At 38.7% G+C, this 288,358-nt stretch overlaps 4 protein-coding genes across 37 annotated transcripts in view; 2 read left to right on the forward strand and 2 right to left on the reverse strand.

Moving 5' to 3' along the window:
- The first annotated feature begins 12,058 nt into the window (after positions 1 to 12,058).
- LOC117409110 (arylsulfatase J-like) lies at positions 12,059 to 21,408 on the forward strand. 10 transcript variants are annotated; one of them, XR_009309168.1, is made up of 3 exons: positions 12,099 to 12,750; positions 12,912 to 13,139; positions 19,482 to 19,617. XR_009309168.1 is itself a non-coding variant. In XM_034014752.3 (2 exons), the coding sequence occupies exons 1-2, from the start codon at positions 13,395 to 13,397 to the stop codon at positions 20,845 to 20,847; spliced, it is 1,713 nt and encodes a 570-aa protein (XP_033870643.3). In that variant the 5' UTR covers positions 13,230 to 13,394; the 3' UTR covers positions 20,848 to 21,408. The 10 variants fall into 10 exon arrangements, 1 of the variants encoding a protein (XP_033870643.3); XR_009309172.1 differs by having other exon boundaries at positions 12,099 to 12,648; XR_009309175.1 differs by having other exon boundaries at positions 12,107 to 12,340; positions 13,022 to 13,139.
- An 18,868-nt stretch (positions 21,409 to 40,276) lies between these two features.
- Positions 40,277 to 184,766, forward strand: LOC117409482 (calcium/calmodulin-dependent protein kinase type II subunit delta). Of its 12 annotated transcripts, none has more exons than XM_059002881.1 (21): positions 40,277 to 41,121; positions 42,265 to 42,359; positions 106,985 to 107,044; positions 130,046 to 130,100; positions 141,991 to 142,056; positions 143,239 to 143,311; positions 147,936 to 148,038; positions 149,034 to 149,117; positions 149,670 to 149,764; positions 151,461 to 151,583; positions 151,997 to 152,080; positions 152,414 to 152,456; positions 157,076 to 157,113; positions 163,189 to 163,248; positions 164,756 to 164,800; positions 167,275 to 167,323; positions 171,239 to 171,322; positions 179,908 to 179,983; positions 181,636 to 181,730; positions 182,436 to 182,669; positions 182,902 to 184,766. In XM_059002881.1, the coding sequence occupies exons 1-20, from the start codon at positions 41,060 to 41,062 to the stop codon at positions 182,666 to 182,668; spliced, it is 1,623 nt and encodes a 540-aa protein (XP_058858864.1). In that variant the 5' UTR covers positions 40,277 to 41,059; the 3' UTR covers position 182,669; positions 182,902 to 184,766. The 12 variants fall into 12 exon arrangements, with proteins under 12 accessions (XP_058858864.1, XP_058858862.1, XP_058858867.1 ...); XM_059002879.1 differs by having other exon boundaries at positions 40,278 to 41,121; positions 157,073 to 157,113; XM_059002884.1 differs by lacking the exon at positions 163,189 to 163,248 and having other exon boundaries at positions 40,278 to 41,121; positions 157,073 to 157,113.
- LOC131701947 (SCAN domain-containing protein 1-like) lies at positions 131,277 to 137,207 on the reverse strand. 2 transcript variants are annotated; one of them, XR_009309182.1, is made up of 2 exons: positions 135,441 to 135,683; positions 131,277 to 131,819 (listed from the first exon to the last, which is right to left on the reverse strand). XR_009309182.1 is itself a non-coding variant. In XM_059002943.1 (2 exons), exons 1-2 carry the CDS (start codon positions 136,382 to 136,384, stop codon positions 131,660 to 131,662), a joined length of 672 nt encoding a protein of 223 aa, XP_058858926.1. In that variant the 5' UTR covers positions 136,385 to 137,207; the 3' UTR covers positions 131,277 to 131,659. The 2 variants fall into 2 exon arrangements, 1 of the variants encoding a protein (XP_058858926.1); XM_059002943.1 differs by lacking the exon at positions 135,441 to 135,683 and adding an exon at positions 135,873 to 137,207.
- Positions 184,767 to 198,300: 13,534 nt separating the features above from the next.
- Positions 198,301 to 288,358, reverse strand: part of LOC117408919 (ankyrin-2-like) — a 162,206-nt gene continuing 72,148 nt past the window's right edge. For 3 of the 13 annotated variants that reach the window (XM_059002978.1, XM_059002968.1, XM_059002964.1), the window contains exons 3-50: positions 282,138 to 282,236; positions 280,619 to 280,717; positions 271,908 to 272,006; positions 270,580 to 270,765; positions 270,122 to 270,145; positions 268,012 to 268,110; positions 266,784 to 266,882; positions 265,850 to 265,948; positions 265,100 to 265,297; positions 263,120 to 263,218; positions 262,920 to 263,018; positions 261,416 to 261,514; positions 260,441 to 260,638; positions 258,712 to 258,810; positions 257,958 to 258,056; positions 257,044 to 257,241; positions 255,588 to 255,686; positions 255,035 to 255,133; positions 251,322 to 251,420; positions 250,061 to 250,159; positions 246,620 to 246,692; positions 241,088 to 241,229; positions 239,390 to 239,492; positions 238,557 to 238,660; positions 236,779 to 236,814; positions 234,182 to 234,406; positions 232,013 to 232,111; positions 230,693 to 230,847; positions 230,113 to 230,324; positions 229,735 to 229,939; positions 229,105 to 229,201; positions 227,720 to 227,948; positions 226,668 to 226,793; positions 226,361 to 226,483; positions 225,413 to 225,445; positions 223,115 to 223,136; positions 215,880 to 221,318; positions 214,887 to 214,961; positions 213,499 to 213,630; positions 212,736 to 212,882; positions 211,487 to 211,769; positions 210,717 to 210,819; positions 207,054 to 207,146; positions 206,216 to 206,299; positions 205,189 to 205,353; positions 202,591 to 202,776; positions 201,675 to 201,766; positions 198,301 to 200,373 (exon numbers count right to left, since the gene is read on the reverse strand). In XM_059002978.1, the coding sequence (XP_058858961.1) occupies positions 200,190 to 200,373; positions 201,675 to 201,766; positions 202,591 to 202,776; positions 205,189 to 205,353; positions 206,216 to 206,299; positions 207,054 to 207,146; positions 210,717 to 210,819; positions 211,487 to 211,769; positions 212,736 to 212,882; positions 213,499 to 213,630; positions 214,887 to 214,961; positions 215,880 to 221,318; positions 223,115 to 223,136; positions 225,413 to 225,445; positions 226,361 to 226,483; positions 226,668 to 226,793; positions 227,720 to 227,948; positions 229,105 to 229,201; positions 229,735 to 229,939; positions 230,113 to 230,324; positions 230,693 to 230,847; positions 232,013 to 232,111; positions 234,182 to 234,406; positions 236,779 to 236,814; positions 238,557 to 238,660; positions 239,390 to 239,492; positions 241,088 to 241,229; positions 246,620 to 246,692; positions 250,061 to 250,159; positions 251,322 to 251,420; positions 255,035 to 255,133; positions 255,588 to 255,686; positions 257,044 to 257,241; positions 257,958 to 258,056; positions 258,712 to 258,810; positions 260,441 to 260,638; positions 261,416 to 261,514; positions 262,920 to 263,018; positions 263,120 to 263,218; positions 265,100 to 265,297; positions 265,850 to 265,948; positions 266,784 to 266,882; positions 268,012 to 268,110; positions 270,122 to 270,145; positions 270,580 to 270,765; positions 271,908 to 272,006; positions 280,619 to 280,717; positions 282,138 to 282,236 (11,256 nt within the window). In that variant the 3' untranslated portion in view covers positions 198,301 to 200,189. Of the gene's footprint in view, positions 200,374 to 201,674; positions 201,767 to 202,590; positions 202,777 to 205,188; positions 205,354 to 206,215; positions 206,300 to 207,053; positions 207,147 to 210,716; positions 210,820 to 211,486; positions 211,770 to 212,735; positions 212,883 to 213,498; positions 213,631 to 214,886; positions 214,962 to 215,879; positions 221,319 to 223,114; positions 223,137 to 225,412; positions 225,446 to 226,360; positions 226,484 to 226,667; positions 226,794 to 227,719; positions 227,949 to 229,104; positions 229,202 to 229,734; positions 229,940 to 230,112; positions 230,325 to 230,692; positions 230,848 to 232,012; positions 232,112 to 234,181; positions 234,407 to 236,778; positions 236,815 to 238,556; positions 238,661 to 239,389; positions 239,493 to 241,087; positions 241,230 to 242,830; positions 242,876 to 245,996; positions 246,057 to 246,619; positions 246,693 to 250,060; positions 250,160 to 251,321; positions 251,421 to 255,034; positions 255,134 to 255,587; positions 255,687 to 257,043; positions 257,242 to 257,957; positions 258,057 to 258,711; positions 258,811 to 260,440; positions 260,639 to 261,415; positions 261,515 to 262,919; positions 263,019 to 263,119; positions 263,219 to 265,099; positions 265,298 to 265,849; positions 265,949 to 266,783; positions 266,883 to 268,011; positions 268,111 to 270,121; positions 270,146 to 270,579; positions 270,766 to 271,907; positions 272,007 to 280,618; positions 280,718 to 282,137; positions 282,237 to 288,358 lie in introns of all 13 variants that reach the window. The other 10 variants (XM_059002984.1, XM_059002976.1, XM_059003009.1 and 7 more) reach the window with 8 other exon arrangements.

Genomic DNA, 288,358 nt, shown 5'->3' on the forward strand with positions numbered 1-288,358 from the left:
GCAAGGGTGGAGAAGGAGCGGGCTTTGGAGGCAGGGGAGCGTAGCGGTGGTAGAGCTAGTCTTCTAGTGCAGGCGGAGCGGAGAGGTCGAGTGGGGGTGTAGGGAGAGATGAGGGTCTGGAGGTAGCTGGGTGCAGACTGGTCAAGGCATCTGTAGGCTAGTACAAGAGTCTTGAACTGGATGCGAGTGGTGATCGGGAGCCAGTGGAGCGAGTGCAGTAGTGGAGTAGCGTGGGCGAAGCGAGGCAGAGAGAACACCAGGCGGGCAGCAGAGTTCTGGATGAGCTGGAGCGGACGGGTGGCGGACGCAGGGAGGCCAGCCAGGAGGGAGTTGCAGTAGTCTAGGCGGGAGAGTACCAGGGCCTGGACCAGGAGCTGGGTAGCATAGTTGGTGAGGAAGGGTCGGATTCTTTGGATGTTGCTCAGGAAGAATCGGCAAGTGCGTGCCAGAGTGGAGATGTGCTGGGAATAAGAGAGGCAGGGGTCCAGGGTGACTCCAAGGTTCTTAGCGGAGGAAGAGGGAGAGAGTGTGGTAGATTCCAGAGGAACAGAGATGGAGAGATCAGAGGAGGGGGAGGAGGAGGGAAAGAAAAGGAGGTCAGATTTAGAGAGGTTGAGTTTGAGGTGATGCGAGTGCATCCAGGAGGAAATAGCAGACAGACAGGTAGAGATACGGGAGGAGATGGTGGAGTCAGAGGTGGGGAAGGAGAGGAAAATCTGAGCATCATCAGCATAGAAATTGTATGAGAAACCATAGGATGCGATGAGGGGGCCCAGGGAGCGGGTGTAGAGAGAGAACAGGAGAGGACCCAAGACTGACCCTTGGGGGACTCCAGTTAAGAGAGGGTGAGGTGTGGAGGTTGCTCCACGCCAGGTTACCTGGTAAGTGCGGTTGGAGAGGTAGGAGGAGAACCAGGCCAGAGCAGTGCCAGAGATCCCCAGGTCAGCAAGAGATGATAGTAGAATAGAGTGATCAACAGTGTCAAAGGCAGCAGAGAGGTCGAGGAGAATTAGGACAGAGGAGAGAGAGGCAGCTCGGGCAGATAATTCATAGACAGATACTTCAACTCTATGGAGTGTATGGGCTCAAACGGGGCCTTCGTGAAAGCCTCCTGCACAATATCAAGGCTCCATTCGGGGAAAACGATCCTCCTTGGAGGGCATAATTGCCGAGCACCCTTAAGAAAACTGTGGTTGCCAAGAAATGCACACCCGGAGATACAGAGTCTACGGGGGCATGGCACACAGAAATGGCTGCTAAATACCAGTGGTCCAGTTCAGGGGCCAGACCCATAATTGGAATCTGCCTGGTTCCGAATGCCAGAGAGTGCCTTTCGTCTGACTGAGGAGATCTAGGCAAAGTGGAATCTCCCAGGGCTGGCCTTGTAAGAGCTGGCACAGGGTCAAAAATCAGATTCTCCTGGGCCACCGGGGGGTCACTAGGAGGACCTTCTCTAGGAAGGCCGGGAGTAACGGTATCGGCTGGAACATGTAAAGGAGCATCCTGGGCAACTCGTGGGCTAGGGCGTCGATGCCGAGTGGACTGCCTGAGTGGTGGAGGGAGTACCACAGGGGGCAGTGTGTCGTCTCTGCCAAGGCAAAGAGACTGACCTGCGCCTTCCTGAACCGTTCTCAAATTCACTCCACCACCTGAGGGTGGAGTCGCCACTCCGAAGGATGCGCACTCTCCCTCGAGAGGAGGTCCGCTGCCCAATTCACCACTCCAGGAGGATGCGTAGGGACAGCAGGTTCCTTTGAGCCCAAGTCAAGAGCCGGAAGACAATGCGATGCAACCCCGGGGACCGTAGGCCACCCTGGTGGTTGACATATGCCACCACTGATATGTTGTCCATCCAGACCAACACATGTGTTCCTAGTAGCACCAGGAGAAAGTGCTGGAGGGCAAGGAAAACAGCCTGCAACTCCAGCATGTTTATGTGCAGAGTCTACCTCCACCAGCGCAAGGCTGCCAAGCACGAGCGAGACACAGTGTCTGTCTCGCTTTGAGTGTAAATGAAACGCATTAAGCCACACTTGCAGCCCAGCTCAATGGCTGATACAGCTGTGGCCATCACACCCAATAATTTCTGGCACAACACCAAGATTACCTCCAATCCCTGTCGAAACAGGGAGAACAACCTCGAATAACTGCTACCCTGTCGTCCGATGGAGTGATGGAGTCCAGCCGGAGCCCTAAGTGAGTCGTGCACTGCACCGGTGTTAGCCGACTCTTTGCATCATTGATGGTGAGGCCCAGTCTTTCCATATGCTCTGTCACAATCACAGTGTGGGCCACTGCTCCCTCTCGCGACTGGGAACAAATCAACCATCAAGGTAGTTCAATACTCTGATCCCTTGCAACTGCTGTACCAGGTGGCATGTCAGGGGGCTTCCCAGAGGCTGGTGTTGCTCCCCCCGGAGGTGGCTCCTCTGGCCCTACCATCGAGGAGGTTGATTAAAGAAATTTAGTCTCAGGAATTTGTATGAGGATCTAAGAAGAGGCCGAACGGCAGCACAGAAAACTTGTAAACGCTTTTCTAAAAGGCGAAGCGAAGGTACGAATGGGAACATGGAAGTACGCCCCCAGTAAATCCACGGTGGTAAACCGGTCACCCGGCCAGACGAACTGGAGAATGTGAGTCAACATTTGGAACTTCCTCAGGTCTCAGGTCTAGGATGGGACAAAACCCGCTGTCCTTCTTGGGTACCAGGAAGTATCCTGAGTGGAACCCCTCTCCGTGGGAGGTGGGGTCTACACGATGAATGGCTTGTTTGCCCAGCAAGGCAGCCAAATCCTGCTGGAGTACCGAGACCTGAAGAGGGTGAATCAGTTAAAAGTGCATTAAAGGAATGCTGGTTCCTGTCTAAATGGACTCCAGTAGTATAAGCGTGAGGACAGCAAGAAAGCAGACAGCATAATAGTAATTTCATTGCTCACTGAGTATTGCAATGCATATGGTCCCAGATAAATAATTATCATGCTCAAATACTTTGTATTATTTAAGTAATTGCTGTGGAAAGTACATACATTCAAGTCTACAAATGGGATATACAGGAGAACACATTGATGCAATACATAGAAATGGATTACATGTACAAACTGATTGGAAAAACTGAAGCCATGCATCTTAAAATTAATCAATTATAAATAACAAATTTGCCCTTTTCTAATAAAAATGAATGATGCCATTCTGGTCCAATGGGGAAAGACATTCAGGTTTAATGAGTGTATGAGGGCGGCAGTGTGGAGTAGTGGTTAGGGCTCGGGACCCTTGACTAGAGGGTCGTGGGTTCGATCCCAGGTGGGGGACACTGCTGCTGTACCCTTGAGCAAGGTACTTTACCTAGATTGCTCCAGTAAAAACCCAACTGTATAAATGGGTAATTGTATGTAAAAATAATGTGATATCTTGTAACAATTGTAAGTCGCCCTAGATAAGGGCGTCTGCTAAAATAAATAATAATTTCTCATTAGTAAAGTACATCACCACGTTTGTCAATTTTCACATTACGCATAGTCCTGTAGCAATACCATACAAACAAAACAAAGTAAGTAAAAATACACATCTTAAGAATCATTCTTTATAATCTAGTTGGGTTGCCTTAAAGATAAACCTTTGCTGTACGATATGTGTGAATCATGCATAACGAAAGGACTGGTCAAACTATAACAAAGATCTTCTCAATACACAAGATGGTCAACTGCGCTGATTTAACATTGGAACTTCCGTCCGAGCCAAAGCGATGCATCATGGGAATCCAAAGAGTTCCGGTAGCGACTTATCCCCTATCTGTATAACGTAAAATCTGTCTCATTTCCTATTCCAAGCCTTCTCTTTTTAAAACAATTGCATTTTTAAACACGATTCAAGATTTATTTAGAGACACCCCTCCTTAACTACAAACTATAATAAGATCCAAAATGGAAAATTACCTATATGGTAACAGTATCCTGGGAGACAGTCAGCATGGTTTTAGGAAAGGGAGATCGTGTCTAACTAACCTGCTTGACTTTTTTGAGGATGCAACATTGACAATGGATAACTGCAAAGCATACAACATGGTTTATTTAGATTTCCAGAAAGCTTTTGACAAAGTCCTGCATAAAAGATTAATTCTCAAACTGAACGCAGCAGGGATTCAAGGAAATGCATGCACATGGATTAGGGAGTGGTTAACATGTAGAAAACAGAAAGTACTGATTAGAGGAGAAACCTCAAAATGGAGCGAGGTAACTAGTGGAGTACCACAGGGATCAGTATTAGGTCCTCTGCTCTTCCTAAACTACATTAATGACTTAGATTCTGGTATAGTAAGCAAACTTGTTAAATTTGCAGACGACACAAAAATAGGAAGAGTGGTAAACACTGTTGCAGCAGCAAAGTTCATTCAAAATGATCTAGACAGCATTCAGAACTGGGCAGACACATGGCAAATTACATTTAATAGAGAAAAGTGTAAGGTACTGCATGCAGGCAATACAAATATGCATTATAAATATCATATGGGAGATACTGAAATTGAAGAAGGAATCTAGGAGATTATGTTGACTCAGAAATGTCTTCATCTAGACAATGTAGGGAAGCTATAGAAAAGGCCAACAAGATGCTCGGATATACTGTGAAAAGTGTTGAATTTAAATAAAGGGAAGTAATGTTAAAACTTTACCATGCATTAGTAAGACCTCATCTAGAATATTGTGTTCAGTTCTGGGGCATTTTCGGCCTGAAAAAACAATTGTGAAGGTCTGGAACCAACTCCCCTGTAATGTTGTTGAAGCTGACACCCTGTGATCCTTCAAGAAGCTGCTTGATGAGATTCTGGGATCAATAAGCTACTAACAACCAAATGAGTAAGATGGGCCAAATGGCCTCCTCTCGTTTGTAAACTTTCTTATGTTCTTATGAGTTTGTTTTTGCATATGACTCCTCCCACGTGTATGATGCGTGTGAATACAATGTCTATTATTGAAAAGAGTGTCTTATTAAAAATACTGTGTACATTTATGTCTTATTAATTAAAGCAACTGCTTCATTTAAAAATATGTACATTTACATATATTTTTTAAATTATCAGCTTGTATTTATATTCTTAGGTTAGTTCTCAGTTACGGTTGCAATTCATGACTGAACAGTTTTGAATACTCTAACAATAGTAGTCCTTAATGTATTTTATGTATTGTAGCAACCCGGGCACCGGTGTGTATCTACTGACTTTTATGTTGTCAGTATACGTAGCCGCTAGTGCCTTCTTAGGTGTATTTGAAGAAGGCATTTGTCGAAACTTTTTTTTTTTTACAGTTTTACAGTACCTTTTATGCATGAATCTCCGACCAAGTCATTTATGTTCCAGTCCATAAATAAACATTTCTGATAACATCTACTTTAATTCTCTACTATGGAAGTACTTACAACCATATCTGGTCTTACAGTATATAAGATTTTATGACTGCAAGGATAAACCATTGCAATGACCATATTTGCTGTATTCACAACCAGGCTTCCTTTATACATGGTTTTGCAGAGGAACAAACTTTTGTGTGGGTTTTCCCACAGTCTAGTCTCGTACACTATAAACATACTATTATATGCACCAAGCACTTCGTTTCATATCGCAAAGCTAGTGAATATGGTTACAGCACAGAGAAATAAAGCTTGTTTGTGGGATACACACAGACACACATTTGACAACATAACAACTGTAATTACAAGGGGCTGTTTGTCTTCTGCCGTTTAATCTTAATGCAAATGGGACTAGTCACTTGTGCATTGATAATATGAAGTTGTGGCAGAGCTGAGGCCTGCCCTTGTAAAATGTTTTTTGTTTGATTAGAAATAACACTGGTGGGGTTTGTAACTGAAAAATGTGTGTAAATTGTATCATTTGAAAGTGCTGGATATGGCAGGGCTGGGAGGTGAGACTTCTCTCCCTACCTAATTGAAAGGAATGTGCAGCAGGTGACCATGTGTCAATTGAAGAAGCCCGAGACCTTTGAAATATTTACATACCCGACCGGACCATCTCCACAAATATCATAATTCCAAACATACGCTACTGAAACTAAGTACCTTCCGTGTAGTGTATTCCCGACTTCCAGTTAAAACGAAAAGAAAGAAAAAATCACTCTCAATGAATCATAACTCAATTACTTCCTTTCCTAATAATCCAACATTGCATGATTTAGAAGAAGACAACACCAGGCGTCTTCAAAACTTTGTTACCATAAACAGCCATACATTAAGATGCTCTTGCAAATTCGCATACTCATTTTGGACAAAATAAGTCATGTACCGCTGAGTTGGCCCAGCTACAGGATGAATACATCCGTTTTCAGTGTTCCTGTCAATCCGTCATTTTTCTCACTGCGGATCCACAGTGAAGCCACCAGACCTATAGTGCCGGAGTACAACTCAGATCTGAATTGCTCCACTGCAGACCCGCAGGCACTCTATCTGCCACAGGGGTCACTGGTGCGCGGTGAACCGAGGATTACCCTGCCGACCTAAGCCCTCCCTACCCGGACGGCGCTTGGCCAACTGTGCGCCGCCCCCTAGGAACCCCCGGTCATGGTCGGCAATGACATAGCCTGGATTCGAACCTGCTATCTCCAGGCTATAGGGCGCATCCTGCACTCCACATGGAGTGCCTTTACTGGATGCACCACTCGGGAATCCCTAGCCTCCATATTTTTAATGTAGAGAATCTCTCCTTTGTACAATTTTTTTGGTTAACTGACATGAACTCTAGAAATCCTCACCACTCAGAGCAGCGCTTCACGAGATATTTTTAGACAGGCACAAAAGGAAGCAGGAAGTGAGTTTTAGGAAGCAGAGGAAGAAAAACATACTCAATTAAAATTAAAAACTATAATATACAAACTACACCTTACCTGACCTGACCCTGACACTTATTGTCAGGTCTCACTGGTCTCGGGTCAGGTAACAAGGCTGTAATTCCCAATAAAACCTAGATGCCTGAACAATAAGCAATGGCTAGAGGACTACCAGCAAGTACATCAAAGAGATAATTAGAAAGTGTGTCATGCTGTTAAACCTGGCTAATTACCAGCAGAGTGATGCTATACCAATGAACCCTGATTTGTTAAGGTCGTTATTTAGACTGGTTTTGGAGGCAAATCCATCACTGAATTCTCTTGGCTGGATCCACAGTATACCAGAATATGCATTATTTTGAGAGTTGAGTGGGGGCAATGTAATATGTGTAGTCTAAAGTGGAGTTCCTAAGGTGCAAAAGCCATCAAGCAAGGAAAGCTGTAAAACCAAATATGAATTGTCATATTTAAATCAACCAACCCCAGCTTTGTAGCTATCACACACGGGAGAATAAACTGAAATTCATCTAAGAAAGACTGCAGCTCCTACAGTGTTTAACAATTTTATTTGAACATTTAGCATCCACAGCAGTAAAACAATAAAGAGCACTAATAGCCACACTGTGAGTTTGCCTGTCACCGTGGCAGAGCGAAAGCCAATAGGGACTTCTGCTTGATGGTGATTCAGAAAGCTACAGAGAAAACAACATGTCTCCTGTAAATCCCATTTAGCCTTATTTGCATTTCTATTTAATCCCCCGAAAAATAAAAATAATAATTCAACATTGTCCAAGACTTTAAAGCAGGCATTGAAGTCAGATTTATAAAATAACTCACTGGTTAATATCCAAGCTAATTATTTTTGGTATTTGGCAACAGATATAGGATAAAGTGTGCAGACCTTGCTTTTCAAGCATTTAAAAAATACTACTCTGAACAAATTCTGTATGGTAAATAAAATGCTGTGTTTCTTCAAAACAGAACCTATTAATCTCATGTGAAATCTGCGTGAGGCAGATGCTTTGATTAAGTATGCGGTCTGGGATTAATGACATTTTTATAAGTGAGGCCCCAGTGTGCTCCACAGCTAAATAGAGGAGCCACAGACCAGAGTGAGGTTCCTTTGTGCAGGCGTAGCAACTTGTAAAAGCAGTCAAGTTATTTCATGGCCCCCATTGCCTTCTAACAATGTGTGCTTTCAACGTGGGCAACTATTCATTTCTCTGCTCTGAGTAGGTGTCCACTTTCAACACAACAGTGCAGTGTGCAGTGGGTCACAAAACTCCCTTTCTGCAGTATAACAGCATCACTGTTTGCTAGGAGAAAGGATTCCTCAAAGGTGAGTCAGACGTTAAGGGCCTGCTGTCGATATATCCTGGCCCTACTGTGTCTACATGGGTAATTCATCCCAAATAGGAAGGCAGGAGACATGCAGTTTTCATTTCACTTGCTGGCTATCTACCTCTGAGGAAACACAAAGCCCTCTGGGAGAGAAGGCTTGATTGGAATACCTTACAGTGCCTATTTGAAATGTTCACAGTGGAGTCCTTTTTTCGATAAAAAATAAATGGCCATTGTATAGTCCATGGCTGTACAATATCTTTTAGACCTATGGGCCTATGAGGGCTTTTCAAGGCTCAGAAGTCATAGTATGCAGGTTACTAGTAAACAAAACAGGAATGGTCAGGTTCCCAGTCTTCCTGAAATTCAATAACTGAGGCACTCCCAGTCTTTATTTTAATTCAGCAGGAGATTCCTCATGCAAAAATACAATAAAAATACAATAAAAAAAACACCATGCCAATGTGCAACCATAATTAATGAAGTGCACACCGACACATAATACTACTTTTTGTCTGACTCCATAGAGAGGGAAATTACATCCTAAGTGAAACGAATGAGCTCACCCACTCATGCCCAATGCTGCTGGTTCACAACAATTTACATATTTTTTGGATGATCTATTTTCAGTTGCTGGATAGGGGAATGCAATTCAAACTGGACCTCACTCTGCGTTTGGCTCAGGTTGCATTCAAATATCTCCATTTTTGGCCAAGCACTGGTTTACAAATTCCAAAAATGTACTTCTCGCTGCTACAGAAAGAGCAGAAAGTGCTGCCCATATTTGTGAAGATTCTGCAAAGGTGCTGCACAGCCCAGGTCCTATCTGTTTAAGTAGTAAACTTTAAGTTTCCTGTGCTGTCAATCCAGCTTTTTACTAAAGCAGAATGTGTGTATATATTTTCATTTAATTTGCTGGGATTCAGTTCCCATGCAGTTTGATCTGATAACAGAACACTTTTTTCCTCTGTTACAATCACCATCATATTCTTAAACATTACAAGGAGCATGGAAATCAAAGTCAAGCTTTTTACTTATTCAATTTTAGAATAAATTACTAACAGCCTGCTTTTTATGATACCAACCCAATTATTATTATTTGTACAGAGACCAGCAAAAGTAGTATAAAGAGAATAATACAAGACAAGTCATGTACTGAATGCTCCAAAACCCTTGAGGTTCCAGAACATCATTAATCTCTCTGAAAGCACTTCAATGACTTGAAACAACACTGGGATTCCTAGAGTTTTTTTTACAAGGTTGTTATGTCTATAACTCTTATCTGCCTGTCCTTGTTAAACCTGTTTGTGGCATCCGTTGGTCCTCATAAAGTTGTTGTTATCTATTCATTTAGTAGACAGAATTATAGGGACCATGCAGTGATAGATGGAGGCATGAAAGATTTTTATTCTGCCATCTGCAGCTTCATACTGTGGTGGACAGTTTAAGGCACTACTACTACCAGTACAGCCTCTTTATAAACTGCTATAGTGTAGATGGACAGGTAAAAAGCACATGCCATGTTCATAAGCTCAAAATTATTTTTTTTCTGTCAATCTCTGTTTTTTTTTATGCTGTAGAACACAGTTCTTAAACTTCACTGCACTAAAATGCAATAAAAATGAGGACGCAACCCCACTGCCCTATGTTATTGCAGAATATTTAGTACTGATAAGTAAACATGCATTGCAAGGCAATATCAACAAAACTAATATATCCAATGGTTATTTTTAGTTCACAATACAATTGCAAGTTTTTTTTTTTTTTTACAGCCAACTGTAAAAATAATAACAAATAAAAAACTGCTTCCAGGTTTACGCGATCGTACCACATGGACAGCTTTTGATTTAGTCAGTGAGAGAAAGGACAGATGTATCTCGTACTTGGAGTGATGTGTTTTAAGTAATCAAAAATATCTTCCAGGTGAGCTAGCAAAGGAAGCCATTTAGCATCTACAAGCTTTTAATAATAATAATAATAATAATAATAATAATAATAATAATAATAATAAATTAACATGCTTGTTTCTTAAACTAAAACAGGTTTTTATATTGCGCAGGTAACGACCCTGGTCTGCTGTAACCGTGTTCAGGAAGGTTCTGTGACTCAGGGTCAACAGTTCAATGGCCATGTTCAGGAACGTCAGAGACAGGAGAATCGCCACCAACCAGAAGCTCATCTTGCCATGGTTGCAACATTGTTGTCACAAACCAAGGGACAAGATGTTGCAACCATCAGGGGATCAAGAGTGGGAAGTCTGCTTGGGATTGGTGCACCGTGGGCTTGCCCTCGACGCAGGGATAAATAACGGACTGCTGCTGCTAGGCTGCAGAAGAGAGAGGAACAGGCTGCTGCTGAGACGAACAAGCTGCTGCTGCTGCTGCTGCTGCTGCTGCTGCTGGACTGAGAGAAATATTGTAGAACAGACAGGAAAGAAACCAGAGACTGCACTTAGTTGGCTGTAGCACATGTGGAGCAGCAGTGTGCTTTGGACTGAGTACTGTATTTTTTTTATTTTGTCACAGTCTGATTAGCACTACGCTGCTCAGCTGTATTTGTACCACTGGCTGCTAAAGCATCACATTTATACCTGTCAAGTGTACAGTCCCGGCTTAATTATTATTATTTTCTTTTGACGATAACTAGTACTCTAGGAGGCACACAATTTTAAAATCATTTTTTTTACAATAACAACACCCTTTCTTTGTTATAACTGAATGTCAAAATAAGTTATTTTTTGTTGGTTTGAGAAAAAACACTTAAAGGACTGCTAACCAATGTTATTAAATATGTTGTGTTATTAGCACTGGTGTCATCATTACTGCTCACCATTCTATTCTGTTATCTTTACCATGTAACAGGATGCTGCTAGGCACGGACGTGCTGAAACACGTTGTTTGTTTGTTTGTTCTTTTTAAGTTTTTTTTATATAAATAAAATCAACTGAATTTTGAAGATAACGGGTCAGATCCGTCTTTTAAATGACATGGTGAGTGTGCGGCCGATAATGCACATTTTTGATACAATACTATAGTCTTGCTTTGGCCAGCACCTCATTAATTACTAAGCATTGGAGCACACATGACTTTTACCTATTATATATATTACATATTAGGTGATTACACATTAGGTACTAATGTTACTTTTTTCTAGATGATTTTGCACTCACTCGGGTACTTATGGGCATGGAGACGGTTTGAAGGATCACATCCAAAAACTCAAAAAAGCTTTAAAAAACTTTGTTTAAAATGATAACAACAAAAACTAAACACACACTAGAGTCGAAAATTGAAACGGCAAAATTACAGTATGTATGCTGAATATAATTTTCAATCGTAGTAGAGGAATTGTATTCAATATTCTTTATTCTTAAGTATGTCATTCACTAGTGCAGTCATATTGATTATATTAATATTGTTGCTTGTTTTCACTTCTGTGGCTCTTTTTGTTGCAATGTGTAAATATAAAGCACTATACAATGTAGTTGTGTAGAACATCGTTGTGTACATTACAAATGAATTATTTTGTAACTACGTTCCAGTATAAATGACACAATTGGAAACGTTTCCTCCGAACATTGCAATTAATAAACAGTTAAAACGATTATGTTCAAATGGTTTGACTTTTATTTAATGTCCCACGTGGTTAGGAGGTCAAGATAATGGTTAAAAATTACAACATAAGAAACGACATTAAAATAGGGTTTACCATGTGGCTCCAGATTAACCGGACGCTGTGAGACAGAACGGGATTTCAAATTTGCCCCTAAATTGAAATAAATGAAGGTGTAAATGAACCATCCTTAGCTACAGTTAAGAATGGTGCTTAAATACCCGCATGCGCGTCAAATAATTGTATTACACCAAGAATGAATTGCAGGCAGTCGCTATTTTTTTCTGTTTGTTAAAATTCAATCGCCCATATTATTCTGCAAATACAATCGCATCATCGTCTCGTTGCTCTATCGATAAATTAGCTATTCGTTCATTAAGATGTGATCAGAAGCAGCTGATCAGTGTGAATTGTTTGCTGCGCCCAAGCAATTCCACCACAGTAGGATTAATCTCAGCAAAGGTGGAGCTCATTTATACGTGAATTACTTTCAATGTAGGGGGAATTTTGAAATCCCGGTCTGTCTCAAAGCGTCCGGTTAATCTGGAGCCATATGGTAACCCTAATTAAAACACGTTCTGCATTTATTTTCACTAACACCCGTAAGCACTATTCAAACATCTAAGTGAAAGACTGCACTGCCAGTCCCTATTGGTTTGTTGCTATGTGCTCTCGAGTCTCAGTCACACTCATAGTCATACTCAGTCAGAGACGCCAGTCTCATTCTGAGACGAGATTTGGTGATAGAACTCCAATACAAAAACTTTAAAACGGACAGAAATGGATGATAATAACACTCCGTTATGAAACGCTGTATGCCACATTTCTAATTGGAGCTTAAGGAAAATATCGCTATGGTGCTGAGTAAGTAATTGTTCTCGAGTCCGGTAGGAAAAGCAGAAACCTGGACATCTCACAAGAAACAGACCCAACAGAGCATTGTGAATCATTCTGCTTTTAAGATACGTGGGTAAATCATTCATAATTCTGAAATTGCATCTTTATTCTAAAACATTGAAAACTACTTAGGAACTTTTAAGTTTTTGTGTGATTATTCCGCGGTGGTCTGCGTTTTTATCTGTTGCACATAGCAAATCAATCGAATAATGCAAAGTTCATGTTCTTAGGGATCAAATTTCAACAACAGACGGAATAAACGACTCCACTGGAAACCTTGTAATAACAGTCTTGCAAGTTAAAAGAAAACATTCTTACATTGTGGAAAACATTATTGCAGTTTCTTGAGATGCTAACAAACAATGCTTCAAACTGGACCCGAAGCCAGGAGGAGGCTCCAGAAACTAACGCTTTGAAGAATGATTATTTGAACGCAAGAAGCTGCTGTTTTGGACATTGTAAGTAGTAGAAATAATAATACATGAAAACGGAGTGAGTAACGGTATGCCAGTAACACATTTTGAGTGCCAGCTTTTACAACTTTTTTTTTTTTTTTTTTTTCCTGAACGTATGTGCTGCCTGCACGTTTTCCTGCTTCGCGTATGATATTCAGAAATGTTTATCCTCCTATGGGCAATTAATGAAAGAACTGTAACTATTTTATTGTTTTTCGTTTGTGCTTAATCTTGGCTGGTTCCACTTACCTGCTGTGAATGGCACCGTTTGGTTTGTTGCAATTAAATGCCCTCGCGAGAATGTTTGTACTTGGAGTCCTGACTGGCTTCTCAGTTGTCGGTATGCTGATTTACGGTTACCTGTCGTGGGAAAACCTCCATTCCAGGGTACACGACAGGGCAGAAAACGAAATAGACAAGCCTACCTCTCAACCTCACATTATTTTCATCCTGGCAGATGACCAGGGATTCAGAGACGTAGGGTACCATGGTTCTGAATTCAAAACCCCCACTATAGACAGACTAGCTGCTGAAGGGGTTAAGCTGGAGAATTACTACGTTCAGCCTATATGCACGCCATCAAGAAGTCAGTTCATTACTGGCAGGTAAGCGTGTCCGCAGTCTATTGAAGCCATCATTTTATACACACCTGGAGATTGAATGCATAGCCTCTCTTATGGAGGTGGCAGTAGAGAACTGTGATCATAGTCCCTTTTTTTTGCAATGCTATGTATGTGTACTGTAACTGTTTATGTAAAATGCAGCTGTCACTGTCAATTGCAATACTATATAATAAGTGTAGTTTACATGCACTCAAAGCATATTTATATTAACAAACAACATTTAGATTTTTTAACAAGGACAGATTAAAAGTCTCTGCTGCACCCAGGGAGGACAGATGGCTTTGTAACTTGTTTTTTTTTTTCAGTTACAGTGGTTTAGAGCAGGGGTTCCCAAACTTCTTTAGCCCAAGGTTCTCTATGAAATTAGACATCCTGACTGGACCTGCTCCCAGTCTATATGACATCTACAATAGTGTTCCTTACTATCACACACAAACTGTTAGTGTGGAGTTGTGGACAGCAGACATTAATATTATTAATGAAATCGAGCGTATGTCACATTCGAAAGCAAATAAAACACAACAACATTCATGTCATTGAATTGATTGTATGGAACAGCGTTTGTCAGGTATCAGTGATGTTGTGGATACAATATGTTTGTCCACTGGCTATATAGTGAAGATTGTACCTAGTGGGTTATAATTACAGTACAACTCATATGTTCAAATCGGCTTGCTTTTTGCAATATCCAAAATCTTAAGGTACAGATGTTCCTTTCCTGTGTACAGTAACACAGATTTATCTAAATATGCATCCCCTTTTATCAACCCCTTTTCCAGCTGTTCCACACTGGCAGTATTTTGAAAAGCCCACTACACCTATTGTATTACCTTCTTTATACAGTACATTAGAGTCTGACATGTGACCCCCATCTTCTTGGAATAATAAAGCCTATTGAAAATGGAAGCATTGCAAATATGCAAAAGGGCTTATGTCCACGGTTGTTTTTATAATTTTATAGTTCCTTCAGACATTCTTTCAAACCCTTCTTTTGTATATATTCTATGAAGAACTATTCTTATGTGCTCACAAATAGATGTTGCTGGAACCCCTCATGGTTCTGTTTGGAACCCTTTGATTAAATATTGAGTTCTATAGAAAGCCATAAGGAACCCTGTAGTTCAATATAGAATGCGGTTAGAGTACAAGCTACTGTACTGTAAGTTTGATATTGCAATAACTCCTAAACGAGAGAGCTTTTATACTATGCTTACAATATGCATTACTTTGATGACAAAGAAATGAATCCATATGGTGGCATGATTTTTCCACAGACCTGATTTAAACCTGATGTAAATAATATAATATATAAACGCAATGAGCAAGGTATTTCCTTTGTGTGAGGAGGTAGGAGGTACAGTATTTGCATGGCCAATAGATTTAACATGACTCCAACATCTCTGTTACCTGGCTACGAAAGTTAAAGTATGTAACCTTGCATACATTTTCTTCTAAAATTACTGTACATTATTTATGAGTTGCACTGAGGAATCTTGTGTCTCGAGATAGCTATAAATTCTGCCCCGTTTGGAAATGTGGTTTCTAAACATGTATGTATGCATTCACACATAAAAATGGAAGAATTACAGAAACAGCATCTAGATGGTCTCTTTCTAGAAATCAAAGAAAAGTACTGGGATGTATGATTACTATCATGTAAGCATGGTAAAAATGAAAATGTACCATAGGGCATTGTTTTAATAGGTGCTGGTTATAATGTTCTATTCATGCCTTGTGCAATATTCATATTAATATGATTATTTATGACCAGATTTCTAATTCATTTATTAATCAACAGTTCACAAATGGTCAGTTAGGTTCATGGCATATGTCCAGTTAGTCATGGAATAACCAGAAGTGAGTATTATGACAATGACTCATTATGTAAAGGGAAGCGCTTCAGCTCAAATATCAAGTCTAAACAATGCTATGATGATTTTCTCACCAGTTACAGATGGAACAGCCAAGTCACTGTCACTTTCTCTGTAAAAATACACTGCTTTACTACACTTTATATGATTTGTACTATAGTATACTGCAGCAAAGCTTAAAAAATAACTGCAATAATCATATAAGAGTCATGTGATAGTAACGTGTAAGTGCCGTTGCAGAGCTCTGTCTGGGGTCCTGTTTATTCTTAGATATATCATATACAACATGGCAGGCAAAGATGGCAGACAGATACACCAGTCAAGAAGGAAAAATAAAGGAAATCAGCCTCTGCATTGCTGCTGGTGAATTGGAAAGTTCCTTCAACATTTAACTAAGTCAATTCTTAAAACAGGTGCTGAGAAAAAAAGGTTGTTTCAAATTGATGGAGCAAAAAATGCAAGAGAGCATTTTCAGTGGTCTTCTTAACAGTCAGAATGTAGAAAACGAGATGTTTAATTCACTGGCATTGCTGCTGGTTAACATTGGTGAGGTTTATGTGTTGCCTCTTGCTTCGTGTCTCTCCACCTGATACGAATACGTTTTAACAACTTTATAATGAAGATGTCAGATGAAGCAGAATGGATTTACAGGAATAGTAGGAGAGGGAGTGTGGATCCCCTTTATTATGATTAAACAGCATACTTACAGTATCTTTGGGGCATCCTTAATTTGTGTAGTATGCAAGAAACAAACTAAAAAACATGTTCAGCACAAAATCACTCTCGCAATTAACGATTTACATTTGCAAATAAAACACACATTACAAATATCAGGCCAGATTTATTAAGGTTTATATCCTGTGGAAAATGTATGATGTACCTTGTGAAAAAAATGGGATGCTGTATACATTTTTTTTTTTTTTAGTAAGGATTTCAAGCTGATTTAATTTAATTGTAGCTGCAGCAGCAGACATATTGTTGGAACCTTTTAAGAGAAGCAGTAACTTGTTCAAAGTGCTGTAATCATCCACTTTGAAACTGCCTTTGGCATTACATCCTTAATCATTCAGTTTATTTAGATTAGTAGTTGGCTTTTATATTGCAATTTGAAAAACATTATGCCTAATTAGTAGATTATTAGTTCTCACAACAAAACTTTTCGTGTCCTGTTCCTGTTCCCTAAGTCTGGCATGGGTTGCTCAGTGAAATACCTTAGCTCCTACTGCCATGGCATTGTATGGCCTGAGCCGAGAGTTTTTTCTCATGTCACCTGATTAGATATTTTTGTGTTTAAATATTTCCATTTAGCGTAATGCAAATAGCACTTTTGTATTTAACCACATTCTAAATCAGTATTTTATGCAGGAAAAATGCAGTCCTGTAGAAGTACTGGAACAAAAAAATGACCACAGGTTTCCACGTGTAATCGTTTCAAATAATAAATCGTGAAAGAGGTCCTCAGTCAGTTTTTGCCATTTGTAATCTGATTGAAAAGTAGCCCAATTGTCAAATTACATTATTTCCCCTTTTCACTAAATTCCTGCATCCCCATCACAGATGTTTCCATAGACTTATATTGTGCACATCTGTGCTGAAGCTGCAGTGAATCCAGAGAGCTGAGTGCTGTATACATTAGTTTAAGTTATTTCAATTATCTATCTATGTCAGCAAGAATTTTTATTTGAGACAAGGGTGTTGTAAGCTTGTCTACAGACAGGAAAGGTGTGGGGTGAGTTGGTGCTGTTCAAGCTTCCCTAAAAGGTTGTATTATAAATATAAATAGTTATATAAAGAATGAAAGTAGATTTATTATTGTTCCTAATAGAAATAAAGGGATCCATCAAATATTTTATGTATTAGTAAGTCCATAATGTAGACATTAAACTGTATTTTACATTTTAGGATCAAATAAAAACATCTAAGTTTGTTATATCTGGGCATATAGACAGTCCATTACAGAAAAGAGATACTTATAATCATTTAAACCTATTTTTGCCACCAGAATAAATGATATTTATTCAATAACACTGACATCATTTATTTTGGTATTACTGAAACTCTCCTCATCTAACTTAACAGTATGTATTATTACTAACTTTCAGCATTTGGAGAAGTTTTTAAATAATTAATCTTAATTATTCCAAACAAAAGCAGGCAGCCTTTATCCATTTAGTTTTTATAGACATGCAAGGGTGTGCAATTCATATCGCCCGACGCCCGGACAACAAGATTTTTGTGAGGGACAACAAGTTTTACTGTTATACTTTGCCCATTGGACAAATAGTTTTGTTTTTATTTATTTTTATTATGTTCATTCTGTTGCTAGAAAAACACTCTGGGTATATTTCTAGAGAGTCAAATAAGTTTCAGAAAACTGAATTGCGGAAGTCTATCAACAACACAAACATTTTAAAACGTGTGTATATCCCACCCCTATCACTTCTGATTGGCTAGTTGTGGAAAAAGCTGATCTTCTATTGGTTACAAAGAAACCCAGAAATTGCTGCCAAGAGAGGCTTTGGCAAGGCACAGACTAATCATTGAAATTAGCAAATAGGTGATACTGCTTTCTTTATACATTAACCTGACAGCAGCAATCTAGTAAGGTTACAAAAAAAAAAAAAAAAAAACCCATCATAGTCTCTAAGGTATTAGCGGATTAGAAAAAATCGTGTTGTGTAATTTATACAATTATTTCTGAGTCAACTTTGTGGTCAAGCACGTACTTGTTGGGATGTTTAAAATAAATGTGAAGTTTACTGTTTAGAAAGATTTCAAGACAAACTTTCCCTGGCATAAAATGAATTTTATTTTTTCGATTTTAGTGTTGCTAACCTAGTTTTTCATTTACCATATTTACATATGTTTTAGATTTAAACACTATATTAAAATATATTTATATCTTTTTTTTTTTTTTACTAGATTTGAACAGAAGCGATATTAATTATTTATTGGACATCGATTTGTGAAACTATTATAACATGAAGATTGACAAATATGTTTATAATTATATAACTGAAATGCTTATATATGAGATTATCTGTACAATATTCTATTATTATTTTAAAATAAAATACTGTAAATCTCATGGCAATGTGTTTATGTATTCATTCATTTATGTATTTATTTTTCAGTGAGAGTAATGCAGGGAAAGAATATTGCCCCCCCCCCCCCCCCCCCCCAATAAAAGCCATCAGGGTATGAAACCAGGATCACCCTGCTGCAGCAGTGTTCCAGTTAGCCATCATGGGATGCTAGATAAGGAAAATAGCTATAACATGTTGTACACTGTTTAAAAAAAAAAAAAGTTTATAATAGAAATAAACAAAAGAAAAACACATTTTGTCTTTGCAGAATTTGATGGAGCCTACTGTAAATATTGTGTGCATTTTTGGGTCACAGGGAAGCCCAAATCCTACAAGTTATATTTTACTTTGTGTGTGTTGTTTGTGACAGGGAGGGGGCAAGTAGATTTTTCTAGCATTATGTCCCTTGGACAAGAAGGTTTTTTCAGAAATTGCACACATCTGCACATAGTTTTGATAATGTAATTTGTACTAGCTTTTAAAGCTTTTCAAATGTTTACTATTATTGTCTTACTTCATACTAGATGGTTGTACAATGTGTGGAGATTCAAAAGCATTTAGAATTGCTCCATAATAAACAAATGCATTAAGTAGATTAAAACAAGTCTTAAATTTCTAATTATGCAATTTGCATTATACTGTAGTTTAGTAATTGGTATTTTATTATTTTATAAAACATGGTGCACATTGCAATTTGAAGAGATTGCGGTATATAATGTTTATCTAATACACTGATTTGATGGATTTTTTCCTCTTATTTTTTAGATATCAAATCCACACTGGCCTTCAGCACTCCATTATAAGACCCACTCAGCCTAACTGTTTACCGTTGGATAATGTGACGCTACCTCAAAAACTGAAGGATGTAGGGTACTCCACACATATGGTTGGGAAGTGGCACCTGGGGTTTTATAAAAGAAACTGCATGCCAACTCAAAGGGGCTTTGACACCTTCTTTGGCTCTCTGTTGGGAAGTGGTGATTACTACAAACATTTTAAATGTGACAGCCCTGGAATATGTGGCTATGACTTGCATGAGGGTGAGAATGCAGCTTGGGAGCACGACAACGGGATCTACTCCACAATAATGTACACACAAAAGGTGGTGGACATTCTAGCATCTCACAACCCCAGGAAGCCTCTCTTTCTGTACTTGGCTTTCCAGGCAGTGCACTCCCCCCTGCAGGTGCCCAGCAGGTACTTGGAACACTACAAATCAATTACCAATTTGCACAGGAGGAAATACGCTGCCATGGTAACCTGCCTAGATGAAGCTATCAACAATGTGACATTGGCTTTGAAGAAGTATGGTTACTACGACAACAGCATAATTGTGTACTCCTCGGACAATGGAGGGCAGCCCATGGCAGGAGGGAGCAATTGGCCTCTCCGGGGGAGCAAAGGGACGTATTGGGAAGGAGGCATTCGTGCGGTGGGGTTTGTGCACAGCCCTCTGTTGCTAAACAAAGGCACCTTGTGTCGGGGTCTTCTGCATATTACTGATTGGTATCCCACTTTGGTGACGTTGGCTGAAGGCCAGCTTGACGAAGACCTGCTCTTGGATGGTTACGATGTGTGGGAGACTATTAGTGAAGGAATGCCCTCACCTCGGCTGGACATCCTACACAACATTGACCCCATTTACACCAAGGCCAAAAATGGGTCCTGGCAAGCCGGCTACGGCATCTGGAACACTGCCATCCAGGCAGCCATCAGGGTTGGGGACTGGAAGCTGCTGACAGGTATCCCTGGGTACAGCGACTGGGTTCCACCACAAGCCTTCTCTGGACTCATGACTAACCGCTGGCACAAGGAACGGGTGTCCTGGGACCTGGGTAAGTCTGTCTGGCTCTTCAACATCACAGCGGACCCCTACGAGCGGGCAGACTTGTCTCGCCGGTACCCTCACATAGTCAAGCAGCTGCTGCTCAAGCTGGCCAAGTACAACAAGACCGCAGTGCCCGTCAGATACCCCCCCAAGGACACCAGCAGCAACCCCCAGTTAAATGGAGGGGTATGGGGCCCCTGGTATAAAGATGATGAGAGAAAGAACAATCTTGTCACCAATCTTCTCAGCAAGAAGAAGCGGGGGAAAAAAATGAAAACAAAAAAGTTGAGAAAGAAAGTGTGATAGGCCTGGGTTGCCTTAGCTGAACATACTGTACTCTTCTCAGGGAAGTTGAAGGCCTCCCATAACAGTTGCATATGAACAAATATACAGATTCATTGACCTGCATGTGCACACAAAATAAACACAGACTTCTTGTTTTGTAATTGAGGTGCTTCAGTGAACAGGGTTGAGATTGTGGTAAATACTTTTAGGAGACAAAATGTTCCCAGAGAATGGTGCTTTCTTTCTCTCAGTTTCCTGTTGAATTTCAGAAACTGGAGATATATTTAAATTGACAATGCCTTTTGGGGTAGGAAATAAAAATAGTATAATATATTGTTGACTGACAGACACATTTTGTTGTTAGGCTAGCTATGAAGATACATTTGTAACTGAAGAGCCTGGTTTCAGTGAACATAACTGCTGTTGCAAGGTAAATGAAAAAGAGCTTCCTGTGACTTAGCCTTTGTTAGTACTTTTATAGTACCAGTTCTTAGGGATGTGCAAAAATGCTGATTTTTGCGGCTAAAATGTCCTCATTTTTGCATTTGATTAAAATGATCTGGATTAAAAATGTTACAATTGTGCTGTATTTCTAAAAGAAAATTCTAATGCTACCCAGTTGCATATGTATAAGATTTGTTAGGATTATAGCAGGGATATCAATTATTTTTCTACTAATTCTATAAAGGTGCAATTCATTGTTTTGAATAATGGTACTTTTAAAAAAACAAACAAACAAAAAAAAACACAATAGAACCCTGGTAAAAGTTGATTGTAGTGTACAATGTAAAAGTAGTGAAGCATGCATGACAGTAAAACATTGGGAAATCATAATGAAATAAAGGTAAAGCACAAGGAACCACAATAAAAGCATTTTGTTTACAGAGGAATGTATGGCAAATAATTTACCCACGTAAGCTATTACATGGAAATGCCTTACTTACTTGATAAATGTTCTGAAGGATAAGTTTACAAAGGTTTGCATAGCATAAATAAGCAATAGGACCTGTATATCAGGTAAGGCCTGCCTCCTGCAGTTACCGTATTCCTTTGAATTTAAGACTCCCTCGAATTTAAGACGCAGTCCAAATTTACCACCCTCAATTTGAGGAAAAAATAAAACATCAGATAAATATGCATTTACAAATATACGACCTCAATTACGCTGTTGTATCGTACAAAACTGACATGAAACAGTGTAGTTGTAGATTAACCACAGAGCTTGTTTATTGTGCTGCGCACTGTATAATATTTAAGCGTCTCTGTCGTACACGAACCACCACTCGCTTACGGCATCACCCATCCCGGCAACAGCAAGCATGACACAACATTCCATGGCATCAGGCAACATGTAACCTAGCAACCACAACAGGTTTGAACACTGCTTGGTATGTCGAAAAGTACAGGGGTCTGATCAGAATTTCCGATCTGTTCAAGCTGGAACTGTTTGTTAGAAATGCTGAAATTGTAAACGTTTCTCTTGGAATTCCTCAGGAAGCTTGGTTTGTTTTTTTCTCAGCAGTGTCACGTTGCTGTTTGTTTACTCGGGCAGACGCCTTTGTTGTCTTTTCTCGGCAGTCAGTGATGTTGCTGTTTGTGTACTCGGGTAGCCACATCTTTTTAAAACATACTTTTTAAAACTCATTTTCTATATTTACCATTTTATGCATGGATTTTTTTTATAGGTTTACATGGCAACATGGCAACATTTGCTGTAAATCCTGGAAAATAAACAAAAACATGCACTCACTTGCAATTTAGGAAGGATGTGGCCTCCAGATAAGTAAAAGTGCCTATTTAATGGAAATCAAAATGTTTATGATCATTTCTGGGATAGGATGCATTAATCATGTCTAAGGGGAAAGAGAAAAAGGGTGGACATTGTACATTATAAACTATAGAAGGGGATGTACTGTAGAAGTATGCCTGTTTATTCTTTCAATTCCAATTGATACCATGATTAAAACCTTCACTAAAGGTGTGCATTGTTAATCACTGGAACTAAACTAATATCATACACAATTAAGTATTCAAATGTTGGTGGTGGGGGAACGATGCTTTCTAAGTTTAAATAGTCATACTTTACACATGATTATCCGGGTGAAGTTAAGATGAGAAGACAGAACAGGAGTTGTGGGAATAAAAGTTGTGGGGAGAAGGAGTCAGATGAGGAACCAGTCACTGGAATAAAATAAACAAAAGTCCAGCTTTTTAATAGAACATTTCGCTGCCTCATCTTGGCATGGACATGACAACAAGGTAAACCAGTCCAAAAGCAGATCTCACTAGCCACTACAGACTCCATTGAGAAAGACCTCTAGTTGAAAAGCTGTTTCATTGTTTATGTTCAGTAACATGATCAGTAACTTATTTTTCAAGGTAGTCCCCCGTATTTTTTATTTTTTTTTAATTAAAGAGCCATCTTATTAAAGTCTTACTGAACAGAATGGGTATGGTTTAAAACACAACACATTACTTTCCCTAGCTTTCTGCTTTGTTGTACATATTCCTGCAATATGTTTTCTACATAAATGTTATTGTGTTGATCTTTTTATTATGATATCATAAATCAGTTTTGACCAGTTATTTGGCTTTTATCATGGTTGTGAATTGGGTCCTCCCATCAAAATGTCTTCTGAATTCACAACACAACGGCTGTTTGAATCCAACCTGTTTAATCAGAAACATTACAATGGTTCCCAACTCCTCTCAGATTAATTTTGATTGATTCATCTGTCTATCATCTTTGCTAGGATCTTACTTTCTCGCACTGACACCAATGAAACACTGCTGCAAGTAGTAACAAGAACGTGATTAAAGCAGACTGCAGTTTTGCATGAATGAGTTGTATTACTATGCCCTTATTAGGTGTTTGCTGTTTCACTGTTAGACTAGAGCAAAAGAGACTGTGGGTTATTGCAGTACTGCTGTGGTTTTATACATCCCTGCTGGTGTTATTACCTTAAGACCATGACTTAATAATTTCAGGGGGTATAATCCAATTAAACCAGGCACTGGAAGAATTGAAAATGGTGTTAAAATCTAACTGGTGTTAAAAAAAAAAAAGTATATTTAATTCAATGTACATATTTTATAGAACGGTAACTATTGTACCATTTTTTTTTCTAAATACCTTAGCATTAATGTTATGTTATGTCTTGGTAATTACCAATACCAGTATTAAAAAGTAAAACATTAGGTGGTCTGGTAGATATTGCTTAGTGCTAAAAGACCTTCCCACATATTGGTAGAAAACAATGTTAAGAGCTATCTCAGTTGTTTTCAATCAACCAGCATTGCAGTTATACTTTAATTGTCAATTATCTTGTAAGCTAACTAGAGAGGGGTGAGGATTATTTCGAAGTGCTAACAAGGGAAGCCAGCAAACACTAAGGCCTGGAAGTGGCATATCTTGAAGACAGATTCCATGGATTGTATGTTAAATGTAAGTCTCAAGAAAGCAGATCTGGGAATCTCCTGAAATGAGCAATTACACACATGCAGAACTGGAACAATTTGTGTGGGGGTGTTCTTATTAAAGCCAACCCTAAGCAAACAGCCGGAGTCTCCATTTATCTAGATATGCATTACCACTTTGGTAGGGGTGTACATCATTAAGAAATACAGCACTTCATCAGTATATAATATTGCAACAGAAAACTGATCTGGAAGTACTGCAATTAAAGCTTTTACTGTTATGTTCATCTATATGTCAGTGCCTAGTAATCCCTTGACTCCAGGCAGTAGAACCAGCAGAAATGCTGGATTATTGCCTGACAGAAGCATACAACACATTTCTTTTTTCAAATATCAACACCATAGGTTCAAAATGATATTTCGATTGAAAGCACAATGATAAAGCTGTTTTATGGTTCTAATAAGGAACTAAGATATGTGTGCACATCAAAACAGCATTAGTATAGCATGGTATCAATTTTCTTTTGCATGCATAGGCAGCAGTGTGGAGTAGTGGTTAGGGCTCTGGACTCTTGACCAGAGGGTCGTGGGTTCTGCTGCTGCTGTACCCTTGAGCAAGGTACTTTACCTAGATTGCTCAAGTAAAAACCCAACTGTATAAATGGGTAATTGTATGTAAAAATAATGTGATATCCTGTAACAGTTGTAAGTCACCCTGGATAAGGGCGTCTGCTAAGAAATAAATAATAATAATAATGATGCAAGTGTGGCCAGTGTTATTTATGCATTTATTTTTTACATTTATTTTTTCTGTCATTGTGTACTGTAATAAATCATGGGCTTGCCATATGTTACCACAGTAATTTAGTATGTTAGCTAATGTGTTGGGGGCAAGTTGTTTTCTGTGATATGAATATATTTACTGCCTTACATTCTCATGATGATTCCAGAGGATGACATACTGTATACTCAGGTATGGAAAGTATTCATCTACTTTTTGGCTTGAATACAACGCATTTGAGATGATTCATTCTGTTCATTTGGCTCATACTGTTTTTTGGGTTAATGTTTTTTGGGTTATAACTTATAGTTTGATAAACTGAAGATTTACTCCATGGTGGCTTCTTACTAGTTCCACTGCAGTTCTGTTTTAAAGAGTGCATAGGCCTCAAAGAATGCCTGCATTGCGGCCACACTTTCATATTAAATGTCCTTTAAACACATCCATTAACATGTTTGGCTGTTTGTTACTATGTGTTATTTCTACTGTAACCTTCACAACCACATTTGTTTCTTTAAAACTTCAATCTTTTTGGGTTATCAAATCTTAAAGTTTAAGAGTAATGACTGCCCCTTACATATTATTGTATATTCTTCGTACCAAGCAGGTAACTTAAATAAGCAAGTCAGGGAAGACTACTGTTAATGGAACTGCACAGTTCAAGCACTGCATTTCTGTTTTAGTCATTGCTCTAGGCCTTAAAGAATGCCAACATTTGGTCACTCTTCAATGTTGAATGTCATACAAAAACTAGTCACCCACATAATCATGTAGTTGTTTAATCATATCCTGATGTAACTTTCACTATTATCTGCTGTATTATTGAATTGTGGTTTGTCACACTTGAGAATTATTGTATTTCTTGTTCTTATTGTATGACTTATATTGTAACACTTGAATGTATTTGTATTTGCTTGCGATTGTAAGTCGCCCTGGATAAGGGCGTCTGCTAAGAAATAAATAATAATAATAATAATAATAATAATAATAATAGTCGGTTATTATGTGTTATATCTACAGTAATCTTCACATCAAATAACCTCAATAAGCTAGTAAAGAAAGACTACTATTAGTGGAATAGCAGTCAGTGTGTGCTGTTGACGTTCTGACATCAGGCCCTTAGCATCCACACCAAGGTCTCCTCCAGCCAACCAGGCATTTTTAAGAAGGACCAGCTGCCACAGTCCCCACACCCAAGGGAGCTTCTGTTGCTGGTGTAGCAACTGCTGCTGCCAGGCTGGGGAAGCCAGTGATGAACCACTCTTAGTTCCTTAAAAATATATGGGGATGCAGAAACTAGCTGTCCTCACAGTTTTGCTGGTCTGTGTCACTGTATAAAATGGGGTTGTGTTTAGCCAAATAGGTTAATTCCTATAGAGGGAGAAGGCAGAGGCAGAGGGAAAGATAGAGCTGTACATTAACCACATCTATTTTACTTGGTTCTCCTTCTTGGGCCATTCCATTAACACCCTAAAGAGCTAGCCCTCTGATGTTCATAGGAATGTAAGGTCACCAAAGGTTATGTAAATAGTTCCTGATACTGCTTTCCACCAAACAATCTCAAGACAGAGCTCCATAAAAGGTGTCTTAATGCTGATTTAAATGCTCTAGCCTGTTTTGCAAGCTTGTTTCATGTGGCTATTTGACAGGCACCTGGCAGACGTAGCTGAGCGTCCACATGTAATGTAGATGAGCTTGTGGGTGGCTTGATATTTATATGTACTGCCTCTGCGGAATGTTACGTCCTAGGAACTGGTCTGTTGAAGCATTACCTTTCTGATCTATTATAGATATGATTTCGAGATTCATTCTTTTATATATCATCTCATTAGCTTGACATTTTTGAGCAGCAGTGGGGAAAGAATTGCAGATAATCCTTTATGTTCACTGGAGCAAACTCAAGTGTGTTGGGCAGCGCGAGGCTCACAGTTGATTCATGTCAATTAGCCTGCAGAACTAAGGATTGATGGGAACCTCCTTAGTAACCTTTGGCGTATGAAATCATTGTCAAGGCTGTGAGAATTCAATTCCTTGGAAGCCAATAAAGTAGATTAGGGCTAGAGTTATTTGGAGAGTAATGAAAGTGGCAGCTCTCCAAGGCTAAACAGTGAGAAGGATAGAAGAAGGAATGATGTTGCTCCTTTCTCATCGTTACGCCCAAACATTAGCCTGCACTGTAATCTACTGTTCATTCTCTGTCTGATTTTCCTGGATACATAGACCTAGAGGGCTGGGAGATCACAGTAGACACACCCATCTCCTTCCTTCCTAATGTTCTTTGTTTTACATTTGAGAAGACTATTGTTCTTTGAATAAATCCTCCTCTGAAGAGACCACCTACTGAAGGGTGAGAGTGTACTTTTTTGCAGTCCTTCAGGGTGGTGCAGGTTTGTGATTTACTCCATCTGGTCTACATACATAGAGCAGATGGAGTAAATCACAAACCTATATATACAGTGCTCACTCGTTATAACACGCCCCTTTATAGTGCGGAATCGGTTATATTATTATTATTATTTATTTATTTATTTATTTCTTAGCAGACGCCCTTATCCATGGTGACTTACAATTGTTACAAGATATCACATTAAACAATTACATTATTTTTTACACATTATTTTTACATACAATAACCCATTCATACAGTTGGGTTTTTACTGGAGCAATCTAGGTAAAGTACCTTGCTCAAGGGTACAGCAGCAGTGTCCCCCATGTGGGATTGAACCCACGACTCTCCGGTCAAGAGTCCAGAGCCCTAACCACTACTCCACACTGCTAACTGTATACTCGCCTTATAATGGTATACGCGTTATAAGGCGGAACACAAATAGCACGGTCTTGTAACTATGGATCCCCAATATAGCGTTACAGAGGGTGAGCATGAGAGAGAGAGAGAGAGAGAGAGAGAGAGAGAGTAAGAGGGGCTGGCAGGGCTGAAAGTTCACATCATCCCATGATTTGAATGGAATGTGGAAGACTGTTCAGTCTGGGCACTTGGGGTTCTCCAGACCACCTGAAAAAATCTCAACGTAATGTAAAGGGAAATTTATAGTAAAATGGTAAAACCAGAGCAACAGATCCCAGAAGCTCTCAAACAGCATATTGTAGCGATCCTGGTGGTGGTGGGGGGGGGGGTGCAGGCACATAGAAGGGAGTGCAGGAAAAAGACTGGGAGATTGGAGAAAGCACGGTTGCAGTCTCAATTCTGTCCCAGGAGAAACCAAAAACGCTACATTGGTATCAGGAAAAGTGGGATAGGAATGAGACAGTTCGGAAAGCTAGCAGCAGCCTGGGGAGAAGACCCGGCCACTGAAGACAAGAGCGAGGTATGGGCCAAGATAAACCGCATTGCAGAGTCGATGCAGATGCATTCGCCCCAGCCAGACAGCGAAGGAGAAAGCCAGTGTGGCAGCACCAATCCGGACAGGAGAGACGGGAGCCGCCGAGACGGAGGAGCCGCCTGATGGGTGAGTTGGAGCTCTTGGTCCGCCAACAGTGTGAGGAGGCTCAGCGTCAGATCAAGGAGATCATGCGGGTGCTGGCTGCGTCCAATACTGCCCACAGTGACTCTGAGGTGGGGGAGGCTCCTTACGCAAGGCCGAGGATGGCAGAGAAGGAGGCGCGGCCGGCAGCGACCACGCAGGGTGCAGCGGTGACATCATCTCTGCGCATCAAAACAAACAAGTATGATGGATGGGGCAGCTGGGAGGCCTTTCAGGGTGCATTTCAAGCAATTGTGCTAGTGAACCAGTGGTCAGAGGTCGAGAAGGGAAGCTAGTTGATCGCTGCACTAGATGGGGCGGCAGAGCTACCAGGTGCGGGCTCCCATGGAGAGTGTGGCTATGGATGTCCTTGGGCCTTTCCCGAGGTCTAAGAAAGGGAACCTGTTCGTACTCGTGGCAATGGACTACTTCACAAAGTGGCCCAAGGTGTATGCTCTACTGGACCAGAGCGCAGCCACAGTTGCTAAGGCCTTCTTGGGGGTCATGTTCAGCCACTTTGGGGTGCCTGAGGAGCCCCACAGTGATCTGGGCCGCAATTTTGACAGCCGGTTCTTCGCGGAGGTGTGCAAGCGGAAGGGGATCCGGAAGACACGCACCACCCCCCTCCAACCCCATGGCGATGGACTCATTGAATGGTTTAACCGCACCCTGGCTGGACAACTGGCCATCTGGACCAGCCAGGACCAGAAAGACTGGGACCACCACATACCCCTGTCTCTTCTCACCTACCGGACAGCTGTCCAAGAGTCCACGGGGTGTACCCTGGCAGCTTTGATGTTTGGGAGGGAGCTGCGTACCCCTGTGGACCTGATCTTTGGGTGACCGCCTGGAGCAGAGGACGATCCTGCTCTGGCAGGCCTCGACTACATGCACGACCTGCAAGACTGGTTGGATCAGGCCCACCAGTTTGCACGGGAGCAGCTAGCGGGCACTGGACTTAGGCAAAAGTGGGCCTATGATGTGCGGAGCAAGGGACGGGACTTCCAGCCAGGTGAGTGGATCTGAGTGCACTGCCCCCGGTGAAAAAAAGGACTGAGCCCTAAGCTGGGAGGGGCTCTCAGAGGTGGTGTACCAGGTCCGGTTGAGGACTTGAGCGGAAGGTGGTCCTCCACCAGGACCGGCTTGCCCCCTATCAGCCCGGGGTTGACCAAGGAGGGACCGCCCCTACAACATGGGACTCCGGGGCTACTCAGGGGTCGTGACCAGAAGAGGGCCCACTGCTGTGGGAGACCCCGTCAGGCCCCGCGGAGACTACAGGACAGTTTCCTGGGTTAGGGTAGTGAGCGGGATGTCTCACTGCTAGGAGGGGGCAATGTAGCGATCCTGGGGGGGGGGAGGGAAGAGAATCAGGATAGTGTAGAGTGTGTACAAGGGATTGCATTGGGTGGGTATGCGTGCAGGGGTAGTGTGTGTGTGTGTGGATGTGTGTGGAGGTGCAGGTTGGGCACGATAGAAGGGGGGGGGGGGGAGCAAAGGCATATAAGGGAGTACAGGAAAAAGACCAGAAGATTGGAGAAAGCAAAAGTAAAAGAGAGGGGTGTGTGGGGGGAGAGATAGAGATAGAGAGGAAAAAGATCAAAATAAACCAATACTACTACTAATTGTAATCATGTATTTTAATTTTTTGACTCCCAGTTGCCTTTCCCTCATCTTATGATTTTATTTTGTGATAAATTTAATTATTAAAAATAATAAACGGCTTGAGCCTTTATCTACTCACGGTTGAAGTCTCAATTCTGTCCCAGGAGAACCTTAAAACGCTACAATATACTAGCTAGAAAGAGAAATTAGTTTTCACAAAAAAGTAGACAGCCGCATAATCCAAGTGGCTAATAATATTACAGTACTAAAGATTTGGGCAAGCATCCCTTATAAAAGTTTACCACAGTAAAAGCATAGCAAAGTGTAATAAAGCAATGAAGCCCAGATAGGCATGGTAAAGCCATAGTATATCCTTTAAAAAAATCATAGGCAAACTGCTAAAGTATGTGCAAATTTACAGTGGTACACATTTATAAGGAGTAACACAGGGAAACGTTTTTAATTAAAGATTTCTTTTAGATTAAACATTAATGGCAAGCAGTGGATAAAAGACAGCAAATAAACAAAAAAATATATATATATATAATTGAAACACACTCCAAAAATGAGTTTGTAAAACTGTACTTTATATTTTTGCACCAGTAAGAACAGCTTTCACCCTTTACAATTACTCCCTGTCTATTTACCCATGCAGTACAAACACAGCCTTAGCACCCCTGTGCTGTACAATTTGAATCTAGGTTCTGCACACCGCCATATGGAACACTATGTTCACAATAAATGAACATGATGACAGTCTATGTCTGCTAGTAATCAATTTGAAATAAGTCACCACATCGCTGTTCAAATAGCATGGGGATACACCAGGTTCACTGTTTACTTTTCATAATGTAGCAATTACATATGGGGTGCCATGTGTAAAAAAAAAAAAAAAAAAAAAACGTTAATATTTTAAAGCGTTGGTCTTTTTTTCCAGATATAACTTAAATATTTTATTTTTTCCCCAGATTTTAAATGTGTACATTCAGATATAATTTATAAATCTAGTTACAAGATGCAACATTTAGCTAAATATTTAACTAAATATTAAATCTCTTAACAAGATTTAATATTTAGCTAAATATATAACTAAATCTTAAATCTGATTTGATTGCCTCTTGTAATGCTAATCAGGAAATATGCAAATTTACAGACCCAGAGGAAAAAAAATTAAGTCCCCAGTAACATGTGCTATTTTATTTAGCCCATCCTCCACCAAATGTAGCCCGAACATCTTTGATACACCAAATGGAATATGGCAGTAGCCTAATTGTGCCAGGAGAATAAAAACCCTGGAAAAGGTACAAAGACTTGCTCCATCTTTTTTCGGTGCCATTAAGAAGTATTGCAGATTATTATCCCTCTATCTTGCATTATTTACTGGTATCATGTTTGTGAATGGCCTGGCTGATTATTCTGAATACACTCACAGGACAGCTGGCACAATTTGCTGTTCCAAAACCTGAGAGCAGAAACACACAGTATGATCTCATCATTGGATCAGCAGCATGAAACTGATGAGATTAAGAACACTTGAAACTTGAAAGTTGTATGGTTGCTATAGCACATTAAAGCATGCACTTCCATTGTATATGAAAGCAATTAAACATCCCTTGTTTCCCATATTTTTACACAAAGCTTTGAAGAATATGAAAGCTTGTATTTATTTTTAGTCCTGAATCAAACCCTTTATCTTCTCATAATAAAGGATATGCTCCGCTGGTCGATTTCAATGAGAATGCACTGTGATAATCAGATTGATAGACGGGACTCAGAGATATGCAAGTTAATATATGCCTGACTTTTTTCTTACATGTATTTCACAATTCCAGAAAGCCTGACCCCTTACGCGTTCCCCCTATCGTAGTCATGTGCTGAGCCATGCATGTGGATACAGATGGAGACCATATTTGTTCCTTTCTTATGTCTGATGAAACAGAATTGGTTTATATAACCCATGTGGCTCTGAATTAAAATCCAGGAATATGGTTTTCTTCCTTGCAGTTAAAGTTGAAGTGCTCCACAGTCCTGTTTAGTTCTATACTCAAATGTGATTCTTGATGACTGTTTACTATTACTGCATTCTTCCATAGTTTTACCAGTCTGGACTCACCTTTATCGCAAACCAGTCTATATATAGTTAGTTTACATTCCCCAAAAGCCTCTTTCTGAGAGTTCTTTCTTTCCACTTATTGCCAATGTAAGGCTTGTGTATTAATTATCGATACACAACTGTGGGTGTACTTTTAACTATTTACTAGCTTATAAGTCTCACTCACATCTGTCTCTCATTCTCATTTCCTGTATCCCCTACATAAGGGTCAACTCCAATATATATATATGGGAATCCTAAAGCCCGGGACAGACAGTCGCAAATGAAACTTGTCCAAGCACCCTGAAATGTTTTATCCCTCCCATATTTCATAGAAAGACAGGCAAGTCAGTATTTTATACAACACCCCTGATATGCATCCTTCCTGCCTTTTTTTATTATTTCTGTAGTTCATTACTATTTTTACTAAATAACTGGCTGTAAAAGGATATATTTTGTAACAGTTCAGTAGTGGGCTACTTGCTGTCAGCAAAGTATTGTATGTTTCTTTGTTAAGCTGATCGCTCATTTCATACACCTGCATATAGATGACAGAAAAACAACATTGAAAAACAAACCAGTGTTTTTATTTAGTAGATGATATGGGGGGCATTACAGCTATGGCCAAAAGTTTTGCAACACGCCCTATAGAATTAATAATGTTACAGTGACATATTGAAATTATATATCACTTTGTAGTTTTCTAAAAATGTTAAAATGCAACATTTTGAAATCTACTATTGTAGTTTCCGGTAGACTTTTGAGATACCATTTTGTAGTTTCTTAGATTGCATGATGTTAAATAAAATATCGAAATTATGTTCATATAGTTTTTTGTTTGTTTGTTTGTTTGTTTGTTTGTTTGTTTTTAAATTATGTCTGCAACTTAATATTCTACTAGGTGATGCAAAACTTTTGGCCATATATGTAAATTATATTCAAGTACATAGCCTACAGTGTGGTACTGACAACTACTGTACTGTACCATTCAATTTATCTACAATATTGTAAGAAAAGTCAGTTGCATAGTGCATACCGCTCCTGTGTGTCTGGGTGCAGACTAGCAGTATCGCACCATAAAAATGGTCAGTGGTGCCATGGCGCACCTGTCTGTCTCGGGGTTAACAGTCCAAATGCAAATGTGTATTTATTCAAACCCGTAATTTAAAGGTGTAGACACCACATTTCAAACACAGTTTAACTACACCAGCATTAACTATACAGGCAATACCATTTTTTATGGGCTGCATGGGTAGAAAAATATTAAATTTTCTATGGAATATGATTTTGTTACGCTTAATAATCATTTACAGGCACACCTTTACAGTTATTATTTTTGACATAGACTTGAATTGAAACCTTCCAAAATATGTAGGTTATATTTAACAGGCACTGCGAGGCAACAAATTACTAATTTGCTGATTTCATATTGACTTGGGTGTGTATATTGTTTTATTATTTGCAGCCAAAAGCTTGTAACTTGAACTTCCACGAATAATGCACATTTAATTGAAGCCATGACGTGATTTGTGTGCCTCCTTCCCTTATGTTATGATCAATTAACTTTTAACTAATAGATATTTTAACTGGAATAGCTATTCCAGGGGCCCCCAATGTGCTCATGAAGACATGTGAGTCATATGCAGCCCTTGAACAGAACTTCACAATACCCTGCACTTTACAATAGTTCTAAACATGGCCAATTCTGAAGTCATAATGTAAATTGTATGTGCTTGCAAAGGCAAGCTATGAACTTGGTTTTAGATTTAAGTCAAGGTCAATCTTTTAATGGTTTTAAATGGTTTCTTTTTAGACATTTAAGAAAGCTATTGTTTTTAAGGCTCATGTTGAGAATAGCATAGCACGATTAATTATTCATGGTGTGATTAAGTGTTACAATGATATGTTGGCTTGAGCTCAACTGGGTTGAGCTCAGGACTTTTTCAAATGATTTAAAATTGTATCCCTTCACATACAGCTGAACGACAGGCAAAAATAAAAAAAAGATCCTCTTTTGAAAGGGTTAGGCAATTATTCAAAGGCTAAGTATCTCTCACTTTGCAATAGTTGTGGACTCAAGCAAGATCCCATGTAATTGGTAAAAATTGTACTGCCTAACACTGACAAACACATGGATACCACATGTGACTCAGCTGCCAGCCACTCGTTTTACACCACAAACTACAGTACTTTTTGATTGGAAACAATGTTGTGTTTCTGAAAGGGGAATCCACCCACTAATCACATACATAATCAAACTGGTTCTATAAATAGCCCTCTCGTCTACGCCTCCTTGTCATTTCTTTGTTTGGTGTTCCTTACCTGGCATTATGTATTTGACTCCGCCAAACGATAGTTCCTGCATCTCCGCCATCGGCAGTCCTATGTTTTCGTTCTACTAGGATTGCATCTTGCCAGAAATCATCCTTCAAAAACTATCAAGCTTGGACAATTCCGCGCCTCCTGAAAGCTTTATTCATCAGAAACATTTCTTACAGTGCCGGTGGTTCCCGAGTGGATCTCATCGTGCTGCTCATTCAATCTGATCGCTTCACTTCCAAGCCTACCTCCTCACCTCAATTTACTCCCGATATTGATGTTCACCCAGCCCAAACCCCTCAGTCCGGCTTGGATCTCCGTGAACCCGTCCCAAACCCCTCAGTTGCTACCAACGCCATTTCCAATGCAGACATCTTCCAAGCCATACAATCGCTCCAAACAACTATTGCTGGCTTAGATGATGGCCTTTCCTCCCTGAATCCTCATAAATCATTTCCTCAGACTCTTCGCAGTTCTGATTCTCATTCAATCTCTCAGTTCTTCTGCAGCTGCCATTCAATCCTCTACTCCAGCTCAGCTTCCCGGGTTTTCCTCCGGCCCCAGCGCATCTATCGCTTCTCTTCATTCTTTCAACCTTTCCATAGCAGTTTCTAGCACAGAGTCTCCAATTTCAGTTACACCTCTGCCCTGTCACACACACATTTCCAGCACACTTCGTGGTCAAATTCAAGAAGGTAAGGACATACATCTAGTCCTTTTGCTTCTTTCTGCCCTTGAAATTTATGACAACCGAGTTCTGGACCTTGGCGATGTTTCCATTGTCTTGAAATCCAAAGACCCCTGTCTGCTTAAAAAGTTAACTTTCCCAGTTTGTTACAGCCTTTGGTATATTTTGAGACATTCTTTGTGATGCATATCCCATGTGCCGCTCGGAACTAGACACCTACCTTAGACTCCTAACCGATCTGGCCATGAGATATGGAGGCACAGCTTTTTATGAGTATCACAAGTCTTTTTTGGCTAAAGCCTCTGCAACTTTGGAACAATTTAATGCCAGAATTAACTGGGGTGTTTTAGAATATGAATTATTTTGTCACCACTTCGCAGGTCTAAAGGTATTCTCCTGTCAGATTTGCAGGTCTGTGAACCATAAAGCTCCTTTGTGTCCTCAATCAGCTCAATTCTCCCAAACCCGCATCATGTCCCCTTTTACTTCGTCATCTGACCTTAACAACATTTCAACCCTACCATATGACACTACTTATCAGGATTACAATTTCACTTTATTTTAACCAGTTCTTTTTCCTCCTCTAACCTCTTTCTCATGGATTCAAATGTTGCGTAGAAGCATCCAATGATCTGCTCCCAATCATCCATACCCCAAACTGCCCATTACTAAAGAAGTCCTGCAATCCTTCGTCAACATTCTTCGCTTCGGCTGCTTCACCCCATACAAAGACACTCCTGCAATGTTCGTCTCTGCATACTGTGGATTCTTTCGGTCCGGCGATATCACTTCCTGGACCCAGGCTTTCAATCCCTCTTCTAACCTCTGCATCGGAGATCTCCATCTTCATTCGCAGGTCATGTATTCCTTACATTTAAAACATTCCAAGACTGACCGGGAAAGAAAAGGGGTACACATACTGTATATTTATTTAAAACAAATGATGTCATCTGTCCTTTCTCTGCTCTTTCTAGTTACCTGAACCTCTCTTCCTCACCCCAGAAGGATCAGTTGTTTACAGAAATTGGTTCTGCGACCATCTACACACATCTCTCCTATGTGCTGGATTTCCTCCTGATAATTACTCTGGACATTCCTACAGAATCAGCTGCGCCATTTCAGTTGCTTTGAGGAAGAATTCTCCACATTTGATCAAGACATTGGGGCGATGGACTTCTGTGGCATACGAACTTTACATCTGCAAAAATGACTCAGACATTTTAGCAGCACAAAAACTCTATGCCACTAAAGAAAGGAAAAAAAGTGAAAAAATTATATATATTAAATATATACAGTATATATATTTGTTCTGTTCTGAACCCGCAGGAAGGATAACCCTTGGCTATGGATTCCCTAAGATTTCCTTCTGTCACCTTTCAGTGAGTAGGGGATTTTTCCTTACCCGAGCGCTGGACGGTTTAATTCTGCAAGGTGAAGGAGGTTGAAGTGGGCCTGTCCAGGGAGAAAGTACTCGGTCCACTTGTCCTGCCTGCTGGCAAGATATGTTCTCATTATTAGTTGCGTATTTTTTTCTATTTAGGTAGTCGGCCAGCATAAGGGGCGGCTATCGAACTCCAGAGATCAGACCCCGAATTAAATCCATCAACTAATTAAGAGGATCATTTTTTTCTATATTTTACAAAATGTAATTTATTCGAATCATGGGCTGGGCGATTTATTTTGTATTACAAGGTAGGCTAGGCGGCCTCGTCCTTTTGGGGGTAGGTGGCTGTGACGGGGTACACCCCGCCCCTGGGTGCATATGTATTATTTTGTATTTGTATTATATATTTGGCTGGACGAGCGAGAGGCCGTCTGCCATTATTTGTTTATGTTTTAATTACCTTGTGAGAATGCGTGACTGTGAGCTTCTGATTGTTTAGCTAGCTGACAGTCACGCAGAATTAATAAACTTGTGCAGACTATGGCCGAGAGGTAATAAGATCATTGATAGCTAGTTAACCCCTCAGCTAGAATATAAAAGAACTGCAGTTTGGCTGCAAGGGGTGGAGTGTCTATGAGTAGAGAACGGGAGGGAGGAGGTAAAGAAAAATAACTAAAAATAAATTGCTACTCATGCTGGCTTTAAAACCAGCACGATACTTATGGATTTTGTGTTCATTTTATTTTGTGTTTTCTTTGTTTTGGCCCACGTGCCTTTTGATTTGGAAAAGTCTTTTGTTTTGTTTAAACTGTTTATTTTAAATTAAAAGCACAAGATGTGCATTTATTACCCCAGTACTGCCTGTTTGTGGTTTCTGTTCCGGGTCTGACTTCATCCACCAGCAATCACTATCACAGTGGCCCATAGTGCCACTCATCTACATGCTGGCAAGGTATGTTTAATTTTTTCTTTATTAGGTAGTTCAGCCAGCATAAGGCGGCTTTGTCCTTTTGGGGGAAGGTGGCCCAGAGTGCCATTTGTCCTGCCTGCTGGCATTAGTTACTATCAATCAATATACATTACATCATAGTTCGGCCAGCATATAGGGGCGACTGTCATGCTCCAATGGACAAGGCCATGGGCCAAATTATATTACGTTTCGTTAAGGGCATGGTCATTTGTCAAAATGTGATAAAGAATTGTTCATTTCAAATCTTATGGATGTTTTCATTCTGAATGATGGCATAATGGTATTGTAGCGAGCTCTAGGTTAGTAGAAAAAAAGCGAGAGGATGCAGTCTTTAGAATAAACAACACGTTCTTTTATTAGCAGGTAAAACAGGTTCAGCACAGCAACACAGCAACCACACAGGAACATCAGCAGACAGGACTACACACGGCCAGCACACAGACTGCCTCTTTATACCCTGCAACCCTTGCAATATTGCAACATTGTAATTACCTTGGACCAATCAGTGTTCACTGTCAGTCCCACCCCCCCTTGAATCCCATGAATCCCTATCCGCGCTTGGTAGGCATTGGTGCAAAGTTGCATCCATAATACATACAGCACTGGGGAAACAGGCCCTGAATATCAAAAGCGTCTTCTGACAGTCCGAAACTCGTCTGTTTTAACCCGACTCTTATCCCAAACGTTTTTTCTATCATAAAATGAAACATTTTTCTGCTGTTTTCCCAACAGGTGAAATGGGTGCAATTTACAAGATGGCAGAATTACTATTCAGTATTTAAATGAGAAACCGCTATGTTAATTACGCAAATTACAGTTTTTACATCATTTCAGGATTTCAATCAATGGACAGGTGGGACTGAAAGGTAGTAAAGGTGGAGTAAAACTAAACAGACATGTGTTGTCTGCCAGGGCTGTGAGTGATACTGGCATGAGCCCTCAGGGTGCTTGACTCTAAATCCTCTAAGTTCATCACATAAATACAATATCGTAGCTTTATCCATTCGATATCTCTGTAGCACTTGCTCTTCTGTGAGGTCCAAACAGGTGGCCTTTAGACGATTCCATACTTTGGGGGCAGCTACATTATCCCTTTCGGCCTCTAGAATTGCTGCACTCCCTAGCAACACATTGGGTACCATCCCCATTAGTCAAAGAGTCACTCCATCCACACCAGGCCATTTTTATTTCAGCACCAGAGCCTGTTTGAAATAGGTTCCCATCTCCATTAGGACTCTTTGAAACAGGCAAAAAAATACTCAATCCGACCACATCAACCCTTTTGATTTTTGCAAGGGGGTATGTTAATTAGGTACCCACTTAATTTGAATAACATTCTTCATAGTGTCGGAATTGGGATTTCGTGATTGTTCTCATCATTCCTGGCCATTTTTGCTTGGAACATGAAAAACAGTTGGAAAGTTATAACCCCGCCACAAAAGCCCTCCCCGACAGGTGGAAAAGCTTAGATATTCACGGCCACAGTCTTCAAATGACACAGTCCAGTGCAAGCACAGTTAAACACAGATGCACACACAACCAAAGTTCCAGCAGCTGGCAAGACGCCAAGCACCCGTCAGCCCATTACAGTATTTTATTTGATGCCAGAAATGTGCAACTTGAACTTGCAAGAATAATACATACTTTATTGAAGCCATGCCATGATTCGTGTGGCTCCTTCCCTTATGTCATGATCAATTAACTTTCCTTTTTAAAAAACATGGGCTATGCCTTAACATATTACAGTGTTTCTTTTTAAAAATATGGACACATCTAAGCAGACATGAATGGATTCCAAGCTGCAAGATATAGCATCTTACCTAATAAGACAAGAGTTAGAACTTATTTCCCTATTGTTTATATTGAGAACAAAATTCACCAACAATGAAAAAGGTAATAACTATGAATTAAAAGAAGAAAAAAAACATGTAATAATCATTTTTTAGTTTTGCTTCACTTTGACATGCAAGGTGCCCTTAAATAGGGAGGTATATATTGTGTAGGGTAGAAGCTGCATGCCTGTTTAGTTTACAGAGTGAAAGAATGGCAATGATGTTTGTACCTCCAGCTAAAACAGCTTGTTGAGAATGTAAACCACCTGGACTCTTGCTTCTGCTGAAAGCCGTGCATTCTTTGATTAATAAGTTATCTGATAAAGCTAAAGACTCTCATAGCCACTACATGAACGTTAGTTGGAAATGGGATACTACATCAAATGACCCTCCATTACCAGAAGATGGCACTGAATCGTAGAAAACGACTTCTACAAGAATCAGGCATAATGTCTAATAGAACATGGTCAGAGGGTCGATTAAACTGAATTGTTTGCCTAAAAACTGGAAGCCTTTTATTGAACATGGCTTTATCAAACACTGTAATAAATGTAATTTTGCCGTTTTAAATTGAATACAGACATCTGTAAGCCTATCAGTATCATAATTGTTTGTGGGGTAAGTATTTACTCAGTCAGCAATCCCATAGTCAAGCAAGAAGACGCCAGTACTGGTTAAAATGTCTCTCAGATTATTCGTTTTGTCCAGTTTAATAACCGTATACGCGTCTTTTAAGCAATAAAAAAAAATGTAACACATATACACGTAAGCGTCTGCAACCATACCAATCAAATCACATTATTGCTCCTCCCATTACCTTACACAGTGAATGAAAATCTCGTATCACAGTACGCGAGACTACACAGGAAACTAGTAAGGTACAGGACTTTTTGTTTTGAGAGCTGTGATACGGTGAACGAGAGCAGTTTCAGTTACAGCGTTGCGACAAACACAGACAAATTGGCTTTTGGTACTGTATCAGTATCACACTACACTGTTTTAAACAAATGAGTGTAGAGCCAGGAAGTCAAACCAGTGCAGGAACCTATACAGATACGAAATCCCATAATTTATAAAGACTAGTCGTAATACTGTCGACTACTGACAGAGTTAATGTTGTTACAACTCAATAGACGCTGCTGTGAAGCAAAACGTCATGCAGTTCCAAAAATAACGTATACGATAGTGCTAGTTCCATAAATAACGTATACTATAGTGCTAGTTCCATAAAAACATGCATAGTGCGGTGAATTACAGCAAGTCTAAATAAACCCAGACGAATTAGTCGAAAATCTGGAAAGCTTGTAGGAACTAGCATCAGACGGTCAAGAGAAAAATAACCCCCTATTTGCAGCTAGAGGGAGCAGTGGTACAGTATCTCAGATCAGGAAGAGCTCAATAGAAATATTATTGCACGGAGAAGCTTGATGTCAGTTGAGAACTGCAGGTTTCATCGTGTGTATCACTGCTGAGATACAGTGAATTTAAACAACGACACGGGTAGGGGGTCTAGACCGCCACCGTTGCTGCTGCTACTGGGATTTTAGTTTATCTGTTTTGAAAACAGAATCGCTTGAGGAAGTCGAAGAAAGGAAGAGTGAAAGAAGAGAACATTTTTGTCAGCGATCCTTTATTCTTCTCCGTTCAGACTATCTCCTTCATCATGGCAACAACAACCTGCACCAGGTTTACTGATGAATATCAGCTTTTTGAGGAGCTCGGGAAGTAAGCATATCTTTGTTTTTCTCGTTGTTGTGCTGAGAGAAATGCAGCAACACCTTTATTGAGCTACATATTAAATATTTCGCATACAACGCTCGATATATTTACTACATTACTAGTATAGAGTACTGAACATGTATACGTTATAGCATTACGTACAACTTGATTTGTAATTCTTGTTGTTAATGTTTACTGAAAGGTCTTGCGTTTAAGATTACCAATCATATGACCACTATTATATTATTTTAAATGAATAACAGCTTTAAGTTTACAATCATCATACTTCTGAGGAGTTTGCATGGTAAATTTTAAAAAAAGTAGTCTACAGTAAGAATTTGGTTCAACAACCCACGCATTCACCGCTTCTGCTCATATTTGACTTAATTATAACGTGATCATAACAGTACACGGTTATATCACATAATTTCATAATTGGTTTATGAAAAAACAAAAAGAAACAAACGTTTTGACGAAAAACCAGTATCCATCTCTTTATATGTTAGTGTATGTGTCTCATATTATGTGGTATCTGTGTAGTATACAGTAGACTCAACTAGTAGATACAAATATTGCCCTGGCACAAGCCTTGATCTCCAGCCACAGAGTTTCAGTGAATATATAAACAGGATACACTTAAGGTGGGTCAGCTTTAGTTCAAATGTGTAATTTACATTACAGTTGGCATGAGCCAGATGATTTTTTCTTCTTCTTTTTCTTAAGGAATCAAATGGATGGGCTTAAAAGCGTAATACAAAGTTAGCAACAAAAACATCTTTATTCTTAAAACCATAGTCTTAACCTTGAGTGGCACGTTTCAGAATCTGAATTAAAGACTGTAGGTCTGTGGTATGCATATTGCAAGACCCGTTGTAAATAAACCAGATGACAGATGACTTTCCGGGGAAACTTGTGGGCTTGCCAATATAGTAAATGACAGTTCAGTAATGTCATTCTATTCTTCCTACCTTTAATAAAATAAAGAAACAACATCAACATTTTGACAGTTTATATATATATATATATAATTTGTATTTGGTTTCAAGGGTGCATTCCTGAAATATAATTCCACTGTCTATTTAATGTACCTGTTCAGCATGCATATTTCACAGTCACGTTTCAGGGTATTTCTGTTTTCCACCTTTTCAGAGGAGCTTTCTCGGTGGTGAAAAGATGCCTGAAGATCTCCACAGGACAGGAGTTTGCTGCCAAAATCATCAACACCAAAAAGCTATCTGCCAGGGGTAGGTAGCATAATACCTGTCTGTATAATATATAGAGACACACTACTGATAAATTACACTAGGGCCTCAAATGCTATTAACAGCAAGGTCACCATGTCTGCTATTTCTGAGTATTCTACAAGAAGTGATAACGTCAGATTAGGTATTTGGGGCTGGGTTTTCAAGTTCTTTTCACTATAGTACAATTTGTAAAGTAAATAAATAAATAAGAAAAAACAATGTAAGGTAAATAACAAGAGCTCCATTCTTACTGATATTGTATTTGTTGTGCATATTTTGTCTGTGTCAAAACTGCACAGTTGGGACTAGTTGCTTTTGTGGAATTAGCCTTTTTTGTCATACCATTCCAAATTCCTTAATTACAAAGTAGGGCATATGATGATGGATTCAAGAAACCAAAGGTCTGGTTATTAACTGTGACATTGAAAACGTACTGTATAATTATTGTCTCTTAGATTAAATAGTGAAAGTGTCATATGAGAACCTCTATTTAAGGTTTCACTTTTGAATCCCATGTGATTTATTTAAAGGCAACTCTAACTGGAGCTGTTCATGTTAAAAAAAAAAATGCCAAGCACTGATTGCATTTTGTAGAAACAGAATAGTGGTTAGTCTGGGTGACATTTATAAAACACAATTTCCTCTAGATTTTTTAAAGCTCAAGAATGTAAGATTTTACAGTGTCCTACTTAATAAAAAAAGCATACTTGTGCTTCCTGACACTGCACATTGTCTGGGAGATGGGGGTGGGGATGGGGGCAGAGGCATTGACATTTTTGGTCAAACCAGTTCCACAAATATCTCTGTAATACAAGGGCTTTGATCTGCAAAAATGTGGAAACCTGTCGAAACACCTCTTACCCAAACGAGGTCTGAAATTCACTGACATTCTTCTACGTGGTGGTTTGAATCTGGAGGCGTTTGTAAAGCGAAATGTTGAGATTAGGTCTGAAATACAGCGAGACCTAGGTTTTAGCACAGCATGTATTCTTTAATAACATGCTGGTTCTCTCTCTTGTTAATATTTTGTGAAAGCCAGTTAATGGGATGTACAATAGGTTCAATATGCCCACATGTGGCAAAGTGGCTTGTAGCGCGCAGGTGTAGAGGTGATGCAGCGCTCAAACAATGACAACAGTGTTCACGGTACAAACAGTTCTTTGATTGTTTACACAGTTTGGCTGTTAAATAATAATGCTGGCAACTACACAGCAATGTGTAATTGCACAGCTAAGCAAAACAGGGTTTCAGTCCTGAAATAATAATACAAGAATACAAGCACGGCTCTGCATCCTTTCTCGCGGTGCTCCAGTGCTGGTGGTGAATACACAGTTATTTTGTGACTAGTGCAGTATTTGGAGTCCGGGTTTAATGCTGGCTAGAACAGCGACAGCTCCCGGTTGTTAGCCGTCTACTAAATACAAATAAACAGTGATAAACAAAACAAATACAAACACTCACAGTTTCATTTTGTGGTTCTTTCTGCGCTCCGTTTTGCAACCATAACAAAGGAACAGAGCACTTGGCCACACAACCTGATATACCTTCCGTCACGCCCCCTTTGGTAGCGAGTGCAATCACGTCTCCTCCAATCCATGACTGACACGTCGCCTACCGCAGTAAGGCGCTGACTTCTAGTATTGTGGCTTCGCCCCCTTTTTGGATGGCCGACTTCCAACTGACCCTGGAATGAACTGTCAAACCATCCAGTCTGGGGCACACTGTTCCTGTAATACAGCGCCCTCACAGGTCGGGAGGAAGATTGTTGATCATTCTAATCATTCATTAATTATACTCTTCTCTCCTGATTATTTTTTCACTTTAGAAATTCAGATTTAATAAGTAGTTGAAAAGGGACATTTTTGCAGGAATAATTAGTAAGCCCGGTTAATAAAAGTGAAACGACTGATAGAGAGCAAACATAAAAGGATATTAAATAGTTAAATATTATCTAAAAGAAGATGTTTTATAATAATTTGTATTATTATTTTAAGGCACATTTTCATTGGCAAACTAGAGTTCATCACAGAAAAAGTTGAATTTAAATATCCTCTTCGGCTGCAGCATGTACAGTAGAATTGTACCATATTGAAGTAAATGTTGATTGGTATGAAACTTTACTAATGTATGCTGGCCTTTGTTTTGTGCATGTTTCAGCATTTCTTGGATGTATTGTTTAGTTTTTTTTTGGCCATTTGAGCATTTAAATAATTATACATTATACCCCTTCCCCCCCCCCCCCCCCCCCCCCCAATTTATTAGCTACCTGTAGTAGGCTATTAATATTTAACTGATATTGGTGTTTATTCGCAACTGGAAAAAAAAAAAAAAAAAAAAAACATGAATAATCTATTTTTTTGTTTGTTTTGTTTAATATATTGTTATTATCTATATATTTAGCTTAAGGTTACAATATATTGACATACCTGTATTGCACTTTAGACACCCAGCAGGTATCATTGTCAAATAACTGCACCGCAAAGGTACTCTTGTGGTATCCGTAAGGTTAGATTATCCTGAAAGTTAACATTTCCAGCTGCTGTGCTCAATGAAAAATGCTGCTTGTGGCCACTGCTAGTACTTGTACCCAGTGCTGGCCCTCATAATCGCAAAGATAAGAATGTGAAATATACAGGTTTAAAAAAAATAATTGTGTAAAATGTATTTAAATATTAAATGAATTATTGTGAGCGAAGGGGATATGTTTCTGTATCTTGGACTAGGTTGTGCACACTAACAAATGTATTTGAATATGACAGCATGATCTCACATCTGACATTAAAACCTGTGATTTTGAAAGTGCGTGGGGAATAAGTTAAACACCTGTGCGGCAGCAGTGCTTGTTTTAAAACTCGCTGTGTTTTGGTTACCTGCTCTCTGCTGCGGGTTTGTTATTTTAATATTTGCATTTAACTTTCTACCAAGCAAGAAAAAAGTACTTCCTCTCTGTGTGCACGCTACAAATAATGAAACTAAAGGGCTAATCACACTACAGAGTTCATTCACTGCGTTTATTATGCCAGACGTTTCGCTGCTACTTGCACGTCAAATATCACAGGCAAGGTGGGGAACGTCTGATTATAGCAGTGCATAATATCTTGTTCTTTATGATAAGCAGCCATAGGCGCTGGTGATGGGTGGGCCAACGGGCCACTGCCCACCCAATTTTAACAGCGAGGGCAAGAAGAAAAAAAATATATATAGGCTATATATATATATATATATTTTAAATACCGTGAATCTCATCGTTCTTCCAAAATACAGTGACACAAATAAATCAAATAAATCCACAAATTAAGACGACACCGGAACTGTGTTGATAGACAATAATCCTAGCGTTTCGCTAGCTGTACCACCAGCTTCTACAGAGGTAAATTGAAGCTTTTAACAAATCATATGGGAAAGAATGAGCGCAGAGAAGTTTATGGTTCTCGAGATCGGTTATGTAGTGTGGACAAGGCCTAAGAATGGAGGAGAAACAGGATAGAACACAAATTCCTGTTAAAGGTTTCAGGATACTTTTGTGTTTTGTGTTGACAGCTGCAGATACACTTCAGATATGCTAACACAGCCTTTGCAGCCCCCTTTGAGATCCTTATTTCTTAATAGGTATTAGAAATAGCACAAGAGAGGGTTCGGGCTGCTTTGCATGATTATGGAGAAGTTAACGTCATGCCTTCTTACGGTATTCACATAGTGTGTTGGAGATAATGATTGGTTGGTTTCATATCACACTGTATTAATGATTTCCATTACACGAGAGTAGATGTTAAAACTTCATGCTGATTTGAACTCGGCTCTCGCCAAGATAAGCACCAACTAAGACGTAGCTTTACAGTAAACTAATGTGATCCATATGTGTCTCCATCTATTTACGTTTCCTTCCATATGATGATGTAGATATCCTTCTGTCTGGTGTTAATGGTTGAAGTGTAATGCTGGCTCCAGGGATCAGCTTATTTTGCCTCCCTGGCGCATCAGCACACACAACGGCTGCGATGCTGGCTCCGGGGATCAACCAAAGTGCGGCCTCCCCAGCGCATCAGCATGACAACCGTCTGGATTGAGCTAAGTAGGGTACATCTCTGGGGTTTTCAAGTGGGCACCTTCCATCCTCAGTGTTTCGTCGACTAGCCCACGACACCTCAAGAGGGCTCGACGGTGATTCTGGCGTCCCAGCATCACCCCCCTCCGTCCCCCACTCAACTCAGCCCAGCTTACTTACCTGTCCCCAGCCAGAATCTTTCCGTCTCAACCACAGCCAGTTGCTGCTCCTCTCTGCTGCTTCAGATAAGTTCTTCACTGTGCGACGCAACTCTTGGCCACTGAATCCGACGTCTCTGAGAAACCGGGTTGTAGAGTGTGCCACAAATCCTCGACAACCCACTTCCACTGGGTAAACCCGAACTCTCCATCCTCGCTGTTCCGCTTCAGTGGCTAGTTGAGCATACCGCAGTTTCTTCCTCTCATACGCCTCATCTACAGCATCCTCCCATGGCACTGTTAACTCTACCAGGTGAACAAGGCGTGCTGATCCAGACCACAAGACAATATCTGGTCGAAGGTTAGTGGTGGCAATCTCAGGTGGAAAAATAAGCCGTTGACCAACATCTGCCAGCATATTCCAGTCTCTAGCAGCTTCCAGTTGTCCTGGGCGAGGATTGGTTTTAACACCTTTTCTTGGTGGTTGCTCTCCTGGGCGGAGGAATGTTGTCTTTTGTGTGTAATGTTTTGATGGAACAGGTGGCAACTTATTGGTCATGTTACGCTTGTCTTCCAATGCTAAGGCCAAACATCGCAGCACCTGGTCATGGCGCCAAGTAAACCGTCCTTGGCTAAGAGCCACCTTACATCCTGTCAAAATGTGCCTTAATGTTGCAGGTGATGAACACAAAGGACATGAGGGATCCTCTCCTACCCAGAGGTTTAGGTTCTGTGGTGATGGGAGAACATCATATGTTGACCTGATGAGGAAACTGATCCTGCTCTGTTCCATTGACCATAGGTCTTGCCAGCCAATCTTGCGTTGTTCCACACTCTCCCATCTCATCCATTCTCCCTGTTTGGCCTGGGAAATGGCCTTTATACACCTCATCCTCTCCTCCTGCTTTTGCACCTCGTTGACTACCAGCTTCCTCCTTTGAGCTGGGGCCGCCTTGTGCCATGTAGGAGGAGTTGAACTGAAACCAAGACCCCCTCTTCCATGCTGAACTTGCCCCATGATATCACCAATTCGAAGGGCAGCCTTTGCATCTTCCACAGCTTTCTTTGCCGCCCACTTTCTTCCAGTTTTCAACACAGGTGCTGCCTCCCTTACGCATTTATCGCGTGACTCTACTAATGTCATTTCCAGTCTGACCTTGGCGCACTTAAACTCCTCGGTTAGAGCAGAGACTGGTAGCTGCAGTATTCCTTTACCATAAAGTCCCACTCTGCTGAGGCAGCGTGGAACTCCCAACCATTTCCTGATGTATGAACTGATTAAGGCTTCCAGCTTCTCTACTGTTGTCAAAGAAACCTCGTACACAGTCAGTGGCCACAGCAACCTCGGCAGTAGACCAAACTGAAAGCACCAGAGTTTTAGTTTACCTGGTAGAGCGCAGCTGTCTATGCTCTTCAACCCTTCCACTGCTTGTTGTCTAACTTCTCCCACACGAACTGTGTCCTTTAGATCCCCGTCGTACCATCTCCCAAGACTCTTCACTGGCTTCTCAGACACTGTTGGTATTGCCTCACCATTAATGAAGAATGTTTTATCTACTACTTTGCCTTTAATTATAGAGATGCTCCTTGATTTAGTGGGCTTGAATTGCATTCGTGCCCATTCAATGTTATTGGTTAATTTGCCCAATAATCGATTAGTGCAGGCTACTGTTGTAGTCATGGTTGTCATGTCATCCATGTATGCTCGAATTGGTGGTAGTCGCATTCCAGAAGCCAAGCGCTCTCCTCCTACTACCCATTTTGATGCCCTAATGATTACTTCCATTGCCATGGTAAAAGCCAGTGGAGAAATGGTGCATCCTGCCATTATTCCAACCTCTAGGCATTGCCATGTAGTGCTGAATTCTGAAGTTGAAAAACTAAATTGCAAATCTCCAAAATAGGCTTTCACTAAATTTGTTATTGTCATCGGTACACTGAAAAAATCAAATGCTGCCCAAAGTAGTTAATGTGGCACTGAACCATATGCATTAGCCAAATCCAGGAATGTCACATGGAGCTCCTTCCTCTCCTTTTTAGCTGATTGAATTTGTTGCCAGATCACATTGATGTGTTCTAAGCAACCTGGGAAACCTGGAATGCCCGCTTTTTGTATTGAAGTGTCAATGAAGCAGTTCTTTAATAGGTAAGCTGACAATCTCTGAGCAATAATGCTGAAGAAAATCTTGCCTTCTACGTTTAATAGGGAAATGGGACAAAACTGACTGATGCTTGTAGAATCTTTTTCTTTAGGTATAAAGACTCCACCTGCTCGGCGCCATGCTCTTGGTACAACCTGTTTTTCCCATGCCACTTTCATCAATTTCCACAGAATTCGTAGAACTCCTGAAGCACTCTTGTACACTCTGTACGGAACTCCATTAGGCCCTGGAGATGATGAAGCCCTTGCTTTTTTCACAGCTTGCTCTATTTCTTTCCACTTAGGTGCACAGTCCTCCATTTGGTATTCTGGTGGATTGATAGGTGGGATGTCTGACGGAATTGACATAGGCTCCTGCCTTTTTGAATCTGTATGTGTTTCCTCCAAATATCTCTCCAGCTCAACTTTAGATGCTTTTAGTGTGCCATTCTTCTCACTGGTGAATAACTTCTTTACAAATTTGAATGGGTCTTTATAAAAGCTAGCTCTCGCACGCTCCTTCTTTTTGTAGCGTTTCCGTAGGCGCTCAGCTCTGCGCAATGTTGCAAGCTTATCTTTTATGAGCTTTTGTAAGAGATTGAGTCCCTCCTTCTGACTTTGTTCTGCTCTTCTCCATTGGTTCCTCAGCTGTCTCCTTTCTCTAACTAAGCGTTCAATCTCCTGCTGCCGTCTAGACTTTCCAGGAATAGTTTGTACTTTTTCCTTCCTTTTTTCAACTCCAAACCTCTCACTTCCATATGCGTAGATGATGTCCCCAAATTTATCCAGCTTCTTTTCAACTGTTCCACTTAATCTTTCCAATGCAACGCAGAGATCTGTGTTTACTGTGTCCCATGCAGTTTTCTCACAAGCTCTTGGCCATTTAACTCCAGGCTTGTGCCCGTTGAGGTTCTTTTCTCTCTTATGCTGGTTTGTCTGACCGGGTTCACAAGGATCATTAGGTTCATCACTAACTGTGTCCATGCAAGTCCTCCTCACATCTATGACAGGGGTGCTGATATCCTGCGAACTGTGGTTTGCTTCCAAGTTAAGGAATGACAGCTGTTAGACCTTTCAAAATCGGATTCTCAATGTGCACATCCAGGATTTTTAATGCTCCCTTTGATGTAAATCTTGCTTTAATAGAAAAATCTGTTCCTATACTTGCTTGAGTTTGTATTTTGTGTTGTAGAATGATGGTTATGTTCCTAATTTTAGTGCTTGGTTTACTGTTTTTTTTTTTTTCATATCACATTCAAAAATACACTTATTTAAAAATACCTACACTTGCTTTTTTTTAGTTTTTGTAATTAAAATATAATTGTAGGATAAGTTTCTTCAAACTCACTTCACTAAACTAGGTTCGAACAACAGACCTGTGTGACCTGAAAGACTACATACTATAAATTAACCCACTGCACTGCCTACTAGCCCTACTAAATGTCTGAATTCAAGATTGGTATTAATCAGGAAAATGAGAAACTGTGACCCATTTTGATGTGTTCCTTTTAAATGAGAGCAAGATTGGATGGCATTTACGCTTTGCTCTGGTACTTAATGAAATATAGCCTGTTTCTGAATTATTGGACAAGGCTCTGAACATAATGAAAAGTAGATTAAATACTTATGGATCAATCCAATGGCCAAGCGATTTGCATAGGTGTCAGGATTTATCAAGCCGGTGTCTAAAGCCCCTTTCACACTGGTACTTCTACCCAGGTCACAGTTCCGCGTAGTGTGGAGGCAGCAGTGTGGAGTAGTGGTTAGGGCTCTGGACTCTTGACCAGAGGGTTGTGGGTTCAATCCCCAGTGGGGGACACTGCTGTTGTACCCTTGAGCAAGGTACTTTACCTAGATTGCTCCAGTAAAAACCCAACTGTATAAATGGGTAATTGTATGTAAAATAATGTGATATCTGTATAATGTGAAATAATGTATAATGTGATATCTTGTAACAATTGTAAGTCGCCCTGGATAAGGGCGTCTGCTAAGAAATAAATAATAATAATAATAATAAAGTGTGAAGCCACGTACCCGGGTCCCAGCGACTCACCTCAGGATGTGAGTTGACCTGCTTTGACCTGGGTTGAGCGAGACAAAATTCATGACAGCCAGCGAAATAACAAACAGCCACACCTGCGTGAAGGTTTCACTTGCGCAAAGAAGGTTTTTGTTTATTCTGTTTAGCTATATTTTTGTTGCTTGAGGCACACCACGAGCCAGATTGCAGCAGGGATGAAGAAACATTTGCTGTAATCAACATTTGGGCCGACGGTTCAATCCAGCGAAGCTTGGATGGAAGCGTCTGTAACAAGCTGCTTCTGGGGCATTGATACGTGTATTGTTTACTTGCGTCTGTCACCCAGGTCAACTCTGCTTTATCAAGAGCAGTGTGAAATTGCGTAGCCGACCCACATGACATCAGGTTCCGACCCGTGTAGAGCATGCCAGTGTGAAAAGGGCTTAAGTCTAGGATGAATATGCTGATGATGGGGAAAAGATAGTTTTCTGAATAATCCTGCAGAAAAATTATGCTGGAGGGTGACGTGCTACCAAAAGTATACACATATGTGTGAATTCTATAAAAAAAAAAAAAAAAAATACACTGTATATACAGTGTTTTTTTCCTACCTTAATGACACTGCTTATTCAAAACGAGAAACTTAGCATGACCAACCCTTTGATAACCAAAATGCTAAAGTATTGGGTTAAAAATGTGTTAGGCTTCTTAATGTAGGTGTTAATAAAGAAGCTGTGTTTCTTTATGGAGGGAGAAGTTCTAGCCCCAGCAACGCTAAAAAAAAAAACCTGGTCCCACTTGTCAGTCATATAGTGCTTTGTGGAGGTTGATGTTAATTTGGGAGTGGGAGGCTATGCATCAATTTGAAACTCCCCGGAGTCTCCAGTTGACAATGTTTCTTATTGGAAATGCATTGCTGTTTTTGCTTCAGCAGAATAGGGGATAATGCTGCTGTTTGTCTGCTATGGTTCACTGTGACGTTGAATCAACCAATGTCTTTAACAAGTCATTGATGAACCAAAATTAGTAAGAAAGTTAACCTCCTTCGGTCAATCACTGCATAATTTGTTGAACAGCCTTTCCCTGGTGTCACAAATGTGCGTTAGCATATGAAAACAGAAGGAAAAGAGAAATGTATTGTCATGCTATTTTTAACAGTCGATTTTTAGTTTCACCTCTAAAATGGAATGTAAATTGTGCTTTTGTGTAGGTGTGTCAGTGGCAGACTAGCTTACACTTCTTTCCGGTGTTAGATATGCTTATTGAATTGTTGTTTTATTCTACTGCTGTACATTTCAGAATGGCCTATAATCACAACTGACCAACAGTGCAACCTCATTGAAACCCAGTAACCGCAATGTCAATGGACAAGTGGCTCTGAGGTTAAACCACAGGCTGCAGTGCTGAAACCTGTGGTCTGTGACCTTTATTCAGCCATCTTACCTTTATAAGAACATAACAACATAACAACATAAGAAAGTTTACAAACGAGAGGAGGCCATTCAGCCCATCTTGCTCGTTTGGTTGTTAGTAGCTTATTGATCCCAGAATCTCATCAAGCAGCTTCTTGAAGGATCCCAGGGTGTCAGCTTCAACAACATTACTGGGGAGTTGGTTCCAGACCCTCACAATTCTCTGTGTAAAAAAGTGCCTCCTATTTTCTGTTCTGAATGCCCCTTTATCTAATCTCCATTTGTGACCCCTGGTCCTTTTTTCTTTTTTCAAGTCAAAGTCCCCCGGGTTGACATTGTCTATACCTTTTAGGATTTTGAACGTTTGAATCAGATCGCAGTGTAGTCTTCTTTGTTCAAGACTGAATAGATTCAATTCTTTTAGCCTGTCTGCATACGACATGCCTTTTAAACCTGGGATAATTCTGGTTGCTCTTCTTTGCACTCTTTCTAGAGCAGCAATATCCTTTTTGTAACGAGGTGACCAGAACTGAACACAATATTCTAGGTGAGGTCTTACTAATGCATTGTAGAGTTTTAACATTACTTCCCTTGATTTAAATTCAACACTTCTCACAATATATCCGAGCATCTTGTTAGCCTTTTTTTATAGCTTCCCCACATTGTCTAGATGAAGACCTTTCTGAGTCAACATAAACTCCTAGGTCTTTTTCATAGTTCCCTTCTTCAATTTCACTATCTCCCATATGATATTTATAATGCACATTTCTATTGCCCGCATGCAATAATACATGTCCAATATGACTTCAGTTACATCACTGTTCACTCATGACAATGTCTAATACTGAGCCTGCTAATAAAATGCTTATTATGATCAACTACTTTTATAATGGATACTGCTAGCTAGGAGAAGATTGTTAAGCATAACCAGAAAGCCGTTGTATTTGTGTCACTAAAAAATATGTTTTTTTATTCCCATTACATATGTAGGACTAAAAAAAGCAACATAAGATAAGCTTATCATAAGAGCAGCTAAAGCATAGCATATTACATTTGGATATACCTAATCAACCTTGGAAAAGAACCCTTACCAGAACAAATTATTTTCATTTGTAGGTTCTATTCCTTGATTTGTGTGTCTAACATATATTGTGAAAAATGTAATGCAGCTTTTTTAAAAGATATTAATTTTATGTACATAACTGTGTTTTACCTCTTTGAAACACTGTTGATGTTCAATTGGAGTATGTAACTGTTCTTTATGTGAGTAGGGGGGTTGCCATGGCTACAGTGTATCGATGGAGGGGGCTGAAATGGATAATTATAAGTCAGCTTTGTTTTTAATGACATTCAAAGGTGAAGATTTACATATTCAGCATTAAAACACAGAAATGTCCATTTTTTAATTTTTTGGTGACGCATAAATTATATGGACACTGTTTTTTCATATACACATATATTTTTCATATATGTTGGACATATTGGCAGATAATAATACAATCTAACCCTCTGCATATTGTTTTAAATCCACCAATCCATATTCTGTTACCTGATTTTGAGGTACATGTAAAAAGGCATATTTAGAGACAAGTGGGGAAATACTGTACTCTCCAATTAATATTTGGTGGACATTTAAACATTAGAAGTCTATCTCCGAAGTGTGATCAAGTGGAGAAACTTTTGGCTGATTCTGCTACACAAAAACTCTCCTCTAGGTGTATTTGGATTGCCAGGTTATAAGATTTTTAGGAAAGATCGAAACCATGAGAGAAGCAGGGGAGTATTAATGTATGTCAAGGAGAGTAGTACATGTAATCAAGTCGAGTTTAAGTGTAGCAATGATCTTGAATATGTAGGGATAAATATAACGCTATCCCCTCAGAAGTCTTTTACAATTATTGGTGTAGACCGCCCTCTGCAAGCAATGCTTTTTATGACGACTTTATTCTAACTATGTAGGCCTGTTTGTTTAGAGGGAATAATTGCATTATGTTTAGGCTTGCTACTATTTGATTTGATCTGTAAAGCTTGTTAGAGTTTGACTGAAATACATTTATATAGGATAAACGTCGGTAAATCCACTCGCTATTTTTTATTTTCTTACCAAAAATAATCATTTAGAAATCATCTCTAGTTTGTGTCGTTTTTATACTTGCTGTCTGTCCCATCTCTGCTGTGAATGGCTAGGGGTCGCTGTGAGCCGTCTCTGTGGTCCCTTAGGAGACTACTGTAGTTTCACAGTCATTTCATCCTGTTCTCAAAGATCTCGCTAGAATGCTATCATTCGTTTACGTGACTGTCAAGCATCAAGACCTGCACCGACTGTGCACTTTCATTTGCCAGCTATAGCGCCTGTCATTCAAAGCGCTTCCTTTGAAATTAGTGGGTTAAGGTGTAGGTAAGCTTTTGCTATAGGTTTACTGTGACAGTTTGATTTGAAAATGGGTGCAAGACGAAAACATTTAACAGCTGAATTCTCCGCGGCAGGATGAAGCGGGCCCGTCTGCCTTGCCTTCCAGTGACTCTTGAGTCCAGCTGTGCTGAAGCAGGAGGGGGTGGGGGAGCTCAGTTGGTAACCATGGTTTTGTTGCATGTTGAATATGATAAAGGGGTTTCGCTAAATTAGATGTTTCTCAATGGCATAAAAAGTCTGTTTTTTTAAAGCATAAATGTCACTTTTACCCATTCTCTGCTTGAATTGAAAAATAGGTAGGAAAATTCTTTCTAAAATAAATGTCGATATTAATCGTTGATTTAGCAAAAAAAAAAAAAAATGGAATAGTAGCAAGCCTAATTATCTTTGCGCAGCTCTTAAATTTATTTAAACTGTCAATTGTAAATTGCTCCCTTCTGTAAATGTTACCTTATTTGTATTATTTTCTTTTTCCGTTTTTTGTGTTTGTTTATTTATTTTCTTCCTTTCTATACACCTGCCCAGGGACTGCAAATGAAAATGAGCTCATAGCTAAATCGGGGTGCAATATATCTTGACATGACATAAATGTTAAAAATTGTACATTGTCATAATAAATACATAAATAAATCAAATATTGGAACACCCAATACTGTATAGATGGTCACAAACCTTAGCGAAAGTAGAGGCACACATACTTATATGCATTTATGGTCCACTTACATTTGCTATACTGTATTATATGAACTCTGTGCTATCAACTTACTAGAAAAGTTTGTTAATGAATATATTTGGTTTCAATACTTGTGGTATAGGACGTCTCTCGAAGGTATCTTGATGTAATAAACATCAAGACTTGCAGCAGAACCCAGGATTTATGTGAACTGTGACTAGTGTGAAATAAACATGTAATTTGACTGCTGCCAAGAAGGCCAAAAAAGCCAAGCTTGTTAGAAAAAGAGACTTTAGAGAAAAAAGGCTTCAGAAAAAGGATCATTTATTCTGCATGTTTGTGACACTGCACCCCCTGATGTACAGTAAAGGGGACTTAGGGGTGGGGATAATCTGTGTACTTGGAGTGCCATGGTACACTCCAAGTACACAGATTATAGATCAGTACAGGCTCAAATAGGCTTTTAATGATTAACCTTAGCAGCGGAAAATCAGTGACTACTTACTAATCTTATACCATAAAAAAATAGTTTGGAGTGAAAGAAAATGCTCGGAAGAAAATTTAATAAATGTTCGTTCCTAATTAAGAGACAGGAAATATGTGTGGCAGTTGATACATCAATGTGTTGTATAGGTTCTTTTCTCTCTTTTGGAAGACAGTACTTTCAGCATATGAAGTTTTCTATAGTGGACAACTTTGACAACCTTCAGTACGTGAAGCTGTGCACAGTCTGTGCTGTTTCAGAACTGAGTATTTTGAAACACCTACTGTAGTATCTTATTACTGCATTACAGTTTAATGTTTAATTGAACCAAGTTTCTATGTTTTAGAAATTGTAATGGTTAGTCTACTCAAAAGGTGTACTGTAACAAACACAAAACACTTGAAACCATCCTTGAGTGTATATGGTCCAAAGGGGGTTGAATACATTAAATACCTATTCATGTCATGCCATGAAGGTCTATAACCTGAAAGGTGTTGTCTTTTAAATGTGTAATTGCAGTTGCTCTGTAGGGAACTCATCAGCTCATAATTATAGGGCAGCAATAGTACACAGATGTTTTTCATGCTGTGTTGCACATGAGAATGGACTGCCTCTACTTCTGTAAACTAAAACTTTTAATAGCATCAGCCTGTTAATCCCAGCACTATGTATCACATTTGGTACATTAATAAAACATTGTAGAAAATTATTTTATCCTTATTAAACCACGTAAACTAAAACAGCATAGGTAAGGTCTGTCGTCATCTAGTAACATTACATGGTCTTCAGATTGTGTTATGATACATAGATGTAAAGTTATATGTCCTTGAAAGTCTTTAGTGCTGCCTTTCTGTTACGATGGAAGTTTCACTGAAGGAAGCGCTGCAGACGTTGAGAATTATTTATTTACTCCACTGATTTCGGAGTTGGAAGTGTCATGAATGTTGCCCTGCCAAGCATACTGGTCTCATGTTGGTTAGCTACCCTTGTCGGCAGTATCCAGCTCTGTGTTTTCAAAGGTAAACAGGATGCTGGAGACACCTGCCCAAGGCTTCTAAGAAATTAAAGAGAAAAATACCACTAGAGTCTGCGAGAGCGGGGGTGGAAGATGACTCAACGTTGGACAACACGGTTAACGACTTGGGAACAGAAACGGATATGAGAATGGAGAGTACTTCACAAAAGACTAGTTCAAGATCTGCAGTTAGCAAAGACATGAAACTCCAGGTTTGTGTCTGCGGCTGGAGCAAGGCGACAACAGTTAGGGGTTTGAAGATTCATCAAGGGAGAATGAAATGCTTGAGGGAGAAGGGACAAGGGCCTCGCATTGATCAGTACTTCTTACGAAGTCAGTTACGTCAGTTGAATGAAATCCAGCGACAGGAAGCAAACCACAGTTTGCAGGATATCAGCACCCCTGTCATAGACGTGAGGAGGACTTGCATGGATACAACTAGTGATGAATCTAATGATCCTTGCGAACCTGGTCAGATGAACCAGCTTAAGAGAGAAAAGAACCTCAACGGGCACAAGCCTGGAGTTAAATGGCCAAGAGCTTGTGAGAGAACTGCGTGGGACACAGTAAACATGGATCTCTGTTTTGTATTGGAAAGGTTAAGTGGAACAGTTGAAAAGAAGCTGGATAAATTTGGGGACATCATCTACGCAAATGGAAGCAAGAGGTTTGGAGTTGAAAAAGGAAGGCAAAAGTACAAACTATTCCTGGAAAGTCTAGACGGCAGCAGGAGATTGAACACTTAGTTAGAGAAAGGAGGCAGCTGAGGAAGCAATGGAGAAGAACAAAGTCAGAAGGAGGCACTCAGTCTGTTACAAAGATAAGCTTGCAACATTGTGCAGAGCTGAGCGCCTACGGAAACACTGCAAAAAGGAGTGTGCGAGAACTAACTTTACTAACTTTTATAAAGATCCATTCAAATTTGTTAAGTTATTCACCAGTGAGAAAAATGGCACATTAAAATCATTTAAGTTTGAGCTGGAGAGATACTTGGAGGAAACACATACAGATTCAAAAAGGCAGGAGCCTATGTCAGTTCCTTCAGACATCCTACCCATCAATCCACCAGAATACCAAATGGAGGACTGTGAACCTAAGTGGAAAGAAGTAGAGCAAGCTGTGAAAAAAACATAAGTCTGTTTCGCTCTATTTCCCTATTAACCGTAGAAGCATTATTGCTCAGAGATTGTCAACTTACCTATTAAAGAACTGCTTCATTGACACTTCAGTACAAAAAACGGGCATTCCAGGTTTCCTAGGATGCTTAGAACAGATCAGCGTGATCTGGCAACAAATTCAATCAGCTAAAAAGGAGAGGAAGGAGCTTCATGTGACATTCCTGGATTTGGCTAATGCATATGGTTCAGTGCCACATGAACTTCTTTGATTTTTTCAGTGTTTAATAGGAGGCTGTGTGGTCCAGTGGTTAAAGAAAAGGTCTTGTAACCAGGAGGTCCCCGGTTCAAATCCCGGCTCAGCCACTGACTTATTGTGACCCTGAGCAAGTCACATAACCTCCTTGTGCTCCGTCTTTCAGGTGAGACGTTGCAAGTGACTTTGCAGCTGATGCGTAGCTCACACACACTAGTCTCTGTAAGTCGCCTTGGATAAAGGCGTCTGCTAAATAAACAAATAATAATAATAATAATAATAACAATACGAAATTTAGTGAAAACCTACTTTGGAGATTTGCAATTTAGTTTTTCAACTTCAGAATTCAGCACTACATGGCAACGCTTAGAAGTTGGAATAATGGCAGGATGCACCATTTCTCCCCTGGCTTTTACCATGGCAATGGAAGTAATTATTAGGGCATCAAAATGGGTAGTGGGAGGAGAGCGCTTGGCTTCTGGAATGCGACTATCACCAATTCGAGCATACATGGATGACATGACAACCATGACTACAACAGTAGTCTGCACTAATCGGTTATTGGGCAAATTAACCAATAACATTGAATGGGCACAAATGCAATTCAAGCCCACTAAATCAAGGAGCATCTCTATAATTAAAGGTAAAGTAGTAGATAAAAAGTTCTACATTAATGGTGAGGCAATACCAACAGTGTCTGAGAAGCCAGTGAAAAGTCTTGGGAGATGGTACATCTGGGATCTAAAGGACACAGTTCCTGTGGGATACGTTAGACAACAAGCAGCGGAAGGGTTGAAGAGCATAGACAGCAGCCCTTTACCGGGCAAACTGAAACTCTGGTGCTTTCAGTTTGGTCTACTGCCAAGGCTGCTGTGGCCACTGACTGTTTACAAGGTTTCTTTGACAACAGTTGAGAAGCTCGAAGCTTTAATCAGTTCATACTGATTAAAGCTACACGGTGATCTGATTCAAGCATTCAAAATTCTAAAAGGTATTAACAGTGCCTAACCAGGGGACTTTTTCGACCTGAAAAAAGAAACAAGGACCAGGGGTCACAAATGGAGATTAGATAAAGGGGCATTCAGAACAGAAAATAGGAGGCACTTTTTTATACAGAGAATTGTGAAGGTCTGGAACCAACTCCCCAGTAATGTTGTTGAAGCTGACACCCTTGGATCCTTCAAGAAGCTGCTTGATGAACATTTTGTCTAATAGTTAAAAAGTGCAATAAGGGGCTCGCTTTCAAAAGATATCACCATGGACATGAATGGAATACCTAATGTGATCGAGATCATTGACATGGATTTTGCCTAAGGTATTTGTAATGACTCCCCCCACACTGTATGTACAGTGTACACTCACCTTCACACGTCTGTATTGCACATATTATAACATCTTCTTATAATAGTGTTCGGTGGCTACTTCTATTCATATAGAGTTTATTTATCACAGAGGCGGGCAACCAGTACCAGAGAAAATGTATGACTAGAGGAATTCACCAAACAATTAACTATAAACAAATTGTGTATTGGGTTGGGGAGTTCTATCATAATTTTAAAAGCTTAATAAATGTATAATGAAGTGTTACATACATGGTATACATGTATAATAACTAACAACTGTATGACCCTGAGCAAGTCACTTAACCTCCTTGTGCTCTGTCTTTCAGGTGAGATGTTTTTGTAAGTGACTCTGCAGTTGATGCATAGTTCACACACCCTAGTCTCTGTAAGTCGCCTTCGATAAAGGTGTCTGCTAAATAAACTAATAATAATAATAATAATAAATAATAATAATAATAATAATAATAATAATAATAATGTAAAACATTGTATGAACAAGAGTTTGAATTCAAGTTTATGTCTAGATAATACTAGAAAAAAAGGGATATTAACCCATTTTGAATAAGACGGTAGATTTAAAGGATTTTGCTGACCTCCCCAAGTTAATATTTTTTGTGAGAGGGAAAGAAAACATCAAATTTGCTCTGTTTAGACAAGCTCAATAAAAGTGACCCGAAAGAGTTGGCGGTAAGAAATCTCTAACTTCCAGTTCATAACAACTCACTTTTAGTATCCTATGAACACAAACTGGTACTAAAATATTTCTGTTGGATTCTGAATGCGTGTTTATACTTGAAGTTGCACGCACATTCCAAGATTTGTAATGGGTTTTTTTTTTGTAACCCCAGAAATAGTCAAACACATTCCGTTCCAAACTGGCTCCTCTGACAAAGCACCATGGCATGAACAATTCAGTTAAGGCACAGCAACATCCAGATTTCTCATTTTATGTAATACAGTGCCAAATGAAGTTATTGCCGAATTGACTTCAGGGCTCTTAGAAACGCCAATGATCTGCATAGTATCCATTCTGAACAGCTAACATACCTTGCAGACTTGTCACCTTGAATCAGTGTTGTCCTGGCTTGGTTATGGATTTAATTAGAAAGATAAACAGACATACTGCAAAATAATAAAAGTCAGCTGAGTTTGTGCTGATACATTCAGTTAGTGATAAAAACATCTTAAATATGTCAATTGTTTTGGTTCCTGACACTGCAGCTCTGTTTATAGGCCTATGCTTTTTGAATTTTGAGAAACCAGAATCTATTAAAGGTCACACTGCTGACCTGCCATTTAAATCCCCAATCTAGATTATAAATGGAAGCTGTGTGCCTGCAACAGAGACATCTCCCTGACGTCATGTTGTCCAGGTGTGGCTGATTTCCAGTTCATTTGATTGTACCTCTTACATTGACATAGCTTGGTGTTTTTTGGCCACCTCTTGATTATTGTTATCTTGTGGGAGACCCTTTTAAAAAATCTCCAAGTAGGCCTGATTGATCTTGAAATCGTTGGCATTGGTGTGATTCAGCTCTTTGTGTGAAGTGACCACTTGGTGATCTAGTTCTGAAAAGTGTGTCTGAGATAAAATGGTCTAGCTGGTGGGTAGCTATATAGTGATGTATCGGTTTCTCATTTTTGAGGGAGATGAGAGCTAAGCTATTGTAAAAGTCAGGTGTGGTCTAATTCAGAAATAGGCTCTGCCTGGCCTAGTTTGTGCATTTAGCTGCTACCTCGCCCTTAACATCTTTTAAAAATTTTCCCCATTACTGCATAAAGGATCCTTGTATGTACTTCAGGGGTGAAGTGTTTGTGGCATTTTGGGCGGTTTCATTTAATTGTCTATGGAAGCCTCTGTGTGGTTGACTTTGGCCCATGTTGAGTCATAAAAACAACGTGTCGTCACAAGGAAGGAACAGATGGAGTTTGTTTCATTCTGACAGTGTTTTTAAATCTGAATGGATTTGTAAAAACCTAAGTCCATATTTTCATTTTAACCCCTTCAGGGTGAAATGAGGTTTAGCCTGGCAGGGATTGTGTTTTGTTTGGTGAAGGATCTGATGGCATATCATTTAGGACACTAATAAATATACAGGGAGATTATGATTTGTCACTTTGCTGCTGCAGCTTGCAGTTTAAAAAATATCAATTTTCACGACAGAGTAATGCTACTTGGCAGTCGGAGACTGTGTCATAAAGGGTACTGTAGTAATTGAATGTGAAACATATTATGGTCACAGGTTGTCTCAAAGAAGAGATCCACCACTGAGAATAGAAACAAGAGAATGCAGCATTTTCAAGACACACACAACAGCCCTGTATTGATAACAAATGGTATAGTATATCTCCAAGGTATACCGGTGTGACATTATGTTGCACAAGCTGTTTCGGAACCACGTCTAGCCACTTTGTCCTCTTGTGGTGCTATACCAGCTAATATTATACAGAACGTCTTATATTCTTTGTACAGTATATCATATTAGGATTTTTAGAAACCTTCATTGCATTACCGAGCTTGACCCATGTATATTGAAATAAAATTCATAGCTGCACTAAAGTACACTACTGCATTAAAGAAAACATTGTACAGAAGCTTTGTTATATAAGATATGTAAATATGGGCTAGCTAATGATTAAGGGGTCTTAGTAAATTGGTTGAGTGTCAGCTCACAAAGGAAGCGTGGCGGATTGCTTGCAGCTGGGGGATGGATATTTGTCATCTATTACATTCTGGTGTAATGGGCCTCCCATGATGACATGCTTTCTTTTTTAAAGATACAGCCCATCATTAACCTTATCCAATTATTGTAATCCACTTTGAGTTTGCCTTCCTATCAGAGTAGCAACCCATTTTAAATATTAGACTGATGCCTGCTGTTCATAATCCCTAGTTAACAGTTAATCTGTCCCAGGATTCATTAGGACTACTTTAAAGAATCTCCTTTAAATTTGAAGGTCAGGTAGTTGTATGTCTGCAATTAGAAATACAACACTGGGTGGTAAGCCTTCCAATAGATCAGGGGTCTCCAACCCTGGTCCTGGAGATCCTCAATCCTGCAGTTTTTATAGGTGACTAAATCTGGAATACATGTTAATCTTGACTAAGTCAATAATTGTCTCAATTAAGCAACTGAGAGCTTGGTTGAAACAAAAACCAGAAGGCCCTGTAGCTCCAGGACCAGAATTGGAGACCCAACACAATGCTTTTTATATCTAATGGCAAAAACTATGAGGCTCACAAGTGTACAAGCTGTAGCTCCTAATTATTACCCAATGGATGCAATACACCCCATAATTGGTAATACGCTTTTAAGAAACAGCTTCAATTTATGCAGTTACAGTATACCAGTGCAGGTAGGTATGCACCACTCTGATTCTGTTTGAAATAAATCTCAGTAAATAGCTTCTAATTTTAGAACTTGAGTGCCAGAATGCTAACCATATTCACCATCATTATTTGGGATTACCAATATATTTCTAAAGCCTGCTTTCCTAACCAACTTGTCATGTACTCCTGCCAGTTGCCACCCCCCTCATTTCACAGTGTTTCTGAGTCCGTGTCCTGGATGTTTCTTGCCTCCCTTATTTTAACATGATTTTTTTTTGTGTCAATCCTCAACTGTACTCAGTCAGTACCAACCAAATAAGATCTTATCTGTATTCATGGGAAATAACCAAGGCTTTAAAAAAACTTTTTTTTTTCACTTGACAAGTGAAGCCCATTTATCGTTCCAATTAATAGCAGTAACCTTTTTTTTATTACTTTGTTCACAAATACCCTATTTCGGTTTGTTTGCTTGTTTCTTTATTTTAACAGGCTACAGCAGTTGCTTCACAACTGAACACTAAAGGTTTATTTATAGCAGGGCCCTCTAAATGCTGTATATGGGTCATTCAGTGTTTGATAATTAAAAGCCTTTGTGGGACGTAGCAGAGATATAATAATTTCAACTGGAATGATATGTTTGTTTTTCTTTTTTTCACAGCTAATGTGCAGCACATATATGGTAGCTGGCTCACTGGTGTGAGTCCTGTTTTGCTGATTAACCCAGAATTATTTCCTCAATACAAATAGTCAGTTTAATACTAATGCTTTATTAAACTTCACTATCAGCATGCAATACAAAAAGACATTAATGCACGTAGTTACCCATTTCGGAGACAACAGAGTGTGCAGTCTTCACTTCTACCTCTGTCTAACAAAAAAAACTCGAAATAAGCCTTTTTATACCTAATCTGTGGTTACATTAACAATTGACATCATGAAGATGCTGCAAAATGATCTGTCGATCTTGGGCAGGTGTGACTATTGGTCTCCCAGTTCGTGGCCTGTCTTATACCGTCTCGTCAGGTGAAATTGCTGGCTGTGAGCACCCAAGATGGTGAGCCACAGTACACTACCCTAGTCCAGCCTCCAACATGCCGATTGCACAAAGGCGCTGCTCTCTTGACAGACGTGGCATATTGTTTTTTTCTCAGATTTTTTTTTTTTATTGCTTTTATTCAAGCTTGCAATTCAACAGCTGAAATCACTCCATATCCAGTGTCCAATCAACTGTCTCACTAATTAGGTGATTAAGTGCATATGCTTCAGTCAAAAATTTTGAAAATGTTAGCTGCTGTGGTTGGGGATATCAAGCACTTTTAATTGACGCTGGGATGGTGGTGTGTATATGCGATATGTTATTGTATTCACAAATTATTCTTAGGCTTCACAGGTAAAACACAGACTGTGTAACGATTCACATTTGGCATCCTTTACATTAAAGTTGGTTTGGACGCTGTAGCTGCTGTGGTTGAGGAGATAAAGCCATTTTACGCGTGTCAGGTAGGCTGCGTGAGCATATGCGGTATGCTATTGTTTTTCACAATTTATTTGTTTGATTCACATGTAAAGGAGAACTTGTGAAACCGCGACCCTCATCAGGAGAAGTGGATTGATAATAATGGATGGATGGATATTTAACTGATTTGTATTAGTAAGCCTGGGATAAGGAAAATCTTACTTATGCTACAGAGGAGAACAGAAAGACCGTATCCCAGAGAAGAGCGTTCTTTTACATAGGGGAAGTGGAGGAGGTATCATGTTATTTCATGAAAGTCTATCGTTAAGTATTTTGCACGACTGTGGAGTTTGTTGCTATGGGACTAATTAGGCCAATTGGCGTGCACTTTACCGTGCTTTACCAAAGTGTAATGACACTTAAGTCACACACTTTTTTTGCCGTGCACTTTTGGAACGAGCATAATCATGCGTCATTTGCGTGTGACACGTCATGAATGCACTATAGTAGCGTGATTAAAACTTGCATGGAAACACTGCCATAGTCACTCAAGCGTATCATGGTCAAGAATTAATGATCGAGTGATTAAAAGGAAACCAAAAACATTTCATCAATGTCCATCATTTATATACCTTATTTTTTTCGAAAATAAATGTGTTATAATAGTGATATGTTTATTTTGATGCTCAGTATATTACTACAAGAGATTACAAGACACTGACAACCTCCATATATCATACCCAAAAAAAGGATGTGTCATTATCAGTTGGGCAGTTTTCACAGGGAACTACAAATTGCAATGAGTACATTTCAAGGAAATTGTGAAATCTGTGATAAGTGTGAATAAAATAACAGCCTTACTTATCAGTAACTTTCTATAAACGTACCTTTACATTGAATTAAAGAAAATACACAAAGTATAGCAACATATAAAATTACAATAGAACACCTCAGCAACATAGAAAATAGAAAACCATTACAAAAATGTCATCTTCAAACATATTTGTTTTTCTTTGTCTCCGCACTTGGTGACTCTAGATTATATTTGGATATCATTTGCAATCAGCCAATGAGGAGCCCTCTCTTTTGTCTGTGCACTGTGTTCTGTTCACCTTGCAAGCCACTTCGAATTGAAACCTTTGTACACTGTACCCTCCCTCAGACTTCTTTTGTTTTAGCCCACTTGTTTTGCAAAATATTACAAAATATAACTGAATCAGTATGTACAGCACTATGTTTGTAATTTTGTATTTGCACTGCCAACCCAAAAAAGAAACCTCTATAATTGCTATTTGTCTTTTTATGTTTGAATTGATAAAGGAATAATATTTGGTTCAGCACTTTAGCAACTGAAATAATTTTGATAATGTGTCATATGTATGAACAGTTCCTGAACCCATTTATTATGCTTGTGTTTGGTACGTATCCTTATATTTGTAATATTTTTCAGTAAAAAAAAAATGCTGTCATACAGAACAGAATAGAATAGAACAAAATCCTGATCTTTTTCAACATATATAAAAAAATTAAGTCCATCATGATTTTTGCATGCAATAGTTTAGCATACCTCTCTTTTGAGTTCCATATACTATTGAGGAAAGGGCTTAATTAATAGAAAGCAAAATAAATAAACAAATACAAGTAGTATACTAATAATAATAATAATAATAATAATAATAATAATAATAATAATAATAATAATAATAATAATAATAATAATTGATAACAGTGAATAAGGTCAAATTGCAGCCTGAATAAAAATTGAGAAGGAAAGTAGTTCTGAAACTCCCAGAACAAGTGTGTTTTTAAATAGCACTGGGAAAGCCACACTTAACAGCTGCAGGCAAAGACAAGTTGTCCAAAATTGAATTTAAAAGGCAGCGTTTTATTAGCAGAAATACTTTATAAGTCATTGTGGCAAAGTGCCTGGTAAGGGTAACAGGTGTAGCGGTGATGCGGTGCAGGAGTGACAGGCAGACAACGGTATTCCAGTGAAAAAGTGCTTTATTTCTTTTCCAGGTCTGGTGACCGAAAAATAACTAAATCCCCGGCGATACACAACAATGTGTAACGCACGGGGATAACAATAAACAGGGCACAGTCCCGAACAAAAACAAACAGACGGTCACCAGTCCTGGGTGAGTGCAGTCGTGATGGTGCTTTAGTGCAAACACAGATAGTGCGGGGTGCAGTGGTGCTCCGGACAGTGCTGACCCTTAGCGACAGCTCCGGAGTCGTGCTTTAACTGTCTGGTGGTAAAAACACAGACAATTATACAGACAGACACAACACAACACAACACGTAATTCTCTTTCTTATTATCTTTAACAATGAGAGCTCCTCTCTCGATCCTTCTCTCTCCAAACGCTTAACCCAAACGAAGGAAAAGAACAGCGTTACCCTGGCCCCTATATGTAATCCCGCATGATATCTAGGTAAACGGTTGCAGCTGCCTTATTACTTGCAGCTGCCCCTCGTTTACCTGTCAAATCAATACGGTCTTACAACAGAGTCTCGCTTCCTTCCAGGCTGACCCACTTCCCGGTCCCGGAAACGAACTGTCAGGCCAGCCCTTCCAGATACTTCTCCTCCCGTTCTTTAGCGCCCTCACAGGTCGGGAGGAAGATTTATCACCAGAACTCATTGTATTTCTGTCACATATCCCACCGCTCAGAGTGGAGTCGAAGGAACACTCGGCTAAATCTACCTTTCCCATTACTCCTCCCTCCCGGGAAAAATAATCCGCATTTTGGTGGTATTTCCCCGCACGGTGTACCATGTGGTACATGAAGGGCTGCAACACCAGATACCACCGAGTTATCCGGGCGTTGCTGTCCTTCATTGTGCTTAACCACTTGAGTGGGGCGTGGTCTGTGACCAGATCAAATGAGTGCCCCAGCAGGTAGTATCGTAAAGAGTGAGTAGCCCATTTAATGGCCAAACACTCTTTTTCGACTACGGAGTAGTTACGTTCCCGAGGTAACATTTTTTTGCTCAGGTACAATATCGGGTGTTCTACTCCAGCTACTTTTTGGGACAAGACTGCACCCAAACCTACATCCGAGGCGTCGGTGTGGAGGATGAATCTCTTGGTGAAATCTGGGGTAATAAGAGTGGGGGCCTGGCAAAGTTTACGCTTAGTCGTATCAAACGCCCCCTGACACTCAGCTGACCATTTAATTAAATTTGGAGCACTCTTTTTGGTGAGGTCGACTAACGGGTTAACCACTGTGGCGTACTCGGGGATGAAGCGGCGGTAATAACCGGCTAAGCCCAGTAGTGACCTCACCTGAGTCTTGGTTTTGGGGATCGCTGCATCAACCAAAGCCTGGATTTTGGTGACCACAGGTCTCACCCTTCCATTTCCCATTAAAAATCCCAAATATTGAGTCTCTGTTTTGGCAAACGCACATTTCCTCAAGTTAGCTGTCAGCCGGGCTGCTCTTAGAGACTGAAGAACGGCTGCAACCCTAGCCAAATGCTCTCGCCAGGTGGAGCTGTAAATCACCACATCATCAATATACGCTGCTGCATATTCATGATGTGGGCGTAACACCTGGTCCATCAGTCTCTGAAAAGCAGCGGGCGCACCATGTAGCCCAAATGGCATGGTTTTAAAGTGGAACAGCCCTTCTGGTGTTGAAAATGCGGTTTTCTCTCTGGAGCTGCGGGTTAAAGGGATTTGCCAGTATCCCTTCGTCAGGTCCAGAGTGGAAATAAACCTCGCTTTTCCCAGTCTGTCTAAAAGTTCGTCGACCCGAGGCATGGGATATGCATCGAACTTAGCAATAGCGTTTACCTTTCTGAAATCTACGCAGAAGCGGTTGGTGCCGTCTTTTTTAGCCACTATAACAATTGGGCTGCACCACTCGCTCCTGGAAGGTTCAATCACCCCAAGTTCGAGCATATCCCATACCTCTTTGCGCACGCCACTTCGTCGACTTTCCGGGATCCGGTACGGTCTCTCTCGCACTGTGACACCTGGGGGAGAGATAATGTTATATTCAACTAAGTTTGTTCTGCCGGGCACATCAGAAAAAACATCGCTAAACTCCTCAATAAGCTTACGCAGCTCTCTTTGCTGATCCGGAACCAATTGTTCCCCCATTGAAATCGCTTTTGTGCTCGGGGTCTCTGGACAGGGGCCTAAATCATCCTCCATATTGCCTGGGGCTATAAATAAGATCTCCCTTGCCTGCCAGGGCTTTAACAAATTAACATGGTAAATTTCACATTCATTCCGGCGATCGGGCTGTCTAATTTCATAATTTACTTTCCCTATAGCCCGAATCACCTCATACGGCCCCTGCCATTTAGCACACAGTTTTGATTCTGATGAGGGAAGTAGCAGCATTACCTTGTCTCCTGGTCGAAAGGTTCGAATCCGTGCATTTTTGTTGTAATGCTGCTGCTGTCGGTGCTGAGCCGATCTGAGGTTGTCTCGGGCCAAACGACCAACCAAATCCAGGCGATCTCTTAGTAGGAGCACATACTTCACTACATTTTTAGACGAGCCTTTGTGCTCCTCCCACCCCTCTCTCAGCAGGTCGAGAATGCCGCGAGGCTGCCGGCCGTACAGGAGCTCAAAGGGGGAGAACCCCGTTGAACTCTGCGGCACTTCTCTCACCGCAAAAAGGAGGTAGGGAAGAAGCAATGCCCAATGTTTCTGCTCTTGTGTTACAAATCGCCTCAGCATCGACTTTAAGGTCTGATTAAAACGTTCAACCAGACCGTCCGATTGTGGATGATAAACGGACGTCCTGATGGGACGTATTTTCAATATTTTGTACACCTGCTGTAACGTATTGGACAAAAAATTGGTCCCGTGATCGGTCAAAATCTCCTTGGGGATCCCTACTCTAGCCATAATCTGCGCTAACTCTGTGGCTATTGCAGCGGCACTAGTGGACCTCAATGGAACTGCCTCCGGGTATCGCGTTGCATAATCCACCACCACTAATATATGCGTATACCCGGAGTCAGAAGGTAGCAAAGGGCCCACTATGTCCATTGCAATGCGCTCGAAAGGAGTGGAAATAATCGGCAGACCCGGCGCTACTCGCTGACAGTCGGGCATGTGGCTACATATCTCGACACATCAGTATGAAGACCTACCCAATAGAATCGAGCCAATATCCGTTCCCTCGTCTTCTCGGCTCCGAGGTGCCCCGCAAAAGGGATATCATGCGCCAGCCTCATGACCTCGGTCCGACAAGACGGGGGAACCAACAATTGTGTTACAGGCTGTCCTGTGCCCGCCTTGGTCTCCATGGGAGGGAGGCAAGGGGGCCCAATGGGGTCGGTGCTCTAGAAGGTCTGGGTCCCGGGAATGAGGGTGGTGGTGGTGGTGTTGGTGGTGTTGGAGGAGAGGGAGGGAGAGGTCGGCTGCTCCGAAGGGCAGGGGCCGACAGGATCCCGACCAGGGCAGAAGTCAGGGAGTCTTCAAAATCTTCCGCCAACTTGACCACCTCCTCCAGGGTGTCGGGGTTGTGGTGCCGTATCCACGCCTGGGTCTCGGCGCCGACCACATGGCAAAACTGCTCTACCACAATGGCTTCCCCCATCTGCTGGGCGGTCTTCTTCCCGGGGGTCAGCCAATGCACCATGTGGTCGCACAACCGCTCTGCAACCACCCTGGGGCGTGTCCCCGGGGCTCTCTGGTACTCCCTGAATCGCGCCCGGTGGGTCTCTGTAGTGATGTTTAGGTGGCGGAGGATAGCCTGCTTGACCAGGTCGTACTCGGTGGCGTGATGGTCACTCATCGCTTGGTAGGCTGCCTGAGCCTCCCCAATTAGGCAGGGTCCCAACTGGCTGGCCCAGAACTCCCGCGGCCAAGCCGCCGCGGTAGCCAGCCGCTCGAACGCCACCAAATACGCCTCCGGGTCATCCTCCGCCGACATCTTCATTGCCCGTGCCTTCGGGGGCGACATCAGCGGTGTTGTGGTAGGGGTCGTCGCTGCGGCAACGGCCAGCCCTACCCGTTCAATGAGCGCCGTGTAGCGCTCCTCCCTCCTTCTCTCCTCTGCGTCGCGTCTGCTCTCCAGCGCCTGCAGCAGCTCCGCCAGCGCGTTGCGGTCCATAATCCCACCCTCTGACACCACGTGTGGCAAAGTGCCTGGTAAGGGTAACAGGTGTAGCGGTGATGCGGTGCAGGAGTGACAGGCAGACAACGGTATTCCAGTGAAAAAGTGCTTTATTTCTTTTCCAGGTCTGGTGACCGAAAAATAACTAAATCCCCGGCGATACACAACAATGTGTAACGCACGGGGATAACAATAAACAGGGCACAGTCCCGAACAAAAACAAACAGACGGTCACCAGTCCTGGGTGAGTGCAGTAGTGATGGTGCTTTAGTGCAAACACAGATGGTGCGGGGTGCAGTGGTGCTCCGGACAGTGCTGACCCTTAGCGACAGCTCCGGAGTCGTGCTTTAACTGTCTGGTGGTAAAAACACAGACAATTATACAGACAGACACAACACAACACAACACGTAATTCTCTTTCTTATTATCTTTAACAATGAGAGCTCCTCTCTCGATCCTTCTCTCTCCAAACGCTTAACCCAAACGAAGGAAAAGAACAGCGTTACCCTGGCCCCTATATGTAATCCCGCATGATATCTAGGTAAACGGTTGCAGCTGCCTTATTACTTGCAGCTGCCCCTCGTTTACCTGTCAAATCAATACGGTCTTACAACAGAGTCTCGCTTCCTTCCAGGCTGACCCACTTCCCGGTCCCGGAAACGAACTGTCAGGCCAGCCCTTCCAGATACTTCTCCTCCCGTTCTTTAGCGCCCTCACAGGTCGGGAGGAAGATTTATCACCAGAACTCATTGTATTTCTGTCACAGTCATAGAGAATAATTCTCGGAAACCATTAAATTCAAGTCTATTTAAAGTTGAATGGCTATTAAAAACCTTTTGCACAAGTGAGGATTTGCTGTAATGTGTTATATCAATATGCAATGCATCTTCAAAACAGTCCAAGGTGCATGTAAACAGAATAATAAAGGAATATGATGTGGTTCAGCACTTTCTTATGCATAATTTATTTTCCTACCGCTGCTCCAGTTGTGCATTTTGTATGTAATGTGTTTCGGTAATTAAATGGAGGTACAGTATAGCATTGTTTTATTTCAGATTTTACAAACTGAAAAGCTTTTTGGACATGACTCACTGTTGGGGAAATAGCAGTCTGTAGAGCTCTATGAATTATATGACTTTCTTCCTGCTTGTCGTACTGTTCAAGTCTCCTCAAGCACAGGAGGCAAAACATAAGGAGAATGTTATAAAAGTCATGCGGTTATCTGTAAAGTTAAGATAGAAGGGATTTTTTTTTTTTAAATAACCTTGAAAAATGCTAATGATCCTCCCTAGGGGTAACATATCACTTTGAGTTTGCAAGGGAATGTCCAAATAAGTTAAATCCCTTCTAAAAGTCAGTGGTTATACTGTATGTTGATTTGTACTGATACGGCAGGGGTAACCTAAATATGACTGTGTGAAGCATTTGTTCACTATTTTATCCAAAAAACAAGTTTCCTGAATGGTGACTTCTGAGACTCTGACAGAGCAGAGGCTCTGAACACTGAGAAATGTGTGTTTTGAGGCTGGCAGCCATCTTGGCTCAGGCATAGAGAGGAATAGCCTGGGGCCAAGATGGCCGCCTTTACACAGCCACATGCTAACTAATTGTTTAATTAATTCACGAGAAATGAGAAGTGTGGAATATGGCAAGGTGGAAATTTAATTATTGATGTCAATTAACCCCTGGCCACAGTTGAAGAGTGGAAACAGAGAATGATACACCGTGTAAGCCGAAGTGTGTGTGTTGTAATTTGTGAGTGTTTAGAAGAGTTTTGTTTACAGTGTTTTGATCCTGTGATTGTTTTGTTGTTAATAGAAGTGCGCAAGGAAGCGCCTAACTGCAGTATCTGAGACTGGGTGTACTATTTCAAGGGCGTTGACCAGCCTTGATCCGTGGGCTTTACCCCAACTGATAAAATATTCAGAGAATAAAATTAAGAGAAAATGTAATTGACAGTCATTCCGCATTGATAGCAAATGGATCATATTTGGGTACCACTGCACTTGTGTGACAGGCTGTTCATTAAAACTTTTGCATATTTATAACGTGGAGATGATGATCTATTCCGGGATGCCAAGATATTTAGTAAGTATGTGGTCTGAAAAAAAAAAAAAAAAACTAGTCCAATTCCCTTTTTTTTTGTTGGTATGGACTAATAGCCATTTGTTACAGTAGCCCCAATCAATATAGCCTGTATGCCAGTGAAATGACATGAACATTCTGAAATAGTAAGTTCAGAGGGAAGGTCAATCAAATGTGAGTGAGTGCGGGTCCTGCATATGTTTCCCAGTTATGTGTTTACCCTTTAAATATGTAGGTTCTGTGGAGACCACTATATCATTTAGTCATTTTAATTAACACCTCTGTGTGGATTATAGCCCCGTTTTCACTTTGAGTCCCGATTTCCCAAATGTTCTTTGAAAAAACAAAATGCTATGGATTTCAGGGTTTGCCTTTGATAACTTGTCTGCATTAAAATGTTAAGTAAAACAGGTTATCAGTTTTCTTATTGAGCAAAATCAGCAAGACTTACAGGCTTGTTGCTCAGCAACTCTTTAAAAGTAAGCTTGTAACATTACTATTTGTATTTGTATGCAACCTGAATAAAAAATATATTGTCTTGTACTACTCAACTGCATGAAAAGCAGAAGGCCGAAGTCCCTGCTGTGTTCTTGTCAGAATCTTATTAGGTAAATTTGTGGTCACATGGCAGTGCAGTGAAGGTGTTCTCATTAGCAGCAAATGAGAAGGTGAAAAGAATGCCCAGAAGTCGAGGGACGAATCTGTTGACAGATGTTGTGACTGCTTTGAAAGAACAACATGTCCTTGATTCTGACATAACTAATGCCTTTTTAGGTGTGGTTGATTGAGAGAGAGGAAAGGCGACCATGATTATTTGTAATCACCCTTCAGGCATTTGAAAGAAAGATCTCAAAACAAAATATCCATATCACCAACTCACTGCACCAGATGAAACTGCAGACTTTTATTAAGAATACAACTGTGATCTGTCTCTGCTGTAGACTGCAAGGTCACCGTGAAAAAGATTGTGTTGCTAATTAGGAATGCCCTCTATCTTTGGAATGATTGTCCTCGTTGAGAAATTAGGAATTAGAATTATACTCTGGAGGCTACTCTGCTGACTCTTTTATCCCTTTTACACAGTGGGTGAAAATTAATAATTGATGAAAGGTTAGAATTGGTTGTACATATATTATTACGCTATTCCGTGTCTGTATATGTGGGTGAGTAATTATTAATAGAGTTTACTATTGGGTGGAACCAAAACACAACTGTAGGTGAGAATCTACACATAATCTACACTTTATATTCTACACATTATTTCATGTTGTTTCAGGAAAACCAAGGACTGATATAAAATACACAGAGCTACTGTAGGCATTGGCATAATTTAATAATTTCGTAAACTTTTTCTTTGTTCTTTTCTTTGTTGGGGGCTCATAGTTATACTTATGTATTGAAGTTTTCGGTTTTAACCCATAATAACCTAAAAAACACCCCCGAAGACCTATTTAGAAAATTCGTTTTTTATTTTTTTAACTGGTAAATGTGGGTTTTTTGGCAATATTATTTAAATAATGTCAATCATTCACTACTGCCTTACTACATATAGAAAACAGCTTTAAGAAGGTGGCCAGTGTGCAAAGACATTTCAACTGACCAATCATGTATCTTGTGCAATACATGATACGCGTGCGTCAATGTGTCATTTGCCGAGCAATGGGCTTAACAACCATGAACCCAAACAAACCAGCAACATGGCGTCGCCAGTTAGTTTTTATGGCGTTACAGTTTTATTCAGTGATGAAAAAGTTATTGTAAATATAAAACTGCTCTACAGGCAGTTATTCTTCTACTAATGAATATTAATGTTTTCCTGTACACTGCCTAAGGCCCTGTGAAAATCTTTTACGATATTAATTGTATTTCATACAAAAAAATAAAAAATCACATTAACACACCCTAGTCTCTGTAAGTCGCCTTGGATAAAGGCGTCTGCTAAATAAACAAATAATAAATAATAACAAAACTGTACAGCTCTGCTATGTGCCTGCGTGTAATATTCGCCATGCACACAGTACTGTGCAGTGATTGTCAGGTCACTGTATGCAATCTAAGCGGGAAATTAAAATACTACACACTGTAAACAAGAAAATGGATGTCTCTAACAGTTCAAAAAATGTGTCTGCAGCAGATCACGTAAAGCAGTATCCAGCAGGAGTTCTACACAGCGGAGGGTAAGCTCTTGTTCTGTATGTCCTGCAACGTTACTGTAGATCACTACCGAAGCTTGTCTGTTGACAGGCATTTAGATTCACTGAGAAAGGCGGAAATACAGAACAGTACTGCGACTGCTTTACTTGCAAAGAAACAAAAAACAGTGACTTTCATATTCCAAAAGGCCACTTATTAAATTTTGACCTGACCAAGGCGTTTGTTTGCGCAAATAACCCTTTTGAAAAATTGGTCAACCAAAAATTACGGAAATTCTTCAGCCAGAGTGTAGCAAATGGTGGAGTGATTCCTTCATCAGCCCAGCTGAGATGTGAATACTTACCTAAAGTTGGCGAGTGTCAGAAGCAGGAGATTATGGAATTGGTAAAACAGTCTGGTTGCTTGTCAGTGGTCACAGTGGTCGACAGATGCACAAGATCAGTATGGGTTACATACTGCCAAATTATTATTAGGCTTCCAAGCTGGCTTGGGAAGCCTATTGTTGATGTAAAGATAATTTTTTATATTTATTTATTTCTTTTCATTATTGTTGTTTTTCCTTCCAAAACTTTAAACTGCTCCTGTTCGCACGTGGTGTAACCAATCAAAATGAAACTTGGCAGGTATCATCCCGTATAGATTAAAGTTCAGATGCCAAAAAATTGCACTCCTGTATCAACCAAGGTGGCGGCCTGATGCATTTTTTGGAAAAAAAAACCTTTCAAAATCATCTTCTTGGGAACCGGTGAACCAATTGATCTGAAACTTTGCATATGTCATCAGCAACCAAACCCGCTTCAAGTTTGCGAAGCAGAAGTTGCTGCGATAAATTCTATCAAAATGGCTGCCACCAAATCCGCCAAAATGGGCCCAAATATCAAACTGCTTTTGTTTGCAAACCGTTTAATGAAGTAACTCTTAAATTGACATGAATCATCCTGGGGACAATGGAATTCAAATAGGGAAAAATTGTGTTCTTTTGTAAAACAAGATGGCCGCTAGACCTACATTTTCTTCTTAAATGTAAAACCGCTTCAGTTAAAAAATGGTTTATTTGATTAACTCCAGAGTTGACAAGCATCATCCCTGTGTCAGTACAATTGACTTTTTCAAAAATGATGTTTGTGCATAAACCAATATGGCCACCTGACGCATTTCTTTAAAAAGTTTGATTCATTAGTTATAGTTACATCTTAAATATAACTTTTTATTTTCAATATAGATAGCTGACAGAGTCTGGGTGCAAGTCTGCTTTGCATTCCTGGATCACGCGGTGCCGAGATTCAGTTGAATGATTGATTAGCAGTGTGGAGTAGTGGTTAGGGCTCTGGACTCTTGACCGGATGGTTGTGGGTTCAATCCCTGGTGGGGGACACTGCTGCTGTCCCCTTGAGCAAGGTACTTTACCTAGATTGCTCCAGTAAAAACCCAACTGTATAAATGGGTAATTGTATGTAAAAAATAATGTGTAAAAAATAATAATAATAATAATAATGTAATTGTATGTAAAAATAATGTGATATCTTGTAACAATTGTAAGTCGCCCTGGATAAGGGCATCTGCTAAGAAATAAATGATAATAAAAAAAATGATAATTAGCAATCGAATCTCGGTACAGCTGCGTAAAAGAGTCAGTGTTTCACGCACACGGGGTTGGGTGTTCGCAGTGGAGAACGGGAGAGAGGAGAAATAATTAAAATCTAAAAAAATAAACAATTGCTACTCGTGCTGGAAGGACGAGCACAATACTTGTTTTAGGTTTGTCCACTGTTTGTTTGTCTGTTTGTTTTGGCCAACATGCTGTTTGTTTTGTTCAGTGTTTTGTGTTTTCTTAAACCTTTGTGGTCCTATGTCGGAGCTGGTCCGACATTGCAATTTTCCCTTTCCGGTCCAATGTCTTTCCAACATAACATGTGCTGTTATCACAGATCTGCCTGGTCCATGAAACACTAAGAGGCATACCTCGGCTATACATTTTCACGTCACTGTCATTCTGATTGTCATCATACCGACATCATAAATCTTTTTTTTTTTTTTTTTTCGTATGAGCTTAACATGCAGAAATTACATAGTTATATTGTCACAGTCAGGTGCCTCAACCAGTCACGGCTGGCATCATCCAAATCGGTGAAGTTGCCGGGGCACCTGAAGCGAGGGCAGGAGTATAGAATGTGGTCGGCCGTCTGCTCCTTGCCGTCGCCGCATTCGCAAATTGGGTCATCAGTGAGACCCCACTTGTGTAGGGTGGCCCGGAAACGGCCATGTCCAGTTCTTAGTCAGTTCAGCTTGACCCAGGCTTGTCTGGGTAGGTCATTTCCAGCTGGTTTGTTAGGTACTTTGTCGATAAACTGTTTCAGTCTGTGGTTGTTATTATTCCACGCGTCTTGCCACTTTTTGTTAGCCCAATTGGTGCCATTGTTGTTATTTGCTTCTTTCATAAGGCACCTCATTGTGTTAGAAGGTGGGTGCCGGTTTTCTAGGCGGAGGATCGTGGTGTTCCGGTTGCAGATGGCATCGTGCAGCAGGTGGTTGGGGTCATCCAAGGCTTTCAGTGAAAGGTTGATGCAACTTGCTTCTCTGCGAAGATTTGGTGGAGAGATGCCGCTGAGAATCGGTAGCAGCTCAGTGGGCGTAGATCTAATACACCCGGTGATAATGCGCATGCTGTTGTTCAGGGCTGTGTCTACCTTCTTCGTGTGGCTGCTGTTGTGCCAGGCAGGAGAGCAGTACTCAGCTACCGAGAAGGCTAGAGAAAGCACAGAGGTGCGTAATACGGTGAAATTTGCACCCCAGCTAATGCCAGCTAGTCTTCGCAGGAGATTGTTCCTTGCTTGGATTTTTGCTGCTGTTTGTGCGAGATGTTGTTTGAAGGTCAGTGAGCGGTCAAGGACAACTCCTAGATATTTCGGGCTTTGATCCCTCTGACCATACATCATTTTCACAAAGAATACTGAATAGAGAGAAATAATTTTTAGAAATTTCTCGAAAACAAAGAATTTTAGGAAAAATCTTTTGTAGCAAAAGTTTTGCTTGTGTGGATGAGGAAAAACAGTTAAATACAATTCATATTTATTTATCCTTGCACACGTTTTCTGTAACGCCCCTCTGTCTGTTGAATGTGAAAGCAGGACGCTGTTCTGATTATGCAGCATACTATATTATAAAGTATTCTCTCAACTGCTCTTCAAAGCTGGATAACTGCTGTCAGGCAGGAGCAAGGAATGGGGACAGATGTTTTATGCTTTGAAAACGTCTTGCTGTATTACAACGTATGCTGTTTGTGAAGTAAATGTCACACATCAATACACTAAGCAGGAACAGCCCATGCTAAGTCACAGCAGATATGAATGTCTCTCTATTCAGTATTCTTTGACCAGGCAGATCTGTGATAACAGTACATGTTATGTTGAGTAAGACATTTTAATGGAAAGACCCTTTGATTAAAATGGGAAAAACTTAGATATTGCAGGAATACATAAAGCACAGGTTAGTAAAACGTTTTGTTGTAATCCCTACAAACTTGCTTGATTTTAACAATGTCAAAATATTTTCCAACAATGAAATTATTCAGTTAGTTATAGTGGGGTTGCAAAGCTGTTAAAGTCTAACTGCAATGAACAGTAAAGAGAGATAACTGTAATGTATTCATTTGGAAAAACATTGCTCATACTGTACCTCATGCCTTTGACCTTTCACTCATAATTTGAGTATTTAAAGAGATGAAGATCATGACCTCTTTTAATAGCATAAGAGTACTGGTAATTACAACTGAACCATATCACTTGACTTAAAGGACATCTTACAAAGAAAGCACTGGGGTCTTCATATGTAAATAATGAACAAAAGACTACAACTCAGGAGATACCAATGCTCAGCTCACTTGACCTTGTGGAACCCAATTTAGTTTAGAAACAAGAATCTATTGGTAGTAATATTTTCAAATAAAAGTGTAAGTTGTCTAATTACTAGTACTACTAATTACGTGTTATCGTTTTACTCCTACATTGTAAGTGTCCAGTCATATTGAAATTGAAGGACAAATACAAGTTCGTATTAATAAAAACAAATGAGATGAACATAAATAATGTACTTAATTTAAGCAAACTGTTATGCCTCTTTTTGAAACTCAACACTTGTTACTAAATGTTATCAAATTTAGTAATACATGTATTGAATACTGTTGTTTTAAAACTGCTCTAATATCTTTTTTGGACAGGAAGTATAGCTATTTAGTTAACATTCCCCATCATGTCAGGAACACACCAACTGTGAAGTCAAGATGTGTGGTATGCTGATTTACAGCATGTGAACGTAATTTTCATTAAAAGGTTTAGGTAGGGAATGCTCTTTATACTAGTGACAGGCACAAGACAACTCCACTCTGATTGTTGGCACACAGTTCCAGCAACCTTTACTCAAGGTACTATATTGAGATAGCATTGTCAGCTCAAGATTTATATGCATGACCACAGTCCTCTGAAATGTGTTATGGCTTAATAAGTGGGTCATTCATAAAGCATTGATACAGCGGTAGCATCTGTAAAATGTTTAGTCGGCTTTATAAAGGCATTTATAAGGCATGGTACAGCGTAGGTTCCATGAATTTGGCTATAAAATTGTTAACACATTTGAGATTGTGAAGTGACTAACACTATGGAATATCTAGGTCAGTGATACCTGTACTTAGAAACCTTGCCAAACCTTACATAAATGATATATGTATGTAAAACTCTCACCGGGATACATTATGAAGAGGCAATCTGTTCTCTGGGCAATTAGCAGAAGTGCACATTGTGTTCATCGCTTTTCAAATACAGTAGAAACCCCTTTATCTAAACTGCCCTCTTAAACTTGAGAAACTTGTTTGTACATTTTCAACCACTATCAGTTGTAACATGAATAAATGTAGCTTTACATAAAAGATAAAAGGGGTTTTGCTATAATGGATTCAGAGATTATATTACTGTAGTATAGATCTTATTGAATCCACATATTATTTAAAGTCTGTTTTCAACCAAGAATAAGCTCCTCTTTACAATAATGCTGTTTTGATTGTTATTATTAGTAGTAGTAGTATTATTTTTACTCAACAGTACTTGCTTGAAGGAAATGAGTAGGGAATACTGCAATGCTAAAATGCCTTGTATAATTAGAATACGACTCATTTAATTAGTTAAGGAAGGATTATTTTTGATTATTTCACATATTGAGATATTTGTATTATTTGAGATCTCGCTCATCCATGTAGTGTATGTCAGACTGCAAAAGATATCAAGCAAAATGATTAATTAGTAATTGAATCCCGGCAAAGCTGTATATATAGATGTACGAGTCACTCACTCAGGATTGGGTGTTCAGTGCGGAGAGAACGGGAGAGAAAGTAGGGAGTAAACTTTAAAAATAATAGAAATAACAATTGCTATTGTTGCTATCTCACCATGTTTGTTTGTCTGTTTGTTTTGGCCAACGTGCCGTTTTGTTTTGTGTGCAGTGTTTTGTTTTGTTTTGTTTTGTTCAACCTGTTTATTTGTTCATTTCTTAAACCACGCAAGCAACCTCATTCACATTCTCTCGCATTACTGTGTGTTCTTCCGAGTCTGACGTTATCCACAAAGCCAACCTTTCACAGGCATATAAACAGATTTCAGTTTAAAATAGCCACAATTAACACAAAGTTAAGGTGGAAAGGATTGAGCCCCAAAGGTTTGATTAGCGGTCATCTATACTGTCTGTACAGCTGTACATAACCCAATAAAGTATGAAATGGAGATTTGTCACTCTGGTTAACTTCACAAAACAAGAAAACAAAAAAAGGGCATGAGGTGCTCTTGCAGATTATCAATAACTGAAGTGTAACATTCATACCCCCCCACCCCCCACTGCTCCCACACTAGCTTGTTGAAGTGAACAATCAACAGTTTCTATGTGTTTACCCAGTCAAAAGTACACACACATTCCAACCATTTGGATCTCATAAAATCAAACAGACTTACCATTTTGCAGTGGAATATGTTTGATTTTTGGCTGTAGTTTTGAATTGTTTCACTTTCTTGGTTGGAGTGGTTGAAGTTTTGGATAGCTTCTGGTTTAGTAGAATTTTTGCACCATAGCTTATTGACAGTTCGTCTGGTTTCAGAATTAAACAAATCCACATTTTAATAGCCGGCGCTTTATTATCTTGGGTGAGGTAATCCTACAGCTGCCTTTTTCTAGAGTGTTATCTGCCATCAGTAGGGATAAAAAGTAATCGTTTTCCATTCCAATAAATGTACTAACGTTAGTTGTTTACCACATGTACTGTGCCACAACCTTCAAAACTGCACCGTATGATCTTTTATAAAACCTTAAAAGCAGTATAGTGTTTTATACTGAAATACAGTAGCCAAGTTTCATCTCATCCTTCCAACCTGTAGATTCGTTTTTCACACTAGCATGTGTTTTTTAATCTGTTGCAGCATGATATTACTTTTTTTGTTGGCATAACCTTTTGTGTAGTTCTAGTCTCTCCAGCTGTGTTGTTGATCAACAGACTAGCTGACGTACTGTGTTTTGTAACTTTAATTCAGAGGAGGACCTTGAAATGATTTCTGCTGCGTTCATTGTAGCTGTTGAATATTACAGTGGATTAAGCTAAACGGTTTGTGCTAGTTCTTGAGAGAAAATGGCCTTTAGATATTTAAATCTGTTTAGCTGTTTTCGTGTTGATCCGGTGTTCACGAAGAGACGAGCGGCAGACTCTCCTGTTCGATTCAGTCGATTTGTAGATTGAATAATCAAAGTACAGTACATGCAGAACTAAGGCTTGGATTGGCTGGGTGTCTATTTTCATGTCCAGGTGGCAGGATTAAAAAAACTTGTATATATTGTAAGATGTGTGTACTGTGTTATCATATTCACAGCTATAGCTGTTTTATCAGTCTTTTTTAAGTAACATATATGAACAGTCCGAATATGTCTTGCATAATAACAGCTGGCAGAAGCAGCCATGGGCAGAAATCTTAGTTCTTAGAACTAATACAGTATTCTATTGCAAAGTGACAAAGCTTGGCATTTGCAGCAACCCTGTCATCTGCAACTGGGTGTACTCTACAGAGCATTTTGTTATGGATGCTGTTAAACCATGTTGACCTGTCGTTCTTCTCCCTGATGTTGCTGGCTGTGTCTGACATTATCCTACATCCATCTGTGACCACAACATGAATTTGATGATATCCCAGTACATCATTATAGTCAACAGTAATTTCAAAGCATAAATTACAGAAGACATTTCAGTAGCTGTGTTTTTTCACTAACCGATCTCTCACGTAGGTCTTGAGTTTAACCACCAGGTACACTGCAGCATTTTGCTGACGTAATTCACAATAGCAGATATTTTAATATGGCTTAAATATTTAGCATTTAGTACTTTTCAAAAACAGCAGTGCCATAATTAAAATGTAACCCTTGGATCAGTTGTATGTAGGAGCTGTTAATGTATTATTCTGAAAGGTTATTTGCTAGTTTTACTCTACTAAAATTGTTGAATTCCTTTAAAAGATATGCATATGCTTCAACTTCGGGCCTATAGGGCATCATTTATGAAAGGGCACTAAATGTAGCTGTTACGTGCACATTAAGTAGTGAGCCTGACATGCACCTTAAATCTAAATTTACTGTCCCATTTACTAACAGAGAACGCATTAATTTACGTGCACACTATTTGGCTGATTTACACACCATGGCGTGCACACTAGATGTATTGTGAGCAGTAATTTAATGTGCATGACATACCCGTGACCACAGTGATATAAAAAGCCCCAGCAGTCCAGGTGTATCTTTTGGTCATTGGCTTATTGTGGAAGGTGGAGGTGGCTTACATTGACCGAAAATGAGCGATCAGCAAACACAGACCTCCGCAGGGGACAGGCAGCAGCAACGCAAACTAAAACAGTACACAGAGGACTTAGAAATTCTAGTGGAGGAGATTGTTTTAAATTAGAATACCTTGTTTGGGCCAGTGTTTTATTTAACCACTCTATTATTTGTACCAATGTAATAAACTATAACTCTACGATTATAGCCCTTTAATAAATATGTTTGTAATTAAAGTTCATCTCATTATTCAGAACGGGATGCCTCATTTAAATACATTATCATGCATTACCATACAAATCACATATTCATTCTGATTACCATAGCGTGGCACAGTAAAATCAGTGTGCGCCGTGATGTGCGCGCTATTTCACGTGATAATGAATACAATTGCAATAGTAAATACAGAAATCATGAACATGCACACTAATTGCAATTATGGTGCACCATAATGTTTAGTGCCCTTTCGGAAGTGAGGCCCACAGTCGTCTTTTAAGCCTGCCAACCCAGATTTTCCTGATGTAAATAGGCTTGTACATGTGACTAAATTCTGAGGTAAAACTTCAACTCAAATAATAATAAAAAAAAAGTTTAAATTTGTCAACTTTACTCGGTTGACAATGTTTAATTCAGCATATGAATACTTGTACTGTGATTCTTTGAAATGTATTTTTGTTTACGACTGTAAGTCACCCTGGATAAGGGCGTCTGCTAAGAAATAAATAATAAGAAGTTATTGACAACTGTTAATCTGATACTTGGCACTTGCCCACAGGAAGGGAGTAGTTTCACACACTGATCTGAGAACATTCCAGGAACAACGCAAGCCTGTTCATTTCCATCATTCAAAAGGTTGAAAAATATACCTTTTCTAAATACAAATAAAAATGTGTCAGGACATTTCAAGACCTAGAAAGTAATCCTGAAAGAGGAGGCACTACATTGCAATAGGCTGCAAAAAAGATACAGTACAGTAAATGACCTCAAATGTTAAGTGTTTCCTTTTGGTAGAACATTTAATTTGTAATATGCTTGACATTAAGATAAGAATAATCAGGATCTGGGTAGTGGATTGTTAATTGAAGCCAGTCTGGTCAAGCCAGTCTGGTCAAACCAGTCAGGCAAATACCTATGAAACAGCTTTATCTGCACCATTGCAGGCTCTAGGTGGCAGCTTTTTACAGGTGCTGTTATTTATGCATTGGTATTGTTATTTTGCCAACACATTTTGCCATCAGAGATTATGTGTTGCATGACAGACAGGAGTCTGGTCTCTGCTAGGTATCCCAGGACAACTTGAATAAAAAAATGAAATATCACGAACCAGCATGCTTCAGAGTAGACCAGGAAGAGAACAGCTCCTTGATTAAATCACACCTGAATTATCTTTGTATTTTTTTTCATTAAAGTCCCAATAATCCCAGATGTAAACAGACAACCTGTTCAGTATTCAAAGTGGTTCGCACAGTTTGTTTCCTGTCATTAGCCAAAAAGAAGGTATTGTACAGCACATTGAATGCAGGTTATTCTTCTTATTGTTTCTGGTTGTTTTAATATGCAGGCTGACTTGAATTGAGTCCCTTACAAAATATCCACAAAACAGAAAAAATGATATTTGCATGCTGGGATAGTTCCACTGCAGTTCTATCAAGTGGGTTCTATGTGATTGGAAGACTGGTTGCTAGACAACTGGATGACTAGCTTTGGTGATTAGCATACTGTAGTTTCCATGAGAGACAGTGAATTCTGTAGTACTGTACCTGTCCTTCACTTTTACGGTGCCACACTGACAAATTTAATAGAAAATGTGGCGATACTGTATGAACTTTATATTTAATCCTGCTGACACAAGTCATCCCTGTTCTAGAGAGATCTCCTTCAAAAAGGATGGCTGCTCAGTCAATCCAATCCAATCATTTCCACTGCCCAGTTTGTGTGTGTTCAATTGCTGTGGATATAGCATGTTTAGTGTACCAAGTTGTAGGTAAACTTAAAATTTGAGATATGAACGCAAAACATAGGACAATTGTATAAAACAAAGCTGCAATCAGAGTTATAGTTATTTATTATTGTTTCATATAGTTATGTCATGCAATGTATGTTTCCTTCATACTGTATATAAATAAATATATATTTTTAAGCTAAATTAAACTGGAGGATCCTTAGATCGTTAATTTTCATGCAGTTATTCACATCACTAGTTATTTGACTGTCTTTTTGTGATTACTGGTTCTGTAGCTACGTTTTCAGTGAAACATAATGACATTATACTGTCCTGTTTTTTTTTTTTTTAATTATAGAACAGGAAGATGTTGAAGTAAACCTAAAAACCTACATTTTTAGGCAAATTACAGGCAATGTACAAAGCACCATTAGGCCACAAACAGGCCCTACATATTCATTAATCTGACTATTATTACAAAAATTCTTGGTTGTAAATCTCCCTCTCGGCCTGTGAGGGCACTAAACAGTGATAACAGAGTTCCTTGGACGGGCTGGTCTGACAGTTCTTTCCCAGGGTTCAAGGGAAGTCGACCAGCCAGGAAGGAGGCGAGACTGTTGCAATAACGCATCGACCCGGAAGGGAAACGATGTGTTTGTCTGTGTGTAATCGTCTTGTCTGTTACACCACAATAGACGGCTAACACGATTATGGAGCTGTCACCGAGGGCCAGCACTAAAACCGGAACAGCACCACTACTGTCATTACTATAACCTGTATCACCCACCACGAGCACTACTGCACTCACCCAGGACTGGTGACCGTGTGTGTATAATTGTGGGGCAGATACATGTTGGGTTATTATTGTTTGGGTCTGCAAACCTGTTACTGTTTTTTTATTATTGTTATCGGTCACCAGACCTGAATACAAAAAAAATAAAGTATTCTTTTCCAAACCGGATTAAACCTCTCAGTCTGTTTCATTACTGCACTGCATCACCCCTGCACCTGCATCCTTTCAGCCACTTTGTCACAAGGATGTATTGGGTTTTCATAACCTTTCTATGCCCTTCTGAAAGTAGTACAGTACAAGATGTCAAGCAGTGCTACTAACGTTTCAGTTACCCAAAATATTAAAGTGTTTATTTGATTTCAGAATGACAACTAAACATCTGCTGGAGATGGTTCCCCTCTTATGCATGTTCTTGAAGTAGGCAATGCTATTTGAAAACCCCCTGCCTTTACTTTCCCTGGAAATTAAATCATAGCGGTATGCACCTTTACTTTTGAGATTCAGAATGAAATCTGCATTTCATTAAAAGACAGGAACCTTTTTTTTTTTGCTGGGTAATGGACAGAATACTAAATATGATGCTTCTGTAACTTCAGGCTCGACCCCAGGGACTGCAGCCGTAGTGTTTTGAAGGTCATTGTTGCTTAGCAGGACATTCCAAACTGCAGTATGCCACAGCAACACTGAATAGTATTAAATCCTAACTGATACCCAAAGACTGTCACAGAATTTATAATAAACGTGGTTTAATGTTTTATTAACAAAATCTCTATCCACAACTGGTGCTTAGATGTTTAAGTTATGAAATTTACATTAAAAACAAACAACATATAAGGACTTCCAAGATCCCGCTTGCTCTTATATTTTACTCCCAAGAGATTTATTGTTCGGTTTTACTATGGCCAATCTATGCGAGTTCCATCTCCTTTTGAATGTCAGACATCGCATGCCGTTTCTGAAGCAGTATGTAACAGCGTTCAAAGATGAAAAAAAAAAAGTCAATCTCATTCACGCTGTGGTCTCTCAAAGACAAAACCAGGGCTGTGCTTTGAAAAAGCAGTTGTCAGTAAAGGAAGGGGAAAAGAGGTCCATGACTCATAATGCTAACCAGCCAGTCATTCCTTTAACTTTCATTTGATTCACATTTAATCAAGACTAGACCCAGGAAACCTCCAGCCCCACTCCACCCACGCTTCTGAGTGCTCTTTTAACCTCTATTGACCAAATGCTCTCATCTCAAAACTGAATTCTTGAAAAATAGAAAATGAGATTAAAGAAGTCCGGTTAACTGTTTTATCCTCTGATGGCCTCTCTTATTGAAACCAAAAATATAATCCTGCTAATAATTTACACCCATAACTTTTTTTTCCCAGTTTACAGAATTCACAGTATACAAATATGTTTATGATATATCCCCTGTAAGATTACATAGTTGGTATCTGCTGCTTTAAAAATGGCTTGCCCTAGATATAATTAAAATTAAAAGATTTTGCACCATGCATTACCATTCTGACAAATGTCACAGCACAATCCAGAACACTGTAGTTACCTGTAAATGGAAAACTCTTCCATCTGCAGCCTCACTGTACTGCATACAGATTTGCAATAGGGTTGTAGTGGTGGTTTGCAAGGTTTGAGAGTAAAAAAGTCCTTTAAATAGTGATATACAAGTATATAATCAGTTTTAATGCAGTTTTTTTAAAACATATGTCTTTTTAATACATATTGAAATTTCACATAGTTTCCAAAGATGTTGGTTTAATATGTTCTGTGAAAAATACAATGTTTTGATGGATCTCCCATATACCATTTTACTGCTCTTCTGTAATAAAGATTGATTTATTAAAAAAACAAAAAACAATAGTGCAACGCGTTCATTAAAAAAATGTCATCCCCACAGAGTCCACGGTATATAAATGATAAAAGAGCAATGAAAAGAATCATTTCTTTCACTCTGCACATTTCAATAAAATTTAAACAGTAAGCTGGTAACCATGTAATTTTATTTAGTGAGACATGCGTTTAACTGACTTTTTAGTTGATTTTGAGTGTTAATACTGGTGCATAAGTCATCTGTGGTATTATGAAGTGTTAAACCTCTGATTCTGAGAGATGCTAGTTATTTCCGGATCTCACACACTCACTCACACCACTCTTTCTGCTGCTATTTTAAACACAAAAGACTAAAATATACTGCATCTGCTTGCAGTACAAAGTGTTATGTTTGATGGTGCTCACTGTTTCAAGATGTGTGCTTAACAGATTTAAAAACAAGCATTTCTGATTCTGGGTCAACATGCATTTTTAAAAGTGTTGGAGCCTGATTTTCCACTGTGGTCAAACTACACATGCAGTATATTTTTAATAGCAATGGCATTTGCCTGCGATTTTCCTATAGGGGAAAAAATAAGCACATGTTTTTTCCCTTTTAGCTGCTTCAGGACACCATTTTCCATTTTTCAAGTAACATATTGCAAACCAAGTGCACTTAAGTCCTTAGTTGCATAGAATTAGCTAATTAAAAAACGGCGTGAGCAGTAATTTCTTGTTTGATTGTTTTGAAGGGATAAATCATGTGCATCAACTGGAACTGAACACAGTGTATCCATTCACTGCATGTTGATGTAAAATCAATATTCAATTTAGTGACAGCAGCATGACAAGGCAGTGTCCTGCGTGGGTCTGATTTTTACAACCCGCTTCTGTCCTAGACCCGACCCGAACCCGCAACCCGCTGCAGCACCGTCTTCTTACCTGTGACCCGATCCGACCTGCTTTAATAAGACCTGCAGCCCGACCCGAACCTGCAAGTGTGTCGACTGACTCTCTCACATTCACACACAGGTATATCTACCATTCTCCACAGATTGAGTTTGTACAATAGGCTATACAACATGGTAGCTTTCTCTAGTCTGCGTATATTTTAACATTGTAACATATTAACTATCTCTACTTACTTTACTATAAAATACTATTTTAATTCTATTCCTTTCATGCCACCAGTTGAAAGGGAGCTACACCTGTGCTTTCACAGAGATGTACCAGTTTTGTGGCTGCTGTTCATAAAAACATAATGACAGATACAAATCCAGTCACATGTTCATTATTTTCATGATTCCAAAATAAATCCCTTCTAATACGTTATTTGGGAAAGGGTTACAGACGAGTACGCTGAAAGGTCAGAAAAGTTTTTAGTGATTTAAATTCAGACCCAAGCCTGACCCGAAAATTACGTTTTTTGACCCACACCTGAACCACAAACCGTGAAAAAATTAACATCCCGACCTGCTTCTGTGGGTCACCCACGGGTACCCGACCCGATGCAGGACTTGATGACAAGGTGCCAGTGCCTATGATCTCTGCCGTCTCTTATCCTAGTATCCATTGATTATTAGTGGGCCTGATAAAGATATTGGTATGGGGGATGTGTTTGGTTTATCAATCAGAATAACAAGAGTCAAATCCTGGCTTTAAATACAGGTATGGTCTTTGGCTTCCCCAAACTGTTGCACCTCTTGCAGGCTAAAATGGGTACATTATTCCACATTTTCTCTTTATAATTAAATGGTAATACAGACATACTAGGGTACTAGGTAGCCCTTTTTTTATGTAAGTGCAATCACATGACTGGTTTAAAATACACATGCAAATCATCTCCATTATAAGCCAGCCTCATCATTATGGGCAAGACAGCATATCTAACATGCTTTGATATCTGTCAGCTGGTGCAGATATCCACCGCTGACTTTCCTAAAGGAATTATGTGGCAATCTTTGTTAATAAGTCTTTGACAACAATTTTAACACCATGCTGACACGTTAACTCAGAACTGATATGTGATACATTGTATACCACTAATTTCATACTGTAGGTTACAAAATTGATGTAGATACATTGGAAATACCATACAAATGTACAAATAAATAAATATAATACTAAATTAAGTCTAATTAATAAAAGTGTTATATTTATTAAACATAGATTTACAGCCTTTGGGGTATTCAGTCTACATGCACATTGCAAATCTACTCAGTTTTAATTTGTCCTGTTTTAAATCAACTCTATTTTTACTCTTGAGTTGAGACAATGCTTGTGACAACTGCTCCCAGTTTTACTACTAAACAAACCTTGACTAAGCCATACAGCACATGCTGTGGAGTTGCTGAATCCTGTTTATGTGTTAACATGTTTTTATCCTGCTAAAGTAGCTTTTGATCCTTTTCTGAATTGCTTTTCTACTTGGAGTAAAATATTTTCATTTATTTTTTGCTTCCTCTGTTAATATGAATCGAACATTTACAAAATGAGTTTAGCCAACACCAGTTTTTGTCAGTAATAATGCCTGCTTGTCATGTTTGAACAGTGTAATCTGTTTCCTTGCATCTCTTGTAAGCCAGCTCAGTATAACACTGTTGTGAAGCACATAATGAAGCACCAGGTTAAAGCAAGGGAATGAAAATCTAGAGATAAGTGTCAACATGTTAAATTGCCCAAAGAATGAACTGATCGCACTTGAGGCATAAGATTTCTGTAACACAAGAATGTACAACAATTGCGGCTAATGATGTCCAAACGTGTGCCAGCATGCTATAGTTTATATCATTGATTATAGAGCCCTTTACACTGCAGACACTGTGTCAATAGTAACTTTATGGGAGTTGTGAAATGCATGGATTGGTTTCTGATCAGAGGAAACTCCTAGAATAGGCTAGCTTATACTCAGGAGGTGCATTCCCTATATCATACTGGGGCAGTAAAATGTCTTTTTGTGAATTGTTGGTTGGTCTCTCCTCTATCTCAGGTAAAGAAACCACACAATGCTCTAAAAAGCATACAAGTTAAAACGTACCTTATGAATTTAACTCCCGTGATGCAGACCCCACATTCCCCAGAGTAACTTGGCTTGTTACCTGCTCTGTTTGTCTTTTCAGATAGAGTGAAACCACAGAGAATAGCTCATAGCATGTATTATCCGGTTGGCATCCACTTAATACAAAAAAATAAACAGCTTGCTTTAGAAGACAAAGGGTCTTTTTGAACATTTTTTGTAAACCAAAACGTAGCTGAAATAATGAAACAATGATTGCATGCACATGTACTTATGGTGATCGTTGTCAAAGGTTCATATGTAATTGGCCCATGAAAAAATTATAATATTTGCCCTTATAAAACAAAGGGTCAAGTGAAAAGCTACTGCACATGCCTGCAAAAAGAGAAAAACAGCATTTGATACTGGGAAATGCCTGATCATTAAGGATTACCTTTGGGCCTTTGAAGTCTCTTGCCAGTTACTTCTTGAGTAAAAACAAATGGAAGACTATCGGTATTGACTTGCTGGTAAGCATAGGACAGACAGTTATGCATGATACAGTATCAAATTATTTCCACCATTAAATAGATATAGCACCTTGTAAACTGTGCCAAACAGTAATATTCTCTTTATTTGTAGTGCTGTGTAGTTTCATTTAAGGTTACATTTTTGGATTTACTGATGTGCACTAATATTGGCTTTTAAATTCTATACATTTTATATACAGTATCTTTTAATAGGTCACCTTGTGGGAGTAGGTAAAATTTAAGTTTGAATATGATGTACACTGCAGTAAAGGGAGCTTGAAATCCTCTTCGGCATTCACATGTGTGGATGTAAGGGGGAAGTAATACAACGTTACTTTAACCACAGACCAGCTGATGTTTAAACTTTTACCAGAGTGGTCGGTTATCAACCCTATTACAGATCTCTGTGTAGTAAAGTGAGGCTGCAGGAAGAAGAGTTAATCATTAGCTTTTTTCTACAGTGTTTTGCATTGAGATGTGGAGACTGTACTAATGAGAGAAGTCTATAAATCTATGCACATGTAATTGTATTCAGCACAATAGTTTGTATAGCTGCTTTGGCTATTCACTAAAAAGAACAATTCTCACAAATAAAGATATTACGGCATGCAAAATACAAAAGTATTTTATATGCAACACAGGGGGAAAAATAGGTTACCAGATCGCTACACCCTGCCTCTAAATAAAAACAGAGCAGCAACGTGTACTGTACAGTCTTAATGTTTTTTTAAATGAGTTGATATTGACAGGTAAAGTTTTAGTGACGTGTCATTTTTCATAGGTGCTGTCCATGGCAAAACAAAATAATTGTATGCAGATCTGATCAAAGCAGCTTTTGTTTCAGCGTGCTTTGTAGGGTATGAATGGCAGCTATTGAGATATCCTCAGGCAACAGGAGTGTGGATTTCCAGCACTATTTGCATTTTGTAGAATTTGGTTAATTTATCATGCAACACACATTAATACAATACCTGTGTGCTACACAATGTGTGCATGTGTGCATATTCTACACAGTTTATAGCATTTGAGTATGTTAGCCTATGATACTGTTTAGTACAGTACTTTAATAATTGTCTAGGTGTTTTTTTTTTTTTTTTAATTATAGCCCTTTTGTTTTATCTGTTGCAAATACAATGCAAAACCAACAACCTGTCTGTGACCTTGTGCTATTTATTTGTTTGAGTCACTGTAGGTGTAAAATGTAAAAAGCTACTTAAAAAGCGTGTAAAAAGCAGATTTGCACTGTGGGTTTTGAATTCCAGTAGCAAAGTCAAATTTTGCCACAATTATTTGTAGTTGTAGTTCATATTCCCATTTGGATTGCTGCCATGGTGTTGTGAATCATATGTAAGGGCCTTATATACAATTTCAGATCTGTGGGATCTCCCCACCACTGTTTTTTCACTTTTGGAACGTCTTCTACGCATATTTTCCAGTGTAAAACTGGCACCTCCCACGCAAGAAACAACAGAGAGCATGTCAGAGTTAGAAAACAATCTGACAGGTGGAAATAGAACAGACAGAAGACATTTCTGAGATGCCTTTTCTGTGATGATTGTACTAATGCTAAAACCAACAACATTCACTCTGTGTAACTGCCATCATGTTCTATTTTGTGAACACAGCATGTTCAAATCGATGAAGGCACTCATTGTAAATTAAAAAAAGCCATCATGAGAAGCCCTCCATTTTGAGTGCTGTTCCTTTTTATGCCATACTACCACACTGATGTGGATGACACTACATGTTTTCATCCTTTGTGTAATGTATATGGAAGTATATTGAAATATATCTGACAATAGTTAAAAGCTTGAGAACAATTCTAAATGTTTAACACTTGCAAAACCTTTTAAATGTTTAAACTCTAAACTATTAACATCCCTACAGTAGTTAAAACAACATTCATTGGGGATTTGGCATTTTTATACCCTGTCCTTCCATTGAAAATTGGAGGCCAATTTAGAGTTAATGTGAGGAATAAGAATGCTGCAGTAACAGATGTGTGGGCAGTGGTGTTATACTGTAGAATCAGAAGGGTTGGTGACAGGTGAAGGTGAATGTCTGAATGAAAAGCCCAAATCTTTAGTTAGGGGTTATAACTGCAGGTAACATCACAGCAAACCATCTGGAGCCAATATTAATTGCTAAAAGAAAATTATTTGAAAAGCAGTTCTGTAAAATACAAAAACGATTGTATTTTGAATACATCTGACCCCAAAATGGCCTATGATTGAACATAGAGAGTCACATTTTAAGATTTCCTGTGTAAAATCATATTTAATCAGTTGCGTAATTTCACTTGCGTAATCTAGATTTTTTTATGGTTTCCCAGAGGATTCAGGCAGGCATTATTACTTGTATAGTTGGGAGCTGGTTACGAGTTGTGCTGCCTTACTGTAAATGCATTAATACCTAAAATGTTTTAAATTAGATTTAAAATAAATTGATTTACAGGCATATTTCTCTACAGTATATGAACCCAGATAAAAAGACCTCACACCTTTTTTTACACATTTCTTTTTGGATTCTAATTTAAGTTGCCTTAACAATGCATCAGTGAATGCAGGACCAGTAGAGGTACAGGCCTAAGAAGATGTTACGTCATGGTCTGATTAGCCTTAGTGAACTTATTATAATTTTTCATGCCGGGTTTGGCATTTCAAGCAGATTTAAAATTAATAAATTGGTATATTTACCCTAGAGCAGTGGGAAATGAATTACAATGTGGATCTTTCAATTAGCATCGACACATGCAGATCCTCTGCCTTGTGGGTTATGGTTGCGCTCTCTGGCACCGTTTTGTTTTTATTATTTGGGCGTGTAATGTTTTTTTAATATATATTATGTATGGGCAAATTAAAACAGATTTGACAGTCTTCTAAACTGGGTTATTAAGCTTTTACAAGAAGTAATATTTTATATATGATCACTAGTTAAAAATAAAAATAAAGTGCATTTAAGGCCTTAACTTTAGGCCAGGCGTCCAGAGTTCAGGTCTAGAACAGTCTAGAACAGTTTCATTACTAGCAAACTATTTTATTCACTTTAAAAAAACCATCATTTAAATAACTTGTGAGTTTAAGTTTTGTGAATAGGGTCAATTGACACATTGGCAATCATCTGATTTTAGGTAGAAGTTTATGAAAAATCTAAATAGCGCAGAAACGGTAAAGCTCAAGCTATGCGTGTCTCCTTTTGCCTGTCTTTGTACTTTGATCTTCTGAAAGACTAATCTACTTTCTGTTTGTGAAACGCTGCAAGGCATCTAAACAAGGGAGTGTGTAACAAATTGATGCACATTTTGTGTTTTTAGGTTCTCCCTGTTGAATCACTTGTATATGGACAACTATGTTTGACATCTTAATTAGTCATTTATTTTATAATGCTAGCCGGATAAAGTCATGCACATAAAGTATATTGCAGGGCTGACCAAAATTCTTGACCCTACAAGCCGCATACCAAAATGTTCATTGGTCGAGAACCGCAAGACACTTACTGTAAAACATAAAATGTTTGCGAGCAAGACATTTTATTCTCTCGAACATTGTAATGGAATCTTGCACTTACTCTGTGCATTACAGTAGCTGTTATCTCTTGATGGCAGCAAAATACACAAGAACAACGGAGAACATTGTTCTACAGTTCATAATATTGTACTGTAGATCTAGATTGTGAACTTTAAATGTAGCCCTATGGTGTTTTTCCATTATTTATGTTTGTACTGTATTATTATGCACTTTAAATAAAATATATTCAGTTATTATGAAGCAACATATGATAACTGCCCTGACACCACATAAAAATACTTTGACAAACCCTTGAAGATCTGAATGCTCAGTTTTTAAAAAACAGGTTTAATTTTTATGTATGGCTGCTACATGTATTTATTTATTAGTATGATGAAATGTAAGATATGTAAATATAATATACATTTTAGACCTGCAATATAACATTTAAACATGCATTCACTAGTCTAGCACCAACACTCCAGTTTAAAAAAAAAAATCATTCATCTGAATAAGGACGTTTGATACCAAGTGATATTCCATACAAAACTCGCTTGAGTCGTCACATCAGCTTCTTACTAAATGCCAGAGCTGACTGCTAATGCAGTCTGATCCAGGAGGATATGCTGTTGAAAATGTATTGTGATTTGTTTCATAATGACGTTTGAGGTTGCTCACCTTGTACAGACTGCAGTGTAAGCGATTTGTTGCAGATGAGACACAGATATTTACCACTGTTTTCAATGAAAGCAAACTCTTCCTCCCATTCTGGCTTAAAGCCTCATACTTCTGTTTATTACTCGTGGATGGTTTGCTCAATGCCATTGTCACTTACAACTGCTAAGTTCACTTACAACTGCACATCCGGCTTCAACTTGGTGATCAAAATACACATGCGCAACTGTGCGCTGTCAAAGGTCAACAACTGACGAAATGTTGTTGCAGTGAACATGCAGGCTCAAAGAAACTGAAGAGAGAGAAGGGGAAAGAAGAAAGAATAATAAACACGAATGAATACAGAGAACAAAAATAGTAAACTTGTGGTTATTTTTACTTTTTCTCTTTTCATTTAGATTTTGTTTATTACTCTTTCTTCAGTTCATTCGAACCGCACTTGAACTGCCCGGGAGCAGCGGTTTGGCCAACTCTGGTAAATTGCACAGAATCAGCTGCTGTTATTGATGCCTAGTGAGATTATAAAAAAAACATGTGTGTGTGTGTGTATATATATATATATATATATATATATATATATATATATATATATATACTGTATATAGTAGTCTCCGCATATAAGAACACCTCCTAAGAGAACACTTTGCCTAAGGAAACACCCTTGTGGTGAAACAGATTTTTCCCAAAGTACCACTATAGCATTAAAATGTTCAATACATAAAAATGGTGCCTGTCTGTATCATCTGATCCAAAACCACCAAAGTCCGCGTCATAATATCTGAACCGAAGATAACCTTAAAACTAAAGACCTCTACACACCAGACACAATGTGATAAGTGAAACTGTGCAGCAATGCGACAAAATGAATAGAATCTATATTTTTTATATTATCTTTCACACCACAGGAGACGACAGGCAGCCTTAACCCTGAACCATTCAATGCACGGAGCAACTTCTAGTGAGCCGTGAATATTTTCCGTCAGGCATTATTTCCTCATGGTTATTATAAACCTTATTTTTTTATATATATATATATATATATATATATATATATATATATATATACACACACACACACACATAGTTGTAGTCAAAAGTTTACATACCCCAATGGAAATGTATAATTTATAGAAATTAATCGAAAACAAATAATTCTAGGAAAAATCTTTTGTAGCAAAAGTTTTGCTTTTGTGGATGAGGAAAAAGTTACAAGAAATAGATGTCTGCAATTTTTTTGTAAAAACTCAAAAAATGCCAATTCAAAAGTATTCATACCCTTACAAGGAAAAATAAACTAATAGTTGAGGCACCTTTAGTAATAATAACCTCTTTTAAACAATTAGGATATTTGTCAATGAGCTTTTGGCATGATTGTTTAGTGTTTTTTGACAATTCTTCAATGCAAAATTGTTCCAGTTCATTAAAATTCTGAGGACTTCTCTTGTGCACAGCCTTCTTCAACTCATACCACCTATTCCCAATCGGATTTAGATCAGGACTTTGTCTAGGCCATTCCAGAAGCTTGATTTTATTTTTATTTTTTTAACAATTCTTAAGTAGATTTTGATGTGTGCTTTAGAACGTTGTTGTGTTGGAACGTCCAGTTGTTCTTAAACCAAGTATTGTAGCGGAAGGTTTCGGATGATTGGCCAATATCTTTCGGTATGCTATGGAATCCATTTTACCATGTATTGGAACTAAATTTCCTGTGCCTTTTAGAGGAAAAACAGCCCCATAGAAGGATCTTACCACTTCCATGCTTGACAGTAGGTATGGTGTTCTTTTCTTTGTATGCCTCACCACTTTCTCCAAACTTAAAGACTATAAGCATGTCCAAATAGCTTGATTTTTGTTTCATCACTCCACTTCACCAGAACTCATATCCATCATTCAAATGCTGTTTTGCAAACTTTAAGCGATTGTCCTTGTGACGTTTTCCTAAGAGTGGCTTTTAACTTGGCCTGTGACTATTGAGACCTTCACCATGCAATACTCGACCTATGGTTGAAATGGAAACCCCAGTTCCACATGCAGCCAATTCACTTTGAATATCTTTGGCAGTCAATCTCAGATTGTTATTTAACCATCCTCACAATTCTTCTACTTGTTCTTGGTGAAAGAACATTCTTTCTTCCAGACCAAGGGAGTGTTATTACAGTACCATGAGTCTTGTACTTCTTGATAATAGAAACAACAGCTGAAATTGGGATACTCGAATGCTTGGAAATCTTCTTATATCCTTCTCCAGCTTTATGACAATAAATAATTTTCTGCCTAAGGTCTTTTTCCCATATTGACTTGTTGGTAATGACAGTATGGTATGAATACTTTTGATCTAGCATTTTTTGAGTTTTGCAAAACAATTGCTGACATAAATAATTAGACATCTATTTCTTGTAACTTTTTTTCCTCATCCACAAAAGCAAAACTTTGTTTTCGAGAAAATTCCAAAAATTATACATTTCCATTGGGGTATGTAAACTTTTGAATACAACTGTGGATCCATAGAGAATATATAGAATAATAGATGGGCTTCAGGGAGTTACAGGAAAATAATTCCATCTAGGGTTTATGTGACGTCATAAACTACAAGGCTGTTACATCACAGATTGCTCTGAGGTAGACGCTAGTAGCGTCGAAACATTAGCACTTCTGTATGGACTATAATAACCGTCTCACATACATGGAATGCTTGGAAATCTTCTTATATCCTTCTCCAGCTTTATGACAATAAATAATTTTCTGCCTAAGGTCTTTTTCCCATATTGACTTGTTGGTAATGACAGTATGGTATGAATACTTTTGATCTAGCATTTTTTGAGTTTTGCAAAACAATTGCTGACATAAATAATTAGACATCTATTTCTTGTAACTTTTTTTCCTCATCCACAAAAGCAAAACTTTGTTTTCGAGAAAATTCCAAAAATTATACATTTCCATTGGGGTATGTAAACTTTTGAATACAACTGTGGATCCATAGAGAATATATAGAATAATAGATGGGCTTCAGGGAGTTACAGGAAAATAATTCCATCTAGGGTTTATGTGACGTCATAAACTACAAGGCTGTTACATCACAGATTGCTCTGAGGTAGACGCTAGTAGCGTCGAAACATTAGCACTTCTGTATGGACTATAATAACCGTCTCACATACATGGATTCATTAAAATTACACTGCGAAACTTCCAAGTGTGCTCTCACCTTTTATACCTTTCCATGGAGAGTCCATTTAGTGATGTCATCGGGTGTAAGCAGCCTATTCTAATTCATTGTCCTGTTGTGAGTGAGCACCTGCTACTGTTTGAAATGTACCTGCTGAAGCGCGGAGGCATGCCTTGATCTATGGAATTATTTTCCTTAAACTCCCTGAAACCTATCTATTAGTTTTTTATAATACATGGATATTAGTATCTGTAATAAAAAAAGACGGGTGTTAAAGTTCAGATTGCAAGTGAATTTAAATGAATAATAATAACATGCGTTATTAAGTCAATATTAAAGAATCTTAAATATAATTTTCTTTTCGGTAATTCAGGAATGGTGAATTAAACTGGGTAGATAATGAACTGCAAAAAATAATGTATTTTTAAGGAAAATGCGTTTCAATGGGGTATGCTTTTTTTTTTTTTTTTTTTATTAGTCGCTGTCAGAGTCGAAGATTTGTGTCGCTCGCTTGGTTGGTGCCCCCGTTGGTTAAGGATGATTGTAAATTTTCACAGAGAAAGATTTGTTAAAAGTGCCAAAAAAAACATGATTTGTGGGTGTTGTTGAGTGATTGAAATTTTTAAAGTCATTGACACGAATGTCTGTAATTTCCTGTTCCTCTCCAGTTTCTCTGAGATACGAATGTACCGGCTTTACATCAAATTGTGTGTTTTTTTTTGTAACATATTCTCGTTTTGTTGATCATTAATGAATATTTCTCTACTGTGGGTGTTGTCGCGTGATTGAAAACGAGACATTTTGTGTTTGAATTGAAAGTGGTCTTGAGGAGTCGAATGGGTCAAAGTTCAAGTATATTTTCCTGTAGAGGAATCATGACATTTTGACGTCACTACTGTGCTACTATGCCTTTTTTTTCGAATGGCTCTATATATATAATCTTCTGCTTAATATCAACTGTACTGTAGCCATAAAGATTGACCCATTTTTGCCGTTGTCAGGTAAGGGAAAGTTCATGTTGGTGTAACTGTTGGTCTACCAGCTCTAAACAATCAGAATATGATAATAGGATCCTTTTTGCACACACTTGATTTTAGGACAGTAGAATCTAAGGTCCCTGCATTGTTAACTACTAATATTAAGCATCATCTTTTAGCACACAAAGTTGTTTTATATATAAGTGTATATGTTTGTTGTATTCTGCTTGTTTTTATTAAGTCATCATGCGATCATTGTGATGGTAAGTAATACAGTGAGGCTGTGACAAATGTATGAAGTTTTAAGATGTCATGTGGGAATCAAATTCATTTGCTACATTTCAGCAATATAATCTTTTGTATATTTGTAACTTGACTACATCAAAGTTGATATCTATTTTGGAATTTGCTGTAGACGTCTGATATCATTATGAAATGTTGGGTTGAAACTCAGGGCTATAAAATCAGAGAGTCTGTGTGGTTTTGTCTAGTGTCATGACAAAGCACCTCACATGAAATGCAGAACTCAGCTGGGTGTACATACTGTTAGTTTCTCCTGTGCCGCCGCTGTGTCTAAAATCTTCTAGCAAACTTAGAAGATTTTAAAAATATGAATATTAAGATCTCCCCAAATGTTTGCAGCAGTGCAATGATTTATTTCCCTCTGATACATTTTCCAGCACTTCTTATAGACATGACTTGAGCTTTTTTATTTTCAAATACTCAGTGCAAGTTCCATGGCCACCATCTTTGCTCTCTGCCTTTGTTCTTTACAAGTGACGAACAGTACAGTAGTACTGAACTGACAATTTACAACCTAGAGTGTGGGTAGAGAACATATTTGACTTGGCATTTTACGCCAGTTAAACTACTACTGTTGATACAGTATATATTTATAGTCCAGTTGAAACATTTTTAATATGTAATTGCCACTTACTCTAATTTAAAGAGGCACTGATTGATTGCTAAACAGTTTTCTGTTTAGCTCTTTAATTGTCTTTTTAAATGTTTTTTCCAGTATTCATTTGCAATTGAAAAGGTTAATAGATTTGAAAAGCTTTTTCTCCAGATACAGCTTTGGATAAAGTATTCGTCCTTTCCTTGTCATTCAGTTTATTGCCTGTTTAGAGCCTGGTGTTACGAAGAGATGAGGCATTGCCATAGAGACCCCTATTTATAGAAAGCCTGAAAGAATCATGATTGTATTATGTATTCATAAAGCAAGCATTGGATCAAGTTTATCATTTTTTGTACCATACAGGGGAGAAGGCATTGTGTTTGTTAACCTCTGTTTCGTTTGTTTTAAAAAAAGAACCACATCACTGTTTATTTTTTATTTAAAAAAAATAAATAAATAATAATACTTTGTAGTATTTTATAATCCAACGTTTGCTTGCGCTCCTCACTTGTAAACACACAATATGCAGACTCAAATATGACATTTAATCCAGTAATAAGACTGCTGACTGTTGTTGATTGCTTTTGGCCAATCATGTTAACCCTTTAACTTTGACTGAGCCCTTTTAAAAAGACTAAAATGTACTGAACCGAATGTATACAGTACCAGTAAAGGGTTAAACTCTACATTTCTATAAAGCTGTGTGCATTGCAGTAAAATCAAAGCAAAAATGTAATTTTACTTTATGAATTTAGTATCATGAGTTTACTTTAAACAATTAGGAAATGGCTAAAGTGTAGTACTGTACTTAGAATTTTTACTGCCATGTTTTTGTCTAACAACTTGTTTGTTCTCAACAGTCTGTCAGGAACAGTACTGATTTGTTAGGCAAAATTGGACATGGAGATAAATGCCAGTATAGACACAGTCAAATGTCCTTGATTCAAAACCAAGAACCAAGCACCAAGAATGAAGCATGACAGTTTGTAAATTCCCAATTCACTGCGGCAAGCCAGAAGCTATCAATTAATGTTAAATATGGTAGATAATTATACTATATGTGTGTTAGACCAGTGCCCCATGCCTATGTGCCTCTTGTCCAGCTATTTTGTTTTGTAATGTGCATGTCCATTTGTATGTCCATTTGACCTGACTATAGAAACTTAGATTGTAATGATCTTCCTGCATCCAAGATCTGTTCCATTTACATAGGTTAGATACTACATTTTTTGTAATATTAAGTGATATATCATATCTTAACAATATTCGTTTTTGGTATCCTAGTTCATTCCTACCACAATGAAACCCTCTTAACAGAAACCATGCATAAATGGTGCGAATTACACTAGATGCCCTCTTGATTACAGTATGACTATCAGAGCCTCGTTAGATTCTGAAGCAATCGTATGTGACGTGTGGCAGTGGAGTCCCTGACTTGGAACAAGGCAGTTTTTATGAGGTCATTTGAAGTGTGTCGCACAGCCTCTCTCACTGTAATCAAGAAAAGTTGAAGGCTGCTTAACCTGCTTCTTCAGATGGATAAACTGGACATGAATGTAATACAGGATTAGCCCTGAAACCTTGAATATGAGCTTGTCTGGGGCTTAATATAACCCTCTATTCACTAGAGAGGAAAACAAGTATGTCACTACGATGCCCTGTTTTGCATGCTCAATGGATGGGTGCTGGGAGAAATGATACCTTGTGTTGTTTTATTTTACTGCTTAGGGAAGAGATATAGTAATTAAACAAGCTATACTGTAAGTATGTGTGCAGCTTGCTTTTCCTTTTCTCATGGACTCCCACATTCACTTAACCTATACAATTTAATTTCCTCATTGGTTGATAGGCTGCATTTCATAAACCCCACAATGTATTCAGTAATTTTAATAGTGCAGAGCATTAGATACAGAAAAAAAAAAAAAACATTTTAGGCATTTATCTTGCCAAGCAGCTGTGAGAGACCTGTTACATTTAGCAGTGCTCATTATCTTTCCTTTGCCAAACTGTGGAGCTGAAATATTTTTGAAAAAGCTGTTAATTTTTTTTTTATCCTCCCTAGGGGGGCTTTTTGTGCTCTAACTTCCATGTGTGCCTTTTCAAAAGTAAATTCCTGTGATTGAGCAGTAACGTAATACATCTAACATTCCAATGTCTCATTTTTATAAAACAGTCAAGTGTATGCATTATGTAAGGTTACAGTATTAAGAGGCAATTCTTCTGTCCCTCAAAGGTGATTTTCTTTTTTTTAATTGGAAGTTTTCTCAATTGTATTAGAAGGCAAGTAAATAAGGAACATTTCAGTACTTGGCAGCTGTGCACCAGATATGATTCTATTTCAGTGCACTGATAAAATTAATTTCTCATAAGCAGTGAAATAATTAGAACTTCATATCCCTGTGCTTTAAAGTGATCTTAGCAGGCAAATCCATTGGGTAATTTTCTTTGCAAATGTATATTCTACTGTAATTAGAATGCTGATGCCGTAAAAAAAAAATAGTGGGAGCAGCAACCGAAATGGCTGCCTATAATTTGTTTTACTAATCTGATTTTCCACCTTATGAATTCTTATGTCTGCATTTGCTGTAATTAGCTACAGACAGCAAGTATTGTGTCATCTGGGGTCAGTCTTGCCATGTACAGTACACCCTCGCTGGGGTCCGAGCTTTTTGTTTGAATATCGAGGGGTTCGTTATAGCGAAAGGACAATAACAATGAACGACAAACTGTTGGAGTAAGTTTAATGAGATGAGATTGTGAATAAAAGTAGAATTGCATACCTGTTCATTTCATGTATGTAGTATTCTGCCTTTGCTTTATCCTATCCATTAAGTAATTTAAAAAGCAGTACAAAAAGCAAAAATCCCGAATTGAAGCTTTTATTCAAAATCAATCTAACATGAATCGTTTCAAAATGCACCAAATCTTAATCCAACATGCAAGAATCCCAAACTGAGCTTTCATTCCAAATCAACCCGACATGAAAAGTTCATCAGATCCTCAAGTTTTTTTTTTTTTCTTAGTTGCCGTTGTTTTTTCTTAAATCAATTTTTATTAAACAAACGAGCTGACTTCACTGTGGAGGTGGCATCCCGTGTATACAGACCAGGATGTAGACAATATGTGTTTATATTGTCTTTTTTATATATTTATTTGGGGTCCAAGGCCCAGGTTTGTTATAATGAAGGGCGTTATAGCGAGGGTGTACTGTACTTGATTCCACATTCATTTACTTCAGTTCTAATCTTTTCCCAAGGCACAGAACTGGCTTTAGATTTCAGTGCTTTTACCTTAAACTGTTTTTAAAAAAAGTTAAATGAAGCATTGCTGTTACATTTCCCTAAAGAAGAAGACCTAAGGACCTTTTTTTCTGTGTTTTTTATTGCAGTTACCCCACTATTTAAGATAATTTGACCTGCTTTGAGAAGTTGCTCTTTCAAATGTTACATAGGCTACCAAAATGTCTTTGTTAGGAAGCAAACTTGATCCACACAGGTGTTAGCTTGAAGACGATGCCTCTTTCTAACACATCAGTTGCAGGTTACTGTACATTTACCGTTTTTGTATTTTTTTTTTTTTAAAAGCTTTGTGTGGAGATGGCTTATAGCAAACTGCATAGCAACACTGTATTCGTAGCCTAATTAATCTCGTTTATGTTTGCTTATTTTAAAGCAAAAAATGTCCCCATGTTTAAAGCAGTTTGCATGTTGTTTTTGTTCACTAACCTATTTATTGATGTGTAAATGCTTTTATAGATTCGCAAAACCGACTTTTTCACATATCTGCCTATACCCCAGTCCACAGGGGGGCGGATTTGTGACTTTGTACTGTAAATGCAATTAGAATGATAGCAAACATCATACATCAGTAAAGAAACAGTAACAACAAGCTGTCATTTGAAGCTATTAACTCTTTAAAGTTAAAAGTCTTAAGACATTTCAAGTTTTCTGAGGAGCAAACAGAATGGTGTACACTGAGTGCATCAGATTTATTTTCATTTCCATTTCAGAATAATTGTTAGATTTGCCTACCACTGAGCAAGAAAATCTTCCCTTCTGGCTAGGCTCCAGTTTACTGTCAGGGCTGTATCCCTACATATTCCATGGTCCTTTTTTTCTGCCGTCTGTCTATTTTGAGCAGAATGTGTCATAATCACCCTGCGTTGCCTTCTGTCTCCCTGTGCGAAAACAGGAGCAGAAAGCACTTTGAGAAATCCAGGCCAGTCCATGTTGGAAGCAAAGTATGCACTAATTCCCTGGATGAGTTCAGAAATGGGTCTTGTCCTCGCATCAGCGGCCTATAAACTGCCTGTCATATTTACTGTACCTTGAAAATCTACGAAATCAGTGCATGCTGAACCAGCCAACCCATATTACACTTCTAAATTTGGAGTGCACATGGGAATGAAAAAGAGAGTTTTTTTTTTTTTTTTGGAAGCAGTTAAGCAATATTTGCAATGTGCTAGAAAAAGTAAAAATGTAATGTTTGGCACTACAGAAGAAGTGGTAATGATATTTATTGGACATTATGTCATCTTTATAAAATAAAATACAGATTATTATTATTATTAAAACAGATAAAATACAGCTACTAATCTTTCTGGGAAATAGACATTTTTTCTGCAGTATATATACATGTGTAAGGGAAATAAAAATACATATGGTATGCAAGTACAGTACTGTCGCAAATACAGCAGTCACATTCTAAACCACTGAATATGAGTTTATGATTTTACACCTTACATCAAATGCAACAATATGCAGAAACATAATGAAGCAATACATTGTGAAGGGTGATTGTGGATGCTGCTTTGTCTAAATGCTACTGCGAACAGCTCTTATTTCATAGATGCACATTACTTTATTGGTTGCACAAGTTTCAAGAGAAAGGGTTAAAATAGTGCTTTATTACTTATACTGTTATTTGGATTCTCGATTCCCTCACTGACAGCAACATTTTCATCTTAGTTACCAACCTGAGCAAAGGCAACAGACCACATCTCAAGTGATATCCGTCCTTCTGCCAGCCAATTGTCACTTTCCACTATAAATCCTGTCCTTTTTTCATTAATTTCCACCTGGTAGAGCCAAATCAATGAGGGTCATTGCATGTCAATAAAGTGGAAGGGCTGTGCAGCTCTTGACATGAAACAGCAGTGATAAAGGACATGATGAAAGACATGCGAAATAATTAATTATTGTAGATCTATGAATGAGAGCTATATCATTATGGTGTTTTGTTATGTATGGCTAGGCATTGATCTGCATTTTTTTTTTTTGAGAAAGGGAATACATCACAAAACATAGGGCATCATTTACTAAGCGGCGGTAATTTTGCCAGAATTGCTGGAGGAAAATTGACAGCGCATTGTATTTCCCAAAGTATCACTCCCTATTTTCTAACTAATTAGAAGCAAAAATACCAGTCGGAAAAATTCTAATTAGCATACAAATTGTGGGTGGCAACAGGTCTGAAGTTGTGCACAGTGTTTATTCTATTGACAACAGGTGAAGGAACTTATTTAAAATAAAAATATGAGACAGAGATAAAAGAAAATATGATGAAATAATTTAGTTTCAATTAAAAATAATATTTTGTTATCTACGCATCCTACAACAATGTGAAGCCTACACTGCATCAGCATGGTTTGTTTTGTACTGTATTGCATGTAGGATAGACCAAAAAAAAAAGCCTGCTAGGTATTCATTTGATTTTACTACTATACTATTTAAGCCTATTGAACATATGTATATGTTTACACTATTATTATTATTAGTAGTAGTAGTAGTATTTGTTTATTTAGCAGACGCCTTTATCCAAGGCGACTTACAGAGACTAGGGTGTGTGAACTATGCATCAGCTGCAGAGTCACTTACAACTACGCCTCACCCGAAAGACAGAGCACAAGGAGGTTAAGTGACTTGCTCAGAGTCACACAATGAGTCAGTGGCTGAGGTGGGATTTGAACCGGGGACCTCCTGGTTACAAGCCCTTTGTTATTTTAATATGCCCTCATATTTATTGGGCTATTAATATATATATTTTTTTACTAAACAAAAATCCTTGTCAGACCTTCGTGAATAGCTCATGAATGTATGGCAGCTCATTATCTGTGTTTAACATGCTGCTTTGCATATGTAAGCTTCATTAATTCAATGCAAATGAGGTAGTGGCGCTATTTCGCCTCTTTCTGAACGGAAATGGGAATAGTAAATAGGGTGGGGACAGAACTGCACGCGGTAATCATGTTTTGCGTACGGGAAAACACTTTGTAAATGAGGCCCATAGTATCTGTTCAATATATTAATTGTTATTTTAATGCTGTTACATTTCGGCTGTAATCATTATTCTGTCATCGACTCATTAATTAGTTTATATTGATTTGTGTATTGTGTTCAATTGAATTCCCTGTTTTGATGTGTATGTTCACACTTGTATATAAATAAGAACTTTTTGGATAAGTCTATCAGTGTTAAAATCTTTCACAGACCGACACTTAATGTTTTTGTGTTGGAGATAGCACATTGTCCTTGCTTCAAATGAGCTAGCATTAGAGATACATTTCTGAACTTTGATATTCCTACAGTGTACTGTGTCAGAGGTACTACAGCTGTGGCCAAAAGTTTTACCTTGAATTTTAGGATTGAGACACAATTTAAAAAACTATATGAACATAATTTAGATATTTTATTTAACATAATATAATGAAGGAAACTACAAAATGTTATCGCTAAAGTCTACCGGAAGTCTAACAATATATAATGTTAGATTTCAAAATTTTTGTTAAGTATGTGGAAAACTACAAAGCGGTATGTAATTCAATATGTTAATATAACGTAGCTGGGGTTTGCAATACTATGCTGGTGGCAGCAAAGACATAAAACCCAGTTACTGTATTAATGTCCTAATATTGTACTTTAAATGACAGCTTTTTTACAATGTCAACATAGCTAAACACAGAACATTGAGGGGTATATCGGTAGCATTAGGCCTCCCAAAATGAGGTATGTTTACTCCTAGAGGATCAGTATTTAATTTACTGTACTCTAAATGACTCACCTCTATCATTCAGGACTGTAGTTAGCCTTCCTTACTTGCTTAATCCATTTGTTCTAATTTTTGTACAATTTGAGATTTGCAAAGAACCTCAAGCTCTTCTGAGAACCATAAAAATAATGCTAACAACTGAGTGTTTTTCCTGACTAAGAGCTGATTTCTTTTGTATTTCTTTTTTTTATTATTTTTATTTTAACTTTGTAATTCTTGCAATAATGTTGAAATTGTTTTTGTCTACCCATAGATCACCAGAAGTTGGAAAGAGAAGCTAGAATCTGTCGTCTTCTGAAGCACCCAAACATCGGTATGTTCACTTTGTCACTGTACTTTACAATCAGACCAGCTGACTGAAATATACAGAAAGTTTAGGGTATTGGTTTATTGATATCCATGCATTGTGCATTTATACTCTAGCGCAGTGGTGCGCAAAGTGTGGGGCGTGCGTTGACGATCACTCTAGGACTTGTAGAACCGGAGGTAATGATGTTTGAAGTGGCGAGTGAAACTGCAGTGAACAGAGCCGAAATGGCAGCTTCCATGTATGGGGTGCCAAGTGTAAAAAAAAAAAAAAACAAGTGGAGACATTGGCTGTCGGAGTGTAAGGGCAGCTCTGCAGCATACAATGCCAAATCAAACACTTCAATGGGTGAGGACTCATTTGGCTTCAGATTTAGCTGGCAAAATAAATATTTATTTTTTGAAAACCCAGATTTATTTTTTCAGATTTAATTGCTGAACGATAATATTTTTCAGATTTCTCTGTTAGGTAAATGTTGAATCGCCAAGTTGCTGGTGTGGAGCGCAGAGCGAACAGAACTGAGAACTGAGCACGGTTTTATTTTTTTAAATTCATGTTCAGCCATGGAGTTTGCACAGTTTATTTTAAAAAGAAGGTGACAAATACAGATGCAGTATTTTCCATCATGCCTGTGCATGGTTACCATTACTATTCCAGTTTCAAACCAAAGGTAGGCACTTTTATGGTTTGCAGACTTGAGAATTGCATTTAAAAAAAAAAAAACCTTTTGTATTCAGTGTGATTGGCGTTGCACTTTATAATTCATTATGGAGGGAAAAATATATATTCTCCCGATTGTGGCGCTACCAAATAAAAATGTGAGAAACGTCATCAGTGTGTCCATCTGTCTGTGGTTGTTACATAGCCTATATTGTTCTTATACAGTTCTTCGGTTTTGCCCCATACAGCGCTGTGAACACGGTTTAAATTTTCTGCACTCTTAAGGATAGTTCATACACTACAGGGTGCTCCGTCAGCCCCGTTGAGACAAGCAGAGCGTAAAGCTAATTTGATACGAGTCATATGCAAAGTTTGAAGTAGGTGATTACACCTTACACAACATCACAGGAACCTGTTAATTGCAAGATGATATTTCCTAACTTTTACTTTATTTTCAATATCCCAATCAATAACAATGAGGGAGCGTTGCCGAATTTAATTAGATAGCTTATCTGAACACTTTATGTAGTCTTTTTTCTTTGCTGCTCACAGCTGGGTATGAGGCTTGTTAAACTATGTGTGCCTTTATTGCATTGTACCATACGACAGAAATCACATGCGAGTGATAATAATTAAATCTCACTGTTGTTAATGATCATTTTAATTAACATTCAAACATCTGTGGGAACATATAGCACAAAATGATGCAATATGGATCACAGACATAAAAAAAGCTTCAGTCACATGCAGTAAAGCAAAAGCATTTGCAAGTGCACAATATAACATCCACTGAGGTTAATGGGTCAGTGGTTTTGTTAGTTTACCAGAAAGTCCAGCAGATAATATATACAGCAGAAATATATATATATATATATATATATATATAAAATCTCAAAACAAAAACAATGTTTTCTATTTTTTTCCAATTTTTCCAAAGGGAATAACTTTTCTGTCTTTTACTTCTTTTTGGGTTTTCTTTTGTAACGATAGAAACAAATACTATGGACTTAAACTGTTCTTTCCCGGCTGCAGACATCCACATTTGTATTTCCTTCAGCCTCCGGCATTGTACACGTTTACCTTTACCTGCCTTTTTTTCTAGAATTCCAACCCCCAAATGAAAAAGGAAAATTTCTAAAATGTAAAGAGGCATACTGTGCACATTTCAGACAGGACAGGTTTTTAAATTGGCCCTAAAACTGAAATAAATGAATACGTAAATTGAGCCTGATTCATACATTTTATTCTGCATACTGATGCCTCTGATGTAGTAGGACTAGGGACTCACTGATTACTGGCTACAGCTTCTGTGACTGATTAGAATCACAACCGTGCATTACAGTATTGTAAATTATATAGGTATAGAGTATATCTGGATTTAATCATGTCCTGATACTGGTTACCTGGACAAAAAGGGGTTGTGTTTATATTTTAGAGGCGTGGTGTTTTACAAACACTTCAAGATGGTTCAAAATTGATAGAAAGAATAGATAAGACCAAAAGACTGATTCCACCTTATTACTTTTCAAAAAATGGTGGAATTAGGAAAAGAAAATGGGCACTTCCTGATAGATTGTGTTGGAAATCCATTCCTGCCTTGTATGTTTAAGGCCCTTTTTTCAGAAACACTGCCACACTGGTTCTCTGTAGCTGGAGGAACCTATAGCAAGAGCACCTTACCTTTCCCAGCAATTCTGTTTTTTCAGCCAACCTTCCACCCTTCAACACCCACTTCCACATTTTGCCTTTCAACCCACACACTCCATGGCTAATCCCCCGGCACTGATATTTAATTCAATTGTACTATGCTGTATCTATAATAAAACACTGGAATTAGGCATTAATTAGTGACAAGTGGCTAAACTTGACATGTCAAGTCTCACAGTGTAATTTGCACAAGTAAATCGTATAATATTTGAAGAGCTACAAATCAATCCGGCATCATGCTGTTTTTTAGAATGTGCTCTTTTTTTGGCCGGAAATACTCATTGGAAGAGAATATTCTGAATTTATTAAACCAGAGTGACTGTAGTGTTTTTACTGGGGGGGGGGTCTGTGTCATGGTATTTACACACCAAGACAAATCGTGCATTTGATGTAAATACAGATGTACTTACGTTACATTTCAGTTTTAAAGAAAGCAGGTCAGAGTCCAACTAGAGAACGGTTTTCTGCTCGGGTGCATCACAGTGGTGGCCTGCCTGAAGAATTAACATATTTTGAAGCTCAGGATTCAACACATATTGACACAGGATAATATTATACATTTTTTATGGTCACACAGAATTGCAAAAAACTCCCAGTGCTTATTTGTGGTTATACAACACGTTTTGAGAGAGATAGCATTACATTACTTTTTCGTATTCTACCCTGCTGAGTAACTAATATATATTTACTGAATCTCATTTTGGAGCCTTGCATTTGTTAAACTCCACCGTCAGAATGACTGGGTGAAAATGATGCCATATTGCTAAGCAGACGTTTGATCTATGGAAAGTAGTTGCAGTTGTTTAACTTAGGTTTAAACATTTATTTTCAATACATTGTATTTGTTATATAAAAAGAATATTCCATGAACGTTCATGGAGTGCTGTGGTTATTTAATTAATGAACATACGTGAACAATCCACTTAACTCCTTAGTGGGCTTGTGGGTTATCCAGCTGTCATAACTGCAGTATTCTATGGATGGTGTATCTCTATATAGCTTTCTGTTTTATGTGTCCTTAACAGGACCTTATTATTTTATTTTTTATTTTTTACCAAGCAGCATCGTCCACCGCTTGTCCTCCTGTTAAAGAACTCCACCCTTTATATAATATGAGGTGTGTCATTTTGCTTCAGGGATCAGTTTTGCAACTAGAGTCATGCTATCATCCTTAGCTGAGTCACTAAAACCTTGAAGATATATACAACATTTCTGTCTAACCCTTCTATTCCGCTTCCTGCTTGGCATCCTCTATCATGTAGCATCACACTGCTATCTTTGGACTAAAATCATTGCCCTGATCTGATGATAATTTGCAAGTTTCCCCAGGGCCCATAGTCCACACTATCCAGCATCTTTCTGTCAATGTTATTGAGTGCCAAAAAAAAGCTTTTTTTGAGGGAAACAAGAGTCCCTGCATCTGAAATAATAATAGCTCTTCCGTCTGGTCAGCTTAGACATCCTGACACCAGACTTGATTACCATCAAAGGCATAATTAGCTTTGCAAAGCTTTAACATCAGGAGATTTAGTAACACTAAGACGCCACATAGAAACAAACAAGGCATTTTTGGAAGCTTTTAAAATGACTCTGTGGAATTTGAGAAGTCAATCTCATACTGTTCATTTCAATCACATTGATTTAAATAACCTTAATGTTTGAAATGTTTCTAATTGAAATACCCTCAGTGCATGCTGATATCTTAGTATGACCTATTGGCAAGGGTGTCAGTTCCCTGCAGAATGTGGCTGCATTTGGCGTGTGGGTAGAAACATCTATTGGATTTTGTTTATGTCATAATCCTCTTGCAAGTCTACTTTGTTGATATCAGTTTACAGGAAGGAGGGAAGGAAAAGAAAAGTGTTGAACATTTTAACATACAGATTGGTAATTAAAGTAAAAACCCTTAAACTGAGCTTGACAAATCTTTGTTGATGTTTCTCACTCGCTCTCCCTACAGTAGGCTTAATCTATCCACAATTGTTTATATGTATGTATACAATACCATCTGCCATATCCGATTGAACTAGTTTCAAAGGTCCATCAGATATGTGTGCTACAGCTTGAGTTCCCATGAGCATCTTGTACTTCATTAGTTCCCGGCATCTCAATGGTCATTCGTGAATATGCTGCATACAGTAGCTCGAGAATTGATCATAGAAATGACAGGACAGCTTATAGCCTGCCTGGGAATTGCCAGAAACACGTGACCAATAAGTCTGGGTTGTCAGTTAATAGAATCCACTCGCAATGCGTGTTTGTGACTGGTGAATAAGCGACTGGATTCTTGATATTGGATTCTACGTTGCTCGGCGTCGTGTTAGTCCTCATCAACCTATTCTACCAATTTACCTACCTGTCATCTGAGTTTTTGGAAGCTAAATCTATATAATAAATTTTTAGTGACAAGTGTCTAAACTTCACATGTCAAATCTCACAGCGTAATTTGCACATGCACATTTTTGAAGAGCTACAAATCAATTTGGCATCATGTTTGGAGAGTCGGGATGCTTTATACATCTGGAAGCACCTAATCTGGATACTGATAATCAGGAATTCTGCTTAAATGGGATACAACTCTGGGAGATGGTTCTTCCCAATGCTATTTATGTTGTTTAATTGGGACGTCACATAGTTTAATTGGGATACAGTATTTTCAAGTGATAAATAGATATCATTTTTCAGAGCAAGACAGGTTCGTGTAGCACAGTGCAGTGAGTACGTGATTATGCTGTGACTTTTGCGTAACCTACATTAAACTCTTGAAGGAGCTGGAGTCTCTGTGGTTTCTCAGGCTGCTGTTGCAAAGAAAGTTGGTGTGTCAACATCGCAGGTGTCTCGCCTTGTGATAAGATGTGATTTCATTCTTTTTCATTTCATGTAGAAATAAAAAATAAAAAAAACAGGGATTTCATCTTGTTTAGGATTTAAAAAAATGAGGTATTTATATTTTGTATTATGTATTTAACAGTTAATCATAATGTGATGTGATTTTTTTCTACTTTTCACTTAGAAACAAAAAAGTGTGATTAAGGTCGTCGCAAATGCCTCTCGTTTAATTGGGACAGATGCTTATTCGGGATAGTTTTACTTCTCCTGAGATGTCCCGATAAAGCATCGCCGACTGTATTGCTATAGCAAGGCGATCAATATTATCATTTCTTATATATATATATATATATATATATATATATATATATATATATATATATATATATATATATATATATACAGACGTGCTCAAATTTGTTGGTACCCCTCCACAAAAAAACGAAGAATGCACAATTTTCTCTGAAATAACTTGAAACTGACAAAAGTAATTGGCATCCACCATTGTTTATTCCATATTTAATAGAAATCAGACTTTGCTTTTGATTTTTTATTCAACATAATATTGTAAATAAGAAAACAAATGAAAATGGCATGGACAAAAATGATAGGACCGCTAACCTAATATTTTGTTGCACAACCTTTAGAGGCAATCACTGCAATCAAACGTTTTCTGTAGCTCTCAATGAGACTTCTGCACCTGTTAACAGGTAGTTTGGCCCACTCTTCCTGAGCAAACTGCTCCAGCTGTCTCAGGTTTGATGGGTGCCTTCTCCAGACTGCAAGTTTCAGCTCTTTCCATAGATGTTCGATAGGATTCAGATCAGGACTCATAGAAGGCCACTTCAGAATAGTCCAATGTTTTGTTCTTATCCATTCTTGGGTGCTTTTAGCTGTGTGTTTTGGGTCATTATCCTGTTGGAGGACCCATGACCTGCGATTGAGACAGAGCTTTCTGACACTGGGCAGTACGTTTCGCTCCAGAATGCCTTGATAGTCTTGAGATTTCATTGTGCCCTGCACAGATTCAAGGCACCCTGTGCCAGGCGCAGCAAAGCAGCCCCAAAACATAACTGAGCCTCCTCCATGTTTCACTGTAGGTATGGTGTTCTTTTCTTTGAAAGCTTCATTTTTTCGTCTGTGAACATAGAGCTGATGTGACTTGCCAAAAAGCTCCAGTTTTGACTCATCTGTCCAAAGGACATTCTCCCAGAAGGATTGTGGCTTGTCAATATGCATTTTAGCAAATTCCAGTCTGGCTTTTTGATGTTTTTCTTTCAAAAGTGGAGTCCTCCTGGGTCTTCTTCCATGGAGCCCACTTTTGCTCAAAAAGCGACGGATGGTGCGATCAGAAACTGACGTACCTTCACCTTGGAGTTCAGCTTGTATCTCTTTGGCAGTTATCCTTGGTTCTTTTTTTACCATTCACACTATCCTTCTGTTCACTCTGGGGTCGATTTTCCTCTTGCAGCTGCGCCCAGGGAGGTTGGCTACAGTTCCATGGACCTTAAACTTCTTAATAATATTTGCAACTGTTGTCACAGGAACATCAAACTGCTTGGAGATGGTCTTGTAGCCTTTACCTTTACCATGCTTGTCTATTATTTTCTTTCTGATCTCCTCAGACAACTCTCTCCTTTGCTTTCTCTGGTCCATGTTCAGTGTGGTGCACACAATGATACCAAACAGCACAGTGACTACTTTTCTCCATTTAAATAGGCTGAATGACTGATTACAAGATTGGAGACATATGTGATACTAATTAAAGAAACTAATTAGTTTGAAATATCACTATAATCCAATTATTTATTATCTTTTCTAAGGGGTACCAACAAATGTGTCCAGGCCATTTTAGAATATCTGTGTAGAATAAGCAATAATTCATCTCTTTTCACAGCTTCTTTGCTTTATTCTATGACATACCAAAGGCATGCAAGTATACATGATAAAATAGCTTTTAATTTCATCACTTTTCAGGAGGAATGACGCATTATTTCAATGAGCTGTAAGCTGTACCAACAAATTTGAGCACGTCTGTATATATATATATATATATATATATATATATACAGTACTGTGCAAAAGTTTTAGGCAGGTGTGAAAAAATGCTGTAAAGTAAGAATGCTTTCAAAAATAGACATGTTAATAGATTATATTTATCAATTAACTAAATGCAAAGTGAGTGAACAGAAGAAAAATCTAAATCAAATCCATATTTGGTGTGACCACCCTTTGCCTTCAAAACAGCATCAATTCTTCTAGGTACACTTGCACAAAGTAAGGGATTTTGTAGGCATATAGTCAGGTGTATGATTAAACAATTATACCAAACAGGTGCTAATGATCATCAATTCAATATGTAGGTTGAAACACAATCATTAACTGAAACAGAAACAGCTGTGTAGGAGGAATAAAACTGGGTGAGGAACAGCCAAACTCAGCTAACAAGGTGAGGTTGCTGAAGACAGTTTACTGTCAAAAGTCATATACCATGGCAAGACTGAGCACAGCAACAAGACACAAGGTAGTTATACTGCATCAGCAAGGTCTCTCCCAGGCAGAAATTTCAAGGCAGACATGGGTTTCCAGTTGTGCTGTCCAAGCTCTTTTGAAGAAGCACAAAGAAACGGGCAACGTTGAGGACCGTAGACGCAGTGGTCGGCCAAGGAAACTTACTGCAGCAGATAAAAGACACATCATGCTTACTTCCCTTCACAATTGGAAGATGTCCAGCAGTGCCATCAGCTCAGAATTGGCAGAAAACAGTGGGACCCTGGTACACCCATCTACTGTCCGGAGAAGTCTGGTCAGAAGTGGCCTTCATGGAAGACTTGCGGCCAAAAAGCCATACCTCCGACGTGGAAACAAGGCCAAGCAACTCAACTATGCACGAAAACACAGGAACTGGGGCGCAGAAAAATGGCAGCAGGTGCTCTGGACTGATGAGTCAAAATTTGAAATATTTGGCTGTAGCAGAAGGCAGTTTGTTCGCCGAAGGGCTGGATAGCGGTACACGAATGAGTGTCTGCAGGCAACAGTGAAGCATGGTGGAGGTTCCTTGCAAGTTTGGGGCTGCATTTCTGCAAATGGAGTTGGGGATTTGGTCAGAATTAATGGTCTCCTCAATGCTGAGAAGTACAGGCAGATACTTATCCATCATGCAATACCATCAGGGAGGCATCTGATTGGCCCCAAATTTATTCTGCAGCATGACAACGACCCCAAACATACAGCGAAAGACATTAAGAACTATCTTCAGCGTAAAGAAGAACAAGGAGTCCTGGAAGTGATGGTATGGCCCCCACAGAGCCCTGATCTCAACATCATCGAGTCTGTCTGGGATTACATGAAGAGATAGAAGCAACTGAGGCTGCCTAAATCTACAGAAGAACTGTTTTCCCATTTTAAATACTCCGACTAAAGGAACAGGAACTTCGCTTAAAGGAACACCTTCTTGGCACTGATAGAGATTAATTTACAATAGATACAGTACTGTTTTGTAATCTGATAACTCATCACCATAAAACTTAAATTACAATTGTTTATTAAGCAACTTGTCATTGCAAGAGTGTCTTGAGGTACACTGATTGGTTTATTAAATCTTTCCAAAAATGCCATCATATCATTGACTCGTTTTATATTCTTATTTCCACGAAAGCACCTCATCGCTACAAAATGGCATGCAAACAAATGTTGAAATGTGCCGCTGTTTCTCTTGCTACAAAAGGTTGGAAATTGTTCGAGCTCTTGAAAAAAACCTGAATCAGACACAACTGATGTTTACTGTTCTGGTGAGCTGTTTCACCATTCTGTTAAATAATGTACATGTCTTGTATGTTGCTGCTGCTTTTTTTAACGTGTGTAGGGTTGCTTGGTTAACGATTAACATACACTTGCCTATTGCTTTTCTTTTACTTATTCAGTTAATTTCATACCGGTATGTTGATGCACGTGCGTCATGACAAGTAATACATCTTTGTTTATTTATTTATTTATTTTTATTAATTTTTTTAATTTATTTTTTTATTATAAGAACACTTCGCTTGCTTCCCGAGGGGTGTTCTCTTAGCCGGAGACTGCTGTATTGTGTGCATGCATCATAAATATGTTTGTATGCTTCACAGCCATATTGTTTGTGTTCAATAAAGCAAATAAGAGTAATTGTTGTTTTTGTTTTTATTGTAATACCAGGTTTGTGTACAGTAGTTCAAAGTAAAATTACAGTTAAAATGTAAGGTTGTAGTTAATGCATACCCCATACGTTAGCATTAAAGTATGTACAGCATATTGAATATACTCATGACTTCTGGAGCGCTAGTTGTGGTGGGAATTCTTATTTCCTAGTGGAATCAAAATGAAGCAGTCCTCACTTTATAATACGTACCATACATTTTCCAGCCCTATGAGGTGTCACTTACTCAAAAGTATTATCCAAGATGCAGTTCATCTCAAATGAAAAATGCTTGAAAAGGATTATTAAGGGCTGTTGTCAGTGTTGTTTTTCAAAGCAACCCCAGACCTCTTCAATCATTTGTTAAAGTGAGGTAAATAGATCCTCTTACTTTTTTCTAGAAAAAAAAAAGGCAAGGGTGGGTATAATTCTATTAAATTGCATACAAGAGTATGATCTCAAGTAGTGAAAAACTAGTGGACTCAGGATTTGACAATACCTGAATAGACATGGAGGCGTTGTGTTTCCGCAGTGCTGTAGGTTGACATGTCTACTCAGTGGCCTGGCACTTCACTTTGGGAAGGGTTGTTTTTGGAGGCCCATGTATAAGAGGGAGCCCCTTTATTCATACTGCCTAGACATCACGTGTTCTTTGGACAGCTAAGTGGAACATTTTATACACTTTTGGTTTGGAGCCACGCAAGCCTTTTGGCTGTAATTTCAGGCAGTAACTAATGTAACATTTAGACAATATACTGTAGTGTTCAGAAATATCGGGGCACCTCTGCTGATTTGTGGTGCTGGGGGGTGGAATTTTCTAGGAATGATTAATGACTAGGATTTGCTGTAGATAATTGTTCCCTTCACAACAGTAGTCAAAATATCGTATTATGAACACAACCCACAAGTGAAGTGGCACCCCACATGTTACACATTTACTACTGCTAACGCAGAATGACTGGATGGGATGTTCTGCATTTTATCCCAGAAAATAAGCTTCTGGAATTTCCAATACAGGCACATTTAGCAGTCACCGTTAATAATACCCCATCGTGTCCAGCAGTTTAAAGTTAAAACAATGTGCTGCTGTACTCAAATGCTGCAGTTCCACATTTATTTATTTATTTATTTATTTATTTTTAACCAAACACAATACCAGGAACATTACAGAGACCAAATTGAAAACCCCAGACTTTCTTATGTTGTTATAAGATTGCCTTGTGGCCAATATAATTCAAAATATTATTAGCTGTCCTGCCGGGTTGCAGTGCTTGTCTGCAGACTGAAATGTTGAATGTCTTTGTTTGATTTATGATGGATTTTTTAACCCTTCAATAAAGCACCATCAAGGCTGGGAAAACCAATACATTTTCATTTCATTTTTCAATTTTCCCCTGCTGGGGATGGATGTTCTTGATGAAGGAGGTTTAGTGTACAGCTATGGCCAAAAGTTTTGCATCACCTTGAATGTTAGGATTATTATTATTATTATTATTATTATTATTATTATTATTATTATTATTATTATTATTATTATTATTATTTATTTCTTAGCAGACACCCTTATCCAGGGCAACTTACAGTTGTTACAAAATATCACATTACAGATAATAGCAGAACATAAAATACAATAAAATCAGTAGTAAATAAGAGCAAATTCAAATAAGAGAATAAAAAATACAGCAAATAATTACATTTGAGAGTGATTTGGACTAAGAGCAATTAAAATTTTGGGTTATAAGAGTAAATTATGTATAAGAACGACTTCAAGTAAGAGAAATTACAAAAAACATGAATACGGTGAAGAGTAAAATCAAGTACAAGATACAGAAAATATAATTATGATTGAGAGCAGTAGTAGAATCCAGCAAAGTGTGGAGCAGTTCAGTGCAAGTACAAGATGATGCTGATACAGTTGGGTGCCATATAGTGCAGTATAGTCGAGAGTTGTGAGGTTTATAGATGCTGTCTGAACAGGTGTGTCTTGAGGAGGCGCCGGAAGGTGGTCGGACTGAGCAGTCCTGATATCCGTGGGTAGGTCGTTCCACCACTGACGGGCAATGCTGGAGAAAGAGCAGGCTCTGAAGGTGGGGGAGTGGAGGGGGGGTACAGCTACAGATGAGCAGAGGGGGCGAGAAATAATAGTCTGGAGGTGGGAGGGGGCAGAAAGGTCGAGACAGCGATAGGCGAGTACAAGAGGTTTAAATTGGATGCAAGCGGCATAGGGAGCCAGTGGAGGGAGCGGAGTAGTGTGGGAGAAACAAGGATGGGAAAAGACAAGGCGAGCAGCAGTTTTGGATGAGCTGGAATGGACGGATAGCAGAACAGGGAGGCCAACCAGGAGGGAGTTGCAGTAGTCAAGGCAGGACAGTACCAGGGCCTGAACTAGGAACTCTGTGCAGTAGTCGGTGAGGAAGTGGCAAATTCTGTTTAAGTTGCTGAGGAAAAAGTGACAGGCGCTTGCCAGAGTAGATATGTGCTGAGAGTAGGAGAGGGAGGGGTCGAGGGTGACACTGAGGTTCTTGGTGGATGAGGAAGGAGAGAGGATGGTGGATTCAAGAGGAATAGAGATAGAGAGATCAGTGTGGGGGAGGAACAGTGGGGGAAGAAAAGGAGGTTTGATTTGGAGAGGTTTGAGTTTAAGATGCGAGTGCATCCAGGAGGAGATGGCCGAGAGACAGGTAGATGTGGGGGTCAAAGGGGGGAAAGGAGAGGAAGATCTGGGCATCACCAGCATAGAAATGATACGAGAAGCCATGCGAAGAGATGAGGGGACTCAGGGAGCGGGTGTAGAGAGAAAACAGGAGGGGTCCCAGGACTGAGCCTTGGGGGACGCCTGTAGAAAGAGAGCAAGAGGCAGAGGGTGAGCCACATCAGGACACCCGGTATGTGCGATCAGAGAGGTAGGAGGAGAACCAGGCAAGAGCAATGCCGGAGAGTCCCAGGTCAGCGAGGGAGGACAGGAGAATAGAGTGGTCGATTGCATCAAAGGCAGCAAAGAGGTCGAGGAGAATTAGGACAGAGGAGAGGGAGGCAGCACAGGCAGAGAGTAGAGAGTTGGTGACAGAGAGAAGAGCAGTTTTAGTGGAGTGTGCCAGGCGACAACTGGATTGGAGGGGCTCGAGCAGAGAATGCTTTGACAGGAAAGCAGAGAGCTGGCTATGTACCGCTCGCTCGAGTGTTTTGAGAGGAAAGGGAGAAGGGAGACAGAACGGTAGTGCAGTATAAAATGTCAAATTTTTCAATTTGTCAGCTTTTCGTTAAGTATACGGAAAACTACAAAGCGGTATGTAGTTCAATATGTCAACGTAATATTATTCAGCAGGTTTCATTTTACTTTAGGAAGCCAAATTAGTTAATTATGTATACTTTAGGCCACAGCTGTACAATGTTTAAATCTTTGGAAAAGCATGAAATTGAGACATTTTTAAAATGAAAGGGCTTTGGCCCTTGAAGGCAGTGCAAGCTTAATTCTTCATTTAGTTCATCCAAATCTCTCTCATCACTCCCTAAAAACCTCATATCCTAAACAGCAGTGTTCCTTTGCAGATTAGATTAATGCTGCTGTTCATATTTGCCACCTACGCATGAGATGCCAAATAATGATCGAGCAAGTAGTGTGCTTTTAAAAGACTGTAATTAACAGGTAACTAATGGCAGCAATTACTGTGGAGACATGAGACGTGGGTTTTGACAGGGGGGCTGTCCTTATGTGTAAGGCTGTGATTTTGGCACAGTAATTTTTGTACATTTCATGGGCGAGTTGTGGCAAAAAAAACAAGAATTCACGAAAAGGTCACCAAATAATGTACTTTTAGCTATATCAACATACACAAGAGCTTTTAAACAGTACACCAAAACCAGTAATACAAAGACTATTGCTTTTGATTAGTTTAAATGTTACTTAGAGTACAAAACTTATAGTACACTTCAGATCGATATCATTTCTGATCGGTGACGAGGATCTTTTTTTGGAAAGGTGTACAACCTTAACAGATCATCAAACCTTTCACCTGTCATTCTAAAATACTTAAAATATCTCTCACTGTCACATACCTGCATCTCTCCAATTAATGTTTGAAATTCTCCCTTTCGGGTTCTCTGTTGGTTGAGAGGACGGATGCTTTTTGATTTTTTTTTTAAACCTCTTGTATAGGAGGTACAAACTCAGCACATCTACTTAAATGTCCATTTATCCAATTTCGTGAATGCAGTCTGTATTTAAAGTATAAATAGGGTGACCAGATTTTCAAAGCTCAATACCAGAACACATTGTTAAATAATTGAAAAGACTAATTAAACCATTTAAATATAGGCTGTTTTAATGGTTATTTAAATAGCCATCCTCTCACTCTTAGTATTTTATTATTAAGCTAGCTAATTTCAGTACACTCCCAGGTGTATAATTTGTGGGGGGGGGGGGGGGTAATATAAGATCTATAATTAGGGGTCTACATAAATCGTGGAGAATTTACATAGTTTTCCCAGGTAGGTTATGGAATAAAATTAGGGTTTGTGGTTGTTAAGCATGTTGCTAAGCAAATTACGCATTGACTTTCCTTGCGTATTCAGATGGGGCGGGGCAATATTGGATTTCATTTTAATTACCCCGACAATGATTCTAAAAGGACTGACAATGATTCTAAAAGGATGTTGCAAATACAGTATAATCTAAACATTTTGGCTATTTTATATCTCTGAAATTATCCGATTGTCACGGAAATCGCTAGATTTGTAGCTAGTCACTTTTGACAACAATTGTTGCAAAGTCAACCCTTAAAGTCGCTAGATTTAGCGCCAAATTCGCTAAGGCAACACTGTGTACAGTACAGGTCACAGAAAGCCAGTGTAAACATTTTTTTTAAATGTTATTTGTCGAAGGAATTTTTTTTTTTCCCTAAGTGCAATGCACACAGGATGGCAAAGGAATACAAAAAAAGCCTATCTACAGAATGAAGATACGTTGTTTATGATGCTTGCGGTGTGCAGTCGTTCATTTACGTAAGGTTTCTTATTTCGTGATAACCACTCAATAGCCCGATTTCCGCAAAATTGCAAATTAGGTAGACCCCTGTCTATAATACCAGTGATATTTAATGTTCTGCAATGTATATTCTCATTCGAAGAAAGCTGCAATAAGAAAATATTATGGTTCTCGAAAGAGATTTGGTAGACAACTGTTCAAATACAATGTATCCCCGGTCTAACTGTTCTCGTGTCATTAATAAAATATATTTATTTGAAACGTTTTTTCTTTAACCTATGATTAATCTTAGGTTGGTTTAATTACTGATTCATGTGTTTCAGCATACAGTAGTTACTGTTTTGAAATAAAAGACCCCGGCCTACCAAACAGCCTTGGCTGGTTTGTGTTGCATGGGTGGAGCATTGTATCCCACTCAGACCGTTTACTTACTAAGTATCTTGGCATCCCTAAATGGATCAGCCATATTGTCTTTCCTCTTCAAAAAGAAATCCTACAAGTTGCAGTGTTGTCCATGTACTGAATGAACACTGCAGAACAACTGGGTGGGGAAGTTTGTTATTCATTTTACCCCAATAATTAGTTTCTTCAATACCAACTACAATATACAGTACTACATTTGTTTTCCAGTCTGGAAGAAACACAGTTTGGTATAATACAGTATGTCATGGTGACCCATCACAAACTTTAGGCAGATTGACTACATTATTTTAATTCCCCTGAAGCGCTGGATAATCAATGTCCAGAGTAAGAAATGTATTGCGGAAAGTCTAGTGGCAAAGGGGTCACAGTCTCCCTTTTTATGTGTTTGATTCGACAACACAGCCTCTGATGCATCATATCCTACTTACACAAGTCTCCCAGTGGTGAAAGCAGTGAGTCAATTTCAGTACTAAAAATATCTGTTCTATATTTAGCAGCATGTTTGTAGTTTAAATGTATTCAGTTCAGGAAGCAGAATGTTCTGAAGATGTGTGTAATATCAGAAAGGGTATCTTAGATATCTTTAGATAGTCTTTATAAACTCAATCCTAAGGTTTAAAAATTAATTTGTCTTTTTAGCTTCAGTACCATAATGTTTCCTTAAGAATTTTACAATGTAACTCTTGATTTCTAATGTTATATATATGCTTTCTCCCATTGCTTTCCTCACTGGACAGACTTAACCCACCTCTCTTCAGAAACACCGCTTTTATGGGATCTACTCAATTGATCCAAACAGTTTTGGATCCAAATACACCCACCCCTCGTTATATTATCCCTCGCTATACTGCTGATTTGGATATATCGCGGTTGTGGAGTTGGCTCACCATTTTTACAGTCTAACTGTGCATGCCTTAGCTGCACTATACATAGACAGTTTCACTTAGAATTACTGTTTGTTTTATTTTGTACTGCACGTTACAAACTAAAATATACAGAACAATTAAAAAGCATTAATATAGTACTGTTATCATATACACATGCATTGCACAATAACACAAAACAAATTAAATATCTACTTGCTGAAGCGTTTTTTTAAGCAATGCACTAGCAAATGTCACAGGGCAGTGACGTCAGCTGCCTAGCAACAAGCCTCCTATGTAATGGGAATAGATTATTTCAATGCAGCAGTTTGGGCATTTGAGAAAGGAGAGGAAGACTCATGAAATTAATTGAGACTTAAGTTGATGAGAAGCAATTACCCTCCGCAGTATGAATTAAAACGGTGTACTGCTTTTATATGAAATGTGAGAAAAAGCGGGTTGCGTAGAGGATTGGACTGACGCCCCCGATTTAAAATGAGGGCGTGGTTGTACAGTATTTGTTATTAGTTTTTCTATGGGTCTCTCGCTAAATCTCAGCACTCGATATATAGTGGATTTGTATTGGACCTCGACACCCGCGATATATCGAGTGGGTGGTGTACTTGTAATATTTACAGTAAATATTGATTTAAGACCAAATCTTGCATGTTAATTACATTTAAGACAAAAATACACTTGAGACTTGCATACAAGGTTAAAGATGATGCATTTATGTAAACAACAGCAATATAGAGATCTGTCACCTTTTTAGATCAGTTAAATAGAACTCATTTGTCTTTTTAGAAGCAGCCCCAGTAATTGCTTCCCCCCTAAAATTTTGGAATCCCCCCCATTGGCTGCAGCAATCCCCCCAGCACACAAAAATGAAATTCAAGCCCTGAGGATTCTGTGGTACCAAAACCTGAGATTGTAAGCACTTTAAGAAGTGAAAATTAGGTTTTTATGGCTGTGCAGTTAATTTGAAAAGAAGAACATTGTGTGATCAGGGTTAAGGTATTCCCTGGCCCCTAGCAAGCAACAACTTCCAATTATTGAGGCATTGCAATCCTCAAGCAAGGTAGGAGCAGAATTAGAGATTTCCCCTGCGAGTATTACAGAACTCATCCTAACCTAGCCGGTGGCCACAAGACAAGAATCTTCGACATTAAGCTGCACAAGGTGTTCTCGTCCATCTGTCTCCATAAAGAACTGCCACTTAGCTGTAATCCATGAGTAATAATGGAACATATTGATGCTATTCAGGTTGACGATAATGAAGATATAAAGCCTGTTTTTAAAGCCTGATCTCTTTTGCATATATATAGAACACTGTACAGATGCCAACAAACAATTGTTTACTGTAATGCAGTTTGTGGTGCAAAGACTGCAACAGCCATTTACGTTATTTGCAGTTAGCCATAAATCCCAATATGATTTTTAATTATTGGTCTAATCTGCATTTACATTCATTAAAAAAAAAACATGTGATTTAATAACATTAAAGTCAGAAAACAGGGTAAATAATTACATTGTGTTGCAGAAGAACTCACAATCTAAAATTCTTAATTAAAACTTAATTAAATGGACACAATCTTTTTTGCGATATAATTACTAATACCGTCTAATACCGTATGTAAATTACCACAATTGAGGGTTTTAGTTTGGTCTTATTACTTCCACAAAACACAAAAATGCCCCTTAATCTCTGCATCAGATAGTATTGCATAAATAACACCTGCAAATTGCCACTTGCTGCTGAAGATCTATTGAGAGGAACGGTAGTTCATCGCACCAGGTTATCAGTGAAGCACCATTTCACTTTTAATTTGTACTTCCCAACACTCTCAGGTGAAATGTAGAAAAAAAAGTCAATACCTGTGTGGCAGGGCAATTGCCCTGCACAGGTGGGAATTAGTGTTGGTATAATTTATATGCGGAAATTGGGTTATTGTGTCTTTTTGGAGTTGATTTGTGGGATTAAATTATTGTTTACAAACGGGCGCTCGTTTGAGACTTTGCTGCCTGCTGGGTTTGGTTGAGAGGAGGGGCAGTGGATGATTGGCTGTGCCGGTCCTCAATCAGCAGGTGGGCGGGTGTCGTCAGTTTAAAAACATCCGGTGGACAGAGTCACGTTGGCCAAATTAAACAAACGAGGACAATAAAGCAGACTGACATAAAGTTCAAGGTAATTTACCCTTTCCCAGCTACCATAAACTGCAATGACTGTTGTTCAATACTGAAAGTACTGTTCTGTACTCTCTACATATTTTCTTTTCCCATTTGCATTTGTAATATAGTCAGTGACGTACTCTGATGCTTTAATGTAATGTGTTCTTTGGAACAAAACCATAGAGTTTGCTAGATGGAAAATACACACCCCAAAATGAAACTGCAGAGTGTTCCCTGCTGGCACCTAGAAATTAAAAGTATTTTAACCATAAATTATTGTGTTTTTTTCATTACGAGTTAAATGTGACTTTCATTCAGGGTCTTTTTTTTTGGTTTTTTTTTTGGTGTGACTTTCAGGGGCAACTTAAACTCGAGTAAACACGGTATATATATATATATATATATATATATATATATATATATATATATATATATATATATAAATGGTGTTTTTCAGGCACAATAAAAGCGGATCGAACTTGCATGAAAAACACAAGCCAAGTTAGTAGAAACAATGTGCTGCTATGTGTAATGCACATAGGAAGCTTCAGTATGTGTGGTAAAGTGTGGTCTTTTTGCCTGTAACTCAGGAAATTAGTGGGGAGAGAGAAAAAGTACTTTCTAGTGTTGTGGTTAGAACTGGTTTCACCTGTAGCCATTATTCAGACTGCCACCATTTCCATCCCAAGGGAAAACTTTGTGGGAACACAATTAGTATGCTGATCTGTGGAAATTAGATTCCATGGTAGCTACAGTATGCAAATGGCTCCCCTGAATGAACAGATAATGGTAGTGTTCAGATACAAGGTTGTAAAAAATGTTTGCCTCATAGCTTAATGCTGCCATTCTGTTTTAAGCCAGCATGCAAAATATATAAAATAGGCTGTGTACTATGTATTTTTACTAGCAAGATACTAGTGTACAGTATATTTAAAAGCAGAGCCTAGAAATTCAGTTAATACAATACATTATATCTGTTATATGCAAAATTAGGAGTGAGACAGTACAGCAGTCTGTTCAATCCAACCTTTCAGGTGTAAGATGTAATTTGGAACTTTACCAAGTCCAAAAAGAGTTTTACTTTAGTTGCTTTCATTTTTATCACACCTTAAGTTTCAAAATGCATTGACAATGCTGGATTTCTTATCAAATAATACCACCTGTCGGAATAATGTCTTTTCAAAAGATAAAAATAGAAAAAAACTTAACAAGCTTAAAAGGAAATGTACAACATATTCTGAAAAGAGATACATTTTTTATCTCAAACTTTGCACAGGGCTTGCATTCTATTTGCTGAAAAAGACTACAGTACATTGTTATCGAACTTGCATTGTTCTATAAAATGCATACAATAGCCATAAGGTAAATACAAGTACTGTGGCAAATGTGCCAATTTATCTCATAGTAAATATAGAATAATCTTCCCAGAGATAAAAGCAGTTCGCACCAATATAACAAAATCTTTTTTTTTTTTTTTTAAATATTAAAATATATTATTGAAGAGCTAGGCATAGCTGCAAAAGGTGCTTCTACCAAGTACTGACTTAAGGGGCTGAATACTTATGCAACCAGTAAATTTAATTTTGTACATTTTCTTTGCAAGTTTTGCTGACATTTAACCTCCTCATATAACAGTGTTCAGTTTAACCACTACAGCTTTGAAAAAAAAAAGTTAGTTTGAAAAACTGCACACATTATTTGTAATTCAACAAAATGTGACATTATTGGTAGGGGGTGAATACTTCTGCAAACCACTGTATACAGTATATATAACCTGGCAATATGGAACTACAAATACCATACTGGAGTCTCAAATCTTACAAACTGGAGTTTTTTTGGCAGCCTACAGATATAGGGCTTGATTTTGGAAAGGGGTTTCATTTTTGGTGGAAACTGCAAAATCTGCTGAATTTTTCCACCTGTTAATCCGTTTAAAAAAAAAAAAAATACCCTCCTAATTTCTAAAGTGGACCTCCATTGCATCGGCCAGCGGATCGCATTTCATGCATCATTTCCTGTGGCTCATAAGAGCTTTAACTAAATAAATAATGAGCATTTCAACAGTGTAATCCGCAAGAAAACATTGTTCAGGTTCAAATGCAAACATATATATTTTATATTTTGTATTCTTCTTCTTACTATTTTTATATGTAGGCTACACTGTTAAGAAAATCTGTACAATTGCGGGACAATGCAGCAGTGTAATTTTAACAGATTGTTTGTTGTAAATGTAAAATTGTTATTAAACATAATTAACATATATAATACACTGGCAAAAGTACTGACATTTACCAATACAAATGTATGTGTGCATATAAAAATGGTCATTGCCGTTCATTACTTTGGGAGCCAGAAGCAATATCGCTATCCACGTTAATAATTACAATAAAGTTACAGTATTTTGTTCAAATTAAAAGGTACAGCTACATCAGGAAGCAATATTTGTCTATGTACAAGATATTTAGGTTGTTAACTGCAATATTTAAAATGAAAAGTGAGATCATCTCACTTTTCTTGTTCAAGTAATGCTTGGTTATTTAGATGCACCAAGAACCAAAAAGTTACATTTTACCTTATCCACTAAATAAAAACATAAAGAATATGTAGAAAGACTACATACACATATATACATTTCATATAGGGTCCGAGCATTCCAAAGCTGTTCCATAACTTCATAGGCTAAAAATAAATCATGCATATTAAAGTGATTTCATTTAGTTATCTCTCTCTCTCTCTCTCTCTCTCTTTCTCTCTCTCTCTCTCCCTCCCTCTCTCTCTCTCGACCCTTGTCTGAAACGCTTACCGATTTCAAGTGGTTGGGTTTTTCTACCCCTTATATTGGCTACATAGTTTTGTTTAGAGATACATTATTCCAGTTTATTAGAAAGCCGACTTCGTTGCTGTCTCAGCTTTAGTACATTCACTGAAGGTTCAGCTGTATGCTTAAAATCAGATGATACAGTGGGATAAGTGAAAATGGTTTACATTTGTTAATAGTTACTAATTCATTCAGCTAGAAGTCAACGAAAACATACTTGTCTGCTTAATTTAATATTCTTGGTTTGTAAAAAAAAAAAAAATCAGTACTATCATGTAGGCTACTTACGTTTGACATGTGCATTTGTGTCAGTATATAAAACAAGAAGCATATGGGAAAGAAAAAAAAGTTTTTTGCTTCACAATGAACTTACAACAAAGTTTGCAGATGGCATTCATAAGCACCTGTTTGACCTGTTTAGTTTGACTGACTGTGTTAAAAAGAACTGTTTTTATATATCTGCAGCTTAATTTATTGGAAGTGTACCCAAACTGGAATGGCAGCATTGTTTTATATCCAACAGAGCGTTTTGCTGCTTTAATTTAAAGACGTGATTAGCCTTCATATCTGACATTTGTATTGCTTTACCACAATCTTCTTAGGGTCAAGTCATTTTTGTTTAAACTGAGTGCTTTCTACATTATTACACTACAAACGAATGTGCTAGAGGAAAGTGTCCCTCTTTGTGTACTACAGTATAGTGTAATATCACCTAGCTCTATTATAAAAGCCAAAAGCATTCAAACTAATCTCATTCAAACCAACAATAAACTAATGGCAGTTAATGTAAATAAACAACATCCTTAATTTGAATCAGTTATGTAAGCAACATTAAGAAATATAGGTGATTCTGTATTGGTTTAGATAAAAGCCTACACCCCTTCTCTCAGCTAATTTATTAATAGTAAGATTACATGTCATTGTTCTATTTACACATCCCTCCGCTGAGCAAACAGCACTGACAGCCATGCCAAGCCTGCTGCCTTCATTCCCACCTTGTTTCTTTTAACATTGTGTGATGTGTTTTATTGATGGGATTGAAACTCTAGTTCAGTTGCTATACTATTTACCAGTATAAGAGCAGACACATCTCTTACACTTTAAGGTCTACATTTGTACTGCAACTTTCATGGGGCCAGTTTTTTTTTAGCAAAACAACAACATATCGTTGGTGCAAGATCAGAATTATTACTGCAATAAACTGCTTACATAATTGTATTTGCTTGGAATTTACCCATCACTTTAATCACTTGGTTACTGTGATTACAATACTCGGTTACAATATATATATATATATATATTGTTTTTGAGTAATTCTTGAAATGTGCTCCAATGTCAGTGCTACCAGCACTGTTGATGCACTCAGTTAGAGGTTCTGCCACAAGTGCAGCACAGTATCTGTACAAAGTGATCTGTGAGTCTCATTTAGCTTTTTCATGCAGTGAGTTACGTTGTGTTAAACCAGTGTTCTTTTATCACTACTAACATGACTAACAGATCTCTGTGGGTTTAACATAGTGCTGATAGCCTGGGTTGGTAAAAGTCTTCTTGTGATGGCTGCATGAGTTATTTGTTTGGACTTGTATGAGTGGTTATTTCAGTTGAAACTTACTGGGTGATTCAGTTCCCCAGAATAACAACATCATTTTGTAGCAATATTTTATGTGGATGATCTGAAATTTTGTTAAAAAAAATGATAGATCCTGGATCAGGCAGGAGAGTTATTTAAAGGAACTACACAATAAATGGCACCAGGAAAACAAAGGATGAAAGGGAGCTATCTGTACTGTTGCTCTCCAGTGTATAAACACAAAGCCTGCAATGCTGCAAATATCCTTACAAAGTGTACGCAGAGGCATTGCGCTGTACTAAGTTACAAAATGTCTGTGTTCAAAACCCTGCATTAAATGTACAGTACTTTAGTATAATGGATCTTAAAAATGATGGGTAACAAATGTCCATTCAAGTAAGTGTAGTAAAGACTAATCAGTTTGCAAATACAAGGGTCTGTTCAATTAATATAAACAGCTGTAAATTGGAATACTGTCATCACTTAAACCATTTAAATATGAACATTTTTTATTCTTTGCTGACACAAATGAAGAGACTAATATGTAGTGTTGGATGTTTGATTTTCATAACCTTAGAGTCCTTATTAATCATTTATACAATTGAATAGACCCCAGAATGTTAAATTTGATTTCATTTTTCCCTTAAGGTATTTGTTGTCATTACATTGTGTGGCCCTCTGATGGCAAAACCATATTATGATGCATGATACTTAAAATGTTTTCTTGTTAAAAGAAGAAAATGCTTATATTTGGTGGGTTGGGTTGGTTGTAGGTGTCTGTGCTGTTTTTAATCAGCATCTCTCTTTCCACAGTGAGACTCCATGACAGCATATCAGAAGAGGGGTATCATTACCTAGTCTTTGATTTGTAAGTAAACATGTTTGTATTTATTTCCATAAGCGTACAGTATGGACTTTCATCCCTTATTTTCTGCCTTCAAGGTCCTGCTTGCACCACTGTAATCCAGTTTTCCACACCAGCATGTCCTTTCTGCTGGGCTGCTACAGTACAATCTGTTCTAGTCATGAAAATGCAAATTCACAAATGTTGTTTTTACATTAAAATGTTTCTTGGAAAATACTGCTCATAAAAGAACTTTACTGCACTCAGGCACTTCACCCCAGAGAGAGAGAGATTTAATTTAGAAAACACCTGTATAAAACTGCTTATGGAAGCAATGCTTTTTGGCAAGCATTGCAACACTGGCCCTGTGGCTTCTGTGTGTCATCTCTCTGTGATCCAGTAGCTTGAAATCCTCTGGGAGACCTGCAAGTTGCACTGAGTGTACTCCGTTTCCAGATGTGGATTGCAAAGGGATTGGTCTTGGCATTCTATACAGTGGTGGAGGGAGGGAGGAAGGGGGGTGGGTAGAACTACCTTCCAGAAAGCTGTCAAAAAGATGCAAGACTGCACTGATTCAGCGTGGCACCTGCGAGGTGTTTCAATTGGGTTAAAGTCATCTGACCATTTTTCACTGTTCACAGACTCCTTTTAGTTCTCTATCAAAGTCAGAGCTTGGATGCAGCATATACATAATACACATTATATCACAAGCTGAGTTTTCTTTCCACTAGCTTTCATTGGGATTCCATATCTATGTATGCTCCATATATGCAGGACACTTTTTAATTTGCAGCTTAACATAGCAATATGACTGTCAAGCTCGGAGTGAAAGCCAAATGTTCACACTGTACAGTATCTTTCATTGTCATGTATTAAAAAACAGGACTTTAAAAAAGGAGAGTAAAGCTGTTGTCATATAATACCTCCCTTTACTCAGTGTGCCATATAGTCATTGCAATACTAACACAACAGATAATCCACTAACATAACAAATGCATCAGTCATGCAAGGAACAGCTTATTTTCACAAAATTCTGTGTTACATAATATTGCAACAATGGATAATAAATCAGAAGAAGTACAAACAAACAAACAGTGTATTGTTTTCTTTTTAAATAGTGATTTAAGTTCCTAACTATGCATTTCTACAAGGCTATATAAAACACATTCTTACCACTTTTGACTTAAGGTGTTTGTGGGAGGGTGCGGGTATTCACTGACACGGGAGACAGAAATGGTAGTTGACAACACCACACAGGTGCTCAGTTTTATTATTTTCTTTTGGTACTCTGGTGAGGTGTACCGATTTCGTTGAGCCCGTAGAGGGCGCTTGTGGTCCGTGGTCTGGCTACCAGCTATGGTATCCAGAACCAACGGGGAATACCACGGCAGGGTACTCAGCTGCAGTCCCGCACTCGCAGGTGCTCACAAATTATAACAAACGAAAAAGGCAAAAAGAAACAGGGAAAATAAAGCACAGTAAGGAAAAACTACAAAATAAATGTGCTGCACTTCGCAGCGTGAATCTCCCCAGTCGCCGCTACCCGTACGACCCGGGACTCCGTCCTACACTCTGCTGTCTCACTATAACAAATACTGGGGCTGCCCAATGATCCCGCACTTTCCCCTTTCTTTCTTTAAAATTATTTTCTTTGATTTTCTTTCCGGGCGTTTGTTATCCTCCCGTCTGTTGGTAGGCAAAGCGAGACCGCCTTGCTCGCTGTTCCAGTTTAAAGGGGCAGATCTGAGGAAACAACAGAGTGTTACTTTATAGGTTAGCAATCCCATTAAAGTCCGCCTCCCAGCCACTCAGAGAGGGGAAAAGCACACACCCCCTCTTCCCCACCTCTCCGTGTCACCGCCATGACTGGCAGGCAGACCCAACGGGACTGCCGCCCCCTTCCTGCAGCATCGCGCATGCGTCAGACGGCCAGTCCAGGTCTCTCCCTGTTACATATCCTCCCCCCCAGAATGGCACCACCGGTCCATTCGAAATCCTACACCCCCATGCCTTCCCGAGAGAAAAAATCAGCATTTAGATGGAGCTTACCTGCTCGGTGGACAACCCTGAAGGCATAGGGCTGCAGGGCCAAGTACCACCGCGTGATTCTGGCATTGTTATTTTTCATCCGGTGAAGCCATGCCAAGGGGGCATGATCTGTCACCAGGGTGAAGTGTCGCCCCAGGAGGTAGTACCGGAGTGACTCGACTGCCCATTTTACCGCGAGACACTCCTTCTCGATGGTACTATAGTTCTTTTCACGGGGAAGGAGCTTCCTGCTGATATACAGGACCGGGTGCTCGCTTCCCCGCACCTCCTGAGACAACACTGCCCCGAGACCTGTCTCTGACGCATCCGTCTGCAGGGTGAACCTCTTGCTGAAATCAGGACTGCATAGCACTGGCTTGCTACACAGCCTTCGCTTCAGAGCGAGAAAGGCCCTCTGGCACGGCTCCGTCCACTGAACCGTATTTGGGGCAGCCTTCCGGGTGAGGTCTGTCAAGGGAGCAGCGAGCGTGGCAAAGTTCGGAATGAACTTCCTGTAATAGCCCGCTAGTCCCAAGAAAGAGCGCACCTGGGTTTTGGTCGTAGGGACCGGCCAGTCAGCCAAGGCTTTCACCTTAGCAATCAGCGGTCTGATCTGGCCGCCCCCTACTCGATACCCCAAATACTCCGACTCACTCTTCCCAATGGCACATTTCTTTGGGTTAGCAGTGAGCCCAGCCTCCCGCAAGGATTGCAATACCGCCGCTACCTTACACAGATGACTCGGCCAATCCTCACTGTGGATAACCACGTCATCTATGTAAGCAGCGGCGTACTGCTGATGGGGCCGCAAAATGCGATCCATCATCCGCTGAAAAGTGGCTGGTGCTCCGTGCAACCCAAAGGGCATGGTCCTAAATTGGTATAACCCGAAGGGAGTCGAAAACGCCGTCCTCTCTCTGGATTCCGGGGTCAGGGGTATCTGCCAGTACCCCTTCGTTAAATCCAGTGTCGTCATAAAATGAGCCGTGCCTAGACGCTCCAGCAATTCATCTACCCGGGGCATAGGATAAGCGTCAAACCTCGATTTTTCATTAACTCGCCTAAAGTCAATACAAAATCGTGTGGACCCGTCCGGCTTATCCACTAAAACAATCGGACTGTTCCAGTCACTTTGGGACTCCTCTATTACCCCCAGTCTGAGCATTTCGTCAATTTCCGTTTTTATTACCTGTCTCTTGCGCTCAGGTATGCGGTACGGCCTCTGGCGAACTAGCGCCCCCGGCTCAGTCTCAATGTGATGGTGGGCTACTCGAGTCCGGCCCGGGACGGGAGAAAACACATCAGGAAATTCCGTCACAAGGGCCCGAGCCTGACATTTCTGTGTTGGTGTCAGATTTTCTGCAATCTGTACCGACCCTGTTTTCGCCACCACAGAAAGATCAGGTCCCAGGTCTGTGACGTCATCTGCCTGCGCCACTACCAATGCCTCCGGTTGCAGCCAGGGCTTCAAGAGGTTTATATGATAAATGTGTTTCTCTCTCCGTCGCTCCGGCTGGCAGATCTCATAGTCCACCTTCCCAACCCGGCGTGTAACCTCAAAGGGTCCTTGCCACTTAGCCAGAAGTTTCGACTCAGAACTGGGTAATAATAGAAGTACTTTATCCCCCGGCTGAAATGTGCGCAACCGGGCTCCTCGGTTGTATTGCGTCTCCTGTCTGTGCTGAGCCTGCTGCAAATTGTCATGCGCCCATTTTCCCACAGACTCAAGACGTTTGCGCAGGTCCAACACATACCGGACTGTATTAGTCGAATTGTCCTGCTGTTCCTCCCACATCTCTCGGACCAGATCGAGCACACCCCGGGGTCTTCGCCCATACAGCAGCTCGAATGGCGAAAAACCCGTGGAAGCCTGGGGTACCTCTCTGATCGCAAAGAGAAGGGGAGGAATCAGCTGGTCCCAGTAACGCACATCACTATTAATAAATCTGCGCAACATGTTCTTAAGGGTTTTATTAAAACGCTCCACAAGACCATCGGTCTGAGGATGAAACACCGAGGTCCTAATGGTCTTAATCCCCAAAAGTTTACATGTTCCGCGGATTAGTCGGGACATAAAGTTGGTGCCTTGGTCGGTTAGTATTTCTTTGGGAATCCCTACTCGGGAAAAGACCTTCACAAGCTCGTTGGCAACAGATTTGGCTGAGGCAGAGCGAAGGGGAATGGCCTCGGGATAACGCGTGGCGTAATCCAGAATGACCAATAGGTGTGTGTATCCCGCCGCACTCTTCTCCAGCGGCCCAACCAAATCCATTCCAATACGCTCAAACGGAGCTTCCACTAGGGGCAACGGCACCAGTGGGGCTCGTGGGACGGCTCTAGGACTAGCCTTCTGACACTCCCCACAACGTTCGCAAAAACGTCTGACGTCACCATCCAGCCCCATCCAGTAGAACCGTGACACAAGCCTTGCTTTAGTCTTATCCCTACCCAGATGACCAGACAAAGGAATAGCGTGAGCCAGCCGCAGTAAATCCTCCTTAAAGGGATGAGGAATCAGCAACTGGTGACGCACTTCCCCGGTCTGGGGCAATTTGTCAACACGGTACAGGAGGTCTCGAGCGATTTCAAAGTGAGGGTACGTGGCGGCGCGCCTGGGCTCGACCACCCGACCATTAACCACCGCTGCTTGGTCAAAGAGCCTGCCCAGCACGTCGTCACGCCCTTGCTCGAGTCGGAAGTCACGGGAACGAGCTAAAAAATCAGCTCCCATGGCTTCCAGCTCGGGATCAGGTCGGTCCTGAGCGGAGGCAGCCGAACCAGACCCCTGCGCTGGCTCCGCGGTCTCCCCCCCAGACTCTTCACCAATCGCCCCCACCTGAAACTTCTCAAGCCCCTTCCACTGCCAGCCCTCATTCTTAGCAGCCCGGCGCTCCCGTTTAGTTTTACGGGGTTTAAATTTATGACAAAACCACTCCGGGTCGCGAAAGGGAAAGATCTCTCCAATTACTTCCTCTTTCTTAGCCAATAGGGAGGACGGGGCCGTCAGGGCAGCCAACCAACTTTTGAATTGCCCACAGTCCCGTCCCAGAACTACCGGGACCGGCAATCGAGGGCACAACCCCACCTGCACCTGTGTCATCTGCTGGCCAATTTTCATCGTTATGCTAACCTTAGGATAAGAGCGTACATCCCCATGAATACATTTAATATGCACCCGACCCAATATTTGTTTATGCCCCGGTGAGATTAGGCTATCCTGTATTAGGGACTGACCACACCCTGAATCCAGGAGCGCCTGGGTTTGTGTACCATCCACGGTTACAGGAATAACAAAACCCGTCTGCTGGAGTGACTGAGGTAATTGAACATGCTTACCTGGTCGGCTGAGGTCACATTCCATCACGGGGCAGTCCCGCGCGATGTGGCCCACCTCCCTGCACGTCCAACACCTTGGTGGGCTGGTTTCTCGTCCCGGAGCTTCAACAAGGGGTGGAAACACTGGAGCCATCAAAGGGGCTCGACGGTAAGGTGGCCGCGCGAGACCCCGGTCCGACACCGCGGCAGCCCGTGGGTAACCCCACCCTGCCCCAGTTCCCGGGCCGGGAGCTCCCGCCGACACCCCCCCGTCCAAATACCTGTCTACCCCTTCCCCCCAGTCCCTTCGCCTTCTCCGGGGCCAGTGGAGGGGGTGATACAGCAATTGTACTCCTTCCAGGCAGTCTTGCTGGCGTTGGCTCTGCTGCCTGGTACTGTTCCGCCAACTCGACCGCCCGATCTAGAGTGGCAGGTGCCTGCCGTTGCACCCACAGCCGAGGTGCCGGTGCCAAGCACTCCAGGAAGCGCTCCACCACGATCACCTCCACTATCCTGGCTTTGGTACTCGCGTCGGGGTTCAGCCAGCCCATGGCGTAATCCTTTAAACGATGCGCGATCGTTCTGGGATGCTCCTCTGCGGAGAACCGTTCCTCCCGGAACTTTCGCCGGTACCCCTCTGGGGTAGCCCCCACGCGGTTAAGGATGGCCGCTTTCAGCGCGGGGTAGTCCATCATCCTCTCAGGGGATAGCGTTCTCGCTGCTGCCTGTGCCTCTCCCGTCAGCTGGGGCAAGAGGTAGCTGGCCCATTGTGCCTGAGCCCACCCGGCCGAGGTCGCCATGGCCTCAAACACCTCCAGGTAGGCTTCGGGTTTATCCTCGGCTGTCATCTTTGTGGGTCTCTGTAACCTGGGGTCAGGACCTGCCGGTCGAGCAGCCCCCTGCACCGCAGCAGTTAGGGTCTGGCGCAGGAGGTCCATCATGGCCGCAAATTGGACGGCATCCATTCCTTCTCCTTTGGTGGGTGCACTGCTTTGTTTGGGCAGTGCCAGTGAATCCCACTTCTGACACCACGTGTGGGAGGGTGCGGGTATTCACTGACACGGGAGACAGAAATGGTAGTTGACAACACCACACAGGTGCTCAGTTTTATTATTTTCTTTTGGTACTCTGGTGAGGTGTACCGATTTCGTTGAGCCCGTAGAGGGCGCTTGTGGTCCGTGGTCTGGCTACCAGCTATGGTATCCAGAACCAACGGGGAATACCACGGCAGGGTACTCAGCTGCAGTCCCGCACTCGCAGGTGCTCACAAATTATAACAAACGAAAAAGGCAAAAAGAAACAGGGAAAATAAAGCACAGTAAGGAAAAACTACAAAATAAATGTGCTGCACTTCGCAGCGTGAATCTCCCCAGTCGCCGCTACCCGTACGACCCGGGACTCCGTCCTACACTCTGCTGTCTCACTATAACAAATACTGGGGCTGCCCAATGATCCCGCACTTTCCCCTTTCTTTCTTTAAAATTATTTTCTTTGATTTTCTTTCCGGGCGTTTGTTATCCTCCCGTCTGTTGGTAGGCAAAGCGAGACCGCCTTGCTCGCTGTTCCAGTTTAAAGGGGCAGATCTGAGGAAACAACAGAGTGTTACTTTATAGGTTAGCAATCCCATTAAAGTCCGCCTCCCAGCCACTCAGAGAGGGGAAAAGCACACACCCCCTCTTCCCCACCTCTCCGTGTCACCGCCATGACTGGCAGGCAGACCCAACGGGACTGCCGCCCCCTTCCTGCAGCATCGCGCATGCGTCAGACGGCCAGTCCAGGTCTCTCCCTGTTACAGTGTTGCTTATATGTTTTAGTACTCAGCACCTCATGTGCACCTGAGAAATGATTTGATAAACACCTGTGACAGGGTAGCGTCACGGCCCAGCTATTAACCGACAGGAAGAGAGACTCGGAACACAGAAGCTGCAGTGAAGCGCTATCGCTCACGTTGAATTCATAAATACAAACACTAAACAAAACACATTAACAAAAAAAAAAAAAAGGTACAAGGGCCAAAACAAAAGGTCTACACAAAAACTCACGAACAATTCAGGACAGAACGGCACCACACGACACCACACCACAACACCCCTTTTATACACCTCTTGCTGGAGCCTCATTAACCATTAATCATTCCATTATAACCCCAGCCACATTCCCATGTGTTTTTTCCACACACACACACACACACACACACACACACACCTTATACCAGCAGGGTTTCTGCCCTGCCACAACATCACATTTGCAAAGATTTAGAAACTCCTTGAAACAAATATGCCTGTTCTTGACTGCTGACTTAATTATGACTGCAGTATAGTCATGTAACCTTTTTCATTACAATAATAACCCATTATGAGGCATTTATTTTCAATTTTAGCTTTTGGTTAATTTATTTTGTATGGTACTGATACTGTAAATTATTACATTTGAGGCTGTATTTTGGCAACTGCCCTCCATAAACGGAATCCTCTACTCTCCATCTGCACATCTCCTCTAAGTACCTATATCAGTTTACCAATATATTTGGTCAAAATACAACTATTCTATAAAGCTTATAGCAGCTGCATGAAAATATAGCATGTGCATTGTCACAAGTGGATTCTATTGTAAAAGCCCATGTGCCTTTGAGAACCTTTTTTGTTTGCTAGATTACCATAGTAATGCTATTATTGTGCTTAAAACACATGCAATGGATTTTTGAATGAAAGAAAATGCCAGTCACTGTGTCAAGCATCATAAATGACTATGAGCTGATAAAGTACATTACTATTGTACTATTGGTAGTGTAGAGTATCTCAGTCTTGCCCCCTGCTGTAGCTTTCATGTATTCCCCAGTTTAGCTTGTTTAATGAACATCTGAATTTGAGTTTGAAAGCACATGTTTTGAAATAGTTGTTTAATGACTCCCAATGTGTTGCATAAATTCACCCCACACTTACTATATGAAGTCTTACTGGCTCCTTGCCTGCTGATACACTAAATATTTAATGCATGAAGACATGAAACAACATAGTTGTCAATTATGAAGAAATATTTCAGGTTCATAGAAGTCCAGGAACCAGAATCCGCAGGTGATTCTAGTCTAATCTTCTTTCTTAAGGTTTAGTTGTCTATGGCATTTACATTAATCAGACATTGTGGCATTTACATTAAGCAGACTATGGGTGGTTGTGCGTTTACGAAACCTGCCTGAAGTCTTGGTTAAATAATGAGATTGAGAGAGACAGAACTAGAGATAAGAAGAATGTATTTCTGATTCATTTTCTTGTTTAGAAAAGTGATCTAAACCTTCACCTTTCTGTTAAAGAGCAAATGCTTGCAAAATTATTATCCTGTGCCATCACACTGACATGAAGAACATCATTTAATTCTACTCAAGTTTACATATTGGGCTCTATTTAAATTTCTAAGCAATCCCATGGGGTTTAGTAACAAGTTCTCACTGACATCACACAAGAGATTCCCGGTGCAGACAAGCTCTGCAGTGAACTGTACTTAAGGGTTAACTTAGAATGTGGCAGTAAATCCATAAAATACCCAACACTCTAAGCAGTAGTAGTTTTTACTTGGTGAGCCAGTGGGGACCTCTATTTTACTGAAGCACAATTACCCATTTACAATACAATTTACATAATTTGACTTACTGAAAGAAGTTAGATTAATCATTTTAATAATGTAGAAGGATTCTTAAATAATTACCGACTATTAACAAACGTACCATTTTTCACTGCAAAAAGATATATACAGTATGTATGCATGTCACAGATGGTGTGAGGGGTGCGTGTGGGTGGTACCATCAGACCAGGAAATCAAACCAAATAGAACGTATGGGCTAAACTGAACGAAGTAGCGCTCAGCTTTTTATTAAACAAAAATAAAGAAACAGTTTAAACAAAATGCACAAAGAAAAGGGCTCTCTGGCCAATGTAAAACAAAACATAAGCTATAAATACACTTTTATAATTAACGAGTATCTTGTTCGCTGGTTGGTAGCATTCACTCTTACTCTCTTAAATTCTCTTTTGCTCTGAGCCCGGAGTGGGTCTTTTATACTGTGGCTGGAGCCTTAATTACCCATTAAACAATTACCTTATTAAGGCTCCAGCCACATTCCCACAAGCTACTCAGGATGGGGATTCAACCCTATCCACGCCAACTACATTTTGAGGTAATAAATAACATTTTACACTTTAAAACAATAAATAACAATGACAGACGGCTTTCGTCTGTCCGCACACAAACACATAATAATAATAATAATAATAATAATAATAATAATAATAATAATAATAATAATAATAATAATAATAATTATACATACATAAAATACACACAAGGGGTGGGCACCCCATCACAATGCATTATGAATACAAAATAGGGTGCCTATTTGGTGTGGATGGTAAGTACTGTAACAGGAATACAGGGCAGAAGTTTGTGTTTAACCTCTGTAGCAGGGCTGGGGCCATGCACAAAAGGAGGGGGCTTCTGTAATTGTTTATTGTAAATGTGAGTGTTGTGATTGTGTATATGAACGGTATTCGTTTTAATGGGGAACCTGACACTGTGTGTAGCAGCCTGCCTGCAGTGTTTCGTTGTGGGAATGAGCAGCATGTGTGTTAACCAGCTGCAAGCTCCTAATCAACAGGTAGAATTGGTGCAATAGAGTGCCAGGAATAAAAGGGTCCCGATTTACATGGGTTTATTTGATAGTTTTTGTACAGTTTTTATTTTGCCTTTTATATGCCGTGCCGTATGTCCCCGGTGAGCTACCGTTGCTGGTAGCATCACATGGGGTTCCTATCTGTACTATATATGTAAATGAAACCTGTGCATAAGCGGGGGCGTGCCAATCCTAAACTTCTAGTCTCTGTCTCCTGTCAATCAAGCAGTGAACACGCATCCAAGTCATCCATCATCATCATTTTCAATCACTCATTCAGTCACGTGTGGCGAGTCCCGTTACACCCTCTGTAGCAGGGCAGTAGAAAAGCCCTGCACATATAAAAGGGGGCCGGGCAGAACCCTGCATGTAAATGAAATGTATTGTAAATATTGTATTGTGGTGAAATGTATTTAAAAGAATGGTTTGTGGGTTTATTTCAAATAGAAATGTATGGTTGGTTTGTTTGTTTAGTCGTGTTTGTTATTGTTTTGTGGGGTTTTAAATAGAATATTTACAATACATTTCATTTCCATGCAGGGCTTCACCTGGCCCCCTTTTATATGTGCGGGGCTTTTCTACCGCCCTGCTACACCGTCCTATACATTTAATATTCTCTACATTCTGTGGGGGGTTTAAGACAGGTTCTACATTTTAATGTATCATTGATTCTTACTTTACAGTCTTTTTAATACTGTGTACTTATCAGTTCAGTGCACACCATTATTATTTGAAATAATACAGTACCCTTGCAGGTCCATGTGACAGAATACAGACCTTTCAATGCACTATTTCACATCCTTTCCTAGAACGAGTTTAGTTCTTCCTTTTAGTGTAGGTCTGTCATTGCTCAACCGGAGGCTCTTAAATCCATTATATAAATCAATTTTTCTAAAACCTACTTAAACCTGTTTGGCTTTACATTATAGATCGGCTAATAAAATGGTGAGTTAATTGTATCATTAACTTTTCCCAGGAGGTGGATAGCAGACAGGAATTTATAACACATAATTTTTATTGTAATAACTTAATGTATGGTGGCTTGCATAATTAAAAGTCAGTATGAGCAGTTTGGATTTCCCGCAACTCTAACTTCATATGTATTAACTTAACATGCTGCATTGTTTTTTAAAGTAAACAGTATTTATTTCTTAAAGAAACGTGTTTTGTATGTATTTAGAACCCTGTCATGGGTTAATGATAACATAATGACTAATTATATTACAAGCCCAGTATGGTGCTGTTTTATGCCTACAGTAGATGGATATATTGCCAATGTTAGCTATGATGCTTCTGAAAATGTTTTAGGATTGAAGCATCAACTTGATTTCGTGGCAAATTGAGGAATTAGAGGAACATTTTTCGGAACCAAGAAATGGCGTTTGTGTTAAATGAAAGTGAAATTCACGATCTAAAAACAGGGCCAGCTTTGAAGACCTACAATAAAGGCATTTAAACTGTACTAAAGATGCACTCTACAGACAGGCTTCCTTGTGATTTTTTTTTTTTTTTTTTAATTACATTTACTGCACATGTTATTAAGTCCAATTTAGCATATCTTATTGGACATCCCCTGCAAAATGGGGTATAGTGGATTCAGTCATACGCATGTACAACTGTGACACTTCACATTTTTCCATATATCTAGAGGACCACTTCTCCAATTGTCTTGAAACTTGATATTAGATTTGGGAGATATATGGGAGTGTCAGTGTTGCATATATCTGGAGCAAAGCTTATACAATTGTCATGAAACTTCGTATTAACAGTATTTTGTATTAACAGTATTTTCTTGTTCTATACTTTTCTGTACATATTGTTGATATATGTCTTGATCATCATACTGATAACTAATTTATGGCCATGGTGGGAGATGTATGTTACTGAAATATTTGTTATCTATTGCAGAGTTACCGGAGGGGAATTATTTGAAGATATTGTCGCTAGAGAATACTACAGTGAGGCAGATGCCAGGTAAGTGTGTGACATACTTGCCACCATCAAAATTAAAACAACTTGGGCATTTCAAGTAAAATAAAAATATAAAAATAAATAAATAGATGTCTTTGCAATTGTATTTTAAATGTCCTAAATGACATCAAGGAAAGCACATACATCTGGTTATTAAACCTGCAATACACTGTAGACCACTAAAACATAAAACAAGTAATGCTTAAATGCTAGTTTCTCCTACCAGTGTTCCTTAAAAATGTGCTAAGGACATGTGCTCAGCTCATGTAATGCAAGAAAAAAAACATTACACAGTTCCAGTCAGTAACACACACACACACACACACACACACACACTCTCTCACACACACACACACACACACACACTCTCGCTCACACACACACACACACACACACACACACACTAGAATTGAAAGCAGAGGTACTCATTTCGCATGATTTAATAAGCCATGCTTACTCACACGTGTATTTGTGTGTATTGGATCAGCACATATTAGACTAATAAAACCTTGGATTGTTATCTGCATGTCTCTTTAATCTTGAGTGATTGTCAATGGCTGAAAGCTTATTGGAGCTTTTCAGAGATGTGCTGTTTCTTAACCTGAAGCATGATAGATCTCTGGCATCTTGTAGTTTTTATTATTATTATTATTTTTTTTTTTATTTATTCAAATTATTTTTTGTTTTTAATGTTTCTCATAATTTGATGTAATGTACCTCTTAGTTTTTACTGCTTAAACAATGAAGTTAAACAATGAAGTTAACTTGAAGTTGTTTGTCTGATTTCTGCTTCAGAACCTTATAACATGACAGGTGTCTGTCTAAATGTCTTCTAGTGCTGTTTCATCCTGTTTCTGATTAAGCTCTTGTTTTCTCTTTCTGTTTTCCTCTTTTTTTTATTTTTGAGCCTATATAATAACTGAAATTGTTTTTAGAACCTTTACTTTTTACAGCCGCTATTTATTGCTCAGATAAACATGTTACAGTTTTTTTTAAACCATATTCTGTTGATCACTGTCAAGTGTTTGTATTGTTTAGTGTCAGCAATGATGTCTTGATTGGCTCATTTATTTTATTTTTTTTTAAATATCAAATTTGACACTAGTGAAAACATATGAAATTTCTATGTATTTATTGTGATGTTTAAAATGCTCTCCCTTTCATTCTGCCCTTGTATCTTTACAGTCATTGTATACAGCAGATTCTAGAAAGTGTAAATCACTGTCACCAAAATGGCATAGTTCACAGAGACTTGAAGGTCAGTATATAGTGCCAATAAATTCCATACAAACTTGTTAAACACCATTAATAAAAAATCTAACTTACAGAAGTTGGATGGGAGTGGGGAAAGAGTCATATCGCAAGTTTTCCTTTTCCTTAGCAAAGCAAATATGCATGTAGCCTTTTACCAGTTTGCTAGTCCACAAGGTTGCCATGCATTAAGACTCACAGAGGCGACATACATTGGTTTGAAGTCATGCCACAGTTAAAGGGTTTAAGCAACAGCGACTCTATGGGTCAGATGCACCGCAGCCTGTGGATTAAACACCACTTCTGTTTTGAGACTTCTGGGTTGTGATACTATAGCATACCAACTGATCACACATTACTCCAATAGACTGCAAAGGGACCCTTGAGGCTGCAGTGACAATTACAAAAAGAAAAAAAGTATAGTAAAGTCAGTATAGTATTTTCAGTCTATTATGAATGCTAATTACCAGATGGTTCTTTCGCCAATGATGATTCACTCAAATAATTAATTGCAAATTTGAATGACTGAGTACCAGTGCAGTCAAAGCTAGTACTGCATTTTTTATTTTGCTTTAACAATTTGTAGTCTTTGTTAATATACACTGCCATTGTAGTGCCGCTGGTTCATCTTCACGCAAAGAACCATGAAAAAAACTAAAACGAACTTGCTTAAAAGAACATATAAAAATATTCCAGCTGGGGTTACCGCTTCTCTATTGGAATAATAATGTGTGTTTCTGGGGCACTGTTTTTCTTTTTGGCTTCCAGAATCCACAGTTGATTGCTATGTGTCATGTTTAACTCAATGAGGTTACACAGACAGTGAGTGTCAGCTTGGAACTAACACACGCCCCCTGGTGTTTGCATGCAGTCATTGCATTTAGCGGATGCTGGAGTCTGTGCTACACTGCCATCAGATGGGTGTGGTCCACCAGGACCTGAAGGTGAGTAGTGGCGTTGGAACAGACAGATCACTCAAAACCGCAATACTTCTTCAGCTCCTGCAGTTGTGCATGCAGGGTATTCCTCATGTGTGGTGGTTGCTTTGACAGTTAAAAGTGTAGAAATAGGTGACCTCTAATCTAATCTTGCAATGAAGTGAAAGAAGTCATGGGAATTATCAGTATGGGAGAGAAAGCAACTTTAAAATATGTTATCATGCTGCCAATGAAATCACAAGCCAAAATATGAAGTGAATATTCTTAATACTTCAGATCGTTCTTGTTTTCTAAAGTAAAGCAAGAACTCCACTATACACCAGGCTGTTTATTGAACTCTGTAATTTGCTCAACACATTTTGTATCTCATTAACAGCTGGGCCCGGCATGAAGAGTTAAGAATAATCTGTCCTCATTTGCATTTTAAGTAGTGCCAGGCCTGGTTTGAAGTGTTTCCATGTAGACCAGGAAAACATTTCGCAAAACAACATTTCCATCCCTTTGTTATAGCTATAATCTAGTCTAAATTGTAAACTTTTTTAAAACATTCCCACAAGAAAGGAGAACAATTTCTTGCTATTGCTTGAAAGTGTTAACTCAAAAAATGAATACTATCCCAGCCTCTGTCAGAATCTATCGTAATCGCAGTTCATCTCACATTTTATTATTATTTTATTAAAAAAAAAAAAAAAAAACATAAGATCTATTGAATTAAACAGTGGTGAGTCTAAGTATAAAGCAAAAGTATAAACTGTAGATGCATTAATACCTAAAATGTTTAAAATAATGTAATTGTCATTTAGATTTACAGGCGTATTTCTCTGTATTTATATTGAGCTAGTTGTAAGGATGGAGTTTACTCCTATGATGATGATGATGTTGTTAATAATAATAATAATAATAATAATAATGATAATAATAATAATAATAATAAGTATACAATTAGTCAACGTAGATCTTCCTCAATGCTGTAATTTAGAACCAGTTACTCTTTTGTTCTGTCACGGTAATTACCTGACACATTTGTTATGTGCACTACCCTAGCAACATGCATGACTGCAGAAAACTGCCTCTGACGGTGTAAGATGCCTGTTATTTCGACCCTAATTGAACCATTACTTTCTCTGCTGAGTGACAAGGCTGCTGCCAGCTCCATTTTGCTGCTCAGTCTAGCAATCCCTGTCATGCCCTGTACTGCCCTACTCATTGGTAGCTCACACATGATGTTTCTCCAAAAAAATCCTACTCAACAATGGACACAGGGGCATATTTTCCAAACCTATTCTCCTCCATTAATTGACAGATTTTCTGAAAGAAGAAAAGCACCTGATAGTTTTGAAAGAAACTAGAACCAAACCATTTTGTAGTATAATTCAAGGTCTTGTAGGCACTTTTTTTAAAGATATTTGTTTCTTAAGAGTTAATTAAAGTCTGGAGTAAATGCTTTGAAAATATAACCCTTCCCCCCTTATTGACTCCAACCAAAATTGTCAACTAATTCAATCCACTAATTGACCAGTAAGAGTTTACCACAATAAAACATGTAGCTAAATGACACAAAGCATTTACTTCAGTGCTATGCATCATGTTGTGTAAAAGGTGAAAACAATGCTAATGTTATCAAATCAACATTTTGTTTTAAGTGTGGAAGGGTTAACGTGCAAGGAGTTACAGTGATTGCTTCAAAGGCAGCTACTAAAGGTGGCAAACATTTTGTTCTGAGGACATCAGAGCCCAACAGGTCCTCCTGTGGTGTTTGTTTGAGACTCTGCCTTAGATTTAAATTCCTGGGAAGGGGTTGGGTTTATATGGGCCCTTTCACAGTGGAAAATAATGTGCCCTATTTTCAACTGTGATATGTAGATAAGGCTTGCTTATTTGATTAGGCAAGGTCAAACAGTTATGTTATAATCACACTTTCTGTAATTATGCATACTTCATATTTCCCTTTTAGTAAGGGAAGTGAAAACTACAGGTCAAAGTTATTGTGAGAATACCACGTTATAAAGTTAGAAAAGTTGTTGTACACCATTATGAACATGGAGAGCAAAACATGAATACTGTTGTCCAGGGGGTATGTTTAGGTTTGGATGCTCTCAGAACAAGGTGACAAACTGGTGCAGCGTAACCAAGTATCTTATGTTGGCTGAGGCTGGTTCTTTGAAGTTGTTAGGTTGTAAAACGAATATCACTATGTTTTTCATATCACCATGTGCCAACATATACAGTTGGTACTTAAAGGGTATATGAATCGGTTTGATACTTCGTACATTCATCCTTTTGAATGAAAAATGTTGTATACTGTCTGTTACACTTACTTTATAAAATCAGTCAGTTAATAATAGTAATAAGCATTATATAGGAATATTGTTGGCTGGTAGTGTATAAATGAATGCCCAAAGCAAGGTTTTGTTTTTCAATATACTTGTACTTTTTCCGGCATAGTTTTGTTGTAATTCTCTAGAAAACGGTAGAGCCCTATGATATCTGCTACAGTAGGCTGCACATCACACCGAGATTGTTTCATGTTCCCATGTACATTACATTAGCGTATTACCATTTTGAGAGAAATCAAATTTTGCTACAAGCAGAAACATCATTTAATCTAACCTAATCTGCCTTGACATTCTTTATGTTTACCTAACTTTCTAGATGAACTGGCTATTCTGTAAATTAACCAACATTTCTTTGGGCATTTTATAAACTGATCAGTCAGCTGGTAACGTTATACATTTATAGGTTACTTTGTACAATTTCTGATTGCTGTGGTTATATTTCAAAGTAACTGTAACATATAGACTTAGAGCCAGCCCCAGCATAACTCATTTATATCCAAAAACGCAACTAGAGGGAATGGGTATGGTTATTGTTAAGATTTTATGAGCCTGTCTATGATGGGAGGCTTATGAAATAAGTTTGAAACCTCCTCCAAAGTGAGCACTTGGTATGACTAAGCCCTGCGGCTTAGTCTTAAAGGAACGGGTATACAGCTAAATTAGCACAGAGCCACATTAATATGTAAATCTAGCTGCAGAGTTACATGGGTGAAGCACATTTCTCAGGCAAAAATAAATAAATACATAAAGTAAGTACCCCATATATTCTTCAGATATATTGCATCAAGGTGCAGTAGCTGTTTCTAAAAGGAGTACTTGTTATCAGTTTAAAGGTGTGGTGTCAAAGCCAGTACTCCCTTTAAGAAATATTTAAAACTGCAGAAGGGATATGCACAACTCTAAACATTTATTACAGAAGGTTACCTTCCCTTTCAGCGACTTGCTGTTACGTTTAGGGAAAAACATGCAACCATACAAACTAACTTTTCCCATATATTACCCACAGACAATAGCACTCTCAAAGCTTCGAACTCCAAATCATTGTTCAGTCTTTTTTTATCCTGAATGGACTATTCTAAATTTAACAGGAAACAACTTATAATACCAAACACTAAACAGTGACCTCTGTAGAAAATTCAGAATCCTAGTGTGCAAATACTAATTTTAAATGTGCACAAGCCAGGTCTTGTACTCAGAAGAAATCCAATGGAACACAAGCTTCTGTGGTATTGGTTTTAGTTTTGCACATCCTTAGATTCTCTCAGAATGGTTCCGTTGTGTAGGATTATTTCCAAAAAAATAAATACATACATAAATGAGTATTGACTTTTCTAAAATTCCTTTCTGTTTGAAAAAGCCAGAGAATTTACTTTTAGCAAGTAAATTGAAGGGGGCAGCTGTGAAGCTGGCAGATTTTGGATTGGCTATTGAGGTTCAAGGAGACCAACAGGCCTGGTTTGGTAAGTAAATAATATAATACAGTTTCCATTTTGAATATCACCCTAACTTAGTAGTGCTGTCTTACATGTTTCATGAACAGTATAAAGCTTGGTTATGTGGTGTGTTTTTGTTTGCAGTGGAGCTGAGCGTGCAGCAAGGTTTATAGCCAAGTAGGATTAATAGGTGGTCGTTAAGTGAGTCAGTGGCTCACAGTTGCCAGCTCCAGTCCTTGTCACCTTATTGGCAATACCCACTGATTTACTGACAGTCTTAGAGTAGATTAAGTATCATTGAAAGATTAAAGCCTTGTGATAAATGGGTGTATAAGTAGTGCTTAGTTATGATTATATTTAGTTGCATTCATGTAGCAAGCTGTAAAGGGTCAATCCTCTGGTACACTATACACTGCTGAAATGAATAATCCTGTTGTACTGTATTCTGGTGCTACCTGATTAATTATGTCACCAGGCTCGAGGGTAGGTAACAGCATTATTCTATGTTATGCCATGCCTTAATAACAAAATGGGCTTGCTACTGCTTGAAATGTAACCCATTTTCTGTTAAAGAGATCAAAAGCAAATCAGGAAGGAAGGGACAATACAATACACCTTCCTGGTAACTTCCTAAGCTGTTTCCAAGAGGTTCTGCAGTACCATACTGTACAGTCATTTGGATCCAAAGCTTTCATTACTGTTTTCATGATTTGGGGCTTGTATTCTGATCCCTCCTACTGCTTCCCTTCATGTCACCTTCTATTTGCCAACCATAATAAAGAATTTACTGCCACCATCAAATCTTTTGGTTTGAGAACCAGTGGTTACTTTATTCAACTATAATTTCTGTAAGTGCATGTGGATTGCAGGGATGGAAAATAAGACTCATATTGTATAATGTAGCAGTTTCACCCATTCCAGTTTTTAAACCAGGAATGGATCAAACTGATATTTCTATCTCTAGGACTGTGGTATTTCAGTTTGTGCAATGTGGAAATTTACCCTCTGGTTCCATTCTGCAGGTTTTGCTGGTACCCCAGGTTACTTGTCACCTGAAGTGTTACGCAAAGACCCCTATGGAAAGCCAGTGGACATGTGGGCTTGTGGTAAGCTGCTTCACTGTATTGTCCTGCTCATCTGAGATGCACAGATGATAATTTCTGTACCATTATATACACACTTGTATCCAGTTGGGCCACACTTACAAATGTAAGATTACTTTCAGTTATTATTTTCATTAATATTATTATTTTATTCAGCATACCCCTAGTAGTATCTAAAAATAATCCAATTTATTTAATCATATTTTACCATTGTCTAAATGGAAATAGATAGCAAAGTGTAATAAAGCATGGTAAAGTATATGTAAGCATTGTAAAGACCAGAGAAAGCATATTAATAAACATGGCAAACCAGGGTAAACTGTGGTTAATGTATTGTATAAACATGGGAAAAGCATGGTAAAACTGCATAAATAACATGGTCAACATTAATAAGGGATGTGGTTTTGATAAAATGTTTTAAATCTTTTCTTTCTGTGTTCAAATTGCTTTTGGCCTTGTCATTGTTCTTCCAGATCCTTCCTAGGCACAGTTGTTATCAGCTGTGATGTATTTTTCTAAGAAGGGTTTCATGTATTCCATGTTTAATTTCTGCAGGAGTTATTCTCTATATTCTGTTGGTTGGCTATCCTCCATTCTGGGATGAAGATCAGCACAGGCTCTACCAGCAGATCAAGGCCGGGGCCTATGATGTAAGTGGGCAGCGGCCCTGCTGAGAAACCCTTTTCATACCAAGCAGTTGGAAATGTTAATGAATTCCAGGTTATGGGTTGAGCAGTAATTGTAGTGTGTGTTGCTCTGATGATGTTTCATTCTGTAAAGGGTTGATGAGAATTTAATTAGCAATAGAACAAAGTAGGTGGTTGGGTGATGCAGCAGGCTAATTCACTGGCTTCTATTGCTGTTCACCCCTGAAAGCCAGTGTTTAAAAATGGCTCTGGACACAAGATAAATTAATTTGGTGATCTCAACCTAGCCTCCTGTCCACATCACTGTACAATTCAGCAAAACTGGCAATACCTGTCAAATCTTTTGAAACAAAATACTGTTGAATCTGCTGATAACATCCACTTGGTGCTTTAACATTGGAAGTAAATTGGATTTACAGTATCAGAAAACAGTGAAACTTATAATACAAACTAATTGTATAAACTTAGTTTGTTCAGGTTATAGAAGTACCACTGCAAAATTGTTAAGATCAGCTTTCCCAATCAAGAAACCTCCAGAAACAATCACAATATATGTTTGAATTGTCATGTTCATTGCTGGTTGGATTTGTAGAATATCCAATGTGCAGCTGCCACTTGATTACCTAAAATCTGACCAATTAAACACTGATCTGCAACGGGCTCCCGAGTGGCGCATCCAGTAAAGGCACTCCACGTGGAGTGCAGGATGTGCTCTATAGTCTGGACGTCGCGAGTTCGAGTCCAGGCTATTCCTTTGCCGACCGAGGACGGGAGCTTCCAGGGGGCGGCGCTCAATTGGCCGAGCGCCGCCCGGGGGGAGGGAGGGTTAGGTCGGCCAGTGTGTCCTCGGCTCACCGCGCACCAGCGACCCCTGTAGTCTGGCCGGGCACCTGCGGGCTTGCCTGTAAGTTGCCCAAGAGCTGCGTTGTCCTCCGACACTGTAGGTCTTGGGTGGCTGCACGGTGAGTCCGCAGTGTGAAAAAAAAAAGCGGTCGGCTGACGGCACACGCTTCGGAGGACAGCGTGTTCGTCTTCGCCCTCCCGAGTCAGCGCAGGGGTGGTAGCAGTGAGCTGAGCCTAAAAATAATTGGCCATTTCCAAATTGGGGAGAAAATAGTAAAAATAATTGGCAATGATGCTGCAGTTCAGGTGCCTATGCACACTTTTATTAACACAAACAACAAAATACTGGAACAAATAAACAGGTTTAAACAAAACAATAATGAATAATAACACTGAGGTCAGGCTGGGCATTCACCTTCACTGACTAACACAGATCTTACACGTAGGTTACACTCCCCTAGACAGTGGACTTCCCCTTCCCTATATACATGTGGCCACCATTTGGCATCAATTACCGAATTGGGAAATGGACACACCTGTGATTGCTGGCAGAGACAGATTTAACCCCAACCGGAAAACCTTACATTTTTACAACAGCCCTGCCACACCTCCCTTTAAAACGTTTACAGTATTTAATTGTATTGCTAAGTTTCTTTTTTGGTACTACTCTGTATATTACGATTGTTGCTGTTATTGGTGAGTGATGAAAGGAAACTGTATTCCTCCATTACTTCAAAATGATGAATGAGCTAAGCCGAAACTTGTGCCTAATTGATTTCCTTTCTTTTAAGTTTTACCAAAGAAGACTGTATCCTTTAATTCAGTATTTTGTCTAATGTATAACCTGTTCTATTAGTTTCCATCACCAGAGTGGGACACCGTGACTCCCGAAGCGAAAGATCTCATTAATAAAATGTTAACGATCAACCCTGCCAAACGAATCACCGCTACAGAGGCACTCAAACACCCGTGGATCTGTGTAAGTTAACATTCACATTCTGGGTCAAAAATCCTAGGAAACTAGATTCTACACACAGACCTAGTGCATGGATTTGGGGGATGTATGTGCGCTTACTTGCGAACACGCAGGTTTTCCTAAGGGGTGTGGAGTTGACTCTATTTCCAGAAAGGATGATAAATTATAAACAGTCATGAACACATCCTGTTTATCTAAAGCAACCAGCTGCTTAAATGTGTTATTGAAGTTTGCATTATTTATGTCAAACTGTCAATTTTAAATAGATAAAAAAAATACAAGAGCAGCATGTACATGAATCTTTTGTAGGTGGACAAGCAAATGTGCAGAACAGCTGCTATTATCAAGCATGTCAGTTAGTTTTAAAAAAAAGAGTTTGCTTAAGTACTTAATCTGTTTGTTTGTTTTCATTACAGCAACGCTCCACTGTGGCTTCAATGATGCACAGGCAGGAGACTGTGGACTGCTTGAAGAAATTCAACGCAAGAAGAAAACTAAAGGTACAAAGGGGGAGGAGTTTGTTTTTGCAGGGGTGCAGTGCTGTAGCTTATTGGTGGATACTTAATTTCAATGTGGCACTTACTGCTCCCAATGCCCATAATTTAATATACTGTAGAGTTATTTTAAATACCACAAGGTCAATAGGTTACAGAGTAAATGGAAACGTTAGTGGATTTAATAAACATGAAAAATAATGATTACCTTCTAACAGCAACTGTAGACATTTAATTTTCATATGTTAGCCATTAATTTGCATTCTTGGAGGGTTTGTGTTTTTTTCCTGTTTTAAATTACTGTTTGTTCATAAATGTGTCTGTCTTCTCTGTTTTAAGGGGGCTATTCTCACAACCATGCTGGTCACCAGGAACTTTTCAGGTATGCTTTGGAACTTTGCGTATTTGTGAAGGTTTCTTAACATGTTTCTTAATGTGTCTATTTAACTTGCAGGTAGAAGAAAGTTTGTCAGGCTATAGTCAAATGCACACGAAGTAGAAGGATATAATAGAAGCTACAGAAATTTAAATAGGACTATTGACAATAGGGTCACAGAAGACATTAAGGGTAGATGTAAGGATAGGTGCAAAACCCTCATAATACGGACCTAACAGCTGAATTGAGGAATGAGCTAGACCACAGCGTCAATCTAGAGACCGCTATCCCTGCACACGTGAAAGTGCTGTGTTCTCTGCACTGCTTAGCCTCTGGTTCCTTTCAGACCATAGTTGGAATGTCTGGAGGGATAGCCCAATCCACCTTTTCCAGAGTACTAGGCAAATTTCTGGATGTCATGCTGAAAATAGCAGGCCAATACATATCATTTCCTAAGGATACTAGCAGAACTGATGTTGGCTGAGGCTTTTCCAAACAATTCCGCTGAGTGCCGACCCTCATTATCATAATTGCGTATCATTATTTGTGTGTGTTGAGTAAATTTGCATTGCTCTTAAGCTTACATAGGACGCAGTGCAAAATAATTGCCTGGCCACAATGAAATCTGAATTGTGCATCCACAATTATTTGCACTGCACCTATACCTGCACCTATACTTACATCTACCCCTAAACAAAGTAAGTCTGCATTTACATTACAAGCACTTAGAGCTTTCCAATTATTAGTCCCAGTGATAATATTTGAAATTAAATGTTGAAGCTTTTATTTATTTAGATTTCCAAATAAAAAATGGGGGCAGGGGATCTGCTAACATCTTTTTTTTTTAGGGGGCTTGAGATCTAAGTGGCCAGCAGTAGGGAGGAGAGATTAACCATGTGTATTAACGCTTGAAGACGAATTAAAAAAAAAAAAATTGTACACAAACAATTGGCATAAGGAAGTGGGAGATATCCACAATCCTATACACAAGAGTATATTGCTGTATAGTGACATGACCAGTGTAACAGTTCTTCTGAAATCTACTATGCATACTCAACTGGATATTTAAAAAAAATGTCAACATTAGTAAATAATATTAAATCTTCCATTAGCTTTTGCCACTATCTTGAAATAGGCTGACAAATGCATTCAAGGACCTCAATTCAGATTGAATGAAGCCATACTAAAAATAGTTGCTTATTGCTGTATAAATTCAGCTGTAGATCCAAAATAGTTACATTCAAAGCCATATGCGACATTAATGTATTCCATTATTTAGTAGTTGTTCCTATAGTACCTACTCAAGCAGGTTACTGAGTAGGTTTATTAATTACAGTATGGCAGTGTCACAAAGACGGCCGGAGTGGGTGGCGTCAGACCAGAAGCAGGAAATAAATAAACAAAATGAGAGGTAGAGTTTGGTGGAGCTGAGCGAATGCTTTCGCTCAGCATTTAATAAATGAACAGAACAGAAAATAAAAGGTTTTAACACAAAACACAGGACACGGCACTATACGCCAAAATAAAAAGACAAACAAAACGTACTACACAGACAAAACACGGTGAGCAGATTTTAACTATTATTATTATTTTTATTATTATTACCTCCGTCTCCAATCCCGTTCTCCACTCACCGAACACACCACCCCAAGTGAAAGAAATGTGCATCTATATATACTATTGTGCTGGGATTCAATTACTAATTAATTATTCACTTTAATCCCAGCATATGAATTAATTCTGTGCAACCCCGTGCTCACATATTACATTTAACCAGCACGTGAAGTGATTTGTGCCCTCCTCGTGCCTAAATATAAATCTACATTTTAAATCACACGTGAAACACAGACCCGTTTATATCCCGTGTACCAATGACTATACACCAACATTAACACACGCACCATACAACACATAACACACAAATGCACACAGGGGCGGGGCACATTGCCACATATACCCCCCCTTGTGCGCAGCACACATGGCCTCAATGGCCACCTCCCCCCTTAAAAATCCAGCATCCAGAACAAAGTCTCGGGCTGGGAAGGGAGGCTTCAGTGGGCCCATGGCTGGCCATGCTGTCAGCACCCCTGCCGGTAGTGGCACGGCTGACAGCCTGCTGGTCCACGCCTGCAGCGAAATTGCTGCGGGGGATGCTGGTCTCCTGACCTCTCCGCCGATCTCCGGCAGCGAAACTGCTGCAGTGGGAGCAGGTCTCCGGACCTCCCCCATGATCTCCGGCAGCGAAACTGCTGCAGTGGGAGCAGGTCTCCGGACCTCCCCCACGATCTCCGGCAGCGAAACTGCTGCAGTGGGAGCAGGTCTCCTGACCTCCCCCACGATCTCCGGCAGCGAAACTGCTGCAGTGGGAGCAGGCCTCCTGACCTCCCCCAACTTCTTTGTGGCCGGCAGCTCCCCTTGGTGGGGTTCCGGCCACAGTACTTCCTGCTGCGATGCGGAGCAACTGGCAGCCCCAGGCGATGCGGAGCGGCTGGCAACCCCAGGCAATGCGGAGCAGCTGGCAACCCCAGGCGATGCGGAGCGACAGGCAGCCCCAGGCGATGCCAGACAGGCATCCTTGGGCGAAGCGTGGCAAGCATCCTTGGGCGAAGCGAGGCAGGCATCCTTGGGCGAAGCGAGGCAGGCATCCTTGGGCGAAGCGAGGCAGGCAGTCAGGACAAGCTGGGGTGCGGGTGTCGGCCCTCTTCTCGGCCTCTGCGGCCGGGCAGTTCTTCCCCATGCTTCCCTCAGCAGCCTATGCAAGGGCTGCTGAGGACCGCCAGCTTCACGTCCTGGTCCTTCTGGTGAAGGGAGAGGCAGCTCCTGCTCCTCTCCCCCTGATGGCAATGGAGGCCGAGGCAGCTCCCGCTGCTCTGCTCCTGATGGTGGGGAAAGTGATACCAGCAGGCATTCATCCTCTGCAGGTGGAAAGGGACCCAGCAGGTATTCACCCTCTGCTGGTGGACGGGAACCCAGCAGGCATTCACCCTCTACTGGTGGACAGGGACTCAGCAGGCATTCACCCTCTGCTGGTGGACATGGCGGAGGCAGAGGCAGCTCCTGCTTTGCATTGCCACAGGCAGTAATGATACTGGCCTTTTAATCCTTTGGTAGAAACAATCATGGATTCCAGATCCTGATTGAGCTCGCCTGGTTGCCCACTTCATTTCTGCTGGGGAAAGCGATGACCGCCAGACCCTATTTGAGATTGGGTTTTAATGGAGATCATTAAATGACTGTGATTGCTGAATAGAAACCTTTTCTACTTTCATTGCTTACTACCTCAATCATGGCTATACTCTATAAACGGCCTTCTGTACTATGTTGCTCCTGCAGTCTAATCATGCTGGGTGCCACCTTCAGTCACCTGTAAGAAATTTTGCTACTCACAAGCTGAATCTTTTCAAGGTTGTATAAAATTACTTTTACTGATTTGGACGGTGTGCGCTACCAAAGTAGTGCATGTTTTCAGGGTGACCTTTAACATTCATACCTTCTGTTTAATGTCACATCCTTCAAATCCAATCTAGTTTAAAAAACAATTGTATCTGTAAGATATCATGCAAAGGAAACAATGCATACATTACATAAATAACACAGTCTACTGTACAGAAGAATGTGTCCCACCTTTTTTAAAAAGTAAGGTGCAAATCATACTTTGTTTTTCCGCTAATTCAAAATGTATACATACTGAAACAGTATTCAAACATGAAAAAACAATGTTCAAATGATAACATATAACCTGGTGACAATAGAAAACCATCACTTCTATAAAGAATACATAATTCTGTTGTTTAATAGCAGAGGTGTGTTTGACGTGTGCATGATAGATGTGAAACTTTCTTTTGTTTTATGATGGTTGACATATCATATTTTAATAATATGATATGGCTTTGTCACATGTTATGTGTTTAGATTTATTTACCCACATTTTTCACTGAGTGTTTGGATGGTTTGGTGTTTCCGGATCGTTCTTTTTATCCAAAATGTCCCTCTAATATGGTACTACCAGTATTGGCATACTGTGATACCATTTTTTATTTATTATGTTCTTCAATTGATTTAATATTCCATTTTTTACAGTTTATTTAGGTTAAAAGGGTATGCACCAGCCAATTAACCTTTGTAAAATAGGTCACACCACACAACCCATGTAAATGTATTTTTACATTTTGTTTCCCCTTTACTTTCTCTCCTTTATTTGGAATGTGTTCCCCATGAGGTAAGGTCCTTTTCCCAGAAGGGGACATTTTTGCATCACCTAGCAACCACTGCCTGAGTAATCAAGAATTGCCCCTGCTTGCTTTATAAATCCTTATTCTGCTAAGCCTGCTCTTGACAGTATTTACAATATATTTGTATACTGTACACAGCATGTGTAGCTAATTTGTTATTTCTGTTTTTGAAAACAACAGTATCATAGCTTGCCAAATTGAAATCAATTTGAAAATGATCATTAAGAATCATTGATATGTTGATACTGTAGCTCAAATTCATTCAAAAACTAAGAACCCTAATAACATTCCATTACTGTCACTAACCGAATGCAGCAAAGTGGTTCCAAACTGCGCGAAATACAGGATTATTTGATATATACTCACTGTATGTATGTTTTCCCTTTACAGCAGCAAGGAGTTTGATGAACAAGAAGGCGGATGGTGTAAAGGTAGGTTTGTCTCCATCTTGTATCTATCTTTTTGAGTCACTCTGTGTCAGTCAGTTCAGTCCATAGTGTCCTCATTGCATCATAACGTAGTAGCATTACCCTTGTGATAAACGAAGGCCCAGACTTGTGCAGCTTGTAGCATCTTATTAAAGTAGGTCTCTTTCTTTCTCCACCTTTCAAACGCAGTTGGAACCCCTGTGATTTTAGCAACAGAGACATATTGTACGCTACCCTACAAAAAGTATTTGGGTAATACATTCTAGATACCTGGTGGTGTGGCTTTCTTTTTTTTCCATTTTATCCACCTCGTATCCCTTTCCCACTAATGTCTTTGAATCCCTGAAATGATTGTCTTCACATAATTGCAAGATTTTTGAAGATGGAACAATTCTCTATTCTGGGGAATGGGTTTGAGAGGAGTACAATGTGCAACACCTACCCCAAAATACCAGTTACAATTTTGTATTATTATATAAACATTAAAAAAGATTAATGAATACATTTAAAATCCAAACAAATCAAGCCTTTGTAAAAAATAAATAGATAAATAAATAGGTCAGCCGTATTAGGTTTATAAACATTACTGGTCCCGTTTTTATTGTGCTTATTGTCTTTTGGTTCTTGTTAATTCAGTATATGCAAATATGTAAACTTACAATAAAGAAACAAAATGCTGCATCCTGCTACCTGTACTGGACTGTAGGTCACATGATCTGATTGCAGCTATACCATTGGTGTGATTTTAAACTACAATACATGAAGTGATCAGGCAACAGGACACAACAGCAACTCTTCATCTACACTGTTGTCTTTGATATATTCACATCCTCCAAAAAGTATTCAGTAAAAGCAATGAACAAAAAGATCTTTAGCTGAAGAAAAGGGGGACTACTTTTAATATAGTGCTAATAATAGTTAAGAAACTAGATTTGAAAACCTCGCTTAGCTCTCCTTTAACCCATTAAGAGGTGCTTTTGATTCAGTAAAGTTAATCATTCTTTAAACATGTCTAGACTGTTAAATAAACCAACACATGTTTAGAATAGAAATACTTATTCAGTTTTAATAGATGTATAAACTTGGTGTAAAGAACATGAGATATAAAGGATAGTACAGCAAAGTATGTGACAGGGAGGAAACATTTGCATTTTCCCCTGACATCAAACTCCTGGTACCGAGCTTCTCGCTGTCCTTCAGTAATTCATTTGATATCCACTTACTTGAACACGGTTTCAGGACTGCGCTAATTATTGATTACAAAAAGCCTTCTGAACAGCCGGTCTTCGCTGGGGACTCGACTTGGACTGTTTCTCCTCACCGCTCTGCAGCGACCCCTACAGGCCAGGTGCCGAGTGAGCTTGGGGGCGGAGATTTGCTGGGCTGGTCTTTGTCATCCAGAGGCTGGTAGCCTGCGGACATCCGCTCTCGAGTTCCTGGTGTAAAAAGACACAGATTGGCTCGTAGGATTGGAGGACGCCTATTGAGCCTCGGGTCCCTGAGCTGTGTGGGGCATCGCTGCGGTGATTGGGCATTCCAAATTGGGAGAAAATTAAAAATAATTGGAGATTCTGAATTTCTAGAAGCCCTCTGAAGGTCGGATGACATGTTGCAACCTTAGTCTGTGTTTCCATTTAATCTACTTCAGCTGTTCCAGATATCAGTTCATTTACACCGGTCTGTGTGCTCAGCATTGTGCCTTATCAAGTGTTCATTATCTAGCAGTGGGTTTTATTGTGGATCACCAGACTTTGTTTGCAGCTGCCAGTTGCCGAGGTGTTCCACTGTTGCTTCCGAAGGTTTCTTGTGTTAAGCCCATTCTGCACTAACCCTTTCTGGCACTACTTCGTAGAAGAGGAGAATCAATTAACCTTCACTTTTTTTTTTTTTATTTGTCCTGGAACCTTAAACTTCATGTTCAAATTTTAACACATGGTTCACAGTGGCTGTGTGGTTGGGCATCATTTGGGTTACAAGAAATAAAGAATTAACTTAAGGATGCCTACTACTGCATATGCTATCCCTGGTACTGGAATTGTCTGTGCATTGCTGGTGCCTGGTTTGAAATCTGATAAGTGTATTATAGGGTTCAGGTAATTTAATAACCCTCATTATTGTTTGAATGTAAAACTGTGTTTCCCCTCTGTCAAGGTTATTACACTGTAGATATAGAGTGTCACACATAAGTGATTTAAGGTGTATAGTGTAACGTCTCTTGTGCTTTTTATTATATCTTTTTTCTCTTTGTCTCTTCTTTTTTTTTTTTGTACTGTATTGTTCCGGTTCTATTATGTTCTGCTTTTTTGTGTTTGTATTTTTCACTGTGTCACTGAGAAGTATCATTTTGTGCTGTATTGTAGGTCAGTTTCTTAAGAAAAATTTTATTTTGTGTTCTTTTTTGTGTGTCCATTCAGTCCGATCTGTCGTCTTTTCCTTTCCCTCTGGTAGTTCAATTTAGAAAAGGAAGTCCAGCTCAAGTGTTCAAATGATGGTGAGGATCTATGTATGAAAGATTGTTCCCCCTCCCCCACGGGACAACACTGTAGCTTTAATTCTCCTTTAATATTCGTGTAACCGAGTTCATTGCTTCACACATAGTCTCACTTTACACATTTCAAAGAATAATTAAATAGTTAATGGCAAACATTAATACGAAACAGAATATGGAGCCAGATTTATCAAAGTCTTTGCACCGGAATGTAATTTGCACTGTTTTTTAAGAAAAGTGTTGATGTTACTATTTAGGCATGCAGTGTTTTTAAGTCCTTAAATCAACCATAAGTTTTTTTTAGGATCCTCATTCAAAACATGAGGACCTTTATGCGCTGATCATTTTCATCCATCTGTCTGTCTGTCAAACTACTTGGTGAACAGGATAACTGTCTTTATTTTGCATCTTACCTAATCTTTATCGTGCATGCCTGTCCTCATGTTGACGTTTCGTATTGCATTTTGCTATAATGTGATGAACTCTTGATTTTATGTAAATATTTTTCAACCCTATGTATGCGAGTACACAGGTTTTGTTGCTTTGTAACATTAACAGTTTTATTTTACTTTCACCAAAAAAGTGTAAAGACCTTTATAAATGAATCCCATGGTCTCTTTTTTATTATGTGTATAAAAATAAACATTATAAAAACTAATTTCTGACGGTACTTACTGCACATGGTTCCGCTTGATGTCCTTTAGAAAATATTTTCAATTATTCAGCATCAGTTATTAATAGAGAAACATAAATATCCACCAAAACTACTCTGATAAAATTGACACAATGAAGTAACAGCAAGTTTATTATGTCCATCTGCAGTTCCTTATTTAAAAGGAAAGTCTACATTTATACTTATGTATTATGTATGTAATAGTCAAGGAGGTTCCTGCCCTGTGCTCGTCTTCAAATTTCAGGTAATACATAGGAGTTTCTGTGCCATTTGAATGAAAAGCTTGAATCCACCTGCTTTTTTCCACTAGCAAACCTCTTTTTTATTTAGTTTTATTTTATTTTATTTTTTTTTGTTGTTGCTTTGAAGACACAGTGACATCACAATGGAAATGTTTTTTCTTGTTTTTGTTTTGTTTAAACTTTTTTTTTTGTATTACTTTTTTGAACACTAAAGCCCGGAACAGACAGGCGCAGCGCGGTGCTGCTGGGCATTTTTACGGTGTGATACCGCTAGTCCGCACCCGGGCACACATGAGCGGTGTGCACTACGTGACTGACTTTTCTTACAATATTATAGATAAATTGAATGGTACAGTACAGTAGTTGTCAGTACCACACTGTAGGCTATGTACTCGAATATAATTTACATATATGGCCAAAAGTTTTGCATCATCTAGAATGTTAGGATGGAGACATTTAAAAAAAAAAAAAAAAAAAAAAACTAATAATAACCTAAAAGAATCAAAACCAATGTAACACTGTACTTCTATTAGGTTAAGCACCCTTTATTACCATATTTACTTATTATATATTTGTTACCCACTGACACTACTGATATCAATCAATCAATCAATTTATTTTATATAGCGCTTTTCATAGTGGACCACCATCACAAAGTGCTTTACAAGATGCATAATACATGAAATACAGTGAAATACAGGGCATAGTGCATTAAATACAAACTGTAAAAAACTATGCAAATACATTAAATACAGGCATAATACATTAAATAAAAGGCTAGGATGTGCATTCGAAACATTGTGTATGCATGTGTCATACAGAATCATACGAAGAAGATGGAGTGAACAACCTGAAATAGCAATTTAGACAATAGCTAATAACAGATATCAGGCTTAAAGAGCATTGAAAGCAAGGGAGAACAAGTGGGTGTTGAGAGTTGATTTGACGCGAGCGACTGTGGGAGCTGCACGCACCCAAGCTGGGAGAGAGTTCCAGAGAGTCGGGCGGTGAAGCCCTGACTCTCAGTACACTCGCTCTAGTTTCTGATTTCTTTTTTTTTCTTCTAATATATTAATCTTGCTGAGTTAGAATAAAACCAGGTCACATATTTCCGTAATTAAAATAATTCCCCCTGTTATAAGGATGGAAATTAAATTCACTGTTTATCAAATGATTGACACCGTGTCCCTGCATGAATAAGATACAATGAAGAACTGCATTTGCGCTATCGTTTAAAATAGAAATATCAAATATCAGTGCTACTGGATGTATGTATAATGCAGAAAACTATGCCAACATTATGTGTTTTAGCTGTTTTCTTCATATCAATGAGGCCCTGCTCAGTTTTGTCATTCAATTTTGATGTTGCAGACATTGAGGTTTTATTTGTTATGGTAGACAGGTACTAGAAGTTTCTAGAAGTCAGTCCTCACACCTGGCCAGAATTATATAAGACATTTGGATGTTAAAACAAAGTTGTTTTTCGTTTGTTTTTGCTTATTCTAATATGTGAATTAAGTCCTAATAATATGAGTGTGGATTTCATTGGTTACAGCCAGTCACGGTGCCAACAGCTGCAATAGGATATCGTCAAGCATTCCCTGTCTTTCAGTCCTGGGCCATCAAGCAGAATTGCCAATTGTGCCAGATTATGTGATGCACGGATCCATTGGTGATTAAATTGAGCCCAGAAAACTCACTTTCTCTTGCCTGACATTATTTTAAATTAGTGTAATGTTTTGTTTGTTAACGTGCTGATCATAACATTTGTATAAATATCAAGTTTGTTCTTCTCCAAAATGACAGATGGTTTAAAACTGTTAAGTGTTTTGGTTGCACATAATAAACACACAATGGTGTTGAACATAATGTATTGGTTTTGCTTTATTTTGTCTGGTATAAAGTAGTGTTGTATTAATAGTCAATTATACATTAAATAACATTTGAGATGTTAATAAACAGTGGTATGCAATGGGAGTTCTTGTGTTTATCTACTATTTGAGTGCCATTGCAATTTTGTGCTCTTATTCCATATGTATGTTGAGTATATTTATATTTAAGAATTATATTAATAGTTACTACAACAAGACATATTTAACACTGATATCTTGGCATTTTCATGTGCCCTGTTGAATATCCATTGACTTCAATAAATTAGTATATCTTATAAGTACTTAACTGATATCATGCAGCATAAATCATAACCAATGTTTTTGTATAATAACAGTATAATGAACACTTGAAGACAAACTAATAAAAGGATGCATTTATCATGAATTACTCACTAAACAACAACCCTTCACTAATACACTGTTACAAATCTAATTATTTAGCTTACTGGTTACAGAAGGAGCTACTGTGTGAGGTCACCAGTTTTAGCCCATTCATTTTCAATGCAAAAATAACTTTTTATTAAGGCTATGCAGTTTCAAAAGGCGAGTTTACTGTATTCTCTTGACTTCCAACTAAAACTTTGTTTAGGCAGATAAATGTGTTCAGAACCGGTGTATGTCTGTGTGCAAACTCCCTAAAGAGTACAGTAAATGCATATGTTTTTTTCCTGCTGCAAACAAAACAAATTGTTGTGGGCGTTCATTGTATTCTTCCTTCTTTTTTGCTCTTTGTTAGCCATGAGGTCTAAGCCTTGTCTGTTTCTGTTTTCTACACACCTACAGATTAACAACAAAACCAACGTAGTAACCAGCCCTAAAGAACCTATTCCTACCCCAGCGCTGGTATACCCGGACTCTTCCTTTCTCCCTTTTAAAGTTGTTTACTGGTTTTCATTCTTTTTTCTTTCTTTTTTTTGCTGTATAGTTCTTTTGGCTACTGTTTTTATTTGTTGTTTTTACTTTTTTGTCAGGGAAATCCATCGTGAAGCAGTGTGTCAACATTAGAAACAATGTCACTCTTAGAGCTGGTGTTTTTGTAGTAGCCTAATGTTTGCATGCCGTGATAGAGTTCATAACCTTTTCTGTGCTTTTGTGTTGCCTTTAGCTCTGTTGATGATGCCAGTTGAAAATCTAAATTAAAAAATAAAATAAAATAAATAATAAAATCTAGACTTCTGGTATACCAGGAGCAAGATGACCTGACAGAGCTAACATGAGTGTTGTAAAATAGACCTTATTCAGAGTCTCACATATATTCCAACTCCCACCCCCCACTCCGTGTCAGATTAGCCGTTGATAAAAAGCTAATGACTCTCATGCAAAAAAAAAAAACATTCAAAGCTGTAAAGGTTGTTCCGCATTAACAGATTTCCTTGTAGCTATTCACTCTCACTATCTCTGCAGTAACTTTGCATGGAATCCACAGAGGCAACTTGATCATTGCATTGCCCTGACAGCCATTATTTAAACTTACAGTGTAGTAGAAAACCTGTATACAAATGGTTACAACAATTACATGAGCAGCAGTTCAGCTGCTGTTTGTTTTGTTGTCTGTATAATTCCCCTTACATACTGTCCTGTACCATTATCTTTGTAATAGACATCTCCGCTGCAAGCAACACCCTCCATAGTCTGTAGCCTCCATAGTCTGCATCACAGTTTAGATTCCATCCACTGAAGAATTTCTGATTGCTGGAAAGCTTTATATGGGGCTGTTTTCTATTTATTCATAGGACAGCAACACCAGATGTTCATATCTTTAAAAAAAGATAACATACCTTACAACTTTAAGAAAGATGTACTCAGCTGTGAGACAGCTCATTGTACCCATTGATGCAACATTATAGTTGCAACAGTGTGTACAGTTCCAGGCACTGACATTTTCTCGAACAATTTTATGTATTATTCCCTTAAGAACTTCTTTCATGTTTCGGAGCGTAAGTGCAAACATAAGCTCAAATTAAGTTAAATACTGATGGTAAGAAAGCTTTCAGAACCATTTGATTCAATAAAATCATTAGTAATGAGCCAGTGTGGCTCTAATGAGTATGGAATACATTTAAAGCATTCAGCTTGTTTTAATTAAACTAAGCTACTTTGCTACCTGAATATGTGCTTATCTTGAATAAGGTCTGACGCATGCTATTGTTGTAGGTAGTCGGACCTGTCCTATAGACTGATGCGGCAGGAGTCACTATAGGACCACCCCCCAGCATTGTTAAATGGCAGTAGTTTTGCTGTAGCCTCATCCATGCTTTTTAGCTGATCTTGCTCTTCGCTGTTTGTACAAGATTTATTGACCACAAGAGAATATTCTTTCTTTCTTCCTTTTTTATCGTCTGTTGCTCAGGAGCCCCAAACTACAGTAATCCACAACCCTGCTGATGGAAATAAGGTATTCAGAAAGGAAACAAACACACCTTACCATCGGACTGTGTGTGTATTTAATCAGCAGCTGTCGTATGTAGCACCATGGTCAAGGATTATGGTTTGAGTTTGTCAAAGTGCCCTGTGCTGTGTTTCACACTGTATGCACCAGCGTTCAGAAGGTCTCTTGATTTTACTCTATAAGCCGAGCGTAAGAGCAGGTTATTCTGAGGCACATTTGAAACTGTTGAAACCTGTTGCATTATGAAGCATGATTTTTTTTGTATTTTTATTGTATTATCTGGGTTTGCATGCATATTGTGGTTTTATGTGGTGCCTCTTTGTTTTTGAAAAGTACAAGCAATACACTTGGCCAGAATCACTTAGCAATAACTTTCACATTTGCACTAGTCCCACAAGGAAAAACAAAATGATAGTATTACAAAGCTTAAAAGCATTTTATAATGCATTGCCAGTATGTTAATTTAATCTGCTACTTACAGCTTAGTTGGTTCTTGCTGGTTTTATAACCTTGCCAGTTTACTGTTTCCATTTTTCAAAAAAACTACTGCTGACTTTGAATTGGACTTAATGTGATCCAATGTGCATTGCTGTCCTTTCCTCCCTTTACACTGGTGTGTCTCCCTAAATTAAGGTGAATTTCAAACAGAACAGTTTGAAATGCTCTCCCACTTCTTAAGAACTGTTCTCAATAAAACTGCACTGAGACTTGTAACATATTTTGAATGTAATTTAATTGTTATGTCATAACATGGGAAAACGCAGCTGTGTTGTTAAATATTGTTGTCTTTTTTTCTTTTTGTGTGCCTTATTGTTTACTGCAGTGACCTGTGGGTCGGTAGTTATGGTTTCAGTCCATTTTAGCTGCTGAATCACCATGTAACCCTCCAGTAGTGAGGAATATATGTTTTAATTCATTGTGTTTCAACCAGTTTTTAAAAAGGTTGTAAGAAGAAACCAGTTGGGAAAACAGTATAGAATTTAATTTTGGCAGACTTGGAAAAGGTGATCCTTAGTTTCATTCTAGTTCTGTCTACAATGAACTGCCTATTTGTATTCCATTAGCTGCCCTGTTAAAGAAGAAATTGCCTGTCAGGTTTTTAGCCAAACTTTTTTCCTACCGTGACGCACACCAACAGTGGTTTCCTCTACATTTTGTATTTGTAAGTTGTCTTGTTGTAAATTCTGGTCAAGACAAATTGTAGTCCCCCTCTGTGGGTGCTGAAGGTCACATGACTCCTGAATTGGCAGTAACTTGCAGGCTCCAAGGTCAAGCTTACAAATTTCATTGGGTAGCTAGGACTCTTATAAAGGGTCAAGCTTTTCATTTTCGTGAACAAATTAACTACTGTTGGCTAGTGCCAATGCTCTACAAAAAGGAGCATATCAAGGCCTCATAGCCCTAAAATTTCCTAAACTAAATTACCCAAAATCTCTCAAATCACAATAGCAATTTCTCTTTTTGAAAAAATCCGACAAGGGCAAAACTTGCTGTAGGCATAATAAAAAGAGGCCAAATAAAGAGTTGGGGTTGAGTCCTGGGTTACTGGTTATTCTTTACATGCCTGCTTCAATATTGCTTAAAACATGCCTTTCTTATCCTTGTTATGTTGTTGTTGCTGTTGTTGTCATTGTTGTTGTTGTTTTTTGTTTTGTTTTTGTTTATTTAATTTAAGCACAGCATGTCAAAGTCTCAGTAGATAAGACTGAGGACTCCCTCCTCCTGTTATGACATTTGCATGTGTATGTTGGTATTTTAGTCATTTTACTGTGGTATGAAGTTATTTGAATTGCACTGTGCTTGTTTTAACCAAAAGGGTACGGTGCAGCATGTCCTATACTGTACTACATTGCTTGTGCTTGGGATTGATGATGTCAAGACATTTTTAAGCGACTAATCTTCATTTACAACGCAGTTGTTCTTGTTAGGCCAATTATATCTATTAATATGTTTTCTCACCCCTTTATATTTGACCTGGCAGATCTCCTGTGTTAAGATTGAGGCTCAAGCAGCACTAATTGAAGTCCTTCTGCATCTGTGGTACAAAAGAGGATGACATACAGTAGCCAGCACCATTCCTTAACACAACAGCTTTAATGTGGGGACAATTAGAGTGTGAAGGCAGTGGATCCTACTGTGTATTCCCTCATTGAGACTAATAAATAACAGCTTATAGCTGCAGTCATCCTTAATTTAGCCTTCTGTGTACTGCACTTATCAGAAAGTACATATTGTTTACAGTTATAGCAATAGAGACAAAAGCTTTTTCCCTGTTGAAATTTGCTTGTCACTACATCTCTCTGTGAGACACATACTGTAGGCATGATTCTTTACAATGGTTATGCCTTTTCCATTTTAATATTCACGGCACAAAAAACATGTTGGTTTCACACGGAAGAAAATGTCCTCTTTTGCGTAAAGTATAGGTAGTCTTCCTTAAAATATGTTGTATTTACGTGTATTGTGTTTGTTTCTCTTAGGAGTCCACAGAGAGCACGAACACCACCATTGAAGATGAGGATGTGAAAGGTATGGGTTAACCATGATAGTCTTTTATAATATATGACCTGAGGAAATTGGGATTCAAGTCAGTGTTATTTTGTTTGTTTTGTTTATTGTGAAGTGAATAGCATTCCAAATAAACAGATCACAGGTTTAGAGAGAAGTCAGTGAGGATTTGAATTGGTTGTACTCTTGATTTAATGCTGCATGTAATAATTTTGTTTTTGTTAATGCATGACTTCATTACTACTTCATTAATGTATTCATTTTGCCATTTGTCATATTGCATTTTATGTTTTGTTCAGATGCCAACTTTTATTTAACCCTCTTGCTGCATTACACTTCAGCTGCTCGTAGCTTTTTCTAAAAAGTGCCTCTGGTTCCAGTACTGTAGTTCCTGATAAACTCTATTTTTTGCTAATAGACTACTGCTCTTTGCTTGCTGCATGCGATTGTTTTTAACCTTCTGCCTGCCATTCAATTTCTTTTATTCAGTAGTTTCTATATGCATGTTGCAATGCATGATTTAATTCATCATTTCTAAATACCGACTTTAGAAACTGGGCAAGGGCATCATTTTTAAACAAATGTTGAAGTACTGTGTCTGGCCTGGTATATTTTGTTCTGATCCTGGAACTCAGAGCTGATATTGCAAAACCAAACTTACAAGCATCGGGGAATCTCTTCAGAGCTTAGATTAACTTTTGGAAGACTGTCACATATTGCAGCAGGGGGCATTTTTTAACAGTGACAGTTCATGTTTAATTTCCTGGGATGTGCTTAACCCGATTTAGTCTAGGCATGCAAATTTAGATCAACATGACATACAGTATCAGTTATTTTTTTATGTTAATAAAGGTGTTGAAGATGGCTCTTCTGTGCAAAATACTGTAATATAAAGGTGTGCATACATACTTCTAAACATATACTGTATAGTGGCACTACAATGCAGCACCAATATGTGGTCAAATAACTATACTGGAGCAATAGGGAGTGCTAGTGCAGTAGTGTAAAGAAAAGGTTTTTGGCAAATATCACCAGACTTGCTGCATTCCTATGTCTTGAGCCTATTAAATCAAATTGGGCTTATTTTGCGTTCACGGTGCTGTTTTGTCAAAAATAGTACTTTTAAAGGCTGAGGTAATCAATAAAAAAGACCCTTCTTTGGGAGAATAAACAGTATTTGTCACCATAGCAACCATTCTGTATTTTAGTGGTTAAATCCTATGTTAATTTTTAGACAAACAGAACAAGATATTTGTTTTCAGCAGGTAGGCAACTCTCAGTTTAATGTTAAAGAATGTGTCTCCGTACATACAAAGATTGTGTTTTAATTTTTGTTGTAACAGAAATGACTGTTTGTATTTCAAAGCTAAGCAGTCTGTTGTATTTTACTTGTAAAAACCAAAACACAATGAGAAAGGAATGCCATTGTATTTTGTGTATGGGTTTCTATGCCTCCATTCAGTTTGCTATTGTTGTGGTGTTTTTATATACTGTACCAGACTTGTTTGGTCCTGGTTCCTAATACATGCCTTAAACAATGTATGTGTAACTACAGTATGCACTGTTTGCTTGGTAACTGGTGCCTCTGTCTCTGTAAGTCCATCAATTAGCTTCGCAGGAAAAATGCATTCAATGGTTGTAACCTCAGGGAATTATTTTCACCAGTGCTGATAGTAACACCCAGTGTCTCATATAAGCAGACAGATTAGTCTTTAGGGGCATTTTTGTCACTCTGCATTCCTGCCTATCAACACACTGGAATCAACAGACATCATAAATGCTTCACAGGAACAGGGAATCTCTTGTATCGGAAATAATGTGGGGTTTTTTTTTGTGGGTTTTTTGGTTTGTTTGGTTTATTTTATATTGGTAATGGATATTATTTTAATATAAAATGAGTGTCTTAAGCCAACGACACAATTGGAATGTGTTTTTATAAAACATTTGCTGTAATAAAGGATCCAGTACTTTGACCGTATATATATATATATATATATATATATATATATATATATATATATATATATATATATTCATAGAAACATCAATGGTGAAAAAAATGCATTAAATGCGCGTTGGTAGGCCACAGTAGGAACAGGGCTGGCTCAAGGTTAACTAGCGCCCTAGGCAGCATTTGAGGTGGTGCCCCTTCAGGAGTTAAAAACTAAAGAATTACTGTGTTGGGTATTGTATGGCGAAACTCCATTTGTTACCAGTACATCTTAGTGGATAACTTTAAACTAAAATGTAATTCATGTATAACAGCTTCATATTATTATTCATAATTTTAATGTAGTTTCTGTACACTCAGATGCATTTTAATCCCACCCCCCGATCCTAACAAACCGTTTCGAATTTTCAAAACATTAATCTACACCAGTGTTACTCAACGGGGGCGATACCACCCCTCCAAGGGACGTTTTGAAGCCAAAGGGGGGCATTTACATCAAAGAGGGAGGGAGGGGGCCGTTTTAACTTTAAAAAAGGGGGGGAGGGTGGCGTTGTTTCCTATTTATTTAAAATTTTAAGGAAACTTTTATTTCAAAATGTTGATTAACTACTAACACACAATGTGCCAGTGATGTACTCTTGTGTCACAAATGTGTGTTGCTACGCAGCAACGTCACTGTCTGTAGTGCTATCCGGTTTGTCATGCAAATGTAATATGATCCAATCAGAAAGAAGCAGACGGTCCATTTATGCCTGTTGCCATGTTACGGTACACGTCTGAATTTCACAGTTTATTCTTATTGTTATCCACACAATGGTGCAAGCATATGTCGGCAATATTCCATAATAGTATACATTTTATGTATGTATCTACATGTTGATTATACCAGTGACTGGGGTTTAATTATTTTTTCGTTCTATGAATTATTTCTCTGTAATTCTTGGAACTAGTGGAGTTAAATGTAATTAATAAATAATGTTAATTAAATGGCATTGTTAATCAGCAATAATTCTTAATTTTTGTTATTTTCTGTGGCAAGGAGGTGATGACTAAGCTCAGCTGATCCTTAGGGGGCGTTGTTACGAAAAAGGTTGAGAAACAGTGATCTACACAAATGGCAGTGCTATGCTATCATTCATATGTCTAACCAGGCACAAAATAACAACTATTATGTTAGTGGCAACCAAAAAAACCACTTCACTCTACACAATGCTTTACTATGAAACACTAGAGAAAGCACACCACCAGTAATAATTACACTCTTTGGCTTTGCAAAAACAAATCTGTAAAATAAAGTAATTACCGCTAAACTACCATGGTAAACGGTTACCCCCTTTTATTTTTCATCCACACAGCTCTGTGTGGTTCTTAATAATTTTGTAGTTGGGTTACAGTATTGATGTGTTTTTTTTTTTGTTTTGTGCCCTCAGTTTGCTGCCATAGGCAGCCACCTGTGTTGCTTACCCCTAATGCCGGGCCTGAGTGGGAACAAATAATGAGGCATCCCTATTTCCCAGTTAAAGCAACATATCTGAGACAACCTCATTGAAGTTAGAGGAAGGAAGTCTCCACTGGCATCAGAACAGACAAGCTTACATTTATTTTATTTCTGATTCATTTTTCTTGTCTCTCAGTATGCAGCAATGTTTGACAAACTATTGCTGTTCATAAGTCTTTATTTACTTTTATTTTTTAACTCATTCATTTTTCATTTTCTGGCCTCTTTCTTTTTCTTTCTCTTCCCACACATACACACCTCTTCCTCCTCCTCTTCCTCCTTACAGCTTTGACCATGGAGTATAAGAGACAGCGGTTAAGTTATATTCACTCATCCTTCTCTTCTTCCACCACTTCATCCTGCTGGTCTCCATCCTCGCTCAGTCCCAGTGGTCGCGCCTGCTGCCACTGCCTCCTGAAGGTGCTGGTCATGTTGTACTTCTTCACCTTTGTTTGTTCATTTGTTGTGTTTCTTTCCGTCAATTCAGCTGCCAAGTGCACGGAAAATACAATCTCAAAGAGCCTGTCCCATGAGTACGAGCCAACCCAGTCGGCAAGCTCCTCAGTTCAGTGTAAGTGCAGGGAGAGAGCCTCCCATTCAGGTATCAGCGTTCACTGATGCTGGTTCCTTGTCTTAATGAGGCCCTACACGTATGTAGGGTTGACTGTGATATTTCTCTGGCTTCAGTTGTCAACCATGCTGTTACAGTAGCAGCCAGGAATATTGCATTGTCATATCTTAATAAGTTTGACCTTCACAGTATGGTTTAACTGTAAATATGTGTCTATGGTGCCTTGAATAAACAATAGGAAGAAATAATTTCAATTTAAAAAACACTTAATTGATAAATTTGTTTTGGCAATAGACAACCGTATTGTTTTAAATATGCCCTACCAATTGCTTCAGTGAGTCTTGGTAAGTGCTTCCATGGCCTTAGTCATTGTCTCTGTCTGTCTTGGCTTTTAATGTAGTTGGTAATATATTGTAGGCTTTGTAATCTTAATTCCTATTTCATATGCATAGCACCTCATGGAGCAATATTGTCTCATTTGGTATTTTGATTATTGTAAGTTTAGAGTTGCTGGAAAATGTAAGGTGATGTAATAGGTACAGTATGCATATGAATATTACCTTCTGGTGTTTATTAGTGCACTGCTCCATATGCGTTTAAAATCAATAGTTCTGTGGTGAAAAAAAGCAAATGCTGTTGAACCAGAAAAGAAACTCCACATTTCAAAAAAGGGGCCTCTCTTGTTTGCTTTTCTGTATTTCTGCTGGGGATGCATTCCCTATCATCAGGGATATAGTGGAGGATCCCCTATGCAAGTTCTGATGCATAGGCTCCTTTACATGCTCACTGGTATGTATGTGCGGTATATGCAGCCCAGGATGTTCCAGGCACAGTAGACTGTGTGTTACAGTAACTTTCAGGTGTACACAGCAAGACTTATCTGAAAGAAGCAATGGCCTCCTTTTGACCTGGCCTTATCTATTTAATGAGATACAGCTCCACAGCTTGCTGAGCAATATGTAGAAGTATCAAGATAATCAAAATGTTGCTCAGGTGTCCATCTTGTGGTGGGGGTGGTGGTTGTGAGACACTTGAAAGCACCATACCTGGTTGTACACTGCAACATTTGCTAGTTTCTTGACTGACCGGCAAACACTGTCAACCAAGAAAATAATATTAGTACTGTATAAGATATAGTTTAGCTCAACAACTGTACCCTCAATGGTATGCATTCAGCATGACTACATTAAGGGTTTGTGTTAAACGATATCAAAATTATTAGCTTTTTTTCACACTTCTGTAACTATTTTGGCATTCTGGGAGTAAAATAATACAATTATGGCTTGTTGCAAACTTTTCATTTATTGAACACAACTTTCAGATTTTATTTTACATTTGGCCACCGGGTGTCATGAATTCTGTTCATCATCCCATTCCAAGGAACCACAACCACTGGATGACACTGTGCCAAATTACAATCCCATTGAAATTACAGAAAGTACATTTAGTGAGCATCTTAAAGAGGAGGGGGATCTGGATATCCAATCATGCTTTAGGGGAGCTGTGCTTATAGAGGTATCTGTTTTGTATCTGAAACATTAACACAAGGCCTTGTTTCCCTTTTTAAAAAATATCTACATGCACGGGTAATGACTAATTAGTCCAGCAAAGATAACTTGGCCATTCAGGCACAACTGTAAGGCATTCGCAACGCAATAAATAGCACCTGCAAAATTTGTGTTAGGTCTGATCAGATGTGCACATTTACGGTTGTCTGAATAATTACAATCTCCACTTTGGGCAGTTTATATTATTTGGACAATAACTAACATTAATTATCATGGTAATTTATCTGTTTCTGTAATGTTCAAGTTAATAAGGCTTAGTTTAGGGGTTACAGTAACAAAACCAAAAATCACAATGTTTCTTGCTGCTACTTTAGAACAACCATGACCTCCATTTCAATTAAATTATTTTGCATTAAGGCATTCTGCAGCATGCCGTGTGTGTAGAATATTTGAAGTATTTCTCATAGTATGTGTGGCTTTCTTGCTAATGATTGCCATCTAATCATAATCAGATTAAGAGTTAGAGCAGACTGCATGAAATTCATTCAGATCGGACCAAATCAATTTCATGGATAAGCATGTTTAACATATTCTGTCTAATTTCTTAAATTATCATTTTCCACATGCTGTAAAACAAGAATTTCGCGAGCAAGAAATGTTTGCTAATTACGCGTTTATTAAAAATCCACAAAATGAATGTGCTGTGAAATATATTATTCATGCATGTGCCGTACATTAAAAGAAAAAGAAGCGCAAACATTTATTGCAGCAAAAATGGACCTTGAAGGCCATTAGCGAAATAAAGTTGCCGCAACCAATCCTGTTTTACAGTATATGTTGGGGGCTTGCAGTGTGACGTTGATGAAAAGAATTAAAAGTGCACAGCATAGTGTTCCAAAGAATATACTATCAGTATACTTCATCTACTGACTACAAAGTGTGCTTACAAAAAATAAAAAAAAGAAATACATGTGAAGTACAAAAGCTTTACACTTGAAGAATTTAGGCCTGAATCATTATTTTACTATTTTATGTACCTGTAAGGACTTTTTATTATTTATTACAAGTTATCAAGAGTATCAGAATCTGGGAATATATGCAGTTGTATGTCTGTCTGCAGTGGTCAGGGCAAAATATCTTGCTATACCTGAAAAATTAATTGCCCCCCTCTTCAAATATATTTCAGAGATTTTTAATGAGAAAGAAAGTAGGTGCAGTGGTACTGTACACCAATGGTCTATCATATTATAATACTACTTTCAAAAGAAAAAAGTGAACTGGTTGAAACAAAAACCTAGAGCATTGGACTAGGGTTGGTGGTCCTTCAGGAAGGAAGGCAATGAACTAGGGATTAGTGATAATTTTAATAGATTACAGTCTCTGTATACTTTAGAAGTTATGGGTGTGACGCACAACAGAGACTGACTAGACATAAATCTGAATACAAAGTACTCCTTTATCAGGATATCTGTTAAAGAGATGGACATCACCAGAACACGAAACCCATTTAAACTGGTGCATGGTCCTGGACTCTTCTGCTACAGTGTGGCTTAAAGATAAACCAGATGTAACACAGAGATATAACCTCCTCCAACTGTACCTTAGGCAAAAAAATAAAAAATAAATATATGTCTTCCTGGCTAGAGTTCACCTCAGATATAAAGCCTTTCAGACATAAGCAGTAGTCGCAACACAACGTTTTCCAAAGTGCTTTGTGGCCATTTTTTTTTTGTGTGTCTATTTTTCCATAACATAGCTGCAATATCCAGATGATAAAGGCCTAACATTTCATACTTGGTACACAATTGTATTCTATGATTCTATAGGTCAAGTTCAATTGAGGGTATGATACAAGAAGAATAAAGCCTTTTCTGGCAGTATTTTTTTTATTTTTTTGTATGTCTGACCTAATATAGCTACCATATAGAAATTGTGTGACTTTTGGTTTTAGTTGTATAAAAACATAAGAACATAAGAAAGTTTACAAACGAGAGGAGGTCATTCAGCCCATTTTGCTCGTTTGGTTGTTAGTAGCTTATTGATCCCAGAATCTCATCAAGCAGCTTCTTGAAGGATCCCAGGGTGTCAGCTTCAACAGCATTACTGGGGAGTTGGTTCCATACCCTCATAATTCTCTGTGTAAAAAAGTGCTTCCTATTTTCTGTTCTAAATGCCCCTTTATCTAATCTCCATTTGTGACCCCTGGTCCTTGTTTCTTTTTTCAGGTCAAAAAAGTCCCCTGGGTCGACATTGTCAATACCTTTTAGGATTTTGAATGCTTGAATCAGATCACCACGTCGTCTTCTTTGTTCAAGACTGAATAGATTCAATTCTTTTAGCCTGTCTGCATACAACATGCCTTTTAAACCGAGGATAATTCTAGTTGCTCTTCTTTGCACTCTTTCTAGAGCAGCAATATCCTTTTTGTAACAAGGTGACCAGAACTGAACACTGTATTCTAGGTGAGGTCTTACTAATGCATTGTAAAGTTTTAACATTACTTCCTTTGATTTAAATTCAACACTTCTCACAATATATCCGAGCATCTTGTTGGCCTTTTTTATAGCTCCCCCACACTGTCTAGATGAATACATTTCTGAGTCAACATAAACTCCTAGGTCTTTTTCATAGATTCCTTCTTCATTTTCAGTATCTCCCATATGATATTTATAATGCACATTTTTATTGCCTGCATGCAATACTTTACACTTTTCTCTATTAAATGTCATTTGCCATATGTCTGCCCAGTTATGAATGCTGTCTAGGTCATTTTGAATGACCTTTGCAGCTGCAACAGTGTTTGCCACTCCTCCTATTTTTCGTCTGCAAATTTAACAAGTTTGCTTACTATACCAGAATCTAAATCATTAATGTAGATTAGGAATAGCAGAGGACCTAATACTGATCCCTGTGGTACTCCACTAGTTACCTCGCTCCATTTTGAGGTTTCTCCTCTAATCAGTACTTTCTGTTTTCTAAATGTTAACCACTCCCTAATCCATGTGCACACATTTCCTTGAATCCCTACTGCGTTCAATTTGAGAATTAATCTTTTATGCAGGACTTTCTCAAAAGCTTTCTGAAAATCTAAATAAGCCATGTCGTATGCTTTGCAATTATCCATTGTCGATGTTGCATCCTCAAAAAAATCAAGCAGGTTAGTTAGACACGATCTCCCTTTCCTAAAACCATGCTGACTGTCTCCCAGGATATTGTTACCATATAGGTAATTTTCCATTTTAGATCTTATTATAGTTTCCATAAGTTTACATATAATAGAAGTCAGGCGTATTGGTCTGTAGTTACCTGGTTCGGTTTTGTCTCCCTTTTTGTGGATGGGTATTACGTTTGCAATTTTCCAGTCTGTCGGTTCAACCCCTGTGTCAAGAGATAGTGCTGTATTGTTTTACTTGCAGGTGGTTATTAGAAATAACATGCCTGCTTTGTTATTTATTGTTTGTTGCCATTATGAGTTGTTGCATGCTGTAGTAAGAGCATTAGTCTTGATAATGGTGTTATGGCCTCATATAAATTACAGTAACCTACAGGCTGTCAACAATAGCTTTATTTCAAGCAAAAGGACCACAAGTACTGCACAAGTCTGCTTCTTTCTACTCTCTATATTTGACATAAAATATACCCTTCGGTGAAGCTCCAGTGCTGTCGAACATTTCATTACTGAAGTAATTTAATAACAGGCACCTTTGGTGTGTAAAACTGTTCACTGTGGTGTATGGTTCCAAGTACTGTGTTTGTACAGATTTGATTATGATGTATTTGGAAACTATTGCAATTGTATTTTTTCTGAATTCTCACTAAATAAAAGTGACAGTTTTACAGCTTTCTTGTGGCTCAAGGTCTTTTCACAACAAGCATGTCGCGTCAAAGCATCAGCGTTCGGCATATTTTTACGCCATCATGCTTTCACACCAAAGGCTCAATCAATCTGAAAATCTGTCACTGAACACAACATTTCCTTAAAGTACAGAATTACATTTGTATATCTTTCAGCACCAAGTATTGTAATAGCAGTATATGTCATGATAACTAATTAATAACTTTCTTTGTACTTTGCAGAAATAATAACAATGGGAATATGTTATAAATATTTGGTATACATTATACATGTAATTAGTCTATTCGAGTGGTGTTATCTTTCTCTACTGTACTTTCTCTTTGCTATTGAAAGTTAAGGGCCTTCCTATTTGACACTGAGACATGCTCTCACAGCAATGACTGTCTTTATCATTATTTAACAAATTCTTTGAACACTTCCTACCTGCTGCTGATTGGTGAAACGTTACAGTATGTTACTGTATTTGAATATAACCCCTGGTTGTGATCTTGTGATTCATTCAGCACTTGGTCATTTATTTTAGAAACCAAAAAAGTAGGGTTGCAACCTTTATAAAATAATATCTAATTAATACAATGCAGGGTACCTCCCCTGGTCCCTTATTCCCCTGGTCCCACCCCAAGTAATCTTCTCCTAAATGAAACATTACTCAACAAAATACTTAAATGTGGTAAAAGACAAAATACTTAAGTCTTTCCGAAACCCGTTTCTTGGACACTGTAGGTGCCTGACTGTGTGGTGACCTTTCTGCTCTCTGTTTTTTTTTTTTTTTTTAAAGGGGCAATTCTGTAGCCTATTCAGAAACAACTATTCACAGTCTAAGTGTCTTTCATTCTTATTATTGAGGAAGTCAATATATACGCTTTCATTTTGAACCCAGTCATAAAAACAATTATTTGACGGACACCCACAGAGAAATAGGAACACAGTCTATTTCAGCTGCTGTCCGTTTTACACAATGTGGCTGCTGTGAAAGCCTCCATAAGATGTATAGTATTCTAAATAAATAAATAAATAAATAATGTTACGCTGGGCGCTGATATTTTGGCATGACGCGATTGATATGAAAGGACCTTGAGACTAATGTCTATTTATAGATTAAACTATTTTAGAATGGGGGGCATTTGTGGAATGGTGCTCAGAGATTCTTTGTTAATCCTAGTTCTAATTTAATTTTAAATATTGTATTATACAATTTTAAGGGTAAAATCTGTGTTGGGCATATTCTAGTCATAAGTTATCTAGGCCTTCATTATACAGTCTATCCAAATAACAGGGTCAAAACAAAAAGGTTCAGATTGGAGATTGTGATCTCCACTGACAGGCATTAGTGCTGTGTAGATAATGGTGGTGTTGATACAGCTATACAATCTTCCACACACCTTTCCTCAAGTAGAATCTGGCCTAAACCAGCTGAATCCGGCTTCAGGTTAAGTGAAACTAATAAGCTAAACTGTAAGCGGTTAATTGTTGTAAATTAACGCTGGCTTGAGGTTAATAATGGAAAGTAAAAGATTTAACTAATCAGAATGGGTCGTTTCACATCCCCCGTATCAATGGAATCCGTTCTTCGGATGAAACATAAAAATGAGGTCCTATTGTAAGTGACTGTGCAGCAGCAGTTGTATGCTTACCCCCTAGTCTCTGTAAGTCACTTTGGATAAAAGTGTCTGCTAAATGACTAATTCCTAATAATAATAACAACAGTGGACGTGCTACTACCTTCACCTAATTGTGTGTAGATGTGTAAAGGACACATGCAGAATTTGAGTCCAGTATATTTCCTACATGCAAAACAACACACTGTACTTTTTTTGTCATCAGGGATTTTTAGGGAAGGAGTCAAACACGGAAAGAAAAAGCATCAGGATAGCAGAATTCTGCGGGCAGGGTCCTCTGAATAAAACTCCTGATATTCCTATACAAGCAGCCCTGTGAGAGGTGCCCACATTTGAATGATGGCGTCAAGAGATTTGCATTGAGACAATTAGCCAGCCCAGATTATATTGCTTCCTGACATTGACCTGTCACAGTGGTTGGCGTGCACTTACAAATCTCTATTTTATCACAAGCAGTCAGTCAGAAAAGGGTGTTCAGCTTATCTAGTGTTGCCGTTCTGTCTGGATAAAAACAGGAGGACTTACTGCCATTTTCTTAACATCTGCTGGTGACTGAAAATGTGTTTGGATTGCTGAGAGGGGATAAAATGCTAAAGAGATGGCCTCAGATACAGGTGAAGTGTTCATGTTCTAACAACCCTTGGTTTGCTGACAGCTAAATAAAGTGTTCCGTGTATGTGGAAAGAACACTAACTTATTCAGAAATGTTTGTAGTTACCAACATTTAATGGAACTCTCTTTACAGAAATACTACCCTGAGATAACCAATTAAATATTTGAGTGTACTAAATAATAAATGTAAATCGACATATACATATTGGTATATTTGAGTCGAGTTATATTTTCTATTCTGTTGGAGCTGTCTGCACTTTTGAGTGCAGTTATCTTTTCTAGACCTGTATGCTGCTTTTCTAGTGTTAGGTTAATGTTCTGAGTTGAAGGGAAAAATCTACAATGGCACCCACATGAATTTGCATGTTTTATGATAAAAACATATCTGTTCATTATATTTGACAGATGCATTTTGATGTTAGAAAATATGTGCACTTGTTTGGGTATTAGTGAGAATGAAACTGAAATATAAAAAAGACCATAGGACAATAGGAAAAAAGGTCATTTCAATGTTTCCTTTTCTGTGCATATGGTAAGTTGTCACTACACCATGGGCGAGTGTCATGAAACTGTAAAACAAAAGGAATAGTGCAGGGTGTGCTAATAAAAGTAGACGTGACTTAAAATAAGCTATCAAGGTGATGTGTATATATACAGTAAGAGTGGCAGGTTGGGTTATCTTTAAAGCTTTGTTGCAACAGAGGTAACTAAATATACATTGACATTTAAAGGACTTTGATGCATTGTGACGTGCACTACAGTGCCCTTTCCCTCCTACAAATGGAACTACTTTAGGCAGACACGACATTAGGTAGGTAATTTGATTAATAGGATGAGCAAGGAGGTCATTAAGCGGTTTGCAATAGAAACTACCTCAGCACAGTTCTTCAGGTTTGTATGTTTGGTATCTGTTTTATATCAGTAAATGGAAAACAGCAATCCTTACCATAACCAATGTCTCATGTGATCTGATTACTCTTTGTGTTCCAGCTCGCAAACAAGAGATTATTAAGGTTACAGAGCAGCTGATTGAAGCAATCAACAATGGAGATTTTGAAGCCTACACGTGAGTAATCATGTTTGCTTTTGTGGCCTTATCAGGAGTGCTTCTGTGATTGCGCCTACTCAGATGAATCTGATAACTAAACGAGACTGATTTCTGCACTTTTTTATATTGTCCACCTCAGTGTTGCCTGTAGAATATCTTTAACAAAGCAGTGGCATATGAATTGTATTCTTTATATGAGAAAGTCAGGACAGTATATATATATATATACACACATATATATATTAGGGCTGTCACTCGATTACAATTTTTGATTGGTTAATTTATGGGCATTAGTTGATTAATCTGAAGGCACCAGTTCCTCTATTTGAGGAATTGATGCCTTCGTCATGCCCTCTGAAAGCCAGTTCTTGCTTGCCAAGGTAACCAACAGAATCAATCTAGCGTTTCAAAGAACCGCATGATTTTTTCTTACTTGCTCATTGTGATGTACTGTATCCCTAAGCTTCTGCTCATCCAGTTGAAGATCATGTTTTTCTGCTGACTTCATTAGACATTCTAGATTGCTGTAGCCAATGCTGTTCCATTTTGCCATTTCGGTATTGAACAAAAGATAGTTCCAGCATTATTATTTCTTTAATTGACAGCTACCGATAAGCCACGGATACCTTTCATAACTTGAATTTTGGAAGTGCACATGTATCCTTTCTCTTCATGTGTGAGTTTGGGTATTTGTGGTGTATACCTCCCTTTTTAACAATCTCAATTTTTTTCTGAGAAAGTTCTTCTTGAAAATTGATTCGTAACCAAATCAACTATGACATCTCTGTTGTCTGATGACATTTTTTTAATTTTTTTTTATTTGTGAAAAGTAATTTGAAATATTACTTTGAAGTTCTCAATATAATTCTCAATAACAGTCTCTATAATAAGCAATATAGCATGAAATTCAGCTATTATTACACTGCTTACCCAGCAGATCTTTGACTTTCCCATTGGTTAAACTCACAAGACCTTCAACTGAAACAGAGAATACCTTCAACTGTTTGTCCCGCCTCCGCTCGCTTATGATTAGACTGCCGTGGAGAAAATTCAGATCTTCTATTGGTTGATATTATTTTATATAAAAAAAAAATATTCTGCACAATTAAATTGTAAAAAAAAAATAATCTGCAATCAACTCTCTAGTTGATTAATCGGTCCGATTAATCTGTTAATTGGAAAAGCCCTAATTATATATATATATATACACATACATACATACATACATACTTACATACAATCTTTTTTTTAAAGACCATCTGTATTAAAAAGCCACCTGTTCAGTGAACACTGAAATTAATCAATACAAGTATGTCCTCCATGTTAAATAACCTCTATATAAACATCACCTGTCTGTAAAGCCTAAACAGCTGCTCCTCCAATTATTCCACATGATGTTATTATTATTATTATTTATTTCTTAGCAGACGCCCTTATCCAGGGCGACTTACAATTGTTACAAGATATCACATTATTTTTACATACAATTACCCATTTATACAGTTGGGTTTTTACTGGAGCAATCTAGGTAAAGTACCTTGCTCAAGGGTACAGCAGCAGTGTCCCCCACAAGGGATTGAACCCACGACCCTCCGGTCAGAAGTCCAGAGCCCTAACCACTACTCCACACTGCTGCCCTGTTACACCTTGTTGTCTCTTTCATTATGCAGGAAGATTTGTGACCCAGGTTTGACAGCGTTTGAGCCCGAAGCCTTAGGCAACCTGGTTGAAGGCACTGACTTCCACAGGTTCTACTTTGAAAATGGTAAGTTAAACTCATCTCTAGAACAGTTCAAGGATTACCACAGAGTTTACCTAATTTTGTTAAGGAGGAAAAGTCCTTCAGCATTAAATCTTCTTGTGTCTCATCACGTCCACAATAGGGTCAGTGGGGTTTTAAATTGCTGAATTTCACCTTTTAAATGCAATATATCTTTAAGGGCCATTGGGGTGCTAGGGACTCGACATGAACAGCAGAATCAAGGTCGAAGCCTGCCTCAGGCGACTTCAGTGTTTTTTTTTTGTTTGTCTGAATTTAATTTTTTAAACCTGGAAATTATACATAAGCCCTTTATTGTGAGTGTTTGTTTTTTAGGCGCATACTATATTAAATTGCCTTTTAGATTAACATATTTGCTTTAAGCAGACTGGGGTTCTTCATTCATGAAACTTATCAATTGTTCAACTGGCCACTTACTGTGACAACAGGAGCAGGCAGTGATATCTGGTTACTGTTACAATAAAAAGCAAATGAGTTGGAAAATATTTTCACTCAAATTTCTGCAAGTCAAAAAGTGATTTAAGTAGCTGAGCATCTGCCACCTGTTGTACAGTTTAATTATGTTTCTATGAAAAAGGTTGGTTCAAAATAAATACATTACTCAAAACTAAAACTAAAGGGCCCTGCCAACCCAAGGGGACATAACATGCAAGAACATTATACACGACTGATCCCACTTTTCTCTTCTAGCTCTGTCCAAGAGCAACAAGCCAATCCACACCATCATCCTGAACCCCCACGTGCACCTGATTGGGGAGGACGCGGCCTGCATAGCCTACATCCGCCTGACCCAGTACATGGACGGGAGCAGCATGCCAAAGACCATGCAGTCTGAGGAGACTCGCGTGTGGCATCGCCGTGATGGCAAGTGGCAGAACATTCACTTCCACCGCTCTGGCTCTCCGACTGTGCCCATGAAATAAGGTGAAGACGTCAACCAAATCTCCAGTTTTGATTTCATAGCTGTGGCAGGGGGGGAACAGTCAGTAAAAGTAGTCCAAGAAATGATAATTTTACAATCAATTTATTTTCAGTACTCTCTATGCATTGTACTGAAAGTTTTTTGAGCAGTTTGTATAATTATTATTATTATTATTATTATTATTATTATTATTATTATTATTATTATCATTAATAATAATATTTTTGGTTTCAGATCATGGTTAATGGTGCCTCTGCTGCTGCAGTCACAGGATACAAGCGCTCAGAAGGCTGTCCTCATTATCAGGCTGTCCGGTCTCTCCCCATGCATGAACCTCGGATGGATGTCCCATCAAACACATTCATGGCGTATCATCTGTTGTTTATTCCATCTCTACTTATTGTTTACACTTGATTGGAGGGAATGTTACATGCAAAATGAAGACAATAAAGCAAAAAAAGATGTCATTATGTATGCCAAGTTTTGTGATGCTCAATGTAGTCATTATAAGAAATGTATTCTGCATTTTTTTTTGTTGTTGTTGTTGTATACATGTTTGTTTTTAAAAAAGCTTTGTATATCTTCTAGGATGACCTACAGAAATATAGGTTTACTGACAACTCTTGACTCTTTTACTTTTGAAATCTTTTTGACCACATCATTCCCTTCATTATATAGGTCAGTACAAACTGGAGAAATATATCAAGGACCTGTTACATCAGCAGTTAGTGCAGTAAAACAATTTTTGATCATACATGTATGGTAACTGTTTATTAATTGTTAACAATTAGTGGATCAAACATGTTGATGTACTTATAAAAGTGAGATTTGATAACTAGTTCCATATCCTCTTTCATATTGGTGTCATCTTTTGACACATTTCAGGTTGATATATGTCTTTTCCCTTTTTTTTCAGTTTGTGTGCAATACATTTGATTTTTGTAACCAAGCTTGCTTTTGTATGGTGATGTTCTACATATTTTGTGATTGAAGTAAAATGCTACAGTTGCTTTCACTGGGAATATTAGGGCTTTAGAAGCATTTTGTGGATTCAGTTTACCTGCTTTGTTGGGGTAGCTATTTATAGTTTATCTGGACAATATATTGGGGGAAAAATAATATGATAATAATAATAATAATTATAATTATATATATATATATATATATATATATATAAGGAAAGAAACAGAAAACTTCAAAAAACAGTATCTTTTTGGCTATACGTTGGTTGTCAGAAACACAGCACAATAGAGAATGTTAAATAACTAAACCCCATTGGGTGGACACAGGGAATGCTTTTTGAATTTATAACGTGATATTTTCTTTTGTATCATTAGTGAGCTGGACTGTTTTGCTACTTTTTGTGTAATTGTGAAGTAACCTGCCAATATCAAGTTGCTCTTTTCTTTCTCCAAGGAATATGTTTTTTTAGTTTTTAGTTTCTTTCTTAAACTGTTTCTTACTGGTGGGGCTAAACTATGTACGGTAGTGCTGTGTAGTGCATCATATCTCAATCAGTGTTGCTAGATCTAAGCAGTCTGTACGTAGTTCAGTCCTTGTAAGAATCTATGCTTTGTATTATTTCAACTTGGGTGTTGCTAAGTCAACTTAAAACAATATTATTAACAATTAATGGATGTTATTAATAGTGGCATAGATGTCCAACCTATTAGTTATCACTTGGTTTTGAGATATACATGTTTTTTTTGTTTTTTTTGTTTTTGGTACATAAGTATATTGATCCATGTTATCCTGCCAATAAGATCTGTGGAAAAAAGTTACTTATTTTCTGTGAATGGCTATTGTGGCGTCATTGTGTTAAAAAAAAAAAAATGAAATTTATGTGGCATTTGACTTTTTAATATCGCATGTGATGTTGAAGTATTACAATAGACCAAGTTTGTCTTCCACACGGATTTGTGAGGAAAACGTGAGTAGTTCTCTTTCTTCACTACAGTTGAAATGATACCTTTATTTGTCTGTCCTTTTTGGAAACCTGCAGTTAATACCATGGGATACAGTGTACATATTTCTTGCCATAATGGTAAAGGACTGGTTCATATATTTAAGTAATAATAAAGAATTGTGATTTCTGCTGACATTTGTGCTTGATTTATTTTGTTTACTGCTGCATGTGTCAGTTTGCAGTGCTCTGTTTAAACTGAGTATTTCTATTTGTCTGTTAACAGATTTGGCAAACTGTCTATATGTAACACAATTTTTGTTCCTGGGTAGTAAGTGTTATTTCCTAATTGCTTATGCCTCAAAAGTATAGAAAATGGCTATTATTCCCCACAAACTTTGCTTTTGTGACCAGGACAGTGATATTTTTAAATGTACCTATTTCCAATGAGAAAACGGGCGAATTTGTGTCTTTTCGTTCACATAAAGTCAGAAAAAAACAACATATGAATCCAAATTAACATGTATTTATACTAAAGTAATACAAAAATGACTACAAAAGATTTCGAAGTGAGTAGTTTTTCGAGATTTACGATTATACTGTAAATCACTTTCACGAATCAGCCCCCAAATGTAGTCTCCCATCATGTTCTCGTTATACTGTCCTTGGTAGCGGCGTTCAAAGTCCAGTATATCCTGGTGGAAGCGCTCGCCTTGCTCCTCTGAGTACGCTCCCATGTTCTCCTTGAATTTATCAAGATGAGCATCAAGGATATGGACTTTGAGGGACATCCTACAGCCCATTGTGCCGTAGTTCTTCACCAGAGTCTCAACCAGCTCCACACAGTTTTCGGCCTTGTGATTGCCCAGGGAGCCCCAAACCACTGCGACAAAGCTGTTCCAAGCCACGTTCTCCTTACTAGTGAGCTTCTTGGGGAATTCATTGCACTCCAGGATCTTCTTTATCTGTGGTCTGACGAAGACACCGGCTTTCACCTTTGCCTCAGACAGCTTAGGGAAGAAGTCTTGAAGGTACTTGAAGGCTGCCGACTCCTTATCTAGAGCTCTGACAAATTGTTTCATAAGGCCCAATTTGATGTGCAGTGGTGGCATTAGCACCTTCCGGGGGTCCACCAGTGGCTCCCACTTGACGTTGTTCCTCCCCACAGAGAACTCGGTCCGCTGTGGCCAGTCCCGCCTGTGGTAGTGCGCCTTGGTGTCCCTGCTGTCCCAAAGGCAAAGATAGCAGGGAAACTTGGCAAAACCACCTTGGAGACCCATCAGGAATGCCACCATTTTGAAGTCTCCTATGACCTCCCAGCCGTACTCGTCATACTTCAAGGCGTCCAGCAAGGTCTTGATGCTGTTGTAATCCTCTTTGAGGTGCACCGAGTGAGCCAGGGGAAGAGACGGGTACTTGTTACCATTATGGAGCAGCACGGCTTTGAGGCTCCTGGATGAGCTGTCAATGAAGAGGCGCCACTCATTCTGGTTACAGGCGATTCCGATTGCCTCGAACAGACTGGTCACATTGTGGCAGAAGCAGAGCCCATCTTGACGGGTGAAGAAGCTGGAAAAAGGTTGGTGACGCTTCCTCTGATCTGCGACTTGCACAGTTTCATCCAACAAGTTCCACTGCTTGAGCCTAGACGTCAAAAGCTCGGCACTGGACTTGGTGAGACCAAGATCTCTAATCAAGTCGTTGAGGTCTTTTTGGTTGGGGTAGTATGGGTTTCTCTCCTCAGCTCCACCTCTGAAATTGTCATCTGGATCTACAACTTTTTCCTCGCTCTCTGACTTGCTGCTCTCTTCTAAAGATGGCTGCTCTCTCTCCGGAGGAGTGGGTACGGGGAGCTCATGGCAGTGTGGCACCGGGGCGATGGATGAAGGAGGGTTCAGATACATGATAGCAGGTGCATTCTTGCCAGTCCGACGTTTGGAAGGGTCCACCATGCAGAAGTAGCAGTTGCTTGAGTGGTCAGTGGGTTCCCGCCAAATTCTTGGGATAGCGAACTTCATTGCTCTCTTTTCCCCTCTGTACCATCCTACAAAAATACATTTATTTCACACATGACTAATGTGTAAGAGATTCTCGCAACATTTTTCATATATGATATATTTTTTCAATAACATTGAAAATTGTAAAACATTTTAAAATTAAAAACTTTTACAATTTTAAAAATTGTAACAAATTTTCTAACATAAAATTGTCCATCTTACCTTCCAGAGTTTTTTTGCAGTGCTCGCAGGTGAAATGAGGTGCCCAGGGTTTGTCTTGATCCCCGACAGGCATGCCGAAATATGCCTTGTAGGCCTCACACATCTTAGCAGATGCTTCCACGGAGTACTTTTTCGCTCTTGTCTTGCTAAATTGGCCGCAGACATAGCAAAATGCATCTGCCGGATGCTTGCAGCCTCTTGATGCCATCTCAGAAAAATGCAGATATGTATCCACTTAGGCAGCTGGAACTAAACTGAACTGGTGGGCTTAAGGCCCCTGTATTTATACTACTATTTATATTACTGGAAAGTTCTAGAAGTTACTCCAAGTTTACTCAGCACTGAATCTATCTGGAATGTTCTGGAAAATAGGTAAATTTCAAAATATCACTGTCCTGGTCACAAAAGCAAAGTTTGTGGGGAATAACAGCCATTTTCTATACTTTTGAGGCATAAGCAATTAGGAAACCAAAAAAACCAAAAAAATAAAATTAAAATTGTTACACGGTGTAATCAATATCACTAACTTCATAGGCCCTGTAATTCATATTGACCCTTTTAAAGTGGTTGTACTGAACACAATAATTCTAGTAATTGTACCTGTCATGCACTTATATTCACTATGGAGGTCTCACATGGCTTTGAAAGAAACACATGTTATAGCAAACATGTATTTTAATTTTAAAACACTAGATTCACGAAAAGGTTTGCTGGCCTTCCCTTCCATGAAGTCTGTTACTGCTTTACTTCCATTCACCCAACAGGGCCTTCATGGTGGCTGCAAATAATGTCAGTCATTAAGGGAAGCAGGGGGTTAGTTACTGACAGGAAAGAAAGCCCTGAATGTGTAGTGACAATGTCACTCTCCAGGTGACTCCACCAACAGTGTGGAGTATTGGTTAGGGCTCTGGACATGACCGGAGGGTCGTGGGTTCAATCCCCGGTGGGGGACACTGCTGCTGTACCCTTGAGCAAGGTACTTAGATTGCTCCAGTAAAAACCCAACTGTATAAATGGGAAATTGTATGTAAAAATAATGTGATATCTTGTAAGTCGCCCTGGATAAGGGTATCTGTTAAGAAATAAATAATAATAAAAGACAGACAAACATGGCTAATAAACAGATATTTCATTAACCTAGTGTCAAAAATAAAATACATGTTTGTGTTTCATTCAAAACTGCACATTTGAGACCTATATAGTGGATTCGTGTGCAGAGAAAATGTATGAAACTAAATTGTTATTAGCTGTAATTACAGGCAACTTGGCTAAGGATGTTACATTCCATTTTCATATCACAGACTGTTCTACAAGTTCAAAGGGTACATTTAAATGATCCTGACATCAACATATCTTAAAACTAAAACGAAACCTGCTCAGCTGCTGACCTCTCTCCTCTATCTTTTATTTATTTATGTAGTGATGTTAATAAAAGGGGTCAACAAATTGCAATTAAGGGAAGCTCCTGCAGTTTAACAAGTTAAATGGACCTTCATTTTACAATACCGCACATGTGACTGATCTCAACACATAAAAAATTCTTAGTCCCTAAACCAATCACTACATGTGCTCTGTTAAAAAATTGCTGTATTCAATATTATGAAGCATACAGGGCTAGCTTTACCAAGGTCTTCACGTCAAAATGGCATTCGCTCAATAATAAAACTGTAATTTCACAAAACTAGAAACAAACAAACTTTAAGGTTAATCATAAGCTAGTCCAACAGTGGCAAAGCACTTATTGTCAGGAAAGCGATTATTTTCAGAATAGAGAAATGCACCCACAAATGTCACCAAACCAAAGTGTGGAGTAGTGGTTAGGGCTCTGGGCTCTGGGCTCCCAGGTGGGCGGACACTGCTGCTGTACCCTTGAGCAAGGTACTTTACCTAGATTGCTTCAGTAAAAACCCAACTGTATAAATGGGTAATTGTATGTAAAATAATAATAATAATAATGTGATATCTGTGTAATGTGAAATATTGTATAATGTGATATCTTGTAACAATTGTAAGTCACCCTGGATAAGGGTATCTGCTAAGAAATAAATAATAAAATAATAATAAGAAGAAAGTTAACTGGCTTCCCTTTCCTTCAAAAATTTAAATCTATAGGTCAGTTAGCTCTTGCCATTCATGATGATGGCAATTCACAGGCTGGCAGAGAGGACCAGAGTAGTATTGACTGTAGTATACTGCATTGACTAGTCAGCCTTTATGAAGACATTAGCCAAAACTTTATAATTACTTCAAGGAAGTTACATGTATTGTGGGAAGCCTGCAGTCTTTTCTCTAGAATGGCCAACCCCTTTAGATGCTGTGATTATTTGCTTGAGCAACTGAAGCACCAGAGAACTTTCAGGTACTAAAAAAAAACAACACGTGGAAATAAAAGGGTGAAAGAAGTAGAATGTAGTGGAAATGGAAAGGGGAGCAATACTTGGATACTTGATATGTTTCCCATGCTTGTTGAATGTGTCAATGACACATTATCCGTATATATGCAGACCTTTTTGTGGGCTTTCACCATTTCTATTACAACAGGTTCAAGTGGTAAACTATTCCTAATGAAAATTAAAACACTCTTGGTCGACTACAACATTTTGGTTGCTTTATTTTTCAGTTTGTGTCTAGACGTGTAGGCCTATGCTTTAAGTCTGGTGGTGGTCCATGGAAAAAAAAACCTGAACACTAAGCCACTGCTGTAAATCAATATTGATTCAATTTTGTCAGTACTTAAAATATTGGAAACATTTAAAAAGGCCACACAATCAGACTCTTATTATGAAAATAATAGGTACAAAAGGCCACATTTATTAAGGGCTTCACAAATTGAGTAACAATCAACTCATCTAGGAATTACAAGTTTTATATTTCTCACAAAATATGGGTCTCAGCTGACCTGGGAACACACCCTATTTATACGCACCAAAAAATATTGTGCAATCATTGAACGCTATCAGATATTTATAACTGAAGGCAGAAACTTTTTATATTAAATCCCATGAACTGTTAATAAATCTCCAAGTTGGGTGCTATGTCAGCATGTGTTACTGCTGGTCTTTTCAAAAAAACAGTTTACTTCCTAGCTTTAGTCCTAGTTTCACTTCTCTTATTGAGATTGAGGTTTTCATTCTTAATGGATACTTGTAATTTTCTACACCATACTGTTCTTTTCAATGCTGTTAAAGAGAAAAAGCTGCAGATACTGTCTTGTTCCACAAGCACAGGCTGTAAAGCTGCCACACTTTACTTACTGTACATGCTGTAATTAGTTATAGCACCATTGCTTCATTGGAATCACATTCCATTCAATGACAAAGTGCTCTTCAAACAGAAGAACATAACATTAAACTGTATAAACGAATAATTCATAAATGTTTCAAGGAATAAAAAAAAATACAGTTTTGCTTCAGAACTAATTTCAAATTAAACCTTCCCACTGCTATCATTCACCATTAGTTAAGTCGCCTAAATATGAAATTTGCATATCTTTCTTCATCATAAATAATACATATTACCTATGATGTTTTACATCAATGAACTAAAACACAGCATGAGTAAATGCCATTGGTGTAATCATGTACAATTAGAGAGGCTGGTAAAGAAAAAAGCAATTTTCATTTCCATATTATAAAACAGGGCCCTGGAGCTTATACAAGAAAGGCAGAAACCCTGTGATGGACTTTTTGTTCCCTCAGCAAACTGTCAAGAGTTCTTCCAGACTGCTTTGTTAAGGATATGTTGCACTAATAAACAGAAAATAAGAGTTGAAAGTTGTAGCAGTTAGTAAACTGCTTATGTGTTGTTTCATATTAAAGATGATATTTCTCCTTGTTACTAACGTCCAGTGGAAGACCTTTTTCATATTAAAGTATGACCTTTTAAGTTTAATTTGGTGCTCATTATTTGAAGGAACCTGTGGAGATAACATACATCCTTAATAAATAATGTTTGTTATCATGACAGTGTTTATCAGAGCAGGGATGGTGATCACTATTTGGCAAGTGACTGAGTTGAGTTCAGGCTATGGTGTGTTGACGAGAAGAACCATGCTGTTACCTCACCACCTGTTATGTAGGAGCCTGTCTGTGTGGGTACAGAGGAAAGCTCCTGCTCAAAAGTGACTCTACCAGCATTGACAGCTCTCCTGGCTGTTGATACTATGAAACTCCCCAGAAGTCCCTCTACTGTCTAGCACTGCATTAACATAGACAACAAGGGAAGCACAGCCTGATATCTAAACACATTCTATTAAGTGAGCGTAAGGAGCAGCTACATTATGGGCTGAATATTTTTTTTACAGTTTTCAGTCAGACTCCAATCTGGTTACTGTTTATTGTTTTTGTTTTCAGAATGAAATATGTGAATAATTTGTTAACCAGTTGTTAAAAAAATTCCAAAACACAATAAATATAATTATTTAACTTTAAATGTTAGCTTGCGTGGTTCAAGGGGGTTCAAGGGGGTTCAAGGGGGTTGAAGGGGGGGGGGTTCTAATCTTCCAATTTTCTAATTTCCTGTTAATTAGTATCTATTTTCTATTTAAGCCCTGATCACCTCCACCTTTTCTGTCTAGTGTTTTGTTTTATAGCAAACGCTCAGACGTCGTCGTTTTGTGCTCCACCGCTAATATATAAACTTCGCTGTCTCGCTCACTGCAGGTCATTTCTCTGCTCAGCGCTGCCAAGATATTATCAATCATTTTCCTACCTGCTCAGGTGATATTTCTTTTCATTCAGCTTCTCTTTTCGGCTTCAAGTGCTCCAACGTTAGTCTTTCCTGTTCCATCCAGTCTCCACCTCAGCAACAGCGCCGTCCAAAGCGCAGCTTCATTACTCAACTTGTCTGCAACTTTATCATAAAGACTGGTCCTCCGCTAAACTTTCAAGCTCCTTCGACAAGACATTCCCGTTGTCTGTGATTGCCTTACTTTAGCTCTATTTAAATCCACCACGAAGCTTTGTCTGCGGAATCTTTCTTTACTCCTCGCCTGCAATCAGACACTTCTCCCCTGCTCCCACAGAACCAGCACCCCCGATCCCACAGAGCCAGCACAATTCCGTTCCATCAGAAGATCCTGCTCTGGACCTCCATCAGCTACGTTCAACCTTTTAAAAGACGTATCCCGAGTGGCGCATCCAGTAAAAGCGCTCGCTAGAGTGCAGGATGCGCTCTATAGCCTGGATGTCGCGAGTTCGAATCCAGGCTATTCCTTTGCCGACCGTGGACAGGAGCTCCCAGGGGGCGGCGCTCAATTGGCTGAGCGTTGTCCGGGGGGAGGGAGAGTTAGGTCGGCCGCGCATCAGCGACCCCTGTAGTCTGGCCGAGCGCCTGCGGGCTTGCCTGTAAGCTGCCCAGAGCTGCATTGTCCTTCAACGCTGTAGCTTTGAGGCGCCTGCACGGTGAGTGTGCAGAGTGTAAAAGCGGGTGGCTGATGCCACATGCTTCGGAGGACAGCGTGTGTTCATCTTTGCCCCTCCCAAGTCAGCGCAGGGGTGATAGCGGTGAGCTGAGCCTAAAAATAATTGGGCATTTCAAATTGGGGAGAAAATAATAAAAAATAATTGGCAACGACTAAATTTATTTTAAAAAAAGACATACCCAGCTCATTACAAACTCCATTTCAACCAGTGGCGGCTCGTGATTTGACTGGTCACAACATGCTCCAACGACACTGCTGTACTGCAACTTTTCCACCGGCGCCTCAAGTTCTGTCTCTATTTTAAGCCGTTTTGCTATCGCTGCAAAGCTCGGACACTACAGCTTTTCTATCCATTCTTGCAGTTTGTTCTCACTCTGATGGATTCTCGGGAGTTCCCCTCCTGCCTCGACCTTTTTGTCTACCTATATCAACTGACATTCATTAATTTCAACTCTACCCTCCCCCCTGTCCCTTTGAGGACATGGTCATGAAGCCACGCACTTATCGGCTTTCTGAGATGCTTAGAATCTACTGTCACATTAACTTCCAGCTTCCCTGCATCAGGCATCCATTCCAGCGACCTCTTCCTGTTCCCGGATTCGTGCTTCCTCATCTGGCTCCTCTCCTCCAAACCGACAAATTGCACCAAGGCACTTTATTCAACCTTCAAAGTTATCATTTCATCAACGTGAGCTGCTAGTCAGATACGGAAACCATGTTCTACAACTATCAACATTTCAGTCAAGTGTCCTCTTATTCTGCGATAGACAATACACTCAGACTGCTCCTGACCAAATCAATAGATTTTGCAGCAGCCTCAGAGCAACGCATTTTTCATCCTCTCAGGTTCTACAGCGGCCTCAGAGTAGTGTGGAGTAGTGGTTAGGGCTTTGGACTCTTGACCGGAGGGTCGTGGGTTCAATCCCTGGTAGGGGACACTGCTGCTGCACTTTACCTAGATTGCTCCAGTAAAAACCCAACTGTATAAATGGGTAATTGTATGTGAAAATAATGTGATATCTTGTAAAAAAAATTGTAAGTCGCCCTGGATAAGGGTGTCTGCTAAGAAATAAATAATAATAATAATCTATGCATTTTTCATCTCTGCCCCATCTCTGGCTTCATCTAAATCACCTCAACACTCAAAGTCCAATATCCACCGCATTCAGCAGCTCTGCTCTCCAGTATTCAGTATTCAGTATCTTCAGTATTTAGATGTTCTTTGTATGGGGTTTTCTTTTGGCACAGTGTTGTTGCTGTAAACAATAAAGAGAATAAGGAGAACGCACTGAATGAATGAAACCAAGCATGCTCCACAGGTCTCTTGGCTTGTCCAATGTTACAAAGTACTGTAAGTAAATATCCAGTTGTGATTAAAACCTATCCTACATAAGGGCCCATTCAAATAATGCATTACCTGACATATATATGGCCAAACTCACACAAGCTGTGTATTCACAGGCTGGTATCCAAGAAAACACATCCCTTGTTTTACAGTTTTAGGCTGGGACCAAATCCAAACTTTGACAACCCACTAATCGCACTTAACAAAACTGTATTTAGCGTTTTCTTTTCATGAGTAGAAGAAATAAAATGCTTACAAAAAAAAGAAAACGCTATTAAACACAGTTTTGTTAAGTGCGATTAGCGGGTTGTCAAAGTTTTGATTTGGTCCGGGCCTTAGTTTTCTATGCATTATTAGTAAATATACATACAGTGTACGCACTGCTTTATAAAGAGACATAAGCACACAGGTATTCAGCATATAGACAACTCACAAGACAAACAACTGAATCTTAACTTTTAGAACTGTCAGTTTGACCCAAGATCTCACACTTGCGAGCATTGGTGAATGAATGAACCTAAGACTTTCCTGATTGCAATAATGACAAAAGCATTACAAAATTGATTTGCACCTCAAATAAAAAATGAATGTATACATAAAGGAAAGATGAAACACAAAGAGCTGAATGACACCTACATGGGAGCAAGACACATTCAGGAAGGAGCTGGAAGAATAGTTACACAGCCTTCCCTCTTTAAAGTTCTGCCTAGCTTGTGTGTGGGATTTCCTGTCTGCAATGAGCAATAGTGGAGAAAGCACTGCCCTGTGAGCACTAAGAGGGAGACACACTTCACTGGACAGCCAGGTTAGGTTATAAAGTTGCTTTGGTCTGGAAGGTATTGAGAGGTGAGGTTATAAAGGAGAATGTATTTTGCTTCAGAGTATGTGTATTTGTACGTATGAACTGAATACAATAATGTCTATTCACAGAAGGCCTAAATAATACCCATAGTGTATACTTGAAGCCAAGGTTTCTTGATTCGGAAGGTTATGAAACTGTATGTGATTGTGATCCATTGTTTACTGTACAATACTACTTTGGAGCCACAATGGCACCAATGTCATTACCTTCTGGAGTCTGAAACCTTGTTTGCAGCCAGCTGGCTTGAGAAAGAAGGGTTGACGGTGCCAAGAAAAAAAGACAATCCTCATAACAGAAAGCTACAAAGTCTGGAAGAAAACCATTTCTTAAAGGGGCGAGAATTGTGGGATCCTAGTTCTAAACCGATCTGGACATCCAACCAAATGGGCAGACTGAGGTTATCTTTAGAAAGGGCTCTGGACTCTTGACCAGAAGGTTGTGGGTTCAATCCCCAGTGGGGGACACTGCTGTTGTACCCTTGAGCAAGGTACTTTACCTAGATTGCTCCAGTAAAAACCCAACTGTATAAATGGGTAATTGTATGTAAAAATAATGTGATATCTGTATCATGTGAAATAATGTGATATCTTGTAACAATTGTAAGTCGCCCTGGATAAGGGCGTCTGCTAAGAAATAAATAATAATAATAATAGAAAGAAGGAGATCATAGTGGTAGTTTATATTTAATAACTTGACTTCAAACCTATACCATCCTGAGCCATGTTTGTGACTAACCTACCAAGTCAGCAACTAACTTGGGACGTACTTAATGAGAACAGTAGCTCTACAATATACATTGATTTGATGTAAAAAAATAAATAAATAAAAAAAAAAAAAAAAAAAAAAAAACACGAGTCTTTACTTTTTGGTATATTTACATGTTTTTTTTTTTTTTTTTTTTTTTTTTTTTTTTTAATATAATTAGCCAGTACTGTTTTCTTTAGCTATTGTGTTATTCATCATCCATGTCTATTAAACAAGTCATTCACATACAGTACCTAATGGCTTGGTTAGGTATATTAGTGTGTTCAGGAATGAGAACAGTGCTTGCCAAGGACTAAAGGTGTCAGTCTATATTGTTTTGTGAGTCTTTAAAATAGCAGATCAAATTATTTTGTGACTCTTTGATCAATTCCGCTGTCAGGCATACCCTGTGATCATCATCTCTCCAAGACTGTGTAATGTATGTGGTTATAAATAGAGGCAGAAAATGATACTTCATCTGGACTGTAAATTAGTTTTGTAGGAAAAAAATGACAGATTCACAAGCAAAAAGCTGCCACCTGCTGGTGAAAGTCAGTATTGAAAAAATGAAGACGTGCAAAAAAAAACAAACAAAAAAAAACAACTAAAGCTGTTTTTAACTCTTAATTCCAATGTAATTTATATTGTATTAGCAATTTGGTCAATGAAGTTAAATTGGAATGTTAACACTGGTATTAAGTGGTCACACAGCCTCCTGATGATCAGTACAGTTGTGATCTGTGTTTTAATAGCATGTGTATCCATCAAATTGAATCAATGCACTGATTCTCTAGAACTTGTCAAAGGTTAATGGAGGAACCATACATGCTGTATTTAGCATGTTGCCACAGGCCTGAGTAATATTGTATTGTATTGATTTTTATTACATGAGAGTAGCTGTTATTTACTTCGTGGTAATACTGGACTCGCCTTTCACCAAGATGAAATGAGATATTAATGGTGGAACCAACCAAGACGTAGCTTCACTACAACATCTACCCACATTAAAGTAAGATATGAGTCTCTGGTGCTTTTCCTCTGCCAGCTAACATGGATTTCCTGTTGATGGTTGAACTGTAATGCTGGCTCCAGGGATCAACCAAAGTGTGGCCTCCCTAGCACCTCGTTATGGCAAGCATCTGGAATGGGCTGGGTGGGGCACTCTGCAGGGCTTGACAGTGATGCTGACGTCCCAGCACCATTCCCATCAATCCCCCATCCAACCCAGCCCAATTTACTTAGCCATCAATTCCTTTCCATTGATCTTTCATTTCTTTCTTTTGAGGTCTCCAATCGGCTTCTTTCCTCCTCAACCAGAGCCAGTTTCTACTTCTCTCTTCCTCCTCAGATAGTATATGCTGAAATTCCTGTCCACTGAATCCAGTATCTCTGAGAAGCCAGGTCATGGAGGGCGCAACAAATCCCTGACAACCCACCTCTACTGGATAAACCCGGACACTCCATCCCCGCTTTTCCACCTCAGCATACCAGAGTATGTTCCTCTCGTATGCAGCATCCAAGGAATCCTCTCATGGCACTGTTAGCTCCACCAGGAGACGAAGGCATGCTGAGACTGACAATGTCAGTTCAAAGGGTAGTTGTAGTAATCTAGGATGGGAAAATAAGGAACTTGCCAACATCTGTCTGCATTCTCCAATCTCCAACAGCCTCAGATTGTTCCAGGTGAATCTTAGTTCTAATAACCTGTCCTACTGGTTGCTCTCTGGACAGAGGAATGTTGTTCTCTGGTTGCCAACTATTGCTGATATTGGCGGCGAACTGTTGATCTTATTGCACCATTCTTCCAGTGCTATTGCCAAGCATCTCAGCACCAAGTGAAGCGACCTTGGCTCAGAGCCACCATACACTCTGTAATACCGTGCTTCAGGGTAGCTGGTGATGAACACAAAGGACATTCAGGGTTTTCCCCCTAACCACACATCTGAGTTCTGTGGGATGGAAGAACATCATATGTGGACCTGATGAGGAAGCTGATCCTGCTCTGTTCCCATTGTCCACAGGTTTCGCCAGCCAATCTTTATTGTACTGTTTGGTAAAAATGTGCCCTGTTTCCATGTTCTTTTACTAGACCACATACCAAGACAAATCATCTGGTAATGTCACAGCAGTGTACTGTGCTTCACTTCAGTGTAATGAAAACACAGGCACCATAATGCTTTGATTAACTATGTTTTCTAGTGAACTAAATTCCAGCTTACTCCATGCTTTACTCATTTGACTGTCATTTCTGCCCTCTTCATTGTTCATTGTGTTGCTGACCATTTTTTGTTATTTAGGATGAGCTGTGTAGTAGGTGTGTAGTTACAATAATAGATGGGCTGCAGCACATTACAGGAATTTTGCAGCACATATATTTCACAGGAGGATTTTAAAGGAGAATGATAAAATAAAGCAATGCTACCTTTTATGCAGATACTGAAACTCTAAATGCTTTAGAAAATGGAAAATGTGATCCCTTGACGTGAAGGGAAATTCTAGTAACTTTAAAGTCAACAGAGAGAGTGGATGAGTTAACTCCCAAATGCGTGTCAACCATCAATCAGTTGATAAGTACCAATAATATCCAAGTCAGGTACATTTAGTTACCTTTCTTGCCAGTCTGCCTTGTATTTGCAGTTACCTTCACTTCCACCTCAACTTCTAGCTCAATTTTAGCCTTGTGGGAGGTCAGCAGATGAAATGCCTCTCTGCTTTTCAAATTCAAGCAGTGAGGCAGCACCAGCTGCATTGAAACCAGAATAAAGCAAGTCAAAATGCTGTAATAGATACTATTGTAATGTTTCTGTATTCAAATGTAGTTTTTAATTTGCGAGAAACTTAAGAACAGTATGGCTTTGTCATGTCAAAACAGCAAGGTCAGACTTTTTTTTCATGCGCAAAATGAAATTACAGTATCGATATATCTATTCATTATAATGTCATTAATGCCACTTTAAATAAATGCAATATATATGTTGTCAGCCCTCCCAGAGCCATACACTGGACCTTTGACAATAGTGTATGTAGTAGTGTATTTCCTGTTGTATTTTGAACACTGACATTTGCAAAATAGATGGCATGCAAAGTTTCTTGTGAGAAGAATAAACAGCAAAAGTAAAGGAAGCAACCAGATATGTATACATTTAACACTTGTACATTTTATTTAATTAAACGAGCCATGTACACATTGCAGCTGCTATGCATTGTTAGTGTTTTAATGTTTTATTTTAATTAATTATTTTTTTTAACTAATACATGCCCTCATAGATATATATTTGTTATCACCATGGGAACAAGATGCTTATTCATCAACTTAAAATTTACTTCTCACAGTTCTCAAATTCTTGGATTACACGCAAAGTAAAAAGTAAAGTGAAAAACCATTATGTCATTACATAGATATAGTCTGCACAGCAAATAACATCACAGATATTTTTCTTTGAGCCTGTCTTGAGGGTTAACCAATGTAAACACCTTCATTCCTAAGTCTGTAGGATCTGCTGCAGTGATGGAGGGGAGTACATCTGCTGACAGCAAAACTGTACATTTCATACTACAGACAACTTTTTCAAATAAGGACGTCCCTTTGTCCCCATTGTGTTCATGTTTTCAGTCTGAGCAAGTGAGATGGATCAAAAAACAAAATGATTAAAACATTTTATCAACCCTTTGAGTACCATATACAGTGACAACTTATGACATATGCACATTTTTATTAAACAGTATTTTCAAAACGTTTTTTATATATATGTATATCTATATTTATATCACATTACAACATTTGCTATGATCGGGCTGATACTAAGGGAAATAACTCGGAAAATATTTACTAGTGTTATCCTTCTGTTTAAAAGTGCTGAAATGCTGCAGCAGTTCTCAGAGGGTTGATTTACAATCTTGAAAAAAAGTATTTTGAAATTAAAAGTACCTGAAAATGCCCAGTGAAACTAAAACAAAACAAAAAGTGGAGGCGAAGAAGACCTCTCTCGTGCCAGGAGGGTTAACAAGCGAGTACATGACAACAGCAGCATTGTATGTCACATGCATGTACAAAAAAGACAATCCTGATAAATATGGTGAAGCAGTAGTCTGCCCAACTAGGAGCACTGGCCTGAGCTCCAGTTTTGCTGCAGTGCAGTGGCCAGTGGGATGAACCATGGCAATCAAACACACACACACACACACACACACACACCTATATATAGGAGACACAGAATGTGGATTTGGATAAAAAGCGGAGGCAAAGCTTTCTGTGGCAGGAAACGCTATGGACTGTACTGCAGCCTTCTGCACTCCCAGTTTGAAAAGATATAGTATTGGTGCTAGCATACAATTGATTATAAACGCAATTAAGAAGGTTCATGTTACCAGCATGGGTGAAGATGATCTCACGTGGCTTATATGACATCCACTTCTTTTACCCCTTTCGGTTATTTCATAGTTATTAATATTATAATCAAGATCAATACACAATTCCAAATACGCTACATCTGCCACTGCTTGGTTTAGGTGCTCTATAATTGACCTGCAACACACGGTCGATTACTATAGTGATATCAGTCATTTTTTAACCATTCCACAAGGACAAACAGATCTTGTGATCAGTGATGTTTTTGTGTGGTTATGATATGCAGAATGTCCAAACACTATATGTACATTTTACACACACATCCCTTTTTTGTTAGACAGTTCAGAGAGTCATTTTGAAGAGGTCTGTGGACGAAGTTGACTCTGCAGTTTGCTCTTCCGTTGGTTGGCTATTTTACAGCAGCAAATAAGAAGATCTAGCTTTAAGTCATCCTACATTAATGGATACTATCTTTGGTCACACAATTAGCAAACAGTTAAAAAAAGAAAACGTAACATAAAAAAATACTACTAAATTAATTCTGTCTTCTAAGTAGATAACTTCAGTAACTTTAGATAAAGATGGAATCTGTCTGTGAAGTGATGCTGTGTAATGATCAGATATGTGTTGAGGAACTAAAAAAAAAAAAAAACACATGGAAAGAAAAGTCTTGGCCGTTTTATGTGGCCTCGTGCTTGTGGTCATCTGTGCAGAAGCGGCAGAGGAGCTGGTGCAGGTCGTGCTGAAGGTTGTCTTGCTGCAGGGCCTCGGGGACGTCCTCCAGCTGCTCCACGTGCACATGCTTCCCCTCAGCGTCCTTCACCACAGTCCTCTTCTGAGAGCTGGCTTTACTCATCCTTGTCCTTCGCAAAAACAAGCAGGGAGACAACAATCAAGCAAGGTACCACGCTCTAAATCAAGAGTACAGCCAATGCTTGGACACAAAACTCCTCATAACAGCTAGAGCACATGTTATGAGGAAAAGTATAAATCGATATCAACAGACCGATACATAGATAGACAGTAGGGTTACCACCTGGCATTTAAACCCTGAGACAACTAATGTGAATTGCAGTAGCTGCCACGCTAAATGAAACTACAGTCGATTCTCGTTAATATGAAATTTCAAAAGGAGTCAGGAGTCTAAGCCAAATGCATTCTGTCAGGTTTTATTGAAGTTCCAGTAACACTGAAATCAAATTTCCATTACAGAACAATTAAAGATTATATCCATTTAAAAGTAGTGTGCATTTTATTGAAAATACAGTTGGAAGGAAACTTTTAAAAAGTATAGATTGCAAATGAACTGCACTTTTGACAGAAGACACATGTGCATAGCAGGGAAAAAAAGTGCTTGTATAGCACACAATTTTTAGTTGTGGTTATACTCTGTGTGAGATGTTTGTTCGAAACAAAATTGCAACCTCCCACCCCCTCCACCCCCAAAAACCTTTAGAAAGGCACCTTTGACTGGTACCAAAACATTATTGAGACAGTTTTAATAACCATAGTATACACTATATACAATGTTGTATCCTTATGCCATTATTGTTTACACATTATTTCCCCCGAGCTGCAGTATATCACATTATTAGTCTTATAATAAGCTTGGCGGAGTATTAAATTGATGCTCATTAAATAGCCCAATGTGTCCTTTAAAACCGACTCAGGTGTTCTGTCTACACAGAATCATTTTTAGTTTAGCCAAACCTTATGCTCATTTTATCTTCAACACTGGCCAAATGTTTTTTTTGTCTGAATCATTTTTGTGACACAGCAGTTACATTTTTATTGTGGAGCTCCTAATCTACTGGTTGTAATGTTACGAGAGCACACTACAATGAATTCAGTAATTATCACCTTTACATTTTTATTTTCAATCTAGAGGTTAAAACTACTCAAGCAACTAACATTTTCATATGCAATAAATTATTCTGCTATTTGTAACTATGTCCTTTTAGATGACGTTGGTTTACAATTGTAAACTACAAAGGGAATAGTGCTTGTCTGTTGAATTAAGCCACAATAATCCTTCAAGCAACACCATGCAGGCCTATTACAGGTCATTAGGGTTGGGAAAACCACTCTGAGAGCTTTGTTAAAAGGGAACGACAAGTGCACTCCAATCAAACAGAAGCCTTTGCTGCACCATGCCAATCCAAACCTTTTTATCACTGATCCATCCTCTTTTACAATCTCCTGTTCTACTAAACACGGGAGATGGACTTTCCCCGAGCCCCCTGCATAATTCAGGGCCTGAACGGAACAGGAAAAGGAAAGCAGTTCATATGCTAGTACTGTCTTATAGTCTTATTTCTACACAAATAAAGGCATAAGATAGAACTTCATGTGTGGATGGTCTGTTCAATTATTTAACAGTATGTTCTTATACAAAACATTTTCAGAAGAAAATACTATGGCACAAATGCTATAGTTCTCTATATATTTCTATAAATATTCATATATATCTAAAGGAAGGGGTATTTCTACAGGTTGGCCCCTCTCATTTTAAAGTTGCTTTAATTGCTCCCTCATTGGGCGGTGCTTTATACCACATACATGGTTACACAGTTATGGGGGTTATGGCTTCTATTTGCCTCATAAAGCCATTTGATTACCATTAGACTTGCAGTCTCTTTATACAGTGGGGGCACAAATAGGACTCTTAACAATGACTCATAACTGCAGAGATTGAGTGCTGTTTAAAGTTAACATTCTCACATCAAATCTGATTACAAAATATAGTTTTCAAACTTCTATTGTGCTACTAGTATACATTGTTTGCCAAACCTAGATTAGCTGGAGCAACCTTCTAACCCCTGAGAATACCAATAAGATTATTTTAAATCTGACAATCTGAAAAAAATAGCTTTTTTGGGGGGATATTACAGCTTTTGTGAAAAAAAAAGTATTTGTATTGTGCAATTGACTGTCTGCCTTGATGGACATTAACAGCATACTGTTAAATTAATCTATGACTGGGTGGTTACATTGGATTTCAGGATCTCTCACACCCTCTCCCTGCAAAGCTTCATCATCGCATCACTATTGAGACCAGCGCTCACTAGACTTTGGCTCACCTGTTCAAAGTCGTCTTTGGCTGTTGGAAGATCAGTAGCTAACGTGGCATCTCCGAGGTGTTTCTCCATCCTATCTCCCTGCACCACCGTGGTCTTGATGACCTTGCTAACTTTGCGGCCGTGCACCGGCTCCATTTGGAACTCAGATAAACTGCCTGCGAAGGCCTGGGGTTCCGAGAAAGTTACCTGGGGTGGTCAAGAAGCAGACTTTTAGATTTGAAGTATTGCAGGGCATGACAGGGCCAAACTTTCATTTTGAACCATTTTTTTTCAAATGCTTCAAAACTTAAATAATTACATACTTGTTTTCCCGTTTGCAAAACAATGGTGCAAATTCTGAACTGGAGTAAATACTCAGCAAATCTAGCAAAATAGATTTGTAAAAACCAAGTTTTTATACTATACTTACTCCATGAAATTGCTACTTAATGTGCTTGTGGTTATAATGTTAAATTTGCTGAAAACAGCAACATATGCAGTTTAGCTGGGGTTTTTTTTAATCTTTTTTGTTATTCTATTATAACCTGTTTTAAAATTACATTAATCTACAAAGATGTAACAGTACACTAAAATAAAGGAATAATGCATGACAGGGTGTGTGTTGTGCTGGGATAACCAAAATAGCAAATAAGACTAAAAGTGATTTTATGTTTAAAAGTGATTTTAATTATACAAATGTGGAAATAACATTCTGCCTCATAAAATAGTTCCTGTTCCAAAAAAGATCCAAAATGGAAAATTACCTATATGGTAATAGTATCCTGGGAGACATGGTCAGCATGGTTTTAGGAAAGGGAGATCATGTCTGACTAACCTGCTTGATTTATTTGAGGATGCAACATCGACAATGGATAATTGCAAAGCATATGACATGATTTATTTAGATTTCCAGAAACCTTTTGACAAAGTCCCACATAAAAGATTACTTCTCAAACTGAATGCAGTAGAGATTCAAGGAAATGCATGCACATGGATTAGGGAGTGGTTAATATGTAGAAAACAGAAAGTACTGATTAGAGGAGAAACCGCAAAATGGAGCAAGGTAACCAGTGGTGTACCACAGGGATCAATATTAGGTCCTCTGCTCTTCCTAATCTACATTAATGACTTAGATTCTGGTATAGTAAGCAAACTTGTTAAATTTGCAGACGACACAAAAATAGGAGGAGTGGCAAACACCGTTGCAGCAGCAAAGGTCATTCAAAATGATCTAGACAGCATTCAGAACTGGGCAGACACATGGCAAATGAAATTTAATAGAAAAAAGTGAAAGGTACTGCACACAGGCAATAAAAATGTGCATTATAAATACGATATGGGAGATACTGAAATTGAAGAAGGAATCTATGAGAAAGATCTAGGAGTTTATGTTAACTCAGAAACGTCTTCATTTAGACAATGTGGGGAAGCTCAAGATCCTCGGATATATAGTGAAAAGCGTTGAATTTAAATCAAGGGAAGTAATGTTAAAACTTTACAATGCATTAGTAAGACCTCATCCAGAATGCTGTGTTAAGTTCTGGTCACCTTGCTACAAAAAGGATATTGCTGCTCTAGAAAGAGTGCAAAGAAGAGCGACCAGAATTATTCCGGGTTTAAAAGGCATGTCATATGCAGACAGGCTAAAAGAATTGAATCTATTCAGTCTTGAACAAAGATTCTAAAAGGTATTGACAATGTCGACCCAAGGGACTTTTTTGACCTGAAAAAAAGAAAAAAGGACCAGGGGTCACAAGCGGAGATTAGATAAAGGGGCATTCAGAACAGAAAATAGGAGGCACTTTTTTTACACAGAGAGTCGTGGGAATCTGGAACCAACTCCCCAGTAATGTTGTTGAAGCTGACACCCTGGGATCCTTCAAGAAGCTGCTTGATGAGATTCTGGGATCAATAAGCTACTAACAACCAAATGAGCAAGATGGGCCAAATGGCCTCCTCTCGTTTGCAAACTTTCTTATGTTCTTATGTTTTCCATTTACAACTGTAATAAAGTATTAACTATAACGTTCTAATAGTATATTAATGTTACAGCTCAGGGGCAGTGTCTGTTTAAGCCCATGTAACTGCTTATGCCATACGGCTCTCCAGAGCTATTTCTGACAAAGGCATACATTTGTTGTAGAACTGTATTAAGGTGTTCTATCGTGACAGTTTGCAAGACTATATTTGTGTTACTCTCACTCACCCAGTCATAAGCACTGCCCGGTTGGTTCGTTATTTCGTGGATGCTTCATTTCTGTCAGATTCTATCCTGTCTAGTCCCTCGGAGTTGATCTCCAGGTGTCTTTTCATAAATGTTTTTTTTTTCTCTTATTGAGAGGTGCTGTCTGGTCTCCTGTATGCTCTGTGTTTGAAGGCTCTTTGTCAAATGAGGTTTCCACAGTTGTCATGTTGTTTAAGGTCAAATTCACTTCAGGAATTGTGTAATTTATTCTGTGTTATTGACAGTTGTGGCGGATTGGTATGTCTGTCTAGGTTTTCAGTGCTGGGATATGCTGGGATAACATCATGGGTCTAGTGCACAGCTGACCAATCAGAGCTCAGGAATGTTTCTTGTCATTGCATAATACAGATTTAAACAAGCTTCATGGCACAAACCTCCGTTTGATCACTGTCACTCTTCAGCACGGTTCTCTTTACAACCTTGGAATAGCCATCTCCTTCCTCGACACAGATTGGATCTTGCTGTGGCCCTTGCATTATAACTTCTTCTTTCTCTGTGCCATCCGGAGAAATGTAACGTCTGATTATTTTTCTGGTGACCTAGATCATAAAAATCATTAAGATTCAAATGAGTTATGTTTAAACCAAAAACCACACTCATGTACATAGTCACAGCATCTACTTGAAGAGTTCCTGAGCAACAGCAATAATATACTTAAGCCTAGGGCATTGCTGTGTCATTAATGAGAAAGCAGGGACAATTATAATACTCTAAATGCAGATCTACTGCCATCCATAACACATCGATGAAAGGAACATATTAAAAATATAATGAATTTCTGTATTTAATACGAGTACTGCAGATAACTAAGTATACCACAATTTACATTTAGTGAAGGTAATTTGGTACTTCGGACAGTATCGCCTGCTTCCAAGACTTATATTGATCCAAAATAAGTGGTATTTTCATGCAGAGACTAGTCAAGTATCATTTTTGTAAAATGTTGAACAGAATAGCAATGGTTTGATTATGGAACGGTTACTAATATCCATCAATTTAGGCTATGATAGTCTTCAATTAAGTCTGCATTGTTTGTTTCCTAAGTATTCAATTTAGCATTGGAATTTAGCATTGAACTTCACAGGCAGAGACTTGATTACAGGATCTTCTTAACTGCTGTACAAAACCAGCCAGGCTTGTTTGGACGAGCAGTTACAGACCAGAGCTATTGTCTTTCTGTGCACTACCTAATTTACACTGCAGGAGTCAGTCATGTACAGACTTTTTTTTCCTGCATTTCTTGCTGCACGTGCATGAGAACTGTATGCATATCAAATAAAAATGTTTATTTTTGATACATCCGATTGCTGATCAATGCCCATGGTGGATAGGTCCATAATCCATTTAGAGATGTCCAGTATTAATAAAAAAGAGAATTGAGCTTAGACAGAGGAACAGTACCTTCTTTACAACCACATGGCCGTGCTCGTCTGTGTACTGCTCCTCCGTGACTGACTCTGGTGGAAAGTCTGGCATGTCATCAGCCTGGGGACACACACAATATCACAATGAGCACTCACACTGCATAAAGCGAACCAACGCTACGAGCATGCGACTATTAAAAAGTGTATTCCATTAATAAAAGGGCAACTCTACAGCGAAGTTAAAGATAGGAAATATAATTTTTTCCTCACACAGTGAAACTGATGAGTAAAATAATGCTTAAAAACTTGACTAGGACCATATTCATGAATCAATAAAGAACATTTATAGACACTGTAATGATTTATGAATACTGCCGTTTCACGCGTCTTTATAGATACAAGCAAAATCTTCAGGTGTAATGCACACATTTACTGGTGGTCTTTTAACTGTAAGTAATTACTGGTCATTAGTTCACACATGTTAAAATGTTTCTCACTTGGCTTTCATTTTCCGTTTTCTGAAAGACCATCAGGATTTATTCTATCAACCCCACACAGCAAATTGGCAAAAAAAAAAACTCATGCTAATGATGACATTCAACAAATTACCTTTTATTTAAAAACTGTCACGCAGTTAAAGGTTTAGAATATGAAGGAGCAGCACATCATAACGTAACAGACTGATTCATAGGCAGGCATTATTTTGGAAAAGGAAGGAGAGGGAGAAGGATTGGATTGGTGAAAAACTTTGCATGCTCATTGCACTCCAAGCAAAAGTGGCAGGTTTATAGCCTCAAAAGATGGCATGACATGATGGCCAACACCCCTCACACTGCTCGGGGCAGAAGCACATGCACTTCATAGTCACTCGATACCTGGATGACAACTCGCCGCCGGATGACCCTGGTAGTTACCACCTCCTCTTCATCTGAACTATCCTCCAGCTCACCTAGCTCCTCTGCTATCTCCTGATTGATAGTGTGGAAGCATGGTTGGGTTTTAGGAGGAACACCTACATTTCATTCCAAACTCCTTGATGCAGCTCCTTCATTATGAACTTTTTGCTCCAATGTTTGAAACACCTTGAACGAGCTGAATGGTGTTTTAACCCATCCTGCTCTTATTGATGGTTTTTTGACGTAATTAGGTAGCAAGTCCTAGGACTGTTTTGACGATTGACTGCTCTGCCATAAGGACTGTCCGGAGAGCTTTGTCTCATTGGGCCCTGTATCTACCTGCACACACCAGAGGATAGTGGACATGCACAACAAGCATTGGATTAAATACCAGTTTGTTATATTGAGGCATTTTAACATGTCCCAACTACTGCATATTGTGTTAGAGAAATTTCAAGATTTCAAGTCAAAACAACTGAAAAACTATCAACATATGTCACTATGTTACTAGGGGGAGTTTTTCATTTGCTGTCATTGTTTAACAATCAAAACAATTTTAATGTATAACAAAAAAATAACAGACATTAAGACAATCTAAAGTTTCTTTAGCCAATGTTTCATGTGCTAACCATAGAAAATGATTTGTGAAAACTCACTGTGCGATGGGTGAAAGGTGAACAAAAGGTACGATACGCAGTGTTCAATGTGAAAATCAGCCACAACCGAAAAAAAGTCTCCGTAACAGAAATACATTGTGGTTTCTTATTTGCTTCATGCTGCATGCAAAGTGATAAAACTGGCGAGTAACTGACTGTGTCTAAATAAACAGATTACAATATTTAGTAAATTAATTGTAATTTAGAAACCTTAGACCCTGATTGTCCAAGATTCACATAAAAATCCCACTATGACTGCACTGGTTGGGTCTCATGACTTCCTTCTATTTCTAAGCCATCTCATAGTCATTTTATAGACTGCGCAGCTGTTTGTGTAATAAATGACCCTCTTAGATGTGCCGATGAGGTGTACTACACAACAACAAAAAAGTTATTGCTTACATACTGTACTACGTAGCATGTGATAACAACATTTACCACCTGCATGAGATTGGCCTGGCATCTGTAATTCCTGGCATCTGTTATTAAGCCATCCTCACTTGTGTGATACAAGTGTTATCACATGCTAAACCATGCAGAATCCCTATAAATAGATACTGTATAAATCAGTATATTTTAGGTAATTCAATTCCAAAACTGCCTTTTTTTCATAGCTTGGTTAATATTGTAACAACCTTTTGAAACATCTAAAACCTATTTTTAGATCATATGGGGCAGTTATTCACCTGTGCTGTCAGTAAAATCCACAAATCCTTACCCTCTCTAGAGACTCGTCATCCAGATATTTGCTCAGCCTGTCTGGTTGTTCCTCAAGTGACTCTACAATAGTGGGACCGCTCATTCTGGTGGGCACTACTGTCTCATGTTTCTCTTGGACTTCTTCTGGCTCCTGAACAATTGGTTCTTCAGCTTCTGAGGGCACCTCTTTGGCAGTAGCCTCTTTGTAGTCAGGGGTAGAACCTCTGAAGTCGCTGGAAGCCTCTATAAAGGTCTCTATGTAGTTTGGACTCGATTCTCTGTCATCAGTAGATTCTTTGAAGTCAGGGGTAGCAACTGTGTGGTCAGTGTTAGGTTCTCCGTAGTCAATATTTGGCTTTATGTCATCAAAGGTAGCCTCTATGAAGTCAGAGGAAGCATCTAAGAATTCAGAGGTAGTCTCTGTGTAGTCAGGGGTAGAGTCTCTGTAGTCTGGAGTGGGCTTACTGTTGTTGGTGTTATCCTCTGAGTAGTTGATTGTATGATCCATGTAGTCAAGTCTGTCATCAGAGGTAGCCTCTATGCAGTCACTGATAGGTTCTTTGTAATCAGGGGATGATGCAGAGTAGCCAGGGGTATGGTATTTGTTGTCAGGGGTAACCATATTGAAGTCAGGGGTAGATTCTACATGGTCCAGAGAAAATTCTCTGCAGTAGGAAATAGGTTCTCTGTGATCGAGAGTAGATTCTCTGTAGTTGGGGGTAGGCTCTTTCTCATTAGTGTTACCTTCTGTGTAGTTGATTTCAGGATCCCTGTAATCAAGAGTGTGTTCTCTGTCATCAGAGGCATCTTCTATGTAGTCAGGGGTATCTTCTCTGTTGTAAGAGATAGCCACTGTGTAGTCAGTGGTAGGCTCTCTGTAGTCAGGGGTAGATGCAGTGTAGCCAGGGGTAGGCTCTCTGTAGTCTGGGGTAGATGCAGTGTAGCCAGGGGGAGGCTCTCTGTAGTCAGGGGTAGATGCAGTGTAGCCAGGGGTAGGCTCTCTGTAGTCTGGGGTAGATGCAGTGTAGCCAGGGGTAGGCTCTCTGTAGTCTGGGGTAGATGCAGTGTCGCCAGGGGTAGGCTCTCTGTAGTCTGGGGTAGATGCAGTGTCGCCAGGGGTAGGCTCTCTGTAGTCTGGGGTAGATGCAGTGTAGCCAGGGGTAGGCTCTCTGTAGTCTGGGGTAGATGTAGTGTAGCCAGGGGTAGGCTCTCTGTAGTCTGGGGTAGATGCAGTGTAGCCAGGGGTAGGCTCTCTGTAGTCTGGGGTAGATGCAGTATAGCCAGGGGTAGGCTCTCTGTAGTCTGGGGTAGATGCAGTGTAGCCAGGGGTAGACTCTCTGTAGTCTGGGGTAGATGCAGTGTAGCCAGGGGTAGGCTCTCTGTAGTCTGGGGTAGATGCACTGTAGCCAGGGGTAGGCTCTCTGTAGTCTGGAGTAGATGCAGTGTAGCCAGGGGTAGGCTCTCTGTAGTCTGGGGTAGATGCAGTGTAGCCAGGGGTAGACTCTCTGTAGTCTGGGGTAGATGCAGTATAGCCAAGGGTAGGCTCTCTGTAGTCTGGGGTAGATGCAGTGTAGCCAGGGGTAGGCTCTCTGTATCCTGGGGTAGATGCAGTGTCGCCAGGGGTATGTTCTTTGTAGTCAGGAATAACCATCTTGAAGTCAGGGGTAGATTCTATGTGGTCTGGAGAAGATTCTCTGCAGTGGGAAATAGATTCTCTGTGATCGGGAGTAGATTCTCTGTAGTCAGGGGCAGATTTGTTATCGTAGTTGATTGTAGAATCCCTGTAGTCAAGAGTGGGTTCTCTGTCATCAGAGGCAGCCTCTATGTGGTCAGAGGTAACCATCTTGTAGTCAGTGGTAGATTCTCTGTCATCATGGGTAGGCTCACTGTCCTCTGGGGAAGGTACTCTATTGGTAGGTTCAGCTTCTGTGCAGGCGATGGCAGGTTCCACGTAGTGACGAGTAGCACCTTTGTTGTCGGTGGGAGCCTCTCTTTCAACAGAGGTAGCCTGTATGTAGCCAAGGATCATCTCTTTGTATTCATAGCCATGATCCCTTTGCTCGGGAGTATTTTCTCTGTGCTCGTGGAACGACTGACTGTGATTAGGAGTGGGCTCTGTGTCATCAGATGTTGTCTCTATGTAGTCAGGGTTTGACTCTGTGTAGCAGGGGGGAGATACCCTTTGCTCTGGCGTAGTTTCTTTGTACTCATGGGAATGACCGGGAATGAGTTGTCTGTGCTCATGGATGGAGGGCTCGGGAGTGGGTTCATGGATGGAAGGACTTACTTGTTTGGCTTGGTCTCTCATATAGTCTGCCAGTGACATTGATTGTGCTTCTTCCTTTAGAGGTGCTGACAGGGCTGCTTTTAGAGATTCTTGGCCTGTAATGCTGGTCAGGAAGGAAAGATGGCATTACTTTCTGACAGAGTGGTAGGGATCACACTGACAAGACTGAAAAAATATAATACAAGCCATTAACTAAGTCATTAGATAAACAACAACAAAAATAATTAAATGCAATTTGTATTTATTTCTATTGGAAAACAACATTTTTTTTGTGAATTCAAGAGAATCGCCATTGCTTTGTACTTTTTACTAATAAAAGTAAAAAAAAAATACATATATTTTTGTGAGAACTCTCTCACAGAGTACCATATCACAGGGAATAGTTTAAGTTTTTAAAGGCATACCTCAATAACAACACTTGTTTTATTTTTAAACAGTAAAACAAAAATATTTTCCAAAGGGTCAATGATAAAGCATTACCTTTTCTATCCACCGTTGTGCCATTGTCCACAAAACCTAAACTCGTGTTTTGGTATTTTCTAACTTTTCTGGACAATAAGCAAACCTATTATGATGTGCCACTGAGTGGTCACAACACTTGATAATTAAAAAAAATAAAAATATATAACAAAACAATAAATAAATAAATACATATGAATTATAAAATAACAACCCTGAACCCTTCTAACCTACGGCCCTAGTTGCAGATTGTGGCAGCTTATTTTGCTGTAGCATTTCATTTTGGAAACAATTACCTAATTAATACTTACTAGCACTCTTCACTGTCAGCAGATGGCTCTCCTGGGTGTGCCTCAGTCTTTCCATACATCTCGGCTTCCAGCTTCTCCCTTTGTGCGTGCCTCAGAAGCTCTGTGATTGGCATGTCTGCTTCACCCCTAGGAGCAGCTTCATGCAGTGAAGAGTAGCTAACTGAGATGTCTTCCTCTGACACCATGGGGGGCTGCTGCTCTGAAGGTGGACGGTCGCTGGCTGTGGTCTCTATGTGCTGTGCAGTCCTTGGGCTGTAAATGTCTTCGTGAAGTGCAGAGAATCCTTAACACACAAGCAGACAGAAAAAAAAAAAAAAAAAAAAAAACATGGCTCAGTATCAGACAGATATGGCATAGAGAACACGATGTAGTGAAAAATCTTCAAAACAATCTGAAATTAAACATCATACAAAAAATAACTGAGTCAACAACAGACTAAATAAAGTACACAAAAGGCACTTGTACACAACCCTTACAAACTACTGTACTGTATATACAAGCATTCACAATTCTAAAAGGTATTGGCAATGCTGACCCAGGGGACTTTTTCGACCTGAAAAAAGAAACAAGGACCAGGGGTCACAAATGGAGATTAGATAAAGGAGCATTCAGAACAGAAAATAGGAAGCACTTTTTTACAAAGAGAATTGTGAGGGTCTGGAACCAACTCCCCAGTAATGCTGTTGAAGCTGACACTCTGGGATCCTTCAAGAAGCTGCTTGATGCGATTTTGGGATCAATAAGCTACTAACAACCAAACGAGCAAGATGGGCTGAATGGCCTCCTCTCGTTTGTAAACTTTCTTGTGTTCTTATGTTCTTAACCAAATGCTCTTCAATGGCATTGGTACTGCAATGGTTGTGTATTAAGGGTATTGGTAGAACAAGCACAAATACAACAGTGTGTGCCATTGGCAGAACAGTACCATAGTGCAGCGCTAAAGAGCTACTGTACCATGTCCACTATGCAATGTTTTCTCCAAATGCATAGCTTTCTAGTTGCTGATAATGCTGTTGTCTGCTACTGATTCTGCTATGGTTTCTTTGGGGTAATACACTGTTTTTCTAATAGTTAACTAATGGTATCTTGTTTTCTGTACGTGCATGTGCAGATAGCTGGAGTATTATGGTATATTCACACGAGGTGAATGTCTGATATTCAGCCTTCAATAATACCAGCCAATGTAAGCAAAGGTTATACAGCAACTAAGGAGATGACTAATCATGCTTTCACTTCTGCACCAGCTTACCTTCGCTGTGGTCCAGTGCTATGGTCTGCTCAATCTCTGCATAGGTTCGGGAGGTCTGTTCTTGGCTGGGGTGGATGCTTGATGTTTCAATCAGGTGAACAATATCCATCCGGTTAATTTTTGTGAGTGTCTTGATTAGATTATTGTCTATTACAATACAAAATACAAAAATGTTTTTGTTGTTTTATGGTGTTTCATTAACCTGCTACCTATATTGAAAGATATTCTAATAATAGTTCAAGTTAAAATAATTTGTATTTTGTTGTTCTGGCTGATTCAATTCCAAAGCCATTCACTTGTTCTAGGTTAATTCTGCTATGAATTAAGTTTCAGCTTTACAGTTTTTTTTTAGACTGACATATTTGCATATCAAAGGATTTAAATCTTTGGTCAACGACCTTGGGCATACAAACATGTCAGCATAACAAATATTTCTTTGTTCCTTTTTGTGATGGCAAATAATACATCTCTTAGCAGAAAAGGGTGAATGTTATTTGGTAGAGCTTTCTATATTGTGCCCAGTTGTTATATTAAATATGTTTAAGAGTTGTACTAATACACGTGCAACCTTGTATTATAATTATGATTATAAGAAAAGTCTGATGTTGCTTCATCCATTCAAACCTGGTGTTGGATTTGACTAAACCACATTTTAATGGGCTCCAACTGACAAATGGGATGTTGAAGCTCACATACAATGTGGGATGTTTGAATGCCAGGGATCCATTGGCATACACGAACATTTAACTTAAAAACAAATGACCTGTTGCATGTTTGCCATCCCTCTCCATCCAGTACTTCAGTAAGGCGTGACTCTGGTCGAGTAATGAGTTGGGGTTCTCAACTCTTATCTGATGAATCTGATCCTCAGTAAACTCCAACTCCCGGGCTAATTCTATGAACAGGAATACATTGTACATTTTAAAGCTTTCCAGTTTACTCTTGCAGTGTTGTTGTTCAATGTCATTTACTAGAGCAGCATTCCGATTTGACGGAATAGAACAGGATAAGCACTGAAATATCAGATGTGTTGGGCGCAAAGTTAAATAAGCTCATACCATCAGTTGCAAAGCATCTGCATTCACTAAGGAAATATTAGTTGCAATTTAAAAAAAAATTGTACTAATGTCAAGTTTCATTAACATTTGGAAACTGGTGTAAAGCAGACATGAACAAATACTAATGTCCCTTTTGGAACCAAATGGATTGTTCTCAGACATAAGCTAATGAATATTCCCCAGTTTATTAATGAGATCTGAGGGCATGAATACTTAAAAATGCACACATCTATGTATGTAAGGAAGTCATATATCAAGGTCACTAAACAGTGCCCTGAACTCTATTCAACTCCTATTCAGTGTATTATTTTCGTGAAAATGAAATACCTTTATCTAAAAACATAATTTCAAAATACAGTGAGTTACTTTATAAACAATTACTGCTTTAGATATGACCAAACGAGGGAGGCCTTTGTTCTTAGTTTCCTTTAGGCAAAATTAAGTACCAAAGAAAAACATGAATTGGCTAAAGCTCTGGATTACTAAGAACTAGACTGACAACCTACTGATACTGTATTAAGCATAATTACAAAGCTATAATTACAAACAAATAGGTCTCTTTCATAAGGGTGCTGCAGGAATGAAGTTTAAACTCAAAAGACTTAGATACCAGAAACTGAATTTTCAACTTGATCGAAAAGACCACAAAACAAACATGTGGGAGTTTACTCGTTTGAGCAAAAATCACTGCTGATATGAACCACAGTACAATGCCCTCGAAGAGTGACATAATTGCTTAAGTATTGAATATTATTTTGTTTTCTTTATACGACATAATAAGGTTGGATGATAAATTCTGTTTTTGGGCTACATCATTCCAGCAGTACCTGTACATTATATATAAAACTGTGTGGGCTTGTTGCAATTGTGTTCTTCTGGTGCATTTCTGTTGCTTTCTTCACAGAAAATTATCTGCTACATTGAAAGGCATGCTTTAATATGTTTATTTCTATGAGAAAGCATGTCAAAAAGAACATGTCATATTCAGTTAACAATTCCAATGCCCAGTGGGGCAGAAATATACGGTAGAAATTAAAAGAGCAATGCTGCAGTTCCATATCAAGATGGCTTATTTTATTAGCATGCAACTTACCTGTCCAACTGAAGCCTAAGTGGTCAGCAATGATTGCCAACCTTTCCTCACTTCTTTCTTCATCATCTTGTGGATCTAGATTTTATCAAAACAGCACAGTCACAAGTAAGCATTTCTAAATCTACTAAGTCCTACTTTAATCAACATCCTATGTAAATCTTACACCTCAACGGCCCTCAGGAAATGGTCACTATCTCTTTTGGGTAAAGCCTACTGTAGTTGAATTATAAAGAAGGCCTTTAATACTGAAAAGGCAGTTTTTGTTCATACTGGGTCTAAAGTGCTTCATACATACATATTTTCTGATTAATGTAATTATAACTATGTACTTCTACTTAAAGAATCATGTCTATTTCATTTTATCTAACATTTATGCTGAAATAATGGAAAAATGGTGCAGATATAAAATGTAAAATGCAGCATTTTGGCAAACAACCATGGAAGTTGTATAGCAAACAGAAGATAATGTGAAAGCTGACTCACTTATAAAGGAAATGAATTGCTACATTTACAGATCAGTTTGAACTTCTAAAAGTACAAACATGAAAGCTTTGAAGGCTTTTATTTTGTTCCTCTTTCTGATTTGGTTATCTGAGCCTGCAACTTTTTTCACAAGGATCTGTTAATTGCGGGTCTGGTTAGTCAATATTATCAGTTACTATGCATTACTACATAGTAAATTATTAAGTATAATATGACGGACAGGGTAATCCAAAACACAATAACAGATCTTTGATTGCTTTAATAATAATTATTATTTGTTTGTTTAGCAGATGCCTTTATCCAAGGCGACTTACTTATAATGGCCACACTATTTTCCTACCAAGTCTCTTGGTCAATCTTGAGATTGTTAGAACACATCATAAGAAGAGAGACAGCCACAACACAACACAGTTCACAAGACGACATAAACGATCACAGAAGCCTGAACTAAACAGGTGCATTAAATTCTAATGTGAAGAAGCACAGAGAACCCCATTAACTGGGAGGTACCTTCTCTTTGATTGCGGACATTTTCATCAGGAATGCGTTGGATCTGAGTCTCAACAGACTCGTCCCAGATGGGTCTCATGTCAAAGATGTCTTCAGGAAGGGGCATCTGTGATTCAGACAACGGCTCATTTTCAATAATTGAGGCTTCTAAGGTACTGCTTTCATCATCTGAAACTTGTTCTTGTGCATGTTCTGCTTGTGTTAATCTTTCAACTAACTTAGAGGCTTCATCGCTAATTTCCTCAAATAATTCTATGGAATCCTTGTAAAGTTCAAAGAATCGCTCTTTGTTCTCTTTGGCAGGGTTGGATATTTGGACTGTCTGGCCAGGTTTACTCTTTACAGGAAGTCTCGATTGGAATGTTTTGGGTTTAGTAACATCAGGACTTTCTGTTCCACTTGAAGCCTCTTCTTTTGTTTCCTGAGGTTCGGCCTCAGAGTAACTCCCGGTTTTGGATGAACGCTTAGATCTGGCTTCTGCAGAGCTGCTAGCATCTGACTCGGACTTGCTTCTTTGATCTTGTTTCACTGGAATTTTGCATTTCCTTTCTGGAGCCTTGAGGGACTCTCGTTTTACTGAGAAATCAGACGCAGGTTCAGATTTAAGGCCACCTAACTTCACTGGTATTTTGGATTTGGGCTTTGTTTCCTCCTCTATGGGCTGTTCCTTATAAGTAGCAGAAAGGGAGATGGGGGGAGAAGACATGTCACTGGGCAGAAGCACTGTTCGTTGAGCTACAGGTGAAGTAGCCTTGACAGGGATCTTAGACACTGGTTCGCTGCCAGCTATGCTCTCTGTTGCAGAAGTAGGAATTTCAATTACTGACCGTTGGTCTTCAGGGGAAGAGTCTGAAGACTCATCATCTTGTTCAGAATAAACAGACCTAGTAACCGTGGAAAAGTCTAGCTGCACATTTGTTATGGATGGTTCCATGGAAGCCATGTCAGGAGGGCTCTCACATACAGGTTCCTCGAGTGGAAAATGTTTCACTTCTGCAATTTCAGTGGGAGGAGAGTCTTTATTTTGGGATTTGGCAGAAGCAGAAATGCCCATTTTGATTGGGATTCTAGACCTGGTTTCAGATTTTGTGGCTGGCAAATTTTCCTCGGTTGTCTCTGGTTGAGAGGGAGATTCAGAAATAGGTGCTTCTGCTGCCTCTACTGTTAAGTCATATGGAACATCATCAGAAACAGTGACACGTGTAGAACTTTCTGCTGATAAAGACTCACCACCAATGGGATCTTCTCTGGCTTCATCTGACAAAACCTCCTCCAGAGGCTGTTCACCCATCTGTAAAAAGTGGAAACTTTCATCAACATAGCTCCTTTTGCTCATATCAATGGCGCCACTTCTGGTCATTTCAAACAATTTCCCTTCCTGGAATAAGAAAGGGTTTTGCTCGCTTGTGGGTGTTCCCTCCTCAGTAGGAGTTCTAACTGGGGTTGTGTCCTGTGACTGCTTGTCAACCATCAAACTATATATCTTCTGCTCCTCTTCCTTCAGACGGGCTTCAAAAGCATCATCATCCTCTCTCATTGCACTCCAGGAATCTATGTCAGATTCTGTTCTCACAGTGACCCCCTTGGACTGAGTAGTGTGAGCAGAAACCTGTATTTCTTCCATGCCAGTATCCTCATAAACATAGATCTCTGGTCCAAATTGCATATGGGGTTGTTCAAAGTCTGTGTTTAAATGATATTCTTCATCAATCTCGCCTGTCGATTCTCTAGAACGTCTAACATGTTCCTCCTTGACTTCATCTGTTGCATTTGCTTCTTCCAATGTATCTGGCATGTGGGAACTATATGGGCAGTTATCATCTTCCTCATCACTGTCCTCACCATCCTCTCTTATAGTTTTATTGGAAAGTACCTCCTTTTGTTCATCGGTTCTATTTGCCTCCTCCTGAAAATCAACAGTATTGGAAGGGAATTTGGAATCTGTATTTTCATAAGGGCTTGTTACTTTTTCAGAATATTTTGCTTCCTGTTGATATTCCAAATCAGACGGTAACTGTGGATGCTGTGCTTCAGTTTTTTCCATTTCACTAGATTCAACTAATTGAATATGATAATTGTCTGACACTTCATCAGCTGTTGGAGTCGTTATAGAAGATGTTTCAGTATGAGTAGATATTGTCTCAGGATATGAGTGAAATGTTGGTTTACCATCTGAAATACAATCTGGCATTTCTGTTTCTCTTTCTGAAGAATCTGATTGGGTAATTGCATGCTGCAGATCTGTCTCTTCGGGGCTAGAGCTGTCATCCATGCCTGGTGGAAGAGGAGAAGGAGGCTGGACTGTAATAATTGGTTCTACGCGAAGACATGAATCTGCCTCTTTGTTAAGTTTGGTCAGCTCTGGCTCACTTTCTGAAGAGCTACTACCTGGAGAGATTATTTCCACAGGCACGTGTTTATCATCTTCCATTTCAGAGGCCATATAAGTGTCTGTTTGCTTTCTGTTATCTCTTTTACATTTAGCTTCTTGTTCCATTTCATCAAATGTTTTAATTTTGGCTGCCATTTTAAACATGTCTTCTTCTGGAGTAAACTGCTTTTGGGGCTCGCTACTATCTGATGAATCATCTTCTTCAACTTCCTCGGTTTCTTCCAGGATAGCCGCTGGTAAAGACCCTGACAGAAACTGCATTTCGGGTGTCTTGGGGGTGACTTCGTAGCTTATCTCTTCAGAGCTAGGGGTGTCAGGTGAGAGAGGACTCTTTCCTGAACTTTCCATTTGGGAGGTTTGCTCCAAGCTGTCATCGTCCGCACTACCCTCAGGGTCCCTGAGAAGCCTATTACGAACAGCTTCTGGAGGAAACTCTGTCTTTGCTGGAAGAGTCTGCCAAGGAGACCCACATGATTGCTCTGCTAAAGGAATGCAAGGCCTTATCTTTTGTTCTACTGGGCTACTTTCTAATGAGTCGCGGCATGGAGATTCCTTAGTTGGACTTGGCTCAATAGAATCAGGAGTTTTGTGTGAAGAGTTATCCTCCAGTACTGGACTAGCCTCCAAGGAGTCCTTGTGGCTGATGGTCAAAGAATCATCTGCCAATGGACTATGGTCTCCTGTGTCTTGCTGACAGAGTGCCAGGTCTAAGCCTTCATGACTATACGTGGTTCCTGTTTCCATTGGCAAACCACAAGGATTGGCTACCATTTGGCTTTCCCTTTCAAGTTTGTCCTCATCATCATCCGAGTTCAAAAGGCTATCGATGGTATCTGAGATTTTTCTTGAATCTGACCGCATTTTGTATTGTTTTTCTGGTGAAGCTGCTTCTTTTTTCTTTGCAGCCTCACCCCCCTGGAAACACACGTCACCTTTGAGGCCAGATGTTGACTCATTTGTAGTCTGATCATCAGCATCCTCAGTGGGTGATTTGGGGAGAGTTAATTCAGTAGAATGCTGCTGATCAAATGCAACAAAGCCATAGTCAACAGTAGATTCAGCAGCCAATATTTCAGACTTTTCTTTTGATTCATGTTCTTCCAGTTGTATGACAGAAGCAGTGACAGATACATCTTGACTTATTTGTACATCATTCTCTTCTGTGCCTAATGTAGGTGCCATTTCCTTTACTACTAGTATTTGCTGCTCAATTTTCTTTGGTGAAAATGGTAGGCTTTCAGGGCTTGTTTCTGGAGTCTCTGCCAAACCCTCATGTTTATAACTTTCCTCAGAGCTTATCTGTGGAGTGCCATCACCTAAGCTAACACTTGGAGAATCCGCAGCACCCTCATGTCTGAGGCTGTCAGAGCTATCTTCTAAAGTGCCATTTTGCAGTGCTATGTCTGGTAGAAACTCCTCTTTAGAAGAATCAGGAGGGAAAGTAATATTAAGGTCATGCTTAACAGGGCTTGTAACTACTTTTTCTAAATGGAGACTCTCAGTATCAGATGTCTTTCTGAACTGCTGGTATTCATCATTGTCCTCAAGTTCTGCTTTAATATCATCACTGAAATCAGTTGACGTTTTCCTATCAGGGCTGATCTGCAAATCCACCTCTCTGTAGTGGTCATCAGTACGTTTGGCATCAACTATGTTATCATGCTTATGTGACTGCTCATCAAGAGCACTGGGTGAAGCTTTAGAGGACAAACATTCACCTTCAAGTGAGACTGTGGTATATTTGGCTAGGTGTGTAGCCATACTAACAGGTGAAGCTACTGAATGACTAACAGTCTGATCATGAGTGGGAAAATGTTTTGAGTCACTGTCAGTTTTTTGCATTGTCTCTGTCTGCTCTGTTTCTGTTGTATTAGATTTTGTATCTTGTGTTACATCAATGGAATGGGTTTGCTCTATTGATGAATGAATAGCTTTGTGTTCAAAGAGCCCTGACTTTCTCTTAGATGGATCCTGCCCTGTCTGGAAAGCTCTCATTAGTTCACGGACTGACATGGTCTCTTCTAGCCTTTCAGATGTACTAGAATCTACAGGAGGTGGCTGTTTTATAGATATTTCTCTTTTAACTTCAGTGACTTTCACTTCCTCACTCCCCTGAACTTTACTACTTATTTGCTTGCGCCCCTTTTCCTCCTCTTCCACTTTCTTTTGAAGAGCTTTTACTTTTTCCTTTATTGAACCGATAGGGGTCTCCTCCACCACAGGTGACACTTGGGCTGGAGCTGGGGTAGCCAACACCAAGTCTCCATCTAAAGACTCTTCTGAGCTAAACCTAGAGATATCAGATCCAGAGTCTTGCATCTGTGATTCCTCATTGTACATTCTTGTTCTTTCCTTCAATTTTCTCCTCACTGGTTTCTTAATCTCAGCGGGAGTCTTTTTTACTTCCTCTAGTGAAGAATAGTCATATTTCTTTTCAGTTTCTCTTTTCACAAGCACTTCTTCAAATTGTTCCTGAAAAATTTCTTGGAGTTGATTAGTGGATACAGTAGGTTGGCAAGCAAGGTATTCATCAAGATCGTCAGACAGGTAGGAAACCATCCCCGTTATGTCACTGGCAATTTTTGGTTGGGATGTGCCTCTGTCATTTTTTGTTTCCTGAAAGCTGGGTTCATGCACTTCTTTTGGGGCTACCTGTTTGGCTTCTTCAATTTCACTGTCACTAAGTAGAACCCACTCTTCCTCTCCTTTGATTGCTTTGACCGCACCGTCTTTCTTCTGCATCTCTTGTTTATCTTTGTATGTTCCGCTTCTCAGAATTTCACTCACTTTCTCCAAGTCCTCTTTGACTTTTTCTACAATTTCGAAAGGCTCTCCAGTCTCCTCCTCTGCCCCCCTCTCAAGTCCACTTCCCTGAATGGGGATTGTCTTCTCAGTAAAGTCTGTTGTTAAAATTGCTGTCATTTTGATCAAGTCTTGCTTCATCTCAGACACCTCAGAGAGCAAGTCCGGGCTTGCCAGTGCTGGGGCATCCCGAATCAAGTGTGTTTTCAGGGCAGAGGTTTCAGTTGACTCAGTCTCTTCTTCGTCTTGGGTGTGAACAGTCAACAATTAAAAGTAAAATGGAAATCAAAAACAGAGATTGTAAAAATGTAAATCAGGACTGGAACAATACAGAGTGTTTGTTCAAGTGGTAACGAGGGAGGAAATAATGTATCAACAAAAATAGATAGGAATGGCTGGTGGATCCACAGGGTCTCGGGAGGGGGGACAATAGCAAAGCAAAGCTAACTGAAATAAAAAAAAATGGGAAGGAAATGGGCAGGAAATAACTTGCTTATATACTTTTATTTTACCATTGCACATCCACATGTACACAAACACAAAAAGCAAGAAAAATCATTTTTAAAAAAAACAGGACACCAACAAATCAACAAACATAAGAAACAAGAACACGGTGGGATCACATAAAGTTAGGCATCTCAAGATTGCTCAGATGTAATAGATTCAGGTCTCAAGAAAAAAGGGATCAGAAACAATCAAAAGCTGTTTTTCCTCTAAAAGAAAGCCAGTACTAGCAAACTGTCAGAACAACATTTTAAGTGCCTTTCAATGTCTGTGCAGAATTCAGGTGAAAAACTAAAACGTTTTGTGCATCTAATATTATGAAATCTACATTAATCTGAATCAGCTGCAAACCGGCATTTCAACTAAATGAATGTTTAGCCTACATGTAGAAAAAATTGAATTCATTTTAAAAAAGAGGTATGGTCCTTTCCTTGGAGCATCCTTGTTGTTCTGACAAGTAAAATAAAATATACAGAGGCAAAAAAAAGTAAATGAAAACCATAAAAAGGAATTACTGTGAATCAAATTATAAGTGAATCAAAATAATTCAGATTATAATGTATAGCAAACCAAAAGTCAAAAGAACACTCACACTGGACACACACACAGTACATGTAAGCCAAGTTATTTCCATGCAAAGCAATGGTGCTTCAGATGCGAGGTATGCAGCCTCAGTTGAAAAATAAATGACCTAAATGTTAAAACAATAAACATTTGATTCATTCCAGATGCATCTCTTACAGATAAGTGTAAGAGTAATTATGTTCTGGAATGGTTTAAATATTGGAATCACATACTGTGGTGAATTTTTAGACATCTTGTTATAGAAATGATTAACAATTGTTGAAGATAGCTTTATCACATAATAATAAAGCATGGAACAATTCTTTAAAATGTTTTTCTAAAGTGAACCAAATATGCAAAAGGCATTAAAAAAAAAAAGTAATTATATGTTAAAGTGTACTAATGTATTAAAGTAAATTAATACATAAAAATAATCTTGGGGTATGAAGAGTAAATAAAAAAAACAGATTGTCAAAACAGTTTCAGATTTTTTTTTTCATTTGTACTTCACCACATTATGGAATGGTTGTATAAATATGTGCATACAGACAGTATCCCTTTTAATGATATTAAAACATTAAGTTAAAAGAAGATACTGCCATTTTTTTTGAAGATGAGAAGTGACAGTATTATGCCACATAACTGGCATAATCTTTGCTTGAAGAGGTATGGACAAGACAAACATACAAAACTAAAGGGCTTTGAAAAAAGCGCATCAGCCACAGCGAGGCTACTAGGGATGTTGAAGGAAAATTAATGCTAGGTTGATAATCTTTGTATTCAATTAGTTCATTAAAATCAGAAATACCTATCTAATAGTGTACTACATCACATGACTATAATCTAACATTAACATATATTACAATAAAGTATTTTAGCTTAAGGAATTTGTGTTAGTAATTACAAAACATGGTAAGTAGCTTTTATCTCTCAGAAAGTAACCTCCACACAATAATTTAAAAAGATGTCTTACATTTCTCAGGTGTCCTGCTTGTCTGTAAAAAAAAAAAAAAAAAAAGGGGGGGGGGATATAAGGTAAAACAACTGAATTAGGGCATGTGTTCTGTTCTGGGTCTACAGGTATGTATCTTTCATTATTTGTGTTGTGCCAACCTTAATTTAACGAATATAGAAATAAATTAGTACCCCTGTAGAGTCAGAAAGTGGTACATTGTCAGAATGTGGTATGTGTACCAGAACTGTACAAGTCACTACAAAAGGTACGATCAGGTAAAGTCACATACATTTGCTGAATTGTGAAAAAATATATATATTAAAAATAACTAAGGGCCAAACTCAGTACGTCATACACCTTTCAGTTGGGCGTTTCCTTGTTTTCTGAGCTAAAATCATTTGCGCATGCCTGGGCAAGTGTAGTACAAGGTGTACCACTTTTACTGGTAAATGGTATCCTGTTTTGCAGTCTTTGTTATTTAAAAGATATTTCATATTTTGTTGCCCCATAGTTATAGAATATTGATAAAAACAGGTTAAAATGCAGACATATTTCATTGTAGTAGATCACATTCCAGTATTGTTTTATATTTTCCAGTGTTTTGGTATTCATGTTGCATAACACCATTTTACTAGCGCTTTTAAAATCTAAAAAAAAAAAAAAAAAAAAAAAAAAAAAAAAACTCGTCCTGGTGCATTACTTAAAATAGTCTATTTACTGTGGAATAAGTTCTTATTTATCACCTTTTTCTGAATAGAAACGTCAATAAAATACTGAGGATTACATTTAACAAGAAATCTATATAAATACCTGGAATGAGGTTTTCCAAAAAACTGATGACATCTCTTGATTAGTACTATATATCTGGCAGTAATGCTTAATGCATATAATCAATACATTTCCCTTATAGTTGTTATTAAAGAGGTTCTGAAAAATATAGCGTTACATGTCCCCACGTGTTGCGACAACTGTTTGAATAACATACCTCTAATTTTTCTTTTCATTGTTAACATCCTGACGATTATTTACACTTATAACTTTAAAGTCTGTTTCAAAGCTCTTTTCAAAATGTCCCCTCTAGTACACTGATAGTGTAAGGATTACCGCCCACATTGTCAAACAGGTAACACAGCAATAAAGATCCATTATGTGGTAGAAACAGAAAAGCCAGAGCCCTTGTTATGTTCCTGCAGTGATTTAGAGCAGTGGGTTTCAACCCTGGTCCTGGGGACCCACTGTCTTCTGGTTTTCATTCCAACTGAGCTCTCAATTACTTAACTAGACCCTTAATTGAAATGATAATGTGCTTAATTAGACCATTTTAATTGTTTTCAGGTCTTAAAACAGTTGCAGAGTTCAAGTTACTTATAAAATGGTATAGCTAACTTGAAATATGCAACTGGTTGAAAACCACTGATTTAGAAGACAGATCTCAAACCCCAGTGCACTGGAGCGGCCATTTTGAAAAGAGCTTTGAAACACACTTTAAAGTCATGTGTAAAAAGTCGTCAGGATGTTAACAATGAAAAGAAAAAATACTGATACTAAACATTTATAGCAACATGTGGGGACGTGTAACGCTATATTTTTTGGAACCCCGCTACTTACTCTTTAAAGGGCCTGATAGCACAGCATAATTCATCTATATTAGTTTCTATATAAGTTGGAGAGCAAGGCTGACAGTATACATTAGACAGGAATGACATATGCTTTCTTTTAAAAAAGGTGGGGGAGAGAAAGATGCTTGAAGTGACAAGATAACATATAAATAGGATGAGGAACGTTTAGCTTGGGTTTGAACTGTTGTGCACTACATGCCAGTTTTCACTTGTACTGTAACTTTCTACACTGTATGTTAAACTTGAGGTCTATAAATATCCTAACCCTAACCATACAGCATCTCAGAGGTAAGGAAGGCATGGGCACGTAACCTTGGCTCTACCAGTCCATTCAATTGCAGGACTTTATTCCTACAAGTTCCTTAATTACTTAACTGAGCCTGTTGACATAACTTGAACAAATTATAGGACTGTAATGGAAAGGAAATGTAGTGTTTGCCGACCCGTTGTATCATCTTTCTGATTTCTTCGATATTGCCATGACGTACTGACACAAACAGCAGACTATTCAGTTGCCGTGATTTATAACTATGGGTAGCCAATAAAAACTCAGCATTGACATTTTAATATAATCTCTTCTGATACTACAGAGTTTAAGTCCTCCATGAAAAGGGAATGGTTCCTTTAAATTGTTCTAAATAATTATAATAAAGAGTATATGCTAGTCACATACTGGAAATGTTTGTGCTTGGATTACCTTTTCCTCTTGTTCCTGATCTGAATCAGATTCCTTTCAGGCCCAAGAAGCAGTGTAGAGGAAAGAGTAGGCAAAGCAGAGTTATCAGAGAGGGCTGCCACAGCATGAATAACAATTAATATATTAATATATTCTGTATTGCTTAGGCAGTTTTAGAAATGAAGATATCAGATATTAAATGCAAAAGGGAAATAGGTAGCATGCAGAGCAGATTGATCATGCAGATTGATCCTAGATCTGTGTAAACCGGAATTTGTATTGTTCTGTAAAAACATTATGAAAACAACAAAAGTGCAGTCATGAAACTTGGATTTTGATCTTGTCAGGTCTCAGAAGTTCAACAGAGTCAGTCCTTGTTTGTGCATGGATGGGGAATCTCTAGTTAATAGTAGGAACTACAGGGAGCAGTTTTAGGGGGGCAGTGCTGTAGTATATACCGTCCTTTACATGTTAAGCTATGGTCTACTCTGTGGACATTTAAAATCCCATGGCACTATTTTGAAGAAAAGGAGAAAAACATCTCGCTGAAACGTTTGTCATAGAATGCATTAAGTTTCTTACAGTATTTCAAAATGTTGCGCTATTGAGCGTTTAATAGTTATCCCTATCCTCTTAATGCTTTTGCAACAAGTGGAGTTGGATGTTTGCACAGCTCAATTGACGATTCCTTGTGAAATAGATGTACTGATATGATTGGCTGTAGGTGGGCACATGCTTCTGGAAAAAATATTGTATTCTGATTGGCTGAACAAACTATCAAAATCCAATATAGAGGTTAGTTTGGCTTGCCATAATCTTCACTTGTACAGCATGATAACCCTCTGGCTAATTCAGGAAGCCTTCAGTTTCTCTACCTCTATTTAACAACGAACCCACTAACTTCTTACAAATGAAAAGAACAAGAAGATCCAAGTGATTTAAAAGTATACTTTTTAGTGTATTTCTTACCTTTGAGTAAGCAGGCAATGTTATATTTAGGTTACAAATGGCATGGTGTGCTAAACCTCTGTAGGATCTGGGCTCCTTCATAAAGGACAATCGACCACAGGGCTCCTGAGTGCTGTCTCGAACCTTGAAAATCAATAAATGCATACTGTTAGTCATAGCAGACACAGGGAATAGATTGACAAGCCAGGCACACCACTTTAACCCAGCTTTTGAAAACAGAAATGTAGGCAGTTGTATTGTTTCACCAAATCTCAGAGCTTTCTGCAATGTTCAGTTAACGTGATACAAAAAAGCTATACTGCGTTACCTTTATGAAGAGAGCAAGTCTGTTTTCTTTGAAGGCATAGAAACTGAACAGATGATGTTGACCACTCTTTGTTAGTGGCACCAAGTTTCCAAAGCAGTCAGCATAGATTGGTTTTCCTTCCAAAACCTACATAAATACAATAAATGCAGTATGAATTAGAGCAGTGGTTCCCAACCTGTGGTCCGCTCAGCACTTGTGGTCCGTGAGTAAACGCCAGGTGGTCAGCAAACAACTCCCAAAATGTGGTTACGCCGTTCTTGCAAAAACCCATTTCTACACAATCACATGTTGTGTTATTACTAAGCAACACAACAAGCAGCTTTAACCACATGATATATAATAAGATCTGTTTGTAGTCTGCATGTTCCCCCTTTATCTGTTTTCTTTCATTACAGGTGGTTTATAAATTAATATGTATTATTGCTCCCTTTGATGTAATACCAAGCACCACCTTCAAATCCGCCATTAACTGAAACAGCTTTGTAATGTGAAACAAATACTAACTAAATAAATTACACATTATGAAGGCACATTTGTTGTGTTAAAATTATTATAAATAAAGCCAGCATTATTTTAAAACATAAATCCACATCGAGCATTCATGTAACTGCACATCTTTCTAATCTGTGCTCATTCTACTGCTTCCAATTATTTGGTTCTGTTTAGAAGATTATTAACCATGCTTACTAAGTCCGGCAAAAATGTCAACCACTTGGTCTGCTTCTAAAAAGGCTATTTTTTTCAGAAGTAAGATGTTTAATAAATGACCACTAGAGGTCTGCAGCTAATCTCTGTTATTGTGATAGACATTGTTTTTTCTTTTACTAACAGTTACATACTTCTAGTCGACTGTTCAAACTGTTAGGAGTCTTTCACAAGCAGCACCCTTGACTGAAATGGATATGAGCTGGTAAACAATGTAAATAATTATCGAAGAAGCACACAATAAGATAATAAACAGTTAAGGGAATTCTAAACATGTAGATGGTATCCTTCTAGAGTATTTAAAACAACATCGTGACAGTTCATGTAGATTTTTAGACGCTGCTCACCTCCACATCCCTGCTCCTTGCCACCTCAGTGAAATTCTCCTGCTGCTCCAGGGTCTTGTCCACTTTGTCATCGGTCATGCAAAAGCACCTCAATCGAGCTTCAATAGGGTCATGCGATTTGGCAAAAATGACAAATTTGGCCATATAGGGTACACAGATGATCTCTCTGTACATTTGTGTGGCAAAGTTGACCGACTCCTGGATCTGCCGACAGTCTATCAGCCAGAACCTTGGAAGAGAAATACAAAGTCATTTTTTTTTTTAATGATCATTGGGTGAGTTGTGACCATACAAGCACATACTGTAAAACTTCCAATAAATACAGGCTAAGTTAGTACACGTAATGCTTAAAGTTTTTTTTAATGCTGTTATTACATTTTAAAACCAGTTTTGAAGCATTTTTGAGTGTGTTGTGAACTCACAGTATAAACTTTTTTTTCCGATATTTACAGGGTTGCCATTTTCCGTATTGCATGTGGTTGTTTTGCAATGAAGATGCTTTGCTAGTTCATTTTCCATCGTTTGTCCATGCTTACCAATGTACAAGTTTGAGAGTGAACAATAAATAAAATATTTTTTGATAAAGCTGATACTTATTGCTTTTATTGTTAATTTTAAAACCATGTTTTGAAGTTTTTTTTTTATTGTGCTGTAAACCTACCATAGACACGCTTGTGTTCCAGTATTTACAGGGCTGTCTTTTTAGTGGATTTTCATTTTCCAATGTTTTGCATATCCTTGTGTACCAATGTAGTAAAAATAAATAAAAGAAATATATACTTTCGCTTTATACTTCAGGGTGTACAATACAATGGCATTGTGTTATAAAATAAAACTGTTACTTAATACCCACTGACACACAACCTTTTAACAACGTTGCTAGAATGTTGTGTCATTGTTATAAGGTTGTGTGTTAGCGGATTTTTCATGATTGCATCTGAAGTATTTGAAGTTGTTCGTGATCTTACATAATAAACGCCGGGTCTCAAACAGTCACTGGTCTCCAATAGGCGCCGAGGCTACTGGCAAATATTGTAAATAAACGCTGGGGCGTTTAAAATAATTTATACGGTATACAACATATGTAATGGCAAATCTCCCCAAGCACTTGACAAACTACAGAAAGCTATCAATAAACAAATTACTCATGTAAATCTACAGTCTGATTTTGAGTACATGCGATTCCATTGAATCTTTTGGACATGACACTGAGTGTGCAGATAATAAAGTTTCTGTTATTATCCTGTTTTTTGGGGAGATGGAATTGTTACTACCCTTAACTACTGAGCTACCAACCACCACGACATGTTCTTTATACTGTAGGTAATCTGCTACAGTACGTTAGATTTACTTTAATATCAGTTCCACTCAAATTTGTGTATTACCTTGCTGATACATTTGTGGTAAAGGAAACACATTCATTGACAAATGTTAACGGTGTAGTTCCTGTTATGTCTTCCCACTGGGCTGGAGTTATACCACCTAGGAAGTAAAAAAAAAACAACATGTTAGTTAATTTATTTTTTCAGTTCTGGCTAGTTCCAAGTTAATAGGAGTTACTATAGCTGTATTCATTTAATAGTAGTACTGAAAGGAAACTAGCTATATTGAGTATAGGAAACAGTTCTTAACTGGTGGTGCGGAATACAAAATAAAAAAGGCCACTGAGGGATGAAGAGTTGGTTATACCATTTGTTTGATCAATTGCTTATTTTGGCATTACCTCTTAAGAACTGTCATGTTTTCTGCTAATCCAACTCAACAACCAATACATATTTATCAAACAGTGACTTTTCTGCTAAATATTGAAGACTCTGTTTTGATTCAATTTAGCACTTGTGAAAGTCAGCTTGGTTAGATGTGATTTTTTTTTCTCACCAGCTGGACATCGATTTAGGAGAATTAACTTTGCTTTGGAACATCTAAGCGCACAATGCAACACAAACAAACAACAAAAAAATGACAGAATAGCTAAATAAGATTGGTTTTTGTCATGTTTAAAGGTGTGCACACACCTGTAATACTGCACAGTAATCGGAGGGTTGGGGTATCGCCTCCATATCCATTCATCATTCCATCAGTGGTGGATTTGGGAATAGGAATTGTCATAGTTATGGGTTTATGGAATTTCCTTCTCCTGGGCTCTAGGGTGACAATAGGACTGAACATCGCCTTGTTGCCGAGAATCTTCCGTACCAGATCAGTGTCTGTTGGATGGGCCTACACAATAAAGCAATGAAAACAATTAGCTGCAAAAATCATACAACACTATGAGAAAATGTGTCAACCATACACTTCCCTCCCTTATCGTCTTCCTAGGCATAGCATTAACTGGTCAAGGGACTTTTAATTGCTCTGGCCTTGGTAAATATACCATAAACCACAGAGCTTACCTGAAGGCCAACTCTGATCCTCTTGGTCAGGGCCCCCTCGGGGAACACTGCCTGGACCTGTGGCACCACAGTGCTGCTCAGGACTCCTCCATCTGGTCCAATCAGGTTGCTGTCTTGTTTAATTCGAGACACTACAGCAAAGTACTGTGGGAAGTCCCTGGTGATGATGCGGCATATACGCTTCTTCTCCAGTTCTTCTGGACTGTCTAGCTCTGGAAGATGCAAAAAAAACCAAACAAAAAAAAACCAAAACATTTGGTCAATAACAAATACAGTTGTACTGAGACTGTATTACAATAACATTAAAACTATAGGCTTTTATTATTTTACAATGGCTTATCATTGCCTACAATTAATTGTTCAATGACAACCATTCACATATTTGTGTTTGGGTATTTTTTATTTACACATTTCCATATGATTTATCCTAAAAGACCCTATTAACAAAACTTTTCTTTTTTTTAAAGTCTGTTTTGATAAAACAAATACGTTTTATGCACATGAAACTGTATAGATTGCTGTTGGCTTCTCAACAACAATCAAGATAAGTTTCACAGAATTCAAGGAAAGCCCAAGATACCTTCGTCCATGCCATTGAGGATCTCGTTCAGTTCCTCCTCAGTGAATTCACAGTGGTGTTCCTTCCAGCTCTCTCCAGTCTCACTGCGCAGCACCACCAGCTCCCTCTCCTTCCCTCGTAGAGCCGCGAAGTGGGGGATCTCCACTATCACCGGCCTGGGGCAATGACAAACTCACAATAAGAAACAATGACACAGAGAATGAAGGTTCATTTACTTCACAAAGGGTGGTAAGACCTGGAACAAAATAACCTAAAGACTTGACAGTATATAATAGTTTATTGAGGATTTATTTGAAAACTTAACGGAACAGTTATTCTATAAATGCAACACACTTTTTTTTATTATTATTTGTTTATTTAGCAGACTTTATCCAAGGCGACTTAGAGACTAGGGTGTGTGAACTATGCATCAGCTGCAGTCACTTACAACAACATCTCACCCGAAAGACAGAGCACTAGGAGGTTAAGTGACTTGCTCAGGGTCACACAGTGAGTCAGTGAGTGAGCCGGGATTTGAACCGGGGACTTCCTGGTTACAAGCCCTTTTCTTTAACCACTGGATCACACAACCCTTCATTTTTGTAAATGTTCTTTTAATTATTTTCTGTATAACGTGGTCCTCAGTTGCAAATGAGATTCTTGTCAACATATTATTGATGGGTGTGACTGAGGCACAAGCAGATCACATAATTAATTTGAGGCAAAGAGGGTTGGAACATAGAAAATCCTATTTGTACTAACCATTATACCACACTGTTCCTAGGTATTCCCTATTCCAAAATATTTAAGAATTCAGCAATGACCCAATGCACAGCAATTGAGTGTGTGGAGTTACCAACACTTGGACATTAAGGTCATTATTCACAGGGTGAAATATCAGCTACCCTATGGGCTGCATGTGTGGATGATACAGACCATAGCTGATACCAAATGGATTGTTTTAGACAATATTAGGCTATGTGACTATACTGCAGAACCTTACAGGTTTGCAAGGTCATACATTTGTTCCAGGCTCTACAACACCGCACCATGCTGAAGACTATGCAAATTAATGTCTATGGGAGCGTCATGCTAAAACTAAAAAAAAAGGGGGTAACAAATTCATAAATAACTTGTGAACAACACACATTGCACTAAACACAAAAAGCATACCACAAACAGCTATTCTTGCAAGTTCCCCCCCCCCAAAAAAAAAAAAAGTAAAAAAGACATAAAAAAAATATGAGGAATAAAAGTGGGACACAGAAACAAAAATGTCACAGGGGGTGAGGAGAATAGGAGGCCAGCGTCCATGGATTATGTTCTGTATGTCTCTCCTACCCAAGGAATTTTGTTCCACATGGCCCAAGCTGGAGAATTCGGCTAACCAAGCTTTCTCCCTCATTAAGAGGGGGAGGGGCAGTAGGAAGATGCAGTTTGCTGAATGAGTCCAAAGCAGCAGTAAAAAAAGAGAGCATAAATAACAGATTGTCCATTGGTTTTGTTATCAACAAACGTTTCTTACAAACAAAACAGCAATGACCAGCTGCATAAATTATACGGGCTGTCATGTGGATCCAAGTGACAATGAGTGTTCAGCAAAAGACAGGGAAAAAATAACCTCTATTAACCATTGTTTTACATTAGCCTGTTTTGGTATAAGAAATACATGTAGAATCCCACAGGTGCATCAAGTTATTTGAACACCTACCCATGAAACATCATTTGGCAAACGCATAACAGACAAATGCATAACAGCTTCATACCTGCAATAATAGTGAGTGTAATTTTTTTTATCCAACTTCTTCTCTTAAAATATGTGAAAACATCATATAGACAGCATCTGTAACCATTAACTCTCAACTATACTGGACTATATGGCACCCAGTTGTACCAGTACTTGCATCAGCTTGTACTTGCACTGAACTGCTCCATACCTTGCCGTAGTCTACTACTGCTCTTAATTATGACTTCTTCCTGTATCTTGTATTTGATTTTACTCTTACAGGTATCCGTATTCACATTTTTTGTAATTGTCCTTATTTGAAATCGTTCTCATCGATTTATTGTACTTACTACGTGCTCTTACTGTTAACTATACCCTAACTGCTCTTAGTCGAACTCGCTCTCAAATGTAATTATTTACTGTATTTTTTAGTTTGTTCTTATTTGAATGTGGTCTTATTTGCTACTGATTTTACTGTACTTTATAACTGCTCTTATCTGTAATATGATACTCTGTAATGTGATATTTTGTAATGTGATACTTAAGTTTATACTGTGATATTTTGTACAATTGTAAGTCACCCTGCTAATTAATTAATTAATTAATTAATTATAATACTACTAATAATAATACTACTACTACTACTACTACTACTAATAATAATAATACTACTACTACTACTACGAATAATAATAATAATAATAATAATAATAATAATAATAATAATAATAATAAAGACCACTTGTGTAAACAGATCACTCTGATGAATTTGTGTGTACAGTCAGTTACACTTGTTAATTTCACTTTATACAGTTTGCATAAAAATCACCTGTTTAAAAAAAATACCTATTTTAGATGAGAAGTCATTATAATGCACTACTATGATTTCAAATAATTGCATATTATGTACTAATTGATGGTTTGTAAGAACTATAAATGTGCACTAAGATTTACATCAGATACATTATTAATAATGAAATACCTGTATCCTAATTTAAATTTTTCTAAGCACATGTTAGGAGGTATACTCCAATTATCTACCTGGAAATTGAAGGATTTATTCCACTTCATATAGAAGTAAAATGGAAACATATATCAAAGAATGGCTAATTAAATGCATTGTAAATGTACAATGATCTGATGTGCAAGAGTTGTTATTTTATGTCTGACATTGGAAACGTACTGTTGGTATACCTGGTATTCATGAAAACCCAAACCCCACTAGATCTTGTGTAAATATACACATGTCTATGTTATCTGCCCTGATGGATGTGTGTTTATGGAGTAACTCATTTAGTCTTTACTCATTTCTGAGCTATTTACTGTAACACTGAAAACATAAACTTAACAGAATCTATTCTTGGGTTTTATAATCTACACGTCATCAAAATTACCCATTGAATTTACAGATACATAAACCGATCTCCAGAGAATTCAAACTGAAACTATACATTCCGTGGTAGTCATGAATATTGAAAGTTGTATCACCTATAATATAATTGAAAAGCACATAAAAGCACCAGGATTTAGGAATGATATTAGGATCTGGGCAAAGAGAATATCTAAGACTCTACTGTTGTTATACCAAGACAGTGTCTGACAGATGTGAAGGTCAAATGAAGATCTACCTAACCACATTTCAAACTATTTTGCTGTATATTGAAACAGTAAAACGTTTTACAGTTCGACCATATTTTGATGTTTGGTTGATTAAACATCCATGACCAGGACTGTAAATCTAAAAATAATTTCTATATTCCATAGTAGTGTTGGCTGATTCTTACCCGAGGAACTGAGCTCCAGATGGTCCCACCTCGATCAACCTACTGGTCAGGCCCTCTCCCTCCACCATAGGGGGCATGGTGGCTAGTCGGTGTCGCTTCACCAGCCGGCATGTGACCCGCGTCGGGGCAGTGCACTTCCGAGGGGGGATGATAATACGTAGCCCATTATGACGGCAACCTCGCATGGCTCCACCACGGGCATCCACCATGAAACTAACCAGGAAGCTGCGAATACATAGACAGTGTTTATTCATATATTCACTATGACCATCAACAGTAGTTATCCTGACTTTTGTTACCCAATAAATATGCAACTTTTTTTATAGATAGCGTTGCTCATGCTTTGCAGAAAGTGTACAGTTTCTAAAATTCTACAGGGAAGGTAATTTGAGTTAAATCAGCAGAAGCGAAGCGGCTTTACGTTTGGTTGCAGAAGTTAGTAGGAACAACTGAAAGTTTTACCTCAAGCAAAATAGTTTCCTTTCTATTTAGGCCCTATTACCAAGTTAGGCTCCAGAAAGGACTTGAGGTTCAACAAAGCTGAATATTCTAAGCAATTTGCTACAGCCAGATCAGCCAATAGACAGCACAAGGAATAGTCACTAGTTCCAGAGTTGCTTGACAGTGGTAGTAGATCATAACATGCAGCTGGAAGAATAGTTTCTGAAATCGTTCTGAAACTGCGAGGTCTACATTTTATTTTTTGCTGTGTGTGAAAACTGAAAATATTTTTTTTAAGTATTTAAACATATATCTTAGTAACATATGTACCTTGTTTCTTCACAACAAAAATGTACAGTAGATCATCAAGACCTCCATCCACTATACATGTAAACATGTAAATGTATCGGACGGATAGGTTACTCCACCTATCCCCATATTCTTTTACACTCAATAAGTTGTGTACAGATATAAGGTGCTTCTAGGTATTGAATGCATTGCCGGGGGGTGATAATAACTTGCATAAAGACAGGCAGAGCTAGGGCTCCTTGTTTGTTTGACTGTAACACTTCTGTTACATTGATCCACCACTGCAGGTTGCTGTGAGAAGTGCTCTTAACCCTATATTGCATGAATTACATTAATGTCATTGGACTATGAGGTCATAATACAGCTTCTGGGGTTAGGGTATGTGTACTGCCATGCAATAAAGGGTTAACTTAGTTCTATATTTAAACCAAATACAGTACTCAGGTATGATCTCAAAACTTCAATTTTACATCCAGTGACAGAATTTCTTTATAGACCCTCATGCAAAACACATGTTAAAAGCAGGTGGTGGCCACTTGGTAAGCACATCATGCAGCAAGGTAAGAAGATGAACCCTAGAAGGGCCAAGCCCTGCTGATTTTTAACTGGACAGGAAAATGCAAGTTTACATGCAGATTTTATATTGAAGCTAACTATATATGGCTTATATTTTACCTATAAACACAGTACATTTTCATCAAGTACCACATATGGGACACAGAAACACAGGACACACCACTCAGTACTGGACTTGACTGTGTCAGTTTAAATTACACCATGATCTCATAGGGGTCAACACCAATATAAAATGCCAGTGATATACAGTATGAACTGACAACAATAACTTACAGGCAAGCGCAGGCAAGTCAAATTCTTTAATGCACCTAGCATTATTGCTCGATAAAGCCTATTGCATCACAGCTGTTGAGACTGCTGACCGAGAATTATAAGTACAAATACAATAAAATAAAAAGGTTTCTAGGCCTATTTGTCGAATTGTTTCAAATGATAAAGTGAAAAGGACAACCCTTACTAGTGCTATTCTGAAGATACGGTCTTTTAAGTTTTCAACAGCGGATTGTATTGAGGAATAGTGGTATAATCACCACACTTAAGTCATTCTCAACCAGCATCTGCCAGAGGGCAGTGTGGCATGTAAACACATTAAAGAATATGTCTGTGTACACAGCCAGTTTAACTACTTGACCTATTTTGGGATACCACAGCGTTTTCTGTGGTGCCCAAAGGAGGAAGGTGGAACACACAGCATTCCATAGTTAGTAATGGTTTGCAAGACAGATTTATAGTAACTTTTTCACAAAATGCTTCAGGGCTGTCGCACCCGTATCATTAATTGTAATTTAAAGGAGTTCTAACCCAATCTTAAATCTATTTTCTAACTTCCTAATATAAGCATTAGTGACACTGCCATGGGTCTCCAATTTATTATACTAAAGATAATCAATTTAATGGGTGACATGTAATTGAAATTACAGCACAGCAGATTGTTGGTGTAGAAATTGGATAATAATGGGATTGTGATTATAAACTCGCAGAAAAAATAATATGCAGGAATAAGTTGTTCCTGTTAATGGAAGACATTCTGCTATCAAGCAAACAGAATGGCATCATGTGTATGCTGTGCGGCTACTGTGGTAATTGAATCACCTAGTGATGGAGTTTTAGTACTGTAAATCATGTCAACACAATTGGCCAAATTATCTCAGCATTAATTCATTTTACTCAAAAGCACTGAAGCATCCCGAGTCGCAGAGTGATAGTGAGATTACAAAAGGGCAAAAAAACAGTATAAGACATTAAAGAAAGCCCATGGTGCAGAGATTCACCTGCTGTTGTCATGGTCAAGGCATGGAGAGGAGCGGCTGAAAACAGAACAGAGACTTTAGCACAAGAGGAAGCGAGGAGAGTGAAAAAAATAGGAAACTGAAAAAGAGAGGCTGAAATATGTGACTGGAGGAAAAGTTGTAAAAACTAAAAAAAAAAGACATGGTTTATAGGTGATATGAATTATAAGTGATTTATAACTAAATAAATAAAAAGAAAATGTATATATAAATACATAAACAAGAAATAATAACCTACAGTACCCACTTATCTACTGCTTTTGATGTTAGTTCAGAAAGTACAATAACAACATGGTGTAAATTCAGAAGGTTCTTGGTTTAAATTCAGAAGGTTCTTGGTTTAAATGACACAAATTGTTTTTGTAGCAGTTTATAAGGGGAGGAGGGTTGGTTTTCAGGGTTGGTTTGTGCACTAGGGTGTATTGTTAGTAATCAGGAGTTCAAAGTAATGATTTAGGCCCATTTCATCAATGGGGACTGGCTTGTTTTTCTAAGAAACACCTGCTGAATGCAGACAGGTTCAAAAGAGTAAATTACCGTGTTTTACTTTTAGCAATCATTACTACAAATATTATATGTACAAGGACACAAAGATAATTTGAATAGATGTTTAAAGATATTATTTCAAGAATAAAAGGCACATCATACCTTATATATGATGAATTAACTTCAACCATAATAATTACATTATAATAACCATAACCAACAGTACGATCTTAAATCACATCTGTGTCAATAACTTATGCTACCATGAGCCTGAATTACCAAGATCTTTACGCCCAAATGCAATTTACACCATTACTTGGGAAAGAAAAATCAAATGATCAATGTTTACAACATTAATAACAAAGACTTTAGACATACAATACCCTAACTAAATCTTCTAAGTTGTTTCGACTATTTATTAAATTTGTTTGCATTTGGTTTAAAGACTAATCAGGCCACATGTACCTAAGTACTATGGTAAAGTCCAAGATGGTTTACAGTTGGTAATTTGTGATTTAACCCCTGTTTGTACAAGCTTAACACCCAGTGAAGTGAAGGTCATGCCTTATATTACTCAGCCCTTTGAGCTTGGCCTACAGATATGGTATACCAAATTATTTTCTAATTCAGCCATTCGAAAAGTTAAGGGACCAGCACAAATAACAGCATTGTGGTGTGTCATCAAAGCCTGTCCCCCTTTGTTAGGTAAACATTTTAAAAGTAATGCAAAATGTCAAATTATATTTTTAAAAGTTTGTGCAAATATCAACCCCTGATTCAGAAAGCATAATGAATAATGAGTGCACTATAACATGGAAAGTAAAACAAAGGTCTGTGTCAAAACTGATGTGGGCTATTCTACAAGGAATAATAATTACCACACAATGAAACTTTTTGTGGTCCACGTTATACCCAGAACAAAGTGAAGAAAAAAAGAGGTTAGACCTTATATAAAAGGTCATCAACATAAATATTCACGAAAAGCATTATGACAAAAGGCTGTAACATTGAGAAATAAGTTTATTACACACAGAAAAAAAAGGTTTTGTAATGCTTTACAATATAGTCCAAAATTAAGTTGCCTTAAGTAATTTAATGTTGTAAACTGTAAGCTGTTTGAGAACTCCATATTAAAACACTGTAAGCTGTTTGAGAACTCCATAATAAAACACTGTAAGCTGTAAGTCTTTTAAATGAGTACAGTACACTGTAGTTCACTAGGTTTTCCCCACCACACCCCCCCTGTTGCTTATGCTCTGCTTTTAGTTACCTACCCTGAATGAATTGGGCTGGAAGAAACAGCCACATTGTCCAAGTTCTCGGTACACCAGCTCAGACGGTATGAGTCCTTTTCAGGATCCCTGGCCAGAGCAGACACCTAGTGGGTAATAAAGGTGTGCTTGTTAGGATTGGACTGAAATACCCCTATTTGAAAAAGTTAGAAGAAATTAGCCCAGTAACTTAGCTAAAAGCTGCATTCATTTATGATTCTATGAATTTACAGGATAACACTTTAAGTGCAAGTTCTTAAACACAAGCGTGACTTTTATATTGTGATGTAATATACCGTACAGTATATATCTGTGTATAAGGGGGTTGGATAATAGAAATAACAGTTTGAATTGTTACTATAATCATTTGTAATTGATTTTCATACATAGCTTAAAACTTATTTTAAAACATGTAAATAAGAAACACAACCACCCTTTAAACATTTCTAAGATTCATAACCTTGGATATCTAATGTTTTGCAGTAATTATCTTAACATTCAAAATATTCAATTTTTATCTAAAATGTTCCTGTTAAGAAACACAAAAACAACTCACAGAATATGTTAACATTCCTTTACATCTATTTAAAAAAAAGAAAACAACACCTCCTATCAATTTGAAAGACACGTTTTTTTTTCAGTGAATGCCTTTTGAATCTGAAGAACTGAAGGAGCAGCTTGTTTAACTTGCTGGCTCACCACAGGACTCTTAGAAGCAGTTTAGTGCATACTAAGTAATAAAGTACTGGCTTCATAACCATGCTGGAAAGGACTGTCAGATTTTACGTAAGGTTAACACACTGCGAAGCAGCTGAAGTAGAGGAGGATTGACATACCTGGTGGTTGGTGGCAGCGATCATGTCCTCGATCATGGCACTGTCCCTCAGGTAAGAGCCCTGACTCAGCGTGTGGGACCTGTCTGAACTGAAGGACCGCAGGCTGTTGGGTTGGCAGGTTGCCATGGAAATGCAGTGGTGAGATGATGGGGTGGTGGGTGTGGGAAAGTGGAAAAAGCTTGCTATTAGCATAGTATGTAATTTCCAGGGGGGTGAGCACTTGAATAAAAGAAACTTGAAGGGCTTGGCTGTCCCTGCCACTGCTGACGGCACAGCAAGAAACAAGGCAAACTATCTACTTTGAAAATATACCCTACTATGCATATTGAAGAATTTGAACAGCACCACACAATTCTGCAACACTCTCTGTTGCTGCTATATTTTTTATATTTAATATATTGAAGTTTAGATGTATTCCAAAATGTACATCACTGTACTGTATTTTGCTTAAATCTATCAGCAGTTTACAGTACTAGCCTAAATACTGAGGGGTTCCCAGATTACCCATCGTGTTTCATTCTGACCCCTGGAAGGTACATTGAGGCAAGCTCTGGACAGCCACGTGCTTTCTGCATGTGTCCTACTATTGTACAGCATATCGATGGTGTCTAAAAGGAACTATAGACACAAAGTGCACCTCACAATCTAGGAAGAGAGCTAAGGAAAGCTGGGGAGTATAGCGATGGAAATGCATTTACAGTTTCAAATCCCAGGTACTAAATGTAGGGGTGTCCAAGTGTTTGCACTACAATATAGCACTGTGGTAGCAAATGTGAATTTGGTGCGAATGAAACATGACATTGCCCTGGATCGCATGCACTTGGAACTCTAACCAATGCAATCTGATTACATTTATCTTCTGGTTTTGACTTCACTCAAGGTTATAACATGGTCTAATTCATATAATAACAGAATTAGGAATTTTAGAATGAAAAGTCATTGGCACCAAAAAAAAGGCCAGGTTTTCTCTCGTTGATCTACTGGTATTACTTGTGTTAACCTTTATTAAGTTCTGGGGCTGGAGTGCATTGACAAGGCAGTGAAGACAGTGGAGTGTGTCAAGTATTGTTGCTGCCTTCTGTACATCATACCATACCATGTCATATCATGACAGGTATTACTGTACCAATGGCTCTGATATGATTCATATACCAATAATGGAGAAAGATAGCATTATGCTACCTACTCTTCCATGTATGGATACAACTGAGAAAACCTCTACCTCAAATCTTTATTTTACTCATACCCAGCAACCACAGTAGCAAGTAGATGAAAAATCAGAATGGAATTTGTGCAATAGACTATAATATAGTCTACCTACCTGTGCATGTGACTATGGAAGCATAATGAAAATGAAATGGGAAGAAAATGGTAAAATAAAGAGGACTGTAGAAACACATACATATACATTTGACATTTTTGCATTCAATTTGCTAATCTGATTTTGAATATTCATAAAAAACAAAGCTCTAAAACAGAGCTAAAGGCAATTTATTTACGTCAAAATATAGACAATCTACTTCCAAAACACCAGCACATTTCATGTTTTTATTGTCTCATAACAAGATCATAACAGACTTGGACAAATGCCATTCGTAGTAACAGATTATATAATATTGCTATAACATGCTCCTGGTATAGGCTGGATTACATGAAAAGAAGAGGGAGACATTTTAAGGATGAAATGTCAATAAATACCTTTCAGATCGGCCTCCTTCTAAGCTGAACCTTAAGTAATTCATACCATCCAGGTACTGGCCGGGTAGAGAGTCATCTCCAAGCTCCTTGAGATCCTCTGCTCTCAGATACTCTCCTCCATCCCCAGTCATTGTATCATCACCTTTGGAGAGGGAATAATGCAGTGGATGGCTTATATAGAACACCTGCAGCCTTGCAAGTGCAAACAAAACCCGAAATTTACATCACCATTGCAGCAATCAGTGGGTGCCAGATAAAAAACACACACAAAACTGTTTTTCTTATTGATTGAGGGCTTTCCTCATCAGTGGCATACAATTGTATACTCAAAATTTATAGATTGTAGTCCCAATGTATAAAATACAAAGCATGCTCTGCTTCTAGTACTGTTGTCATAGAAGACTTTGACTGCTGCCATTGACTACTGCTCTTAAAACACGTCTTATCTTTGTAGGCCACTGACTACTAGCAAACTGCAGTATTAGTGAGCCAACCTTATGAGATATTTTGGTAAAAGATAAAATAATATTTCTCCACACATACACTGCTGTGCAAAAGTCTTAGACATGTTGCATTTTTCTATTCTGATGCATTATGAGCATCAACAATTTACTCAAGGCCTCCAGTAGTGTTTTCTACTATTATAACAACCTTGACTTGCATAAAGAAGGAAAAAACATTGATTGAAATAGCTCACATCACTCGATTTTCAAGGTGTGGTATCCGAAGCATAATCAACAAGTACAGAGAAGGCACATGTGTCGTTGTCCATCCATCAACAGTCCAAAGCACCTTTGACCATTGTTCCATAGTCCAATTTCCATGTTCTTGTGCATATTTTAGCCTTTTAGTCTTGTTCCCCTTCTTATTGCAACACATCCGTTAAGTCCTGATTTCAAGACTGACCTTCGTACTGTTGATTTGATGGACAACGACACCTGTGTCAATTCAACACTTGTCTTCTTTCTATTCCTTAAGGATATTATCTTCAAGTATTGCTCATCCTTGTTAGACAGCTTTTGGGGTCTTCAGGTCCTGGGTTTAGCAATTACAGATGATGTTTCTCTGCTTCGGATACCACACCTTGAAAATCGAGTGATGTGAGCTATTTCAATCAATGTTTTTCCTTCTTTATGCAAGTCAAGGTTGTTATAATAGTAGAAAACAATTTTGCACAGCAGTGTATCTGTGACTTTGATGCACATTACACAAATGCATGCTTGGTCTCTAGGGATATGTGGGTTACACTGTGGACTGGGATACTAGCTGGGCTTTAGTTAAGCCACCTGGGAGTCAAAAGTGCATATACAATACACAAGGCTGACTATGCACTCCCTATAAACTATGTGACATTGGGACAGCACTACTGTATGTACACTTATATTTGAAATCATTATCTGACAGAACATTCAGGAGGAATACAAGCAAAGGACACCAAACACTACTGCAGATAGCTATTGCAAATGCAACTTCCGTTTTTTAGATCCTCTCATAAGTTGTTATCTGCAATACATGGCTGTGTAAATCTTTACTTTGACATGAATGCACACTATTCTGAGGACATGCAAAGTTAGAGGCGCAGTACCAGTGTGAAGCTCAAATTAACTCTCAACTACTCTACTTCCTAATGCCAATCAGTAACTCCAAAACAATATTTGCTATTAAGCTCTAGAGCACGGAGGTAAAATCTCAGCGAAAAGCAGGATGCTCTATAATACTGGGAAAAGGGAAATTAAAACATACTGTAAATTGACACTGGAGTTCTGTTGTCAATATAATATTGGCTTCCTGAAACAATAAAGGTTAAAAACAAAATAGGCAACCAGTAAGTTAATACAAAGATCATTTGGCAGTTGTGGTTTACATGCTGGAGAAAAAAGAACACCAAGCAACACAGCAAAACTGTTCTTTTAGTGTTTTTAGTGGTTTTAGTGATTGGACCATTACTGTAAAGATATTGAATATTCATGAAAGACAAAGTTCAGTTTAGTGATTGTGGATATTGCCATAATCATACATACTAAAAACGAATGGCACAACCACCTGTTTTATTTATTTTCATTGCAAGTGTAAGTACAGTAGTTTGTCTCAGGAAACCTGACAGTATTCTTTTTTATAACCAAGATAAATGTAATATCAATACAGAACATCCCAAGATTTCAAATCACACAGGAAGTAGAATGAGGGAAAGCCAAACACACAAGAAAATGCTGCCTGATATCACGACTGCCACAGTCACAAATGTACCTGCTGGCTCTCATAACACAAATACACATGTACCTGCTGTTTCTCATAATACAAATAACACAGTTCTCACAAGGTCCTGGACCTCTCTCACTTGGAAGCAGATTTCATTTTCACCTTTATTTTTTCTCCTGGTGTGCAGGGAAATAGCATTATCGCATTTCTATAAGTAAACAACAGCTCTGACTATGACTTCCAAACACAAGTTGCCTTTCACTCAACTATTAGCAGGTCTCTTGCAAGCTGGCCCTAGAAACCAGTATTGCTGAATCTAAAATAGAGTATGCGGGGAGCCGAGGGGCTTAAACAGACCTGGCTCAGGAAATACATGGCATATTGCTTAAATAAATTTTTAAGCAATATGTTTCTTCTCATTATTAACCTCCGTATTGACAAGTTCTCAATTATATTTCAATCAGGTGCATTTGGTGACCAGCCATTCATTCGTTAACCTGTACAAGGTACCCTATTATCCACATTAATCAAATCACCATAAAGGTATTTTCCTGATTACAACACTAAGAGAATGTTAATAGCTTGCTCAACAAATTATCTTTAAACTTCTACACAGATCTTCAAATTAAATCCAGTATTGTATTAGGTTCTTAAAATATTTGCCCCTTGTGAATGCTGAATAACTTCCATTTTAGTGTATGTGTTAAGGTAAAAGCCAGAGGGCCTCATTCACTTAACAGCAGTAACGTGTTTTGCACACAGTAAGCCCCTTTACTGCGTGCTTTGTACATCTGCTGTATTCACCAACTAGTGGCAGGCAACCTAGAGCGTGGGAAAAGTGTGTGGAAAAGTACCGCGTTCGAGTCATTTAAATATAATGTGGAAATGTATGCAAATTACATCAACAAATACTGCAAGGGAGGTATTTGACATGCAAACCATATTCACTTAAGGGTGTTAACTTTACTAGGTGTCTCAGCTTGTGTTAAAAGTATAGCTTATTGAAACCAGGTGGTGTAATTACTAAATCACAACATAAATAGGGCAGACCACTGGTAGTGCAATGTGTGCGAAACATGGAGGCGGTACTGTGTCACAGAACCAGGAGAAGAGCGCAAATGAGAGCAGAAGCGCTGCACAGAGAGCAAGAAGGGTCAGAGAGTGAGTATTTTGGACCGGGCAGACATTACTAGGGCTGTGTGAGGAGGAGGTAATGACTAGATACAGATTGAGTACAGAGATCATACTAGCCTTATATGAGGAGATCAAATCTGATCTAGAGCCACTTACAGATAGGAGTCCTGCAGTGTCAGGTCTAGTGAAATCTGATCTAGAGCCACTTACAGATAGGAGTCATGCAGTGCCAGGTCTACTGAAATTGCTGTGCAAACTACATTATTTAGCATCTGGGTCATTTCAGACAACTGTGTCAGCAATTGGTGGGATATTGCAACCTACATTTTCCTGGTGTTTACAGCAGGTACTGAATGCACTATTGAAACGCACCGGGGAGTATATCTATTATCCCAGAGACAGATGCTCTCCATGATATAAAAGTGGCCTTTAACGAAGTGTCTGGCTTTCCAAATGTATTGGGGGTTATTGATTGCACCCAAGTAGCACTGTCACCACCTCAGGATATAGAACATATCTTTCGTAATGGGAAGCATTACAACTCCATTAATGTACAAATGGTGCGAAACTGAGGATTCTTGATGTGGTCTTGATGCAGTCAGAGATTCGGTACAATACAGCACACATGGCTACACGTTCTGTTATTGAGCATACATTTGGAGTGTTAAAAAGTCGCTTCAGATGTTTAGATAGATGTGTTGTCAACAATGCACCACCAAGGGAAAGTGATGCAAACATTGATGATGACCCCCCTGCACAAAACACCGAGGAGGCACACAACACGGCCAGTGGGAGAGTGGTGAGAGAACATGTCATCCACAATTATTTTCAATGTAAGTACACATTATAATTCAGTGTACAAGACAAACAAATAGAGGACATACCTTGCGTCATGCACTTAAATACCAATGTCATACATAAGTGCCAAGTTAGCAGGGGCAAAGGAGCCACTCAGAACCGTACTTACCTTTTCTTTTGAGCGCCCTTATATACTATAATAAAGTGTGTGTAAACCATGTGCAGAATTCTGCGTGATGTGACAACTTGCAAATGAATCATTAAGCTCACTGCTGCTTCATCTTTGTGCAGTGTGGCTTCCCCTTGCCACGCGGTAATTCTGGGCATTTGCCACCATTTAGTGAATGAGGCCCAGAATCTGGTAAATCTTAAGTTTAACCAGTAACTGTCAACTTATTGGTAAATGCCCGGAATTAGGAAGAAATATTGCTTTTCAGACATTTACCAAAAGCTTATTGGTAAAGGCACTTGGTTATTCTTGAGATTTACTGGTAAATGTCTGAAGTAAAGCGTTACCATGTTTATTTTGGACATACTTTTGTTGAATAAAGTGAATGTTTTATACTTGAAATTACACTTGAAAAAAATAAATCATTATTTCTGGTACTTCAAGAGAAAATAAAACAAGTTAAACATTCATGACAAACAACAGCATTCCATGTATTGAATAAACATAATTAAATTCAGTACTGTAAAAAAAAAAAAACATGCTGTTAAGATTAGACACAGGGCAAAGGTTTTTTTTTCATAACCAGAGGAGCACTGAAAATCTTTATACCTTCCAAGTCGATAGATTCTCCATCAGTAAACTGCTCATCATCATACAATTGCCTACGCGCTGCATGACATACAATGTACATTTAATATGACAGTAAAAGGACGTGACAAATCCCATCCAATCACACCTACCCTGTTCACGACAGTGAAATAAATCTCTACACAGTATAATACTGAAACAATTATTCATTATGGACCCCCCATGAATCCATGAAACCTGGATGTCTTGTGAGATATAAATACAATTAGTGGTTTTTTTCAATATTACAGCTTTTTATCACTTTAAAAAAACTGTATTTTCCACTCTTTATCCATTTTTTTTTACTGTGAAATACATAGCAATTCAAATTGCTTTTTCCACTTTACTGTTGGTATCAATGGCCTAATTTATTTATTTTTTTTAATTCAGTGTCATTTCACTACAGAATGGCTTGTATTGTATTTGTTGAAATGCATTTAGAGACAGTATACATACTGAAACAAACACCTTTAGAAAGCTGTCTTACAGTGTTTTGTTTTTTTAACATACTATAGCAAGGAATCAATGAATATAACTTTTTAGCCTAATACCAAAATGAAGACACAAGCTGATTGCTTCAACAATAGAATATACTAATGACTCACCCTCCTCATCTGATACCTCCAGAACCTCAGTCATGGTCTCGGGTACATTCAGCTTGTGTTTTTCTGTCACCGTCTATCAGGGGAAGAAGGGGAGAGATTAAAAACCAGGGCATTGTTGTCTGGATCAGTGAAGGCAGCATGGGCTGATGCAGGGATCTCTGATGGTCGGCCAGTGTGGTACATTGTCCTAGTGTAGCTCAAACATCCTCAGTACTGTGTACTGACCATATTAAAGCAGTAATTATACAGCTGGAGAGCTTCTATTATTTTGTGTATTGAGTATGTAAAGCTTGCAACAAAAGTAATGTGATAACCCTGGTCACAGACAAGGTTAAAAACATTAGGTTACGGATGTAACCCCGGTTCCCTGAAAGAGAAGGCGACCAACAGCCATACTTTTGGGATATGCTTGCCACAGGTCAGGTATTCACTGAGCATTTTATGTCAGAGCTGCCGATAGGCCCCTCCAGGGAGTGAAGTCCTCGATCCTGCCTACCGAGGGAATAAGTCACTCCGCTGAGATCACGTTCTCTTTTGCATCGAACTAGCGAATGCGAGTGATGCGACCTTGCAAGGCTGGTTGGTCATCTTCTCTTTCAGGGAACCGGTGTTACATCCATAACCTAACATTCCCTTTCAATTCGAAGATGACCAACAACCATACATTTAGGAAAGTATATCAAAGCCATCGCGAGGGAGGGTGAGCGGACAGCAGATGAGGGACGTCTCGCTACAACCAAACTAATGTTTGTGGTGTGAGCGTGCAACCTCATGGACCCTTGTGCCTAATGCAGGCATAGAGGGATCTACCACATTATGTTGGTAGAACCTGGTGATTGTATGCGGAGTAGCCCAGCTAGCTGTAATACAAATATCAGTCAATGAAGCTCCTCTAAAGAGGGCCCATGACGTAGTCACTCCTACCAGGTGGGGGTAGATGCATTGGTATATGCAGTCGAAACTGTGTCCACAATCCAGTGGGACAGTCACTGCTTTGAGAGGGCTTGACCCAGGGTACTTTCACCATGACAGACGAAGAGCTGGTCAGACTGATGCAGTGCTCTCGTCCTATCTACATAACATCTGAATGCCCGAACCGGACAGAGGGAATTCAATCTCTGATCCTCCTCTGAAGAAAAAGGAGGGGGATGGAAAGCCTCTAGTTTCACTGACTGATTCAAGTGGAAAGCCAAAACCACCTTAGGGAGGAAACAAAATAGGGTTTGTGCATAACAACACCCTATTTCCATCATCTCAAACATGCATACAAGAGCTGTGCACTGACAGAGCCTGTAGCTTACTAACCTGCTTTGCAGAGGTGATGGCTAATAAAAAGGCTATATTCATAAAGAGATATTTCAACTCTATGGAAAATATAGACTCAAATGGGGCCATAGTGAGAGCCTCCAATACCACATCTACACTCCACTCGGGGAGGACGTCCTTTCTAGTATGATGTAACCTCTGAGTGCCCTTTAGAAAACTGGTTGCTAGTATATGAGCGCCCGGGGACACTGAGTCATTGGGGACATGGGATGTCGATATGGCTGCTAGGTACACTTTCAGCGTAGAGGGGGATGCCTGACCAGGTACTCCAGAACCTAAGCCATCTGGCTGTTCAGTTCAGAGATGTCCTTAGCCTGCTTTGAGTGTCTCGCCCGCTTACTGCTCCTTGAAGGAGATCTTGAGCAGCTGCAGGCTCGATGGGCTGGAGCCTGTGTGCAGGGTATGCTCTGTGAAGGGCTCAAAGGCAGATGGAGGAGGGGGAAGGACAGGGCTCCCAATGCTGCAGAGGGCTCAGCTGAGGGCTCAGAGCCTCCTGCGCAGGGTCCATGGCTGGGACGCTGCACAGATTGAGCAGATCGTCTCGTCTCCTAAGGAGGAGGAGGCGTGCTGCATACCCAGGCACCTAACACAAAGGAGGTGTTTGTCCTGGGGGGAAGCATCTCTCTGCAGGACGTGCAAGGATGGAATTTTGACATCTCGACGTGCTGGGGCTAAGCACCGATGCATGGAGCGTCTGAGCACCAACAGTGCCTAAGCACAGATGCACTAAGGCCCTGAGGTACCAAGGGCACCAAAGCACGGAGCTTTCAAGCACCGAGGTCACCAAAGCACAGAGGCACCGAGGCTCTGAGGCACCAAACCACCAAGGGCACCAAGGGTACCGATGCAGGGAGCATTTGAGCATCGAAGCAATGAGGCAGCGAGGCTCTGAAGCGCTGAGGGCGCCAAGGCTCTAAGGCACCGATGCAGGGAGTGTCTAAGTACCGAGGGCACGGAAGCACTGAGGCATGAGACTCTGTGGCACCGAGGCACCGAGGGTGGCGAGCATTAAGTGCCAATGGTGGCGAGCGTTAAGTGCCAAGGGCGCCGAAGCTATTTATTTTATTAAGACCCAACGCACCAAGGTGGGTGGGTCATGGAGTCTACTCTACAGTGGGCTGGAATCAGACCCATTGGAGGAAGCACACATTATTTCGTTTTTTTTAACACAGCAGAAGCTGAAGGTTAGGGTTTCTAGGTTTTTTGGGGGGTTGTTTTCTGCTTTCTAGATCGTTTCTTTTGAATTCAATTACCTCATTTTGGTTTTAATGATTCCACAAATATTACAATATAAATACTACACAGGCTCATTTTGGCAAAAAGAAAAGCCAGGCTAAAAATAAACCTATTTTTTATGACTCACAAGAAGAATCAATGTTATCATTTTTAAGGGAAATTAGATTGTACTGTTTTCATATGTTTCTTCCTTTCAATAGCACTGGGAGTTTACCAGCAAGGATTTTAATGCCGTCATCTTATCTCACTTTATTATTAATTCATAGTCAGATCTATTTATAAAACTCCATCTAGTCAGACCTGCAACCCACCCCCTCAATCTCTCTCATCATTCTCCCTGCATGCTGCATCTTCATACCACATCCAAAAACGCTGCAAGCTTTTCAACCTTATTCAACGCAATCAGAAACTATGATATCACTTTACACAGAAAATTACCAAGCAACACTGGGTCTTTTTTTCTTATCAAAATTATGCATATACCCGATTGGTAGTAGGAACACAGTTGTCACAATTTTCACTGATATTATAAAGTGCTGTCCCTGCTTGCTGGAGGTATGTATCGCCTAATCTGATAATGAATTTACTTACAGGACGGCAAGTGCACAATGCGTCTGTCAGAGGTGTGAAGTGGATTTTTATCACCAGCAGAACATATGTATTTTGTACATATCTTGTGGGGGAGAAATAAACAGTAATTCTACTAGTATGACAACTACTACTACCACCACTACTACCAATAAATAAATAAATAAATAAATAAATAATAACATAAGGAAAATATTTGTTACGTCATTCTTAATTCCTAAACTATCTCAAAACGTTATGTCAGTGCATCCTATGTCCACAGAAATAACAAAAGGAGCGTGCAGTACTCACAGTTGTTGTGGTGATGACCTCTTCGGTTACCACTTTCAAAGTATCGACCACCGAGATGTATCCAAGACGCCTGGCGATGGCCAGGGCTGTGTTGCCATTCTGTGGAGAGAGAGGAGGCCGCTTTAAACCAATGAGCAGCAGCTCGTCAGGGCAGTGCATTCGCTTTCTTCTCAGTGAGAACAAGCCCACAGCAGCTCACAGCAGAAAAGAGGATACAGGACCAAGCCTGACTCCCTCTTAAGCACAGAACATGACCTTTTCACCATGCAAATTCAACTGCTTCTGCGTTTACTTACTACAATTTACATACATCAATTTCATATTCAGAGAATTCATACTGCTGGAATTACAACTCCAGTGCTACTTAAAAAGCATACCATCTCTAAATTGATGCACTGTATGCTAATTTAGTTTGTTAGTAAACACAGAAGCTGTTGAATTTTCATACAGTACATCAGTTTAATATTTAGAGAATACATACTTTATCTGTACAGCACAGGAGTTGTAATTTCAATGTTTGCATAGTCTTTCTTCTGTTTGTCAGTATGATGTGACTTATTGATTTAACAACTCACCATTTCTAAAGTATTTATAGGACAATGTTTATTTTTATTTTCTTATGGAATTACAAACCTGCATCTGACATAAAAAAGTTAATTATGGTGTATATTTTTTTTAGAAAATACTTTAAACTGTAAATCTGTCAAACTTTTATGACCACATATCTTGGTCAATATTGATAATTTAGTAGGTATACAGTATTTATTGGACTAGACTAACCTTAGTCCTAAATATGCCTAGTCATTGCCATATTTACAACATAAATACTATATGAACTAGCCAATACATCAGCTAGCCACTAGTTTGATAATGTGATAATGATAACGTGAACCAACCTAATTTATAAATGGTAAATGAACAGTTTTGAAACTATTGCCAAGTTTTAGCCACTAGGACTGAACTTAAAGATATTTGAAATCAGCCCAATTGTTTTCTACCAGCATCAGATCAAAATGGTTTGAGCAGGGAACCTGTCAGCCTTGGTTAGGATTGTAGAAAGGTAGAACCATCTAGATGAAGGTGGAATGCAGTCAAAAGGTGTGTGTTAAATTATAATGAATTATATTAATGCTTTAACCATATTATTAATAGGCGCATAAACAACATATTTTTTTTTTGTTTAATGCAGGCAATAGCCCTGCTTAAGAGACACACTTTGTTCTTTCCAATGCATGTCATAATTATTTCCATAACCACTTACCACAGTGACTGCATTGGGCTTGGCCCCATGCTGGAGGAGGGAGTTGATGATGTGGGTGTGGCCCTGCTGAGCTGCCTGGTGCAGGGGGGTGTATCCATTCTGAAAGGTGACAGGGGTAAAGGAAAGGAAACCAGGAAAAGAGGAAGTTCTTTATTAGTTAAGCATCTTCTACTTTTAGAATCAACCACTGCCTGTCCTCCTTGCATACTGCAGCAAACAAATATTTGATTAGCCTGAAGGTTCATATCAATTACACTACACTAATATAACCATATGGGTAAGTCTACCAAAGCCATCACAAGGGCAATATTGCAGAACGACTGAAATGCTACATGGCTAAGCCAAAAGGCTGCCTTGTGTGTTACCATACGGAACCCCAGTAACAAGTGGCTAGGGCAGCCAGGGGTGACATAACCTGGTCCTGGACAGCCACAATCCAGCAGGTTGTATAGGTACCCCTTAATAATCTATTTCTAATTTTGACTAGTTAAGCAGTCATTTTTTTAATTTAAGTAGAATTTTGTTCAATTAAGTAATTTAGAGATTTGGAACAAAAATTTGAACATCCTGCAGCTCTCATGGACCACAGCTGACCACTCCTGATTTAATTGAACACATTAACTTGCTAAATTGATCAAGAATTTACATTCTTCAGAAACTGATGATTTAAGGGTTACCTATAAAAACTGCTGGATTGTGGCTCTCCAGGACCATGGTTGGCCACCCCTGAGCTAGGGCTAAAAAACTAAGGGAGAAACTCACCTCTATGCCTGTATTTTAAGGGTCGACTGAGAAGCCGCCCTTAAGACTCAAGTTCCAAAACAAGAGTTTTGAAGATCCACCATATTAAATCTGTAGAACCTAGTAAAGATATGGGGAGTAGCCCACACTGCTGCATTGCAAATGTCCTTGACGGATGCACCCTGGAATAAAGCCCACAAAGTTGCCATGCCCCTGGTGGAATGGACAGTGAGCTTTTCTGGAGGGGGCAAGTTGGCCAGCTCATAGGCAGTCCTGACCATGTCTGCTATCCATTTGGATAGCCTCTGCATAGCAGACTAAAGGTTGTTTAGACTGCCTCCAACTTTTCACCCTGTCAACATAGTACATCAAGGCCTGAACTGGGCAGAGAGTATGAAGCTGTCACTCTTTGTCAGATTTGAAAGGATGCGGATGGAAAGCTTCCAATTCCACAGACTGGTTGACATGGAATGCCGGGATTGCCTTCGGCAAAAAGGAAGGGTTGGTACGGAGTGTAACCTTTGTTCTGGCCTGTGGCAATGTGGCATGGTGAAAGCCCTGCTGGTGCATGTGTGTGTGCGTGTCTGTGTGGGGAATATTGGGTGGCAGGGAGGGGGTTAAATTCCTCCCTGTAAAATCAGGTGTATAAAATAGGTACCCCAGGGAGAAGCCCCACTGTCTCCAGCGCTACATGGAGAAGCCCCACTGTCTCCAGTGCCCCAGGGAGAAGCCCCGCTGTCTCCAGCACCCCAAGGAGAAGCCCCGCTGTCTCCAGCGCTACATGGAGAAGCCCCGCTGTCTCCAGCGCTACATGGAGAATCCCTGCTGTCTCCAGCACCACAGGGAGAGGCCCCGCTGTCTCTAGCACCACAGGGAGAGGCCCCGCTGTCTCTAGCACCACAGGGAGAGGCCCCGCTGTCTCCAGCACCACGGGGAGAGGCCCCGCTGTCTCCAGCACCACATGGAGAGGCCCCGCTGTCTCCAGCACCACAGGGAGAGGCCCCGCTGTCTCCAGCACCACAGGGAGAGGCCCCGCTGTCTCTAGCACCACAGGGAGAGGCCCCGCTGTCTCCAGCACCACAGGGAGAGGCCCCGCTGTCTCCAGCACCACAGGGAGAGGCCCCGCTGTCTCCAGCGCTACATGGAGAAGCCCCACTGTCTCCAGCGCTACAGGGAAAAGCCCCGCTGTCTCCAGTGCCCCAGGCGACTAGCAGTATTTTTGGAGGTGCGTGTTTCGTGTGCTGTGCTGTCCTGTCCTTGTTTACGTTCATGAGATTTTGTAGAACCTTTTGTGTTGGCCCATGTGCCGTTTGTTTTGTTAATGTGTTTTGTTTAGTGTTTTCTACAGTGTTTTTTTTATTTTTTTTATTTGTTTATTAAAACTGTATATTAGCGCATTAACCTTGCAGCTTTCTGTGTCTGAGTCTCTGTCCGTGCCAATACCATCTCGGATGTGACGCTACCGCACCACATGGCCTCTGTAAAAATGAAGCAGGCTTTTGTATCTCACTCACCCGCTTTGTGGCGGTAAGAGTAAGCAAGAAAGACGCTCTGAGAGATAAATACTTGAGCTCAGATGAATGCATAGGCTCAAATGGAGGCTTCATGAGTGCATTAAGCACCACGTTGAACCTCCAGCGAGGAACAATGTCATTCATAGGCAGCCAAAGCCGTCAAGACCCTTTCAAAAAATGCCCTGCCAGGAAGTGAGCTCCTGGGGAGAAAGAGTCAATTTTGACATGGCAAACGGAAATGACTGCCAGATAGACCTTTAACATAGAGGGGGATTTCCCTCATCAAAAAGGTCCTGCAAAAATTACAGTATAACTGCCATGGGACAGGTAGTGGGGTCAAACCCACGAGGCAGACACCACGTATGAAAAACACCCCACTTGTACCTGTACTGGGAATGCATGGACGGTGCTCTGGCATTCTGCAGGATATCAATGACCCTATTAGAAAGCCCCAGATGGCTCAAATGCAGCCGTTCAGGGGCCAGACCCAGAACTGCAGACTCGATGGGTTGGGATGCCATAATGTCCCCCGTGCCTGACTGAGCACCAGAAAACCAGAGTCTCCTGAGCCAATAAGAGGCTGCTAGGAGCACCTTGGCCCGGTGCTGCCTGATTTTCTCCAGACACATCGGGAGCAGGGCAAGCGGTGGGAAGGCATATAACAGTTGCCTTGGCCACTGGTATGCCAAGGCATCTACTGCTGGCAGGTCCCAACCTCCCATTATGGAGAAGCAGAGGGGACAGTGGGTTGATTCCTGGGAAGCAAATATATTTATCTCTGATCTCCCATACCTCTCCCAAATGAGGCTCACCACCTCTGGGTGAAGCCTTCACTGTGAGGCGCTGGGGATTCTCCTTGAGAAGAGGTCCCCTACCCAGTTTGTCACACCGGGCAGATGTACTGCCTAGTGAGAGGTTCTCCTGTGCCCAGAACAAAAGCTTGCCGTAAGCCACCACTGTTGTGTTGTCTGAACGGACAAGTACGTCTCCCTCGAATCTAATGTAAACGGCCTGCAGCTCTAAAACATTGATGTGGAGACCCTGCCAAGGGGGGGTTCCACACAGTTTGTGCACCCCTGCCATTCCACACAGCGTCCCAGCCCAGGCTGGACACGGCCGTGGTGACGACCTCCCTTCAGGTAACACTGCCCAGTGCTACGCCGAGGTACAAATACACGTAATTATGAAAACGAATACAGCAATTCATTTTAATATCACATATAATTTGTGTAAAAACACAATAAATGCTAAATATATAGCAGAAAAAGTAACAAGTACTTATCTGAACCAGCTCTCCTGTTAGGTCAGTTCATGAAAGGAAAAATGGCGTTGAGGTCTGTCAATATCAGACATTGGTTCTATGATTTTTAACCACATCCAGATTAATGTGCATGCATTTTTAAATTGCAAACTTTAATGCAATTACTTTGAGGCATAAAAGGAATAGGGTGTTTTTACCTTAGTTTTAGCATTGACGTTTGCGTTGTGCTGAAGAAGAAAGTTTACCATCTTGATGTTTCCATAGTGACAGGCAACAATCACTGGAGTGTAGCCCAGCTACAAGACAAAAATGACACAGTTTAGATAGTTGTTGTTGTGCAATAATATTTACTGGTATGTTCAAGTGTATTGCATTTTTAAGCTTTTTAAGTCAATGGCAAGATGGAAGGCAGCCATAGAGTAGACCCAAGTTATTGTCTCTATATATAATGTGTTATTTAATAACACTATAAAGCTGCTGTAGATACTGTGGTGTTTTGCTGTGTATTTGCAGAGAATGAGACAGACACCATGCTAGGTTGAACTATATACAAATGTACTAGAAGTATGGTACAAGTAGAAATGCAGACATGTTGTTGGTTCAGTATCATGTGTAGCATGACCCCTGTGGGTAGAGCGGGAGTGCTATACTTCCGTACAGCTACATGCAACATATGGAGCTGGACTCTGGAGTGGATATGTCAACACTACAGATGCTTCTGCACTACTAAATAGAAAAATGGATTGTTACCTTGGTCTGTGCATCAAGGTTGGCGTCATGTTTTGCCAGGTTTTCTGCCACTGTAACCCTGTCCTCCTGGGCTGCCAGATGGAGTGATGTCAATCCAGTCTGTAAATGTCACATAATCAGTGGGTACAGTTTACTATCAGAACAGTAAAACGCTGGTACTGTGATTTGAGCATATCCCAGTATTTATTGTTTTTTTTGTTTTGTATTTTGGTCTAGTTGACACTAATGAAACTTGGCTTCTACTGTAGACCAGTAAGTTGTAATTACTTTAAAATACTTGCTTGAAAATAGTCAAAGCATATACGATAATCATACTGTATATTTAGATGGTAGAAACCATACAAAATAGTTAAGACCATTCTGTGCCACAGAAAACAATTACATTTAGTAGTATATTGTTATAATGTGGTAAAGGATACCCCCACAACAGACAGTGTCTAACTCCTACAGAGGTTTATCTGAGAATGTGTGATAAGGTTTAGCAATTGAGAAAACGTTAATATGACATTTTCAAATGCTAATAGAGTCATTGTGCATGCTATTTTAAAACATACAACCATAATATCATATAACATTAACTTAAACTGGTAAAAATCCATATTTAATGTTTGTCAAACCTTGAGAATCAAATATGGTCAAAGAAAGAAAATTATTTTACCATTTGTCCACACCTTCCAACATTGCTTTGTCACATAACAACCAGGAATGTAACTGAACATATTGTTACTCATGGTCATATTATCTAGTGTACCATGAGTACCAGTTTCTAGGAAAAATCAATTAAAACATTTTCCATCAATTTAATGTTTGAAATTAGGAGGTTGGGCATGTACAATAATAGTATTATACAATTCTTCCAAAACTAAATAATTAAAGCTTAGAGAAAAAGCTGGGCCACTGGAGACATGGTTACTAATGTGTTTAAATGTATTTATATAAGAAAAAAAGATTTATCATACTGAACCAAAGGAGAATGTGTTTACTTTAACTCATAGGACAATTGTGATGCATTAATGTATCAACTATGTACCTGCATGACTGCAAACCCAAATTCATTTTATACTGTTCCTATACACAGACACAGAGCTAACAATTATAAAATTCTATAGTGCTGTCATTTAATTTATTACTCTTTGCACAGCATTTGTTAACACATTTTTCACTAAGTGAATCTGAAACACACCATTAGCGAGAGGTCAACAATATCTTCGCTGCTTCTGATCATAAATTTATGAGCATGTGACAAGCAGAAAAAGATGCCGAGTGCACACAGAGGGTCAGATTTTTAATTTGTATGCTTGTTCTTTATTGTTCCAGTCCGTCAAACAATACAATTGAAACCTGTAAGGAATTAACAGCTACTGGGAATTGTTGGCATGGGGGTGATATTGGGTGAATGGTATAAAAAACACTAAAATCAAGTGCTTCCACTGGCAATGTGATTTGTTGCTGTTACCTTTGTTCCCACATTGATGTTGGCCCCCTTCTTCAGAAGCAGGCCCACCATGTCGGTGTGTCCTTCCTGTGATGCCAGGTGCAGCGGGGTCACGCCCTGCTTCGTAAGAATGTTAGTCTCCGCCCCGTACTCCAGAAGTGTGCTGGCTATGTCCATTTGGTTCTTTTTCGCCGCTATGTGCAGTGGAGTGTATCCATTCTACGTATGCACACAGAGAGAATTTGTGAGGCAGAATTACCCCTTAAATAAAACATAAATCTATACCAACAACGCATTTTCTAAAAAGATGCATATAATCCAGAGCTTTTAAGTATATATTTATTTTTATGACAGTATAAAAATAATGGTGCTTAATTTGTAATGTGGACTCATTTCCACCAGCGACAAACTAATTATACTTTGGGATTTTAGCGTGTTTCTAAGCCTGACAGGAAAAGGCCCACAGAAGCACCTAGTTCCAGTAGAGCAAATAGTTATATACTAAAGAAAATACTTTCAAGTTATTAAAAATAATTCCGTTCTGAAGAACAGGTAACTGTTTATGCCATCTACTATTATAGTTTATTATTTTTAATATCCAGTTTTCTTCAAATGTATACAGCTTGACAGCCATATAATGTATTTAATGTAATTTTCTGAAAACACCCAAAAGATGGAGAACAAATTGGGGAACATGGTATACTTTAAAATCACAACATCAAAGGCAATCAGGTTGACATCCTTTCAGCTTGGTAAACTGAAGTATCACAGTCTCCTTTGATAATAATAACAGTGCTATGGAACATTGCAACACACCATATCATGTGAATATCTCATTTCAATGAATATAGTGTATTTATAGACACATTCGGTGATGCTGATGCAGAAAGGTTTTTGTGACACAGCATTGAAGTCCCTTTGCCATGTTGTCTCACCTTGGCAGTTGAATGGGGGGAGGCCCCTTTTTCCAGTAACAGCATTGCCACCTTCTGGTTATCATAGTGAGCAGCAACGTGAAGAGGGGTGAGGCCATTCTGTAAGGGTGGTTTTAAAAGTACTGCATAGATCAGGGTTAGCTGGGAATAAGCTGCCATTAGGCAAATAAACAAAACCAAAAGAGCTGTGCTAGAAAAACCCCAAACTGTGTGCATTAAGAAGTTTATTAAAGTGTGCCAGCTGCCATGTTTTGTTTTATGTAATGAACGCAAAAACAAAAGGGAAAAGTTATTGATGTTGTTACTGAATTCAATTAAATAAACAAAAACAAAAAAATGAATGGTACACTGATTATAAATTATGCTTACCGGTATTTTTGCTCTCAACATAGCCTCAACAGAAAAATATAAATTGTCATTAACTACATTTTCCTTTGTAAAATTTCTTAATCAGTATGCAAAAAACACACGTGTATGTGTGTGTGTTTTTTTTTTTCCCACAACACAAAAAAGATCAACAGGTTACATAAGAATACATTAGGTCTTACCATTTGTATATAAAATACTGCATTTTATACCTACATTCTTGTGATTTGACATTTGTAAAGTATTCCTATTATCAAATATAGTTTCCTAAAGACAAGCACAGATGAATAATGTCAGAACTAAGCATTAGTTCATTTCATTGGTGTCTTCAATACAGAAGGGCACAGTGAACAGTGAAGATACCGGTTACGATTGTGGATTCTCTTACCTTCCCAGAAGAGTCGGGAGGAGCCCGGCGTTGCAGGAGGAGTTTTGCCACATCCAGGCTTCCATATTTAGCAGCTACATGCAGGGGGGTGAATCCTTTCTGTAAAATTTTAATTTGAATGCTTATATATAACACAGATACAAACTTCTATGAAACAATACATAGAACAACATGTACAAAATTAATGTTCTCTGTTGAATATGTAGAACAGTATTTGTTGTTATGCAACTGTTATTTTCATGCTTATTAACCTATATGCATGCCTCTGCAACCCTATAGTATTACATTCTGTAATTACAGTACGTTCCTAACTGAGTTTAATGATGGCATTCACCAAGAGGTGATGTTAAAATACTGCATTGAGCATTCTGTGACCATATTAAGCAAGTTCACATGAGCCATGATGGAATCAGAATATATGCATTTCTAGATCTATAAAATCATAATCTACACATAGACAGATAGATTTGTAGTATATGCAGGTGATAAAGAAAATATATATTTACCTTACCTATCTATGAAAATCTGTATTGTAGGTATATTGGGGCAACAGCCCCATAATGGGGTGCTACTACCAGCATCACCTGCGCATTCTTAAATGAATGGCAGATAGCCTGGCCAGGCAGTACTTTTTTCAAATTTCACAGCTCTATAGTTCAATAGAAATATATGTAGTTGTACTATATTATTGAATGTCCAGTTTGCCAATTAGAGCTTTTAGGGCATTAATAAAAGGTATTGCTACACCTGTCAACTATTACGAGATTTACGGTATTTGTTTTTTTCCTCAACGCGGTGCATTCCTGACAAACTACCAATGGAAGAAACCTCCACAGCGGACTTCAGGAATGGCTGTGTGAACCATTTTTTTTTTATTTCCTTACATGGCCATGCAGATGATTTTTTTTTTTTTTTTTTTTTTTTGAAGGTCGTTTTTCTTGCTATTGGTTATTTTTGTTTTTTTTTGTTTTTGAGAGTTTTGTTGACTGCTTTTGCGGATTTTGTTTTGTTTTTGGATGGAACTGAGAGACTTTTCAATGAATGTTTGTTCATTACTGATCAAATCAAACAAGATTATCGTGCTATGGTTTCTTTTCTTTCTTTGACCTGCTCTTTTCCTTTTTGCTGCATGTTTGGCTGTGAGTAGATTTAAATCTGCATCTTTCTTTCTGCCATTTTTCTTATTATGTGATTGTTTATTTGTGATTATTAGTATTATTTATTTCTTAGCAGACACCCTTATCCAGGGTGACTTACAATTGTTACAATATATCACAATATATTACATTATTTTTTACACATTATTTTTACATACAATTACCCATTTATACAGTTGGGTTTTTACAGGAGCAATCTAGGTAAAGTACCTTGCTCAAGGGTACAGAAGCAGTGTCCCCCACCTGTGATTGAACCCACTGCCCTCCGGTCAAGAGTCCAGAGCCCTAATGACTACTCCACACTGCTGGCTGTTTGTTTTCTATACCATTAAATAGCCATATATTTCTCTTTTATTTTTTTAGCAGTCTGATTTTAAAATGGTGTTCAGCTGCTCAGATGCAGGGGGAGGAAAACACAACAGTTCTCTCCGATAACCACCCAGCTGCTTACTGCTGAACTGGTGCAGGAAGGCAAAGGGAGACTGCAGTTGTTCTATCCCCCTCTCCCAGCAGGGGCTGCTGTGCTGTCACCAGTGAAACTGCAATATGATGACTAACTGCCGCAGATTTACCTTTGTGGCTAAGGAGTGTGAGGCTCCAGCTTCTAGGAGAACTGAGGCCACATCCACTTGCCCCTCTCTGGCTGAGATGTGCAGTGGGGTGTAGCCATTTGTGGTGGCTGCGTCAGGGTGTGCCATGTGCTGCAGTAATAACTGCACGATTTCTGTTTTACCCAGGCGGGAAGCAATGTGTAGGGGTGTCTGATCCTCCTGAAAAATAATAACATACAACCACATTCATTGTGATTATAGAGAACCTAAGAGTCCAAAAACAAATGTGTTGAAATGCATGTTCTTACCCATTTCCCAATTTTCCTATAACTTTTTATTTTATTTCTAAATACAGAATTTTTAAGTTTAAAAAATAAAACTCTGATAACATAAAACGATGTTGTATATGACCGAAGGATGTATGATAAGGTTATAATGTTTTTACTTATTTAGTACCAGTAATAGTTGTACTTATAATTTATAAATGTAGTAAGGTCACTACTATTTATTTAACAGTGCCACACTGCTGAAGTAAAAAGAATACAAACAGTACAGTAAAATAATGGCGATCACTAATGCAAGACGGAAATATGTCAGTTTTAACCTCAATTAAAAAAATACTTGCAATATTTTATGTAGCCATTTAGAACTGGTCATAGTTACAGTGCTTGTTGTACGTGTGACTTACCCAGGCTCTAGCATCCACAAGTGCTTACTGTACGAGTGACTTACCCTGGCTCTAGCATCCACAAGTGCTTACTGTACGAGTGACTTACCCTGGCTCTAGCATCCACAAGTGCTTACTGTACGAGTGACTTACCCTGGCTCTAGCATCCACAAGTGCTTACTGTACGAGTGACTTACCCTGGCTCTAGCATCCACAAGTGCTTACTGTACGAGTGACTTACCCTGGCTCTAGCATCCACAAGTGCTTACTGTACGAGTGACTTACCCTGGCTCTAGCATCCACAAGTGCTTACTGTACGAGTGACTTACCCTGGCTCTAGCATCCACAAGTGCGCCATTTCTCAAAAGGCAGCGGACAACTTCCACCTGTCCAGCCCGAGCAGCCATGTGCAGGGCCGTCTCCCCGCGCTGCAAACAGAACAGCACAATGATCTGGTCACAATACAGGACAGTGAACTCCCTCCCTGTGACCAACTTAATACACAGATCAACTCGTCAGTGACAGCACTCTCCGTCACTTCCTTTAAATAGTAAGACCACCTGAAAAATCGCCCTGTTAGGACCAGTTCACAAGACCATTTTGCGTGTTCTCTTTGTTGGTTGTATAAGAGATTCTACTGGACCACACTTACCACTTTTCAAGCAACAGTCATTGTTACTGACTGTACTTGGCAGTCTTTTCCAATTCTTTCAATTTGTTTAATCTAAACACCAGCAAACCTACCATCCCTAATTTATTAAGGATCCCCAGGGTTATGGAAGTCAAACTTCCACAGTACATGTTAAGTCTTAGCGTTTTTTTCAGACCTGCAGCTTTTTAGATCAACTGAAATGACCCCAGTGTCTCTAAAATACAGTAAGGCTGCTTAAATGTTTACTGCACAAAAACAGTAACTGTAACTCCTCATTTGTCATCTTCGATTTCTCTCTTTGGTAGACAGTAGACTTGAAGTCCAGACCTTTTACATAAACTTTGATATGATTGAAATGCCCAAGGTCAAAATGCTGACATTTTAATTCTCAGCAATGGATTCTAAACACTCCCACTACGGTCAGTGTCAGTTCCTCAAATTAGTTTTTATAGCCAGAGTGAAATTACAAGTAAGAAGATTTGACAATTCCTGAAAATGTGATCGAAAGTACACTAGAAAGAGCAGCATTGTGTATGACAGAAAATAATACAGTAAATCATTTATAGGGGAAAAAAGTCAGTCAGTGTATTGTAATGTATAGCCAATATGGTCAAAAATACTGTAACTTTGCGATGTCCAATCAATCACTAATATAAATGGCTGCTTATTGTACAGTTTATACTGTTTGTACTTTATTGCTGAAATGTATGGCATCTAATTTTGAAAATATGTACAATTTCAAGACTGCATAATACAGTATTTGTATTTTATTGGGCAAACCTCCAGAGTTGATACTTGAATGCCCTCCTGCCTTAGTGGTAACTTATGAAGACCTGAAATACCAATCCATTATGACAGCGCTGTTACAAGCTAACAGGGAACCAGCTACCACAACTGAGATCTCTTCAAAACAACACAACCCAAATCTTCTGGCAGCTGTTATGCTGCAGTACAGATACATATTCAAATATGTTGTGGTTACAGCATTTTCTAAGAAGAGAGAACTTTTTACAATCTAGCTATTGAAATACTTTATTTTTGCTGCTCATATCTTGCAAAATCAATAGTTTAGTTCTGCTGTGGTCATAAAGATAGATTACATGACACTGCTTGCATATTACATATGCAAAATATATCCTGTTCCGAATTTGCTTCAATAGGCTAATTCAAGCCATACTCACAATGTTAGTGACATCCGGAGAGGCTCCATTCTGCAGCAGGAGGAGGACTATATTCAAGTGGCCCATAAAGGCAGCCACGTGTATTGGAGTAAGGCCAGACTGTGAAACAAAACAAAAAGGTTTTACTGCTGCAAGAGTCTTGATTGAATAGAACCTTTTAGGACAGCGTTACTTTGTAAGTAACCAGTAAGAAATTCTACCTCTGTTATGGCTTGGATTGAAGCGCCATATTTCACAAGGAGTTCCATGACTTTGACTCGGTTTTTCTTGCACGCAATGTGCAGTGGGGTAAATCCATTCTGTGCAGGAGACAAACAACAGCATACAAAAATCAAAAACTTTGCTTTATCTGAGGTATTACTATATTGCATGTGCTAATCCAGCAAATAACACACACACACACACACACACACACACACACATATATATATATATGTGTGTGTATGTGTGTGTGTTATAAATGTGGTAATATACTGTATATATATATATATATATATATATATATATATATATATATATATATATATATATATATATATATATAAAGTTTTAGGCAGGTGTGAAAAAATGCTGTAAAGTAAGAATGCTTTCAAAAATAGACATGTTAATAGATTATATTAATCAATTAACTGACCACCCTTTGCCTTCAAAACAGCATCAATTCTTCCAGGTACACTTGCACAAAGTCAGGGATTTTGTAGGCATATAGTCAGGTGTATGATTAAACAATTATACCAAACAGGTGCTAATGATCATCAATTCAATATGTAGGTTGAAACACAATCATTAACTGAAACAGAAACAGCTGTGTAGGAGGAATAAAACTGGGTGAGGAACAGCCAAACTCACCTAACAAGGTGAGGTTGCTGAAGACAGTTTACTGTCAAAAGTCATACACCATGGCAAGACTGAGCACAGCAACAAGACACAAGGTAGTTATACTGCATCAGCAAGGTCTCTCCCAGGCAGAAATTTCAAGTCAGACAGGGGTTTCCAGATGTGCTGTCCAAGCTCTTTTGAAGAAGCACAAAGAAACGGGCAACGTTGAGGACCGTAGACGCAGTGGTCGGCCAAGGAAACTTACTGCAGCAGATGAAAGACACATCATGCTTACTTCCCTTCGCAATCGGAAGATGTCCAGCAGTGCCATCAGCTCAGAATTGGCAGAAAACAGTGGGACCCTGGTACACCCATCTACTGTCCGGAGAAGTCTGGTCAGAAGTGGCCTTCATGGAAGACTTGCGGCCAAAAAGCCATACCTCCGACGTGGAAACAAGGCCAAGCAACTCAACTATGCACGAAAACACAGGAACTGGGGTGCAGAAAAATGGCAGCAGGTGCTCTGGACTGATGAGTCAACATTTGAAATATTTGGCTGTAGCAGAAGGCAGTTTGTTCGCCGAAGGGCTGGAGAGCGGTACACGAATGAGTGTCTGCAGGCAACAGTGAAGCATGGTGGAGGTTCCTTGCAAGTTTGGGGCTGCATTTCTGCAAATGGAGTTGGGGATTTGGTCAGAATTAATGGTCTCCTCAATGCTGAGAAGTACAGGCAGATACTTATCCATCATGCAATACCATCAGGGAGGCATCTGATTGGCCCCAAATTTATTCTGCAGCATGACAACGACCCCAAACATACAGCGAAAGTCATTAAGAACTATCTTCAGCGTAAAGAAGAACAAGGAGTCCTGGAAGTGATGGTATGGCCCCCACAGAGCCCTGATCTCAACATCATCGAGTCTGTCTGGGATTACATGAAGAAATAGAAGCAACTGAGGCTGCCTAAATCCACAGAAGAACTGTGGTTAGTTCTCCAAGATGTTTGGGCCAACCTACCTGCCGAGTTCCTTCAAATACTGTGTGCAAGTGTACCTAGAAGAATTGATGCTGTTTTGAAGGCAAAGGGTGGTCACACCAAATATTGATTTGATGTAGATTTTTCTTCTGTTCACTCACTTTGCATTTTGTTAATTGATAAATATAAACTATTAACATGTCTACTTTTGAAAGCATTCTTACTTTACAGCATTTTTTCACACCTGCCTAAAACTTTTGCACAGTACTGTATATATTATTAACACATTTGAAAAAATATGAAAAAAGTGTATGCTGGTTCTCTCAGCCTAGCATACATTTCTATACACATTTGTACTCATTGATAATGTGTTATGAGTGTTCACCAGTGCACGGGCATTGGGGTTGGCTCTCTTGTCCAGAAGCAGTTTTGTTACTCTGTAGTGACCACAGTGCGCAGCAACATGAAGGGCAGTCAAGTAGTCCAGTGTGACATCATCTACAGGTGCTTTGTGCTGTAGCAGGTGTTTGACACATTCTACGTGGTCTCCTTGGGCAGACATGTGAAGAGGAGACAGTCCATTCTGTGGAAAAGAAAAAAGAGTTTTGACTTGCCTGCAGATCAAAACAACCAAAAAAAAAAAAAAAACTGTGGTACTTCTCCCCCTTATCTTGAACACACATTGAATCTTTCTGAAATAACTTATAATGGCATTCATAGACATATGATTATTCTGATAAAATGATGAATGGGTAAACTAACAACACAGAATTCAATTAATGCGCTCCAATTCCCATAATTTATGTGTACCAGCAAAACAGCAGGGATACTTCCCATATTTTGTTTGTAAAAAAAATTACATAAAAAGCATTTTTGCCACAGTAATTAAATCAGTGCTTTACAAATTTATATCACTACATTTATACTGAAATTCTGGTGCCATCCTTGGACCAACCTCTAAAAGCCACTTGATACTATAACTTAATTTGAGACAATTTTATTGTTATCTGTAATGGGATTTGGCAGTTTTGTACAGTGAAGCATTGTACAATGTTGTGTAGTTGCTGACATCTGCCTGAACATTCTAGAAAATGAGTTGGGACTCACAAGGCCCTTTCAGTAGACGGTAACGCACCTTTGTCCTTGCTAGCATGGGCGCGCCCCTCTCTAGAAGAAGCTCCACGGCTGGGTCGTGCCCACTTCGTGCAGCGCAGTGCAGGGGTGTGAGCCCATCCTGAAACACAGGACCACAAGTAAAAACACTGCGATACATCAAGGAGAAACAACCCGGCAGCTCTGAAGAGACAGTTCAGTCCAGCCAGAGGTAGAACTGTAAGCTTCTGCTCTTAACAGGGCTTTACTAACTCATCTAAAAGATTGTTTAATGTGGGTTTATCACTTGTATTGTGAGCTGGAAGTCTCTACGATGGTCCGGTTTATTCACAATGAAATGTTAAGGAATTATGATGGAGCTGATAATGACAGTGTGGAGATAACCACAGAAATTACATCTTGACACAATTAGTAAGCTGAGAAATAACACAGGAATTAGGTTGCAGAGTGTGGCTATATAGAGCTTCACAGTAGCTTTTAACAGTGTGGCAGGCACATTATCACTGCCCAAACCATTATTAAACACTTTACAGTAATATCAATGCTTTTAATATGTCCTGCGCTTTTTAGAAACATGTAGTGACAGTTTTCTAAATTGGCAGTAGCCACGCCTTTTAGTTTTTTAGTTTTTTTTTTTTTTGTGCAAAGGCAATACTTTTGTAATTGGCTCATACCTTCTGTGGTTGAAAGTATACATTGATATTGAAAACCAAACAGAGAGGTGGATCAGTCTTAGCTTTGAATTTGTAACAGTATTTTCAAGGCTTCAGGTGCTGAAAATGATGTTCCAAAGCTTGCCTACAGAACCTATTCTTTTACACCTGCACTGCCCATTGTTCGTAGCTCACAGTGCAGGCTGAGGAAGACAGCAGGGTGTGCCAGGTAAGGAGCATGCTGAATGGAGAGGGAAGGCAGCGTGATCAGAGAGTGGGCGAGGGGGACGGAAGGAGACTCACTCTGGTCTTGGCATCGATCTGTGATCCCCGATCCAGGAGGAGACGTACCATGTTGGTGTTTCCTCTTTTGGAAGCTACGTGGAGGGGAATTATTCCATTCTACAGAGCGATGAGGACACTGTTACTAGACAATAATATTAAAATGTTCCCGAAAACAGAACAAAAAATTTACTTTTTTACGCCACATGTCATCAAGAATGGATTTACAGTAGAATAGGTTATAGATTAAAAACTCTCAATGATGGAAGACACGTCTCCTATGGGCCACATTGAAGGTGTTGGATGTAAAAACTCTGCTAAGCACATTTATAATCACCCTGTAGGCTTGTTGCTACTGTATGCCTTAATAAAACTGGACGTATAGCTGAATGTCTGACTTTCTCAGACTGAGCTTTTGTCGGGCCTTTCAATGTCATTTTTACAGTAAAATCTGTTGTAACAATTTAAAAGAAATGTATTGTGTAATCAGATATATGTATAGCAGGCTGTGTGGTCCAATGATTTAAGAAAAGGGCTTGTAACCAGGAGGTCCCCGGTTAAAATCCCAGCTCACGAACTGACTCACTGTATGACCCCGAGCAAGTCACTTAACCTCCTTGTGCTCTGTCTTTCGGGTGAGATGTTGTTGTAAGTGACAATGCAGCTGATGCATAGTTCACACACCCTAGTCTCTGTAAGTCTCCTTAGATAAAGGCGTCTGCTAAATAAACTAATAACGTATCTGGAATGGCAATGCCAGTAAGAAAATGGCTAAAGCTTTGGCTTGGTGCCTTTTATCTTTTAATTTTGCAGTAGAAATGGCTTCATAAGTATATTTCAAGCTGTGGTCATTCCAAGATGGCAACAAATTGAACATCTAAAAACACATGGGAAGTTATTGGAAAAAGAGATTTACACAAAAAGCTGACGTTCTCTTCCATGTCATAAATGTAGAAGCTTCACATGGTAATACATGTGCTAACCGTGAAACTTGCTCTGCTTGAGTGGATAGTTATTTTAAATCATATGCCAATGTCCACAGAAAATTAATGTCACAACAATTTCAACAATTCCTTCTTCAATCAAGAAATCAGGATCAGAAGCAAATTGTCTGAAAATCAGCTGACTGCCTTAACATGTAAAGGCCATTCTTGTAATTAATGCTTTTTGTTTTCTCAGTAGTGAGATTTAGCTGGTTTGATCAAAAGGCAAAAAAAAACCCCAAAAACCAGTGGCTATTCAAACGTACCCTGGCGGTAAAGTCGACAGCAGCTCCGCGATTAAGCAGCAGTGTGGCAACATTGACATTCCCATAGTGGGCAGCGATGTGCAGGGGAGTAAAACCGCTCTGGAAAACAGAAAGCAATGGCAGTCAGCTTTAGTTCACAAGAACTACCGTTTTCTAATCCTTTTTCCCCTCATGCAACAGTCACATTAGGCATCACTGTGAAATATAAACAACCTTCCAAATGGAAAATCAACATATTTACCAACACACACACACACACACACACACACAAGTCTTCATGCAACATGTTAAACCTACAGAAACAATGCATACCCAGTCTGTATTAAAAAAAAAGAAAAGAAAACTCTGAAGGAAGACAGTTTATAGCTACAGAAAAGACACACAAGGATTTGTTAATAAATTATGTGGGGGGAGGGGGGGGGAAAACAAAAATCAGCCAATTAACCATTTAACCAAAACACCAAAAGTGCACTATGCCACCATACGTTAGATATTATGAATCACACCAGGGTCATGTGAAGACTGATATTGCAGAGCAGTTTAGTATGTGAAATGCTTGCCCTTACCTTTCCATTCTGTTAGACATGTTCCAATTTAATATGAAAACATTATTTACAAAAATGTGAAGAATATTGCGATTGCGAAATGATTACAAATTGTACATTCAATGCTGGAAATGATGCAAAATAAACTATATAACGGTACATGCCAGCAAGAGTATTTCGATCTCTCCTTGACCTAGGTTTTATAAATATTTTTTTTTTATTTTTTAAATCTTAATTAATATAACAAATGCTGTATTCTGCTCCTTATGCAGTATGAAAGTGCGAAACTAACAATGCTAACCACCACCACAGTTACCTTTCATAGTTTAACTGTACATCTTTAGCTCAAAAGGATATTGTCAGATAAAATTAGAGTGAATGTTCCTGGAAAGGATTGTTAATGTTGTTGTTTTCTTTTTTTCCACACACCAGTAATCAGAAAAGACTGCATATAGAATGATCACATCAACAGGGAATGAGGATGAACTACTGAGTCCAGTGTCAAGTAATTATGCTAACAAACATACAGTAGCTATTAACACTGAGGAAAACTACATTATCTTATATTTTGGGGTTATTTGAATTTCTGTTTGTTTTACTTGATATTTTGTCCAACTAATATTGGTGGACAGGAATTATCAAGCAATAATGAATGGCCTTTTCAGTAACTCCTAAAGTGCTTATCTCCTAGATATAATTGAACTGTTACAAGAAATACTGATATGACTGTACTAATAAGGTATTTCAGTATGGCATCATTGAATGGATATTGAGAACACTATATCCAATTATATTTAAATTCACTGAACATTTCTGTTTGGAACATTTATGCATTGCAATATTTTTAACTTTTATTTCCAAAGACAATATAGCAATATAACATTAAAAGAAAAGATAATCGCAGATACAAAAAAAATAAATACAAAAATAAAAATCAACCAATAACAATAAAAATACATATAACAATGAAAATATTTCAAAATTCATACATCTGTACATTTGTACATCTGAGACAGTAAAACTTGTTTCAACCAGAATAATGCAGATGCAACCAAAATTCGTAGCCACCGCTGTGTGTTTCATACCAAAAGCCATTTGTTGCATCTGCATTTTCTGCATTGGAACTTAGTTGTGTGTTATATATGCTGTATAAACAATAGGAAATGCACTGCTATCTATGAAATAGAAAGACAATATATATAACTGAATATGTGTAATAGAAGAAGATAATATCAATACAACTTTAGAAACACAAACTGGTATCAATATTGACTAAGAAGCACTTCAGAAAAAATATTGGACTGAAATCAAATAAACAAATAAATAAATAAATAAATAAATAAATCAAACTTCCAGAAAATAAATTGATATAAAGTTTTTAGGAAAGAACGTATTAGCCATGCATGTGAAAAACTTTTATAAAACTACTGGACATGTTGACTAGTCATGTAACTCCACCATGCAAGACTAAAAAAGTGATTTAAGCAAAGCCTAAAAAAATAATAATAACAATAATAAAAAATCTCTATGACAAACACATTTAAAAAGTGTATCTGAATATGTACCTCAGTAGTCCTATTAACCATCATCTGGTGCAGCATTATTGAGGAAGGAAACATTTTGTTATAAAACATAAAATAAAAACCAATTCAGCTACTATTTGCATTGTATTCTTTGGTATAAAAATGATTTGCAGGCATTCCACATTTCACCCTACATAAACTGAGACAACTATACAAAAATATTAGAATATATGAAGTAAAAATCCTTCAAACAGAATGTTTATACAAATAATCTTGATGTTTGCAGCTTGTTAAATAAGGGGTTCCAGCTGACAAAATTTCAACACAAACACAAACATACACACACACAGTTAAACAAAAAAAAAGGGTTTAGGTTAAAATGTCTTAACTCATTTCATGGCAGTCATTTCTGTTGTCAATTCCAAGCAACACAGTGGTGAGTAATCACACAGTGTGTCTTGAGATTAAAAACAAGTGGGAGGCCTCTCGCTGCAGCTCACCTTGGACTGCACGTCAGCGTTGTGGTCGTTCTGGAGAAGCAGTGCCGCGGACTTGGTGTCGTCCTTGCGTGCGGCAATGTGCAGGGCTGGCAGCCTCACCTTCCCCTTGGTGTCATTCTCCAGGAGAATAGCCACCACCTGGTTGTGGCCCTGCTGCAGTGCGACAGCCAGTGGAGTGAAGCCGTCCTGAAGATTTACAAAAAGAAATCAATCTCAGCCCTGCATAAAATGCTGGTAAGCGAGCAGGCACAGTCTAGACTAAAAAAAACAAAGCCTCCAATGCTCTCTTCATATACTGTTCATATATATATATATATATATATATATATATATATATATATATATATATATATATATATATATATATATATAAAGAGTATAAACTCTGGAGTCTTGTTTAACCTATATAATGAAAATGAGGATTTGGATATCTGAAACCATTGGCATTCACAAAAAAATCACAAATGCTCCAAATACATGTGAACTGTCAATGACCCAGTTGGCATATCGGATGGGGGTGGGTGTCACAGATAACAACAGATTGAATATATTTTAATCAAAGCAGAGGGATATGTTATAATGGCAAGGAACATTACCTGTATGCAGGTATCTGTAACTGTCATTTAATAATCACTTAATCTTGCAAAAGTGATAACAGACAACACTCAAGGATGTAAGGATGACAACTATTCAATCCATTTGAAAAGCAAAATCTTTTAGGACAATTTTGACAGCACAGTAAACTGATCAAATTTATAATGATTCATTGCCTAAGTTGTTTATGAACTGTGACAACAAATTCAAATTTGTGTAAGAGGCATTTGTAATAACTCCTTAAATATACTGTAAATTTGCGAAAACCTGCTCCTTTACTTAACTCATGTTAAACAGTAATAAACACAAGTGTACCGTTAAGATACCTACCTGTTGCATTACTGAAAGCCTTAAAATAGTCTCTAGATACCCAATTATACAAATATATCATTCTGCTGTATCTAAAACATTTTTGTCATCTTTTTATCTAGAACTTTTTTTAAGGCAGACTAGCAAATTTTCCAGTGGTCCAGTGGTTAAAGAAAAGGGCTTGTAACCAGGCAGTCCCCGGTTCAAATCCCACCTCAGCCACTGACTCATTGTGTAACCCTGAACAAGTCAGTTAACCTCCTTGTGCTCCATCTTTCGGGTGAGACGTAGTTGTAAGTGACTCTGCAGCTGATGCATAGTTCATACACCCTAGTCTCTGTAAGTCGCCTTGATAAAGGCGTCTGCTAAATAAACTAATAATAATGATAATAGATGTCTCTGCTGTCATGCATGTCATTTAATACCTCTGTGGCAATGCTCTGGTTCGATCCATTTTCCAGCAGGTACCTCACAACATCTAGGTGGTTCTCCTGGGCTGCCATGTACAAGGGAGTGAAGCCATTCTGTAATCCAAAAGAAACACAGATAAAGATGCGTGTACCCTACATGCACTGCTGTACCACGCAGCTTTAGGGCATTCACTAAGAAACATTTTAATATTATTTCAGGTGGCCTATATTTTTAATATTAATATTTTTAACCAATATTCTCTAGCCAGGGTGGGTCCTTCCAATTCAACGCCTGCATTTTCCACTATGGGCAACTAAGCAGGCAAATGGCCCACATTCATAGCTATAAATAAATTGGCCAATTTGTCCACTGTGGAAAATCAGGCCCCAGGTCTTTGTTCCAGCCATGTTTAAAAGTGTTGTCAGGCTCTAAAATAGTTCCTGGGATGCAGTGGCCCTCGAGAAATGGAACTGGGCACACTGGCTCAATAGTAACTGGAGGTTGACGAAGATACATAGCTATTTTTTTAATAATAAAAAATCCTTCCTATACTGTATGTGGCATTCATATTTTTACAGCTAAATTAAGACATGGCCAAGCATATGGACAGGATACTGGGGAGGTAAATTAAGAGACAATCTCAGAAAAATATACCTTATACAGGCACGTATGTGGGGCTGCCTTTAGAGAGTTCCTATATCTTTATTAATAAAAGTTTGATTATAAATGCTCTTTATTTGTGGTCATTTAACATAGTGTGATAAATACTGCTTTAACAGCAGTTATGTAGTCATGGAACCCAGCCACCCACCTCAGTAACAAATCAAACATACACACTATACATTATTCATCAAGATCTTATTCTGTAACATCATCAAAGTGGCCAGTTTAGTGTTTGTATGCTCCTACAGTGTCTGTGCATGCTTCCACCCGACATTTACTGTTGTCTGATTAGGCAAGCTTTCCTTTCTTCTCTGGTCTTCGGCTCTGGTTTCCTTCCAAGACACCTGCTTTTTTTGCTACATCATTGCTTGCAAATCTAGTAATTCTACAACAGTTATACCAACTTTACAACTCCCATTAACATTTTTTGTAACTGAGAAAAATAATCTGACCTTGTTTACAAGGGTAATAAATTGATTAAACAAAGTATCGGATTCATTGATGAAATACTAATGTATCTTAATAATATAATATGATGGAACTCACAAATGTTATTAACTTTAACCTTCTGTATCTACTTTACATTATCTTTATCTAGGTTTATGTTTTCTATGTCATGTATATTGCCACTTTTCAATATTTCTGCTTCTTTATTTCTCAAGTAATTCCTCATCATTCTGTCCTTCAGTTGCCAAGAACTTGCATGTCTCTGTCAGCGAGCTCTTCTGTGTGGCCTGTTTTTTGTTTTGTTTTTTTGTGCCTCACAGAACACACCAGCATCTAACAGAACAGCAGGGAGTAGCCATCCATTTAGCGACTAGTTGCCATGGAAACTGAGAGTCGAGATTGCACTACAGCATGTCAGGCAGTGGATTTATTCATGTATTTAATTCACAATTATATTTTACTGTACTTCCTACACAATTAGTTTAAGTAGTCATTTAGATTATTAACACATTTATATCTAATAATTATTCTGCTACAAGAGTATTGTACTAAATCATACAGCTTGACAGTTATTATCAAATTATCTCATTAAATATTTTAACAAGTGCCAATGGCTATATCAGAATGGTTCTTTAGGGGGAAGTCTCCTATGACATTCTACGTGTGAAGTGAACACACACAAGGCATACACATTAAATTGATTGGTTTGGCAGCTAAAACAATATTTGCTGTGTGAAGGGTGCCAGGTGGAGAGTGTTTTCTACAATAATACACTTCATTAAATACTCAAGTCCTAGTGTGCATAAAAACAATTTCTTTGAATTTAAAAAAATGAACCCTGTTTGCAAACAAACCACAGGGTTTTTCTGTAAACAGACCAGCGGCTTTCTAACTGAATTAATTGCGACCAGAAAATAGATAGTATACCTAAAAGGCAATATTAACTTCAGAAAACAATCAAACTACAGAGTAAATTAATAAATGTTGATTCGATTTTAATTATTCAGTGAATGATTAAGCATCAAATGCAGATAATTAAACATGCAGAACTGGCATCACTTGAGACTGAAGTCCTCACTATCTATCCATACAGAAGGGATCTTGCAAGCAAGTGCTTGACTTGGGAGGGGACTACAAGCCTATAGGTACTACAGTTCCCAAATTAAATTCCAAGTGCACACAGGACTGATGACCTATTCAGATACTGAGCATCTTCAAAGCTTTCTAATTTATCATGCTGACAGGTCTTTTTTGCAGCATCTGTTGCACAGGGACAGAAGGAACATCAGAAACATGAGTGTTATAGCGCAGAGCTCTAAAAATGCAGACTGTTAAGGTGTTAAGTCTAAATTGGTCTTAATCTAAGACATGGCTAAATGACTTACTTGTTACAAGATCTGTCCCCACATACCCTATACACACTGCCTAAACACTGGCAGTCTATAGACAACCAGCCATTTTATAACTAATGAAGACTGTGGTGGTTTATTATCCAGTTTGACAAAGTAGACTATTTTCTTCATTATAAAGCTATACAATAGAAGTTGCACTTGGTAATAAAAGGTTAAAAGGTGTACGGATGCTTCTGGTGAATAATCTTATGTTATCAATGCTGGTTACAATAACTGAGCCTGACATGGACTTTAATAGGACTCTGAATTCCAGGTTTCATATACTAATGCAATGGTGATCAATACATTTTAAAAGGTCTGTCTGTTTTGGCTGTGATTTCCACATAAAACAGTAGCATGAAATTAAACCAGTGTCAAAGGTGATGAATAAAAAGAGCTTGTTTTCTGAACAAACTTTATATTCTGAAGAAGTAACACTGATTTCCCAATAGGAACATAAGAAACTTTGAGCATTTTAACTGCTCAAGCTGCTCAGAGTCAAGTCATTTATAAATGAGAAACAGCAGAATCCCCATTGTGGATCTGCATGAAAATTGATGCTATTTTTCAGTCCATACTCAGATATACGTTCTCGAAAGATGCTGGAAAAGCTGCCATTTTAATGACAACAATGGAAAGGTTTAGCCTCACTCTATTTTTAGGAACTGCACAAGGTTACAGAACTCCCCACCCACCTTGCTCAGCATTGAGCAGCTAAGTTCCATTTGATTGTGATAAAATGATTCCACAATTTTGACACCTTCGCTAAGTGCTCCTAGTTTAGTTTGCACTTGCTATGTTTCATGAAAGAGTTTTCTTTGCCTTGCAAATTAACACAATCATCTAGTGTTAAAAGATAATGGGCCATATTCATAAAAGACGGAGGTAATTTCTGGCCATTAAAAAAAAAAAAAAAAAACTACTACTGGGCGGTATTTAACACACGATTGATAAAAGTACTGCCTGGTTAGTTTACCAGCCAGTAATGGGTTTAGATATGATTTGTCGACACAGATTGTTACCGAGAGCATGTATCTAACCAATTGTCAGAGGTATGCAAATTAGCTGTGTTCCCTACTTTAAGACCTCAGTGGCATACACCCTCTTTTTTATTCATCACGTTATGGCTACAGGACATGTCCGGAGGCAGAGAGGTTGTCCAAAATATCGAGATGTCAGGTTTAAAAAAATAAAATAAATAATTCCACACACAGTTGATGGACGCAAGTGAGGGGTTAGGGGCAGAGTACGCTTTTTCATTTAAAAAATGATTATACCCCAGCAGCAGTATAATCTTGTATTTTGACAGACAACACTTATAATATTTATTATAATTTTTTTTTATATATATATATATACAAGTTTAAATTATATATATATATATATATATATATATATATATATATATATATATATATATATATATATATATGTGTGTGTGGTCCAGTGGTTAAAGAAAGGGGCTTGTAAACAGGAGGTCCCCGGTTCTAATCCCACCTCAGCAACTGACTCATTGTGTGACCCTGAGCAAGTCACTTAATCTCCTTGTGCTCTGTCTTTCGGGTGAGATGTAATTGTAAGTGACTTTGCAGCTGATGCATAGTTCACACACCCTAGTCTCTGTAAGTCGCCTTGGATAAAGGCGTCTGCTAAATAAACAAATAATAAATATATATATATTGTAAACGACTCGACCCTCTTCGCGGTTCTAGCCCCTTTAAAAACATGACCCAACACACTGGAACAGATTTTAAGCGCTGGTGCGCTACTTTTAATAAACACAAAAACAAACTAAATAAACACCTAGCTCTTCTACGAGCACTAACTAACACACAGGAACACCCTGACTACAAGTGGGACAGCTAGGCAGTTTCCCCACCAAACAGTAAACAAAACCACACAGGTTTAATACAACACACTTTACCTCACGACTGCTGGGAAGCAGCGTACCTCTTTCTGCCTCCTTCTACTCAGCCGCCTAGAGCAGACTGACTGCTCTCCTTATAAACCCTGCACCTGGCTCTAATTTACAATCATAGCCAGGTGCAGGTGATAATTAACAATAAAACAATTAACAGTAAAACAATTAAACAATAAGCAAATTAACAAAATGTGCATACGCACATGTTTTCTGCATGGAGGATATTACTCCCTGTTGTGTTACAATATATATATATATATATATATATATATATATATATATATATATATATATATATATATATATATATATATATAATTATTATTATTATTATTATTACCCAAAAAACAACCCAGCATAAAAAACCTGTTCTCCTATTTCTGGATTCTGGATCCTATTTGTTGGTCTCTCTTTTTATAGTCTCTCTATAATAGTTTTATATTTATTTACAATCCAGCATTTGTTGTTTAATTGTTTAAGCCAACTGCTAAATCACAATGGAGTCAGTTTATTACTCACCTTAACACATTTACAATGATCAGTTTCCTTTACTTATAAACTGATGTTTTTCATTGCCGTTTGAATAATAATAATAATAATAATAATAATAATAATAATAATAATAATAATAATAATAATAATAATAATTTGTAATTCTCTTTTATTAATAACTTGTAATTGACTGAATAAAACAAAATATTCACGGAGTAATGGTTATATCCTCCATAATTGTAAATAACATTGCTTAAAAATAAACATGGTTACTGAAATAAAACAAAGCTGCAATGTTAACAGGTCTGCTGTCAGTAGCTATCCTATAGCACTGGTTATACTTATAGTATCGTACTCAGCTTGATTGATGGGTTTGCAATGATCCTTAATTTGTTTTTCGTATATTTATTTTAGATGTTGAAAATATATGGTGCACCATATATTTTCATTAGTCTGTAATCCATATAAAATAAATATGTCTTACAGACTAAAATATATCCCATATATTCTAAATATAAAAAAGGGACCAATTTCTATATATGAAAAATATAAGGATCATACTTTTCTACCATATATTAAAAATGTTTTTTTCCATAAGGGTTGTAGACCACAGAGATATGAAACTGATCTCATCAACTCAGTGTCTCTAAATGGTACTTTTACAGAAAAAACACAGGCATTTATATATTAAGAAGCACTCAACAGATTAGCTATTGCTTCCAAGGACAGTTCAGGAACTGAGATGACATGTTCTCCAAGTTTTGATACAAACTACAGTACTGTATGATACTACTGTATAATCTACAATCTAATGGGATACTTTGTAACAACTGTAAGTCATCCTGGATAACGGTGCCTGCTTAGAAATAAATAAATAATAATAATAATAATAATAATAATAATAATAATAATAATAACACTGTTACTGAAATGTAATATCACTATAGAAATGTAACCTCAGGTATAGTGTAATTAACCCTTTAATCCAGTGGATGCCAGTCTTGTGGATTCCTAGAATGCCTTCTGACAGCCATATGTTCCCAGCAGTGTTGTTGACCTTTTGATTAACACTGAAATACAGTATCTAGAAAAGAATATCCGAGTCTTACAGGCTCAACTGTGGTTTTAGTGCTTTAAATAGCGATTCCTACCTTGTTTTACCTTTTTATGTACACCTTAAACAAAGACACATACCCCCATGTCTAAAGTCATACAGCACCCTGCTTACTCTTACATTATTATAATTTACTCTTCTCAAAACTGCAGCCCAAAACTAATTTTGTGCATGACCATATAAAATATATACTGTACTGTATGGCTGTTGTTTTCCTTTTCAGTATAAGAAACTGAAACTAAATTTAATTAGTTATCCTAGGGTTATATTTCTGTAAAAAAAAAAAAACTGTAACAGAATTACAGTACCTTGATTTTAATGGGGCCCTGTGGACCCCCAGGTGGAATTTGGACAGATTGGGGAAACACTGCTTTAAATTACTGTGTAATTATGCTGTTTGTGTCAATGCTCTTGTACTGCACTGTGTAACTGTATTTGTGAGCTAGTTCAGTGACCCACAATCTTTAAAACATTACCTTTACTCTGAATCAACTTTGTTTTTTTGCCCCCTGGTTAATCTTAGGAAGGAATCCGTGTCCAGCCCTGGCTTTCTTCTTAATCACTGAGGCAACTGCTTCAACCATTATCTATAGCAACGCTTCAACTGTGTTCAGCTGATATTAATGCTAGTTTGATTCCTACTGTGACTAGCAGAGAAGTTATCTCATGATAACCTTAATTGCCTTTGGACTGCAATTAACTAGCTACTAGTGCAGTGGTATATTGAGCTTTAATGTTCAAGATGGAAAAATATTTTTTAGTTTTTAACTGGTTATGATAAAGTATTAAAGCCAAAGAAAGTATTTGCTTTGTCAGTGTCCTTGGCATGCTTATTATCCTTCAAATAAAACTGTCTGTGATTTGCGGTCGCACTCAGGAATGTGTTTGACAAATGAAAGAATGTCATTCTCTTGGTAACACTCTTGGTACAGCAGAGAGCAAAATCGCTGATCAAATAGAACTAAGGGTCGAGAGAAATGAATGTGCCACTTAAAAGCAAGTCTGCAAAACTGAAAACAGTTGGCCTGGCTTTGTAATCGTTCCAACAAGCTTTTTTTTTACCACCTCAAATCAGCTGAAAAGGTGTTAGTTCTAAGGATAAAATGTATTTCTAAACATTCAGCACAGTGCTTTTTTAACATGATGTGTTGTGAAGTTGGGACACCATGTAGATCATTTTTGGAAGAACTAGCCTAATCCCAAAAGAAACACAGTCCAGGTCTTTACCTCAGACAACGGATGGCGTCTGTTATGTTCAATCATTATAGTCAATGAACACAGAGAGTAATTTTATATTTGTCTTTAAGAGTTCATAGAGTTTCATATTTAATATCTTGATAAACAGATGCATTTTTTAAATATTTCAGCTTATCTTGAAATGGTATCAACAAAAATATATTTAAAAAAATAAATAAACCTGGAATTATTCACAAAAGATATGCCCTTTTTCCATTCTGATCAGATCATAGGGCAGGATTTTCAAAAGGTCGTAAATGATAACCAGTGTTAATCAAGAAATCGGTATGTAGCATTGGTTTTGGCATTTTCAAGCGGTCGTTATGCCTATTTCGTTATTAAATAATTGTCCAAATGTGATTTCCGAAATTAGGTTGATTTACGAAACAATGTTTATATCTTAACGAGCAGTGCTAGACTATTTATTTTGTTTGCGTGGGAATTTAAAAGGAAGTCCGTGTTAATTGTCATAATTTATCATGAGTTAATTTGCACTTGGAAAAAGAGGGTTTTAATTAACGAAACAGTAACTCACATTTAACAGACCGTGTCTGTGACGTCGAGAGAGAGAGAGAGTGAGTACAGTACAGGACCAGTGTTAACTTCTATCTAGATAATTCAATATTTGTAGTTATAAAAATATTTTTGCCTTTTCTATACTTGTTGTTGTGAATGAGATTTATTCACTTGTTTTAACCATTAGTAAATGGAATGTTTGCTATATTGCTAAAATGATATACCGTTATTTGACTTCAAACATATGTATTTATAGCCTACAATCGTACATGCTAAAATACATACAAAATTAGATTCCAACCAATATACATAGATGGCTTATGGTATCTTCTTTTTATCCAAAAAAAGATTTCAAAGTGCACATTAAAACAGTTTTATATAGTAAACTGTGGCCCTGAATGAGGGTAAATGACCACCAGTGGTGTTTAATTATTAAAAAAAAAAAAGTCCGACTTTTACCCACACGCCAGATAATCGTAAATCAGCATTTTATATGTAACGTTATCTAAATAAGTTTACATTCTGCATGACAAAATGCACAACTTTAAATGAAGTTTACAAATTATACACAAAACAGATATTCCCATTATTTTATATTTCCATTTGGCTTCTGCTAGCTGGTGGGAGAGCCATCTCCATGTACGCTAGTAGTTTCCATATCAGTGAATTCTGCTTCCATTCATTTTTCTTGATCTCGTTAACATGCATTTTGATTAACGAGTTCCCCTTATTTAGTCGCTGAGACAGGAAGTTATGTACATGACCAGCGGCAAGTAAGCTTTTTAACAAGAAATGCGTTCATTAACGACCTCAGACTCAATTTCAAAGCATTAAGGGATTGATTTAATTAACACATTTCGTTTCAACAATCATCTGACATCGAAGTGATGACACTCACTGTCTGGATCAATGTTAAAAAAAAAAAAAAAAGCCATTACTTCCTACCTGAGACTGTGCATTGACGTCAGCTCCTTGCTTCACCAGGGTTTTGATGACTTCTTCTTGACCCGCCAAGGATGCAATATGCAGGGCTGTATTTCCTTTCTATTATGTAAAATAAAATGGGGAGCACCTGATCATTAAACATGTTTATACTGTACTAAGTAAAACATGTACTGAAAGTTAGAGAACTAAACTCGTTTCATACTGTTGCTGCCTCCAGCTGTTGTTATACTGTAGTTTTTGCTTCAGATAAATGGTGACTCTTTATAAAGCACTTGTCTGATCCCTAGTTAATTTGCCAGGGTTTTGTTTATTGATGCTTAGACCTGCCCTAAGAACTAATGGGCAGATTCAATAAAACAAATAAATAAATAAATGAATAAAAATCACAGCAACCTTGATATGTGCCTGTTCTATTGCAACATTCAATCAAATTGTAATAGCCTTGTCTTTCATTCCAGAAAAACCCAGAAAGCTAAACATCTATAATACCTAACTCCATGTAAGATTTTATTCCTTCATTAAAATAGCATTTTCATTTGAAATATCAGGTGCATATAACAGTAGGCTCCCTGGCTCTACACAATCTTTTAAATAAAATTCACAGTGCATAACTCTGATATTAAACATGGGACCATATTCACAAACATTTGTTTGCACTTACAGGCACTCTGTTTTTTATGACCCCAGGGCAGGGAGTGTAGTTTAGTTGGAAAAGGATATGGAAATTCAAGAAAGCTGTGATGGGGTGTGGTAGGTTAGTTAAGAACTAGGAGTCTTGAGATGCTTTAAGTAGGTGTTGTTAGAAGGTTGTTATTCAAAGAACATCTTATGCTACAGTCTATCTTGGATTGTGTTTTAACAGAAAAGGCCTGAATTACTAGAAACATGCTTAATAGTGTAGGAAAAATGAACACTCAAAAGTTTCTAAAATTGCAGCTCTTAAGCTTATACCATTCAACAGTCTAATTGTAATTCCCCTGAAGACAAATATTTCGTCAAGCTCCTTGATCACTGATAATATTAGTGGTACACTGACGACAGGAAAATATCAACATAATGCAGTAATGTGAAATGTTGAGGTCCTGAGATAATTTAACTGTGATCTCAACAAAACAAATTGAAATGTTGGGATCCTTAGATATCTTGTTATCTACTAAGCAACAATTAACTGTACTCCTTTCCATCCTCTAAATGAAATGCTTGTTTTATTATTAGTAGTACTCATGGTTTGCTTTATTTGTTGATATCACATTAAGTGCCATCCATGCAGCATTACTGTTATAGTTCCATGTAAGTATTGTGTACCAATAAATGTGCTATTTGTACAAACAAAAGATATTTGTAGTTTGAAAACTACTTATGTACTGTGTCCCTTAGTGCTGTTCTTGTTATTGGGCCACTTAAAATGAAGTGTTATATTTAATTGTGTGTGTGTGTGTGTCTATATATATACAATATATATATATATATATATATATATATATATATATATATTACACACACAAATGTAAACTTTTACCTTGGTGGCTGAATCGACAGCTGAGCCTCTTTCCAGTAACTCATTAACCAGGCCCATGTGACCTTCCTTGGCTGCCAAGTGTAAAGCATTGAGTCCATTCTGAAAGAGAAGCACACACTCATGAGAACTTCAGTGTAGGGCCATACAGACGTATACCATTCCCAATTTTTTGTACCTGAAATGATGAAGTGTAACAAATTGTTTAATTAAGTTACAGGAGCCATTTTTGAAAGGGGGAAAACCAGATATTACAAAATAAATAAATACATAAATAAATAATGTACTGTAATATACTTTAAACTTTCAAAATGTTGCTGATTTAATACTTGTGCTATTAACTCAACAATGCAGTAGCATCCTGTCAAGCACATGCCTCTTGCAACGGAAACTCAATTGATAAATCAAATTGCTATAACTTTAAAGGTCCATATTTGAAAATGATTTAGGAAATAATGTTTCTCTTAAAGTGAAAGTCCCTTATAAAATAGGTGTCTACATTTATTTCACCCCTTTCAACACTGCAGGCAGCGGTCCAGATAAGCTGCCTACCTGCCTCCCCTCCCGCCTCACATAAAACTTCAACTACATCTCACATATATCAATATCTTCAGTTACTAGGAAACTGTACACAAGAATAAACAACCAATGTTTAGTGACAGCAACAAATATTATCCAATCTCTGGCTAGTCCTGTTGTCTTTGCAGCCAATCACAGTAAGAATAAGAAAAATTCAGTTATACAGGTTGAAGCGTAAACACCCCAGTCCAGCTACAAATCCAACTGGAACCATCATCACCAAGCACCTATAATATCAAACAAACTGTTTTATAACTTATTAATGCATTTCCTAATGTTATTTATCTGTATGGTTTTATTGAAGTTTTAACATGCTCACTGAGTTTAAGAATTTAATGTTAAAATATGAATAACGTAATTAATTTGCAGTCAGTGTGATGCCTTGAAAAAAATGCGCTGAGTTGATAAAGAACCTTGTAGAACACACGTGTGTTTGTACAGTAGTTCAAAGTAACATTGCAGTTAAAATGGAAGGCTTTTTTTTAATGCCTACCCCATTACCATTAAAGATTGTACAGTATTTATCAAGATTACTCTTGACTTCAAGGTAATGTTGCATTTTACCCCCTGAAAATACATTTTACTCTCTCAGTGTTAAAATCAGAGGGTAAGTTGCTCCCAGACCCAAAACATTAATGTTCTAGGAAATGAATAAGGAAATAACATAATGAAAACCTCAAAAATTAACATTCACTCCAAGCAGCTTAACATGATAATTTTGATCTGTAATATTTGCTTTTTTTCATGTTCTAAAACTGGACCACATATCAGCATAAGCAGCAGCAGAAGACCAAACTGAACTGAACTAATCTGAAGTAGAAAAAGAGCACCCCTACGGTACAGATTTACTAAGTGATGACAAAATTGCTATTGTTCCTGAAGAAACGTGAAATAAAAATCATAAGAGGGGTGTTTACGTGGAAGTGAATTTGTAATTATGAAAACTATTTGTTTACATTATGTTAACGCATAATTGTGTTACTTTTCTTTAACAATATGAAATACTAAACTGAAATTACAAGCCCTTTTCTAAATGTTACGTTTAAAATGTGTAATACTATAATTCACTAATTCTTGAAATGATTGTTGCGTAATAAAATGGTTGAATTGTTCTGGCTGTGGTTTTGTTGATGAATCAACAGCTTTCTGTGAATTCATAGCGCAAACTGTGGATTTATTAAATCAACAATATAACTGCACTGATCACAATGGATTTTCTGAAGGAGATTTTAAAGTGACCAGAAAAAAAAAAAAAAAATCCATCACAACAGTAGGACATTTTTAAAAAAACATCTTGACAGAAAGTTAAATACGAAGCCATCAAGTTGTTGACATGCGTTGATGATGGGAGTTGTAGTTTTCCTCAGCATTTCTGCTGATTGGAAACACCCTTCAGCGTGTACCAGATAAACTACTATTCCCAGAAGACACTCTGTGCTCGTATGCCTGTTCTATTGTGCCACCTGTAGCGTCAGTAAAGTGAGATATATTTTCAAAGTTTCATATTATGATACCACTTCCCTTCTCTGGGAACAAATCTGGTTGTTGGTGTAGTTTTTTTTTTCTCTGTTAGTGTTTGCTGGAAGCCATATTTATATTATTTAAGCCCTTTCCCAGCAGTATCTGTTTATTTTCCCCAGTGCAGGTAAACTATTTCACTTTCTTTTCGCCTGTATGGTATATAATTATTTTATTGTTAATTTATTCAAGTCGATAGGATGTGCTTGATTTTTGTCTGCCTGCCGTAACAACTTTGTTTAGAAAATATTTAATGCAAAGTATGTTAGTGACGTGGTCTTGAAATCTAAATGACGTATTAATTTTGTCTACAGTGCCTTTTTAAACATACGCTGGTAGAGTGTAACAGATACATTTATTAGAATAAACTATGATGGGCTACTGTTTTCTTTTCTCGGTTGGCTAGTAGGAGAAAATGTGTTTAACAGGCAAATTGGGGTAAAACCTGTTTAGACTGCACATGTAGATCTATTGATCTGCCCCTCGTACTATGCACTGGACTTGCCTGACTTACTGGATCCTCAACTGATGCACAATCCTTGCACTATTGCGCTACTAATACTGCGCTACTCATTGTAGATATAACTTGTTGTAATCCTAACTTGTTGCATCCTATTTCATATTATAGTAGTATTTATTGCTCTTAGTGTAAACTACACAATTTAAATATGAAGCTTGCATTGTAACCCTGCACTGCCCTGTAACACCTGTAAGTCACCTTGGATAAAGGTGTCTGCCAAATAAACAAATAATAATAATAATAATAATAATAATAATAATAATAATAATAATAATAATAATAAAGTGTTGTCAGTCAGAATACAATAATAAGATTATACTGCTGCTGGGGGCTTAAGGGGACCTCTGCCTTTTTTCTGCCTCCCCGGTTTTTTTGACTACCGGCCGCCACTGGTTGTTACCTCAAATGTAAATTATTTTTATTGTACAAAAAACGGTCTTATTACAATTTAAAAAAAAAACAACAAAACAACTTCCAGGACATATTTTACATTTTTCGAAAATACCCTGCAAAGATTGCAATGCATGGTTACAGTAGATGATTGGTTTTATAACCTTGGCCTGAATTAACCAAACAGTGGCACTATTTAGATCAACCACTGTTTGGATCCAGTGAATATACCTCACTGTCTGGATCCAGTGAATATTCCTCACTGTTTAGATCCATTGACTATTCCTCACTGTTTGGATCCATTGAATATACCCCACTGTTTGGATCCATTGAATATACCCCACTGTTTGGATCCATTGAATATACCCCACTGTTTGGATCCAGTGAATATACCCCACTGTTTGGATCCAGTGAATATACCTCACTGTTTGGATCCAGTGAATATACCTCACTGTTTGGATCCATTGAATATACCCCACTGTTTGGATCCAGTGAATATACCTCACTGTTTGGATCCATTGAATATACCCCACTGTTTTATGTATATTTTAGGTTTCTTGAAATTTTCTCAAAGTAAAAAGTTCACTTTTCTAGCTGTATAAAAATGTACAGCGTGTTTGCTAATTTTGAACATGCAGCTGCTTCCACACAGCACTTTTAAGATTGCTTTGGGATTGTTTTAATTGACTTCTGATTTCAAATCCACACCCAACCTTTAGAATCTGCTTTACTGCAGCTTTAAGGGAAAGATATGTTTTTGGGGTAATGATGAATCACTTGAAATGTGCATTTACTTTTATCTCACATTGACCTTTTGTAGTGAAAGTGATTTGAGAGATTTCTAGGTATGGAAGTTTTTTTTTTTTTTTTAATCATAGTGTGATGTAACTGATGTACACATGGTAATTTAGTTCATGGTATGATGCTTTACATAGCCTACCTAGCAAGACGTTCAGTATGTGACAGTTAAGCAGAATCCTAAAACAAAAAAACTAAGTATTCAAGGAAGCTACATATTTGGTTACATCATTCTTTTATGGAAAAAAATGAAACAACTTAGTGTTATTTTTTAATTGTATCTAAATTATTGCACTAATAATTATGCTGCCATTTTTTTTTTTTAAACTACACACATCACCATATCCTCAGTGAACTTATGCCCTTGTCAAAGTATGATGGTCATGCTTCTAAAATACCGCTACTAATTCTGTCCACCTCCTCACTCTGACTAATAGATGATGACATCATGAGCTCGAGAACTATCTCCCTGGCCACACACTGTGATGACGCAGGAGCAGTGGGCAGCCATTCAGTTGACTGATTCAGCTACAAAGCCAGCTTACTGATGTCTCTGGTGTAAAGCACAGCAGTGCCTGTCTGTCTCAGCCTCAGACACCTCAAAGGGAAGGACGCTGATAAAAGTGGGAAACTAAATAGCCTTACCTTGTGACAGCATTTAGCACTGCACTAGCACATGTTGCTGTCTAGTGAAGACATGTTCTACTCATATTTCTATGGCAGATTTAGTTATATAGACTTGTTTGTTTATAAGCGAGTGTGACAGGGTACACCCCAGCCCTGTGTGTGTGTGTATATTATTGTGTATTTTATTGTATTATTATTTAAAATGTGTTCTTTAATTTGTGTAAAACACAATGCTTTGTTATTGTTGTCTTTGCAGCATGGATGGGGTTAAACTTCCCCGTGCAAAATGTAACAGGTCTCCAGATTGATTGATTAATTTGTTACTAATTTGGAGATGGTCACATGTATATAAACCCGCAGCTTTGGCTGATAAGTGAGTGAGTTCAGAGGCTGAACGAGACATGCGTGAAAGAGAAAATAAAATAAATCATTACAATTGCTATTCGTGCTGGGTTTATACCAGTGCAATACCTGTGTATTCCATGTCTGTTTTGGCCAACGTACCTTTTTGTTTTGTATAAATGTTTTGTTCTGTTTTGCTGAAACTTATTAATAAATAAATAGTACCCCAGTGCTGTCTCTGTGTGTGCTACTCCTTCCTGGCCTGACGTCACCACAGAAGCCAGTCTGCTCACAGGCTTAAAATCTTTAAAAACATGTATGTTATGCTATTGTGCTTGATTTCACTTTGAGTGAAACTATTTTGAAGTTATTAAATGGATGTAATTTGCTAATGAGCTGGAAATGCTGCTGTAAAATTGTTGTTAACACTAATTAATCCTGCAAGGTTAAACTATAAGCAGTCCAGTTGTTCTGTATGCATTTTAAACTTTCTGTCTGCAGTTAATGAAACTGCTAGTGGCTTACGCAGCACGTTTGGGGTTTTGTACAGCAAGCTTTGGCCTCCTTCTCCTGATTTATGTGTGGTTGAGACTGTGTTCCATTTATCTTTTAATTTATCCTGCAATTTTCTGCATTGAAGGGGCAATGGCAGTCCCCATCAATTAATTATTGTAAGGTGACATTGGTTTTATGTTGGGAAATATTTTTACGAAAAATAAAAAACTTTAATATCTTGCTTGCATAAGTATTCAACCCCCACACATTAATATTTGGTAGAGCCACCTTTCGCTGCAATAACAGCTTTAAGTCTTTTGGGGTAAGTATGTACCAGCTTTGCACACAGTGTCGGAGTTATTTTGGCCCATTCTTCTTGGCAGATTTGCTCCAGGTTGTTCACGTTGGTTGGACGACGCTTGTGGACTGCAATTTTCAAAACAGTGCCACAGATTCTCAATGGAATTGAGATCAGGACTTTGACTGGGTCACTGTAGGACATTCACCTTTTTGTTCTTGAGCCACTCCAATGTTGCTTTTGCCTTGTGCTTGGGATCATTGTCCTTCTGAAAGGTGAATTTCCTCCCAAGCTTCAGTTTTTTAGCGGCTTGAAGCAGGTTCTCTTGCAGTATTTCCCTGTATTTTGCTCCATCCATTCTTCCTTCAATTTTAACAAGATGCCCAGTCCCTGCTGATGAGAAGCATCCCCACAGCATGATGCTGCCACCACCATCTTGAGGCATGGGCAGTGTTAGGTTTGCGCCACACATAGCACTTTGAGGTTTGGCCAAAAAGCTCTATCTTGGTCTCCTCTGACCACAAAACCTTTTCCCACATCGCAGCTGGGTCACTCTTATGCTTTCTGGCAAACTCCAGACGTGCTTTCAAATGGTACTTTTTGAGTAACGGCTTCTTTCTTGCCACCCTCCCATACAGGCCAGTGTTATGCAGAGCT

The sequence above is a fragment of the Acipenser ruthenus genome, chromosome 2 (genome assembly GCF_902713425.1).
Source record: "Acipenser ruthenus chromosome 2, fAciRut3.2 maternal haplotype, whole genome shotgun sequence".
NCBI lineage: Eukaryota > Metazoa > Chordata > Actinopteri > Acipenseriformes > Acipenseridae > Acipenser > Acipenser ruthenus.

Coding starts and splice junctions, on each gene's coding strand:
- LOC117409110 (XM_034014752.3), top strand. CDS start 13,395: ATGGCACCGTTTGGTTTGTTGCAATTAAATGCCCTCGCGAGAATGTTT. Junction 13,742..19,481: donor AGTCAGTTCATTACTGGCAG/GTAAGCGTGTCC, acceptor CTTATTTTTTAG/ATATCAAATCCACACTGGCC.
- LOC117409482 (XM_059002879.1), top strand. CDS start 41,060: ATGGCAACAACAACCTGCACCAGGTTTACTGATGAATATCAGCTTTTT. Junction 152,081..152,413: donor ACGCAAGAAGAAAACTAAAG/GTACAAAGGGGG, acceptor CTCTGTTTTAAG/GGGGCTATTCTCACAACCAT. Junction 171,323..179,907: donor GGCAAGCTCCTCAGTTCAGT/GTAAGTGCAGGG, acceptor TTTGTGTTCCAG/CTCGCAAACAAGAGATTATT.
- LOC131701947 (XM_059002943.1), bottom strand. CDS start 136,384: ATGGATGCCGTCCAATTTGCGGCCATGATGGACCTCCTGCGCCAGACC. Junction 131,820..135,872: donor TTGGCACCGGCACCTCGGCT/GTGGGTGCAACG, acceptor TTGTTTCCTCAG/ATCTGCCCCTTTAAACTGGA.